General features: G+C 42.5%; 3 protein-coding genes across 5 annotated transcripts; all 3 read left to right on the top strand.

Annotated features, from left to right (window-relative positions):
- The first annotated feature begins 58771 nt into the window (after nucleotides 1-58771).
- On the top strand, nucleotides 58772-167407 carry CCDC6 (coiled-coil domain containing 6). Of its 2 annotated transcripts, none has more exons than XM_089897514.1 (9): nucleotides 58772-59344; nucleotides 113361-113510; nucleotides 127406-127534; nucleotides 142743-142846; nucleotides 144782-144942; nucleotides 149801-149957; nucleotides 153016-153116; nucleotides 162537-162661; nucleotides 162795-163184. In XM_089897514.1, the coding sequence occupies exons 1-9, from the start codon at nucleotides 59036-59038 to the stop codon at nucleotides 162810-162812; spliced, it is 1254 nt and encodes a 417-aa protein (XP_089753640.1). In that variant the 5' UTR covers nucleotides 58772-59035; the 3' UTR covers nucleotides 162813-163184. The 2 variants fall into 2 exon arrangements, with proteins under 2 accessions (XP_089753640.1, XP_022416362.1); XM_022560654.3 differs by lacking the exon at nucleotides 162795-163184 and adding an exon at nucleotides 163745-167407 and having other exon boundaries at nucleotides 58776-59344.
- Nucleotides 167408-168181: 774 nt separating this feature from the next.
- Nucleotides 168182-214795, top strand: MRLN (myoregulin). 2 transcript variants are annotated; one of them, XM_089897516.1, is made up of 2 exons: nucleotides 168182-200727; nucleotides 202552-214795. In XM_089897516.1, exons 1-2 carry the CDS (start codon nucleotides 200638-200640, stop codon nucleotides 202699-202701), a joined length of 240 nt encoding a protein of 79 aa, XP_089753642.1. In that variant the 5' UTR covers nucleotides 168182-200637; the 3' UTR covers nucleotides 202702-214795. The 2 variants fall into 2 exon arrangements, with proteins under 2 accessions (XP_089753642.1, XP_089753643.1); XM_089897517.1 differs by lacking the exon at nucleotides 168182-200727 and having other exon boundaries at nucleotides 202549-214795.
- A 34586-nt stretch (nucleotides 214796-249381) lies between these two features.
- On the top strand, nucleotides 249382-288106 carry SLC16A9 (solute carrier family 16 member 9). Its single transcript, XM_022560605.3, has 5 exons — nucleotides 249382-250184; nucleotides 264964-265107; nucleotides 277624-277719; nucleotides 283259-284176; nucleotides 284823-288106. Exons 1-5 carry the CDS (start codon nucleotides 249989-249991, stop codon nucleotides 285008-285010), a joined length of 1542 nt encoding a protein of 513 aa, XP_022416313.1. The 5' UTR covers nucleotides 249382-249988; the 3' UTR covers nucleotides 285011-288106.
- The last annotated feature ends 252 nt before the right edge of the window (nucleotides 288107-288358 follow it).

Raw genomic sequence — 288358 nt, 5'->3', positions numbered from 1 at the left:
ATATGATGTTGCAGACAATTGCCTGGTGGGGGAAAATCCACACACATCTGTTGTCAGAAGTGTTGTGAGAGTAGGGACTTCCCTGTGGCGCAGTGGTAAGACTCTGCGCTCCCAATGCAGGGGCCCGGGTTCGGTCCCCGGTCTGGGAACTGAGATCCCACATGCATGCCGCAACTAAGAGTTCACGTGTCACAACTAAGAAGCTGGCGAGCCGAAACTAAGGAGTCCACCTGCCTCAACTACGACCCAATGCAACCAAATAAGTAAATAAATATTTTTTTTAAAGTGTCATGAGAATTAAAGAGATACTACATAGGAGGAAGACTGAGGTTTTCTTTATACCATCTTTGGGGAAAAAGATAAGGGCAGGGGCCAAGTGCCCCATTATGAAGATAGACTTTCGACTGACAGTATTTCCTTAGTAGTCTTTTAAAACCAGAAGGTAACATGATTTTTCCCCCCACCACCCCCAAGAGCAGGCCTCTGCTGTTTAGCAAGGGGTTATAAGAGATTGCTTATAGGATGTAAAGAAGCTCCATTTTCTTTGCACATCTGGTAGAATGTATATATTTGCTACCTTGGTATTGTAGCTAACATTTGAGTGTTACTACATGCCTGGTACTGTGCAAAGTGTTTTATTTTATTTTTTTGAATTTTATTTTATTTTTTATACAGCAGGTTCTTATTATCTATTTTATACATATTAGTGCATACATGTCAATCAAAATCTCCCAATTCATCACACCACCACCACCCGCCCCGCCACTTCCCCCTTGGTGTCCATGTTTGTTCTCTACATCTGTGTCTCTATTTCTGCCCTGCAAAACGGTTCATCTATACCATCTTTCTAGGTTCCACATATGTGCATTAATATATGATATTTGTTTTTCTCTTTCTGACTTACTTCACTCTGCATGACAATCTCTAGATCCATCCACATCTCTACAAATGACCCAATTTCGTTCCTTTTTATGGCTAATATTCCATTGTATACATGTACCACATGTTCTTTATCCATGTGTCTGTCAATGGCAATTAGGTTGCTTCCATGACCTGGCTATTGTAAATAGTGCTGCAATGAACATTGGGACACATGTGTGTTTTTTTTTTAATTTATTTTTGGCTACATTGGGTCTTCATTGCTGCATGTGGGCTTTCTCTGGTTGCAGTGAGCGGGGCTACTCTTTGTTGCGGTGCGCAGGCTTCTCATTGTGGTGCCTTCTCTTGTTGCACAGCATGGGCTCTAGGCATGGGGGCTTCAGTAGTTCTGGCACGTGTGCTCAGTAGTTGTGGCTCGTGGGCTCTAGAGCACAGGCTCAGCAGTTGTGGCACACGGGTATAGTTGCTCTGCAGCATGGGGGATCTCCCTGGACCAGGGCTCAAACCCATGTCACCTGCATTGGCAGGTGGATTCTTAACCACTGCGCCACCAGGGAACTCCCTCTAATTTGTTTTTTGTTTTTTTTTTTACTGATTTATTTGTTTATTTTTGGCCACATTGGGTGTTCGTTGCTGCACGAGGGCTTTCGGCAAGTGGGGGCCACTCTTCGTTGCGGTGAGCAGGCTTCTCATTGCGGTGGCTTCTCTTGTTGCAGAGCATGGGCTCTAGGCATGCAGGCTTCAGTAGTTCTGGCGCACGGGTTTAGTTGCTTCTCAGCATGTAGGATCTTCCTGGACCAGGGCTCAAACCTGTGTCCCCTGCATTGGCAGGCGGATTCTTAACCACTGCGCCACAGAGGCCGCAAGTGTGTTTTTGAATTATGGTTTTCTCTGGGTATATGCCCAGTAGTGGGATTGCTGGGTCATATGGTAATTCTATTTTTAGTTTTTTAAGGAACCTCCATACTGTTCTCCATAGTGGCTGTATCAATTTACATTCCCACCAACAGTGCAAGAGGGTTCCCTTTTCTCCACACCCTCTCCAGCATTTGCTGTTTGTAGATTTTCTGATGATGCCCATTCTAACTGGTGTGGGGTGATACCTCATGTAGTTTTGATTTGCATTTCTCTAATAATTAGTGATGTTGAGCAGCTTTTCATGTGCTTCTTGGCCATCTGTATGTCTTCTTTGGAGAAATATCTATTTAGGTCTTCTGACCATTTTTTGATTGGGTTATTTGTTTTTTTAATATTGAGCTGCATGAGCTGTTTATATATTTTGGAGATTAATCCTTTGTCTGTTGATTCATTTGCAAATATTTTCTCCCATTCTGAGGGTTGTCTTTTCGTCTTGTTTGTAGTTTCCTTTGCTTTGCAAAAGCTTTTAAGTTTCATTAGGTCCCATTTATTTTTGGTTTTATTTCCATTACTCTAGGAGGTGGATCAAAAAAGATCTTGCTGTGATTTATGCCAAAGAGTGTTCTTCCTGTATTTTCCTCTAAGAGTTTTATAGTGTCTGGTATTACATTTGGGTCTCTAACCCATTTTGAGTTTATTTTTGTGCATGGTGTTAGGGAGTGCTCTAATTTCATTCCTTTACATGTAGCTGCCCAGTCTTCCCAGCACCACTTATTGAAGAAATTGTCTTTTCTGCATTGTATGTCCTTGCCTCCTTTGTCATAGATTAGTTGACCATAGATGCATGGGTTTATCTCTGGACTTTCTATCCTGTTCCATTGATCTGTATTTCTGTTTCTGTGCCAGTACCATATTGTCTTGATGACTGTAACTTTGTAGTATAGTTTGAAATCAGGGAGTCTGATTCCTCCAGCTCCGTTTTTTTTTCCCTCAAGACTGCTTTGGATATTTGGGGTCTTTTGTGTCTCTATACAGATTTTAAAATTTTTTGTTCTAGTTGTATAAAAAATGCCACTGGTAATTTGATAGGCATTGCATTGAATCTGTACATTGCTTTCTGCAGTACAGTCATTTTCACAAAATTGATTCTTCCAATCCAAGAACATGGTATATCTCTCCATCTGTTTGTGTCATCTTTAATTTCTTTCATCAGCATCTTATAGTTTTCTGAGTACAGGTCTTTTACCTCCTTAGGTAGGTTTATTAGGTATTTTATTCTTTTTGTTGCAATAGTGAATGGGATTGTTTCCTTAATTTCTCTTTCTGATCTTTTGTTGTTAGTGTACAGGAATGCAAGAGATTTCTGTGCATTAATTTTGTATTCTGCAACTTTACCAAATTCATTGATTAGCTCTAGTAGTTTTCTGGCGGCACCTTTAAGATTCTCTATGTATAGTATGATGTCAATTGCAAACAGTGACAGTTTTACTTCTGCTTTTCCAACTTGGATTCCTTTTATTTCTTTTTCTTTTCTGACTGCCATGGCTACGACTTCCAAAACTATGCTGAATAATAGTGATGAGAGTGGACATCCTTGTCTTGTTCCTGATTTTAGAGGAAATGCTTTCACTTTCTCACCATTGAGAATGATGTTTGCTGTGGGTTTGTCATATGTGGCCTTTATTATGTTGAGGTAGGTTCCCTCTATGCCCACTTTCTGGAGAGTTTTTTTCATAAATGGGTGTTGAATTTTGTCAAAAGCTTTTTCTGCATCTATGGAGATGATCATATGGTTTTTATTCTTCAATTTGTTAATATGGTGAATCACCTTGATTGATTTACGTATATTGAAGAATCCTTGCATCCCTGGGATAAATCCCACTTGATCATGGTGGATGATCCTTTTAATGTGTTGTTGGATTCTGTTTGCTAGTATTTTGTTGAGGATTTTTGCATCAATATTCATCAGTGATATTGGTCTGTAATTTTCTTTTTTTTGTAGTATCTTTGTCTGGTTTTGGTATCAGGGTGATGGTGGCCTCATAGAATGAGTTTGGGAGTGTTCCTTCCTCTGCAATTCTTCGGAAGAGTTTGAGAAGGATGGGTGTTAGCTCTTCTCTAAATGTTTGATAGAATTCACCTGTGAAGCCATCTGGTCCTGGACTTTTGTTTGTTGGAACATTTTTAATCACAGTTTCAATTTCATTACTTGTGATCAGCCTGTTCATATTTTCTATTTCTTCCTGGTTCACTCTTGGAAGGTTATACCTTTCTAACAATTTGTCCATTTCTTCCAGGTTGTCCATTTTATCGGCAAAGAGTTGCTTGTAGTAGTCTCTTAGGATGCTCTGTATTTCTGCAGTGTCTGTTGTAACTTCTCCTTTTTCATTTCTAATTTTATTGATTGGAGTCCTATCCCTCTTTTTCTTGATGAGTCTGGTTAAAGTTTTTTGGTTTTTTTTTTTGTTTTTTTTTTGCGGTACACAGGCCTCTCACTGCTGCGGCCTCTCCTGCTGTGGAGCTCAGGCTCTGGATGCGCAGGCTCAGTGGCCATGGCTCATGGGCCCAGCCACTCCACAGCATGTGGGATCTTCCCAGACTGGGGCACGAACCTGTGTCCCCTGCATCGGCAGGCGGACCCTCAACCACTGCGCCACCAGGGAAGCCCTGGTTAAAGTTTTATCAATTTTTATTGATAAGCTTTTATCAAAAGCTTATCAAGCTTTTAGCAAAAGCTCAAAGAACCAGCTGTTAGTTTTATTGACCTTTTTTATCGTTTTCTTTGTTTCTATTTCATTTATTTCTGCTCTGATCTTTATGATTTCTTTCCTTCTACTTACTTTGCTTTTTGTTTGTTCTTCTTTCTCTAGTTCCTTTAGGTGTAATGTTAGATTGTTTAAGATTCTTCTTGTTTCTTGAGATAGCCTTTTATTGCTATAAACTTCCCTCTTAGGACTGCTTTTGCTGCATCCCATAAGTTTTGGGTCATCGTGTTTTCATTGTAATTTATCTCTAGGTATTTTTTGATTTCCTCTTTGATTTCTTCAGTGATCTCTTGGTTATTTAGAAATGTATTGTTTAGCCTCCATGTGTTTGTGTTTTTTACATTTTTTTCCCTGTAATTGATTTCTAATCTCTATAGCGTTGTGGTCAGAAAAAATGCTTGATATGATTTCAATTTTCTTAAATTTACCGAGGCTTGATTTGTGACCCAAGATATGATCTATCCTGGAGAATGTTCCATGTGCACTTGAGAAGAAAGTGTAATCTGCTGTTTTTGGATGGAATGTCCTATAAATATCAATTAAATCTATCTGGTCTATGAACAGGTTTGCAGGGCAGAAATAGAGACACAGATGTAGAGAACAAACATATGGACACCAAGGGGGGAAAGTGGCAGGGGTGGTGGTGGTGTGATGAATTGGGAGACTGGGATTGACATATATACACTAATATGTATAAAATGGATAACTAATAAGAGCCTGCTGTAAAAACAATAAATAAAAGAAAATTCAAAAGAAAATTTATCTGGTCTATTATGTCATTTAAAGCTTGTGTTTTCTTATTAATTTTCTGCCTGGATAACCTGTGCATTGGTGTAAGTGAGGTGTTAAAGTCTACCACTATTATTGTGTTACCGTCAATTTCCTCTTTTATAGCTGTTACCAGTTGCCTTATGCACTGAGGTGCTCCTATGTTGGGTGCATATATATTTATAATTCTTATATCTTCTTCTTGGATTGATCCCTTGATCATTATGTAGTGTCCTTCCTTGTCTCTTGTAACATTCTTTATTTTAAAGTCTATTTTATCTGATATGAGTATTGCTACTCCAGCTTTGTTTTGATTTCCATTTGCATGGAGTATCTTTTTCCATCCCCTCCCTTTCAGTCTGTGTGTGTCCCTAGGACTGAAGTGGGTCTCCTGTAGACAGCATGTATGTGGGCCTTGTTTTGGTATCCATTCAGCGAGCCTGTGTCTTTTGGTTGGAGCATTTAATCCATTTACATTTAAGGTAATTATTGATATGTATGTTCCTTTTACCATTTTCTTAATTCTTACGGATTTGTTTTTGTATGTCCTTTTCTTCTCTTGTGTTTCACACTCAGAGAAGTGCCTTTAGCATTTGTTGTAGAGCTGGTTTGGTGGTGCTGAATTCTCTTAATTTTTGCTTCTCTGTAACGTTTTTGATTTCTCCATCGAATCTGAATGAGATCCTTGCCGGGTAGAGTAATCTTGGTTGTAGGTTCTTCCCTTTCATCACTTTAAGTATATCCTGCCACTCCCTTCTGGCTCGTAGAGTCTCTGCTGAGAAAGCAGCTGTTAACCTTATGGGAGTTCCCTTGTATGTTATTTGTCGTTTTTCCCTTGTTGCTTTCAATAATTTTTCTTTGTCGTTAATTTTTGTCAATTTGATTACTATGTGTCTCGGCATGTTTCTCCTTCAGTTTATCCTACCTGGGACTCTCTGCGCTTCCTGGACTTGGATGGCTATTTCCCTTCCCATGTTAGGGAAGTTTTCGACTATAATCTCTTCAAATATTTTCTCAGGTCGTTTCTCTCTCTCCTCCTTCTTGGACCCCTATAATGTGAATGTTGTTGCTTTTAATGTTGTCCCAGAGGTCTCTTAGGCTGTCTTCATTTCTTTTCATTCTTTTTTCTTTATTCTGTTCCGCGGCAGTGAATTCCACCATTCTGTCTTCCACGTCACTTATCCGTTCTTCTGCCTCAGTTATTCTGCTATTGATTCTTTCTATTGTATTTTTCATTTCAGTTATTGTATTGTTCATCTCTGTTTGTTTGTTCTTTAATTCTTCTAGGTCTTTGTTAAACATTTCTTGTATCTTCTCGATCTTTGCCTCCATGCTTTTTCCAAGGTCCTGGATCATCTTCACTATCATTATTCTGAATTCCTTTTCTGGAAGGTTGCCTATCTCCACTTCATGTAGTTGTTTTTCTGGGGTTTTATCTTGTTCCTTCACTTGGTACAAAGTCCTCTGACTTTTCATTTTGTCTATCTTTCTGTGAATGTGGTTTTGCTTCCACAGGCTGCAGAACTGTAGTTCTTCTTGCTTCTGCTGTCTGCCCTCCAAAGTGTTTTAAACCTTATTTTATTTAATCCTTACTGTGAAGTAAGCACTATCATTATCCCCCTTTTACAGTCGAAGAAATAGAAGCATAAAAAGATTAAGTAACTTTCTCAAAGTCAGTGATGGGGTGAGGATTTGAATTCAAGTACTCAGATGCAGAACCCATATTCTTAACACCTCTACTGTACGTTCTCAAGAACCTTCCTTTTATATATTATATATGTCAAAGCGCTTCCTACATAGGTCTCTATTTACTTGCCCTAGAATGATTTTGAAACTATATTGTTTGATGACAAAAGGATGCTACCAGCAAATCTGGAGAGTGTGAACCTATTTACACGAACTATGTGTGCATTTTTAAACACAGAGAATTACCTGGCATGATATTCACCAAAAGAGTTAGAATTGTTGACCCTGGATTGTAGGATTTGGAGTGATTTTAAAATTTTTCTTTATTCTTTCTAATTAAAGTTTAATTAAAAACTTTATAAGATTATGAATTCACTTTGTAAGTAGAAAAATACAGTGTATTAATCAGGAGAGAACTGGCTTCACTACAATAACAAATCCCCAAATCTCAGTGGTTTAACACATGCTATTATATTTCTTTTCTGCTGGAGATCTGGCAGCTCTACAGGGAAGCTTCCTTTTGAATGGTAACTCAGCATCAAGTCTACTTCTATCTTAGAGTTCCACCATTTCAACCCTCCGTTTCTAGGGTCACAGAGGTAGGGGATGAAAGAGAATGAGGAATTTACACCTGCTGTTAAACACCTCCATCGGCCCAGAACCAGTTACATGGCCCCAACTAAACTGCAAGGGGTGGGAAGTGCCTCACAAGGAGAGAACTGGACATAGCAAATGCAATTAACCTCTATCATAATGTGATTTCCACTTTGAAGACCATAAGAAAAGAGCATGGCCTCTAGAACACAGGCTGCCTGAGTTCATATCCCAGCTTAGACACTTACTGACTATATGACTTTGAGCAAGTTATTCTACTTCATTGTGCCTCAGTTTCCTCTCCTGTCCAATGAGGATAACAAGGTTTCTGTGCAGATTAGGTGAGATTATACACTGATAAGCACAAAAAGTGCTCACACAATGACCATGATAACCTATCCTTGTGCGCCTGCCCATCTGCAATGTGATTTTTCCACTCTTCCCATAAAAAGGTAAAGTTTATTTCCCTGTCCTTGGATCTGGGTTGTACCTATGACTTGCTTTGACCAATAGAATATGGTAGAAGTGATGTTGGGACTTCTAAGCCTAGAACTTAACCAGCCTTGTGGCTTCTGCTCTCACCACTTGGAATTCTTCCCTGAAAATCCCATGTGAAGAAGCCCGGGCTAGCCTACTAGAGGATGAAAGGTCAATGGAGAAGACACAAGCTGTCCCAGTTGAGGACCCCTTACACTGACCAGCCAACAGCTACCACCAAGTGCCAGACATACGAAAGGGGACAACTTAGGCCATTAGAGCGGCCAGATAATTTGCAGCCACATGCATGACCACAGGCAAGAAAAGCAGAAAAGCCATCCAGATGAGATGAGCCCAAATTGCTAACTCACAGAATGGTGAGTAAGTAAAATGGTTGTTGTTTTAAGTCACTAAGTGTAGCCCAGCATCTGTCTTAGCTTCATCATACTACGTAGCACAGTGCCTGGCACCTAATAAGTACTTAATAAATGGCAACTGGTGTTATCATTATTATCTTCATCTAGTTTAAAGCTCAAAATATTTATATAAGGCAGCCAGAGCAGGGATTTCTAATCTCATTTCACAGATGAGGAAATGAAGGCCCAGAGATGGTAAATGGTTTGTCCAATATCACAAGAGTCCCTAAGGAGTCAACTGAGCATTTAAGATTCGACCTTGTGAATCCTTCTCCAATGCACAACTATTTTCCCCAAGTAAATCCGTTCGTGAACAGGAGCAAGGGACAACAGTGGAATATTTGCTCCAAATGAAGTTTTCAAATTACCAACTTCCCACCAAAGTGCACAATCAGCCTCCCAGTGCCCAAGTCTTTCCTGTTGATAACCTTCAGTACCTGCAGATTCAAGCTGAACATGTCAACTTGAGAAAAAGTAATTTTTTTTAATGACAAAGAAAATAGTTTCCTTGGAGGAGACTTGAAAAAGATGACCTTCTCTGTGACATCAGAAATGAGACTGGCGGGGTATCCATGTGCCTGATTCAGCAGTGACCAAAATTTTCTCAGAATGATTCCCACCACCTTTTAGTGATAGACCTCCACTGACCTGTCGATCACAGGTATTTACAAGTTCCCAAATCTACCAGTTCCCCACCAACTCCTGCAGGCATTTTTTTGGTCATGAATGTATCTCAGTTATTTTTAAAGTTTCTTGCTCTTTTACAGGTAAAGGATGAGTTCTATCCCATTGAGCCAACAGAGATCTATTTCTTCTGCGTGTAAACACTTCTAATCCTTCTACCTCCCCGAAGTAGAACTGCAAACATAACTAATGCATCTCTTTCCTTCATTCCCTCATGAACAATTCATCAGCAAGTCCTGTTTGCCCTTGCCTTCAAACTCTACCCTAAGTGCAAACACTTCTCACCGTCTCTACTGCGACAGCCCCTTGTCTCTCACTTGAACTAGAACTGGTCTCTCTGCCTCCACTGTCTATAGTAATACTGTCCAACAGAACTTTCTGCAGTCCTGGAAACATTGCATATGTACACTGTCCAATATGGTTGCCATTGGCCACATGTAGCTATTTGAAATTTGTCTGGTGCAACTGAGGAATTAAATTTTAGTTAATTTTAATTAATTTAAACTTGAGGAGCTGTATGACACTAGGGGCTACCATATTGGACAGCACAGATAAATAACACTAGTCGAATCACACAATTTATCTGCTTGAAATCTTCCACTGCAATTAAATAAAATACAAATTCCCTGCCTGGCCCACAAGGTCCCTCATGGCCTGGGCCCTGCCTGCCTTCTCTCCCTAGTTCAATACACTCCAGCCACAAGTCAAATCCAGCGAGTGCCTCAAATACATCAGGTTCACTCTCTCTGGCATTTGCTGATCCTTCTCCCATGGATCCTTAAATAATCATCTCCTTCTTCTCATTCAGGTTTCTGCTCAAATTTCACCTCTGCAGAGAGGCTTCTTTAGCCAGCATCCCTAAAATCTATCCTAAATCCTGTCACATTTAACACATTGTAAGAAACATTTATAACATTTACCATAAACTGAAACTATTTGTTTCCAAGTATTTGTTTTTAAGTTTGATTGTGTCCTCCATCAGAAAAAAAAGGCCACTAAATTCAGGAACTTGGTTTATTTATCACTATCTAGTGTCCTGAATGATCCCTTGGGGTGACAGCCCAGGGGCAGTGACAGTGGTACAGTGTTTCTTTGAATAGGAGAGTATTACATGTTTTTTCTATGTCTGAACAAATCTTAAAAGGGAACGAGCGAAGCCCTGGCTGATGGGCTTAGAATTACTCTGGGAAGGTGTGAGAGCTGCAAAAATCATTTAGCCTTTCTTTCTCTTTCTCCATAAGATTCTGACTGTTTCTTCTTACCGGTGACAAAAGAAATAACCGCTGGTGAGAATGAAACGATGGAGGGTCTTTGAAATTCTCTCATCTCTCTGAACACACTGAATGTGAATGAAAGATCTCAGGAAAATTCTTCACAAAGCTTTTTGCCCACTGACCAGCCTATGGGAGGAATTGTGGATTAACCACTGCCTGCATTAAGGGTTAAAGTCCATAAAAACTAACAGAGCTTTCAAGGCAAGCCCAGGCTGCCAGTAATGAGGAGCTGCTGAGACTCGAATCTGCATTTCAGCACTAACTCACCTTGAAGCTCTCTGACTTCCTGAAAGATCTTTCACGAGGACACCCATACTTACTAAACCTTTCTTGGCCTAACCCAGACTGAAGATGAAACCAAAAAGCATAGGGATTTAGCATTTGAATCATGTTTTCATGTGTCAGTACCTTTAAGGTAGACTCACAAAGAGTGGCCATGAAGTAGTCAAACAGCAAAATCCCTGACTTCTGTAGTCAGTGAGAAATGTTTGAGCGTCATAGGGTCAGGACTTCTGCGTGGAGAGGGAGACATTTCACGGCAAAGATTCATCATTCATTCATTTCCTTCAATAAACATTTAGGAAGTTCCTGTTATGTGCCAGTAACTCAGGAGAGGTATGGGGAAACAAACAAATACAGTGTAGCCTATGGGTTTTTGTGTTTTTTTTTGTTTTTTTTTTTTTACGCGGGCCTCTCACTGTTGTGGCCCCTTCCGGACGTGCAGCCTCAGCGGCCATGGCTCACGGGCCCAGCCGCTCCGCGGCATGTGGGATTTTCCCGGACCGGGACACGAACCCGTGTCCCCTGCATCGGCAGGCGGACTCTCAACCACTGTGCCACCAGGGAAGCCCGCCTATGGTTTTTGACCTGAGACAATTCCCCACCACCTTTCTGATAACAGACAAACCCTTCCCCAGAACCTCAGGGCTAGCCAACCACAGGGCTCCATGCCCCTGGCCTCAGTCAGAGGCCATCCTCTCAGGAATTTCTATCTGGGACAAATAGGAAAGACTGCCATTTGCCTCTGGGGACACCTTTCCGGACGCCTAGTACCATCATGGCCAAATTATCCATCTTGTGGAGGAACAATGTCTGCAGTGGGAGTGAAGGAAGCCAGCACAAAGATTGAAGCAAAGGGAGGGAGGAAAGGGGAGGAGGAGGGAGAGGGAGTGGAAGAAGGGTAAGACGGAGACCACTGGGCATTGTTTGCTGCCAGTCATGCCAAACATCAGTACTGCCCCTGCTCTTTTAAAATCACATGATCTTGGGATTTCCCTGGTGGTCCAGTGGGTAAGACTCTGCACTCCCAGGGCAGAGGGTCCAGGTTTGATGTCTCATCAGGGAACTAGAGCCAGCATGCATGCTGCAACTAAAGATCCCACGTGCCGCAACTAAGACCCGGTGCGGCCAAAATAAATTATTTTAAAAAAAAATTTTTTTTAAATCACATGATCTTGAGGCAATAAATCTTGCCCTCCTCCCACGCACACTTTTCGTTTTCTCTTACACGGATTTTAGCCACCTGCAACTCAGAGAATTTAGATGAAATCAGAGGATATGAGGTCAATTTAGTAGCGGAGCAATCATATGCACAAATAACTGCAAAAACGTAATGTAGGCATAAATACACAGTCACAGCACAAAAGAGAGAATGATCGACTCCGCCTGGATGGTTCCTAGTCCATCAGCCAGAGCTTGGTTTATTCTTCTTTAGGGCATTCAGTAAATGCTAAGTCACAGAAAAAAAACAGCATGCAGTTGCCCTCCTACTCAAGCTAGGCTTTGTGACACCGGAGTTAAGTCTAGCAGAGCCTAAAGCTGCCAAGCCAAGGATCTGCAGAAGATGCAAATGGGATAGTATCAATACTAGACAAAAATTAGACCTATGGTTCAGCAGATGTGGTCTGCTTGGTGTGGTAAATTAGAGACACACACACATTCTTTCCTACTCATCCTAGTGAGAGGTGGGATCTAATTCCTCTCCCATGGACTGGCCTTCGTGACTTGTCTAATCAATAAAATGCAACAGAAATGATGTTCTGGGGTTCTTAGGTCATAAATGGTTGTTGTTTTATGCCACTAAGTTTTGAGATGATTTGTTATGTAGCAACAGATAATCAAAATACTTCCCATTGGAGGAGAGTGAGTTTCATGTTGGGACATAAAACTAGAAAAATTGGCAGATCCTGGAGGGCCACGTAAAGAGCTTGGATTTTATCTAATGAGTCTTGAGGGACCATTAAATACTTGCACTCTTGAACAATCATTCCGACAGTATTATGGAGACTGGATTAGAAGGGAACCAGTCCAGAACGAGAGTTACCAGTCATAGATAACTGCAGTAATCTAGGCAAGAGATGACGAGGACCTGCCCTGAGACAACAACAATGGGGACTGAGAGGAAAGAGAAGTGACAGGACATGATGTGTGGGCAGAAACAGGATGCCTAGTTACTGATTAGATGAGAAACATAAAGGAGTAAGGCAAACAACAAGGCTTAGATGACTGAAATGGCCATTAACCAACTTAGAAATTATGGAAGGATGAAATGATTTGGTGGGAGCGATTAAGAGTTCAGTTTTTGAAACAATGAACTTGAGGAAATCTGCATGGAGATATCTACTAGGCACTGAGCTCACAACTGCAATTAAATAATTACTTATATAATGTTTTGTTTAGCATCTGCCTTTCTCAGCTAGATTTTGAACAGAACTTATTTTTCTTACTGATCACTAAATACCCAGCCCCTGACTGCCAGTGTGCCTAGAACACAGCCAGCTTTCAAGTAATATTCATTGAATTAATGAATAAATGAAGTGAAGTCCAGCAGGAGACTCTAACCACCACGGTTCTCAACTTTAACTAAATACTGAACTCATCTGGATAGCTTTCAAAGCCACTGATGCCTGGGTTACCCCCTCTCCTTCCCCGTTGTTCTGATTAAATTGGTTTTGGCTGCACCCTTGACATTAGGGCTTGTGAGAATCCCCAGCTGATTTTGATGAACAGTAAATACTGGATGTATAAATCTGGGCATAATCTGCATATAAACAGCTATGACTTTAAAGTTGTTCCTATTCCAACAAAAAGCTAAGATGGACTATAAAACTCTTCCTAATATAAAATTACTTCCCACCGGTTCTGTCCACAAAACATAGAGCAGAGGAGCAAAAATAAGAGCCCTTACCAGGAATCCAGGAGCCAGTAGCAAGCATTTTGCCATGGGCCCATTAAAGGAACTTAACCTCCTTAAATTTCAAAATTACACAGAATCATACAGTAGATAATATAAATAGCATTAGCCAGACTCATAAAAACCACAGAAATCTGGTTTGGGGCTTCAAACAACACCGTTAAAGAAAGTGAAATAGAATTCACAGACTGGGAGAAAATATTTGCAAAACTATATCTGATAAGGGGCTTGTACCCAGAACACATAAAGAAATCTTATAACTCAATATTAAAAAGACAAACAATTGAATTTAAAAGTAGGCAAACAGTTTCAACTACCTTCTGTATGATAATGACTCCTTTCATCTGTATCTCCAGCCCAGATCACTCTTTTGAGCCTCGTATGTCCAACCTTGCAGGACACCTCCAGTAGGATATCCTGTGGGACAAAAAAACGTATAGATCCCAAATTGATTAATTATGGGGCCCCACCAAATTGTCCAACTCATAATCTCCAGAGTTATCTTCTGTCCCTTCTCCTCTCTCATCTCCTATATCCAATCAATCACTGAGTCCTACTTCAGTTACACTCAGAATGATCCACAATGCCACTCCTCTATCTGCTTCTATGCAAAAGTTCATCTTTTGTTCTCGCTTTTCACCTGGCTAACTTCTACTGGTTGACCTTTAAGGTTCAGGCATCATGTCTTCATGAAAGCCTTCCTTGATGTTCCCACTCCTACCGCACAAAGCTGACGAGGTGTTCCTTCTCTGTGTTTCTTGATTCGATATGTTACCCTTTACATCATTGGTCATACCCTTATAACAGCTTGTTGTTGTTTTTTTAAATTGGTCTCCCTCACCAGATTTAAAACTCCCTGAAGACAGAGATTTGTTTTATTCATTGTGGGCCTCTATTACACATAGCACCACAAGCCTGGCACATAGTCATTGCTGAATTCAATTTCAAGGAAGACTGGAAATAAAGCCCATATTAGTTATATGTGAGAGCTCACATATAAAAGTCTTCCCAAAGTGTGTTCCACGAAATGGTACTTCTTTGGAGGTGGGAGGAAATACAGTTCTGTGGTCAAATAAGTTTGAGAAACAGAACATACTATATCTTCCTCTTAAAGATTCTTGAAGATTCCCAGTGTTTTCTAGCATATCAAATACTGTGAGAAATCCTTCAATACAGAAGTCCTTTTACATTTTCCATCCAGCTCCCCAAGCATATTGTGTATGGGGTCATTTGTTAATATCCTGTAGAGTTGGTGGTCTGCAGATTTCTTTTACAATGCCACACCAGTTCATCTCACCCTTCTTTTGCGGGAACTGCTCCCCTCCCCCTAGATTGGGATAAGCAACCTTCTTCTGTAAAGGGTCAGAGAATAAATATTTTAGACTTTTCTGGCCATATATGTCCCTATCACATATTCTTCTTTTTTTGCTATTTTTTTTCAGTTCTTTACAAATGCAAAAAACATTCTTTGCTCAATGGTCTGTGTGCTAGAGGGCCATAGCCACCACAATGAGAAGCCCGTGCACCACAATAAAGAGCAGCCCCCTCTCGCCACAACTAGAGAAAGCCTGCATACAGCAATGAGGACCCAATGCAGCCAAAAATAAATAAATAAATTTATTAAAAAAATAAAAGACAGCAATCAAAAAAAAATACACTGGGCTTCCCTGGTGGTGCAGTGGTTGAGAGTCCGCCTGCCGATGCAGGGGACATGGGTTCGTGCCCCGGTCCAGGAAGATCCCACATGCCACAGAACGGCTGGGCCCGTGAGCCATGGCCACTGAGCCTGCGCATCCGGAGCCTATGCTCCACAACGGGAGAGACCACAACAGTGCGAGGCCCGCATACCGCAAAAAAAAAAAAAAATACACTGTTGATAAATTAGAAATTTGGGATTACTACACTGACATTACTATATATAAAATAAACAACAGGGACCAACTGTATAGCACAAGGAACCAAGGAACTATATTCAATACCTTGTAATAACTTATTTCTTGATGTGTATAGTGGTTTCATAGAAGTGTTCACTTAAACTTTTTTTATTGTGCTTAAAATATGTGCACTTTTCTGTACGTAAGTTATACTTTACAATAAAAATGCATTTTTAAAAGGAAAAAAAAGGCCTGCAAAAAAAGAAAAAAAAAAACACAAAAGGAAAACAAAGGAGCAAAGTACTGATACATGCTACAATATAAATGAACCTTAAAAACATTACACTAGGGGCTTCCCTGGTGGCTCAGTGGTTGAGAGTCCGCCTGCCGATGCAGGGGACACGGGTTTGTGCCCCGGTCCGGGAAGATCCCACATGCCACGGAGCAGCTGGGCCCATGAGCCATGGCTGCTAAGCCTGCGCGTCCGGAGCCTGTGCTCCGCAACAGGAGAGGCCACAACAGTGAGAGTCCTGCGTACCGCGAAAAAAAAAAACACATTACACTAAGTGAAAGAAGTCATACATAAAACACCACACATCATTTAATTCCATTTATATGAAATATTTTGAAAAGTCAAATCTTTGGAGGCAGAAATTAAATTAGTGGTTACCTAGGCCTGGGGATGGATATGGGAGTGCTTGCAAATAGGCATGAAATTTCTCTTTGGAGTAATGGAAATGTTCTAAAATTAGACTGTGGTAATAGCTGCACAACTTTGAGAATATACTTTAGAAAAAAACTACATGCTTTAAATGGGAGCATTTTATGGCATGTTAATTATAATCTCAATAAAGTTGTGAAAAATACAGATGAAATGGACAAATTCCTTGAAAAAGACAACTTACCAACTCTAATACATAAAATTGTTACTACATGCAGATGACGTGACACTATACATAGAAAACCCTAAGGACTCCACACAAAAACTACTAGATCTAATAAATTAATTCAGCAAAGTAGCAGGATACGAGATTAACATTCAAAAATCTGTTGCATTTCTTTACACTAACAATGAATATCAGAAAGGGAATGTAAAGAAATAATACCTTTTAAAATAGCATCCCAGGGACTTCCCTGGTGGTCCAGTGGCTAAGACTCCACACTCCCAATAGAGGTGGCCCAGGTTCGATCCCCAGTCAGGGAACTAGATCCCACATGCCACAATTAAGAGTTCACATGCTGCAACTAAAATATCCCACACGCCGCAACTAAAGATCCCGCACGTGGCAATGAAGATCCTGCACACAGCAGTGAAGATCCCACGTGCCGCAACTAAGACCCGACGCACCCAAATATTTTTAAAATAACAATATTCTTCTTAAATAAATAAATAATAAAAATAAAAGAGCATCCCCCCAAAAATAAAATACCGATGAATAAACCTGACCAAGGAGGTGAAAGACTTATATTTTGAGAACTATAACACATTATATTAATTAAAGAGGATGCTAAAGAGGATTCAAAGAAATGGAAAGATATCCCATGCTCTTGGAGTGGAAGAATTAATCCTGTTAAAATGCCCATACTAACCAAAGCAATCTACAGATTTAACGTGATCCTTATCAAAATACACATGAAATTTTTCAAAAAACTAGAAAAAATAATCCAAAAATTTATATGGAACCATAAACAATCCAGAATTGCCAAAGCAATCCAAAGGAAAAGAAACAAAGCAGGAGGCATAACTCTCCCAGACTTCAGACAATATTACAAAGCTACAGTAATCAAAACAAGGTGATGGAGGAGCTGGCACAGTCGCAGTCTCCATGGAGTAGGCCCACGGTAGCGCAGCCGCTCTGAGACACATCAGAAATACACCTACACGTGGAACAACTCCTAAAGAACACATACTGAACACTGGCAGAAGACCTCAGACCTCCCAAAAGGCAAGAAACTCCCCACGTACCTGTGTAGGGTAAAAGAAAAAAGAATAAACAGAGACAAAAAAATAGGGACGGGACCTGCACCAGTGGGAGGGAGCTGTGAAGGAGGAAAGGTTTCCACACACTAGGACCCCCTTCGCAGGCGGAGACTGCGGGTGGCGGAGGCGGGGAAGCTTCGGAGCTGGGGAGGAGAGCACAGCAACAGGGGTGCAGAGGGCAAAGTGGAGAGATTCCCGCACAGAGGATCCATGCCGACCGGCACTTACCAACCCGAGAGGCTTGTCTCCTCACCCGCCGGGGCGGGCAGGGCTGCAAGCTGAGGCTCGGGCTTCGGTCGGAGCGCAGGGAGAACACTGGGGTTGGTGGCGTGAACACAGCCTGCAGGGGGTTAGTGCACAACGGCTAGCCGGGAGGGAGTCCGGGAGAAACTCTGGACCTGCCGAAGAGGCAAGAGACTTTTTCTTCCTTCTTTGTTTCCTGGTGCGCGAGGAGAGGGGATTAAGAGCGCTGCTTAAAGGAGCTCCAGAGACGGGCGCGAGCCGCGGCTAACAGCGCGGACCCCAGAGACGGGCCTCAGACGCTAAGGCTGCTGCTGCTGCCACCAAGAAGCCTGTGTGCGAGCACAGGTCACTCTCCACACCTCCCTTCCTGGGAGCCTGTGCAGCCCGCCACTGCCAGTGTCCGGGGATCCAGGGACACCTTCTCCGGGAGAACGCACGGCACACCTCAGGCTGGTGCAACATCACGCCGGCCCCTGCCACCGCAGACTCGGCCCACATCGTGCCCCTCCCTCCCCCCGGCCTGAGTGAGCCAGAGCCCCCGAATCAGCAGCTCCTTTAACCCCGTCCCGTCTGAGCAAAGAACAGATGCCCTGAGGCGACCTACACGCAGAGGCGGGCCAAATCCAAAGCTGAACCCCTGGAGCTGTGCGAACTAAGAAGAGAAAGGGAAATCTCTCCCAGCAGCCTCAGGAGCAGCAGACTAAATCTCCACAATCAACCTGATGTACCCCGCATCTGTGGAATACTTGAATAGACAATGAATCATCCCAAATTGAAGAGGTGGACTTTGAGAGCAAGATTAATGATTTTTTCCGCTTTTCCTCTTTTTGTGAGTGTGTATGTGTATGCTTCTGTGTGAGATTTTGTCTGTATAGCTTTGCTTTCACCATTTGTCCTAGGGTTCTATCTGTCCGTTTTGTTTTTTTTTTTACTTAAAATTTTTTTCTTATTATTTTTATTTTAATAACTTTATTTTATTTTATCTTACTTTATTTTATCCTCTTTCTTTCTTTCTACTTTTTATCTCTTTTATTCTGAGCCCTGTGGATGAAAGGCTCTTGGCGCTGCAGCCAGGAGTCAGTGCTGTGCCTCTGAGGTGGGAGAGCCAACTTCAGGACACTGGTCCACAAGAGACCTCCCAGCTCCACATAATATCAAACGGCAAAAATCTCCCAGAGACCTCCATCTCAACACCAACACCCAGCTTCACTCAACGACCAGAAAGCTACAGTGCTGGACACCCTATGCCAAACAACTAGCAAGACAGGAACACAACCCCACCCATTAGCAGAGAGGCTGCCTAAAATCATAATAAGTCCACAGACACCCCAAAACACACCACCAGACATGGACCTGCCCACCAGAAAGACAAGATCCAGCCTCATCCACCAGAACACAGGCACTAGTCCCCTCCACCAGGAAGCCTACACAACCCACTGAACCAACTTTAGCCACTGGGGAGAGACACCAAAAACAACGGGAACTACGAACATGCAGCCTGCAAAAAGGAGACCCCAAACACAGTAAGATAAGCAAAATGTGAAGACAGAAAAACACACAGCAGATGAAGGAGCAAGATAAAAACCCACCAGACCTAACAAATGAAGAGGAAATAGGCAGTCTACCTGAAAAAGAATTCAGAATAATGATAGCAAAGATGATCCAAAATCTTGGAAATAGAATAGACAAAATGCAAGAAACATTTAACAAGGACCTAGAATAACTAAAGATGAAACAAGCAATGACGAACAACACAATAAATGAAATTAAAAATACTCTAGAAGGGATCAATAGCAGAATAACTGAGGCAGAAGAACGGATAAGTGACCTGGAAGATAAAATAGCGGAAATAACTACTGCAGAGCAGAAAAAAGAATGAAAAGAACTGTGGACAGAGACCTCTGGGACAACATTAAACACACCAACATTCGAATTATAGGGGTTCCAGAAGAAGAAGAGAAAAAGAAAGGGACTGAAAAAATATTTGAAGAGATTATAGTTGAAAACTTCCCTAATATGGAAAAGGAAATAGTTAACCAAGTCCAGGAAGCACAGAGAGTCCCATACAGGATAAATCCAAGGAGAAACACACCAAGACACATATTAATTAAACTGTCAAAAATTAAGTACAAAGAAAACATATTAAAAACAGCAAGGGAAAAACAACAAATAACACACAAGGGAATCCCCATAAGGTTAATAGCTGATCTTTCAGCAGAAATTCTGCAAGCCAGAAGGGGCTGGCAGGACATATTTAAAGTGATGAAGGAGAAAAACCTACAACCAGGATTACTCTACCCAGCAAGGATCTCAATCATATTTGATGGAAAAATTAAAACCTTTACAGACAAGCAAAAGCTGAGAGAGTTCAGCACCACCAAACCAGCTTTACAACAAATGCTAAAGGATCTTCTCTAGGCCAGAAACACAAGAGAAGGAAAAGACCTACAATAACAAACCAAAAACAATTAAGAAAATGGGAATGGGAACATACATATTGATAATTATCTTAAATGTAAATGGATTAAATGCTCCCACCAAAAGACACAGACTGGCTGAATGATACAAAAACAAGACCCATATATATGCTGTCTACAAGAGACCCACTTCAGACCTAGAGACACATACAGACTGAAAGTGAGAGGATGGAAAAGGATATTCCATGCAAATGGAAACCAAAAGAAAGCTGGAGTAGCAATTCTCATATCAGACAAAATAGACTTTAAAATAAAAACTATTAGAAGAGACAAAGAAGGACACTACATAATGATCAAGGGATCGATCCAAGAAGAAGATATAACAGTTGTAAATATTTATGCACCCAACATAGGAGCACCTCAATACATAAGGCAAATACTAACAGCCATAAAAGGGGAAATTGACAGTAACACATTCATAGTAGGGGACTTTAACACCCCACTTTCACCAATGGACAGATCATCCAAAATGAAAATAACGAAACACAAGCTTTAAATGATACATTAAACAAGATGGATTTAATTGATATTTATAGGACATTCCATCCAAAAACAACAGAATACACATTTTTCTCAAGTGCTCATGAAACATTCTCCAGGATAGATCATATCTTGGGTCACAAATCAAGCCTTGGTAAATTTAAGAAAATAGAAATTGTATCAAGTATCTTTTCCGACCACAATGCTATGAGACTAGATATCAATTACAGGAAAAGATCTGTAAAAAATACAAACACATGGAGGCTAAACAATACACTACTTAATAATGAAGTGATCACTGAAGAAATCAAAAAATACCTAGAAACAAATGACAATGGAGACACGACGACCCAAAACCTATGGGATGCAGCAAAAGCAGTTCTAAGAGGGAAGTTTATAGCAATACAATCCTACCTTAAGAAACAGGAAACATGTCAAATAAACAACCTAAACTTACACCTAAAGCAATTAGAGAAAGAAGAAAAAAAAACCCCAAAGTTAGCAGAAGGAAAGAAATCATAAAGATCAGGTCAGAAATAAATGAAAAAGAAATAAAGGAAATGATAGCAAAGATCAACAAAACTAAAAGCTGGTTCTTTGAGAAGATAAACAAAATTGATAAACCATTAGCCAGACTCATCAAGAAAAAAAGGGAGAAGACTCAAATCAATAGAATTAGAAATGAAAAAGAGAAGTAACAACTGACACTGCAGAAATACAAAAGATCATGAGAGATTACTACAAGCAACTCTATGACAATAAAATGGAAAACCTGGAAGAAATGGACAAATTCTTAGAAATGCACAACCTGCCAAGACTGAATCAGGAAGAAATAGAAAATATGAACAGACCAATTACAAGCACTGAAATTGAAACTGTGATTAAAAATCTTCCAACAAACAAAAGCCCAGGACCAGATGGCTTCACTGGCAAATTCTATCAAACATTTAGAGAAGAGCTAATACCTATCCTTCTCAAACTCTTCCAAAATATAGCAGAGGGAGGAACACTCCCAAACTCATTCTACGAGGCCACCATCACCCTGATACCAAAACCAGACAAGGATGTCACAAAGAAAGAAAACTACAGGCCAATATCACTGATGAACATAGATGCAAAAATCCTCAACAAAATACTAGCAAACAGAATCCAACAACACATTAAAAGGATCATACACCATGATCAAGTGGGGTTTATTCCAAAAATGCAAGGATTCTTCAATATATGCAAATCAATCAATATGATACACCATATTAACAAATTGAAGGAGAAAAACCATATGGTCAGCTCAATAGATGCAGAGAAAGCTTTCGACAAAATTCAACACCCATTTATGATAAAAACCCTCCAGAAAGTAGGCATGGGGGAACTTTCCTCAACATAATAAAGGCCATATATGACAAACCCACAGCCAACATCGTCCTCAATGGTGAAAAACTGAAAGCATTTCTACTAAGATCAGGAACAAGACAAGGTTGCCCACTCTCACCACTCTTATTCAACATAGTTTTGGAAGTTTTAGCCACAGCAATCAGAGAAGAAAAGGAAATAAAAGGAAACCAAATCGGAAAAGGAGAAGTAAAGCTGTCACTGTTTGCAGATGGCATGATACTATACATAGAGAATCCTAAAGATGCCAGCAGAAAACTACTAGAGCTAATCAATGAATCTGGTAAAGTAGCAGGATACAAAATTAATGCACAGAAATCTCTGGCATTCCTATACACTAATGATGAAAAATTGGAAAGTGAAATCAAGAAAATACTCCCATTTACCACCGCAACAAAAAGAATAAAATATCTAGGAATAAACCTACCTAAGGAGACAAAAGACCTGTATGCAGAAAATTATAAGACACTGATGAAAGAAATTAAAGATGATACAAAGAGATGGAGAGATATACCACGTTCCTGAATTGGAAGAATCAACATTGTGAAAATGACTCTACTACCCAAAGCAATCTACAGATTCAATGCAATCCCTATCAAACTACCACTGGCATTTTTCACAGAACTAGAACAAAAAATTTCACAATTCGTATGGAAACACAAAAGACCCCAAATAGCCAAAGCAATCTTGAGAACGAAAAACTGAGCTGGAGGAATCAGGCTCCCTGACTTCAGACTATACTACAAAGCTACAGTAAGCAAGACAGTATGGTACTGGCACAAAAACAGAAATATAGATCAATGGAACAGGATAGAAAGCCCAGAGATAAACCCACGCACATATGGTCACCTTATCTTTGATAAAGGAGGCAGGAATGTACAGTGGAGAAAGGACAGCCTCTTCAATAAGTGGTGCTGGGAAAACTGGACAGGTACATGTAAAAGTATGAGATTAGAACACTCCCTAACACCATACACAAAAATAAGATCAAAATGGATTAAAGACCTAAATGTAAGGCCAGACACTGTCAAACTCTTAGAGGAAAACATAGAACACTCTATGACATCAATCACAGCAAGATCCTTTTTGACCCACCTCCTAGAGATATGGAAATAAAAATGAAAATAAACAAATGGGACCTAATGAAACTTCAAAGCTTTTGCACAGCAAAGGAAACCATAAAGAAGACCAAAAGACAACCCTCAGAATGGGAGAAAATATTTGCAAATGAAGCAACTGACAAAGGATTAATCTCCAAAATTTACAAGCAGCTCTTGCAGCTCAGTAACAAGAAAACAAATAACCCAATCCAATAATGGGCAGAAAACCTAAATAGACATTTCTCCAATGAAGATATACAGAGTGTCAACAAACACATGAAAGAATGCTCAACGTCATTAATCATTAGAGAAATGCAAATCAAAACTACAATGAGATATCATCTCACACCAGTCAGAATGGCCATCATCAAAAAATCTAGAAACAATAAATGCTGGAGAGGGTGTGGAGAAAAGGGAACCCTCTTGCACTGCTGGTGGGAATGTGAATTAGTACAGCCACTATGGAGAACAGTATGGAGGTTCCTTTAAAAACTACAAAGAGAACTACCGTATGACCCAGCAATCCCACTACTGGGCATATACCCTGAGAAAACCATAATTCAAAAAGAGTCATGTACCAAAATGTTCACTGCAGCTCTGTTTACAATAGCCAGGAGATGGAAACAACCTAAGTGTCCATCATCGGATGAATGGATAAAGAAGATGTGGCACATTCATACAATGGACTATTACTCAGCCATAAAAAGAAACGAAATTGAGTCATTTGTAGTGAGGCGGATGGACCTAGAGTCTGTCATACAGAGTGAAGTAAGTCAGAAAGAGAAGGACAAATACCATATGCTAACACATATATATGGAATTTAAGAAAAAAAATGTCATGAAGAACCTAGGGTTAAGACAGGAATAAAGACACAGACCTACTAGAGAATGGACTTGAGGATATGGGGAGCGGGAAGGGTAAGCTGTGACAAAGTGAAAGAGTGGCATGGACATATATACACTACCAAACATAAAATAGATAGCTAGTGGGAAGCAGCCGCATAGCACAGGGAGATGAACTCGGTGCTTTGTGAGCACCTAGGAAGGTGGGAGAGGGTGGGTGGGAGGGAGGGAGATGCAAGAGGGAAGAGATATGGGAACATGTGTATATGTATAACTGATTCACTTTGTTATAAAGCGGAAACTAACACACCATTGTGAAGCAATTGTGCTCCAATAAATATGTAAAAAACAAAACAAAACAGTGTGGTATTGGTACAAAAACAGACATACAGATCAATGGAACAGAATAGAGAGCCCAGAAATAAACTCACACACCTACAGTCAATTACCTTCTTCTTACAGGAGGTAAGAATATAAAATGGGAAAGAGACAGTCTCTTCAGCAAGTGGTGCTGGGAAAATTGGACAGCTGCATGTAAATCAATAAAGTTAGAACACACCCTCACACCATGTAAAAAAATAAACTCAAAATGGCTTGAACACTTAATCTTAAGATAGGACACCATAAAACTCCTAGAAGAAAGCATAGGGAAAACATTTTCTGACATAAATTGTACCAATGTTTTCTCAGGTCAGTCTCCCAAGGCAATATAAAAGTAAAAACAAAAATAAACAAATGGGACCTAATCAAACTTACAAGCATTTGCACAGCAAAGGAAACCATAAAAAAATGAAAAAACCTACAGAATGGGAGAAAATATTTGCAAATGATGCTACAGACAAGGGCTTAATCTCCAAAATATACAAACACCTCATGCAATTCAACAACAAAAAACAAACAAGCCAATGGAAAAATGGGCAGAAGACCTTAATAGACATTTCTCCAAAGAAGACATACAGATGGCCAGTAGGCACATGAAAAGATGCTCAATATAAGTAATTATTAGAGAAATGCAAATGAGGTACCACCTCACACCAGTCAGAATGGCCATCATTAAAAAGTCTATAAATAAATGCTGGAGAGGGTGTGGAGAAAAGGGAACCCTGCTACACTGTTGGTGGGAATGTAAATTGGTGCAGCCACTATGGAAAACAGTATGGCGGTACCTCGGAAAACTAAAAATAGAATTGCCATATGATCCAGCAATCCAGGTGTATACCCGGACAAAACTATAATTCAAAAAGATACGTGCACCCTACGTTCATAGTAGCACTATTCACAATAGCCAAAACATGGAAACAACCTAAATGTCCATCGACAGGTGAATGGATAAAGAAGATGTGATACATATATACAACGGAATACTACTCAGTCATAAAAAAGAACGAAATAACGCCATTTGCGGCAACATAGATGCAACTAGAGATTATCATACTATGTGAAGTAAGTCAGAAAAAGAAAGACAAGAGAAAGACAAATACCATATGATATCTCTACATGTGCAATCTGAAATATGGCACAAATGAACCTATCTACAAAACAGAAACAGACTCACAAACATAGGGAACAGACTTGTGGTTGCCAAGGGGGAGTGGGGTGAGAGAGGGATGAACTGGGAGTTTGGGATTAGCAGATGTGAACTATTATATACAGCATGGATAAAAGACAAGGTCCTACTGTAGAGCACAGGGAACTATATTCAATATCCTGTGACAAACCATAATGGAAAAGCACATGAAAAAAGGAATGTCTATATGTGTATCACTGAGTCACTTTCCTGTACAGCAGAGATGGGCACAACATTGTAATTCAACTATACTTAAATCAAATAAATAAATAAACATCTTAAAAAAAGAAGAAATAGAAAATCTGAATGCAGTTAAATATCAATGACATACATCCTTAAGAAAAAACCTTCCCAGAAAGAAAACTTCAAAACAGCTTGTGGTAAATTCTTCAGAACGCTTTTAAGGAAAAAAATAAAACCAATCTTACAAAAAAACAAACAAAAATAAACTCGCCCAGAGACTAGAGAAGAGGAATATTCTCCAACTCATTTTATAAGATTAGCATAACCTTGGAGCTTCATTCTATCACTGGATTACTGAGAGTTTATGAAGAATTGTTAAATTTTATCAAAAATATTTTCCTGCCTCTGATGAGATGATTATATGGGTTTTCTCCTTTATGTAAAAAGGATAATATATTATGACCAAGTGGAATTTATGCCAGGAATGTAATCTTGGAATAAGCATAAAAAGCACAAATTATAAAAGACTTAAATTAGACCACTAAAATTAAAGAATTTCTGTAGAAAAAAGAAATAACAATTGTGGCAAGGATATAGAGAAAAGGGAACATTTGTGCACTGTTGGTGGGAATGTAAACTGGTGCAGCCACTACGGGAAACAGTATGGAGGTTCCTCAGAAAATTAAAAATGACCAGGATATGGATTCACATGATCCAGCCTCTCGGTATTTATTCAAAGAAAATGAAAACACTAACTAGAAAAGATATCTGCACTCTCATGTTCACTGCAGCATTATTTACAATAGCCAAGATACGGAAACAACCCAGGGGTACATCAATGGAAGAACGGATAAAGAAAATCTTGCCATTTGTGACAACATGGATGGACCTTGAGGGCATTATGCTAAGTGAAATAAGTCAGACAGAGAAAGGCAAATACTGTATCATCTCACTTATATGTGGAATCTAAATTTTAAAAAATAAAAAAATTTTAAAACCCACCAAGCTTATACATATAGATACAGAAAACTGACTGGTGGCTGCCAGAGGTGGTGGTTAGGGAGGGGGGCAAAATGGGTGAAGGGGGCCAAAAGGTACAAACTTCCAGTTATAAAATAAGTAAGTCACAGGGATGTATGTAAGTCCTGCTGTATGTTTTACAGCATGGTGGGTATAGTTAATAACACTGTACTGTATATTTGAAAGTTGCTAAGAGAGTAGATCTTAAAAGTTCTCATCACAAGAAAAAAAACTGTAACCATGTATGTTAATGGATATTAACTAGATTTATTGTGGTGCTCGTTTTGCAACATATAAAAATATCCTATCATTATGCTGTACACCTGAAACTAACATAATGTTATATGTCAATTATAGCTCAATTAAAAAAAAACTAAAAAAGACGAAAAACAAACAATGAAAAGATGTACTATGGGGAAATAAACTAACCCTAATAAAAACCAGTGTACCCTACATTAATAGCAAACATATAAATTTAAAATTTTTAAAGATCGCTAGAAATAGTTACTATGTAATGACAAAAGGTTCAATTAATTAGGAAGATACAATAATCTCAATACTGTATGCATGACATGAAATATGTAAAGCAAGAAATGTACAAAGCAAGAACTGACCATACTACAAAAGTATAAATACACCATTGAGTAATTTTAACCTGGCAATACTACCTCGCCCAGTGATCAAGGTTAACATCACCATTGATAAATCATGCTGATATCATATAGCCCTGGTATGATGTGATGAGAAGGGCACTTCACCTTTGTGACCTTCCTCATCAAACCAATAACTCCAATCTATGAGAAAAACATCAGACAATCTGAAATTGAAGGACAGTCTACAAAATATCTGATTAGTATTCCTCAAAACTGTCAGTCATCCAAAACACAGAAAGACTAAGAAATTGTCACAGAACAGAGGGTACCAGGAGACAGGATGACTAAATGCAATTGGGTATCCTGAATGGAATTCTGAAACAGAATAAAAGACATTAGTGGAAAAATGATTGAAATTTGAATGATTCTGGAGTTTAGTTAATTGTAACGTATCAATGTTGGTTTGCCAGTTGTGACAAACGCACCATGGCAATGTGAGATGTTAGTGTTAGGGGAACCTGGGTGAGAGATATACAGGGACTCTCTGTACTAGCTGTACAACTTTTCTGTAAATCTACAGCCATTATAAAATTGAAAAATTTTATTTTAATTTCTGTTCATCAAAAGACACCATTTTTAAAAAAAAAAAGATACCATTAAGGGAAGGAAAAGACAAAACACTGACTGGGAAAAAATATCTGCAATAAATACATCTAATAAAGAACTCAATTCTTTAAAAAAATACATATATATATACCTACCATATAGACGTATATAAAACATATATGTGTGTATATATAAAAAACATCCAGTGGTATACCATGGGCAGGGCAGTGGAAAAGTCTGCCCTGGCTACAGACAATAAAATGGCATATTGTCTGTGGAGAATGTAAAAGCAATAATTAAACTGACTAAAAGTCGGTCTACACCTTATTACCATGCACTGGAAATTCCAAACAATGTCATAATAAAATACTCATCTAGAGAAAACATCTTTTGTGGGTGTAAGTTCTGAACTTAAAGTATGATCCAAAGACCTGGAGTAACCTAAGATCTTTTCAGAGAGTCTATGGGGTAAACATATTGTCATAATAATATAAAACATTATTTGCTTTCTCACTTTGTTAAGTATGTGCACTGATGGTCCAGAAACAATAGTGAGTAAAACTGCTCACCCGGGAGCATGAGTCAGGGCAGTGGCACAGATTGTACCGGTACACACTGTATTCTTCACCACTACACACAATTAACAACAATAACAGAAACCTAGCCTTACTGAAAAATATCCCTAATAAAACAGTAAACATTTTACTAAATCTCAACCCTTGAGCACCCATATTTTTTGTGTAATGAAATGGAAAATAAAGCATTTCTGCTATCTCAAGGGAAAGCACTTTAGTGATTATTTGAATTGTGAGCTGATCTATCCACCTTTTTAATGAAAACACCATTCTGACTTGAAAAAACAACTGAAAGACTATAGTTATTCTGACCTGGTTATTCAGCAGGCATTTTCTTGAAAACGAACAAAGTGAGCCGGCATTTCAGGGAAAACAATTTAAATATTTGCTACCTAAAATTTGAGCTTTCAAACCAAAACTGAATGTTGGAAACACTGTGAGCTTGAAAGCTTCTGTGCATTTACAGACTCTTCTGATAAGATCAGTGGTGATATTAACAAATATAATGTTTTTGCTATTATAAAACTAAATGTGTCAAAAAAAAAAACCTTAATGTGTGAACATTTAGAAAAGTTGCATTAACCTTGGGAAGTAATATTTTCCAAATCACCAACGCATAATGCTACAAAGTCAAGCATGAGTAAAAAGATTTATTCAGAATGTAAGGAAGACCAACAGGTTTTAACGTAACAGAGTATGAAAAGTTCATTTATGTGGTTTCAGAACACATAACTAACCTGTAAGAAACTACTTCCTTTGTCAAGTTTTGGTACAGTATCAAAGAATACCTACACTATTTTTAAAGCGTATTAAAATGCCCTCTTTTCTAACTACATATCTGTGTAAGGCCAGATTCTTTTCATATACTTTAACTTTTTCATATTCTTTTCATATACTTTAATTCTTTTCATATACTTTTCATATACTTTAACATATTGCAATAGATTGGATTCAGGAGCATCTATGAGACTCCAGCTTCATAAATGTAAAATGATGTCACTCTCATCATTAAATTTTCCTTTGTTTTGGAAAATTAATTACTTTTATAAATGTTTATTATGTACGTTAATATTCAGTGAATTGATTATGTAATTTTAAGATGGAAATTTGCTTTTAAAATAATTATTTTTTCTGTTTTAATTTCTAATAAGGTAAATATCAATAGATATAACTCACATAAACAAAAGCAAAGAGCTCAAAAATTTCTAAGAGTGCAATGAAGTCCTGAGACTAAAAAGTCTGAGCACTGCTGTTCTAAACAACTGCTGCTATTATTGTTGAATTTGAGTAATACATTTAAGGGTCAAATTAGCACATCTTTATTACTTTCTCTGTAACAAGCATTTATTCTGTGTGGAAGTTCATTCAAAGAACTTCGCTTCTTACAGTTAGCTCATTACACACAGACTCAGCTACATGCATCCATTTCAGAGAGGAAATTCTCAGTTCAGAATCATTCAGGCTTACTTCATGCATAGTTCTTATCTCCACCCCTGTAGTACTACACATTCCTACTTTCAAACAGTGGATTCAAAATAAAATGATAGAATAGTGACCATAAAGACAAACAGAACTCAAGTTACTTCAATTCTGTAATTCTATGTGACCACGTGGAGCTTTTGTTTGTTTAAAATTTAAAACCATGAAATAGTGTGAACTGTTCAGTGTAAAGTTTTTAAGAGTGAATTTTAGTTCATTTGTGAAATACTTTGCTGAATTTTAATAATATCTATAAAACTGAAATGTATTCTTTTTTAACTGTTCATTGTTTTTAACCTAAAGAACAAATCAAGAAAATAATTATTTTTACTAATTATTTCATTATTGTTGTTGAAAATAATTTTGTCATAGAGAGGAGAGGGACATTAAAAAATGATCCTCTTGGGGTGTCACATACCCTTAGCACTGTTACCACCAAAATGAACGATGAGATATTGGATATTTTCCTCTCAAATGCATTGTCAAAGAGCTTGTTTTTTAAGGATGTCCACAGAACCTTTATTCATATGCCCTCTTTTGTTGTCTGATTTTTATTCCACTAAAAATTATGACTGTGAGATTCATCTATGTTGTTGGATACACCAGTAGTTCAATTTCTTCAATCTTCTAATCTGGTGTCATTTTTCACAACCCTGATCATGTCAACTCTTAAGTGAATCCCTCTTAACTCCTTATGCCATTAGGTGCTCCTTTTCTGGTCTCACAGCATTTTGTAGGTATGTAACTCAACTAGATCACTTATCATATTGAAGTTAGTCTATCATCTCTTTTAAGCTGGAGAGCTGGGGAACCCAACTCCTAGCCCAGGACCTGACACATAATAGGATCTTATTTATATTAGTCAGGATTCTCCATCGAAGCAGAACCAATAGGAATATAGCTATATCTATTTATATCTGTATCTATAGCTATATCTATATACATGCATACATACACCCACACTCACACACACACCTATATAGCTGGAGACAGGAAAGCTGATGGTGGAGTCCAGAAGCCTAAGAAGGACCAAGACATACATAGCTCTAAACCAAATGCCAACAGGCTTAAAACCCAGGAAGAGCCGATGTTTCAATTTAAGTCTAAAGACAGGAAAGAATGGATATACTACCTTGATAGCCCTCAGGGAGGAGGAGCTCCCTCTCACTCAGTTCTATTTGGGCCTTCAACTGATAGAATGAGGTCCACCCACATTAGAGACACTGATCTGCTTTACTCAGTCTACCATTCAACTGTTAAAGTCATGCAAAAACACCCTCACAGAAACACCCAAATAATGTTTAAACAAATACCTGGGCACCCTGTGGCCCAATCAAGTTGACACATAAAGTTAACTATCATATTAATTAATGTTTGCCTGTCTGTGTTGGTCTTTGCCATCAATATTTCAGAAGAATAAACATGTAAAGATCTTATTTATAAAGCAGAATAAAATAGGGCTAATGATGGGTATACAGGATTCAAGTTTCACTTCATCCAGGAGATAACTTTTTACCTGAGCAGTAAGGGATGAGTAAGATTGTGACAGGAGGAGACCTGTATAGTGGGGGCAGGATCTTACAGACAGAGGAAGCAGCTTCAACCCAGAAGGCTCTTTCCCAGTTTGTGTTCAGATCACATTTGTAAAGTGTTGGCTAAAGAAGGTTCCTGAGACTGGTACTCAGATAACTAAAAACACAAGGTGCTACCCAACCTGGGGGACATCTAAAAATTTTTCTAGTGCTAGGACATCCATTGTTGTTATCCTCAAGGATCAGCCTTGGCTCTGAATTAGTTACCATGGAGAGCATCTAAATCATGCTTTTCCTTAGTGATGTCCAAGAAAACCCAGACAGAATACCTTTTCAGAAAATATTCGAATATATGGCTTTACACCAATAGATGACTAGGTCCTCTGTAGAAAACAAAAGCAATGGTGTTTATGCAAGAATGTGGAGGCCAGGTTTCCCTGAAAGTGCAAATCTTGGCAAGTAACTATAATCACTATTTATGGTTTATGTCACTTTTCTGATTTCTAAGTAAAACATGTTTATTTTAGAAAATTTGAAAAAAACATAAAAACACAAAAGGGAAACTTAAAATTACCCATAGTCATTTTTCTCCTTTTACGGTGGGAAAGAGTATAAAGTAAAACACGCAAGCCTTTTCCTCCCTGCCTCCAATCTCAACAACCCCTTCCCTGAGACAACCACCTTTATGGATTTGGTCCTCGTCGGCCCTGCCAATTTCTCTCTTGCTTATTCATTTACTGATTCAGCAAATATCTACTGAGTGGGCATCTTGGGCCAAGCACTATTCTAAACATAGCTGTTTCACTGGTATTCAAATCTGATAAGATCTCTGGTTCCATGGGTTACACTGTAGTGAAAGAAGACCCACAATAAAACAGTAAACAAACCGATAAATAGAAAAACACTAGCTAGTAATAAATGTTATACGGAAAAAAAGATGGCAATATTATACCTGAGGTTAAACTGTGAAGATAAAATCAGCCCAGTGAAGACTGAAGGAAGATACTGCAAGTACAGAGAAGAGTAGGGAAAAAAAAACCAAACAAACCCTTAAACGAATACAGAAAGAAGGCCAGCGTGGCTCTTATAGCATGGTGAGAGGGAGAGAGTTCAGAGATGCCGTTGAAGCCATGAGCCTGGGACACATCATGGAGGGCTTTGGGGGAGAAGGATGTCAAAAGAACTTGGCCTTAAAGAGCAGGAAGATGCTGAAGGGTTTTAACAGGTTTGATGTGTATGTTCTCAATTTTCAATCTGGCTTCACCGTGGAGAATACTAAGAGCAAAGATTCCCAATAAGAGGTGAAGAGGTCCAGACACACTCCCAAGAAGTCCACAAATACAATTCAGGGGGTTCGTTACCTTGAATGGGAGAAAACTACCTGGCCCAGCCGCTTCAAGAAGTAAAAATCTCAAAACGGCTCTATTTTGTCTATCCTCCAATTCCTCTTTTTGAAATATCCTCTCTGGTTTCGGAGTGCCATAGTGGCAGGATTCCCAACCTCGTAGGCAGGTTCTTCCTTTGCTGGTTTTCCCCTTAAGATAGTGTTTAAATCTAAACCCTGCTGGAGGCCCACGAACTTAAAAGGCTCAGATTCAAAGACAAACCCCGCCTTAGGTAAAGTGACCAGATTGAGAGTGACTTTGGGGTCAGGGTAAGAAGAGTCCCCACAACTTGAACCCAGCACATCCACAGTCTACTGCAACACACCCCAGAGGCTGGTTCCCTGCGGCCAACTGCAAAAGGGAAGCAGATATTAAAAATACATTATATTAAGGCAGGAGAATGGGGCATGGGAAGCACATTTGTAGAGTAAGAAGAAATCAAATGCTTCTTGTAACTGTTTGCTTAGAAGTACTGTATTTCCCAAACGTGGGCACTAGTTAAATATACAAATTCCTGAGCTCCACCCCAGACATATTGACTCAGACTACCTAAGGGCTGGGCCCAAAAATCACCTCCAGTGATTATAATGATCAGCCAGTTTGGAAAACACTATAAATATTTGTGGGGAATAATCTAGAATACCCATGGAACACGATGCTTAGCAGGCCTGGACTGAGAAACCACAATCTTTTTTTTTTAAATTAATTAATTAATTATTTTTATTTTTTTACAATGTTGTGTTAGTTTCTGCTTTATAACAAAGTGAATCAGTTATACATATACATATGTTCCCATATCTCTTCCCTCTTGCGTCTCCCTCCCTCCCACCCTCCCTATCCCACCCCTCTAGGTGGTCACAAAGCACTGAGCTGATCTCCCTGTGCTATGCGGCTGCTTCCCACTAGCTATCTGTTTTACGTTTGGTAGTGTATATATGTCCATGCCACCCTCTCGCTTTGTCACAGCTTACCCTTCCCCCTCCCCATATCCTCAAGTCCATTCTCTAGTAGGTCTGTGTCTTTATTCCTGTCTTACCCCTAGGTTCTTCATGACACTTTTTTTTCTTAAATTCCATATATATGTGTTAGCATACGGTACCTGTCTTTCCCTTTCTGACTTACTTCACTCTGTATGACAGACTCTAGGTCCGTCCACCTCATTACAAATAGCTCAATTTCGTTTCATTTTATGGCTGAGTAATATTCCATTGTATATGTGTGCCACATCCTCTCCATCCATTCATCCAATGATGGACACCTAGGTTGCTTCCATCTCTGGGCTACTGTAAATAGAGCTGCAATGAACATTTTGGTACATGACTCTTTTTGAATTATGGTTTTCCCAGGGTATATGCCCAGTAGTGGGGTTGCTGGGTCATATGGTAGTTCTATTTGTAGTATTTTAAGGAACCTCCATACTGTTCTCCATAGTGGCTGTACCAATTCACATTCCCACCAGCAGTGCAAGAGTGTTCCCTGAGAAACCACAGTCTTACTCCTTTACCCCTCACACATGGTTTCTGGCTTAAATAATTATTGGCATTTTCACTGACAGATTATTAGAAGGGTGACTAGCATATTAATAAACTAAACAATTTATATTCAATAAAACCACTGAGATTACTGACATTGAAAAAGAGAATGACTTAATTTATCTTCCATTGTACCCTTCAAAATGTAAAATTATTTCTTTTCATGCTGCCAGAACAAGTGGACTCCATTTAGTGTGGCCGAGGACCATACAATTTATTAAATGACACTTGGAAGCCCTCACAAAAGTGATTAATATACGTGCACTCAGTTCTGAGTACAGTCATTTTTCAGATAGTCTATTTGTTTCTACATTCAGAGAACCAACCTGCGAGTGTGTGAGCTTTGTAGGAGAAAGGTCTGTTTTCCAGAAGAATCCCAGAATATTAGAGAATTAGATTTGGTGATCTCATCCAGCCTCATGGCTTTAAATGCTGTCTATACATTGCTAGTTCCAAAGTCATATCTCTAGCCCTGACCTCTCCCTGAACCTCAGATTCTTATATCCAACTCTTTATCTACACTTTAATAATGCATCTAAAACTTTACAAGACTAAAACTGAACTTTTGATCTTCCTCGCATCCCTCATCCTTTTCCATCTCAGTTGATAACAACTTTTTTCCACTTGTTCAGTCATCCTTGATTCCTGTTTCTCTCTCACTCCACATCCAAATCCATTAACCAATCCTTTCTAATCTCCCTTAATAACATATCCAGAACCCACCACTTCTCATTACCTTCACGGTAACCATCCAAAGCCACCATCGGTTCTCTCCTCGGCAAGTATAGGAGCCTAACTGATCCCCTTTGCTTCTACATTTGCCCCCTTCCAACTACTTATTAAACAGCAGCTGAAGGGTTCTTGTTTGTTTTATTTTTCATTATGGAAAGTTTTCAACAAATGCAAAAGAAGGGAGAACAGCATAATGTAACCCCGAACCTACTCATCACTCAGCTTCAACAGTTTTCAATGCACGGCCATTTTTTTTTTTCTTTTTTTTTTTTTTTTGCGGTACGCGGGCCTCTCACTGCTGTGGCCTCTCCCGTTGCGGAGCACAGGCTCCGGACGCGCAGGCTCAGCGGCCATGGCTCACGGGCCCAGACGCTCCGCAGCATGTGGGATTTTCCCGGACCCGGGCACGAACCCGCGACCCCTGCCTTGGCAGGCGGACTCTCAATCACTGCGCCACCAGGGAAGCCCTGCGCAGTCATTCTTGTTCCATCTTTATCACCATCCATTTTCTCTCCCCCACACTGGAACGCTCATTCAACCCCTCCAGTGCCATCCTATCTTATTCAAAATAAAATCCAAACTCCTCTCGGTGGCATTCAAGGGTTCTCAGTCTCCCTCACCTCTCTACCCTCTCCTGTCACTTTATCTCCTAGCTATCTCTCAAACACATCAGGATGTTCCTGTCTTGGAGCCTCTGCATTTGTTTCCTCTGCCTGGAAGGCACGCTCCCCCACCCCCATCCCCCAGTATATTCCCCCTGGCAAGCATGTTCCCTGTCTCCCTCAGGTCTTTATAGAGTTTCCTACAGCCTGGTTTCGCTGATTACCAACATATGGCAAGAATGAAATAATCAGCCCTTTGAGTTTTCTACAAACTGGCTGCTGAGTCATAGTTTCAAAGGTCCGCGCTGTTCGCCCCTCAGCTACTCATCCATGTATAACTATGTGGATGGGAACTTCCATCTAGTGACTTCTACCTGATGAGATGCAACTGTCCTTTGTAAAAAGGCACTCTCATCCTTCCCCTGGGCTGACTGATATGCTCCCCGTCGCACTTAGACCAACTGGTGATCAACGTATATAATTACTTAAAGAACGACTGCACCCAATCCTTCCTGAAGGTCAAAGCAACTCACCTGTCGGCCACAATAAGAACTCTGAATTTTATTCTTAGTGCTGCACCACAACATGGTAAGAGTTCAGGAAATGCTCTTTGTTATTAAAGTTGATTTTCACAAATGAAAATTGGTGGTAAATATACTTAATGACACTGAAATGTACGCTTTAAAGTGGTTAGAAAGGTAAGTTTTGTCATGTGTATTTTCCCACAATAAAAAAAATAAAAATTGAAAAAAATATATATATAGGGCTTCCCTGGTGGCGCAGTGGTTGAGAGTCCGCAAGCCGATGCAGGGGACACGGGTTCGTGCCCCGGTCCGGGAGAACCCCACATGCCGCGGAGCAGCTGGGCCCGTGAGCCACGGCTGCTGAGCCTGCGCGTCCGGAGCCTGTGCTCCGCAACGGGAGAGGCCGCAGCAGTGAGAGGCCCGCGTACCGAAAAAAAAAAAAAAATATATATATATATATATATATATATATATATATATATATATATATATATATATATATATACATACATACATACACAGATTGGGCTCTTCAAGCAGCCAGAACGAGGCATGTAAACTTCACGGGGCCCGGAGGCTTCCACTGCCCCGGCCCCTAATGCCACCTGCACCTCAGAGATCCAGGTGGGCAGAGTCAGTGGCCTGAGGCCAGCCACGTCCCTTTCTGCACGGCCTCAGGGGATGTGCCTGGACTTTGAGTATGAGCCCTGAGTGTTTATTTACTTGTACACACATTCATTCATGTATTGACTCACCATTTCTGACCCAGTAGCCAGGAGAAAGCAGCAGCAGGTCGCCTGTGGGACACTGGAGCCTGCAGGAGCAAAGCCTTCCTTCCCGGCGTCCTCTCGGTTGCGGTGCCTTCTGGGAGAGGTCGTCCCGCTTTGCACTGCGCCTGCGCGGCTCTCTGCCCTGCCTCACTGGTACCACCATGCCTCCGGCGGGATCCAGAGGACGCCTCTTGTAATCTTGCTCTGGCGTGGGCCTCTGTCTCTTTTCTTATATTGCCTAGGCCTCCTAATTTAGGCCCCAGGGCACCGAGGCCAGCCCCATCTTTCTACATCATCCAAACCCCATTCCTTGATAAGGGCCCTTCCCCTACATCACCTTAGCCTCGCCTTGGATTCCCTGGCTGCTTTCATAAAGGACTCTTAACATTTTTTAGAGCTTTGGATGCGGCGAGCATGGCGATAAGTGATTTACATGCATTGTCTCATTAAATTTGTAACAGACTTTTAACTAACAAATTAGAAAGCATCTACGCCGGGACTTCCCTGGTGGCGCAGTGGTTAAGAATCCACCTGCCGATGCAGGGGACACGGGTTCGAGCCCGGGCCCGCGAAGATCCCACGTGCCGCGGAGCAACTACGCCCGTGCACCACAACTACTGAGCCTGCGCTCTAGAACCCCAGAGCCACAACTACCGAGCCCGCGTGCCACAACTACTGAAGCCTGCGCACCTAGAGCCTGTGCACTACAACAAGAAAAACCACCGCAATGAGAAGACCGCGCGCACTGCGAGGAAGAGTGGCCCCTGATCGCCACAACTAGAGAAAAGCCCAGGCGCAGTAACGAAGACCCAACGCAACCAAATAAATAAATTTTTAACTGATTTCAAAGGGAGAATTTATGGTAATCAGAGCTCAGGTTTCTGCAATACTAACAGTGGTCTTAGAAAAAAGAGAGAGAGATGGAGAGGGAGGGAGTGAAGGAAAGAAGGAAGGACGTTCATTGGAGCTAATATCTTTATAAAATGTGTATGATGAGAGGATGTCAACAAATCGTATAAATATTATCATAATTTTATTTTGACAAAATGATGAAATGTGGTGTGGACTGGGGTACAGAGCACGGAATATATAACTCCTTGAACAAGTGCACCTGAAGGATACTCAGTTAGCAGATGGGGATTGGTTAACACTGAATACTTCCTATGGGCTCGTCACCTGATGCTTTACCTGCTTTAATCCCATTTAATCCTCCCTGAGACCCTGTGGGTTTATTATTATTCTTTCTCTGTTTTACAAATTAGGAAGCTGAGGCACACATGAGTTAAATAACTTCCACAGTCACACAGCTAGTAACCAATAGAGATGGGAATTGAACACTAACAAATTCCTATCAGTGCACTTAACTCCCATGCATGCTGCCTCAACATTAACGCAACTGGAGCACTTCATCCTTATACACTATCAATTTTTATTAATAATTTGGATACAGGAATTCCCTGGCGGTCCAATTGTTAGGACTCCAAGCTCTCACTGCTGAAAGCTGGGATTCAATCCCTGGTTGGGGAACTAAGATTCCACAAGCTGTGCAGTGCAGCCAAAAAAGAAAAAAATTTTTTTGGATAAAGGTATAGATGGTGTACTGATCAAATTTAAGCATAATCTAAAGCAGGGAGGAGGAGCTAAAGTTTTAGAAAGGTCGTCGGGGTTCAAAGTTATTTCAACAGATTTTGTTGGTGCTAGAAGAGATAACAGTTGACATTTTCAGTTTAATGCAGGGCTTTTCAACCTCAGTGCTGTTAACATTTGGAACTGGATAATTGTTTGTTGCGAGGATCTGTCCTGCGCACTATAAGATGTGTAGCAGTGATGTAGCAGCATCCCTGGCCTCTACCCACTACATGCTAGTAAGAGCCTCCAGTTGTGACAACCAAAAATGTCTCCAAACACTGCCAATGTAACTGAGCAGGACCCTATGAGACCTTCCCAGAGTACCCCAACCCATGTCCTCCGACTGCCTTTTGTCTGTAGAAAAACTTTAGTCAAAGAATAAATTTAATCAGAGAAGTGAGAAAATGCAGAAAGAAAGGAAAACAGTCAAGCAAGACAAAATAATAAAACTTGAGCCATTAAACAAAGTCAAAGACCTTTAGTTTTTCCTCAAGGGCTGTAGATAATATTCTGAGCTATGTTTTTTGAGCTGTTTTGCAGATACTAAAAACCCTACCAGCTGGAAGAAGTTAACAGTCTGCTGCCCACAAGCACGTGGACCCCAGACCAGCTGGAACCAGAAAGTTGGTGATGCTGACTCCCAATTACCTCACCACCAACCAATCAGAAGAATGTCCACGAGCTTATCACGCCCTGCTCCCTGAACAGTATGAGACTCCTCACTGCCCCCTCCAGGGTGGGACACACAGTTTGGAGGCCATTAGCCTCCTGTGGCCTCCTTTGCCTGGCAAAGCAATAAAGCTATTTCTTCCTACTTCACCCAAAACTCTGTCTCCGAGATTTAATCCGGCACAGGTGTACAGAGGCCAAATTTCGGCAACACCAAATGCCACCTGGGAGGCAAAAATCACCCCTGGTTAAGAACCACTGATTTAGTCTTTTGCCACGTATTGTTTTCTTTCTTTTTTTTCTTTTTTTTTTTTTGCGGTACGCGGGCCTCTCACTGCTGTGGCCTCTCCCGTTGCGGAGCACAGGCTCCGGACGCGCAGGCTCAGCGGCCATGGCTCACGGGCCCAGCCGCTCCACGGCATGTGGGATCTTCCCGGACCGGGGCACGAACCCGTGTCCCCTGCATCGGCAGGCGGACTCTCAACCACTGCGTCACCAGGGAAGCCCGCCACATACTATTTTGATTTAATTTTCATAATTCTGGTAAGATGTAAGTAGAGTTGAAATCGAAACCAAAGTTATCTGATTCTGAGTGCCATGCTCTCATCAAGATGAGATTAATGAGAGATGAATGTAAATTCCTGCACTTAGAGCCAAACAACAACAAAAACATAAGCCCATGATGGGAGAATTATGAGAGTTAGCACCTGTGAAAGAAAACGTATATAAAGGTGATTTAGGACTAAATAATTCTAGCCAACATTTGTCAAAGGCTAACACCTTTTCAGATTCTGCTACATGCTATGCACACAAGCTCATTTAATCCTCTCAAGTAGCCCCATGAGACAAATAATATTATCCCTATTTTGGAGTGCGAGGACATTGAAGTTTAAAGACAGCATAGCATAGTGGTAGAGGTAAAGTGACAATGCCATGATTTGAATTCAAGGAGTCCAACTCTAGAGTCAATGCTGTTAGCTTCTAAATAATACTTCTCACACACACACACACACACACACACACATATAAAGCAATCATCACTGCAATGTGTCTGGGAGAAAAATACTAGAGTATATTTGTCACCAAACCAAACTAGGTCCACACACCTGTGCACAATAAAGCCAATCTACTGACACGGGGTTGTGGTGAAGAAAAGTGCAGATAGGGCTTCCCTGGTGGTGCAGTGGTTGGGAGTCCGCCTGCCGATGCAGGGGACACGGGTTCGTGCCCCGGGCCGGGAAGATCCCACATGCCGCAGAGCGGCTGGGCCCATGAGCCATGGCCGCTGAGCCTGCGCGTCCAGAGCCTGTGCTCCGCAACGGGAGAGGCCCCAACAGTGAGAGGCACGCGTACCGCAAAAAACAAACAAACAAACAAAAAACCCCTGACTCCTCAATAGGTTTAGGGGAAGAGTTTTTATAGGTAAAATGTGGGGAGAGGTCTGCAGGGCGTGTGACCTTCCTCTGATTGCTTGGTGATGAGGTAACAAGGTGGTGCTCCAGGAATCTGTCATTAGTCTTCTGGTTCCAACCTGTCTGGGGGCCTTAGTTCCTATAGAAGAGCTCAGAGATGTATCTGATTGTTATGTGTATCCCTTGAGGAACCAGGATGCTGCCCCATTGCTGCACTATTGTTTCTTGACTGCCTTTCCTCTGTTTCTGCATTCCCTCACTCTGTTAATTAGTAACTATTTGAATCTGCCCTTAGGAACTCAGTGAAAGTCTAGGAGGCTGAAACCTTTTTCCTACAAACAAGAAATAGGGGAGGAACTTCCTTGGTGGTGCAGTGGTTAAGAATCCGCCTGCTAAATGCAGGGGACACAAGTTCGATCCCTCGTCTGGGACGATCCCACATGCGGCAGAGCAAGTAAGCCCGTGTGCCACAACTACTGAGCCTGTGCCCTAGAGCCCACGAGCCACTACTGACCCCACGTGCCACAGCTACAGAGGCACGTGTGCCTAGAGCCCGTGCTCCGCAGCAAGAGAAGTCCCCACTCGCCACAGCTAGAGAAAGCCCGGGCGCGGCAACGAAGACCCCACGCAGCCAAAAATAAATTAATTAATTAATTAACTTAAAAAAAAAAGAAATGGGGGACATGGTAAGGCTTTTGTGCCCAGGAGGGCCGCACAGGGTGCTGCTTAGTTTCAATCCCCCCCCTTTCTTTGATACTCCTCAGTCCTGAGGGGAAGAGGTGTGGGACCAGAAAGGGAACAGCGTTTTGGATAGAGAGGTTAATCATGAACTTGGCAGAGGCACTTGGTTTTGAAACCGCACAACTAAGATGGGACTTGAACCCACAGGCTGGGACCCGAACCCAGCTAAAACCCAGACTGGGATTTGAACCCACTGTCTTTTAATTATAATCACACACCTGGTCTCAAGACCTACTGAAGTTCAGGTTCTTTATGTCTCAGCACAGAAGGAATTCGGTGAGAGACAAAGCGAGAGGTAAGAACCGGATTTATTTAGAGAGAGACAGATTCCATAGACAGAATGTGGTCCGTCTCAAAAGGCGAGAGTGGCCCCAGGGCATGGGGTCATCTTGGAAAGTGAGAGTGGCATGGGAGAAACACACTCTACAGGCAGAGTGTGGGCCATCTCAGAAGGCAAGAGGCCCTGAAATACGGGGTGGTTAGCTTTTACGGGCTGGGTAATTTCATAGGCTAATGAGTGGGAGAATTATTCCAACTATTTCAGGAAAAGTGAGGGTATTTCCAGGAATTGGACCACTGCCCACGTCTACTTCTTGGCCTTTTATGGTTGGCCTCAGAAGTGTCGTGGCACCTGTGGGTGAGTCATTTAGCTATTGTATTACAATGAACGTATAATGAGGCTCAAGGTCCACTGGAAGCTGAATCTCCCACCATCTTGGACCTAGTTGATTCTAACCAGTTTATGTCGTGTCCTCAACAGCTAAGTCATTCTTTTAAAGGTGATGCCCTGCCCCCTTCCCTCCTGTTTCAGTTTCATATTAATAGGTGTCCAAAACAAGAGAGGTTACAGACCTCTTCTGCTCTGATGGTTAAGATGCACATAATACACAGATGTCAGCTGGAATTGAACAGGTTCTTAAGAACCTGATAAGATTGGAGTCCACATCTCAAGGAAGGTCAAAGGAGAGTTCTGTAGATTCCACAGTCTCCAGGCTCCTATTGCGCACAAAGTATTTGTATTTTGCACTAGGTCAACCCAGATGAGGAACTGAGTCCCTTTCTTAAGTTCACAAATCATACAATCTGACCCAAAGCTTTCCAGGATATAGTAAAATTTACGGAGATCTGTAACAGAGTAGGCATGGTAGCAGATCCTATGATCACATATGAGACATTTCTATACTGAAATGCCTTCAGGCAGGAAAACATTAAGACTTTCGGGGGTGGGGGGAGGTGAGCTTCTTCTCTCTGCTCTCCTCATCCTGTCCTTTCTAAACTACAAATAATCCTTCTTTACTCTGGAGAGCGATCTGCTCCTCCCAAAGTGCAAGGGCCTTTTGTTTTTCAAATAGAAAATGTAAAGTCTTTGCTACATTCGGAATTTCTTCTTTGTTCTTCTTCAGTGGCTAGACCAGTAGTTCTCAGGGCAATTTTGTCCCCAGGGAACATTTGTAAACAATGTTGTTTGTCACAACTAGGGGAGGGACGGGTTGTATGACTGGCGTCTAGTTCTTAAAGGCCAGGGATGCTGCTCTACTACATGTGGAGCACAGAGCAGTCTCCCACAGCAGAGAATTATCTGATTTAAAATGTTAATAGTTCCAAGACTGAGGAGCTCTGGGCCACTAAGGAACAGAAGCTTCTCCAAAAGAAATGCAAAGATGGTAGTGAAAGAACTTTAAATTGTACCAAATGAGAAATGGCTGGAGGAACCATAACTGTTTAACATGGAAAAAGGGAGAACTTGGGAGAATTTAGAAGTAAAATTTATTTTTGAGTAGGCTCCAATAAATAGTCATTCCAGGGAATGTTGTGGGGATTGGAATTATGAATATATCACAGTAAAATAAAAACAAAACCTATGTGACTCAATCTCCTATATCCATTTGATATCATTTCTTCTACTGCCCCATTCGTTCCCAAATTACAGAAATATGAAGAAAACTTTCCTTATAAATTTGTTACTGTACTGATATTGCCAACATCATATGTTTCTTTTTTTTTTTTTTTTTTGCCTCTGGGGAATAAGGAATTCAAGGAAGCCCCTTAAAATTTTTAATTAGTACTTTTCTGGACAAAAGAAATATATTCCTAAGTGGTGAACCATTCAGAGAACCTTTAAAAGAAAAATTTCTTTTAAAATTGACAAACTTTGGGGGAAAGAGAAAGAAAAGAAAAATTAACGTGTTCACGGTGAACAACCTGAAAAATCAAAGGATTAAAGGTAATTCTCCAGGTGATATATAAATGTCTCCAAATAGTTTCAAATGCATGTTTGAGTATACCTCATTCTTTCTGACAAACATGTAGAAATAAATACATGCACATCAAAGATATAAGATTGAACTCCAGCCCATAATTTTTCTGGAGTGGAAGTGAGTTGGTGACCTGACAGGCTCCCCATATTTTTCTTTTTTGTTTGTTTTTTTTGCGGTACGCGGGCCTCTCACTGTGGCCTCTCCCGTTGCAGTGCACAGGCTTCGGACGCGCAGGCTCAGCGGCCATGGCTCACGGGCCCAGCCACTCCGCGCCATGTGGGATCTTCCCGGACCGGGGCACGAACCCGCGTCCCCTGCATCGGCAGGCGGACTGTCAACCACTGCGCCACCAGGGAAGCCCTCCCCTTTTTTTTCAATGTATGTTTTCAGTGTTACTTGAAGGGGACGTGGAAATACCCTTTGCCATTCTGTCAGTTTTACTGTAACACTTGTATTGAAAATGAGAATTTTCCATGCAGTATTCCATGCAATTGATTTATTAAGAAATTATTGAGCATAATGCAAACTTTGAATTTATGTGCAATTTTGTCTGTGAAAACATTAGGTGAATGTAGGAAACTGCACCCAGCTGAACTGTACTCTGACATTACCAGTTTACAGTAAGGCCATGCTTCTCATGAACTATTCCTGGCCAATGACTGAGGGCAGCAGAGATCTAAGGCAGGCCCATTCCTAGGAGATGGGGACTCATCTGACATGTCACCTTGGCTCAAAAATTCACCTTGCTGAGAATTTCTTAAAATTGCACTGAGGTCTAAGACTTTTCCTACCCCACCTCCTTTCTCTTCTCCACAGTGCCACTGCTTGCGCTGCAGTCTGGCAGCTCTCCTAGCCTTCTCTGGCTCTCTTCCCCTTTTCCCTCAAGTATTTTCCCCAGTAAATCTTTTGGTCATTTTATCCCGTCTTCACAGTTATTTGTCAGAGTACCAAACCTAACACAAGAACAAATGGGGCTGTAGATTAAAAAAAAATCGGCCATGTAATAATTGTTGAAGGTAGGTGATGGATCTGTCTGACCCTCCACTCTACTCTCTAAATGAGTAGGAAGTCCATTATAGAGTCTATTTTGAACCTGTGGTAAAACTTCCACAGTGGAAAGTTCAAAATGGAAGGAAGGAAGGGAGGGACAGAGGAAGGGAGGAAAGAAAAGAATAACAAACCTGGATGAGACGGTCATTCAGGCTCAGCAGACCCTGCTTTGTGATCACTGGTTCATCATATGAGAACATGCATTTTAAAAACTAATGAACTGTGAAGGCTTCCTTTTTGTATATGTGGCCTTGAACAATACCCATTAGCAGTCAACCCTCATCTCTCCCTTCCCCAAGTCCTTGGGAGCCACTAATTTACTGTCTGTCTCTATAGATCTCTCTATTCTGGACATTTCATGAAAATGGAGTCATACAATGTGCCTTTTATGTCCGGCTTCTTTCACTCAGCATAAAGTTTTCAAGGTTCATGTATGTTGTAGCATGTCTTATTCCTTCTAATGGCTGAATGATATTCGTTGTATGAGTATGTCACATTAATTTATCCATTTATCAGTTCATAGACATTTGGGTTATTTCAACTTTTTGGCCATTGTGAATAACGTTGCTACGAACATTTGCATCCACATTTCTGTATGAACATATATTTTCAGTTCTTTTGGGTGTACGCCTAGGAGTGGAATTGCAAGGAGATACCACAGCTTGCACCTTTCGTGGAAATATATACTGTAATATTTTAAATTAAATACGGTTGATTCTTGTTATTCATGGCAATTATGGTCTTTACTCTCTCTGCAAATGCTGAATAATCAGCTGTTGGGGCTCAGAGCAGATCACCCCAAGATACGGCCCAATAGTATATTGATTATTTTGATTTAAAGTTACTTGAGAAACAGCTGGTGGAAAAAAATTGATATAGAAAAGCATTCTGACCCCACTCTTTCTCCCTGAAAGCAGGAAATAAATCTCCCATGTGAAAGTATCTTTCCTATAACAGGATAGAAAGTATCCTTATTACCAGAGTTATGGAATTCAAGACTAAGAAAGATGTATAAACAAACTTTGTTACTTCTTCATTAGTCTGCTACCCTAAGCACAAGGACCTTTATTAAATCTTCACAAATAATTATCTAAAAATGATGTATAGACAGCCTGCTTTGGTCAGTTCAGGACTCCCATTTCTATGAGCTCTCCAGCTTGTTTGTTTGTTTGTTTTCCTGTTTATCTGTCTTGTGTCAATTGAATTATTAAATCAGTCAGAAGAACTCGAGGGAGGTAGGAGGGAAATTTCCCTGTCCCCGACATAGCAAATTAGCAAACATTGAATTACGAGTCATTGCTTCACAAGAACAAGGTTAGGTTCCTGTGAATTTCTGGTCACAATTTTTCATCAACCTATCAATACATAAGCTTGCTCTATCTGTGTTTCTTTTCTTTTTTCTTTTTTTTTTTTGCGGTACGCGGACCTCTCACTGTTGTGGCCTCTTCCGTTGCGGAGCACAGGCTCTGGATGCGCAGGCTCAGCAGCCATGGCTCACGGGCCCAGCCGCTCCGCGGCATGTGGGATCTTCCCGGACCAGGGCACGAACCTGTGTCCCCTGCATCGGCAGGCAGACTGTCAACCACTGCGCCACCAGGGAAGCCCTATGTGTGCTTCTTTTTAAAGACACCTCGTTTAATGAACAATATATAATTGTTCATTCACTAACACTGAACTCATTGCCAACACCACTATACATAACATGCCTGCAGGCACCAAATCTAACATACTAGGCGGCACAGCTTTCTTATACACTTGAGGGCCATTTTAAGTAGTGAAACCATCAACAAAAACCACAAAAATGCAAAACACGAAGCACTAAACAGACCACAAAAAGGACTTTGTAAGGCAGTGCTGCCTTCTGCCTCAGCTGGGAATATGGGTATCAAGTGACTCAAGTTGTTTGACACTGTGCATGCCTTCCAGTGACCAAAAAAGCCCCATGTGTGTATTGATCTGGGAATTACAAATAAATTTTAGGGAGTGGGCAAATTCATAAGCATATGGTCAATTGTATTTTAAATGTACAGAAAAATATTGAGCAGCCTGGCACGCAGGATCTACCCTTGTCAAATCTTAACATTTTCTTACATTTACATCTAATCCTTTCTATACTTTTTTTTAAGGAAATAAAATATTACAGACACAGTTGAAGCCCTCTGTTATTTTCTCTGCCTTCCTAGAGGCAACCACTATCCTGAATTTGGTGTTTATCATTATATATAGCTTTTGTATATTTACTACTTATATTTACTACATATGTAAGTATTCACAAATGGTCATTGTTTTGCCTACTTTTGAATTGTATGTAAATCGTATCATAGGTACTATGTCTCTGCTACTTGTTTTGTTTCCCCTTAACATGTTTGGGAGAATTATCCTTGTTGATACATATTGTCCTAGAGAATTTAGTTTTCTTGCTGCATAGAATGCGTTCATCTTCTTTCCTGCTGATGAACACTTATTTATTCTTATGTTTTGCTCTTTCACAAAGAGCTCTTTGCTCTTTGCAAAGATTCTGTTAATGTCTCTTTGTGTTTGCATGCAATTGTTTTCTAGAATGTATATTAAGGAATGGAGTTGGTGGGTTATAAGAAATGTGCATTTTCAACTTGATTGGTTATTACCAAATTTTTCTCCTTTTTATGCTTCTGTCAGCAATGAATGAGACAGTTGTCACTGCCTCATGTTCTCACTAACGCTTGCTATTGTTAGATTTAAATTTTGTTGCCAATTTGAAGGTTATGCAAGGGTATCTTACTGTAATATTATTTCGGATTTCACTTATTACTAGTGAGATTGAGCATTTTGTCCTTTGTTTATTGGCAATTTGGTTTTGTACTTCTGCTGAATTGTCCGATCAATAGCTTTTGCCTTTTTTTTCTTAATGGATTGTTTGTCTTTTTCTTATCCACTTATAGGAGTTGTTTCTATATTCTGATACTAATCCTTTGCATATGAGATGCAAATATCTTATCTGCTATATGTAGTCTTTCAGGGATGAAGGCTGACAGGGGCTTTGCCATCTTGAATTTGGGTTCTTTATGGTAGACCTGGAGGTCATCATTACAGATAGTCATAAAGGAAAAAAACATGAAAGCTTGTGCTTGAAATTTTTAAGTCTCTATGTGTGGTGGTGGCATATATCACTTTCACTTATATTCCACTTCGGGAACATTGTCATATACCTACACCTAACTGCAAGGGAAGTTGGGAGATATGAACAATTTTGGTGAATACTTAGCAGTCTAATAGCATTTAACTTTCTTTCTTTTTTTTTTATGTACTACCCTTGTCTGGTTTTAGTATCAGGTTTATAATCCTCATAAAATAGTTGTGGGTTGTTTCCTTGTTTTTCTAGTTTCTGGAACACTTTGTATAAGACAGGGCTTATTTGTTCTTTGATTGGTAGCATTTTCTTATAAACCTTTCAGACGACAGGGGAGAGTTTTTTGGGGGGAACATTTTAAACTTCTGACTCAATTTGTTAAATGTTTACACTCAGGTTTTCTATTTGTTCTTGGCAAGCTATTTTTTTCCTACAAAAATGTACCTTTTGTCTGAATTTCTTATTTCTTGCCATAAAATTGCTTATAGGTATTTGCCCCTTATCTTTTCTCCTTGCTGAATCTTACTATCTGTTCCTCTGTTATTTTGCGGCTTTAGCAGCATCCCACATGTTTGATGGGTAGATTTTAAGTTATTAATAATTCTCATTTAATTGCATTATGATCAGAAAACTTGCTGCTGATTCTTTGGAGAAGCAAGAGATCATGGCTGTTAAGAGCATATGCCTTTGGGCTTCCCTGGTGGCACAGTGGTTAAGAATCCGCCCGCTTAATGCCAGGGGACACGGGTTCGATCCCTGGTCTGGGAAGATCTCACATGCCACAGAGCAACTAAGCCTGTGCGCCACAACTACTGAAGCCCGCGCACCTAGAGCCTGTGCGCCACAACAAGAGAAGCCACCAGCACACGCACCGCAATGAAGAGTAGCCCCTGCTCGCCGCAACTAGAGAAAGCCTGGGCAGCAACAAAGACCCAACACAGCCAAAAATGAATTAAAAAAAAAAAAAAAGAATGACAGCTAATATAGATGTAGAAGAAAGGACAGAACTAGACAATAACCATTTTGGAACCCTTAAAGAAATGACTCTTTGAACCTAGGTCATCCATGAATGTTGAAACCATTAGGTCAAGTGATGATGGGAGACAGGATGACAACGTACCCATTGCCAAAATACCACGCCACCAACTATTTGCCGGGAAAAAAAGGTAAACCATAGCATTGCAATGGTGGAACCTGAGTGTCATCTCTTTAACTCAGTTATTAATCTTACCATCCATTTTTAGTCAACAATCAGACATTATGTGCTTCCTAATGTATTGTGATGTGAAGCACATAGACTCACGTATGAAGTATTCACGCTAAAAATATTTAACCTGAATCTAAACAAGCTTTAGACCTAAATTCTGGTTTACAGGATATACAAAGGGCAGAGAAAAAAGTTAAAACAATATCTAAAGAAAAAATTGGGCAAACCTAGAAGTGGGATACTCTACAATTATCTTCAGTATTTTAATGACACGAAAAAGTGATGGGAGGCCTTTATTAAGATAAAAGAGACTGAAGAGACAGAAAAGCCCCAAGTGCAATGCAATGTGTGATCTTTGATTAAATCTTAATTTGAATAAGCCAGCAGTAAATGACATGCTGGAGACAACTGGGAAAATTTTGATATCGATACAGTATTATATGATATTAAGGTAATTGCAGTTAATTTTATTAGGGATAATAATTGTTTTGTGGTTATGTAGGAAAATTATTTGGAGTGAAGCATTATGATGTCTCTGTTTTACTTTAGGATAAACACCTCCTCCTTAGAAAGAAAAAGACAACATTTCTGATGTATTTCCTACAGGATAAGCTATTTTTTTTTTCTACTCAGGATGCCCTGCCATACCTTCTCCATGTAACTGTTAAAATTGATGTCCATGTATATGTGCACATTTGCACATACATGGTCACCAATACCAATATTAAACATTTTTAATGGTGGCACATTGGCTGTTATAAATATATAAAGTACACATAAAACTGGGAGGATTCATATATATCATGGAGAAGAGGTTGGAAATCGAACTGTTAATGGTTGTTAAAGGGGACTTAACTATAAGGGTTCTATGTCTTTTTGAAAAAAGGAAAATACTAGAAGAAATATGACCAAATGCCAAAACTTATCAATTCAGGGTGATTAGAACATGTACTTGCACCTATCTTTTAAAATTTTCTCTCTGAACAAAAAAAAAGTGCATATCTGCAGACTACATTAGCTTGAACAGCAGTCCAATTTATCAGTTGATGAGTTCTGGAAATTTTCTTTATTTCTTTTTAGCCTGAGTTTCCTCATCTTTAACATGGGGATAATAATAATACCTACTCCAGTAGGGTTATTGTGAGGGTTAAACAAGTTAATACATGTGAAGCACTGAAGCATTTAGCCAGTGCCTCGCACAGAGTAAGCGCCTAATAAATATGAGATATTATGTGTTAAGACTTGCTTTGAGACCTAGTTCATTGTCAGTTTTGGTAAATTGTGTGCCTGAATAGAATGTTTGTTCTATTAATGTCAGGTGCAGGTATACACACACACACACACACACACGTTTGATCAAGGTTGTTAATTGTGTTCAAATCTTCCACATTCTTTTTAATTTTTCATTTGCTTAATCTTGCAACAGAGATATGTACTATGATCAAATACAATGATTGTGGATTTGTCAATTTATATTTATAATTCTGTTAATTTTTAATACACGTATATGAAGCTATATTACTAGGTGCATTAACACTTTGTTAAATTTTCCTTTCTATTTGTTTCTTTAGTTATTAGGTGTCTGCTTTCTGTTATAGTTTATACTGCTTATAGCACTTTTGATTTCTTTGAGGGGCTTATTTTAATATGGCTTCTTCAGTTTTGGTAAGTTTTTGTATAATATACCTTTTTTCATTCTTTTAATTTTTTTAAGTCCTTAGTTTTAATGTCTTATTTAAAAAAGGCTGAATTTTTCTTTCTTTTTTCCCAATCTGATTATTGCTACGTTTTTATAGGTAGGGTCAATTACAGTTATCATGCTTTCTCATATGTTTGCATAAATTTCTCTAATTTTTGTGTTCATGTGTGTGATTTCTACTCATTCTGATTTTCTCTGTTCTCTTTTCTCCTTTTATTTTTATTTATTTATTTATTTATTTATTTATTTATTTTGCAGTACGTGGGCCTCTCACTGCTGTGGCCTCTCCTGTTGTGGAGCACAGGCTCTGGATGCGCAGGCTCAGCGGCCATGGCTCACGGGCCCAGCTGCTCCGCGGCATGTGGGATCTTCCTGGACTGGGGCACGAACCCGTGTCCCCTGCATCGGCAGGCGGACTCCCAACAACTGCGCCACCAGGGAAGCCCTCCTTTTATTTTTTTAAACCTCCTAGTGGATTGATCAGCATTTGCTGTTCTCTCTTATTCCCCTTGATTGATTTGGAAGTTAAAAATTCCATTTCTATTCCTTTAATGGTTTACTTTAAATTTTTAACATGCATTATTCAACTTAACAAAAACATGAGTCATTATCTCTACTCTCCTACTAAACATAAAGTTTTTAGAACGCCTTAACTCTAATTCCTCTCTACTAATTTGTTGTTGTTTTCCAGTATTTTAGTTCTCCCTAAAATAGTAATTATTATTATTGTTGGTTTTTAAACTCCCATTATTCATCATTATTATTATTATATATTTATGTAGATAGTATTTATTTAAATTTACCCACTTCCTTCCAGGTTTCTTTGCTCATGGTTCTTTCTTGTATCTTGTTCCTTCCAGTAGAACACCTAGAAATCCTTTCAGCTGGACTTTGTTAGTGGTATTGTATTTGTCTTAAAGTGTCTTTAATTGAGTCTTATTGTTAAACAGTTGTATAGCTGTGCATAGAATCATAGTACAGTTATTTTCTCTTAGCGTTTTGATGTTATTATTGTACTGTCTTCTGGCTTTTATTGTTGCTATTAAGAAATCTGTTGACAGGAATTCCCTGGTGGTCCAGTGGTTAGGATTTGGCGCTTTCACTGCGGGGGCCTGGGTTTGATCCCTGGTCAGGGAACTAAGATCCTGCAAGCTGTGCAGCATGGCCCAAAAAACAGAAAAGAAAAGAACCCAGAAATATGTTGACACTCTAATTTTAGGTAGTTGTCCTTTATAGGTAATCCCTGTTTTCTTTTTTCTCTCTGGTTTTACATAAGATCGTTTTTATTTTTTTTGCACTTGGTCTCCAGAATTTTTACTAGTATATGTGTGAATTTCTCTTGATATAGCTTTATTTTTATTTATCCTATGCCATTATCATTTTACCTCCTGAATATGACCATTTGTATTTTCTAACAATTATGGAAAGTTCTCAGCTATTATCACTTTGAATATTGCATCTTCATCCTAAATATCTATAATATGTATGCTAGACCTTGTCATTCTATCCTCTAAGTCTCCTATCTGCTCTTATAACTCTGTATGTCTCTATGCTGCATTCTAATTTCCTCCGATTTATTTTCTACTTTGCTAATTCTCTCTTCAGCTCTGTCAATCTGCTAAATAATTTAACTCCTTGAGGGTTTTAAAAGTTAATCACTTAATAAAATAAAAAACTGATCAGGTGGAAGTTCAGGTGTTTATAACTGAAAAACGACAATGCTAATAGAGTAAAAACAATGACCAGATAACACCCCTCCATCTAGGTGTTTGGAACAAGACAGAAAGAAGTACACTCTGAAGCCATAAGAATAATTAAACATAGTACCCTTGACTAATGTGAGTGACTACTGCTTCTTTGACAATTATAACTCCAGCCATGCTTTAATACTCCTGCTTTTTACATAAAAATTATCAAGATATTCAATCACCCGATTTCCTCCGCTCCTCAACAACATCTGATCTAGAGCCAACACCTGCTTTCTTAAACCCTGCTTAGTTCACCAAGTTCAAGTACAAATTCTATAATAAAGCCCTCCAACAACTGTTCTGGTGTACATTCTCCTTTGCTATAGCAAGCTAGATGAAGCTAGTTTTTTTTGACTGCAGGTGTGTTCCTAGTCTTTGGTTAATGGGTTTTACCATACTATGTTTTTAAGTTCTAAATGTTCTATTTAATAATTTTGTGATTCTGATTGTTCTGTCTTCAATTCTGATTGTGTTTTTTTCTGTCTTATGCTTTCTATTCCTTCCTTTGTGGCTCTAGTTATTTTAAACATACTTAATTTTATCCAATCCAACTCTGTCCAACACTGGTCTTAATTAAAGTTCTAGGGATAGTGATACCATCCTGTTGTTTATTGTTTGCTAATTTTTGTTCAAGGTGGATTCTTTCTCTGCGTGTTTTATAATTTTCAGTTGTAATCCCATCTTCATTTTGAGACTGCTTCCAGAGTAAATTTGTATTTGTTTCTGCCAGGTGCACTAGGGATATTACCATCCCTATGCCAACTATTTTTTGTCAGTTTATTTTTTTAGTTGGATTTTACACAGAGTACAAACACCCTTTTAAAGTATGTTTGATGAGACTTGACAAATGTATACATTTGTGGAACCGTCACCACAGTCAAGATATAGAACGCTGCATCACCCAAAGAGTTCCCATGCCAGCCCAACTTTTAAGATATTATATCATTTTGGGGATTTCTGGATGAGGTAGCTAGTATGAGGTATATATGTGAAGCCCTTAACACCATGAGGATTGGGTCTAGATTGTAACTTTTCCAAAGAGATTTTCTTTTAAACTCTGAACCCAGTTTAAGGAAAACAATCTTTCTTGTTATCTTCCTGTTTGCTGGTAGGAAGACATCCTCCTCCAATCCAGCCTTTCAGTATGGTGTAGCTCTTTGACAGGCTGGTATTTTGTAGGTATCTTAGATACATCTTCCTGCCTTATATGGCCCCAAGGCCTCAAAGTCCTGTCCCTGGTGGGCATTAAACTCAAATGTCATGGTTAGGAAGACCCACAAGTCTACTGCTCCTGTTTCAGCTACCAGGTTACTGCTCTGGTTTCTAGTGCGCTGCCCCTTCCCTTTTTGATTCATACATTTTATTGAAGTATAACATACATATAGAAAAGCACAGATTATAAATATATAACAATATCTTTTCACAAGTGAACATACCTATGTAACATGTACCCAGATAAAGAAAAAGAACATTACCAGAAATCTCCTAATATCCTTTCCAAACACTATTTCCTCCCAAGAAGAATCATTATTCTGACTTCTAGCATCATAGATTAATTTTGCCTACGTTTGAACTTTATATAAATGCAATCACACAGCATACATTCTTTTGAATCTGGCTTCCTTTGCTTATCATTGTATTTCTGAGGTTCACTCATATTGTTTCTTGGAGTTGTAGTATGTTTATTCTCATTGTTGTATATTATTTCACTGCATGAATATAACAGGATTTATATTGTAGGTGGACATTTGGTTTGTTTCCAGCTTTCCTCTTTGCTTTTGGAGCCTGGGATTTCCCTTTCTTTCTTTCAAGCTCTGCTGTGTATTTAGTAGGATTTAAAAAGCATTTCCTGCTCAGCAGTTCTGTATGATCTGTGTCAAGATATGTTTTAGGTTTTTCAGACTGCCAGATTTTCAGACATGTAAGTCATATATTTCATTTTTTGTTGAAAATCTTGATTCTCACTTGATTTACTGATGACAGTTCTTTAGACTGCTGTTGGTAGAAATGGTTTTGATTCCTGTAAACAAATAATGAGTAAACACAAGTGTGAGGGTAGAGATGAGATATGTAATTAATCTTGTAGGTTTTATCTCTTGCCTGGGTTGGATACTGCATATGTAAGGGTAGTTAAATGTTAATAAGTGTAAATATTGAAAAGGCATGTTAAAAGAAATGGGTGATTGAAGACAAACAATAGTAAGAAGTGTAAGTGTGGATGTGACTGTTTGGGTCCAGGATCTCCTGGCTAGTTGACACTGGGAATTGGTTCGTGTTTTTTTTTTTTTTTTTTTTCTGTAGTGCCATGCGGCTTGTGGGATCTTAGTTCCCCAACCAGGAACTGAACCTGGGCCCTCGGCAGTGAGAGCACAGAGTCCTAACCACTGGACCACCAGGGAATTCCCAGACACTGGGAATCTGATATGAGAGGGAGCCTCTCTTAATGGCTCACTGGTATGTTATCAATATTTTGCCTGAAGAGCCACTCCAAAGTGGGCCTGCTTTTGCCCTGCAAAAGTAATTGTTCTACTAGATCAGTGGTTCTCAACCTTGGGCAATTTTGCAACTTCTGGAGACACTTGGTTGGCACGCTATTGGTGTCTAGTGGGTAGAGGCTGGGAATGCTGGTAAACGTCTTACAATGCACGGGACAGCCCCTCTATCCATGCCCCCAGTGAAGAATTTTCCAATGGACCTAGAGATTATCATACTAAGTGAAGTAAGCCAGATGGAAAAAGACAAATATCATATGATATCACTTATATGTAGAATCTGAAAAAAAAAAAGATACAAATGAACTTATTTACAAAACAGAAATAGACCCACAGACATAGGAAACAAATTTATGGTAACTCAAGGGGAAGGTGGGGAGGGAGAAATTAGGAGGATGGGATTAACATATACACGTTAGTATATGTAAAATAGTTAACAAACAAGGACCTACTGTAGAGCAATAGCACAGGGAACTACACTCAGTATTTTGTAATAACCCATATGGGAAAAGAATCTGAAAAAGAATATATATATATATATATATATATATATATATATATATATAAAACTGAATCACTGTGCTGTATACCTGAAAGTAACATGACATTGTAAATCAACTATACTTCAATTAAAAAAAAAAAAAAAGAATTTTCTGGCTCCAAGTGTTAATAGTGCTAAGGGTGAGAAATTCTGTACCAGACTTAGGGACTAGACTTAGCCTCTAAATCAAGATATATTTAAGTAAACACTATCAATTACCTTTCAAGAAAAGATAGCACCCCAGTGGCTCATTCTACGATTCTATCCAAATTCTGATAATCTGTGATAACCATCTCATACTTGGCTTACTCCAATTCTTTTTAAAACTGCAATGGTGGGTTCTGCAACCACTAAATCCTTTCAGAGTTTGAATGAAATCACTTGTATCTCACACTAATGTAATTAGATACGTACAGCAATTTATTTAGAGCCACTAAAAATTAAACAACAAAAATCGCCTATGATTTATGCCCTTATTTTAACTTTATTATTGAAAGTTCCAAGGCCATGGAGTAAATCAGCTGCACAAATGGACTCAGACAGATTTCGATGTTGTGCTTTGTAACTAGACTCTAGGTATTCTTTATCTTTGTTGTCATATTTTTGCAGCTTGAATTTAGGACAAAAGAAAATTTTGTTATTTCTCCAATGGAAGTGACGATCTACATTTGTCTCTTCTTCCTCCAGGCAACACAGACTACCATTTAGTCTTCTGATTCATTTCCCCTGGAAAGCTGGGAAGAAGTTGTATAACGATATTATTGGTTTTGTAACTAGTGTTTTCATTGTAATGCTATTACTGAACCAATGTTGTGATAAATGGTCTGTTTATAAGGGGAACCACTTTTATAAGTAGAAAATTAGACACACTTCTGCTTTGCAGTAACAATAAAAAACCACAGTGAAAAAATATTCTCCAGTTTATTCCCATCTGTATCAGCAGGGAAGCTTTAGAAGATGGCTTTCTCCCTAAAGTCTTCTAAACACAGTTACTGCCTGTGAGTACCAGGTCAGGATGCTGTTTTCCTCCAGATCCTGTTCAAGACCAATCCATTTTAAGTTACCATAACCGTGGGCCCTTTAAGAAAGTCAGGCACTTTAAACCCCACCCCTCTGCTGACTTGTAGCAGTAGGTCCTCTTTCTGAGGCAGTTGGTGATAAAGCTGAGAGCCAGCTTGCCCCCTGCTTTGCCTGGAAGGAATGTTTCTAAGTAAGCTTGAAAAGTGGAAGCTTTAAGATACTGTGGGATAGGGAACAATGGAAACTTGTGAAGTATGGAAGCCAGACTGGCTCTTAAGATTCTATCACGGTGCTGGATAAAGTGGAAAGAATGCTGTTAAGTCTGAGTTTCGCCTTGTGGCACTGCTCCCTGCTAGCATTGCTCCTCCATTTCACCCAGCAAGTGAGTTTTCCAGAAGCCGTTTCCAATTTAACGAGCTGCTTGTCTCATGTAGCAGATCCCCAAAAGGAAAAGTCAGCGAGAGGAGTCAGTTTCAGTGAAAATTAAACTGGATCACTTCTAACAGAATTATTTACATTGGTTGTATGCTTCTGAAGAGTAAAGCCAGCTCTCTAGTTTTCTTTTTGTTCCTGCTACAGCAACAGTGACTAAGTCCAGAAGTCCTCTAGTACTAAACTAAAAAATAATTAGGAGAAATTTGGGGCTTAATTGCTGTTGGCATTTTGGAGCTGTCTGCTAGAAGCAGCCATCTTGGTAAAAGACGATGTCATTTGGAACACTTGGAGGTTTCAGTTTACTCCCGGGTACCAGTTTTCATTAGCCATTGAATAACAGTGTAATCATTAAGTCAAGTTTAGGTTTAAAGATAATGGAGGAGTTGGAATAAAAATCATTAAAGCCACTTCTTTATTCTTCCTAACACTTTATAAACTTTCCCCAGAGTTCAAAGCAATAGAAAAAATTTTACACTTTATTTTTTCCTATTTTTTGTTTCCATGTGTTTGTTCTTCCGTTGGCTAAGCTTGGATAATAAAACTAGTCTGGTCAGTTTCATTTTCTGATTTTTATACATAAGTGAAAGCTGTTTTGTGTCAACCGTGTAAACTGTTTAGAATCATCTCACCTGCTGGGCCAATTTCCTGTAAGCCTTTGTTTGGGAGGGGAGAGGGGAAATACAACTTTTGATTTTGAATTTCTTATGCTTTTCAAAACTAGAACCCTGAATTAGACCACAGTAGCATAATTACTCTGTTTTATTTTTGACCTACTAAACTTTCCTAGAAGTGGGCTAAATGATCGTAAAGAAGAATGATGGTTATGTTGTATGCCCACTTAGTCACCACTATTAGTATAGCCGAATGCTCTGTCTGCAGTTACTTTGGAAAATTGGCACTTAAAAAAGATGTTTTAATCCACAGAAAGTGTTTCTCTTTTTTTCTTTTGGGATTAGATAAATGTTACTGTCTTAATCCTATTGCGCTACAGGTCCTGGCATTGTCTGCAAGATGCAGAGAGAGAAAAAAGTTGCACCTTGTTTAAACAATTGCGCGCAGTGTGGTTTACCAGATTAGGAGGAGGAGTAGAGAGGGCGGCGTGTCTCTTCTGCAAATTTTTTCTTAACGAGGTTAACCTGTGGCTGCTGTCGCCTCGCCCTACTCGGCTCCTTGCAGGGTAACTTTCTGTTCTGTGAGCGCTATCCGAAGCTTCCCAGGCAAGCTCACGGAGATCAAACTAAAAGGGTTGCGTGTATGTCTGAAACAGACAGAGGGAGACAGGAGCACACACTGTCGGCGGAAGATGGGGCCACGGGCTCGGCCGGGGCTGGATGCCAGAGCCGGGCTGACCTTTCCACGTGTCCCCAGCACCTGCGAGGCTAGTGGGGCGTTAGGTTTCCTTCTCCCAGGAGCTGGCCTGAGCCCGGAAGAGAATGGGCGGCCTCGGGCTTAGGCCAGGGGGCTGGGAGGCCCACCCTCGGAACACTTGTGGCGGGCGAGCGGCTGGCGCGTAGGCTGGCCTGGCCTTCCCGCCCCGGCCGGGCCCGCGCTTCCCCAGCCGGCCGGCGCACGCCAGGAGGAGGGCGGCTGCGGCGGCGGCGGCGGCGGCGGCGGCGGCGGCGGCGGCGGCGGGGGGCGGGTCTCGGAGCTTTCGGCCGGCTTTGCAGGGCGGCCTAGCGAGCGCGCCAGGCCCGGCTGGAGCGAGCCCCAGTGCAATACTGCCCGAGCCCGGGCGGGGTCTCTGTTCGCTGGCAGAGGAGGTCCCTTGGCAGCGGGAAGCTCCCTCTCTTTCTCTCGCAGCCACTCCGAGTCTGCGCCCTGCTGCCAGGCTCCCAGCTCGGCGCTCCCCTGTGCTCGCCCGGCGCCCACTCATTCGCAGCCCAGCCTTCGCCGCCGCCGCCTCCCTGCTCCTCCTCCTCCTCGTCTCCCCAGCCCGCCGCGGCCATGGCGGACAGCGCCAGCGAGAGCGACACGGACGGGGCGGGGGGCAGCAGCGGCAGCTCGGCCGCCATGCAGTCGTCTTGCTCGTCGACTTCGGGCGCCGGCGGCGGCGGTGGCGGCGGGGGAGGCGGCGGAGGTGGGAAGTCGGGGGGCATTGTCATCTCGCCGTTCCGCCTGGAGGAGCTCACCAACCGCCTGGCCTCGCTGCAGCAGGAGAATAAGGTGCTCAAGATCGAGCTGGAGACCTACAAACTCAAGTGCAAGGCGCTGCAGGAGGAGAACCGCGACCTGCGCAAAGCCAGCGTGACCATCGTGAGTGTCCCCCAGGGGCGCTCCGCAGCGCCGACCTCCGCCCGCCCCCGGGAGACGCTGCGCCCAGACCCGGGCGGCCCCCGGGCTCCCCGAGGCTCCCGAGGACCCGCAGAGAGCACGCTCCCTGCCAAGACCCGCCGGCCCCAGAGGGTGGGGGAGAGGGAGGTGTCCCTTCGGGGCCGCGCGGGTCTGCCCTCCCCGGGGTCCAGGCCCCTCGCGGGGTGCGGGAGGAGGCTGCTGGAACCACCACCCGCGTTTCCTTGTCGCCTCTGGGGAGGAGGCCCCTCCCGGGCGGAGCTGGAGGCCAGCGGCGTGGCTGGGGAGGCGGGGTGGGACTTTTTTCAGTCCTAGTTTGCTTGAGGGGTGCGTGCAGAGCCCGGGAGCCCTAGGCAGAGGGAGAGGGAGGAAGCCGGGGCCTGTTCCGGGGGCCTGCGTTGGGGTTCGGGGGGTGCGCAGCTGGGCTGGGCACTTCGCTGGCATCAGGACGGCGCTATAGCTGGATCGCCCGGGGAGGGGGCGGGAGAGAGTGGCCGGGAATCCGGGAAGTGGAGTTTTTCTGGCCAGGATCGAGAGGGAAGGGCGGGTACCGGAGCTGATGCTCCCACCTCCGTTGGAAGCCCTTTCCTTGGGTGGGGGGTGGCGGCGGCGGTGTACAGCCGGGAGAATGCAGCATCTTATACCAGCCTGGACAGAGTGAAGGCTACGAAGCCTGAACCGGCCGAAACCTGGGTGAAGGGGATCGACTGACTCCCTTGCTGAGCAAGATGTACGTGTGTTTGCTTCATTGGTGGTGGAGTGTCTAGGGATATTTTGCCTCGGAGTCCAGATACTTGACGGGAGAACGGGCTGTCTTTTCTGTTTCCACCTGGCCTCCAGAGGCGCTCCCGAAGAGGGGAAGTTTAGGGGTGTAGGTCTCCCTTTTAGTGTAGCAGGCCTTTAGAAAGGCCACTATTAGCTATGGTGAGGCGAAACATAACTGGAAAAAGTACATTGTGTGCTCTCACCTACCATCCCTGCCAGCTAGCCACATCATTAACTTGCAGGATCCCCATACAGACAACCCTGTTGAGATCAAAACAGATTCACAGCCAGGAGGAGAGAGGAAAGTGTCAAGAAACCAAGGGGATAAATTGCTATTGCTGCTGCAGAGTAGCTGAACCTTCAGATGGAGAAAAAGGCATGAACTTGGGGACAGATCAAAGATCACGACCCTGGAAAGGAAATGGGGCGAGTTTAGGATGCCCCTGTGCCAGGAAAAAGTCTTCAGTGGAGGAGGGAGTGTGTGTACGCTCCCCCCCAGTGCTAGCTCACACTTGGGAACTGGATGGCATTCTGAATTTGCTTAGAAAGCAAGTTTTCACCCCAGTTTCAGTGTGATGGGCAGCCTAAATAGAAATTGATTGTTGAAAGACACTCCGCATGCTCAAATCCAGCCCTGGTGAATGGCATTGGAGCCATATTCATGTGTCTGCAGACTGTAAAGTTCTTGAAGTGCCCTTTTGGTAGGAAGGGGGAGGAATTTGCAGAGGCAGCCACTTCCAAGCCTCTTGAGTAGCTTTTTTGGCTGAGAGAGATGTCTACGGTGAGTGGGGGTTTGAGAAGAGGGGGAAGCTGGTGGAAGCAATTTAGTTAAGGTTGGAGTTAGTAAATGAGAGGGTTCGTTGGTCTCTTGGAGAATGTGAACCACCAAAAGCAGCAACACTTACACGAAACAGAATCTCTGGCTTCTTGTGTACTGTGAGCAATTCAGGCTGTTTTTGTTTGGGAGGGAGGATGGGGGGCGGTGGAGAGACTAGGAAAGGGTTATCTGTTTGACACCTGGCCATATTAAAAAGTAGGTCTGTAAATTGTACACCACACGTTGGCTTTGCATGGACAAACACATTCGTTCCTGGTGTATAAGATCAGAGGCCTCTGAATACTTGGCGAGAAGAGCGTGCGAGGTGGTGGCTTCCTTGGCACTTCCCTCAACTAAAACTGACATTTCACCAAATACGCCTTGTGAAATGTTCTGTCTGTGGCCTCACTGAGTCAAATTTTAAAATTGTTTTAGATGACAGCCTATACGTACCAGAAATTTCTCCATGCTTCTTTAATCTCTGATTAATATAATCAGGGAAACAAATAAAGTGCTTGTGGTTTCCTGAGTTCCCTAGTACTTGGCAGGTGTTACTAAGGCAAATGCAGAGGAGAGATTCCTTTCAGCTTTTGAGAGTTTTGTTAGAGTTAACTGACCTAGGACGAAGATTGTGTTTGGTGGGTTTGACCTCTAGGGTGTGTAATTTGCGAGAAGAAATGTGTGCGAACACATGAACTGGGTCTGTGGATGTAAGGATTCCATTGAACAGCACTGTCATAGTCTATGTCAAGGTTAAGCTGCACAGCCCCTGACAACTCTAACTGAAATATAGCCCTTGCTGGTAGCTGCCCAGGAAGTGTTTGACAAGGTGTAGATATTCAATTAAGTGAAGGCTTTGCTAGATTTTTCACTATCGAGTTTATTTGAAGGGAAGATGGTACCAGAATCCTATTAGTACTTGCCTTCATGGCTCTCACTAGTTCCTCTAATTGTGATATTAACTTTCATGTTTTGAACACAAAAGGCGATTATGGATGTCTTTCATTTTCCTTGAACGTATTCAGGAAGTTACCTTGCTAATCAGCTACACCCTGGGAAGAGAGCAGTGTGCTTTTATTAAAACTTTTTTAGAGTAGTTTTAGGTTTGCAGAAAATTTAAGCAGAAGGTGCAGAGATTTCCCCAATATTCCCTGCCCTTCCTCCCATCCTCCATTATCAACATCCCCCATCTGAGTGGTACATTTGTTACAATCAATGACCCAACATTGAAACATCTTAATCACCCCAAGTCTGTAGTTTACATTAGGGTTCACTCTTGGTGTTGTACATTCTATGGGTCTGGGCAAGTGTAAAATGACATGTAGCACCATAATAGTATATAGAGCAGATCCAGTGCCCTAAAAATCCCCTGTGCTCTGATTTTTCATCTGTCCCTAACTCCTGGCCACCACTGATCTTTTTACTGTCTCCATAGTTTTGTCTTTTCCAGAAAGTCATATAGTTGGAATCATACAGTCTGTAGCCTTTTCACATTGACTTCTTTCACTTAGTAATACGCATTTAAGTTTCCTCCATGTTTTTTCATGGCTTGATAGCTCATTTCTTTTTAGTGTTGAATAATATTCCATTGTTTGGCTGTACCACAGCTTACTTATCCATTTACCTACTGAAGGACTTGGTTGCTTCCAAGTTTTGGCAATTATTAATAAAGCTGCAGTAAACATCTGTGTACAAGTTTTTGGGTGGACAGAGGTTTCAGCTCATTTGGGTAAATACTAAGGAGCACAATTACTGGATGGTATGGTGAGAGTGTGTTTATTTTGTTGAGAAACTGCCAGTCTTTTTGAAGTGGCTGTAGCATTTTGCGTTCCCACCAGCAATGAATGAGAGCTCCTGTTGCTCCACGTCCTTGCTAGCATTTGATGTTGTCTGTTTTGGATTTTGCCCATTCTACTAGGTGTGTAGTAATATCTCATTATTGTGCCCTCTTTTTTTAAGCCAAGTCCAAAGGCCAGTAGAAGTTCTTAACCAGTGGTCTTTTCTGTCTCTTTTGGTATGTAGGCGTTTACTCTGGTCCAGCTACCCATTTAGTAAAGGACTGGTTTCATGGGTCTGGGTTCTCCGCCTTTGTATGATAGAGGTAAACATCATCTGTGGGGAAGAACCAACTGTACGAGGCCCTTCATCCATGTCTACAAGTGTCTGGTGTTACCACTTGCCCCCGGTGTGTTTTCTTTGGCTTAGAGGTGGAATGGAATGTTTTGAGTGATTATCTGATTTCTCCCAGTAAATCAGCAGTGGAACCAGACTGCTTATTATCGATCATAATTTCTCCTTTGGAGTGGAGAAAATAAACAACAAATGCTCAGTCACGCTGTTGAGTAGCTTTTAGATGTTAGGCTAAGTCTATCTGGCTTGTCCTGTGAGTTAAAGTGTAATCGGAGACTATCTGACTCAGTGTAGTGAGATGTGTCCAGGGGTCGCGGTCTCTGAGAAGATGAGGAAATGCAATTGTGGGCAGTAATTGAATGGCTTGTAAGTTCTGGACTAGTTTCTCAGGGTATAAGCAGGGTCTCATACTTGGCGTGGCTAGTTCTCTAGTTCTCTAAGGTGTGTTTTCTATACCACTTCAGGCCTTCGCCATGTGTTTGGTTAGAAAATAAATGCCTATGTTAAATCACTAGAATTTAGTTGTCTTTTTCTATCTATAAAATTAGTCTTTCATTATAGAAGTTTAGGGAAATACAAAGGCATTTTGAAGTTATAGTAGAAAAACATGTTAGTACGGCATGATTAGAAAACCTGGCTATTTTAAACATCAACAGTGTAATGATTTCATTAACCAGTAAAAGCCACCGTATAGTTAATATTGTGGATTTTGGATTATTTGTTCTGGAAGCCTAATACATTATTTTCCATTTTTTAAGACTGTGTTTTGGCAGACTCTATGAAGCTATCAGATCAACATTGCCCTTATAAAAAGGTGTAGTGTGTGTCATTTTTTTTTTTTCCTGCTTTAAAACTTTTTTTCTTAGATTCTTATGGTAACACCCAACTTTAGACACAACTCTGAGAAAAGTATGACCTCACAGTTAGGTCTAATCATACACAAATCCAGTCTTCTTAAAGAGGCTATTCTTAGATTTCTTCTATATGTTTCATATAATCTCTTTGTATTTGATTAAAAAAAAAAATCCCCACAAAACCGTAGAGGACAGTTGTGACAGTCTTTTCTAGTGCTTTTATTTATTTTGCTGAGGATGGGGAATAGTTCAGAGAATCACCAGTATCTAGTTTGTGGTGACTCTTGTTCAAGACCAGAGACACTGGTCTGAAGCAGAAATCCAAGTTGGCCGTTGCTGGCTCACAGATTTCCAGTGGCTTCCATTGCCCTCTGGATCCAGGTAAACTTCCTGTGGTTTACCAGGCACTGTGTGCTCCAGCCCCTGCTTGCTTCACAGACACACCCCTCACATTCTCAAAGCTCCCACTCTGCTGAACTGCTGGTTCCTGGAATTTCAGTAGATTTCTCTGGCTTCTCTAAGATGTACCTCCTGCCCTTAAATGTCCTTTCCTACCCCTTCACCTAGTAAATGCAAGTAGACTATACTTCCTCCCCGACCCCAGCGTGCGCTAGCGCTGCCTGTTTACCAGCCACACGCTGGGTTACGTGCCCATTCATGAGACCGCCCCTTCTCCAGGCCCCCATCACATAGGTCTCCCCTTTGGGAGATGGGAGATGTGTTCATTCTTTCAGGGGCAGAATTTGCCTTGTTCACTTCCGTTCCTCAGTGCTTGGCATGCAGTAGACACTCAACGGGATGTTGGGTTGACCGCAGAGGCATTGGGTGATGAGGTGTTTTTGTTTTGTTTTGTTTTTTACTGGGCAAGGGCACCAAGACTGTCTCCTGACCTTGTGCTCATAGAGCTGCTCTGCTACCTGTGTCCGGAGCAACAGCAAACGCCATCTTCACCATCGTTGGACGGATGAGTGGATATATTGTATACTTTGGTGGAACACTACAAATCAGTGTGTGTCCCAAGCCTTTGCTTTCTAACTGTGGATGATGTTGTAGGCTACTTTGTAGCATATACCTAGGTGTTCATGATACATTTCACCTCTAAAAGGGGACAAAGTGTCTTTGGGTTCACCTTTCCAAGGGCTTTGTTGGAAGTGTTCAGATTTGCCACCTCAGTTTTGGTGATGGTGGCAGGTCACTCCAGGTGTTTCTTATAACCGTATTTAATGTTGAAATGCCCCACAGCGGCTTCTGGGAAACAAGCATGGCCGTCAAGGGTGGGGAGGCATCAGGGCAATTACCAGGCACCTGAATCTCCAAACTGAGGAAGTTGCTGCAAACAGGATGGGGAGACTTGCTGAATTCTGTGGATTTCCACACGTGGCTTGCAGAGTGGAGTTTGGGGGGTTGATAGAGTGTCACACCCAGTGTGTACTTGCATTCATTTTTCTTTTTTTCTTCTTTTTTCTCAACTTATGCCTTGCAGCATTTAAACCTAGAAATGCTAATATGAGCTTTTAGACTCATACAGCCAGGTTGAGCAAGGAGTAACAGTCACCTTCCTTGTTCCCTCAGTGGATAGGTGTTGTATTTTGTTTTCAGTCACCGTGCAGTTGCTTTTAGATTGATTGATCATCAAAGCTAGCGAAGTAAATGTTCACAGGTTCAGGGTGTGCTTTCTTGGTGGTGGTTGAAATTTTCTTGACAGGGGAACGAATGTTCTGGAAGATATTTCTAACCGTCAGGATCTTGGAGTGGGGTTAACTTGCAGACTCTTACTATTTTACTTCTCCAAGGCTGTCAGATTTTCTTATCTTTGATGCTTCTCAAGCCCACAGCTGTGGATTTTATCCCTATTTACTCCTACCAGTAAATTGCAGATGTCACACTGTGTAGGCCTTCTCTTTTAGGGAGAGTATTAATATTAAACAAAGGGTTAATAGTTTGATGGTTATTTAGAATGAACTCACCTCCTTACTTATTATTAGTCCCTAGATTCGATGCATGGGGTGCAGTTTGGTGATTAAAGTTCATTTTAATACTCACTCGTTTAATGCTGGGAAATTTTCACTTCTTCAGTATGGCACGGAATGGCGTGTGATAAATACAGCCTGAAATAGGATTCAACCTACAAGTACTTGGGAACTGCCTACTGTGTGCCAAATACTCTGAAATACCCAGAAGGAATGTAAGGCCTTCTCCAGCAGGATTGCACTTGACTTGCATTCCGCTTGGCCCCAGCTGGGTGCCGTAGGGAATTCAGAGCAGAGGGAATGGTCCTTCCCTCTCCAGCACTTTGCAGCCCAGAGAGTTGTGAAATGCAGAAATAACCAACATACAAGTGGAAACAAGAAAGGTAGTTCAGGCAGACTGGTGCCAGGGTTCCAGGGAGGGCTGGCTTACCTTCCACCTTCCAAAATGAAGTTCATCTAATGCGGTGAATACATCTGAGGAAAACAATGTGTCATATTCACTCACAGTTCGATTAGCTTGGAGTTTATTTTTATTTTGTAAGGCAGAGATGGGGAGAACTGTTGCTCAATTTGTCTGTCCAGGTGGCACCGAAAGGCTTTTTGTTTGTTTTTAATTTTCTTTTTATGTGCTGATGACTGAAAAGAAATGGCATTGATGTTTTTAATTTCATAATTTACATCTGCCTGTAGATCAAAATTATGTAGGTGGTTTTTTTCATCTATTCCTGTTACACTCTGGGGCCCACCCACTTTCCTTACATGGAAATTGTTGGATGGACCAAATTTCTTAAGTCTTTAATGGGAAACTGTGTTTACCTTAAAGTTAATTAGAGATACTAGTTTATGGACAATTTCAAACTCCAGTTTTTAAAAAAGCGGTGTTGATTGATGGGATAATCTTCCACGCATCTGTTCCAAATCAAACCAGCCTCTGTGGGTGCCAGGTTTGTGTCACCAGTGAGCTAGTTAATACCCTTCAGGGCGTCTCAGGGCACTTGGGATCAAATGAGGCCATTCGCTGCTAAGGAGCAGAGTTGGCATATTCAGCTAGACAGACGTAGCTCATAATTCAAAAAAGTTTTCCATAGGAGGAAAGAGGAAAGTAAAAGAATGAAAACATGGAGTATGGGTGAGCTAAGGAGAGTTCTTAGAAATCTAGTACCTGCATTAAACCCTTCACGTGTTTCTTTCCTTAGTGAACAGTCTTGTGCCGTCAAGGTTTTTGAGACTGAATTAGAAGGGCTAAAATAGTCTTGAGAGAAAAATTATTTGGTGTTTAATTATAGGAAGAGCTTCTCAACTCATGAAATTATTTGCATGTAAGCAGTGGGTTTTTTTTTCAATTATCCCAATATACCAACTCAAATAATGTTTTATTCTATTGAGATTTTTGTTTTTGTTTGGGGTTTTTTGTTTGTTTTTTGTTTTTGTTGTTGTTCTTCACTAGGCAGGCCTTAATTTATCTAAACAGACATTTGCTAAGAGTCACAACATTGTGTCTCTGCTTCGTTTAGTAGCTCCTGATTATAGAAACACAAAAATTTGAGGAAAAAAATGGGCTAGATGATTTTAACGTCTTTGTTAATCAGAGAATACAATTTTGAGTATATGTGCCATAAAGCAGAGGTTTGGACTTCTTTAGGTCCAAATCACTACCTGGTAAGGTGCCATGTCCTTTGAAAAATATACTAAGTATTTCACATCATTTTAAACCTTCAGTGCGTGTAGCTTATTATTGAGAAATACCCTAAGTACCCAGAGAAGAGGGCCAGTGACTTTTTTTTTTTTTTTGGTGGTAATATATACACGACATAAAAGTTACCCTTTTAACCTTTTTTTTTTTTTTTTTTTTTTTTGCGGTACGCGGGCCTCTCACTGTTGTGGCCTCTCCCGTTGCGGAGCACAGGCTCCGGACGCGCAGGCTCAGCGGCCATGGCTCACGGGCCCAGCCGCTCCGCGGCACGTGGGTTCTTCCCAGACGGGAGCACGAACCCGTGTCCCCTGCATCGGCAGGCGGACTCTCAACCAGTGCGCCACCAGGGAAGCCCTAAAATTTGTGTATTTTTTATGGGAAAAATTTAGTCTGATCTACAGAAGCAGCTAGCTGCTTTTTCTTGTCTTGGTGTTGAAGTTGTGAATTAGGACCCAAAGCATTTTAATTAAAGTGCTGTTGATATCTTGCTCCGACTTCGATTTTTATTGCCTGTTGGCCATCCCACATCTGGTTCTTTTCTGTCATTCAGCAAACATGTGGCACCCCAGCTCTGGGCTCTGCACCATCGCTCTGAATTTGCCTTTAGAGTGAGCACCCAGATGTGGAGAACCTGGGGAGGGACTAACCCACAGTGAAAACTTGTCCTCTGGGAAAGAGAAAGGACTGGGAAAGGAAAGAAACCTTGTAGATGATGGTTGCCCTTTTTTTTTTTTTTTTAAATGAAATGTCTCATGTTTAATTTCCTTGATGGCATTTCGAATAAACCATAATTTAAGGAAGTCTGAAAAAGAAAAAAAAGCTTGAGATTCTTCCTTCCAAGCATTGCTCTACTTGCAAGTCATTTTGTGCTGCTGTGACGACAGCTAATGTTTACCCAGTGCTTTTACTATGGCAAAGGTGCTGTCTGGAGGGCTGGCATATATCCTCTCATTTAATCTGCACCACTGATGGGTAGCCTGCAGATTTGCAAATGTAGGCCCAGAGAGGTCATGTAACTTGCCTGAAGACCCAAGGCTATCAGCGGGGGCTGGAATTTGAACTCCCAGTCTGGCCTCAGAGTTTAAGCACAAGGCTACCCATAAATTAATTTATGAACAGTTTTATTTTTGTCCTGTTGGGGGCGTTTTCCTCTTAGTTGTTCCCACACTGTTGTATCCCTTCGTTTAGAGTAGTGAGGGCTGCCCCATTAGCACAGCAAATTCCCAGGATGCCAACCCAGGCCTCAGGGAGTGTATCCAGGGTAGCAAACTCTCTGCTTTGGAAAAGAAACAATGATAAAGAGGGTGCCTTCAGTGGGTAGGTCAGCACCTTTCTGGCTGTCTTACCCTCCAGTATTGGGCCTTGGTCTGTTCCATCCCTGACCCTGTCTGATGTACCCCAGTAGGTGCCACCTCTGCTGATAGCTCAGCCATCTGGGCGCCTCTCCCCACCTCCTCTCCCCCCACCCAATCCCAGGTTGGAACAAGTCCCGTTGTACTTCTGTTATAACCTCTACTTAAACATAGTCTGACTAGCACAGTAATACTGAGTGGATTGTTTTTCAGGCACTGTATTGATCACCTGCTGTATGCCAGGCGCTGTGCCACGGATCGCAGCTGGGAGGAGACTGCACTCGGGGAGCTGGGGGAGGGCCCCTGACTGAGGCCGGGAGTGGGAACCACAGTCAAGGAGGGCTGTCTCTCTCTCAGGAGGTGATGCTGAAGCTAAAACCTGAAGGAGAAATTGAAGTTCATGTAGGTGTGGGCAGGGGCGGTGGCAGGAGGAAGCATTCCATGAATGTGGGGAAAGAAAGGAAACTGGGGAGCAGAGCAGGGCCGGCGTGGGCTCTTTTCCTGGGTCCCATCCAGGGGCTAATGGCAGAAGCGGGCAGGGAGGGGGGACAGTGGGAGCGTTTCTGCCTTTTTATAATCTGCTCTGGCTGCTTACTGCAGACATTGGTGTTTCCCTTCTAAACTGCTGGGAGACAGGTACTTTGTCATTTGTCATCTATAAGATGATCTGTCTTATTCCATGATAGTAATAGCTACGGATTATGGCCTCACTCTGTACCCGGTGCATATCTGAACACCTTACTTTCAGGGACTCCCTTCATTCTCATAGCAAAGTTTTGCTGTCTCTGTGTCCCAGGATTTGAACTGGGCAGTCTGATGGTACCCTGGTGGGCGCATAAAACCCTGCCATTTGAAGCATCATTTGCATTTTTCCATAGCCTTAGCACGGCAGCTGCTCAGTAACGTTGGTGGAATTTATTTTGGGGGGTGCCCGGGTTTACTTCTTATTAAACGCTAATGGAGTTAAACATACAGTAAAGTACCCAAGCTTTGAATGTACCAATTTATGGAAAAGTGCTCAGTGAATTTACAAATGAATTCACCAGTGTAAATCATTACCCCGATCAAAATGCATGCTGGTATCAGCACCCCCCCGAAGTTCCCTTGTGCTCTGTTCCACTCATCACCCCTCCAAAAGTAACCTTGTTCTGACTTCTATCACTGTAGGTTAATTTTGCTTCTTTCTGAACTTCATATGACAAGTGACTTTATACAGAATGTATTTTGTATGTGTGTAGATTCTTTGATTTCTTATCCTGGTTCCTACACTACCTGTAGCGGTGGTTCTTTGCCACTGCTATGCAGTGTCCCACTGTGTGAGAGTATCTGTGGAATTGTTTTCAATTTAGCTCTGCCCCCTGGGTAGCCCCACCCCCTTCCCTAGTGTTGATCACTGGACACTGGGAGGGGACACAGGCCCTGCAGAATGTGTCTCCCAGTTAGTTGAGGTTCTAGCTACCTTGCTAGTTATGTTATGCAGCCCTCAGAGCCTTTGAGCCTTGGTGGACTTAACCTGGTTAAACCAGAGTCTTTAGGGTTAGTACCTGTCTTGCTTCCACCCACTGTCGTTAGGAGGATCAGATGAAACAGTGCACATCAGAGTGTTTTGGTAATTTGTGAATTATTATTCTTGTAGAAAATGATATTAAAGATGATTAGTAACACCCCCCCCCCCCATACACACTTTCTCTTGTTCTCCAGAATGTGTTTCAAGATCAAAACTGTTCTTGTTAATCCTGTATATAACATGATGGTGCAAAGCAGCGTCTGGCAAGCTGAGAGGCGACGGTTTGAGGCAGCAAGAACCAAGCTCTGCGGAGACCTCAGGCTGGGGAGCTCTGCAGCCTGGCTTCTCAGGGCCTGTGTTTTTCTGGCACTTGGGGATGCCTGGGAACTCGGCCGATTTCCTAGGGTTTGGTGAGTCAGGAGGAAACCAGCCTGTGTGGCCGTGTAAAAGTAACAGGACAGCAGGAGGCAAACGCGTTTCCTAAAAGATCCATGTTTTCTTATAGGCCAGTTGTCGGGCTCCTTCCGTTATTTCATGAAAAGAGACCCAGCGTGTGCCTTTGCCCGGTTTTCTGCCTCTAGCGCTGTGCGCAGCAGGCAGTCGTCCTGCTTCTGTGTCGTGTGACCTTTGACCCTGTTTCATGGGGGTGTGGGTTCTAGAGGGCGGACTTTGACGGCTGAGACACGAATGCCTCTCCTGCTTAGCGGCTGGTCTGAAGAACGGAAAGCAAAAACAGGACTCTCTGAAACTGCCCAGCTTCGCAGGCTTGCAGTGCCCACGTGCCCACGCCCGGCCTGTGAGCCCAGAGTGGGTCTGTGGAGGCCGGCAGTTTGCTCGCTGGGGACTCCTCAAGGGACTGGTTTTCTTTCTGTTGCCTCTGGCTCTCTCTCTAGCAGTAGAAATGGTAGCCTGGGGACTTCGTGAAGGTTGAAGGAGCGTGCTTTTCACCAGGGCACCGTTGGGGTTTTACTGTCCTGCTATGAAGGCTTTTGGTGTGATGAGAGGGGGCAAGGAGGACAGACAGACAGACAGACGGGCAGTCGGTGTAATTCAGGGACTCAGATGGCATTGTCAGTAAACGAGTTGCAGTAGGCCGTCTGGGACCCAGGGATGCCCTTCCCGCCTTCGCTGTCATCTGTCTGCTCTAGCCAAGGCTGGCAGGGTCTTCTGGTTTCTCCCTGCCTCGCTCCCGGGCTACTTGGAGTGCCTGCCCATCGAAGCCTTTGAGATGAGGGAGAGAACAGCACTGATCACTTGAACCCCTGATTTGTTTGGTTCTTCCTTGACCCCGTACCTTGCAGCTCTGGGTCCTTGGTACCTGATAGATGATGTGAAAAGGCACCTGGAATCCACCTGCCAGCCCACACGCGGAAGCCAGTAGGCTGTGCTGATTTTCATGAGTACATTCTTTCTCTTGTTCTCGAATTCCCGTGGGTTCCACCACTCACATTTTTTGTTCTTAGGCTTTGACATGTTTTAGATTAGCATGCTCCGTGAGGCCGTCTGTGTGAATCATCCCTTCTTTCCTTTTATGCATTAACTCCTTTCTGTTTTTCCACCCCTGGGTTCTTGGAGAGAACTTGGTGGAATGGAGAGAGACTCAGAAACCAGATAGGGGTGCCAGATTCAGCAAAAACAAACACAGGTTGAGGAGCTGTACTTAAATTTCAGGTAAACAGTGAATAGTTTTTTAGTGTCTGTATGTCCCCACTGTGGCATGGAACACACGTGCGCTAAAAAATTATTTGCTGTTTATTTGAAATGCGAATTTAACTGGGCATCATGTATTTTATCTGGCAATCCTAAAACCCATTAAGACTTAAAAAAGAAACAAACAAACAACTCAGTTCTGCTCCTGCCTCCCTCTGTGATCATATGGCATCTTACCTGACCCCTAAGCCACTGTGCCTTCTCTAAAAAGGGCTCATGCCATCTTAGCTCTCAGGTTTGGGGGATAACTGATGCCCTCAGGACACATTCCGTGTCTTCCTTTTCTGTCTTTATGGGGTGATGGTGGATTTCCTTGCCCTTCCTTTGCCTCCTCTCCTCCTCTGTGAAGCTAGCCCACACTGTCCTCTCCTTTAGTGTGGCTCCTTTTTTTTTTTTTTTTTGGCTACACCGAGTGGCTTGCAGGATCTCAGCTCCCCAACCAGGGATGGAACCCATGCCCCCTGCAGTGGAAGCACGGAGTCTTAACCACTGGACCGCCAGGGAAGTCCCTAGTGTGGCTCTCTGGGGTCTTCTCGGGGCATCACCTCCTCTTTTTCCTCAGGCTGCTCTCAGTTCGCTTTCACTTTTTCTGTCCTTCCTTCACCAGCTTCCTTATTTCTTCCTCCCTGCAAGCTGTCTTTGACTGTCTGTCTCAGGTGTCTCCCTTTATTTGGCCACATGTTACCAGCCCTCTTCTTTCATTTCTCCTTTCCTTCTGAGCCTGCAGTGGCACAGGGAGAACAGGGCCTTTCGGCCTCTCACTGTAGGGCCAGGCACAGATAACAAATACTTTTGGGGCCTCGGTTTTCTCCTCGGTTCACTGAGAAGGCTTGTTGAGAGTTCAGGGATTGCAAACTGGCAGGCTGCTTTTGGCCCACAGGTGAGTGGTTTGGCTTCAGAGTTTGGAAAGCCCCTTGGAAAGAGAGGTCTTAGGGCAGGAAAGGCACGGATGCTCTCGTTTGCCTTGGGCATCATCTCTGCCTGTCAGCTTCACAGGCTGGTTCATTTTGCATCTTCCTGGCAGTCAGGTTTGAAACCCCGGAGCTATGTTTCAGGTAATGGCTGATGAAGCCAGCATGCATTGTTTCATTGAGCCCTTGAAACAAAACCACAGGGCACAGTTGGTGCAGATTTACAGATCGAGAGAGCTGAAGTACAGAGAGGTTACCTTGCCAGAGTCATTGGATTGGCAGGCCGGCTCTGCAGCCTCCATTCTTCGCCACTGTGTTGTATTTCTGTGACCACTTGCAGCTGTGAGGTTCCGTGAAATTCCTTGTAGGAGTGCAGAGTAGAGCAAAGTTTGTTTGTCTTTTACATTCATAATCTTAAGTCCTTGTCCTGTCATCTGGGCAGTTGCTCTATATTCTTGGGTAGTGAATCCTTAGACTCAGTTTCCTCTCAAGGATCCTTCTTCTTTACCTTTGTTACCTGAAAACTGGGTTTGCCTCTTGGTGGGTTTCAGGTCAAAAGATACAACCAAGCCAAAGAGGGGGAGAAGGAAAGATTTATTACTTGTGGCAGGTAAGGAGGACACCGGAGATCTTTCCCCAAAGCAGTGTCTCCCCAGCAGCAAAATTGGGGTTCAGGATAGGGTTAGCTAAGGTCACATGCATATTCGTGAAGTGGCTTGAGCAGACTTCAGCATAGAATTGGGGCAGAGTTTGACAGAGTCCAAGCTTTAGTTTATTGAAGTCACGAGGGTCAGAAAAGGTCAGTATCATTCCGTCCCCCACCTGGGTGGGGACCTTTGTCCCTGCGGAACTCAAAGATAGGTATCAGATTATATGTCCCTCGAGGAGGAACTAGGACTCTGTTTTATTGCTCAGCTTTTGTTTCCGGGCTGCTTTTTCTTTGTTTCTGCATTCCCTCACTTCCTTTAAGATCGTTAATTACTGAGACCTGTTCAAGGGCAAGCACTGTGGCTAGGCTTTGATCACAGGATGGCTTAGGCCCAAAATGGCTTCCCTTATGTCAAGAAAGCCATGCCTGGTTCTCTTTCTCCAGGGACCCCCTACCCTATCTGCTTCCACCGTAAAGATGTTTCCAAAAGTTTTCTCTTCCTGCGGCCTGCCTCTAGCGCTTAGAGATGATCAAGTGTCCTTGGCGTTCATTTAACTCAGTTTAGTTTTTGGACATCTACTAAGTGCCGGCTGTATGCTTGAGATGTCCTTTTAGGAGTAAGGCAGGGCACCCAAAGCTCAAGGAGACTTTGTGAAGGAGCTCAGAGGCTGCTAGGAGACAGGTGAGAAAGCAGTGACCACAGCATGGTTGAAGGAAGATGGAACCCATTTAGGGTTCACACAGGAAAACAGACCCTGCAGAGTAGGAGGGAGAGAATTAATCTGGGGAGTTGGTTACCCCAATGATAGAGTCGCTGAGAATACAACTCACCGGGAGGTGCGGTGAGGCAGGCCAGGGGTTTGGAGCGGCAGGACAGCACTCCCATACCTCCTCCTCCACAGGGCAAAGGGTAGAGGTGGTGTTTTCAGAGCCCAGGGCAGGGGTCACTCAGGGAGAGAGGGCTGGAACCATGGGGGCCTTGAGACAGGAATGCTGCCCAAGGTGGAGAGGAGAGGGGAGAAACACCCCAACCCTCCCTCCTTCCACCCTTCCAGCCTCCGGCCTGTGCTTTTCATTGGCTGAATCGGCTTGAAGATCTCCGATTCCAGGGAACAGGGAGATGCAGCCTGCAGAGGTTGCCCCTCCCCCGCTGAGCAGGAGAAGGGCAGTCAGTGCAGGCCTCTTGCGCCAGACACGCCCAGGACTGGCTCGGGCAGAAATGAAAATGGAATGAGTGGCGTCGGCCTGGGTGGTCGCTGAACGCTTCACAGATGGCAGAATGTTGGAGGACTTGTAGGTTTTCATGGCGAAGGGCATTCCAGGGAGGAGGACCTGCAGGGACCAAAGCACAGCAGCCGGAAACAGCAGGCTCCGCTTGCAGCATCGCAGGTGGCTCCAAATGGCTGAACTGGTACCTGCAGTCTTGTTCTGTCCCTCTTTCTTCTGCATCAGAAGCCCCTTTCCCAGAGTGCTTTCTCGTGTCCGTGTTCTCATTTATGGCTGAAGTGAGTTTTCCCACGGGGAAGGCCGAGTGGGGAGCTCTGCACCTTGCTGCCTCCTTCACAGAGCACATGTCCTCTCACAACAGCTGGGGTGCCTCGCCAGCCCAGAAAGCAGTTTGTGGCCAATGCCAGTTACACATGGTGCCTGGGACCCTTCCCGCCCCAGGGCTCTGATGCCTTGGGACGAGACAGAGCTGCTCACATTAGTGACTCTTCGTGGCTTGTCTCCTAGCCCCGAACGTCTGGCACTCGATCATGCTGTTAGAATCCATTTCTCACTTTCCCCTGCTGTGAAATCTGTTTTTATGATGATGGAGGATTTTGTTTAAACTTTTTTTATGATGGAAATTTTCAGGCGTGCACAAAAGTAGAGTGAATGTACAAACCGCTTAGCTTCACCAGTGATCAACAGATGGTCAGTCTTGAAGTGGTTTCACCCAGAAATGGTTCAGTTTGCATCTCTGATAAGGATTTTATAACCACCATACCATTATCACGTTTGAAAAAAATAGTAGTATTTACTGTAGTAAATTTGTGTTTGAAAGGTAAACAGCAAAGGCTTTTCTGGAATTAAATGTGTTATCCTTGCGCCCCCTCTGCTTTAATGCTTTACCCCTGTGCCCTGAGGCACAGATGGAAATCTCTTCCTCACCAGTGTGCTGACCGAAGGCTCTGGGACCTTTTACCTGCTGCCCTGTTTCTTGGTACGAGCCCCGGAAGAATCCCAGTCATGCTAGATCTGTCTGTCCTCAGGAAAGTACGCGGGCTGGCTTCCCAGCCCCCGTGGCACACAGCGGTCTGAGTCTCAGGTCACCACCTTGTGCATGTAGGGCAAGAATCGTGGCGTCTGCAGCTCTGCTGCGAGGAAATCTCCTTTGCAGTCTTCCCTGGAAGCCGGGAAGTGTCTGCTGAGCACCCTGGAGGAATCATGCCAGAGCAAGGTGGGCAGGCATCTAGAAAGTCTGGTGCAATGTTGTGTGTGAAGCCACGCAGGGCTCGACAGCAGCAGACAGGAAGCTATGGGCAGTGTGTGCAGACGGATGGCTTCTGGACAGGTAGAAAATGAGCATCTTTGCGCAGAATCTCCAACTGTGAAATCTGCAGCTTGTGCAGCATCCACAGAATGGTTTCAACTCACCTATTTCACTGGAAATCTCACAGCAAGTCTGTGGGGGAGGTAGTGGGAACCTCACCTGGGCAACAAAGGATCTGGGGCTCAGGTGAAACGCTCAGGGAGGAGTGCCGGTAGATGGGACAGTGGGCTTGCAAGGTAATGACCCGACTCCCAGGCCAGGATGCTTTCCACTTGGCTAGCTCTTCAGCAGAAAAGGAAAAAAAGGGATCTGGTCCTTCCACACTTAGAAACAAGGGGGACTGACTGTAGCTTTGACGGTAACGCATGAAGGAGAGTGAGGTGACAGGTAGCAAGTGTCCTTTTACCGGAATTTATCCAGATACTTGCCAGACCTCTGCCAGGTGGGGCCAGTCCACGTGGGTAATGAAGCCTCACGGGGGTTGGGGCAGGACGGCCAGGCCTTTGACTTCTGTGAGTCTAGGAAAAGAAATGGTGGGCGGTTCACCTGTTGAAATGACCTCTGAGGGACGGTCCGGATTATTTGACTTTGCTCTCGTTTGCCTGTGTCAGCTAGTGTTTAAAATGGGCCGCTGGCTTGGGGGCTTGGGGGCTTGGGGGCTTGGTTACTTTTGGAGCCGTTGCTCTTTGTGGGAATAATTTGACCTCTGTAGGCAATAGCCTTTCACTTTTCACTGTGTGGTTCCCAGACTTTGCTCTCCATCTGAATCCCCTGGAGAACTTCAGAAGTCATGATACCTGGTGTCACGTCCTTCAAATTCTGGGGACAGGAGCCAGGCATTATTTTTTATTTTTTTTAAAGGTTCCTAGGTAATACATTTTTGAGTACCTATTAATCTCACCTGAGGCTAGAGAAAAACTACTGCCCCTTTAAACTGTTCTTTTGTGTTTTTTTCCCATTAGTTATTTTTCCCCAGCTTTACTGAGATACAGGTGACATAAAACATTGTGTAGGTTGGAGGTGTTGATTTGATAGACTCTTACACTGCAAAATGATTAACTACTGCAGCATCAGCTAACCACCTGCATTGCGTCAGTCATGTAATTACCTAAAATGTTCTTTTATTTTTTAATTGCATTTTCTGAATAGCAGAGGCAGCTCATGACGTGCTTTCTCCTTCCCTTTTACACAGAAGGTGGTGTAAATGATTCTCCGTTCTGTGCCTCTCCCACTTAATTATATTTTGGAGATTTTTTGGTAGCGGTCCGCTGATTGCTTCCTCATTCTGGTCTCACCAACAATGTCACCGTAACCTTGAACATGGATAATTTTGTCTGTGGGTGAGTATATAGAAGGGGATACATTGCATTTGTTAATGCTTACCTAGCGCATATTACATACTGGCTATCCTTTTAAACCATTTCCTTCTATTGGCTCAATCCTCACATTAGTCTGTGAGGTAGCCAGTATTATTACCTCTGTTTTACAGATGAGGAAACTGAGGCTTAGAGAGGCTTGGGTGATTTGCCCAAAGTCAACACCCCAGAGAGTGGCAGAGCCAGAATTTACACCTAGGCAGGCTGATGCCAGAGGAGTCCCTTCACCCTGAGATATACTACCTTTCTGGGTAAATTCCCAGACATGTCATTGTGGGGTCAGATGCCCTATGCATGTGTAATCTGAATAGATGTTACCAAATTGCCCTCGACAGGGCTTGTACTGATTTATTGACGCTTCCATCTGCAGGATGTGAGAGAGAGAGTGTGTGGCCTCCTACCACGTTTTTATCAAACTTGGATTTTGCCAGCCTGGTAAGATAAAAACTGTCAAGTTGATGTAGTCTCTTTGCATTTCTCTCAAGGGTATGGGTAAGCGTCTTTTCATATGTGTGTGAGAGCATTTGCATTTCCTTTTCTGTCAATGCCTAGTTCATAGTCTTTCGCATTTGTCTTTCGGGACATTGGTCTTTCTCTTACCCATTTTTCTCAGTACTCTCCATATTACAGAGAATTGCCCTTTTTTCTAATTTTGAGTTGCAAAAACATTTCCCACTTGTCATTTATCTTTTGACTTGGCTTTAGTGTTTTTTTGTTTTTAAAGCCACAGTGAAATTTCTTTATGCTTTTTTTTTTTCTTTTTTTTTTTTTTTTTTGCGGTACGCGGGCCTCTCACTGCTGTGGCCTCTCCCGTTGCGGAGCACAGGCTCCGGACGCGCAGACTCAGCAGCCGTGGCTCACGGGCCCAGCCGCTCCGCGGCATGTGGGATCTTCCCGGACCGGGGCATGAACCCGTGTCCCCTGCATCGGCAGGCGGACTCTCAACCACTGCGCCACCAGGGAAGCCCTCTTTATGCTTTCTTAATGCCGTTTATGATCTGCAGGAATTACTGTTATGATAAAACTGGGTATTTACACTTTTGAAAAAAAATGTAGGACAGACTTCTGTTGCAGTTTTGTTTCAATGGTAAACAAAGCATTTAAAGAGGGATTCAGAAGAAATCATAGAAGTAAAGATGCTAGATACTCTTTGAAGTTGCATTAAACTTCTTGAATTCATAGCTGAATAATAGAGGCACATCTCCTGGTGTCTTTCCCCCTCATATTTCTCTGCAGTATCACTTTATAATTTCATATAAGATCTTGAATTAGGATAAATCCCCTCCTGTGAGGAACTGATCAATTCCTGAATTATGTGCATTTTGGATATTATTACTGTAGCCTTTTCCGCTCTGCAGAACCTTCTTAAATGACCTTCCATTTAATTGGCATTATTTCTCTCTCCTGGTCAGTTTCAGACCGTTTATCTGGTGGTTTTATTTTACTCTGCAGTATTTTCCATTTCCCCTGCTTAAAGAAAGGTTTGAAGCTCTGGACATTAAATTTAATTATCTTCCATATTGACCAATTAGCCAGTCATCTTTGTTCATCTCACAAATATTTCTGAGGATATCGTGTGGCCAGCTGCTGTGCTAGGGTTTGGGGGACAGTCCCTGCGTCTTGGAGCTTATATTCTAAGGGGGGGACGGGAGGGGTAGGAGGGAATAGACATCAGACAACTGATTTCAAGTTACATTGTGATAGATGCTTTGAAAGATACGCATGTGGTTCTCAGAGGATATGATGCGGGAACTGAACTAGTCTGGGGCAGCCCGGGAGATGCTCGCCAGAGACGCCATGTAGGCTGCCATCATCTGAAAGATGAGTAAAAGTTAGCTACGTAGAGGATTGGTAAAACACGTTCTGGGCCAAGATAACAGGCCATGCAAAAATCCTGAAAGCAACAGAAGCATGGCAAGTTTGAGGAACTGAAAGATGTGGTCAGAGTACGATCTGGATGTGGCCTGAGGAAGGATCTGGAAGTAGGTGGGGCCAGTTTTGACAGGGGTGGTAGTCTCTCTTCTGACGCTACCGAGTATTCCTTTGCATAAACCTTGAACCCTTAGTGAAATCTGTAAGATGTCCATTTGAAGGGAAGAGGCCTACTCGTTAGCCGTGTCTCTGGCTGTCTTCAAATTTCTGAGCTGAGAATATCTTAAATGTTGCTTATTGCTAGTCTGATGTTCACTTTTACAGAGTACAGACTAGGGAAATCAAATGACACGAGTCCACGCTTTTAGCCAGTGTCAGAACTTGAACCTTGGTCTCCCGGTTTGTAGACGGTGTTCTTTGTACTCTGCACTTCCTCTTCCCTCAGAGAATATGTGTTCTAAAAACGGAAGTGTCTTTTGATGTGTAGTTTTTCCCTGATTTGTGTGAGAACTCGTACGAAGGTATAAAAATTAAGTCATTTAAGAATTTTGTTGAGTAACATTTATTAAAAACACCTCACAGGGAATTCTCTGGCGGTCCAGTGGTTAGGACGCAGCACTTTGACTGCTGAGGGCCTGGGTTTTGCTTCCTGGTCGGGGAAGTAAGATCCCACAAGCCGCATGGCGTGGCCAAAAAAAACAAAAACAAAACAAAACAACCCCCCCCCCCACACCATACAGAAGGGAAGAGAAAGCCTTCTAGAAGGTGGGATCTGCTGGGACCACTTCCGTGCCTCTAATCCTCCAGCTTCTGTACACCCTTTAGTACCTAGAGCACTAATTCAAGGAGCAGTGCTGGCATATATGTCTTTTAAATGAGGAATAGGTGTTTATTCCAGTGTCTGTGCCAATCTAGAACATTCTTCAGATGAATAAATTTGGCCGGCAAAAGTGGCATTTAAATCCATCCCTTTTTAGTTTTTCTTCAGGATGTGTTTTTGCCAATAGTCTTCCTGTTTCAAAACCCATGTGTGGCAAAAAGATTTACTGCTTGTTAAGCAAACCTCCACTTGGCTGGAGGATTGAAGAAGGAATAAAGATGGGAGGACTGTTGATATATAGTAAATGTGTCCAAAAATGGGTTTCTCCCTTCCTCGCCCTTGGTTCACACTTTACTGTGTGCCCATTTGAAGTTGAAAGATGAGTAGCCAGCTCTGGGCTTTCTTTGTACAAGGGAAGAAAAAAAGGCAAGTGGTAGAGGGTATGTCCTCGCTACATCTGTTAGAGTCTTAGATCCTTAGGTGGGGGAGGACTCTTCCCTGTGCTCAGTGGGATTTCTTGGCATCTTACTAATGTGTTGAGGAGTCCTGCAACCTGTATCTGAGTGAGTCAGAGCCTCGAGACCTTCCCTTATTGGAGCCTGTACATTTCTGTGCTGTGGTTGTCTCTCTAATGTCTCAGGTACACATTTCAGATCTCGGCTGCTTATGTGAGCGATGGAAAGGAAACCTGGTGAAAAGGTGGATTCAGTGGTATTACCAATGAGGTGGGCCAGAGGGGAGGTTGAAGTGAGTGGGGAGGAACAGTTAATCTTAGGGTCTTAGATAGGCAGGGGACAGATGTAGGAAGGTTCCCTCCTGCCTGGATCAGCTGTCTGGGGAGGTGAGTGGAGAAGAATCAGGTTATTTAGGGGGTGGTCTGGTCGGCAGAGGGCACCAGGAACCTGAACAGGGCTCGCTCAGCAAGGTGGTAAGGTAGAGAGCTCCTCTTCTGTGTTTTCTGCCCAAGGTTGTCACATCTCTGCTTACCGGTGGGTTTCAGTCTATAGATGAAGACAGTCAGGAAAGTTCTACTGGCATTTTCCCATTCTGTATTCCGTGTTCTTTCTTAACCCCCTTTCCATCATTAAATATTATTAACTGTTCCTGTTTTGTCCCCAGCGCTGAACCCTCTACTGATATTTACTTTGCGGACATCATCTGAGACTCTTCTTTCACAGATAAAAAATGCATAGGCTCCATGTTAAAACTGAAAAAGCAAATAGTTTTATATTTTTAGGAAAGGTAGTTTTAAAAAATCACGTAATTGGTGCCTTTGGAATTCAAGGCACACAAATATGAAAGTTACATCTCTCTTGTCCTGGACCCTGGTTTGTCCTCATAGCCATAACCGCTGTCACTAGTTTCTTAGGCAGTTTCTTAAGGGTTTTTTCTGGATATGTTTTACACAGATGCACGTGTGGGCCTCTGTTGTCCCCCTTAAAACATACATGGGAGCTCATTGTACATGCTGTTCTGGCTCTTGCTTTTTTCACTTAGCAGCGTATGTCATGAGTTCATTCCTGTCGAGCCTAGAGCTGTCTCATTGTATAAAGGGCCCCCTATAAAGTATTCCATGAAATGGGATTCCGTGAAATGGGAGCTCTCTATTTTTGTAACTCTTTCTCTATTAATTGTTTCCAGTCTTTTGCTTTTTACAGACAAAGCCAAAGTAAACATTCGTTTTTTCTTTTTGACACCTGCAGCAACTTTTTATTTATTTATTTGGCCACACTGCAGAGCTTGTGGGATCTTAGTTCCCCAACCAGGGATTAAACCCGGGTCCACAGCAGTGAAAGCCCTAGTCTTAACCACTGGACCGCCAGGAAATTCCCTACAGTAAACATTCTTTAAAAAATTTTTTTAGCATAAATCTTAGTGATGGTGAGTATTATCTATGGGATAAATATCTAAGAGTGGAATTACAGGTTTCAGAGTATATGTGTTCTTAATGTTCTTGTTTATATTCATTTGGGCAGTATTGAGTCATGTTTTTTTTTTGTTTTTTTTTTTGCGGTACGCAGGCCTGTCACTGTTGTGGCCTCTCCCGCTGCGGAGCACAGGCTCCGGACGCGCAGGCTCAGAGGCCATGGCTCACGGGCCCAGCCGCTCCGCGGCACGTGGGATCTTCCCGGACCGGGGCACGAACCCGTGTTCCCTGCATCGGCAGGCGGACTCTCAACCACCGCGCCACCAGGGAAGCCCTTGAGTCATGTTTTGCTTTTTGTCATCTCTCGCTGAACCTTGTAATCCTTTCTTCTTTTTACTCTCTTGTCTGTTTCGGCCTTTTCTTTATCCCTTAGGTGGAAATATCTTTTATTCTTTATTGAGTTTTGGAGGGATTGGTTTTCCTTAGAAATAAGTGCCATGTTGTTTACCCTCCTCCCTGCCCCTGAACTTAGTCAACTTTCTTAGCTTTGAAAACTCCTTTTGTCTGCATATTGATAACTTAGAAGTCAATGAGAGAGCAAAGATACATGGCTTTTATGACCAAACTCTCCTTTTACTAAGAATCTGAATTGGTAGATGTTGGGAGTTCAAAACTCTTTTTGGAGTACCACTAAGACCTGTCACTAGCATGGCCCACTCCCTCAGGTGACAGAAGGAGGTGATGGTCTTTGTAAGACGCTAGGAAGTGTTAAGAAATTTGTTCGGAGTTCGGGGCTCTCCGTTGAGGGTTTTGAACTCTGACAACAACACATCAAACTTTACCTGGCGTGCACTGTGTACAGAGTTCAGTTTCGTAAAACAGGTTCTATCCTGATCTCCATCAGTTCACTAACATGATAGGAATCTTAGCCCCATGTTCTCGAAGATATTTTAGGGAGTTTTAGAGTAAAGTGGATTTCCTCATTAAGTACATAATCAATTGAATTCACTCCAATTTATGTAAGTTGAACTGATAAAAGGAACACAAGCTTTTAATATTATGGTTCAGTTGGACAGGATATATAATTTGAGCAACGTTACAATAAAACTTACTAATTAGTTAGTGATAGTTTTCCTGTCATTGACTCGTGCTTATTACATGGGTTCAGTTGATAGAATAGGAAAGTGCAAAGAGAAGGAAAAGGACAGCCTGGATTTCTAAATACAGAGCTGCGCCAGGTGGTGGCTCCCATGAAAGGTACTAGCACAGCTTCTGGTGTCACTTGTGACAGCTGGGTCATTGGCTACCTCTGAGTGTGTCTTAGTTTTTGAACCTTTCATCCTTTGCAAGGTGTTGATGCCATCCTCTCACTTGGAAGTCACAAAAGGGCGCGTTCATTTCCCTTCCCAGTTTCCGGTCCTCCAACTTCACTGTCGTGTTTCCTTCATCGGTAAACTTTAGTCTTTCGCAGAACTGATGTGTTTTGCAGAACTGGAGAGACACATGGTGTTTGAACTCAAAGGATCCTGAAGGCATCGCTAGTACAGAGAAATGGAGAGAGAAAGAGCGCCGTGGGCAGCGAACCCAGCTGATACTAACTTGAGATGACCCTTCAGAATCCCTGTTACTCACTGTACTTTGGGGGTAACAGTATATCCCTTTTTTTTTTCCTACTGAGTTAAATATTTTTTTCACTTAAAATGTAGACAGATCAGGGAATTGATTCCCTGGTGGTCCAGTGGTTAAGACTTGTTGCTTTCACTGCTGTGGGCCCAGGTTCAGTCTCTGGTCGGGGAGCTAAGATCCCGCAAGCTGTGTGGCAGAGTGCGGCCAAAAAAAAAAAAAAAAGAATGTAGACAGATCAGTACAGCGAAGACCCTTGTACTCCTCACCTGAACTCACCAACTTGAACATCATTCGATTCCATCACATACATCTCTCCCTCCCTCTCTCTGTCTCTGTCTCCTTTTGCCCAAGCCTCTGAAAGTCAGTTTCAAATATCAGGCCACTTCATTCCTAAGTACTCAGTGTGCATCTCCCAGGAGCGGGAAAAGAGAGTGAGAATATTTTTGAGGCTGCCATCCACCCTATCACACGGTGTCCCCATTATGGGGACTCACAGAAGAAATTGTTTTCTTAGGTCTTAATACCAAGGAAAGCTCCTCAGCTTTTGGGCAACACAAACTGCTAGGCTGCTAGGACACTCAGAGCTAGATTTTCAAAATGCATAGGACCTGTTGATTAGCATCTCTGTAACTTTTAGCTTTATTTGGCTATTAGCCTTTTTTTCCCCCTGTGACCATTCATACGTCTTTCCCTTTTAAAATCTTATATATTTATGCAGAGAACCCCCATGAACTTGAGAATGAATAGATGTATAAAAATTAACTCGGGAATTCCCTGGCGGTCCAGTGGTTATGACTCAGCGCTTTCACTGCCGAGGACGCGGGTTCAATCCCTGGTTGGGGAACTAAGATCCTGCAAGCCACGCAGTGAGGCGCCCCCAAAATCAACTCAAAGTGAATCTGAAATTGCAGTGTGCCCTCAGCTGACCCTTCAGAGAGGAACAGGTCATCATTATTCAGCCCCCTCATGTTCCTTCTGGGTCATCAGGACAAAGCAGGTGGAATTTCCCCCACCTAAAGCCCCACTACTTCCTTTTTTCTTTTGAATATACTGCCTCGATGCTCATCTTAAGGGCCTTCTCATGTTAAGTCTTACAGGACGTGTCACACTCCGCGCACGCACGCCTCTCAGAGAAATCCCCAGGTCTCACGGTCTCTCTGGGAGAGCTCTGCCCACTCAGACCTTGGGTGACATCGGTACCATCGGCCCCTGTCACTGGTGGGAAGTGAGCACCCTTATGATGGTTACATCTGTGAGAACAAAGCGAAGACAGTGGGAAGGGTCTGGATTGAATGGTACAGACAGTGCTGTGGGGTTTTGAGAAAGGATGGGTATTACCTGAATTAGTAGAGGACGTGGAGGTGGTCAGAGGGCACCAGTGGCTGGAGGAGCCTGGTGAGACCTGCTGAACAGGTCGGGGGAGGAGGAGATAAAGGGAGTGCGGGTGGGGTCAGACGTCAGTCTGCTCTGTGCCGTCTCCTCGGATCATGCCGGAGATGACCACTCCTCCCCGAGGTGTAGGGAGGGGACCCTGGGTGGAGACTGGATGTCCGGATATCCAGTTGGTGGAATCACCATGTTCTGAGCATGTACGAGTGTTATCTCATGTAGCCCACAGAGGAACCCTGTGAAGTTTAAGCAGTTCTCATTTACCAATGGAAAAGGTTAGGCTCAGAGAGTTTTAAGAAACTGGCCTTAAATGTGGACCTGTGTTACCTCCAGATTCTCAGTTAACTGGAGGCTGCTCTGCGCCATGCTGCTACTTCATCCCCTCCCCCTCCCCTTTTAAAAAATATATTCATTTATCTGGCTGTGCCGGGTCTTAGTTGCAGCAAGTGGGATCTTCGTTGCAGCATGAGGGATCTTTTTCAGTTGTGACATGCGGACTTCTTAGTTGCGGCATGTGGACTGTTAGTTGTGGCATGCAGGATCTAGTTCCCCGACCAGGGAACGAACGCGGGCCCCCTGCATTGGGAGTCTTAACCACTGGACCACCAGGGAAGTCCCCCCCGCCTATTTTTTAAACTTATTTTGAAGTATAACTTAAATAATTTACACATATGCTAAACATACGGCTGGATGAATTTTCGCAGATTAAAGGCACTTATATAACTTGCACCTGATGAAGATACGGGAGAAACACCCTGGACTCTGCTTTCCTCCCTTCAGTCATTATCACTCTGAGAGTTACCACTGGCCTGAGTTTGAACTCTATCTAACTGGAATCTTATAGTATATATTCTTTAGTATTTGACTTTCTCCCAACATTATGTCTGTGAAGATTCATTCACGTTGTTGCTCTCTTCCTTTTTGACATTGGGTCTTGGGACTTAGAGTATCTAGAAAAACCATTTATACTCCAGGGCTACAAAATTCCCTTAGTATACAGTTAGAATTTTCAAAACTTGTTAGTTTGGAAAATGTAGTCAATTAGGTGTCATCAGAGTTTGCTGTCCTTTGAACTTTAGAAGAGAAAGCTTTCTGGATCTTCAGGGTCCTTGGTGTAAAGGATTCCCTGTATATTCAGGGAAATGCCTTTTGGTATTTTTAAAAGAACGAAGTAAAACTCTTGATGCATTCAGGGTCTCCGTCAGAGACATTTTCTCTTACAGAGGGCATGTACTTTCATGCAATAGCTAGGATCCTGAAAAGTTTGTTTGTAAATGAAATAACATTTGTTTTTATCAAACAGTAAGCATATGTGGGATCTTCATGGGAGAAGATATTAGAAATCTGCAAAGTGATGGTTGTGCCCTTTTACAAAAGACCACCAGGGACACACCTGTCACTGAACAAACTGAGCATATTCCTCACTGCAGTGAAAAACACTGGCTGGAGTAAGAGTGCGTAGAAGGCATATCTACTCTAGGGTTTGGGCTTGGGTTGGCTCATCTTGGGAGGGTCTGCAAAAGCACAGGTTCCTTCTAGATGGGGTGTTTCCAAAAAGCGGGAACAGTGCTCTGATTGGGTATCTCAATAAATCTTATCTAGAGCGAGGACAGAGTAGAGTCAGATGAAAGCTGTAACTGGTTAATTGGTAAAGAAACAGCAGTCACTGATTTTAGCCTAGAGAGGGGATGTTAGGTATTTTGTGGGTTTCACAGGGATCTTGTTTTGTCTCATTTTGTCGTGGTCTCAGAGTGACCTTGTTTGACGTGGATGTTCTGTGAGATCGTTTATGTCCTACGGGAGAACGTCACGGCTTAGCTGTGTCACATTGGCTGGTAATGTTGAGCTTTAGCTGTGAGCCTCGGATCAGCTCCTGGGTATCAGGGGCTGCTGCTGTTTGTTTCGTTTTGTTTTTCCTTTCTTTCTCAAGGAAAACTTCCAGGCTTTTGTTTCCCATAAATCTACACTTTATAATATGAGTGTTCTTAAAATAGGATTGACCTTTAGTAGATACCTATGCCTTAAGATACTAAATGAGAATTCCAAACAGAAAGTATATTTAGAACATGACCCTTTAGATCCTTGTTTCCAGGCTTAAGTGACTGGGTTGCCCTGTGTGTACTGGTTTTTAGTGGTTTTAGGTGATCCTTGTGAAGTCACATGGGCCTTTGGCTATTGCTCACTCACACCAGACCATTCTCTCCTTACCTGTTGAGTGAGGGTAATTATAACAGCGACCCCAATTTTTAAAATATTTATTTATTTATTTATTTTAGTCCGTGTTGGGTCTTCATTGCTGTGCATGGGCTTTCTCTAGTTGCAGTGAGCGGGGGCTACTCTTCGTTGCAGTGTGTGAGCTTCTCATTGCGGTGGCTTCTCTTGTTGCGGAGCACGGGCTCTAGGCGCGCAGGCTTCAGTAGTTGTGGCCTGCGGGCTCCAGAGCGCGGGCTCAGTAGCTGTGGCGCATGGGCTCAGCTGCTCCGCGGCGTGTGGGAATCTTCCCGGACCAGGGCTTGAACCCATGTCCCCTGCATTGGCAGGCGGATTCTTAACCACTGCGCCCCCAGGGAAGACCAGTGACCCAGATTTTTTTTTTTTTTTTTTGCGGTACGCGGGCCTCTCACTGTTGTGGCCTCTCCCGTTGCGGAGCACAGGCTCCAGACGCGCAGGCTCAGCGGCCATGGCTCATGGGCCCAGCCACCCCGCAGCATGTGGGATCTTCCCGGACCAGGGCACGAACCCGCGTCCCCTGCATCGGCAGGCGGACTCTCAACCACTGTGCCACCAGGGAAGCCCGACCCAGATTTTTTAATGGCCTCTTGTGATCTAATGGTTCGATCTCAGGATGAGATGATACCTGCTAATTCATATCGTACTTGCTTCCGAAAGGGATTCGAGGTGGACAAGGCGATATGCATTCCCCTTTGAGCAGTCCAACCTCATCTTTTACCTTTTTTTTTCTTTCCTTTCCCTCATGGCCTGGCCTAAATGAGCAGTCACAGTTGTGAGACAACTCTTTGCCCACAAAGAAAAAAATGTTTCTGAAAGCAGCGGGGGGTGGGGAGTGGTTCTTCACCTAAGGAAGCTACATCTAAGGATGCCCCATGGAGGTGCTGAAATACCTCTTGACTGAGTTAAAATCTTTTTCATAATTTTTCTTTTACTTTTTGTGTCTTTTTTTTTTTTGCAGTACGCGGGCCTCTCACTGCTGTGGCCTCTCCCGTTGCGGAGCACAGGCTCCGGACACGCAGGCTCAGCGGCCATGGCTCACGGGCCCAGCCGCTCCGCGGCATGTGGGATCTTCCCGGACCGGGGCACGAACCCGTGTCCCCTGCATTGGCAGGCGGACTCTCAACCACTGCGCCATCCGGGAAGCCCTTTCTTTTATTTTTTAAAAATTGAGGTGTATTTGTTGTACAGTATTATGTATTTCAGGTGTACAGCATAGTGGGTCACAATTTTTAAAGGTTATACTCCGTTTTAAAAAATTTTTTTTTATACTCCGTTTTTAGCTATTATAAAATATTGGCTGTATTCCCTGTGCTGTGTCCTATATCCTTGTAGCTTATTTATTTTATACATTGTAGTTTGTGTCTCTTATTCCCCTGCCCCTAACTTGGCCCTCCCTCTGCCCTCCCCCCACTAGTAACCACTAGTCTGTTCTTTGTATGTGTTCTCATTGCTTTCTAAAGTAGGGTGCGATAAGAAGGCTCGCATTGGGCTGGCCCAGAAGTTCGTTCGGGTTTTTCTGTAGGATGTTATGGAAAATCCCGAACGAACTTTTGGGCCAACCCAGTACTTTGGTGAGCCCTGCATTCTGGTCGCTTATGAAGAGTTAGGGGCTTGTGTGTCACATGCGGGTCACCTTAGACTCCTTCCCTTTTCGCAGGGGCCAGGGATGGGGTTTGATCACATGCTTTTCTAATTTTCTTGTCTGACAGAGCATTTAACCTTCTGATTCCTGGCCCCTCCTTTTTGCGGCTTGAATGCTTGTAAACGGAGCCTTATTTGTGAGCTGCAGCTGTGTATGAATTCTCATCCAGTTTCGTGGACCAGAATAGGAAACTGGCCAGCGAGAGTGGTGTTTTACCTTGCATCATCCAGCCTGACAATATTTAAGAAAGGAAGGGAAACGGATGAAGAGAGGACGGTTTGGAGCAATTGAATAAGAGCTTCAAGCCAATGCAAGGAGGTGAAAGAAACGAGAGGAGCTAGAAAGTAGATATTTTGGGGGTTGTGTAGCATATTTTGTGCATGTTTCGATGTACCCTCTAATTTTATTTTTGTCTAAATCTATGGCTACTTATCCCATTGGAATACCTTGAAATGGCATCTAAATTCATAAATACCCAGCTTTAGTTATGTACACTCTTTTCTGATTTTTTAATCACTGTATTCCTGTGTGAATAACTCTATTTTGATGATTATAACTGTATAGTAGTTTTTACTCTGCCCTGCGGCCAGTTCTGACACATTGTTTTCAGTATTGTCCCGGCTGTGATGACTTCCCCCTCCGTGTCTCAGCCCTTAAGTCCTGTGGAGGTTTTAGTTTGGGGAGAATTAACATCTTAAAGAAATCTCCTGTTTATCCATTGATTGAGGTTTGTATTTCTTTATTTTAACCCTCTAGTGAGGCTTTTAAAGCTACTCTCCTTCATGTAGGTTTTGTGGGCTCTCTATCTTTTTTTCTTGTTCTTGCCATTATGAATAGGAGTTTTTCTGGTTTACTTTCTCATATTTAGGCATGATGATTGTGTTTGTGTGTTTTTAATATGTTGCTTGGCTTCTGGTTATGTTGCTCAACAATTACTGGTTGGTTCCCTTAGACTTTCTAGGTGGATGACATCTGGAATGACAGACTGGTGTTCCCTCCTTTCTAGCATCTTCTAATCCCTTAGCGTAGAATCAGGTCATACGTTTAATTTAACATGTTCAGCTGTTTATATGTAGTAAACAGAAGAGAGTACTGATTTAAACAGTGTTGGCCCCTCTTTCTCATTCCGTGAGCATTTGTAGGCGCTGGGTCCGTCTCTCCTTGCCTTGGTTGGCTGTTGATGTTTCCTTGTACCTTTCCACTGGTGCGTGTGTTTTTTTGTCTTTGGTTTTTTGTTTTAAAGCAGAACAGGATGCCCTACCCCATCCCAGCCATATCATAATCAAAGGAAAACTGACTTTATGCCATTTCCCACTTACAAGCTAACCTTGAAAGCTAACCCAAACATAAGAAGCCCCCCCACCGTATTTCCCGTTGATTGCGTTAAGATGTTCTCTATGGCGTTGAATAATATTGATGATAGCAGGTGTCCTTCTCTTGTTCCCAACTTTAATGGGAATGCTTCTAGAGCTTTATGCATAAATATGTTGTCTGACGAAAGCATTTGGTAGAAGCCTGGACGTAGGGTTTTGCTTTGTTTTGTTTGCTATCACGAGTGAGTAGAGTTTTTGGCAAATGTTTTGCATCTGTTAATATCTTAAAAATCTTAATGTAATGAAATACAATAATACATCATCTCATGTTGAACTATCCACTTGTTCTTGAGATCAACCTTACTAGGTAATATTTTTACTTTTAATACATTGCTGCATTCATATTCATTCCGCTAATACTTTAGTCAAGATTTCTGTACATATATTATGCAAAAGTGGCCTTTGGCTTTTTTGTTGTACAGGTTTGGAAGCATGGTCACTTTTGGGTAGCTTTCCTTGATTTATTTATTTTTTTAAATATTTATATAACATGGCAGTTATCTTAAAAATTTGGTGGAACTTACTGTAAAAAAAAAAAAAAACCTCTGGCATGGTATCTTTTCTGAATAGGGAAGGCTTTCAAAAATGTCAGAAGCTTTCGTGGTAGGAGAATAGTGGGGGCGGGTAACCTATTCAGTGAGGCAGCTGGGCATGTCACACATCAGTGATGATGCTTTTTAAAAAATGACAGGTGTGTCCACACATTCTTGCCTGTGTGCATGCACGTTGCTCACACACATGGCTTGGCATTGTGAAATTGCTCCTCAAGGCTTTTTAGAAACCACTATTTTTTCAGGATTGCAGAACTTACTTTAGTGTTTTGGTATGAGTAAATAGTACCAAATTATATCCACGTACCAGTGTTCTTTGCATAATTATCAGACACATTCACAATGCCATTTGGCAGGTCTGGAGTGGTCAGCGCTTTTGGTTTGGTCAGTTTCAGCCAGTTCAGTGCCTCTGTAGGTCTTAAAATATCAAATTGAGTGTAGGGGTTTCTGCCCTCACATGATCTATGTGTTCCTGAAAAATGTTGCATTCTGCAAAATCACACGCTACCAATATCAGGGCTTGGGGGAACACCAGTGTTGAGGCAGACCACTCACTACGTGGTGTTGTAACTGGAGAACTAGGCAAATGGTTTTTGGTAACTTGGGAGATACAGCTTGGACTTGTGGAGTAGTTTTCAGTAGATCAGCAGCTTTCAAATGAGCTGCCAGTGCTTGATGTTGCCACTGTGTGCTCAGAGAGAAAGATAAAACAGTTCTTTGTCCTTGAAGTTCACCTGGACAGGAATCTTTGAACTTCTGTGGTTTACTAACCTCTTGCGTGTTCTTCATCACCCCTTATAGTTTGTCCTGTATACACTGCCAAACGTAAAATAGATAGCTAGTGGGAAGCAGCCGCATAGCGCAAGGAGATCAGCTCGGTGCTTTGTGACCACCTAGAGGGGTGGGATATAGGGAGGGTGGGAGGGAGACGCAAGAGGGAGGAGATATGGGGATATATGTATACGTATAGCTGATGCACTTTGTTATAAAGCAGACACTAACACACCATTGTAAAGCAATTATACTCCAATAAAGTCCGTCCCAGGCCTTCCCTGGCTCAGTCATGAAGGAAGCTGTCACAGTCATCCTAGATGAGCAGATCTCCGCCAGATTTTAAGTATGTTTTTCTGGAAGGTAAATACTTATTTATTGCAGAAACTTTGAAAAACAGGCTCACTGTACAAAGACTGTGTCATCAGTGCCATCCCTCAGAAGCCCCTCTGTTGCTGTGGTTTGTGTGCTTCCATCATTTCTCATGCATCCGAGGGCTGGTGTGGATCTTTCCAGCAAGCACAATTGGGATCGTGTGGTTCATCCCACCCTGTTCTTTTCCTGTTGAATGCATGTGACAGTCGTTGCTTGTTCTTAATTATGGCAGCAGCATAATTATTCCATCGTTAGAATAAACTATCGTTTATCGGTGGCTGCTTCTGCAGCAACAAATTACACACGTGTAGTGGCTTGGGGCCACATAAGTTTATTATCTTACAGTTCTGTAGAAGTCCAGCACAGGTCTCCCTGAGCTAAAGTCAAGGCGTGGCAGGGCCGCCTTACATTCTGGATGCTCGAGAGGAAAATCCATTTCTTTGCCTCATCCATCTTGTAGAGGCTGCCTCTGTTCTTTGGCTGGTGGTCCCTCCTCCATCTTCCAAGCCAACGATGGCAGAACGAGTCCCTCTCACTTGGCCTCACTCTGACCTCCTCTCTGCCTCTAGTTACCGTTTTAAAGGACCCCTGTGATTACATGAACTCATCCAGATATTCCAGGATAATCTTATTTTAAGGTCAATTGATTAGCAACCTGAATTCCATCTCCTCCCTTAATTCCCCTTTGCCATGTAAGCTATATACTCACAGACTCTCGGATTTAGGATGTCAGGATCTTTGGGGCGGGATAGGGAGGGGCATTATTCTGCCCATGCGCATCTCCTGGTTGATGAATTAATTGGTTGCTTGTGTTAGTGTGGTTGACAATTCAGTGAACACCTTCATACGTTGATCTCTGTGGATCTCTGGTTAGTCCATGGACCACCTTTCTGTAAATGGAATATTTCAAAGTGATCATTTTCATATGCTTGACAGAAAAAAATGATCAAAGCACTGAAACTCCAGTCTTGGTTGGGTAGGAGAACAGGAGGCAAGTTTAGTGCCAAAGAGAAAATTTCAGAACCCAGAGGTGATCATTTTGTCCCTCTGTTGCATCCCAGTTAGAGTGTATGGTTGTTACTCATTAGAGCGTTATTTATTCCCTGTGCCTTCTGATGTATGTAACATGCGTTTCTTTGGTATCTGTTTGCTGGATGAACGAGTAAGGAAGTTACACACACATGCACGCATACACGCTTCACCATTAAACTCCTTCTTTCACTCTGTTTCTTTTCCAGTATTAAATCTTAGTAGATAATCAATCTGAATTACTAGCCATGGTTAATTTTGCAGCATTTTGGATGTTGACAACTGTTTTGTGATTAAATGTAATACTGCCTAGACATCACTGAAATGGGGGACATTGATTCTCACATTGAGCATTTAAGATGTACTTGGATAGTTTTAACTGTTCTGTCTTGCTAATTTTTTTTGTTTATAAATTTATTTTATTTTTTAATTTTTGGCTGCATTGGGTCTTTGTTGCTGTGTGCGGGCTTTCTCTAGTTGCAGCGAGCGGGGGCTACTTTTTGTTGCGATGCGTGGGCTTCTCATCGGGTGGCCTCTCTTGTTGCAGAGCACGGGCTCTAGGCGCACGTGCTCCAGTAGTTGCGGCACTCAGGCTCAGTAGTTGTGGTTCCCGGGCTCTAGAGCGCAGGCTCAGTAGTTGTGGCACATGGGCTCAGTTGCTCCGCGGCATGTGGGATATTCCCGGACCAGGGCTCGAACCCATGTCCCCTGCATTGGCAGGCAGATTCCTAACCACCGCGCCACCAGGGAAGACCGCCGTCTTGCTAATTTTAAAGGCTAAGTATGTGTCCTGTGTTCTCTGTCTCCTTCCTTCCTTTTTCTTTTTTAATATGAAAAGTTTATTATAAAATCTTCACAGATTTATATAAATACCAGTTGCCAGAAAGAGTGAATGAAACTGAGAGTTACTTTGGAATAAGCAGAATCAGATGACGCTTGAAGTGACTGTTCTGCAGTCCCTTATCCATGGGGCCAGATATGTTTGAGAATTAAGGGTTTTGGGTCGGGGGATGGGGGTGTATGCGCCTCCCAGGGCTTCCGTAACAAAGCACCGCAAGCTTGGTGGCTTAAAACAGCAGAAGTTTATTCTCTCACAGTTCTGGAGGCTAAAGGTCTGAAATCAAGGCGTTGGCAGGGCCGTGCTCACCGGGAAGCCTTGAGGGGAGGATCCTTCCTTGCCTCTGCCAGCTTCCGGCAGTTCCAGGCGTTCCTGGGCTTGCAGCTGCAGCGTTTCAGTCTCTGCCTCTGCCTCTGCAGTCACATGGCATTGTCCCTGTGTGTCTGTTTCCCCTTCTTATAAGGACACCAGTCATATTGGATTAGGGCCCATCCTAATGACCTCATCTTCATTTGATTCCATCTGCAGAGGCCCTACTTCCAAATAAGGCCACATCCACGGGTACTGTTGGGGTTAGGACTTCAACATATCTTTTGATGGGGGAGACACACACATTTGAACCCATAACCGGGTGGGGTGTGGGAAGGTCGTACTGAGCACAGGCATGTGTAACACAGCACCTCCGCTGGGTTGGAGCAGCAGCCACCCTAAGGCTGGTACTAAAGCTGCAGACAGCCTCAGGTCCTTTCAGATCAGGCTTTGCCACCACCTGAACGCAGGCCAGGCTGGTTGGCTTCCCGCCAGATGGCTGCAGCTTTCGGTTTTCAGAATCTCTTGGATTTGGAGTTGTGTTTAAAGGATTGAGGACCTGTGCGAGCTAGGTTTTCACCTTGATTCCTAACAGCCAGGTAGTGAGCTTTCTTGGCAGTTCTGTCGGGAGAATTGCTGCACGTCTACTGTCTAATGTTGCTGTCTTCTTCTTTTTCCCTATCTAAGGCAGTTCCTCAGCCCTGGGTATCAAGGAGCTGAAGTACTTTGACCCCCACATCCTCGCGTCCAACCAGAATAGAAACTTTGTTCTGAAAGTTAAACCCTTGCTCCAGGTTAAAACTTCTCTCCCTCCTCCCTGAGCATCTCCAGACACCAACAACCCCCAAGTCACAAAGCCAGCCTTCTGCTTAACCAAAGCATTGTGCCTTTCCCCTCTTCGAAGGGGTTGGCGTCCACAGAAAGTCAGCATAGAAGCCAAACCCCTAGACACCTTGGAGCAAGCAGAGGGTTAGTGGAAAGTCGATTGGCTACCATCTCCTCGCCTGCAACTGTACAGGAAACAGACTCAGCTTTGTAGCTGCCAAAGTAGGAAGCGGTTTGCTTACATCCCCACATCTAGACTGCATACGGAAACCTGCTGGAAGGAATATCCAGCCAGAACAGTATTAGACATTGTTGAAGCATGCTCATTGTTAACAGTCCTTATGGCAGAAGTATTGGGAGCATCTGGGATGTCAGGGAGATGCCCATCAGTGAGATAGGACATTCGTGACATTAAAAATTATTAGAGGAACATTTAGTCACAGAGAATTCTTACAATATAGTAAGTGAGGTGAAAGGATACAGTTTACCTGTAATGGGAACCAGTTTTGTCAAATATGTAAACATAGGGTCTAGAAAGCATGGATAACAATGTTGGCAGTGTTTTTGCTAATAGACTACTTATTTGCTTTGTACTTGGGAGTTTTCTACTTTTCTGTAATCTCTTGTCCTTTTTTTTCCCCCTTCCTCCCTTCCTCCCCTCTAAGTCCTTTGGTCTAGGGGCCTGTTACTTTGTAACAGATAACTGTATTCTCTTATATTTAATCCCAGCACTATCCTCATTGCTGCCAGTTATCAGCTGAGTTTGGGGGATGCCATAGGGGTTACTGTTCCAAGCCGGGTAGGATGCCCAGCACCCCCAGGGCAGGATGGTGATGAGGGAAGAGGGATATTTGGCTCTGCTTCTCGCTTCCCTACTGACCAGCCCAATTGCTTGGCCTCAGCTCCTCCAATGACAACAGGTTTTCCCTAGAGTCCCTCTTGAGTAGGTGACTGGTTTTTCTCAGCTGCTGTGTCATAAGGGATTGTCTCACATTTTACAGAGCGGGGAGTGTAGGCTTAGGGGAGAAGGAAGTTTGCTGAGGTTCATTAGACATTAACAGCAAATGGGCCCCCAGGGCCAGAGCTGAGGTCTCCCCAGGGCTGCTGCAGTGTCCGTCCCTCTGCTGCCGGTTGGAACCCCTGGCGCCCACCCCTCGGAGCTGGCCCAGTGTGCCGGGAGAGGGGCTGAGCATCAGTAGTTTGACTCCCACTCCCACCCCGTTTTTGTTTTTTTTCCCTGTGAATAGAGGACGTTCAATATTTCTGTGCTGGTCAAACAGAACGCAGGTGGGGAATACATAGGGGAGGGGTGCCTTTTGAAGGGGTGTATGTGGGGCTTTGCTGGGAAATAGTCCAAGGAGTCTTCTCAGCAAAGGGGCCTGGCCTGGGGTGTCATAAGCATCACACACACCCAGTCCTTGGCCTTAAGTTGGGGTCCCGCATAGGGGGTCTGTGGAGAGTCTCACTTTTTTTCCAGCTCCTTTGCTGGAATCCACAGTCCCAGTGCGATGGGGGACTTGGTCCTGGAGAAGGGGGTCTGGAGAGTCCCCAGTATGCAGCCCAGGGTTGGAAAGAGGGCTCTCGTGCCCACCGCCCAAGGGGCCGAGGACCCCGCGGGGTGCTGGGGGCTGCCCATCTCCTCCCCTCTGCCTGCTTTCCTTCCCCCAGGCCAGGCAAGAGCAGAGGGGAGGTGGGCAGGGCCGCCAACCTCTACTGTCCCAGGGTCCTCAGGGTGTGGTGGAGGGAGGGTGGAGAGAGAGGGTCTAGGCCACCAGCAGACACTGTAAACTTTGGTTTAAAACAATAACTGAAGTTGGGGAGGGCTTCCAGCCTGGGGCCGGGATGGGAAGCGGGTTGAGCAGGGGGTACGGGAGGCGACAAAGGAAAAAGCCAGCAAAAAGTTTTGGTTTTTGCTTCCGGCATAAGAAAGGTCTTTGGTCGTCTGTGTGAGTGGCGGGGTCGGGGAAGGGGTGCTGAGGGCGGGTGAGGGAAGACGGCGGTGGGGCACCTGAAGGCTGGGGTGGGAGTCCTGTCGGGTCCCAGCAGCCGCCGTGTTCATCCCACCCGCCCCTCAAGCCTGCTTTCAGCCTGGCCTTTCCCTGGACACAGGCAGGTGCTTCCCGCAGTCCTGGCACCCCGTGGGGCCCCAACTCCAGCCTCAAGGGCAGCTCGGCCGCCTTCAGCGGCTGCACCTCCTCGAGCGCACCGGCCACAGGTCTCTTCCTATGCTCCCGGGCGGGGGAGGGGGCGGGGGGGAGCAGCACCCAGCAAATGGGGGTGGAGGCCCAGCTCAGCCTGCGGGGAGACCTGGAAGGAGGCAGCCCTGCTCCCACGGACACCGCCCCCCCACCCAGGGCACTCCGCTTGTCCCCCTCACCAGCTGTGGCTTTTGAATGGGCACGGCTGAGGGGGCAGGTTTTTCCTGGGGCTGCTCTAGACTTTAGCTCCCCCCCAACCCAGGCCAGGGCCGGGGTAGGAGAGGGGGTGGAGTTATTTCTTCACAGTACGGACAAAAAGGTGGAAGGGAGCACAGATTGCCCACCCCGCTTTTTAAAATGAGTATTAGGTGATGCAGATGCAGTCTTGGTACTGGATTTCGGAAATCCTTTGCCTACAAGGCAGTCCCTCCTGGGTGGGTGTGTGTGTGTACACGTGTGTGTGTGTACACACATAGAAATGCAAGGTGAGTATTCATTTTTATAGTACTTGAGTGCCTAGTATGTACAAGGCAATGCTGTCTGCCTTGTGGATGTCGTGTGACAAATTAGTCACTTAACAACTCCGGAGGCACTGTTAACACTTCTGGGGTGCAGTTCTATTAATTTTTAAAATATTTATGATGGTTTGGGTACTTGATACTTATATACATTTATATAATATAGTAAACTTTTATATTTATTATTAAATAAATGCGTTTTATATACCCTTGTTAAATAAGACTTCATTTGTGGTGGGATCATAATGCACATGCTCTAGCTTTTGCCTTTTTAATTTCCTACATCTTGGGGGAGCTTTTCTTTTCTAAACTTAGATCTGCCTCTGCTCTTGTACTGATGAGTTTTCATTTCAGGAATTGTATTAGTTAAAGTAGATGCTGAACTGCTGAAAGGGAGACACCAAAATCCAGTGGCTTAGAGTTTCTTTTGCACCCACTTAACAGCCCGGGGTTCGGTGAGGTTGTTCACTGGCCAGGGGGTAGCCCTGGCCCCTGGTGTGGGAGCTGGTTCCTGACCACTAGGTCTGCTTCCAGCCTGTGGGATGCAGGAATGAGCCTGGATGACACCCGCTTCCTTTTTTTGTTTTTTTTTGTGGTATGCGGGCCTCTCACTGCTGTGTCCTCTCCCATTGCGGAGCACAGGCTCCGGACGCGCAGGCTCAGCGGCCATGGCTCACGGGCCCATCTGCTCCGCGGCATGTGGGATCTTCCCGGACCGGGGCACGAACCCGTGTCCCCTGCATCGGCAGGCGGACTCTCAACCACTGCGCCACCAGGGAAGCCCCCTGCTTCCATTTTAAAGAAAGATGTGACTCCTGAGCTGTTGCCTGTCACTTCCATTCGCCTCCTGCTGACCAGAAGTTAGTCTCGTGGCCGCACCTAGCTGGCGAAGAGGCTGGGAGGTGTAATCCATGTGTCCATCTAGGACGTGGGAGGGTCCTGTTAGCACAAGGAGGAAGGAGCAAGTTAATGCTGGGGGTCCATCACGCACCGTCTGCTGCAGCTCGAGCATTGGCCAGCAGTGGTGACAGGCTGGCAGGAGGCAAGTTAGAGCTGCCGAGTACCGGGCTGTGATTTGTCAGTGACAGTGTCTGTGAAAGCAGACGTTGGGGTGTGAAAGGCTCTGAAGGCTCTGGAATGACCGGACTCTGAGTTCCTCCAAGAGCAGTGATAGTGCCTCCGTCATGTTTTCTGTCATGCGAACCCTACTTAATGCTTTGACCATCCGCTAGCCAGCAGAGGAGGGGAGGGAGAAAAGGTCCAGAGCTTAAGAGAAGGTTTTTTCCCTCATCTTAGCCTGCGCCTCTTGGCGCAGCGTTTGCGCGCTTGCCCTATGCCAGGTGCGGTTCTGGGCTCTGAGGCCGCATCAGTCCCCAGCAGACCCAGCTCTGCCCCCTAAGCCCACATTCTGGTGAGGAGTGGCAGGTGGCAAACAAGAAAGGGGGTGAAAAAATTCCAGTAGCAGCGGATGCTCTGATGAAAAGAAAGCAAGGTCATGCGATGGCAAGCAACTGGGGGCTGACTTTAGGTTGGGTGCAGGGACGGCCCCTTTGGGGAGGTGGGAGATGACAGGTAGCCAGCCTGTGTGGCAGAGGGTCTAGCTAGTGCCCAAGTCCCACCACAGGAATTGTGAGCATGGCGTGTGTGGGAACAGATTTGCTGGTGTGGCCCGAGCATCGTGAGCTTGGCTGGGAGAGGCAGGCGGGGGCTGCATCACGGGAGGGCTGGCGGATTATGGGAGGGAATCGCTATTCCTGAGGATGGCGAGAAGCCTTTGGAGGGCTTGAAGCAGGGCAGTGAAGTGATCAGTTTTCTGCCTCTAAAAACACTATGGATGTAGGATGGAGCGTAGATTGTGTGAGAGGAGGAGTGGAAGAATCAGCAGGGCCAGCTAGGCGGCTGTTGGAAACCTGAAGAGAGGTGGTGGCGGCTAGACCAAAGAAGAAGAGAACGGAATATTCTGGATCTGTTTCAGTTAGAAACGGGACTTTCTGGTGGATTGAATGGGCACAAGGCAGCGAAGGAGAGAAAAACCAAGGTTCACTCGAGATGTGTTGGGGATTGGTTGTTTGAGGTGCCTTTATGATCTCCAGTGGGAGCTGGTGAGTAGGGAGTCGATTAAGAGTCTAGAGATCTGGGGAGATTTGTCTGGCTAAGTGGTCTCAGGTCCATCTTAGGTTGCACTTAAATTCCGGACTTTGGGTTATAGCTTGTACCACTCCACTCTGGAAGAAACCAGGCACAGGCTTCCAAGAGTGCTCTCCCAGTAGAGTCATCCAGGATGTACTTAATTCCCCCAGCAACAAGTTTTGACAGCACATGTGAAATGCTGTCTACCAGGGAAGCTCATTAGAGACACAGCACCCAGACTCTTTAACTGGGGACTGGTCCTGTAGGCACCCTCTGCTTAACATGTACCAAAATTTTAGACTCCTAAAGGAAAGCAGGTGTTCATCACAAACCATTTTGTTTGTAAAGTTTTGACACAGTGAGCCACTTTTATCAGGGTGGTGGGAACCCTTCCCAAATCCAAGTGCTGAGTCACCAGCCAAGGGCCGCCTTGTAAACAGGCTTTCAAAGGATAGAAGTTCGGCCTGCTACATTAACTCTTTTCTACACATGCAGAGTGTGACTTTCCTTATTCTGCAGTAGACTTAAATCCATATCCTCACTGACCTGCCTAAGGCAGACCTGTTTTCCTGGGCTCTTTTTTTTTTTGCGGTACGCGGGCCTCTCCCGCTGCGGAGCACAGGCTCCGGACGCGCAGGCTCAGCGGCCATGGCTCACGGGCCCAGCCGCTCCGCGGCATGTGGGATCTTCCCGGACCGGGGCATGAACCCGTGTCCCCTGCATCGGCAGGTGGACTCCCAACCACTGCGCCATCAGGGAAACCCTCCCTGGGCTCTTTGACATGTCTCTCCTTACCCCCCCGACAGCTACACCTTTATTCACTGTCTGAAGGAGAGGGGGAAAAGAACTTGCTGTCAACACACAGGAATGATACGTACACGTACACATATGATGTGTGTGCCACCAGGAAATATGTGGTCTCCTTCTTGTAGCAGCAATGGTAGCAGTAGCAAAAAGTGGCTCTTTTGCAGTTCTTAAAGATTATCTGTCATTCACCTAACGTTTACTTACTTTGTTCAGGCAGGGAAATTACAGGGTATCTCCTTGCAAAGATGAACTGCTTTGTGATGCTCAGTCGCTGTGTGACAGCACAGATGATGTTGGCTTTACTAGCAAGTTAGTGGGTTTGGCTTCTGGAGCTTGGTTCTACAGCCCTTGTCCCAGGGGAAGACGTTGTTCCTGGATGTGGGGTAGGACGTAGAAGAGCTAGGCACTCTGGAACCAGTCCAGGGTGGAAGATTGTAGCCCTGGTATTTAGTAGCTTGGATGCTTGGGCAAGTTGCTTTACCATGCTCAGCCCCTGTTTCCCCGTATATGAGATGGGGCTAAAATGTGTGGAGCCAATGTGTGGATGAAATGAGGGCCCATATGGAAGAGGCTGCTACAGTGCCAGAAGTATAAGCAATTCTTTAACGTTGACTGCCTTTATCATTTATTATAAGAAGAGAGTCCAAAGAGTTAAATATGCATTTATAAATAAATATATATATATATATATACACATAATATAAAGTTTGTATATTTGTATACGATTACGCTCCTCATTATTCAACAGGTGTATGAGTGCTTATGTGCCAGACCATTTCTTCTGTTACCGTAGTGGATACAATACTTAGCTTTTTCTTCTGTGCATCTTAATCTCATTTTTTTTTTTTTTTTTTTTTTTGCGGTACGCGGGCCTCTCACTGTTGTGGCCTCTCCCATTGCGGAGCACAGGCTCCGGACGCGCAGGCTCAGCGGCCATGGCTCATGGGCCCAGCCGCTCCGCGGCATGTGGGATCCTCCCGGACCGGGGCACGAACCCACGTCCCCTGCATCGGCAGGCGGACTCTCAACCACTGCGCCACCAGGGAAGCCCTTTTAATCTCATTTTAAATCCCTTGGTTCTTCAGGCTATTTTATAGAGCCAAGACCATTCCAAGGCCAGTTGCTAAATGTATGGATTAAGATGTTACTTTTCTTTAATTGCTAGAAGGATTATATACCCCTTCAGGGCGGGGACAATGTCTGTTATTCACTGCCATGTCCACACAGCGGTTACCGTGTACGAGATACTCTGTCATGCGTGTTGAATTAAATTTTAAAAATCTAACGACTGTAGTTTGCTCTTACTTGTCAGCGGTTCTGGTTGGGAACTTATTATTGGGGGAGGGGGGAGCATATGGGAGCGATGTCTCTGGGAGTAGCAATGAGGCTGACCCCTACCGTGTCAGAAGCAGTGGGGATGTGGTTAGAAGGACACGTTTCCTGATATAGGGAAGCTTCAAGTTAGGCATATGACGAATGGTGCGTGACCAGTGTTCAATCTGGAATCATTCATTCGCAGTCAGCTTTACCTTCAGGGTGAAATTGACTGCCGGTGAGTTCATTCTTTGCTCAAATTTCGTTTTGTTTTGTCGTTTTTCATTTCCTTCACCATTTCTCATTTTGGGGGACTGTACCTTGTATGAGGGGAAGAGTGGAGGAGGGGCAGATCCCTCAGTCTTTCTGTCCGGAATTGGCCTGCCTTCCTGTTCCATAGAGGTCACTTGCCCACAGCTCCCCCTATTGATTCTTTGGCGTAGAGCTTGCCTGACTGCACAGGTGGCAACAGAGAAGCAACACGCATTTCCCAAGAGCTGTAGACACTTCATATCCCTTTTCTCCGGGTCTCCGTCACTGCCCCGGCGCCAGGTTGAGAAACCTCAGGGTGTTTGGGTGGAGGTAGATGTATGGAGAGTGTGGCGTTGGTGGTTTACTTGTGAAAGAAAATGATAGAGACCTCAGTTTGTTTGTTTTTTAAAATTAATTAATTAGGCTGCGTCAGGTCTTAGTTGCAGCACGAGGGCTCTCTCTTGCGGTGCACTGGTCTCTCTCTAGTTGTGGCCTGCGGGATTAGCTGCTCTGCGGCATGTGGGATGTTAGTTCCCCGACCACGGATCGAACCCGTGTCCCATGCACTGGAAGGTGGATTCTTAACCACTGGACCACCAGGGAAGCCCGAAGACCTGTTTTAAAGACACATATTCCAAGAGCAATGCATAACTTCCCCCATGGCTTTTGAGCCAAAGTAACCCCTGGAGATTATTTACCTGTTGAATGTTACCTGTTTCCGTGGAGCTCTTTATTTTTTTATTATTATTATTTTTAATGTATTTATTTTTGGCTGCGTTGGGTCTTCGTTGCTGCGCATGGGCTTGGCTTTCTCTAGTTGCGGTGAGCGGGGGCTACTCTTCGTTACAGTGCGCGGGCTTCTCATTGCAGTGGCTTCACTTGTTGCGGAGCACAGGCTCTAGGCACATGGGCTTTAGTAGTTGCAGCACGCAGGCTCAGTAGTTGTGGCTCATGGGCTCTAGAGCGCAGGCTCAGTAGTTGTGACGCACAGGCTTAGTTGCTCTGCGGCATGTGGGATCTTCCTGGACCAGGGCTCGAACCCATGTCCCCTGTACTGGCAGGCGGATTCTTAACCACTTTGCCACCAGGGAAGCCCCGTGGAGCTCTTTAAATGTATTAAAAGAAAAGCCTTCAACGCAGACGTAGACAATGGACTTGAGGACACGAGGAGGGGGAAGGGTAAGCAGAGACGAAGTGAGAGAGTGGCATTGACATATATACACTACCTAATGTAAAGTAGATAGCTAGTGGGAAGCAGCTGCGTAGCACAGGGAGATCAGCTCAGTGCTTTGTGACCACCTAGAGGGGTGGGATAGGGAGGGTGGGAGGGAGACGCAAGAGGGAAGGATATGGGGACATATGTTTATGTATAGCTGATTCACTTTGTTATACAGCAGAAACTAACACACCATTGTAAAGCAATTACTCTCCAATAAAGATGTTTAAAAAAAAAAGTCCTTGTGTATGTGGGTGTGACAAGTAGAAAAGATTTTAGGAGTGGAAGCATAGGTTTCACTATTATTTTTATGCCTTTTGAAGACCATGTTTTAAGGATGGTAGGAGAAAAGAAACTGCATGGAAAATAAAATAGATTTCGATATTTCTTTTAAAAAAAGTTGGTCCACACAATGTTCATTGCAGCTTTATTTACAATAGCCAGGACATGGAAGCACCCTAAGTGTCCATCGACAGATGAATGGATAAAGAAGGTGTGGCACATATATACAATGGAATATTACTCAGCCATAAAAAGAAACGAAATTGAGTTATTAGTAGTGAGATAGGTGGACCTAGAGTCTGTCATACAGAGTGAAGTAAGTCAGAAAGAGAAAAACAAATACCATATGCTAATACATATATGGAATCTAAAAAAAAAGCGGTCATGAAGAACCTAGGGGCAGGATGGGAATAAAGATTCAGACATAGTAGAGAATGGACTTGAGGACACGAGGAGGGGGAAGGGTAAGCAGAGACGAAGTGAGAGAGTGGCATGGACATATATACACTACCAAATGTAAAGTAGATAGCTAGTGGGAAGCAGCCGCATAGCACAGGGAGATCAGCTCGGTGCTGTGTGACCACCTAGAGGGGTGGGATAGGGAGGGTGGGAGGGAGATGCAAGAGGGAGGAGATATGGGGAGTTATATATACGTATAGCTGATTCACTTTGTTATACAGCAGCAACCAACACAATACTGTAAAGCAACTATACTCCAATAAAGACGTTAAAAAAAAAAAGGAAAGCCTTCAGTTAATTTTTTTTTTTTTAATCAATGTGAAGATCATGGATTTAAGTTAATCAGTGATGTGAATCATAAACACAGAACACTGATGTGGTCCTTTCTCCCTTTGCATTTCTATCCATATATCTCTGCATCTGTCTAGTTTGTGAGCCCTGTTCTTACAAATCTGTGTGGCTTGAGACAGGCACCGATATTTTTTGTCTGATCTCTTTTTACTTATTGCTGATAGATCTGAGATTACCCATGATAGTACTGCAAGACCCATTCCTGTGTTTTTAATTGGGAAAATGGGTTGTTACTGCGCCAGGAGACTACATTCTCTAGTGCTGTCAGCAAGAGAGGAGTGGAGTTTAGAGAACAAGTATATCGTGTAAGCTTAACAAGAAAAAAGCTTCTGACTGTACTGAATTTGGTGGTCATTACCAGTGCAGGTAGTCCTCCCACTTAGATCTGACTGCACACACGAACCAAATTCTAGAGTTGCTCCTTTCCCGTTCTGATCTGTTACCGAAAAACTTTGAGAGATTTTAGGAAATCTGTGCCTTCGAAAGAAGGGAAGAAGCTTTGAAAAAGGGAAGTATTCTGGTTGAGGGTGGTCACTTGAAAATCACCAGCACAGTATTTGACTGTTCCTCCCATTAAGACATGGAGTCTGTTTGAATCTATTTCCTACCCCTTGATCGTGGATCATCTAGCTCAGCTGAACCTCCAGCTGAACGTAGCCTTGGGAGTGAGCGCCATGAAACCAACCAAGGAGTCACCCACCCATCAACCTATAGAATAATGACAAATAATACGTATGGCCTGTTACATAGCAGTAGGTAACTGATAGAACGAACTTGTTCTGAATGAAGATACTCAGGCAGGGATCCTATTATGTCCTCCTGTCTTCTCAGGAAAAAAAAAAAAAAATCAGGGTTAGGAAAAAAGTCTTTCACGTTTTAGTATAATTTAGCAATCAATCTGATTGCTTTCTTCAGCAAAGAAAGGGCTGCTAGGTGCTCACAGCTTTGTTTTGTAATGGAAAGAAGGTCGCTGATTTGGGGGCATGATTCATTTTGGGGAAAGGGTTGTTTGGGAGTTATACTGGAGTGGGGACCTAACAGCAGTTTGAGTATACTATGGATCTGGTGACTGTTGCAGTAGGAGATAAAGAATTTTGAGAGGAAGAATGAGAAAATACCAAAGAACCTGTTTGAAAACTGTCTTGAACAAGCAGTCTGTTGCTAAAGAAGGGGCAAGGGTGTGAGCATTGTGCTATACCCCCAAAGCTGAAGTTGGTGTAACGGCGAGAGACTCGGAAGCCAGATAGGGTTTGCAGATTCGGCAAAAACAGACACAGGATGAGGAGTTGCGTTTATTTATTTATTTTTGGCTGTGCCCTGAGGCTTTTGGGATCTTAGTTCCCCGACCAGTGACTGAACTCAGGCCCTGGCAGTGAAAGCACCGAGTCCTAACCAGTGGACCGCCAGGGAATTCCCTCAGGTCTTTCATTAGATTAGTTACGGGATATTCTCAGATTTGCATATGTTTGTGGAGTTGAAGCCACCATCTCTTCAAATATGCTCCCTCCCTCTTTCTCTACTGGTACTCATCCTAGTCTTTAGTTAGTTGTGTGTTAACATCTTTTCATTTCCCTTGCTGTGTCGATTGATGTCTTTCACATTTGTGATCCTCTTGTTTCCTTGTGCGTGTTTTAGATAAAATTATTTTACAGCTTATGAGAATTTGAATGTCTGAAGCCTTTGCTTATCGTGAGGATAGGGTAGTTAGTGTCTGTGCGTGGAATCGTCGTCAGATAGTTTCTGTTAACTGATGCGTAGCGGTTTGTGTCCCTGATGTGTGGTTTTTGTTTGGGAACTCAACCTGGGGCCCTTCCACCTTTACCTTCGCTATTTCACTTGGCCATTTGTTGCTAGACATCTTTTTATGACGGTACATACAAACCATATTTTTAAAAAAATGGTTCCACTATGTTCCCCCCCCGCCCCGTGGATGTGCCATAATTCTGTCCATTTCTCCTTTTAGCTAAGTGGAGATTCTGTAAGATTTCACTGTTTTCTCATGAATCATCCTGTACATGCCCCCTCCTCAAGCTTTTTTGTAAATATCTCTTGAGTGCTTACTCATGCGAGGTACTACATAAGCTCTTGATGTGAATTATGTGACTTTATCTTCATAACCAACCCAGAAGGAGGTGCCATTATTTTCACTTTACAGAGGAGAAGGCAATGGCTCAGAGAGGTCCCATGGCTTCCCTGAGGGTCACACAGCTGGAGGTGGCCATAGGCACCCTGCAAACCAGGCAGCCTGACCCCAGAGTCTGATGGTGTACATGCACATCAGACACATGCCCCCGCCAGTGACATTATTCAGAGTTTGGCCTGTGGACCTGTACTCTTTGTCACCGAGAGATAAGTTCTTAATCCATAATCCATGCAAACATTTAGCAGCTTCCCTAGCAATTTCTCCTTGCTCTGTATCCAGGCAAGTGACCAGTGGACTTATCTTCCTGAGCCAGGCGTGGACCAGTTTGGGTGTTGTTGAATTCATGGGACGAGGCATGTGTGTGGAGCTGTGTTCTGGTCATGTCTAATAGGACACGCACAGAGGGATGCGTTGTCCCCTGCAGGTTGGTGGTGAGGACACGGTCTTTCACTGAAGCTGGTTTGAGAGGCACTGTAGCTTGATGAAGCTCGGTAACCTTTAGGGTCCTTTTTAACATCAAGATTCTCTTGTCCTGAAAGTCACCCTTTGTTGCCGTTTGAGCTCTTGCCCTCCAGTCCTGGAACAGTGGCCTGGGCGTAGTGTCTGGGGCAGAACAGCCCAGTTGTGAGGGCCAATCGTGATTCTTTTCTGGCTCCTGGGTACTTAGTGATTTGCTGGCAATACTGGAAGGAAATAAATAATATAAGTGCCTTCGTCCATCAGCTGTTAATTGCTTTTACTGCGGGCTGGTATGCAGTGTGAAGGAAGCACAAAATTACCTGGTGCTTTCATAGACTAAATAGAGAGTTGTAATACTTAGGCGTGTAATTGACATCACCTCCCTAGTCCTTTTTTTTTTTAAGTCACATTTTTGCTGTTTTATTTCCCTAGTTCTTCTAATAGAAGAAACGTAGGTGTGCACTTTGGGCTTGTCACATGTATCACTTGTCACCCACCCCTGCAGTACTGGTACTTAAAGTGTTAGCCAGTGCAGGACCACTGCACCATAATGGTTTGTGCTGATAAACCCATGGGTATGACCGATGTTCAAGCGAGTCCTATAAGAGGTGCCAGCCATCAGTCATGAGCTTTACTGAACGCCGAGCATCTCCCAGAACAATTGATATGGGCAATGATGCACCTAATAAATATGACAGCAGAGAAAAGAACCGAGTGTTACTCGGTTGCCCTGGTGGTTTCTGCTATCCTGACAGTTTGGTTTCAGATGCTCTTTCGAACTGATGTGTTAAGATGATTAAAATTTGTACTGTAAGTGACTAAGCAACAGGATAATAAATTTAAATAATTAGAAGAATACATTTAAATAGGTTCCTAAATTTAAGGAATTTAAATAATTAAAATAATAAATAGAGCCTGCCTGGATTCTTCAGCATTAGAGCTTCAAGGTATCTTATTATTTATTATGATTTTTTGTTATTAAAGCAAGTCAGCGTTCAACTTAAAAGTAATTTTTTAAAACAAATGCAAATGTGTTATCTTGGTAGGCACTTGAACTTTCTCTTGCTTATATCCTTTACCCGTGCCTGCTCTGAAATAGATAGTGCCTATATTTTTTTGCTTTGGAAACTGTCCTTTTTTTTTTTATTCTTGACAGATGTTGAGTTGCATCATTTTACATAATTTTGGTCTTGGTACTTGAATTTTCAGCAGTGCTATTGTTGAGAGAGTTTGAATTCTCCTTTCTGTACTAACCCCTGATCTCCAAAATACCACTGATAAAGAACAGAAGCACTAAACAATCACATGGGAATCTCCTGTCAAATTTGTGCCCCAGTCGTGAGAGCAGTGGGTGAGAATGATTTCCTTATCAGAAAATTGTGCCCACCTAGAGTATGGTTGCCTCAATATGTGGTGACTCAAGTGAAAAGAATTTTTTCTGAGAGAGAGAGAGTGTGTGTGTGTGTGTGTGTGTGTGTGTGTGTGTGTGTGTGTTTCCCAGAGGACTTGGTAAATTGCTCCTGTCTCTCCCGTGCTCTCCCTTTCCTTTTTTTTTTTTTTTTTAATTGGACTCTTGGAGGATGGGGGAAGAGTGATGGAGACTTGCTTTGTACTCTAGTCCTCACATCACACATCGAGTGATCCCTGCTGGGTGAGGGTCAAAGTAGCAGACACCGATAAGTGAATAAGGTTATACCAACATTCACTCTGCTTCTGAACATAGCAGTTAGAACCTTATTGAACATGAAAATATAATCATATTTTTAATTGAACTGTAGTTACTGTGTAATATTATATAAGTTGCAGGTGTACAGTATAGTAACTCACAATTTTAAAAAGTTATACTCCATTTATAGTTATTATAAAATATTGGCTATATTCCCCATGTTGTACAATATATCCTTGTAGCTTATTTTATATCTAATTGTTTGTACCTGTTACTTCCCTACTCCTCTAACGCCCCTTCCCCCTTTCCCTCACCCCACTGGTAACCACTAGTTTGTTCTCTGTATCTCTAATCACAGGTTTTTAAAAATTTCCCCCCAGATTTTCCCAATCTTCAACTCTACAAACGTATGTAAAACAAAGAGTTCCTAAGTTTTTGCTTCACATTTTCTTTTGAGAGTTTATGGAATTATAGGCAAACCTTGATTTTAAATTTTAAAATAAATTTTAGCTTTGGAAATATAGTTTTATTTTTGAATTTGTTTAGGTATGCTGATTTCAAAGCATTGCAGATAAAAGGGAAATAGATTGATAAAACTGATGAGATTCCACGTTAGCCTGTTTTATCTTTGCTCTGTCTACCTGCCTGACCCCTAGTTCCTTGCAAATGGCACGTGGCCTGTTTTGCCGTTGTCTACCTAGCTCTTGACTTGGGGGAAATAAATTGGAAAGGTAATTTGTTTTATGGCCTGAATAAAAAGGCCTGTTTTGGAGTTTAGGGGAAGAAAAAGCCAGGATTTAAGATTAAGATTGAGAAGATAATGCACAAAGAATGGGAAGAAAGCTGCAGGGAGAATTCCAGATGGATGCTCCCTGCTTGTCTGTGATGCATGGTGCCTACTCTGGTTGTTAGTACACTAGAGCTGGTCTTTTAAAGATTTAATTTTTAAATTTATTTTTGGCTGCATTGGGTCTTCGTTGCTGTGCTTGGGCTTTCTCTAGTTGCAGCAGGCAGGAGCTACTCTTCGTTGTGGTGCGCGGGCTTCTCATTGCAGTGGCTTCTCTTGTTGCAGAGCACAGGCTCTAGGCGCGGGGGCTTCAGTAGTTGTGACTCGCGGGCTCTAGAGCGCAGGCTCAGTAGTTGTGGTGCATGAGCTTCGTTGCTCCAAGGCATGTGGGCTCTTCCCAGACCAGGGCGCAAACCCGTGTCCCCTGCATTGGCAGGCGGATGCTTAACCACTGCGCCACCAGGGAAGCCCCTGGAGCTGGTCTTTTAACCAATTTTCTCTGGGGCTGTATTGGATATGGCACTTTGTCTTTTGTCCTCATTTACGTGTTAATTTCTAACAGTGCCCCGTGACCAGTTGGAAAAAGGGTGAACTGGGGTTTTATGTTTCAGGGGCCTCGAGTCTTGCCCTTCAGATGTGTGGTTTTTCTCTGGGATGACAGTGGGAGGCAGAGTGACAGTCCCCGTGCTTAAACCTTAGCAAAATGAAGCCTTGAACAAAATCTGTGCCCGGCCTGCTTAACCCCTCGTTAAGCTAGAGAGGCTTTAACTAGCTTCCACAGAACAGTTCCTCACACTGGTGGTGGGTCCTGAGAGTGGAGTTGTCTATGAATGGGCTTTGCCTAGAAATAAGTGGCTACTCTAAAGTGGTGAAGAATTTTGTTGGCTAAAGCTTGAGTCTCTCACAACCGTCACTCATTTTGGAAGGCACTTTCAGAGCAGATCTAGCTCGAACATCGCCCTCTCCGAATCCTTTTTATTTTATTTATTTTATTTTTTGGCCGGGCTGCAAGGCATGTATGTGGGACCTTAGTTCCCTGACCAGGGATCGAACCCACGCTTCCTGCAGTGGAAGCGCGGAGTCTCAACCACTGGATCACCAGGGAAGTCCTCCCGATCCTTTTTATAATAAATTTGCTACTTTCCCTGGGAAGAATTGCAAAGCAAACCCAATGCTCTGTGAAATACAGGACCCTGTTAATTATTAGAGTTGTTTCCCTTAATCTAGTTATAATTCACATACCATAAAATTCACCATTTTCAAGTGTACAGTTCGCTGACTTTTAGTATATTCACCAGGTTACATAACCCTGTTAGCACTGTCTAATTCCACACCATTTTCGACACCCCAGAAGAATCCCTGTACTCAGAAGCGGTCATTCCCCGTTCTCCCACCTCCACCCCTCCCAGCCCCTGGCAACTACTAATCTATTTTCTATCACAGAGTTTTGTTTTATATTACACTGAGACCTGTTACCCCTGTAACTTAATGATGGATGAAATATGGGAAGGGTGAGGGGCTGAGGTGGAAGTTTCATGAATAAACCCTTAGGGCCTGGCCTCTTATTCTCAGCTTCTCACTTCTGGGTCCTTGTGCACAGGGGGGAGGGAGGTGGTCTGCTGGGCCTCTGAGTCTGGTTCTCTGTTACTGTCTGTGGGTAAATTTCCCAGTCATTGAACATAGGGAATGCCTGGTAATAGGCAAGAAGTTGAGTCTGACTTGATAACGAAATGAATTTATGGCAAACCTTTTGAAATCTAAGTGCACAGTCACCTGCAAAGGCATTACAGTTCCCCTCTCTACCATTTTTGTCCTGTAGCTTTTAGAATAATCAGAATTCAAATCATATAGAACTTTGTCAGTCAAAACCAGAAAAACAGGTAGCTCAGACAGATTGCGGGCTTGGATATGTGTGTCAGATATGCCTGAAAGAAATGCTTTGGGTTCCTTCCCATTGCACTAGGATGAGATCTTGAGGTCTGAGAGTTTTGAAGCCGAGTTGGAGGTTAATTTAAAGGGAAGGGGGGAAGTGCCAGTCCTGGGCAGTGTTCCCTTGACCATGGAGTAAGGAGTATGACCTTGAGAAGTGCTAATGAATTACGGAGTCTGTAAGGGCCTGGGAACCTAGGGCCTGCTCCCCGGATGTGCTTGGCTGGTCATAAAACCTTATTAGATGAGTGATGTGTTCTTTGCTGTTCACATCTCCCGGCCTATCCCAAAATGCTGTCTGAAAGAACTGGACTGCAACACCTCCTCCTGAAGTTTCCATTTTCTACGTAGCTGTTTTTCAGTCTAAGTACTACATACACGTGGCTTTCTTTGGTAGCTTTGCTTGGCAGGCAGTTCCAGGCCCTGGCATCCTTCTCTCTGCTGCTATCATGGGGAGCAGGGAGGATGGGCTCCCCAGAAATCAGGGCTCTAGGGGGCCCTGGGTGTCGGGGAAGTCAGTGCGTATGTACAGAAATCCAAACCAGCTGAGTTGGGAGTGGTTGGCAGACCTTTTACAGTAAAAGGTGGTAACTGTTTAATGTAGGTGCCCTTTTGTCTCCTGCCCTCTAGCTCTCTTGTATTATTATAAGTGACAGGTACTGGAGGCTTGGAATTGATGCAGTTCTCCCTTCCTGGACTTGGCAGATGAAACAGGAATGCATTATTGGGGATTAACACATCAAAATGTTGCAGTTTAAAAAGTACTTTGAATAGAGTTGAGTCCATTTGAAAGAAGTACCCTTTTTCTGAAAAGATTAATTTCCTTCAAGGATGGCTGGTTTTTCTGTTTATTCTGTTAGAACATAGGTGGTGGAAGGGATCTGCAGAAAAATATTTTCATCTCCATGGAATTATGCCTGACCCCCTTTTCTTCTGTTTTTAATGCTCAGTAATGCCTGTCCGTGCCCTCACCTCCAGAAAATTCCCAGTAGGGAAATAAATAAGTGAAAAATGACACTCTCATCCGTCCTTACCCTTCACTCCCTGGATTCTTGCTGCTTTGCAGTTAACTACTTTTTAGCCGTTTGCTGTGTTTCCTTCCAGCAACTATTCAACGAACATGTAAATTAATCTATGTCTATCTGTATTGCTTTTTAAATTGCATACCGAAACCCTTTCAGTAACATCTTAAAGAGATGACATGATTTTACGATTTCACTTTTAAGCGAGAGGTACTTCTCTGCTTCAGTAAAAATGTTGCCTAGGTATTTTACCTCTGAACCTTTGAGATGTGGAGAGTTGTAGAGAGTTGTCATGAATCGATGCATATACCCCAATACTGGACCCGTCTGCCCTATGCGAGAAGAAGCTTTCTGTAGTCTGGTGATTGACTTGGGACGGCTTCTAAAAATTGCAAAACAATCTTTGTTAATTTCTTTGGACTATCTCTTTAAGAAGAGGGGCCATGCATAATACAGGGAGGCCCTTTGGGGTAACAGATTTACTTTTATGGCTGCTACTGAGTTCCTCTGTTTTGTGCTTCTTGGGGTATATTGGTTCACAGTTAAAAATAGAGCTCTAATTAAAATGGGTGCCCTCTCTGGAAATAAGAACTATATTTCAATTAGTAAATTCCTGTTTCCTTAACATATTTTTTTGTTCTCTTTTTTATTTTAACAGCAAGCCCGGGCTGAGCAGGAAGAAGAATTCATCAGTAACACTTTATTCAAGAAAATTCAGGCTTTGCAGAAGGAGAAAGAAACCCTTGCTGTAAATTATGAGAAGGAAGAAGAGTTCCTCACTAATGAGCTCTCGAGAAAATTGATGCAGGTAAATTACCTTTTCTCCCCTCTCATCTTCCCTGCCTGTTTTCTTCCCTAGGAAAAAAATGACTGTGATACAGCACTTTGCTTGAAACGTTTGCTGATGAGGTTGTAGCTAAAATTCTTTAGAGATTAAAAATACCTAGTAAAGATGGCAGCAGTGTAATACTCAAGACTGTGCTTCTGTGGTTCCTAGCTCGTCTGCTGAGGTAAGGTAAGATATTTTATACCCTGAGCATTTCAAGAAACTGCTGATAAGCCTGAGGCCTTAGCACAGGAGTAAATGCTGTATGCAGTATTTTGGAATTATGAGGATTAACACCAAATATGAGATTTCTTTTCCTGTAGTGTTGAATCTGTAATGACTACATAAACATTTTTGGCAAGCAGAAGCGGGTCTTTTGCACGAATATGTGAGGACACAAAGGGAAATGTCAATTTGGGGGGAGAAAAAGATACGTATCTGTGATAGTTAAAATTTTACACAATCGTGTTCACATGGGTGAGTAATATGTTACTGAACAAATAACAAATGTTGAAACTTAACATTTATCGCTAATGGTGTATAGAAGACAACACACAAAACATATAGAAGTTTTGATGTTTCTAGTTCAGAGATTCTCCTCCTCCCCTTCCTGTTTGGTTTGGTTTTCCTCGAAGCTTACTAGTAAAGTACAAAAGTAGAATTTGTTTAGGGCAAATATTTTGCGGTGTATTTAATATGAACTTGAGAATGAGTAGGACACTGAGTTTTCCTTATTTAACAAAGCGTGTCCAAAACAGTGGGGAGGTATAAAATTTTCCGAGGAGGACCACAGTTACCATTTTGTTAGATGGCTGTAAAAGGTAGGAACACTCCCTTGTATTTTCTATTCAGTGGTATTACTAACAATTTCACTCATTAATTTGATTGAAATACATATTTTAGTGAGATTACAACACAAGGCTATTTGGGGCTTTTAAAAAACTTCCTAAATTCTTCTCTTACCTTCTAACATATAAAATATTAGAAGAGAAGACCAGAAACCTTAGTGTTAAGACCATGCAATGGTCCAGGCAACTTTTACCCCATCTTTCTTTTCTTCTCATTTTCCTACCTAATTACTGAATAAAGATACCATTGCAGTCTTGTACAAAATTTGGTTTATATGGTAGCTGATGGAATGTGAAGGATAGAGGTACCCAGGCATTATTGTCTAGCAGAGATTTATGGTGAAATTTCTGCATTGAAACTTTTTCTTTATTCCTGTGTATTCTGATTTAGACAAAAAACGAGGAAGAAGGTTAGTTTGACCTTTGACTCTACCTCACCTTGGCAGCATTAGACGAATTATTCTGCATGTTGCTTCTAGAAATATAAGGATGCGATCGATTATCGTTTGCTCTTCTGAGTTTAGTGTGTAACCAGGTGTCCTGATTTTTAACACTTCAAGAAACATTTTTTGGTTTTCAACTTGCATAGTCATTGGTATTTGGAGTCTGATTAAAGTACATTATAAAGCAGTCAAAACCTAGCCAGATTATACTCCTTTTCTCTGGAAAGACTTATTTTCATTGTGAGTGGTCTGTAGCGTGTCGTTTATAACTAATCTCTCATTCACTTATTATCATGACCCACCTACTTTCCAAGGACGTGGATGTCCCTTAAAATAAGCTGCTGAACAGAATGAAAGCACAAGAGACACGTGCAACGAAAAGGAGGTTAGTTATAGAAATGTACTTGGCATAAGGAGGTTTGAACTTAAAATTTAAGCTCTGAGCATCCTATAAATAAAGCTATAACTTGGAAAAACATAGTGATTCTTTTCACAATTCTTACATTAAAAGAACTAGTTTTACTTGGTCAAGAGAAAAAAATTTTCATATATTAAAAACTTAAATTTTTTTGAGGGGCATGGATCTTTCTAAAGCTACTGAATAATAAGCAAACTGAACAGCACAAGAAACTGTTTTTGCCCAGAGGAGTCTGTCATGTGGAGCGCTTGTCTTCACATGGCCGGGTCTTATGTTTGCCCTCAGTCAAAACAAAGCGTCCGGTGCGAGGGTGTGAGTCTATTGTTTCGGGAGCTCTAGGTGGGTCTGTAGCCCGTCAGTGGTCTCACCTGTCGAATCTGGACAAATGGATGGTCAGCATGTCTCTGAGACGATCTCTCATGAATCTCAGCTTGGTTCTTACGCCATATATATTTTTTGTTTTTGTAGTAAAATATAAATAACATAAACAAAACAAAATTTGCCTTCTCAGCCATTTTTGAGTGTATAATTCAGTGGCATTAAGGATTGTACATTCACATTGTTGTGCAACGATCACCACCATCCATCCCCAGAACGTTTTCGAACTGAAGCTCTGAACCCATTAAAAAATAACTCCTCATTCCCCACCCCTGGTTCTTCGTTTTGAAAGGACACAGTTGGCAGGTAGTTTGAGGTTGAGGTCTCTGGCAAGTTCTGGAGCTATGTCTGTGCTGTGGCATGGTAGGTGATCTCTCACTTTAGACACCAGATATCACAGCATGCCATTTTGTGGTAAATACCTGAGAATCCCTCTTACCGTTGGCCAGTTGGAAGGATCTTGTATAGATGCAGGGAAGAAGAGCTGTAGGCCTACTGTACGCATCCCCCAGGCTTTCCTGAAGGATTTCAGCCAGTCCTTTGTTGAGGCTCACATCTTCTGCCACCCAGTATTGTAGAACTAATCTCCATCTGGAAGATTTTTAGAGTAATTGGTATCAGTAGGCTTTTCCAACTGTGTAATTACTTCATTAAGACTCTCTAGGACGGTTGCTTCTGGATAAGACCTTGTTATGATAGCCTACTAAGAGAACCTGTGTTGCAGGTGACACTGATGGACAAAGAAGTAAATTGACCTGTTCACCAGGGAAGTGTCTAGCATTTTTCACCCAAAGGCTGCTTAGAGGCTATTTATGAAACAATTTTGGTTTTGTCATTTGTTCTATGGCTATTGTCTCCGACAGTGATTGAGCAGTGCTTTTATGTGCATTTCAAAGGAATTCTTTGGTCCTGAGAACAAAACGAGATTATTACTATAGAGGAGATACCTCCCTTCCCATCTGCTATGATAGAGGTGGTATCTAATACCTTTAAAAACTGAATCAAGTTTATTTAAGTGTAGATGAGTGGAAATCCCTTTGCCCTTTTAGAAGGTCAAGTTTGGAAGATAGGTTCAATGTCTCCAAATATGTTAAGCCCATCTGAAACAAACAAAAACACACACACAGAGAGAAGCATGCAGCTTTCCTCCCTTGTTTTTGTATATATCTGCCAGATAGTTACCTTGATTTTGTGAACACTGTCGTCTGAAAGATCCGCATCCTTCTGAGCCCAGACCATGGGATTGATTGACCTGATTGGTGAAAATGGTCTGAAAAAGAGCCTTCTAGTCTAATGCCAAGCCTACATTAGAACTAAATTCAGCCCTGGAATGCCTTGAAGAGAGGTTTTAGTTTAATCATAATTTGTAATTAAAATTTATAAGAAATGTTTTATGAGCAAACTCTTCAGAAGAATTTGATATATAATATTTATGTTAGAAAAAAAGTCTAAAAGACTCTTCTCTGAAACGTTAGCTGTAATTATACTTGGGTGCTGAGCTTATAGGTTATGTTAATTTTCTTTTTGATCTATAAAACTTTTTTTATACAGCAGGTTTTTATTAGTTATCTATTTTATACATATTAGTGTATAGGTGTCAAGCCCAGTCTCCCAGTTCATCCCACCATCACCACCCCACCATGTTAATTTTCTTATGCTCTGTCTCATTTTGTAGAAAGCAATGTGCGTTACTTTTGTAATCGGAAAATATCTTACTTCCTAAAAAGGAAATTTAAAAATTCTGATGCCTGTTTTGTCCTTACCTTTTGAAACCTCCTTCTGTGTCACTGACTTTTACAGCTCACAGTCCTGCAGTTGCTACTGAAGCAAACTTTAGTCTGCTTACCTGATGCGCAGAAAAGCTAGTCCACTGATACCGGGTTGTGGTGAAGGAAAGTACAGTGTTTATTGCAGGGCACCAAGCAAGGAGAACAGGCAGCTTGTGCTCAAAAGACCTGAACTCCCCAATGGCTTTTAGGGAAGAGTTTTTAAAGACAATGTGAGGGGAGAGGGTTACAAGGTGCATGATCAGCTCGTGCACGATTCCCTCATTGGTTGATGGCGCGGTAATGGTGATATTTCAGGAATCTCAGTCATTAACTTTCTGGTTCCAGTCGGTCTGGGGTCTATGTGTGCTGGTGGTCAGCATGCAGCTAACTTCTACCTGGTGGGGGTTTTAGTATCTGCAAAACAACTCAAGGATATGGCTTAGGATATTATTTATAGCCCTTGAAGAGGAACTAAAGGTCCTTGACTTTGTTTTATGGCTAAACTATTATTATTCTGTCTTGCTTGACTGTTTTCTCACTTCTCTGGTTAAATTTGCTCTTTGGAACTCAGAGAAGGCCGAGGAGGCTAAAGCTTTGCTACAGACCAAGAGGCAGGGGTTGCAGCAGGGACGGGGGTAGGATGGAGATCTCTCCCCTGGTAAGGCCCTGAAGGGCCCTACTTGGTTTCACTATCATAGTTGCATCTGTTTGTCATGGACAGCAGTGCACGGGAGCTCCTTGCAAAGTCAGGCTCATTTTGCAGTGATGGAAGATTCTGGACTGCCCACATCGTTAAGAGCTAGCATAAACAGAATGCTCTAATGATTGGCTTAACTGTCTTGTCACTCTTGATATGATTCATTCCATTGGCCCCTCAGTCTTAAAACTTAAAAAAAAAAAATCCTTAATTCCGCCGCCTAACTGTTAACCACCAACCACCCGTCACCAGTGCCAACTGCAAGATCTGTTGTTGCTGAGTTTGATGGTGGTTTTAGCACTCGTGGATTTTCTCCTCAGTTTTTTGTAAGCCCAAGGCATCAGGTTCACTTCCTGCTCTTGGGAAGCCCTGTTCACTTGTGGCCTACACTCTTCTCAACCAAGACCACTGCCAAAAGGTAATGAATATTTGTTTTAATCTTTTTTTTTTAAAAGGCTGGAACAGGAGTGAGATAAGAGTACTAGGTATTATATGTATCTCTGAATCTTTTCCCTCTAATCCAGTATTCAAATTTTAGACCTTAAAATAACAGATAGGTTTGTAGTTTTGTTCTTTAGATTCACGCTTGAAATTGGATCTGGTCCTCAGAAAGTAATGCCACTATAGCTATAATAGAAATTATTGTACTCATTTTCTTATGGGGGAGGCACATTCTTATTGATGGTTGAAAGCACTTACGAATAAAGTTTTCCTGGATCTCTTGTTAAGTGGCATGGCTTATTTTTACCATTATTGACTTGCTCCCTGAGGTGAAAATGCCTCCTGGAATTAAAGCAGTTGCAGTTTCCTAGCATCTATGGAAAGATGATATATGGAGGGAAGGAAGGAAGTTGTGGGCAAAAACCACTGCTGAAGCTGCCAATACCAAATGATGTATTGCCGAGCAGTTCGGAGTGAAACTGAGAGGAAGGATTTCAGTAAGTCTCCAAATCTGCCTGTTCATCTAGGCAAAGGCTTACCTTCATTTTCCTTCTCCCTCTCCTCCCCTCAGTCTGGAGAAGTAGTTTCTTCTTCCAATACCAAGTGATTGGATGCAGGATTTTCCTGCAGCGTGCACTTCCCTAGCCCCTGCAAGGCTGTGTCTCTGGGCAGCTGGAGTGTCCTCAGGCATTAGAAGTGAGTGTAGACCCCCAGTTCCCTTCTCGAGCCTGTACACCAGAATCTGAAGCTGCCTTTTTTTTTTTTTTTTAACATCTTTATTGGGGTATAATTGCTTTACAATGGTGTGTTAGTTTCTGCTTTATAACAAAGTGAATCAGCTATATGTATACATATATCCCCATATCTCCTCCCTCTTGCGTCTCCCTCCCACCCTCCCTGTCCCCCCACTCTATGTTGTCACAAAGCACCGAGCTGATCTCCCTGTGCTATGCGGCTGCTTCCCACTAGCCATCTATTTTACATTTGGTAGTGTATATATTATCAATGCTACTCTCTCACTTCGTCGCAGCTTCCCCTGTGTCCTCAAGTCCATTCTCTACGTCTGTGTCTTTATTCCTGTCCGGCCACTAGGGTCATCAGTACTGTTTTTTAAGGTTCCATATATATGTGTTAGCATACGGTATTTGTTTTTCTCTTTCTGACTTACTTCACTCTATATGACAGACTCTAGGTCCATCCGTGAGGCTCCCTTTTTTTACTTCAAGTTCTCCAAGTCACTAAGACGGCAGTGCGGTGATTTTGTTTGTTCAGGCAGCAAAATCACATGTCAGGGTGATAAATATGTATGAAACTCTGTTTAGTTCATTTTAAAGGCACCGAGGCTAACACTGCCGTTGCATCCATTCAGGTGAAAACTTGTTCCCTGATGGCAGGGGGGAAGAGACCTTGAAATATGTTCTTCATTAAGCTGGCTCGACCAGTGGCCCTCTTGGCTTTTAGTTTTTCAGGGCTATTAATGCTGAGCAGGAAAATTGGCCATCACCTGATAGCTAACAGAACATTTGGGGCAAAGTTGGGTTTTCTTCTTGTTGTTTTTCGTTCCAGATTATCTGAACCTCAGCTTTGTGTGTTCTTTGTTTCTTTTCACGGAGCAAGGGGCTTATACATTGTGTTCACAATGCATCTGCAAAAGGCTTCTGGGATGTTTTCATTGCATTTTAAATGCTGCAACCACCAGAGGGCAAATTATAAGCCAAAACTTTCCTGTTAGCAGCATGCCAGAAATCTCTCAGTCTCACATAATTTGCACTGTGATTAGAAAATGCACTAAATTTGATGCAGTTCTTTAGTCTTCAGAAATCACTGAGTTTTTTTTCAAAGTGTGTGCATGTGTGATGTCGTTACGGCCGGAGTTAATGTGCCAGCCTCCCCAAAGTGTAAGGGCAAGGGCAAGGGCCAGGGCCAGGGCAAGGGCAAGGGCTTAGAAGCCTCCCAGGCTGACTTCTTTGATGAAATACGGGAAAGCGCGGGTAGGAAATAAAGGTAGAAGGAAAAGGAAATTAAAAATAATGAGGTGGGCTTCCCTGGTGGCACAGTGGTTAAGAATCCACCTGCCAACGCAGGGGACATGGGTTCAATCCCTGGTCCGGGAAGATCCCACATGCCGTGGAGCAACTAAGTCCGTGCGCCACGGACTACTGGGCCTGCGCTCTAGAGCCTGCGAGCCACAACTACTGAAGCCTGTGCGCCTAGAGCCCGTGCTCCGCAATGAGAGAAGCCACCGCAATGAGAAGCCCGCGCACCACAACAAAGAGTAGGCCCCGCTCGCCGCAACTAGAGAAAGCCCCCGCGCATCAATAAAGACCCAAAGCAGCCAAAAGTAAATAAATTAAAAATAAATAAATAAATAGTAAGGTGAAGCTGGAGTGAGAGGTTGCTTTCTTCACCAGCATAGGGGTAAGCATTGTTATTTCTAATTGAAAAGGTGAATCTTGGTGTTTGAAGGATACTTTGGCTCCACTGTAGATGGACTTGAGCTATCACTGGAAACACTTTTCAAATGATTTCAAAACTACAGTTATAAATGTTGCAACGTTTTGCATTTATTGGGTAAATTTTTTTTTCATTTTCAAAACAGTTTACACTCAGCCCAGTTAGTAATTACCTTAAAATACAGAGTTATATCCTGCTGCTAATTATCTTTACTTTCCTTTTTCCTCTTTATTCATTAACTGGATAAGAAAGATGGGGCTTTTTATTTTAATTTACAGTAAGGTCTCAGCTTAGAATGAATTCTTTCTTTGGGCTAAATACTCTCTATTCCTCAAAGAAGAAAAGGCTAGTTTTTACGAAATGGATTTTTTTTTGCAGGTTAACTCTAGAGCCTAAAGGACTTCTTTATCTTATTTGTGGAGCATCTTTTTTAAACCTCCCTCCTAACCAGATTTCTTTAAAGGTGTAGATGCCTTTTTTTTTTTTTTTTTGCGGTACGCGGGCCTCTCACTGTTGTGGCCTCTCCAGTTGTGGAACACAGGCTCTGGATGCGCAGGCTCAGTGGCCATGGCTCACGGGCCCAGCCGCTCTGCGGCATGTGGGATCTTCCCAGACCGGGGCACAAACCCATGTCCCCTGCATCGGCAGGCGGACTCTCAACCACTGCGCCACCAGGGAAGCCCATAGGCTTCATTTTTTAAAATGTGTTTTTTCAGGGAAAGAGTCTTTAGAAGAAGACACGAGCTGTGCCTCTAACCGCAGTTACTACCACTCTCTGTGCTGAGACCCATCATTCTTTGTTTGCCAGATGCCTGGACCCTGAAGGCATTAATGTTTATAAACCTTAGACTGTCACTTGGGTTGAGTGTGAAAGTAGCATGAGGAAACCATGGGAAACTTGCATGAGGAGTGGATCATGGGAGGAGTTGAACGTCATACCAGTGAGTTTGGACTTACTCTGCAGGTGGTAGGGAGCCATTGCAAGGTTTTGAGCAGGGTGTTGAATGAATAGAAAACTCTATTAGTTTAGTCTAGCATGATCTACACTGGACCTGGGGGCATCCATTAGGAGGCTTTGGCGGTGGCCCGGTGAAAAGGAATAAAAGACTTGAACTAGAGCACAGAAAGCACAGGGTATATTTGACAGCTGTTCTGGGGGCTGACTTAATGCCATTTGGTAACTGATGAGGTGTGTGTTGAATGAGAATAATAGTACCAGTGACAGAAGGAGGAAGGAGGTGGGCATAAGTGTGGGCCCAGGAGGCGTTTAGTGGTGAGGCACTGAGTGTGAGGTGGGAGGCAGGCTTTCTGCTCAGCAGAACGGTTTAGAGTTGGTTAAGAGACTCAGTGTTGTGAGAGAGTTCTGAACTTTTTTCTCAAAGGCCATGTTAACTGCATGATACAGTAGGTCCTCTACATGCAAATGAGTTCTGTTCCGAGAGCATGTCTGTAAGTCCAATTTGTTCGTTAGTCCAACAGAGTTAGCCTAGGTACCCCACTAACACAATCATCTATATAGTACTGTCACACAAATAATGTTAATACATAAAAAACAAACAAACACAAAAAAGAAAACATTTTTAATCTTACACTTCAGTACCTTGAAAAGTACAGTAGTACTAGCTATATCACTGCTGCTTTTTTTTTTTTTGCGATACGTGGGCCTCTCACTGTTGTGGCCTCTCCCGTTGCGGAGCACAGGCTCTGGACGCGCAGGCTCAGCGGCCATGGCTCACGGGCCCAGCCGCTCCGTGGCATGTGGGATCTTCCCGGACCGGGGCATGAACCCTTGTCCCCTGCAGCGGCAGGCGGACTCTCAACCACCGCGCCACCAGGGAAGCCCTATCACTGCTGCTTTTACACTTGCTTCCGGACATCCTGGGCTTGAAATAAAGATACTGTACCACTGTACTCTATACAGTACTTACAATAAAGTACACAAAAGCACAACCACTCGCAGAGGACGCGCGTACATGACAATGTACGCCAGACACGTGAACTAACTTACGTGATTGGATGTGTCGAACGCACGTTCGCATCTTTGAAAGCTTGCAACTTGAAGGTTCGTGTGTAAGGGATTTACTGTAATTGTTTTTGACAGTCCAATGACTTAATGTGGTCACTGTCCTATGGTGGGTTTTACTTGGTCCAGTGCAAGTGGCTCTAGTCCTTGGTGGTTGTCAATAAACCAGGCACGTTGGTTGCAGAACTGTGGGTCATACACAGAGAGTGATAAGTGTTGACTAGTGAAAACAGAGGTGGGGGCATCTTGGATTTATCCTCAAGTTGCACCGAGAAGGGTGGGTCCCGGGGCTGGCGGCCGGAAGGCGTGCCTCATTTGGCACTGGCTGGATTGACAAGAAGCCCAGACACACTTGAAAACACACTTCGCCCAGCCTGGGATTTGGCACACCTGCTGTGTGCTGAGTGGGTGGCCTGACTCATCCATGTGCACCTGCAGTGGTGCCTTTACCTGCTGGAGAGAATTTTTGCCCAGAAGAAAAGCCATTCAGTGAAGAGTTCTTGAATCTCCGATATAAGAAGCCTGGTTTACTGAAGTGGCTCCAGAAAGCTTTTGTAAATTATGAGAAAGACAACAATTATTGGTAATTCACTGATGCTTAAGTCTTGCCTGTTTTTAGATCAACTTAATGCTATACTTGTGCTTTTTAATGGGCTGGAAATTGGCTTTGGGACTCCATGTGTGAGCGGATACAGTCAAAAAATGCTCATGTTTGAGTACTTAGAATTTTACAGGTTTGTAGTTGTATTTTTGCTTATAGCTTTTTCACTTACGTTAATATATTTTTCATGCTGAATCCTAAGGAACAGATCTTTATTTATATAACCCTAATTCCATTGAAAATGTGCTGCCAGTGGATCATCGGTTATATAACATAATTTCCATTCTGTAAGGTTTTTTGTTGTTAATGTTAAAAATATATTGCACAGGTAAGAGTTCCAAAAGTCTTCCATAATCTTTGAGATTGACTTTATAGGAAGTATATTTACAGAAAATCCTCATTTTGGAAACAAATTTTAATCTACTTAAGCATTTTGCTTTAGATATTTTGAAGGCAAACACATGCATTTTTTTCAAACACATTAACAGAATTTGCTTGACTATTTACTTCTTAGGCTGAATGACTTTTGTTCTAGCTCAGGATCTCTGACCTAATTGAAAGATTAAAAGTCGTTCATAAAGTGTTAAGACCTTTGGTAAGAAATTTAAAATCATGGCTTGAATTTTATGCCCACGTTGAAGATGTTACTCAGAGATGAAACCGGAGTTTAGTTCTTTTGATAGGTCCTGGGTCAGCCTAAACCAGGCTTCCTTTTAGGGTTTTTGTTTATGGTGTCATGGGCTACAGCTTTAAAATAGGCAGGTGGAGGGAATTCCCTGGCGGTCCAGTGGTTAGGACGCCGTGCTTCCACTGACGGGGGCACGGTTGGATCCCTGGTCAGGGAACTAAGATCCCGCATGCTGTAAGGCACGGCAAAATGCAGAAAATAATAAAATAAAATAGGCAGGTGGATTCAGGGTGTTGGTTCCAGTCCTCTTGGGGCCACATGGCTTGAATATACATGGTATCTATTTAAAACAGAAACGGTTTCTGAATTTTTCTCAGGCAACCTGTTATAAGGCAAACTCTATGGCTGTTAGTTCCTCAAGTTCTCTTTCCCTGCTCTGGCCCCTTCTCCTTGCCCATCTTAATTCTCATCTCATAATTGCTTTGGCGGGGGTTGTTTCTGTATTTTTCTCTGTGTTTTTCTTTTTATTGGCGGTGTCTTTGTTCCAAGGAAGAACCAGATTTTCTATTTCTAGCATTCTGTTCAGAAACTCCATGCCCTGCCCCTAGATTGCCTGTCGCCCGAGAGATGGCAGAGCAAAGCAGGCAGCAGAACCATTTGTTCCAGGTCTGTCTTTGGGGGATGATGAAAACTGTGAGTCTTTGGCAGAGTTAGAGCTCAGGATGGCTTGACATTTTCCCAGTGGGTTAGCATAACCCAGGGACCTCGCTTGAGTTCTGGTAACGACAGCTTAACCATCAAATTTTCCTTAGGGTATGGCTCTTGAGAGGAAAAATCCTTTTCAAATTGAGAGCTTTTTATAGATTTCATTACTAGTTGAATCTGTATTCTTATAGGAAATACCTAATCAGATATTGACGGTGTTAGGCCATCTGTCTGTATATGAGTATTTTCCTCTAAGCCAATGAGAACCTTACCTTTGCTCAGATTGATATTCTGCGACAACTGCTGCTTGGGGGGCAAGAGATTTTTCAACATTAGATTGCATCCTTTATTGTTTTAATTTACTTCAAGGCAGAAGCATAACGCTAAAAAAAGGCGGAAGGGGGCTCTTTCAAATAAAAAAGACAGCAATTGAAAACATATTAGAGGAAAACACAGCTAATATTTTTTAAAAGCTATGCAAATGGTTTAAAGGTTTTAAGACTACAGTTCATTTTTCTAAAACCAGTAGGTATCACTTAAGCTTAGTGTTCATAAACTATTTTAGGGCAAGGATAATGTCTTAACCATAGATTGTACTGCCTCTAACATAATACATTCAGGTAGAAGACATGCCACACAGGTAAAGTTTATAGAATACAGGTGTTAGTTGAAGATGTACATGTTTTGCTATTTTTTCCTCGTAAGTGATGCTTTTCCCACTCAGGTCTTTGTGTCCAAAATGCTGGAAACTCTTCTCATTCTCTGTGCGTTCCTCTTAGTTCTTTTAATTACTGCTTGGTCTTGCAGAAACTGAGTTTTAAAGGGTTAGCTAAAAATAGACTCACCGCTGTAAGCACCTCTTCACATCTGCTTTCTTTCTCGGTCCCTGCAAGGTTGACCAGTTTTTTTTGGAGTTGTGCATCAAAAACAGTTGGAGGGAAAACAGCATCTGTTTAGTCAACATTTCCAGTGCTGGAAGAAGATGTCAGATTTTTAACTTTTTTTGTTTTCTTTTTAAACACCAAGTATGGTGCTTTCAGAGCAATGGAAATTGTTTCAAATGTGGAGATGGTTGGGTGTAGCCTTTTGAGGTCCGTCAGGCCCACTGAGCTCTCTGTTGTCCATCTCACCCTGTGCAGGGTTTACAAAGAAACATAGCATCCACTGGGTGAGCGTATATGGCTCACTGTTTTCTACATTTAGTCATTTGACCTTCCGAATGCCAAGGGCGCACTAGGCACTTGTGGATGGAGGAGTGTGAAGCCAGCCCCTCTGAGGTTTGCTCAGGATCTGGTGGGAGAACTCTGGTTTAGCGTTCAGAGCAGGGTTTGGGCGCCAAGCTCTGCCGCCTTCCAGATGAATTACCTTGATCCAGTAACCTGTTTCGTCACATACGAAATGGGGGTGATCATGCCTGCCTAACGCATGTGATGAGCCTGGTACGCACTGCCTGCCTGAGGAAATGGCTTTGAAGGTAGAATTAGGGAGTGGTGTCATCTTAGACCCCGCAATCCAACTAGGTGTGCTTCATTGTTTTTAGTAGTTTTTGCTTAATCTGTCCATGGTTCTGAAAATACCAGGCCCTGTGGCTCGCATTCCCTTCACCCCCTACCATGAATCAACAGCCTCTCCCAGCTGAGAACATTAGAAATAATGCACAGTGCTTCATGAGAACCCCAGTCGTGGTGTGTCCACTGAATTTCTTTTATTCTCTTTTGGTTTTGAAGGTTGGAGTACATTTTTTTTAAATTTCTTTTGCAGCAACACCATAACCTTATCTTTTAATTTCATAAATAAGAGGCCTTGCCTTTTGGTTTTTTAGGAAAGATGTAGGAGGTGTGATGTTTGGTCTCATTACAGAAAGTTAATTATTTGTACTTATTTTTGCCAAGCATGCTTACTTAGTACATTGGGAAACAGCATTCAGAATAATTTACTAAGTATTTTTTGTGATTGTAGCATCTCTTCCCTCTCTCCACACATTGTATAAATGCAAGTAAACTGTAATTCATTCAATAAAAACCGACAGTTGCAAAATTTCTATTTTTTAATAATTTTTATGCTCATGGTATAAAAATTTAAGAGTACCAAAGGGTTATATATATGCTGGAAAGTAAGTTTTCTTCCTTTCCTCATCCCCAGTTGTTCCCTACAGAGATAACCACTTACATGTTCTTAAAAATGGAAATCGGTGTTTAATCATGGTTTGATGCTCTGAGGTATTTGCCCTATCACTTCTTGGCCTTTTCACTAAGATCTTCACTAAGATCAAGTGCCTCTGACTGTGCACTATAATTTTTGGTTATAAGTTAGAGGAATCAGGAGCAAGTTACTAGGTGTACGCTTGGACATATGAGCAGAAATGACTAATGTAACTTTTATGATATACTCGGTTTAACTAGCTTTCGGAGCCGTTGTTCCCATGGCTTTTGAGTGTCTTGCTTTCCACATCTGTGTTTTTTCATTTTCCAGTTGCAGCATGAGAAAGCTGAGCTAGAACAGCACCTCGAGCAGGAACAGGAATTCCAGGTCAACAAGCTGATGAAGAAAATTAAGAAACTGGAGAACGATACCATTTCTAAGCAGCTTACGTTAGAACAGGTAAAAATGTATAGTTCTCTCTGTACCCTTTTTAGGATCGTTATAGTTATATATATATATGTATTTCTCATATCATCAACTGTTCTTTCAAGCTTTAAGAGGTCCTGAGGAATGCCAGTGAAAAATGTTTTTCAACTTTTTCTTCCCACAGTGGCGGCTTCCTCTCTGAAGTACACATTGGCAGATCTGCATAGCACCTGCTCACTCTTTCACACACTTGTGCTTTTCTTAACCACAATTAATAAAGTTTCAGGAGATACGTTGTGATGTACTGATTTATAGGCAGGAAATGTTAGGTTCCTTTTGCAAAAGGGGGAAGAATATGTTTTTAACCACAGGATCGTTTCTGTGAAATTTCCTGAGACAGTGTGGCTATGGAACTAAAACTTTTCTTTCAAGCGTTCTTCAGAACAATTAGCATTTTCTGTCTTTGAAGTATTAGCAACCTTATATGAACCCTGTCTTTTCCCACCTAGATTTGTTGATACGGGCACGGAGCCCTAGACTTAGTTGCACGTCCTGGTTCAGCCACTGATGAGTTTTGTGACCTTCCATTAACTTCAGTAACTTCTCTGGGCCTAGGTTTTCCATTTGCAAACAGAGAAGCACAAACTAAAGTCAGGTGTGGCAAGCTTAAAAAGGTACAGAAGGCAGAAGGTGATAGCACACAGTTTCTTTGGCCATTGCCCTTGGTAGACGTTGGTATTTGAGCACAGGTCTTGCCTTAGGAGGCCAGGCTGGTCCTTATTTGCCAACTCACAGAATCATGGGCCACCATTATCAGTCCTTCCAAGTTAGGGTGTCAGACAGAAGCTCCTAGCGCTTTTCCCCACGCTCTTTTCCCAAAGTTAGAAGAGGCTGACCGTAGTCTACTGCCACCTGGTTTCCATGTCAAATTCAGTGTATTCACATTTTCTTGTTCTTTGCGATGTGGATCCCACTTACCACTTTGATGATTTGGCCAAGCTCTTCATGCAGAGTTGTCTGATTTATCCCACTTTTAGGATCTTTCTGTGCGTCTTACTCCATGCTGACTGGTTCTTGAATCACCCTCGGGACCATTCTCATTTCATCATTGTACTTGAGACTGAAACCGTGACGGGAATGTCAGGCTTGAGAGGAAGCCAGGGTTTGTTTTAAACTAATTGGACTGACTTTTGGTTTTTGTGTTTTTCTTGTATCTACCTATATCAAAGGGTGGAACGTCACTGGGTTTTCTAAGACTATGAATAATGGCCTTGGAAATTTTTCCATTCCTTCTAGGTTAAAGAACAAAAAAGCTTCATTTCCAAGGGTTGGCTGTTTTGCACATATCCAGAGTAATCGATTCTTACCCATCCTCTTTGGAATTCAGATGCAATTTCTAGAATTAGAAAACTCCCCCCCTCCCCGCCCCCCCCGACCCTGCCTCCAGCTTAAAGCATTTTGTTCCAAAGTTCACCTGTTTAATTTTCAGGGTAGGCAATAGCCAGTTCTTTCCAATTAAAGTTTTGAAGATTCTTGTTTAAGTCCCTGATATACCAAGAACTCGTTACTGGTACCTGTTAATCAAGAGTTAACCAAGTGGCCAGGTGAAATTTTCACAGTGGTTGGTATTGTGAGAACTTCACTTGGTCAACACCTTCCCTGTGATGGCTGTCAATAACGGAAGTAGCTTCTATCTTGTATTTGTTTACAGGCTCCTTGAGGAGACTTTGGAGCTCTGACCCCCACAGTTTAGTTGTGGCCACAAGGTGGAGGTAGTGGCCTAGAGTCAGAAAGAGAAGGGTTGACTGATCCTACCGTCCCTGGGAGAGAGGATGGATGCCTGCACGGTCTTAAGGCTCTTTAGAAACTTTAGTGACTAAATGCTTTTAAAATGAGGCCCAAAGGCATACATTCTCCCAAAGTTAATGATTTAGTCCACTGTAAGGCTTCTTTCAGACCTCAGCACCAAAGAAATGGATTTCCACAATGGAATGTGTGCATTGCAAAGCCCTAAACTAGAAATTATCCTCAGATCTGGGATATCAAGTCCTTATTTTATTTTATTTTTTTAATTTTAATTTTAAAAAGTTTTTATTGGAGTATAGTTGATTTACAATGTTGTGTTAGTTGCAGGTGTACAGAGAAGTGAATCAGTTACACATGTACATATATCCACTCTTTTTTTGGATTCTTTTCCCATATAGACCATTACAAGTCCTCATTTTAATTAAGATGGAGAAAAGTAACACCATACTAAAACTTTCCCCCCTTTCTTTTGGGTATATCTAGGATGATTATATGTTGGGGAATTTATTTAACTACAAGTAATTTTAGTCGGTGTTTAGGGGGGAATGTTTGTTTTTTTCTACTGTAGAAATAAATGTCTTCCATGTTTCCATGGATGTGATCTGATCCTCTCTTGTGGCCATCACTTGGGATTATCATCTGTACTATAATATTTACGATATGTCGTAGTCTGTATAATATAATATATCCTATACTGCAATTACTATCAGAAGAGCCAAGGCATGTGCTGTACGATGCATTACAACGATATATGTGTGTGGTACATGCCTTTGCTTTTCTATCTGACAATAAACATATTTTTAAAACTAAAAGCTATTTGAAGGCAATTATCCTATGTGTCCCGTGCCTTGCTGCTGCTTTGTTGGAAGAGTTTAAATAAAGTGTGGATTTAGACAGGTGCCTGAAGAGCTGTCATTTGTACTTTGAAAGGCGGTGTAAGGTAGGTTCAGGGTCTGGGTATTGGACTTGAATGGAACCAGATGTGAACCTCTTTCCTCTGCTAAATATCTTAATTTATTTATTTTTTTGGTAGCAGCTTTATTGAGTTATAATTCACGTACCATTACAAATCATCCATTTAAAGCGTACAATGCAATGGTTTTTAGTATATTTCGTGTTGTGTGACCATAACCAAAATCAATTTTAGAACATTTTCATCACCTCAAAAGAAACCTTGTCACTCAATCCCCTAATCCCGTTAAGCAACCACTACTCTACTTTCTGTCTCTGTGTATTTGCTTATTCTGGACACATCCTATAAACGGAATCATATAGTGTGTGGTCTTGTGTGACTGCCTTCTTTCACTTAGCATGATATTTTTATCCACGGTGTAGCATATATCAGTACTTCATTCCTTTTCCTGGCTAAGTAATAATCCATTATATGGATGTACCACATTTTGTTTATCCATTCATCCTTTGCTGGACATTTAGGTTGTTTCAGCCTTTTGGTTATTATGAGTAATGCTGCTGTGAACATGCATGTACGATTTTTTGCGTGGACATGTGTTTGAATTTTTCTTGGAAATTAGAATGGAATTGCAGGGTCACATGCCGACTCTCTGTTTATCTTTTGGAGGAAATGCCAGACAGTTTATTGCAGCCATCCCGGTGGATGTGAAGCAGCATCACATTGTGGTTTTGTATTTCCCTGAGGCGAATGATGTCGAGTATATTTTCAGGTGCTTCTTGGCCATTTGTATATCTTCTTTGGAGAAGTGTCTATTCAAGGTCTTTTTATTATGGAATTCTAAGAGTTCCTTATATATTCTTATACATATAGTACATGTATTTTATAAGATACAAGTCCCTTATGAGATACATCATTGCAAATATTTTCTCATTTTCTGTGGGTGTTCTGTGCACTTTCTTGAGCGTGTCCTTTGAAGCATAGAGCTTTTTAAATTCTGGTGAAGTCCAATTATTAATTTTTTTCTTTGGTTGCTGTGTTTTGGTATCATATCTTAGAATGCAAAGTCACGAAGATTTACCCCTGTTGTCTTTTTTGGGTGCTTACATTTAGGTCTTTGATTCCTTTTGAGTTAATTTTTATATGTGGTGTAAAATAGGGTCCAAATTCATTCTTTTGCATCTAGTTGTCTCAACCAGTCCATTTCTGAGCCTCAGTTTCCTTATCTGTAAAATGGCAATAATAGCAAACCTGTGTCAGGTACAGTGAATGAGAGTGTAAGGTGATTTGCATAATGCCTGCTACATAAGCACTCAACATAAGGTAGCTGCTGCTGTTAATTTTTAAATAAGCATATATATATATGTGTGTGTAACTGAATCACTTTGCTGTACACTTGAAACAAACACATCTTTAATTAACTATACTTCAATTCAAAATAAAAAGAAACTAAAAAAAAAATCATCCATATTTTGAACCTAATGGGTTGAACCTGCAGAAGGGGTATTGGAAGGTCTCTGCCAGGGATTCGTGTTGGCCATACATGTTTGTTTTGAAGGTGTAGCTTAGGTTGTAACGGTTTTTAAGAGGGCACCTGGGGACTTCCCTGGTGGCGCAGTGGTTAAGAACCCACCTGCCAAGGCAGGGGACACGGGTTCGAGCCCTGATCTGGGAAGATCCCACGTGCCGCGGAGCAACTAAGCCCCTGAGCCACAACTACTGAGCCCGTGTGCCACAACTACTGAAGCCTGCGTGCCTAGAGCCCGCGCTCCGTGACAAGAGAAGCCACCACAATGAGAAGCCCGCACACTGCTATGAAGAGTAGCCCCTGCTCGCTGCAACTAGAGAAAGCCCGCACACAGCAACGAAGACCCAACGCAGCCAAAAATAAATGAATTAATTAATTAATTAAAAAAGAAAAGAAAGAAAGAAAAAGAAGGCACCTGCCTATTCTCTGTAAAGCAGAACTTATCTGGGTTTGGGACTAAGTCTTAGACTCCTTGCAAGGTGGGCGCCAATTAACTCACGTGCTGGAGGCCTAATTTTAAGTTAATCTCACCAAAAGTCAGGCCTTCGGCATGGACCCTCGAATTAGTCAGATAGCATTTGTTCTTCTCTTAGAATCTGAGATCTTTTCATTCTTTAAGAAGAGAATGTTACCAGCTCGATCATCAAGGGCTCTGGGCTGTCAATGGTTCTGTCGGTGTTTTGCAGGATGAGAATTCATAGAATTGTAGAGCTGGAAGGCCACATTGCGGGGGAAGGCTACTCTGTCATTACTTTGTCCCCAGCCCCTCGTGGGGATGTGAGAAAGTGGGGAAATCACAAGGAAATCCAGGGGCAGGGGCATCAGATCTGCCCAGGCTTTGGAACCACAGCTACCTGCACCTGCTTCCTCTTCCTCCAGAACTTGCTGCCTAGGAAGCAGGCTTGCGAGGAAAATGGACCAGCTTGGCCTGTAGGTGGCCCAGCCTGCTCATACCTGCTCGCACTTTTTCAGAGAAGGAAACCCAGAGGGAGATCAAGAGGCTTTCTTCAAGTCACACAACTTAGCATTCTGAATGTTTAACTCCAAAAGATACTTTATAAGCAGATGTAAAAAAGCATGTTCAGAAAAATGTAACATTAGGAGGTCTTTGCAGCACTAATAATTAGTATTAGTCTAATAAACTGGATTACTTTAGTCAATATGACTTCAGTACTCTTAAGGGCTCTTTTTTTTTTTTTTTTTTTTTTGCGGTATGTGGGCCTCCCACTGCCGTGGCCTCTCCCATTGCGGGAGCACAGGCTCCGGACGCACAGGCCCGGCGGCCATGGCTCACGGGCCCAGCTGCTCCGCGGCATGTGGGATTTTCCCAGACCAGGGCACGAACCCGTGTCCCCTGCATCGGCAGGTGGACTCTCAACCATTGCGCCACCAGGGAAGCCCAGGGCTCTTTTTAACACACATTGGTGGGCACTGCCTATTCCGACATGTGGTCACTGTTACATTTAGGTGATAAGAACATTTCGAACTTAAAATATTCTCTAAGCGTCAAGAACTCTTCATCAGAATGTGTTCTGTCAGCTAGGAAGGATTTTCCTTCTCCGGAGGATAACTAGCATGAAAGGGCACAAATTAGCTTATTTATTAAATGAAGTTCAGCTCAGCAGATGTGAGGACCTTCTGTGCACTTTGCACAGAAAATTATAGGAAAAAAGAAAACAGCCATAAACGGGAGGATTTGACACTTAACTATTATCAGCTAGTACTGTAGAAAAATCTGGAATAAATTAGTTGGAGAATTAGTCATGTAATTCAGCTAACACTTAATGACGAACAGGGATGCCTGTCATGTACTAGATCTCTTACTCTTTTCTCCTGTGGTTGGCCCAGTAAAGTTTTCTCAGTTATTTCTAGAATTTGGGGTGTATTTTCATATCGCAGATGCCCTTTCTTCCCAAAGCACAGACACCCATTTCTAAAGTTTGGCTTTAGGATTGGAATGGTCATTTTCTTTATTGGCATCTACGTGTAATGACCGTATCTTAGCTGCTGTAGTTTCGGGACGCTCTTGGGTTCATATCTCCCTTTCACCTGAATGAGCTGTGTGACGTCAGGCCAGCGATTTGATCTCTTCTGTGAACAGACGTACTCTCAAACTTGTATGTTTGTTGGGGGAATAAATCTTCCATTCTGCCTCTCCTCATGCTCCATCCCTATTGAAGTTCTTTCATTTGTCTTGTCGGGGAAGGAGAAATTATCCTCTTCCCTTCTAGGTTTTTCTGGCAGAGAAAATCAACAGAAGTTTAATGACATGTATACGTGGGAGAGAAAATTCGTCAAAATTGTCGAAGCCCTCACTTTAACACTGTCTTCAGCACTAAAGACAAAAGAGGATGTTGTGGGCAGAGGTTTGGAACTTCAGAGGAGGAGAGGAAGGCAGTTGACAGGCAGAGGGAAAAGCAAACACTGGGCAAACAAATGTTTGCTAGGCAGAGACAGTGGGACACAGAGAGGAATTTCAACAAACAGGCTTTGCTGGATTCCTCCCACTCTACATACCTAGGTCATGCTACCGTTATCATGGTGATAGCTCCCTTTCTGGAACAGGTCCTCTACCTGCATTCTTTTAGGCAGTTAGGGGGAAGGTCAAAGATTCCTCCTGATTCTTTGGGGCCTTAAAAAGAACCAGCCTAAATCATTTATCTGTTTATTTATTTAGAAAGTGAAGCATAGTTGATTTACAATGTTGTATTAATTACTTCTGTGCAGCAGAGTGACTCAGTTACACGTACACACACTCTTTTTCAGGTGCTTTTCCATCATGGTTTGTCACAGTTCCCTGTGCTATGCAGTAGGACCGGGTTGTTTATCCGTTCTGTATATACGTTTGCACCTGCTCATCCCAGACTCCCAGCCCATCCCTCTCCACCCCTCCCCCACCTTGGCAACCCCCCCCAGTCTGTTCTCTATGTCACAATCAGCCTAAATTAATCCTTGTGCCAAATAGACCTGTTTTGGGTGGCAGGTTTTGTTCCCCTGCACATAATTGTTCCCATGTGGATTGCACAGCAGTAAATAAGTTTACATGGTGACCCAGTACACTGATGTTTTTGTAACTGTATTTATGACTGGGACGAGTTCTGTGAAACACTTGCTTATGTGCTTTGCACTGATTTTCTGTTCAATCCTATTTTGTTTTTAGCAAAACGTAGGTGACAACTGACTTGAACTAATTTCCTAATCCAATAGTGGGTCACAACCTGCAGTTTAAAAATCATGCTCTGATGTGCCCAGTGCTTTCCTGCCCCCAGGTTTCCATGGATCTGTGTCCTCTGCCTGGCCCATTTTCTCCCTCCCTTGCCCCATCCCTACTTAACTGTTACCCAGTTTGCTCCTCTAGTCACTTTGGGGTCTGTGCTCCAAAGTGTTTCCATGACGTGCAGTCCTTTTCCTGTACCACTTGGTACACAAACAGCAATTAACAATTAAATCATTTCGTTTCTGTGAGCTCCTCATAAGGTAAAGGAGGGAAGGTACGATGTTAACCTCACCCCTGTATCCCTGGTGACTCACATATAGTAAGCGCTCCAAAAATTGTATGTGCTGCCATTAATAATCAAAATGTTCATCTAATTTCTATGGTACTTTGCCCTCCCCATTTTCCAGGAAAATGAGCATACATATTATTTGAGCCTCAAACGTCTCACCACCTTCCTTGATCTGGTTATCCATCTCTTTAATCCATGGATCTGTGTGACTGTCTTTTTTGTCCATGCTGCACTTGTGTGGCACACATTCTGCGTTAATTCAACACACCTTTATTAACGTGCCTGTTGTCTGCCACAAACGCTGCTAAGAAAGATGACGTCGGGTCCCTGGCCTCGTGGAGCCTGGTCCAGGGAGGCCAGTGGACCTGTGGACAGTGACGAGGGATGCCCTGTGCCGAGCTGTGCTTAGGGGGAACAGCATTACTGCTGCAGCAGGATTCCCCCCTCCCGCGTAACCAACTGAGAAGGACCTGAAGCTCCTTGGCATTTGGTTTAATTGTTTCTTAATTAACACACATGGGCTGGATAAATCTAAATCGAGCCTTGTTGCAGGGAAGCAGGGATGTGAGAGGAAACAGAAATGGGAGAGAAGATAATGCAGTAAAATGTAGATACAGGTTGCATGGAGTAGAGATGCCGAGAACACAGAAGAGAGTTCCTGCAGAAGACGTGCAGTGGAATCCCTCTTCTTTGTTACTGGGAAGGAAAACAGTAGGGATTTTGGCAGTCTGCATGTGCGGTGTCTTTGAGGACATAAGCTAGTCTTTTTTTTTTTCTTTTTGCGGTACACGGGCCTCTCACTGTTGTGGCCTCTCCTGTTGCGGTGCACAGGCTCCGGACGCGCAGGCTCAGCGGCCATGGCTCACGGGCCCAGCCGCTCCGCGGCATGTGTCATCTTCCCGGATCGGGGCACGAACCCGTGTCCCCTGCATCGGCAGGCGGACTCTCAACCACTGCGCCACCAGGGAAGCCCTTGAAAACTTTTTTAATCAAGCATTTGCATTGTAAAAGTAATCCATTGCTCTTTCAAGAAAATGTGGTAAATGTAAACACAGAAGTACAAACATGAAAAAAATTACCTAGACTACAATCCTCCCCAAACAACTGCTATTGATATTTTTTCTTGATGTGATAGTGTATTTGCAGCATGCACTATGGTATGTGTTCTTTCCCCAGGATTTCTCCACTGTGCTCTTGATGTAGCAAAAGAGTTTACACCCCAGACTTTGAAACCTGCTTTCCACCAATGGTAATTATTTGGTAAAAGAGTCCCCTGGAATTATGAACCCATTATGCACATTTGTATAATACTGTGCTGATGTCAAAGTGATAAAAACTTGAGCTCGGAAACCATATAAATCTGACTAATTATATATGTATCTATTGCATAAAAGACCTTCATTTTCAGTGTCATTGAACAAAAGCAAAATTTACTGAGCTGGTAAACTATGAAAGTGTTGTTTTCACATATTAAATATTAACGGGGTTTTAATATTATCCTGAGGTTCTGTCCATTTCAAAGAACAAATCTAATTTTTATGGGAACACAGTGTTTGAGAAGAAAAAAGTTATAAGCTATGGTAAAGAAAGTTAACTCTTGGCTATCTGGAAAATTCTGTCTTCCAGATAGCTAAGCCTTCACTATCATTTCTCCTCTGAGAGTTTATTGGTTCACTCTGTATTTTAGATATGTGAATTAATATCCTAAATTAATGGATGTACTATTAGGAAATCGTTAATTTTTAAGATTAGATGTCTTTAATTTTTTTTGTTATAAAAATAGTAAATGTTCATTAAAAAATTGGGTGGGAGGGCTTCCCTGGTGGCGCAGTGGTTGAGAGTCCGCCTGCCGATGCAGGGGACACGGGTTCGTGCCCCGGTCCGGGAGGATCCCACATGCCGCGGAGCGGCTGGGCCCGTGAGCCATGGCCGCTGAGCCTGCGCGTCCGGAGCCTGTGCACCGCAATGGGAGAGGCCACAACAGTGAGAGGCCCGCGTACCGCAAAAAAAAAAAAAATTGGGTGGGAGGTGGAAAAGGTAGGAAGATAAATTACCACCAACATTACTTTCACCCAAGGGCCGACCCTGTTTATCTTGCTATATAGTTCTTCATGATTTTTTTTTTTGCATCTTTTTCTGTTCTCTATCAGTATTTTTTTTTTTTTCATTTTTTGGCCATGCCACGTGGCTTGTGGGATCTTAGTTCCCAGAGCAGGGATGGAACCTGGGCCCTCAGCAGTGAAAGTGCGGAGTCCTAACCACTGGGCCACCAGGGAATTCCTTCTATCAGTATACATTTCTTTTTCTTTTTAAAAAATATTTATGGGCTTCCCTGGTGGCGCAGTGGTTGAGAGTCCACCTGCCGATGCAGGGGACACGGGTTCGTGCCCCGGTCCGGGAAGATCCCACATGGCTGCGGAGTGGCTGGGCCCGTGAGCCATGGCCGCTGAGCCTGTGCGTCCAGAGCCTGTGCTCCACGACGGGAGAGGCCACAACAGTGAGAGGCCCACGTACCGCAAAAAAAAAAAAAATTATTTATTTGGTTGCGCTGGGTCTTAGTTGCGGCAGGTAGGCTCCTTAGTTGTGGCCCACAGGCTTCTTAGTTGCAGCAGGCTGGCTCCTTAGTTGTGGCATGTGAACTCTTAGTTGCGGCATGCATGTGGGATCTAGTTCCCTGACCAGGGCTTGAACCCGGGCTCCTGCACTGGGAGCTCAGAATCTTATCTGCTGTGCCACCAGGGAAGTCCCCCTGTCAGTATATTTCTGATGCACATAGATAAATTTCTTGTGAACTGTAATTTTTGACCACCTAGACTTGAAAGTGATCATCCTGTCTCTCCTTTTCTCTTGCTCCTTACTGATGAACTTCCATTGGCTCTTTCTGGGCTCAACATTACACAAGCCAGTGGCGATGAACTAGAACTTGTTTTTAATTCTGAAACCATATGCACTTGATTGATCAAATAGGTACCTTGGGAGCTCTGTAGTCTGTGAACACCTGTCTCATCTATAACACAAATTGGCTGCTTGATTTCTTAAAGATATATATATGTTTTCCAGAAGGCAAAGGTCAGATGTCTTCCAGCCTAGGAAAACTGCCAGGGCTAAGTAAAATTCCGCTGATTGCTACGCCAGCAGAGTCAGTGTCTAAGTTTTACTTTACTTGTCTCTGTTGCTTTAATTTGTGAGGGACCTTTACCACAGAGCAAGGACCATTGTGCATGATTTCAGTGCTTTTCACATCATTTGCATGTGGTATGTTTTAATAGCCCCTTCATGCATCCTATTAGTCACTTCTTTCCTATATATAAATAAAACTATGATTAACTCCGATGTATTGGCAAAGTAGGATGGAATGAGGTAATATCTTTTACTGTCTCTACTCTTGCAGTATAAACAAAACTGTCTTAGCCCATTTGGGCTGTTTTAACAACACAGACTGGCTTATAAACAACAGAAATTTATTTCTTACAGTTCTGGAGGCTGGAGGTCGAGGATCAGGGTGCTAGCTTGATGGAGTTCTGCCGACTGCTGACTGTGTGTGTCCTCAATTGGTAGAGAGCAGAGATCAGCAAGCTGCAGGGTCGCTCATGACTAGAAAGGACACTAATCCCGTCATGGGAGTCCCACCCTCCTGACCTCAGCTAAACCCAATCACCTCCCAAAGGCCTCACCTCCAAATACCATCACACTGGGGATTTAGGCTTCACCATGTGAATTTTGGACACAAACATTCAGTCCATTACAGAAACTGCATTCATTTTTCTGACTTTGATTTAGTCATGTTTTGAATATTGTATGTTTTATTTTCCCAGGTGATTCTGATATACCTCCAAGGTCCCCACTTTGAACATCTATGGTATTATGTAATAAATTGATGGGAAATCGGGCTGAACTGTTAATGGCTCTCAGATGCTACCTAACTTGGAAAGTTTGGGGGGATTGTGTTAATCCCCACACCCATTTGTTTTCTTAGGATTTACCCAAATCTCTTTAAAAAAACAAAAAACAATTAGCCAACTAATAAGAGTTTGGTCAACGTAGGTCTTAGAGTACTCTGCTATTTCTTACATCTGGTATACACCTCTTGTATCACCATCATTCTAAGTACTTTTTGCCGTACGTTGTAACAAACTTTGTGTCTCTGTTCCGTGTATATGGTAGCCCTTACGTGGATTAGTTGTCATGGGCTGCCTTCCAGAATTCGTTTTTTCAGTCAGATGTTTGGGGTTCAACATATATTTTCCCATAGAAATGATGATAATATGGCAGTTAGGCTAAAACCAAGTAGCTTGAAAAGGTGCACTAAAACCTTTCAAAATTCTGTCGTTGAGCGCAGTGGTCATGGTAAAGTTCTCATCAGGCTTTTTTTTGGCCAAGTACTCCCTTCGGCTACCTCTCCCCCGAGCCCAGCATCATGGCTCTCTTTAAATGGGAAAATGCTGTGCTGAGAGAGAAGTGCTATGGTGTTGGGAGCCGTCTCTTGGCTGCCCCCTTTTTCTGCCTTTTTAGTGGTGAGTGTCTGCCCACTGCAAAGACACAGCTAGGGTGGGCTGTGAATTCAGACAGCCAGCTCTCTTTTTACACTCTAAGTTTATCCATTAAAGAAGTTGTGTATTTATTTGGGGAATATAATAACAACTCTTGGTGCCACGTTAATTAACTTTCAGTGGGAGGAAGGGCTACTGAAGAGGAGTAAAGAGTTTGGCTGGGAGGCCACTGACCTGACTTAATTACAAAGCAGCCTTTCAAATAAATATTCTACGAATCGGCTATATCCGTTGCTGCCGCGTGCTCACAGACTATGCAGTCAGAAGGGGCTTGGGTTAGCCTGAGAATTTGATGTCTGGCAATGGAAGAGAGTAGGTGCCTGTCGCGCGAACACTGAGTTAAAAAGGCCATTAGCTATTATGAGGAAGGAGATGGGGGAGAGTATTACAGATGGAGACCAGCATGGAAAAGATCATCTGCCCAGGCAAGGAATGCAGCGCTGGGCTGCTGTTTCCATTCCAGCAAGAATTTCTGACTTTGCACGCTGTAAATTTAACGTATACTGTCAGATTTGAGGGTTGTTTGATCTCAGGGCAGTGCAAGCACTGAAAATCTACTTCTGTCCGAATTGACAGTACTGGTGTGGACTCTTTTTAGGCTGTGGGATTAGATGGACAGGAGATGGAAGGGCAGCGCTGATAAAGAACTTCAGGGGGAATTAATCATGATCATAATTAGTACCGTTTCCTCTAACTTCTCTGGTCTTTAGTGTAAGAGCTCCTCAGCGATGCTGAAAAGTTAAGATTTTTTTAGCTGAAAAGACAAGACTGGAAGCCCTGTTCTTTCTAAGGCCAGAGAGAATATGGACTCCCATAGCACTGCCAGCCTGTGTAATGAAACACCCAAATCCAAGCTGCTGCGCTGGGCTTCCTGTGTTGCCTGCTTCATGGAAACAAATTAGTAGAGCAAACTGGTACAGCAAACCCAAGTTGCACCCCCAGGAGGCCTTGGTTCACTGAAGTGGGCAGCGAATGGATAGCTGGTAGCTCTACCAATAGATACCAAAAAGAAGCTGAGATTCATGTTTGTTTTCAACTCCTGTTTTTCCTGCTCTCTTTTTTGCTTCTGCATACTCTCAGACTCACTAAGCTACCCCTACTCAGCTACTCCCAAGTATTATTGGAGAATTTACCCCAAATCCTACTTGCCCCTCAAGATACTCTGAACGCGCTGGTTGGGTGGGACCCAGCTCTTTGGGTCACCATGGTGACTGATACCCATTCCTCTCCTGGCAGCATCCATCACTTTTCCTGAGTCACACCATCTCCCAGGCCAGTGGTTTCCTCAGCTCTTAAATGAGAGGGTGGATTTAGATGATTCCTCTTGCTGCTTCTGGCTCTAAAAATTTGAATTTTTTTCTCACCTACCAAGTACCTCCTATCATGTTTTAGTTAAACCTGGGAATAGAGTCCTTAAAGGGTAAATGCCATGGCATTTTGTTTCTTTAAATGAATGGCTGTGAATTGTACTTCAAAGCTTGGCCCAGAATGTGGTCAGAGGATCACCAAGGTTCTTAGGAGTTCTGCGAGGTGTTCCTGGGTGTCTCCTCCTCGCTGCGGGTAGGAACTGTTTAATATCTTGAAGAGCATTCGTGCATTAGGCGGCTCCAGGCTTCAGCGCAGAATGCTTCCGACTCAGTGTGACTCCTCTGCCTTTTCCCATGCAAAGAAAGTGTACCGAGGCTATGTTTCCAGTTGACTCTGTGTGATCTTGGCTCATTCGCTTGTGCAGTAAGGTCTGTCTGCTTTGGTTGCTTTAAAAGACTACCTTTGGTCCATGGAATTGGTCTCACTTTACTGTATATGTAGGGATCTTTGATCAAAGAGAACTAACCTGCTAAAAAGATACGAACTCTGCTACTCCGACGTCTTTACAGCTGTGCAGTCAAAAATAATTTGTTGAGCCTGTGATTGAAAAGGTAAATTGCTATTGGTTGAAGAGACAGCATGGGGCAGTAACACAACCTTTTCCCCCTTTTAAAAAAGATTCCTGTTAAAATTACTTAACATCTCAAGCATATAGACAAATACAAAGAATGGTATCACACCTTCCCTCTACCCGGCTCTGTGAAGTCTGTTCATCGTGGCACTTTCTACCCCCCTCACTAGCCCTCTTTTTCTTCCTCTCTCTCTCACCCTCTACCAAAGTCTGTAATTTGTTTCGTTTACTGTCTTGGCCCCCACTACAATGTAAGGCCCCTGAGGGCAGACATTTCTGACTCCTTAGTTCCCTGTTATATCATCCCTATTAACCAGTGTCTGACATTGTTCTCTGTATTTGCATATTGCTTTACATTAGTGGATTAAATTAATTGCTTCCGCATATTGCTTCTTTTTATGAAGTAGAATGCAGTTCGGGGTTCCCTCTGCAACTGCCCACCCCACCCCCCCAAATCAAATTTTCCTTCTTCCCTACCTCACCATAGGTAACCTGTATTGTGAATTCGGTGTTTATCCTTTTTGCATATGCTTTTTATATCTTAGGACATATTTATGTGTACCAATTAACCACTACGTAGAATTGTCTTCAGGTATTTGAGTTATTTATATAAATAGTAATATAACCTTTCTGGTTTAATGTTGAACTACATGCAGGACTGGGGAGACAAACCCAGTTAAGTCCTGGGACAACTAGTAAGCAGAACTCCTCAAACCCTCTTTAAGGAAGACTTTCCATGTGCCTTGAATAAATGCTGAAGCAACCACTGTGATTCACGTACCAGATAGCAATTAAGCTTTAACATCAAAGAATGAACCTGTCTCGATGTTCTCAATTAAAGTTTAAGAACTAGATGCGCTTAATGTATCTGTGCCAGAAAATTGGCCATTCCTTTGCAGTTTTCTCCATGAAAAGGGGTCCTAATGGTCCAATCAAAAAGAATCTAATTAACCAAGTTTAAGTGGTCTACAATTCTCAGCAAAACTGTTTTCCTTCTTTCAGCTGAGACGAGAGAAGATTGACCTTGAAAATACTTTGGAACAAGAACAGGAAGCACTAGTGAATCGTCTCTGGAAAAGGATGGATAAACTTGAAGCTGAAAAGCGGTTCGTTTAGTCTTGCTGTTCGGTGTTCTGTACGTATGTGTGTGTTGGAGGAGTGGGGTAGCTTGCTGGGTGTGACCGAGGAATGACAATGGGACATTTTAATTCCTTGATTGATGCACATCATTTTAATTTGACAAGTGGAAAAAAATGTTGATAGCCTATCCTCCTGTTGGTCACTTCTTTATACCTCTCCCTCACTGACCCGGTAGAATTTCTTTTCATTTGGTATTAAAGCCTGTGAAGAAATTCATTAAGGAGCCGTTGTTCACCTCTGTTGTTCTAGAGGATGGTTGCAGTTCCAGCTTTTTACCTAATTGAACTGGCTTCCCCATTCATTTTCTGAAGTGCTTCGGATATGTGCTGGGTACTGTGAATTATCACACATTTCTAGAAGGTACTTCATGAGGAAGGCTGGGATTTTGATAGAAAAATGATCATCTGTGTGTTTTAAGACTTGCTGTAAAGAAATACTGGTACATATTTAAGGTTAGGGTTCTTGGTGTTAAATGTATATACATGGATATGGAATACCCAGCAGCACATATTTCTTGAACCCCTGTGTGCAAGATCCGGTTGGGCCCTTAGATTTAAGTACCGTGTGCTTTGGGGTGGGTGGAGCGGAGCTTGAATAATGGCAGGAGGTTCTGTGGGTGGGACGTGTGTCTGGGTGTAGAAAGGGAGCTCCTTGAAAATATTCATTCATCTACTTCACCACGATCTTCTGTTTGCTAACCAGAGACATTTGCCATAAGTACTTGGTTTGGATAAACATCCATAAATTGAGTTCATCTCAAGATTTGCAACATAGAGCCATACCACAGGCTTAAGAAAACTGACAATCTGAGGTATATCTGTACGGAATTGTGCAAGCAGTAGTCGAATCAGCTGTGTTTTGCCTTATTACAGTAGTGTTAATAAATTGAAGCTTGAAAAATTATTTCATATAATAGATTGAGGGACCATTACAATATTTAACCTACTAGTTTTCTCAACAAGGCCTGAAGGTAGTTCACAGTTTGCACTTGGGTAAACTCAAAGGTAAAAAGGTGAAAGCCAAACTAAACCAGAAACTTCCCAGCAGCTTATAAAAAGGGGCAGAGAGGTCTGTTGCCAGTCTGTCTTCCTTTTTAAAAAGCAGTGGGAGGTTTTATGTATATAAGTACCAAATTATTGCATCGAACATTATGAAATTGTCACTTTGTAAAATATTCATGTTTTATGTGCTTCAAAATAATGATAATTGGTAGAGAAGGTGGCACCACCAGTTATTAACCCAGTACATTTTGTTTTTGTTTTTGTTTTTGTTTTTACCTTTTTACCTTGGCTGTGGCCTGAAGCAAAGGGCCTTCAGTCCAGTTTGCCATACCTTCAGGATTGGTTTTTCAGGAGGGGAGTTGAGAAGTCAATCTCTTTACATGATGTCACTCTCCAAGGAGAGTCATAGTCTGTAAGTTTCAACTGAAAGCCTTGAGAGGAAATTCCTCCAGTGTCGCCGTTCCCTCCAACCCAAGCATGTGGACCATTTAGTCAGCGGATCATTCTGATTGCCCAGTGTATTCTGGCATGATAATGAGAAGCCAGGGTTACAGACTTGTTTTTCATTAAGGCTTAATTACCAGTGGCCGTTTGAAAGGAGAAAAAGGAAGGTGGCTCCTTCAGCTCTGCCCTCTGACTTGACTGTCAGGTAAGGGCGACCAGAAGTTGATGGAAAATGGGCACAGGAGTCAAACAATTCAGTGAATTTTGGCGATTAACATGGGCATGCTGTTAATGAACCTCCCGGCTAGAATTTGTTGTTTTTGTTTTTATTTATTTTTCTGATTGCTGAGAACTTATTCATGTATTTTTTAAATAGACGATGGTGAGCATCAAATCAACGTTTTGTGTTCTAAAGGCAAACTGTTTTTCATTGTTGGAATTTTCTTTTCAATGAAGAATCCTGCAGGAGAAATTAGACCAGCCGGTGTCTGCTCCCCCATCGCCTAGAGACATCTCCATGGAGATCGACTCTCCAGAAAACATGATGCGACACATCAGGTTTTTAAAGAATGAAGTGGAGAGGCTGAAGAAGCAACTGAGAGCTGCCCAGTTACAGCGTATGTAGCCTTGGTGTCACTGGTCATCTGTCCACAGAATTAATCCACTTACCAAGTATAGAGTTTTACCTATATTTACTATTGAATTTGTATAAATCAGATTCATATTGTGTTTCATTGCTAGTACATATTTATATGTCTGTCATCCTGGAATAGATTATTTTAAAAAAAATTACAGTAGGGCAGGGCAAATAGTTTAGAATACTTCTAGAAAATCACATAATTTCAGGATGGTCCAGAATCAGAGGTACTCTTTCTTTTTTTTTTTTTAATAAATTTTTATTGGAGTATAGTTGATGTACAGTGTTGTGTTAGTTTCTGTGGTACAGCAAAGTGAATCAGTTATTCATATACATATATCCACTCTTTTTTTTTTTTGGATTCTTTTCCTGTATAAGGTTGTTACATAATATTGAGTAGAGTTCCCTGTGCTATATACAGTAGGTCCCCATTAGTTATCTATTTTATATCAGAGGTACTATTTCTAACCTTCTCCCTGGTGTTCACCTCTCGGATGGTGCTAACAGAAGCAATGCAGGAGACCTCAGTGTACTTTGGGGGCATTAGGCAGAGAATAGTATTTATCTTCTTTACTACCGAAATTTGGCCTCAGCTAACGATTGTTCATGGTGGTTGAGGAATAAATGCTTTTGAAATTTCTCCTTTTTATTTTTGGAAATCAAAGGAACTAATTTCTGGACACTTGATTACGTCACTCTGCATTCACTTGGGTTTCTTCTGTTTTGGTTTTTAGGCCGTTTAACTTATTTGAATAGATAATACAGTGAAAGGTATGCAGGGGGAAAATGTCTCCCTTTCACCCCTGATCCCCAGCCGCCCAGTTCTCACAATTAACACATTTTTAATATATTCTTCAGGTGTGTGTGTGTGTGTGTGTGTGTGTGTGTATGTATGTATAGAGACTTCTTTTTTTTTTTTTTTTTTTTTTTGCAGTACGCGGGCCTCTCATTCTTGTGGCCTCTCCCATTGCGGAGCACAAGCTCCAGACGCACAGGCTCAGCGGCCGTGGCTCACGGGCCCAGCCGCTCCGCGGCATGTGGGATCTTCCCAGACCGGAGCACGAGCCCGTGTCCCCTGCATCGGCAGGCAGACTCTCAACCACTGCGCCACCAGGGAAGCCCTGTATAGACTTTTATACAAGTAGTAGCACAATGAACATACCCTTTTGCATTTTTCTTTTCACTTACTATGTCTTACAGTTTTTTCCCTGCCAATATATACAGAGCTGCCTTACTCCCCCTGCCCCTTTTTTTTTGAATCTTTTGGCCGCACCGTGCGGCACGTGGGATCCTAGTTCCTCGACCAGGAATTGAACCCACGCCCTGTGCTTTGGAAGTACGGAGTCTTAACCACTGGACCGCCAGGGGAGTCCGCTCCCCCTGTTAAAGGCTCTGTAGTATTTGAGTGTATGGATACACTGTAACTTATTTAACTCATCCCTTACCAACAGACCCCTTTGGGTGGTGATGCTACAACCATAGCGAACATCTCTGTACAAACATTTGATACCTGTGCACGAACACCTTCAGGGTAAATTCCACGGCATGGATTTGCTGAGTCAGATGAAATGTGCATTTAAAATTTCAGTGCTTCTTATCTTTATGTTTTCTTCTCCGAAGTTGATTTCAAGTTCTAGTGCAGTAGTGCATCTGGGATGGGTGCATCAAGGTTCTCCTGGGAGCCTTTAAGAAGTACAGTGTGGTCGGTTTCCTGTTGCTGCTGTTAACAGATGAGCACAAACTTAGTGATTTAAAACAACACAAATTTATTATATCACATTTTTTGGAGGCCTGGGTTCAAAACAGGTCTCACTGGGCTAAAATCAAGGTGTCAGCAGGGCTGGTTCCTTGTAAAAGGCTCTAAGGGAGAATCCGTGTCCTTGCTTGTTCCAGCTTCTGGAGGTTGTCTGCATTCTCTGGTTCATGACTCCTTTGCATTGGTACCACTCCCACCTCTGCTTCTTGTCACATCTTTTCCCTCTGACCCTCCTGCCTTCCCTGTGTAAGGACTCTTGATTGCATCGGGCCCAGACAGATAATCCAGGATGAGTTCCCATCTCAAGGTCCTTAATTTAATCACACCTGCAAGTCTCTTTTGCCATGGAAGGCAACCTGGACACGGGCTCCAGGGATTAGGATGCAGACATCTTTGGAAGTCCACTGTCCTGTCTAACCCCATCCAGGGTTCTGGGCTTTTTTACTCTAGGGGTGGAGCCTGGTCCTCTGTATTTTTTTAAGTAGAGGTGATTCTGAATGTACCCTGGCTTGAGAACCATAATGGATGTGTATTCCGTGAAAACAAATCACAGGGTTCTCAAATAGTTGCTTTAGGTTAGGATATTTTTTGAGTTTTTGCCGTGTTGGACAGACACGGGTCTTGTGAGCCCCTTTCTGAGCTCTTTCCACTGCTGTCAGTTTGTATTTTTCTTTCTTGTATAGACTTGCCTTGTTGTTCCCCAGACAACATTTTTAGAAGAAATTTGGGAAGAATATCTTGCTTCCTCTGCTTCCTTCCTACTGTACTGTCCGGTCTCTGGAGAGACTGCGGATGTCAGCAGAGGCTTCTGCGAGGTGCTGTTTGGATTCTGTGAGGACGGGGAAGGCCGTGGCACTTAGCTGCACACAGTAGCTTTGGGTTGGGTGTAGAGTATGAGTTAATGGCTTTCCTCATCCACCTGCCTCTGCCTCCTTAGGTTGGAGAACCTTGTCCACTTTGAAAGCTCCTGGGGCACTTGGTCCCTCTCCCCCAAGTCCAGCTGTGTCTGAACTTGAACCGCTCTCCCAGTAGCTCTCAACTGACATTAGAGTCCCCTGGGGAGTTTTTGGTAGACCAGTGGAGAGGCTTCATCCTCGGGGATTCTGATTTAAGTGGTTTGGATGGGGTCTGGGCACCCCATCCAATACGGCTAGTATTTTCTAGCCATAAACCTGAAAGGGAATTTAAAAGGTACAGACCACCTTGGGATGAGGTAGGACTCGTCTCTTGGGAGACTGTCCGTAAGTCACCCTCAGTTGACACTATCTTTGACTAACTGCTGTGAGATGGCTGAAGATGGGGGCAACATAACCTCTGGACCCTGAGTCCTAGGGAGCTCTTTGTGGGAGAAAGAGGAAGACTCCTGAGAGTAAATCTATGGTCCTTTGAAGTCAGGTGTGCGGTAGCCAGCAGAGGGCACCCAAGGAATGCCACGGCGTCAACCATCTGTGCCTGGGTCTCTCACTCCCAGAGGCTGTGGGCCTGGTGCCTTCTCGGTGCCTCCAGCTTCTGGGTTAATTGCCAGACTGCCAGGAGGTCTTTTCAGCCATCACCCCTGGTGACTGATGTTCTTGTCGGTAGCTTATTGTTGAAGGATCCCCCTGCTGGTTTCCCCAAATGCTAGAGGATTGCCATTTTCTTTGAAAGACAGTGTTTCCTCTTAAGTAATTATTCTCAAAGCCTCATGAATCCTCAGTTCTGCGAAGCGGAAAAGAAAGGCAACGTCCTCTGACAACTGTCCCTCTCGTCTAGAAACAGTAGATACTCCAAGAGGTCAATGTAGCGATGCCTGTAGAGCAAGTGAAAAATTCCGTCTGCTGACATATTTGGGATGAAATAACTTAAATCATTTATATTAAAAGTGTACTTTGTAAATATTTTCCCAGCATGCCTTCCATTAAAGTGATTTTTGCATCTGGATTAGACAGCAGGGTTTCTGGTTAGATTGAAAACGGCCCAGGAATATAGTGTTTAATAATGTTGGTATTTCCATTTGAATTTCTGAAATAAGGATATTCAAGATACCAAGATAAGTATTCAAGATACTTAGTGACAACACAGGACAGCGGGGAGGGTCATGTTTTCCCTTTGCCTGGAAGGACGCTAGAGGGCGCCACAGAGTCCTGCACAGGGTCACCCAGAAGGGCAGGGGTTATAGTGGGTCCAGGCAACTCAGCAGAACGAGATTCCAGAGCCCCAGGAAGGTATCAGTTCCACATTTCAGATTCGCAGGAAGGATGATCTGGCCGGCTTAGCCTGGGTCCAGTGTCTCGCCCTGGGGCTGGTTAGCTCTGGCCGGCGCTGTAACAGAGACCTCTCCGCATACGGGGCAGCTCCCAAGGAAGGGGTATTTGTCATAAGCGTGGTGCCATCCCAAGATCCTGGCTGCATGTATGTCTTTACCTGCTGTTTGACTCCGAAAGACTGTGCGTAAGTCAGGAAACAGTAACACAAACAACAAAAACTAGACTGATTTGAAGTATTGATCTAAAGTTGCTTGTTATGTCAGCTTCTAGTTTTATAAGAAGATTTATAACTGTTACCTAGCACGCTGAGTACACTGGTTCTCCGTGTGCAAACCGCTCCCCCCCCCACCTCCCGGTGCGCTGGGGCGTGTGCTAACAAGTGTGACCCATGGGTGTGCTCCCATAGGTGACCTACCCCGCTGTGTCTGGAGTTGACAGACAGCAGAACTGGTGCCTGGAGGGGAGCCCCGTGGGCTGAGTCTGTTTCCCCAGCTGGATCCCGTTCCCTCTCCGCTCCAGCAGTGTAGAGGGAGCTCTGGGAGCTGCTCGGGCCACACGTAGCTCCAGCATTCCTTCCTCTACATAAAGCACTTTAGAAGGCAGGGAAGCAGGATGGAAGATGCCTAACCTGACAGCACTGCTTTTCGTATGTTTTTCTAAATGCACATCGTGGGTCAACCTTGGTACCTGGGATAAACTTGAAATCCAGATCTCATCTGTGTGCGGGAGAGTGAGAATGGCTGTCTTTCAGCACTTCTTGGTCTGTGGCACAGGAGCTGGACCACCGTCTTTTTGAAGAGTGTACTGTGGTTTAATTGAGAACTCTGGCCTTTCAGATTCCGAGAAAATGGCGCAGTATCTGGAGGAGGAACGCCACATGAGGGAAGAGAATCTGAGGCTGCAGAGGAAGCTGCAGAGGGAGATGGAGAGAAGAGAGGCCCTCTGTCGGCAGCTCTCCGAGAGCGAGTCCAGCTTAGAGATGGATGACGAAAGGTGCGTGCGTGTCTCACGAGCCTCGGGAAAACAGCAGCCCAGGCCCCGGCCCCTCTTCACGTCCTGTAAGATGAGGCAGGAGATGGCAGGGACGCTTATTTATTGTGATAATGAATACCGTGGCCTCGGTGCGGATGCTGAGAATGGGGTAAATGAAGAAGTTTGACTGTCCTCCTTAAACACAAAAAGACACACAAAAAATGGCCTTTCCCGAATTACTCAGTGGGACAGACATGGAGGCGGGTTTTGTGTCGGGAGGCAGCGTTTGCAGGTGTCGTTGAATCGTCCCATCCTGGAGCATGGGCGCATATCTTAATCCCTAGGTACAGGTGAGCAGGTGGTGCGCGGTACAGCCTGAGGAAGCAAATACATCCAGGGGGCGAAAGAGCCCACGACGGGGTGGGTGGAAGTTGTTGAAAGCCAGAGGCTTTGGTTTACCACACTTGGTAACTTCAACCTTTTTGCAGCTGGTTTTCAAAAACAGAACTCACGCAGTGCATTTATCTGCTCAGGTAGCAATGTCAAGTCCCCTCACTGGCCCTCTGGGAAATGGGCCGGCATAAGAGAGGCATCCTTTGGTTAACTAGAGGACACGGCTCAGTTCTCCTTGCTCACCCAGATTTTCCTTTCCTTCCCCACCTGCCCTCCTCCTCTGTGCTTGGGAGTGAGGTGATCGTTAAGATAAGCAACATCCACCTGTGCTGGGCAGCCAGCGCCTCAGACCAGGGTCTGCCAACGGCTGTGAGGACTAGTACAGGCTGTCGATGCCAGAGCATGTTGTTTGAACGCATGTGGGCAGTGTTAGCAGATCAGCACTCTGTTTCTCTTATTGAATAGATCCAGAGGGCTAACAAGGCTTTTTTTTTTTTTTTCGGTACGCGGGCCTCTCACTGTTGTGGCCTCTCCCGTTGCGGAGCACAGTCTCCGGACGCACAGGCTCAGCAGACGCGGCTCACAGGTCCAGACGCTCCGCGGCATGTGGGATCTTCCTGGACCGGGACATGAACCTGTGTCCCCTGCATCGGCAGGCGGACTCTCAACCACTGCGCCACCAGGGAGGGGCTTTTGATTAATTTGCTATGGACAGTATTTGCTGTGGTATTATCGTTTCATGAAAAATGTAAATTTTTCTATAATGAAGATGTAGTCTTTTTTTTGGGCTGCACTGCACAGCTTGCAAGGTCTTAGTTCCCCGACCAGGGATGGAACCCAGGCCCTCAGCAGTGAGAGCACAGAGTCCTAACCATTGGACCACCAGGGAATTCCCGATCTACTTTTATAATTTAAAAAACTTTATAAAAAACAGACTTAGATCTGTTTTTTTAAAAAAATATCTTCCTCATTTGAAAAGAATAAAGAGGATTCTTTCTCAGAAGTTTCTATCATAAAACTATCAACCTTAACTCTGAATTTCACTGATCTGCTTCTGACAGTGTCTCATTCTTTCTGAAACTCTTATCCTCTGAAAACCATTTCATTGAAAACATACGCTACAATAGTAGATAACTTATTAACTACTTTTTTAACTACCTTAAGACATGGAGCAGAGCATGTATTAACACACACAGTACCCTGTGCTTGATTTTGATTACGACATACTCTGAGGGACAGTTTCTCTGACTGTGGTGACAACACTGAAGCTACTTCAGGCTTTCCAGATAAATTTTTTTTTTTTTCCAAGGATTGGTATTCACTCCAGAAGGTTTGCCTTACCTTTTTAGGTCAGATTATCGCAGGTAGAGTACAGCTGTTGAATAAAGACATCTGCTCTCTCTACTGGGAATGATGATGTCAGATTTGGGAGGAAGAAAATAGTCAGACACTTGAGACATCTGCAAGTGTGTTTAATTCCTTAAAGACCAAGAGGCGGTCTTAGCCACCCCACTGGCTGTAGAATACAAGAGGTCCAGCCTGGTGGCACTGTGGTGGGCCGTGCTAAAGAGAGTAGGGAGAATTGGTGGTAGGTAGCTCGTTGAGAGGTGCATGCCAAACTTGGGAGTCTAGGGCTTCCCTGGTGGCGCAGTGGTTGAGAGTCCGCCTGCTGATGCAGGGGACACGGGTTCGTGCCCCGGTCCGGGAAGATCCCACATGCCGCGGAGCAGCTGGGCCCGTGAGCCATGGCCGCTGAGCCTGCGCGTCCAGAGCCTGTGCTCCGCAATGGGAGAGGCCGCAGCAGTGAGAGGCCCGCGTACAGCAAAGAAAAAAAAAAAAAAACCTTGGGAGTCTGGTTTTCTTCGAGTTGAATAAACTAGCATAGGAATACCTGTGTTAAAAGTTCCTCACGTGAACTGGTTGCATATCAGGGCTGAGATGTTTCCTGGGATAGAAACGCCTGCACATGTGGCCGTTCCTTCCTTTGGCCAGAAGGCCTGGGAAGGATCGCTTATTAGGGAGTCTCTCAAGCAGAAATTCCTCCTCCTCAGCTCTCTGTGCTTGTTCACAAAGTGCGGCCTGATGTGACTTCCGAATCCAGTAATAAGTCAGACCCGGCACGGCGTGACCTGCAGAGGTGCTCAGCCCATGTGTCATTTATTATATTCCACGTTCTGCATTTGAACACGTGACTGTTAGTTAAGCAAGCCCTGCCTTGTGGACAATTGACATCCATTTCACGGGATCACATTATCTCCAATTCGATGATATGCGTCTCAGAGGGCTTGTTTGGTTTTGCCTTTCAAGTAACAGTTTACAGGTAGCCACTAGAACGTGGATTTGTCTAATTCTTGGGACAGTGGTGGTGAATGTCTACATAGCTATAGTGTGATGGAGAAAAGCCTGGTCCTCTCTGTTGCATGACACAGCTCTGTCACCAGGCCTCCATCCTGAGCGAAAACACCCCGGATTCCCTCACCTGTGCCCCTGGGGAGAGAGCTTTGCCAAGCAGTGGAACAGCATGGCTCTGGGGTCCATATTATACATGTCTCCTCACTGCAGCATTGATTTCTAAACATTCAGGAGTTTGACCTCAAGATGTGAACCCCAAACATTTTCTCATAGGAGCTTTCTTAGGAACTACTGCAACGCAGGTGGCTCTAACCGTCTCCTTCACTCCTCTTAGGTATTTTAATGAGATGTCTGCACAAGGATTAAGACCTCGCACTGTGTCCAGCCCTATTCCTTACACACCTTCTCCCAGTTCTAGCCGGCCGATATCACCTGGTGAGTACGTGTTCTCAGCTACCTCTCTTTCTGCTGTATTTAACGTATCCCTGAATACATTCCCTTCTAGCATATGAAAAGCTTGTAAACAGAGGGTGGTCACGTGTTGTCCAGAAACACCAGAAATGATCAGTGCTATCACAAGTGAGTCTTAGCTTGCAATTTTAAAACAGTGTCAGCTGGTGGTTTTCTGGAACCAAAAAAGTAACTTAACTCTGAAAAACCTTTTCAAAAAGACTATCTTTGACTATGATTTTAAGTGCCGGTGGTTTGACAAAAACCTCGGGCAGATTTCTGAGATGCACCATAGCATATCTTTTATGGGTTCTCTCATTATGGTCTACATACCTCATCTCCTTTTTATCCTCAGAATAATTAACGCAGGCGTCGTGTTAAAATTGAGGAAGCAGTCATTTGGTGGGTCTGTAGCTACTGGTCACGTGGCCAGGAAGTGGCCGTGGCCAGGCAGGGCGTGTCTTGCTTCGCACAAAGCCTGTGTTCTTTCGAGCACGAGCTGCGTCCTGCTATTTCCACTGATGGGTGAGTGGGCCTCGGCCCTAGTAGGCAGGCCGTGCAAGAAGGAACTGGCTGCGCTTCTGCCTCTGGCTTTGCCCCTCAGAAGCCTTTCCCTCAAAGGCGTGCTTGTGTTCATCTGACCCTGAAAAACTCTCTCCCCGGGGTCTCTGGCTCGGTACCCGCACAGCATGGGGCTTTCGGGCCAGGAGGGCAAGTAAATGATCCAGCAGGGAAGAAAGAGGAAGCAGGGGGCCGGAGGGGGGGTGTGTGGGCAAGTGGGGTGGAGGGAGGAAAGCAAAGGTAGTCGGCCAAGGGATCGTGTCTTGTGACTGAAGTGTCCAGGCTGACGTTCTTGTGCGCGCTGGTAAACAGATTTTCAACAGAGTTGGGGAAAAACGTGTGTGGGGAGGGGGGAAGGACGGTGGCGGAGCACTTTCACACAGAATACAGTGAGGTGACGGCTTAGAAGGGTGGCAGCAATAACGGTTTTGTGGCTTCAGACAGTAAAACAGCTTCAGGTTAGGGTGACATCTCATTTTGTCTGTTTGTAATCATTAGACACCAGGGACGCCCTTCGGGTTGACCAAGGGGAAATGCTGCAGCCTCGCAGGTGGCTGTGGATAGCGGCAGGCAGGAGGGGCTTGGTTTTGTGAGTTTAGGATCCAGCCCAAGCACTGTGCTGCTGTGACTTGTTGTTTTTGTAAGAGGGGTGATTTTTAAAAAGTCCAACACGAAGTGTGGCAGCTTTTGTCCGCTTGGGGCCGGCATGCTCTCTGGCATGTGACGGCGGGGGGAAGAGGGGCTGTGTGTGAACCAAAAGGACTTTATGTTGTGGATCCACAGCACAGTCCTCAGCTGTTCTTGCCCAGAGGATGTTCCTGAATCTGTTTCTCCTGCTCTGCAGTGGCCTTGAGGTCTCTCCAGAAGCTTCTCTCCCTAGCCGCCTCTCAGTTTTCCCCAAATAGCACTTGGATTTCGTTACCATGATAAAGGTTGTCTTTGCTTTCTGATTTATTGATGTAAAAGGAAGTCATGTGTTAGGAAGAAGCAAGAAGGAGGGAGGCTTTTATAGTTGATCGTGATGCTGATTCATGCTAATATAAATTCATGTTCTCTTTGATTTATTTAAACCTACAGGCGTGTAACTTCCAGTTCATTAAATATAGTGTTGTGGTCATTGAAGAAAGAAAAAAACAAAAGTGAGGCCTTGGTTGGGAATATTAACTTCTATGGTAACAAATACTCTGCAGGAAGATTTTATTCCATGCACAGAATTTTGGCTTTCGCTGGCCCTGTTCCTGTAATGTGGGGCTTGCTTGTATAGACAAGCTAGTTGGTTTTCCCTTAAACTACATCATAATAAGTAACACCTAGATTTTTTTTTTTTCTCTCAGCCAGCCTTAGTGAGGACATTTGTATCGTATTTTAAGTTTTATAATATCATCAAAGTAGATTATAATCTCCTATTTGGCGGTAGAATTACTCCTATTCTGATCTAGTCCATTGGATACATAATACATTAGCAAAATCTGAATTTTCAAGTTTTCTTTTCACTTTATTTTTTATTGGAAGAATTTGTGCTTCTCAGTATTAAGAATATCTAATCACTTCTCTAGTGGAATTATGCTGTTTGTATAGTTTTCGTTTCCATTTGAAGCATTTTGGCTTTTCTTCTTCCCTTACCATTTCTGGTTAACATTGGCATTGGCAGTCTTGCATTTTCACTGACTCGGAATATTTTGAGGGCTATCTCACAATTTGATTGAAAGGTACATTTCCCAGTACTTCTGAAAAATCTTCTTCTTGCTTATATGTGGATTTATATATGTAGATTATATAGAGGGACAGTATTATTTTTTCAACAATTTTTTTCAGGTTGATCACTATTTTATATAGCCTGAGAAAAAGACATTCCCAGTTAACATATTTTCATATGCCTACATCAGCCATGGGGAATACTGAAGTTTTAAAAAGGATCTCCATCCCACTAGCAACAGGCACACCCACCACCCAGATCTTGGTTTCTAATTCCATTCTCCAATGAAGAGAACTAGGGCTCCTGGAAGAAATGGATGTTTCTAGGGCCTTGGGCAGGGAACATACAAGATGAACGTGGACAGTCTGGTAATGCCAGAAAGTTAGGAGAAGGTCAGAAAACTGAAAGATGAGGATAGGTCCAAGAGACGCAGGAGGAAACTGAAAGTGCTCCCAAAGGCCCAAACTGGAACAATTTGAGCAATGAAATAAATAATGTAATATTAGGTTATAACCCAAACATAAAACAAACATGCATTGGTTCACACTGATATAAAGAAATGACTGACTGAGTAAATAAACACGGGAGAAGAGATAAATCACCTATACAAAAGAATTCCAAATAATTGACATAGAGACTCCATCTTCACGGAAGTGGAAATAGCTCCCTGCTCTTCAAATGTGGGCTAAAGATAGGGACTTCCTTGCAAAGAATACAGTGTAAAAGGGAGGGGGAAAAAAAAGAGTACCTTGGGACTTCCCTGGTGGTCCAGTGGTAAAAAAAAATCCACCTTACAATGAAGGGGGCGTGAGTTCAATACCTGGTCAGGGAGCTAAGATCCCACACGCCGGGGGCCAGCCAAGCCTGCGCGCCACAACTACTGAGCTCGCGCACCTCAACTAGAGCCCACGTGCTGCAAACTACAGAGTCCACGCCCTCTGGAACCCGTGCACCACAGCTACAGAGCCCGGGCTCCCTGGGGCCTGTGTGCCACAACTAGAGAGAAGCCCGCGCACCACAAGGAAGATCTCGCGTGCCGCAACTAAGACCCGACACAGCCAAAAATAAATAAAATAACTAAATAAATAATAATAAAAAAAAAACTTCTTAGCTATTTAAAAAAAGAAAGTACCTTTACAGAGGAAAAACTTGACAGGCACTGCCTCTTCTGGGAGATCAAGGTCAGCATCGACAGTGGTCAGTCATGTCAGTAGTACGTACCCTTGATACGATGTGATGAGAAGGGCCCTTTACCTCTGTAGTCTTCCTCCTCAAAACGAATCACCCCAGTCTAACCACGTGGAAAACATCAGACAGTAGAGGGACAGTCTGTCTATAAAATACCTGATCAACACACCTTAAGACTGACAAGGTCATCAAAAACAAGGAAGTTTGAGGAACTATCTCAGCCAAGAGGTGCCTAAGGAGACATGAAAACCAAATAGCATGTGGTATCCTAAATGGGTTCCTGAAACAGGAAGAGGACTTTAGGCAAAACCTCAGGAAATCCAGATAACGTGTGGACCTGAGTTAATAATAATGTGTCAACATTGGTTTATTAGTTGTGATGAAAGTACCACACTGGCTTAAGAAGTTAATAATAGGGCATCTTTCAGAATTCCCCAGTGGTCCAGTAGTTAAGACTCTGCACTTTCACTCCCGAGGGCCTGGGTTCGATCCTGGTTGGGGAACTAAAATTCCACAAGCCTCGGGGCACGGCCAAAAAACAATAATAATAATAATAATAATAACGGGGAATCTGAGTGTGTGAGATGCAGGAACTCTCTGTACTATTTTTGCCACTTTTCTGTAAACCTAAAACTATTCTAAAATAAAAAAATTTATTTTAAAGAAAGCTACTAACATAGATGAAATCACCTAGTCGTGGAAGATGGAGGGAGAAGAGGAAAACCCTCCCATCTGATCCTGAAGGATGTAATATTTAGAGGTCAGGTACAGGAGGAAACCTGGTGAAGGAGATTGGGAAGTTGCTGCCAGGGAAGGGGAAGGGAAACTGGTATCCGATGTCACTGAGGTTAAGATAAAGCATTTCAGCAGGAAGGGAGGGGTCAGCTTTGCCTGTTGTTGCCCCAAGGTCAAGTGCAATGAGAGGTGGAGAGTAGCAGTGCACCTGGCAGCACGGAAACACTGCTGGCCTTGGCGAGAGCAGCCTTGATGGAGTGATGGGGACAGAGCCAGATCAGAGAGCGTTAAAGAGGAAGTTGTATCTCTAGCGTATGAACGTTAACAGAGACATGTCTGACTTATGGAACTAAGATAAATTTCAAAGGAACAGAAGATGTCTGCCTTTAGTTTGGTTCGACGATGCTTATTTTTTTTTCTTCCTTTAGCAAAGATTTATTAGAGGGAATTTGGGGGCAGTCGGAAGGGTATAAAGAAGCAGAAATAAAATCATCCAGAATCCTTTTATCCGAAGGCGGTGTTAATATTTTAGTGTTTTCAAGTGTCTCCTCTCCCTATCCCCCCGACCTCTTACAGTTTTCCTTTAGGTAGTTGGTTTTCTATGGATTATACACTTTGGTATCTTGATTCATTTTGCTCAGTGGTTTTTGGTCATGAATTGCTTTTCATGAGTCATTTTTAAAATTTGTTGTCTTGAGCTTGTGGACAATGAAATAAATCTTAAAATTTTTACTGTAGTTAATGCATTTGTATAGCACAGCAAGAGCAATTTATTCCAGGAGTAGCTTTATAAAGCCACAGTATTCTGTTTAGGAGATATTTTCTACCTAGGTTTTTTGGGATTCTTATTGTTTATTGTATTCCTGGGCAAGAGGGTCAGATGCATGATGATTAAGGGAAAACAAAAACTAGTAAGACATGGTCTCTGGCCTCTAAGAGCTTATATATAGGGCCTAGGGAAGTAGGGGGCAAAACACAAGAAATAAGATAATCTTAATACAAGGCCAAGTATAATGAGTTTTATATTTTTTTTTGTTTGCTTGTTTTTTAATAAGCAATGCCTTTTTTATAGGTTTTTTAAAAAATTTAATTTATTTTTGGCTGTGTTGGGTCTTCATTGCTGCACGTGGGCTTTCTCTAGTTGCGGCAGGTGGGTGTTACTCTTCATTGCGGTGCGCGGGCTTCTCACTGCGGTGGCTTCTCTTGTTGGCGGAGCACGGGCTGTAGAGCGCAGGCTCAGTAGTTGTGGCACACGGGCTCAGTAGTTGTGGCTCATGAGTTCTGGAATGCAGGCTCGGTAGTTGTGGCACATGGGCTTAGTTGCTCCGTGGCATGCGGGATCTTCCTGGACCAGGGCTTGAACCCACGTTCCCTGCATTGGCAGGTGGATTCTTAACCACTGCGCCACCAGGGAAGCCCGCATTTTATGTATTTTATATCCCCTAAAAAGTTAAGTTGTGGTACACCCACTCAATGACATACTACCCAGAACTAAAAAGGAATTAACTTGATACACACAATAACTTGTATGGATCACAGGGGCATTGTGATGAATGAAAAACTAATCTCAAAGGGTTATATACTATATGATTTCATATCTATAACATTCTCAAAGTGACAAAATTACAGTGGTGGAGCACAGATCAGTCGTTGCCAGGGGTTAGGATTAGAGGGAAGGGGTGACTATAAAGGGACAACACAAGGAAGCTTGTTTGTGGTTTTGTAACAGTTCTGTATCCAGATTGTGGTGATAATTACTTGGATCTACACAGGTGATAAAAATTACACCTGTACCCACACACACACGAAGAATGCATTAAAAACTGATGAAATCCAAATAAAGTCTGTACCTTAGTCACTTGTATAGGACCAGTGTCAATTTTCTGGTTTTGACAGTGTTCTCTGGTTATGTAAGGTATCACTGGGGGGAGCTGGGTGAAGGGTAGACAGGGACCCTGTAGTATTTTTGCAACTTCTTACGAATCACAAACTATTTCAAAATAAAAAGTTAGGATAAAATTAAAAGGTATAATAATAATAAAAAAGCACTAAATAGAGTTTCAAAGAAGAGAGAGCTACCAGCTTAGAGAGCTTTTGAGAAGAGCCCTGCAGGAGAGGTTAATGAGCTGAAACATGCTGAGCCCTTCCTTTGTGCCGGGCACTCATTTCATCCTCACAACAGCCTTATGCAGTCACTGTGACAATCTCATTTCACAGTCGAGGGATCTCAAGTCCAGTGTCGCTCAGCACCAAGTGGCAGAACTAGAGCCCCAGATAATATGGCAGTCGGCTCTGGAGTCTGGGCTCTTTGCCCCTCCAAAGGCTGAGTGAGGTCCTGATTGACAAGGGGAGAAGGAGAAACCAAGTCCTGCAGTAAAGAGAAGACATCCCAGGCAAAGGCCATGGTGGGAACTGAGACGTGGAGGTCAGAATCAAGAGTGATCAGGTCACTGTGGTTCTTATCACCGGCTGCCCTGGGGCCCTGCTCCCCATAGATTCGGATTCACTTGATTTGGGGTCGGACGAGGGCTTTGATTCTCGGTATTGAGAACCACTGACCTAGAACATCAGGAGATAGTTTGGAGCCAAATGCAGGCCTTTTTAATAGCCAGAGAAGGGACTTTTTTTTTTTTTTTAAACTTGGGCAGGCAATAGGCGGTCTTTGAAGATTCGTGATTAGCAGTTTAACATACTCATCATTATTAACCTTGTCATACTGGGCAATGGGCTTGATCTTATTCATTTATTTTGTATTATGAATCGAACCCCCTGAGCTTCTGTATCTGGGGATAAGGACCTACATTCAAAGCTTTTCTCTTAAATTTCATCACTTTCATAAGAAGTGGAATTAGGGTTGTATTTCCCAAAGTTGTTTAAAGAAAACCCCTTCTTCCCTCCCCAAGCTGAACGAAGTTCTTGCAATACAAATACAAGTCACAGTAAATGACCACTGAGCTCCCAACGACTTGTGCTTTACCCCAGACCTCCATTTTGTACATGTGAACCAAATCCACAATTGGAAATGGAAATATGTCAAATAGAAAGCAGCACACTAGTTCATAGTCACAGCAAGAAATAAAATCCTTAACAATAGGTGTTGAGGGCACAGACAAATTCTGGGACAGGACAACTAAAGATAGGCGTGGTGGCTGCATGTCTCAACCGTGGAAGTCAAAAGACACTATAGAAGAGCGTCTTTAAGGACTTCCCTGATGGTCCAGTCGTTAAGACTGCTTGAGCACTGCAGGGGTACGGGTTCGATCCCTGGTCAGGGAACTAAGATCTGGGCATTAAACTTTGGAGCTGATTCTGGGGTCCTAGATGAAGACTATGCAGAAGGTTATAGTGGGCTGGGGGTGTTTCTTCCTTAAATATCAGTTTCTTTGGGGGGAACATTGGCATATGTAGGGCTTTTTGTTTTCTTCATTGAATATCCTGAAGTTGCCAAGTTCTCAGTGGTGAATTTTTTGTTTGCTTTGTGGCTGCTATACACACCCATTGGTTTTGTCTCGTTATTATTGGTATATCTTTTGACACTTACCCTTTCCTTGCATCTGATTTTTACCCCTTTGCTCTATTTTTTCCACTTTACTCTTGTTTCTTCTCATGTCTTCTACTTTTGTGCATCTCAGTTGGACTCCTGTCAAGGCTGGACTTTGGTTTTTTTTAGTTGTCATAAGAACACTTTCCATGAGATCTACCCTCTTAACACATTATTAACTGTACAGCACAGTATTGTTTAAAAAGCACAGTGGGGCTTCCCTGGTGGCGCAGCGGTTAAGAATCCACCTGCCAATGCAGGGGACATGGGTTCGAGCCCTGTTCTGGGAAGATCCCACATGCCGCGGAGCAACTAAGCCTGTGCACCTCAGTTACTGAGCCTGCGCTCTAGAGCCCACATGCCACAGCTAGTGAAGCCTGCACACCTAAAGCCCGTGTTCAGTGACAAGAGAAGCCACCGCAATGAGAAGGTCATGCACCACAATGAAGAGCCCGCTTGCCGCAACTAGAAAAAGCCCACAAGCCCAACGCAATCAAAAATAAAATAAAAGAAAATAAAATAAAAAACCACAGTGTTGTGCAGTAGATCTCTAGAACGTATTCTTTTTATAAAATTGAAACTTTGTGCCCATCGAACAACAGTTCCCCGTTTCCTCTACCCCCCCAGCCCCTGGCAACCACTGTTGAGCTCTCTGCTTCTGTGAGTCTGACCTAGATCCCTCATGTATGTGGTATCATGCAGTATCTGTCCTTCTGTTGTGGGCTTATATTAGCATAATGTCCTGCAGGTTCATCCATGTTCTTTTATAAAGTAATTTGCTTCTTTTTAAGGGCTAAATAATATTCCATTGTATGTATATACCATGTTTTCTTTATCCACTCATCTGTTGATGAACTTTTAGGTTGTTTCTACATCTTGGCTACTGTGAATAGTGTTGTAATGAACACATGAGTACATATTTCTTTCCAAGATCCTGTTTTCAATCCTTTTGGATAATAGCCAGAAGTGGGATTGCTGGATCATATGGTAGTTCTATTGTTAATTTTTTGAGGTAGCTCCATACTGCTTTCCATAGTGGCTCTACCAATTTACATTCCCATTAGCAGTTCCCTTTTCTCCACATCCTTGCCAACACTTTAAAAATGTTTTTTATTTTTATTTTTTATAATAGCCATCCCAACAGGTGTAACATGATATCCTATTATGGTTTTGGTTTGCTTTTCCCTGATGGATTTTGGTGTCCTATCTAAGAAATCATTCCTAAGACCAATGTCATAAAGCTTTCCCCCTGTGTTTCCTTCTAGGAGTTTTATGGTTTCAGGTCTTATGTTTAGGTCTTTAATTCCTTTTGAGTTGATTTTTGTGTATGGTGTAAGATAGGGCTCCACTTTCATTCTTTTTGCCCATGAATCTCCAGTTTTCCCAGCACCGTTTGTTGAAGAGACTACCCTTTCCGCGTTGCATATTCCTGGCACGTTCACTGAAGATTATCTGACCATTTACGTGTGCACTTACTTCTGGGCTGTCTAGTCTGTACCAGGGCTTGACTTTTATATCCCTTGTTATCCATCCAGCAGGCCACTTGGTGAGCCCACCACTCCTCTCATCTGTTTGCATTTTTGTGGGTGACTAAGAGCTTCTGCATTTTAAAGCCTCCTAGATGCTTAAAGACACCAGATAGTTGAGTTTGTAATAATACTTACAAGTTGTTGTTATATTTCAGGTCTCTCGTATGCGAGTCACACAGTTGGTTTCACGCCACCGACTTCACTGACTAGAGCCGGAATGTCTTATTACAATTCCCCGGGTCTTCATGTGCAGCATATGGGAGCCTCCCACGGTATCACAGTAAGTATCCATGGGGCGGGCAGGAAGCAGCGCTTTCCTCCTGGTGGTGGTAGCGACTGGTCCTCCGTGGGAGCCAACGTTGATGTCCTTGGACATTTACCTTTCTTCTTCCTTCCTTCCTTCCTTCCTTCAGTTCACCTTAAACTTCTAGAGACCTCCCAACAGTTTGATGCTACATTCTGGTGTTGAAACTAAAATCCTTCCCAGGAGGCAAAACTTCACCTTCATTTTCTATGAAATATTGCCCTTTGTGAAACGTAATTTGACCTCCGGCCTATGCCTCCTTTGAACTGTAGCCAGCTCCTTGCCATAGCGAATTATTGTTGGTTGCTAACAATGTCTAAAATATTTATTGTCCGCACCTTCACAGTTCACTGACCCTCAGTATTCTTCCTGGAATTAGACTTGTTTCTAGTTTCATCCAGAATTTTCTTTCCTGGAATTAGAAGGAACCTTAAGTGTATCCGGTTCAGACGCTACTCAGGGGAGTGTTTTCATTAGAGCTGACTGTTTAGTTGACTAATAGACCGGTTAGAAATGTCGCTAATAGGGGTTTGAGAATAGGGTAGAACTGAGGGTATTCCCAATGAGGGAATCTTGAAAAGAAGAACCCCGTTCTCTAAAAAAAGCATGTAAGATATTTCTGAATCTATTTTGCTGGTTTGATGAGCTTTACATTAAAGCAGGAACGTTTTTGGTTGAGCTGTAGCTTTCATGACATTGACAACTTGTTTGAGGGATGGAAGGAGCTGGAGACATACAACGAACAGAAAAGATTTAAGGGGAGGACGTGACAGCTGTTTTATTAATTTTAGGACCGTCTCATCGAAGGGCGAAAGTCCAGTCGTTCGGTCGATGCACGTTTCATAGTGATTTTGCATAGCTTTTTCATAGATGTCGGTGTAAACTCTACCTTGTTGACGTTTTCCTGACGGGTTCAGAAACCAGTAGGGATGGACAAGGACCTCGCTGGTGTTTGGTCTCTGTGGGTCCGCTTTGGGGCATCCTGGGCTCCGAGTCACGCTGGGTTAGGGATGAGCCGTCTGTGCCTGCTCTGACCTGCTGTTCCTGTCCTGTCTACAGAGGCCTTCACCGCGGAGGAGCAACAGCCCTGACAAATTCAAACGGCCCACGCCGCCTCCGTCTCCCAACACACAGACCCCCGTCCAGCCTCCGCCACCTCCACCTCCGCCACCCATGCAGCCCGCGGTCCCCTCGGCAGCCACCTTGCAGCCCGCCCCCTCGCAACATTCGGTGCACCCCTCCTCCCAGCCTTAATGCATGTGCGCAGTCCGAACCTCACGTTGGGACTCGTTCGTGCAGTGGAGCCGTCGACTCAAGACGCCACAGGCTTCCTTCCCTGGCATATTCGGATCTGACTTATTTTGCACTGAGGTTATCTAGGCTTCACTATTCATTGTGTTGTAAATGTGTGTCGGAAACGCAGCCAGTGTTGTGGGTCTACAACACTAAACAGACGACTTTCTCCATCGGTGTTTTACTTGAATCTTCATGTGCGTCCATTCCCTGGTTGGGACGTCAGCTATTCGACTATTTGGTAGTTCAGCAGCGGTGTGCAGTTTTTTTGCTTGGCCCCAGAGCTTCATTTTCCTGGCTTTTAGGTTTGTAAAATAAAAAGGGATATCTTTTTTATATTTTTTTTCCCATGAATTTGCAGAAAATTACTGAGCTGTTATTACCCACCTCTCCCCCAACCCCCATTAGAATAGTGTTTACCAAGCATACCAGTAATTCAGCACTACGATTCAGACCTTTGAAAATCTAGCTCTCACTATAGAATGGGAAGTTGGATGCATCAGTGCCCCAGACAATGTTTAATAGAGCTTTCTACGGATACACTTTGTATGGGTTATTTTCAGTATATCTCAACATCCATGTCTCTTGTAAAACAGGTCTCCTGAAGTATTGGATCACATGGCTGTACCTTTTCCACATACATGGGATAGATAATTATCGTATATCCGGGTGTGAGTCTTTCTTTATCCTTGATGTTACCCTACCCAAACTGGCCCTCTCACGTGAGTCGATAACCGTTGTCCTACCCGCCAGTGGTTGCGATGGCTGATTAGAATGTGCTGTGTGATTTCTGCTGCAGAAGGCAATGTGATGGTGACAGAAACAGCTCATTTCCCTTTACATTCTTTACTCGCGTTCCCCTAAAATAGAGTTCGAACAGATATTTTAAAGGTGCAGAGTACTATGAGAAAATACTATGTGAAATGAACATTATAGGAATATCTTGGCACAATGGCCAAAATACTTTATTGCTGGCAGGAAAGAGGCGTAGAGGAAAGTAGCACATTAGCATTGAGGACTGCTTAGTTCGCCCAGTAAAAGCAAGCGCAGTGTACAAAGAAGTATATCCTGAATGCGTCATTTCCATTCATTTAGCACAAATAAATCGTCTGGTTTCACTCTAAAGTGGAACGCCGTGAGTCAGTCTTTTCTTAACACTTGCAACACCTTTATTTTGGCTTTTCAGCAGTTACTGATTTGTACTTGGGTAGTAAAGTGATTTTTACCACCTGTGTTTGCATATTTATATATGCTGTGGACAAAAATAACTTACTAGAGAATGTATATTTTATGATGAGAATGTGTATCTGTTGGATATAATCAGAGAACTGAAAATTAATTTATCCGTAATTTTTAAGAGTCCATGTTTTGTGACAGCCATCTCTAATAGCTAGCTCTTTATTGAACACACTCCTAACCATAAGGAACCATGACATTGTAGATATTTAATATTGTACAGTAGAGAAACCTCGATTTTTGCCTTTGAATGCATATTTACAAGTTACAGAATGAGAAAAGGTCTCATCTCACTGGCTAATAGTGTTTGACGAGCATCTTAAGAACTTGAGAGTAAAAGCAACAGTAGGATCTTTTTTTTGACTCTTTCAGTTTCCACCTCCAAACTGCGAGTGTCACTCCTCAGTCATTTGAAAGAAATCGTAGGTCTCTGTAAATTTTATTTATAATGTGTAATATACATAATCATAGCACAGTCTTCAAATATGGGGAAGAAGTTCGGCATTTCATTATTGAGGCTTGAGGTTTTTAATTCAGCCAGATGGGGTCCTGTCCAGCCCGGGGATTTCACCAACGGCTCACCGTCCCTCCTGGCACCTGGCCATTCTGAGGAATTCTGAGAGCAGGCTGCATCGTACAGTTATCGGTTTTTCTTATGGGAGAAATGGTATATGTTTGCAAGACTCTTCTACGAGACTGTAGATTTCAGCGCTGTTGAGTAGTGTCTTGCACTCAAACAAGGAAGTCTAAAATCATCTTCCCTCCACTTGCTAGCAATTTAGTGACCTCCTGAAAGCACAGAAGTCAGTACATTGCCCTGTGGTGACTGAAAAAAGCACTCGGAGCGAGCAGACAGTTCTGATAAATGCCTTTCGGAGACAGGTTCTTGACATCCAGACTTCTACAGAAATGTAGCGCCGGTTTCCTTAGACTAGTCGTTTCACTGCAAAATAAAACACAGCTCCTTCAAACAGCACTTTCTCACCATAAATCTAGTTGCCTCTCCCGGTGGACATTCTGGATTGATAGAACAAACACTACTCTTTTGAAATGATGCTGTTTCATGTCCTGTTCGAGTGTTTTATGACCCCATGTGGAGCCTGTCACGCTTGGGCAGTACCTGCTAGGGCAGCTCCTTGGCCATGGTTTAGCCCCCAGGGACCCCGAAGATTCCAACCCCAAGGCCACGAGAAGCTGACTTATCTGGGGCACTTCTCGGGGGGGCTGAACTTGGTTCCTGCTATTCCTGTTGCCCACCCGCCCAGGGCAACCCCGGACTGACTCCCAGAGGCCCCAGAGGCCTTGGAAGGCAGGTGGGAGCCACAGCAGGTTCAGTAGCTTCATTTTCCTGTCTTGCTGACAGAGACCCTTGGCTACCACTGTGCTGCTAGTAGGATAAGTACTCTTCGCCAGATGACCATGCCTTTTATACAAAACCAAATTACTTTCCCTAACACCTGAGGCCTCTCTGGGCTCTGAACTGCTCTCTCTTTCATCCAGCATGCTGGCATTCTAGACAGACTTCTAGAGATTTGGCAGATGGTGGAAGTATTTCAGATTTGATTTAACTTGCTCCTTTGTTAATTGAAAGGAGTTTTAAATTCTGAGCTCCTGAGAGACTGACCACAACCATGGAATGAATGTGTGACCAGAATGTGGCTTTGACACCAAGTGCTTGCTGCCCCTTTGTAATCGGCTTCTAACTGATTTGACCAGAAATAACGGATAATGTGAATTTTCGTTAACTGTTCAATTGTAGGAAGATAGAATATGTATCGCCCTTTGTTAGGTAGACATGAACTTTTCCTGCACGAAGCCTTGCTTGTAGAGGAAGCCCAATAAGGCAAGAAAAAGCATAGTAACTTGTGCTTGGAGAGCTCACTATTTTTATCTTATCAGTATAGAAGAAATATTTCTGCGTAACTTTATCTTCTATCTAGTACTTGTCTTATAGGTAACCAACACTGAAAACTTTGTAGTGAGGACTACCAAAGAAATACATAGTAAAACAACCTTTTATTTCCAAATTACTAAAGATCCAGCCATCGACGCTGCTACGTGAGTTCCATGCTCAAGAGCCATTGTAAGAGATTAAGGGGTTTTTAGGTTTTGGGTTTTTTTTTTTTTCCCTCTTGTTGTTGTTTTTTTAGATTTCTTTTTTCCTTTTTCTCTTTTTTTTTTTTTGTGATAAAACATACACACACAGCTGTTAGCATAAAATTATGGGGGGCATGCTTCAGTATGCTCAGCAGTTGTGGTTAACTGCCGAGCCCTGGTTGCCTCTCGCTAGGCAATGGAAGGAATCCTATGTTCATGATAGCGTGGGTGCTGTGTGTGTGCACATGTGTGTGCATTCATGCCTTAACTCGGGTTACTGCTCAACTTTAGTTCTTCACTTAGTCTGCACCGTCATCTAGATTGTATTGTACATCTCGATCTGAACTTCATCCTGGCAAAAACAAAGTTGCAGGTACAACAGTTTGAGAGTGCATTCCTCCAGCAGAGTGTTGGATCAGGTTGACCCTGAGCCTTCTTTGGACTTTATTTGGAACTAGGCATGGACAGCAAAAGTGGACTGTCCCATGGAAAGACATCAACAAGGAAGAGAGGACAGCCAAGTGCTAGCATGTCTCTGGCCTCTGTGTATGTGCGCACACTGTACGTCGTTCATGATAGCTTGTCTACAACTTGACTAGGTTGGAGTTCTGGTAATAGTGGCAATCTTGACATTCTTGGTCAGAGTTTAGAGAGATGTAAGACTTCCAATTAATGTCTTATTTACTTCTTTATGTTGATTAGTCTTTGATACATGTGCTGAATCAGAAACCTAAATAAAGATAATTTTTTAAAATGAATCTCTCGAGCTTTATACCCTATCTCTTTCTCTCTGGTCTTTGAGTCGGAAAATGAACCTTGTGTCCCTGTGATTTCTGATGGATATCCAGCTTAGATTCTGAATACTAAAGGCTGCCTTAGAAAGTGATCTTAAGGTGAGGACACAAAAGGGATTGGTACTGCTCTGTTTCTTAATCAGGATCCCGGTTACCTGGATGTATCGAGTTTTTGAAAATTCATTGAGCTGTGCGTTTATGATCTGCGCACTGTCCCGTATCTGTGTCGTATTTCACTTGAAAACCATACACCTAGGGGATTATGAAAAGGAAAGGAAAAGCACACTCATTCCCAAAATGTTATGTATAAACAATTAGATATAGGTATATACACGCACATATATTGTCAGGCTTTGGAAATTGCACTCAGTATATTAGCTTATTCTTAAATTTTTAAGTCTGTTTGTATGGTTTTCTCTTCCTACGTATAAGAATCATGGCTTTAGAATGAGTTCTAGGTTTGAGTACCAGTTCCTTCACTGGCTCAGTTACTTAACCTCTCTGGAACTCAAGTTTCTTACCTGTAAAATAACAATACTATGTGCCTGGCTAAGATGAGAAAATCAAGATGAAACCCTCTAGTACAGGCCTTCACATATACAATAAGACACAAGTCCTTTCCGTGTCCATTCCTTTAGGTAGAAAGGTAGAGTGAATATTTGGGGTGATGTTTTATACACCTTGCATTTTAGGAAGCCCCTAGCAGTTAGTCCACGTTCTGTAGGGGAAACGCACAGACTTAGGACCCTGCCCTAGGAGCATGGTCTTCAAGAACACAGTTGTGATATCGTCTTAGGAGTGCGAGCTGTTTAAACCTAGGTCCTTTTCCATATTAAAGAGCTAAATAAACCTTGAGTGAGTCTTGACTCACTCTGGCTTAAGCAAGATATCATATTAACTATTCGTTAATGAAAAGAGTTTTTAATTTGATTTGTCATTTGGTGAGTTGACCAAAATCTCAAAATGCCTCTGTTCTCATGGCAGCGAGGTTTCAGTTGTAACTTGACGAAAATGTTGACCAAGAAATTACGCAGGACCTCTGAATTTAGGACTTGGCTGCATCTGCCAGCTTCAGTTTTCTAATCTATATAGTGGACATAGCCATTCTTATTTCATGTAGAATTTGAAGAAAATGGGATTCAAAACGAAGTGCTTTAACAACATGTAAGTTATAAAGTTTAAGCTATATGTACACTTTTTCTCTTTTAACACCTTTTAGAGGCTGCGTGTGCACGTGGCGCTTCTAAGGTTGAAACGGTTGGTTTAGAAACTTTTTTTGTATTTACGTAAAACTCTGTAGGTAAATCTGGGTCCTTGTTTTAACGTATGGACTATTTAAGTTAAAAAATACTTGGGGAAATTCAGTTCTATTCACTAATGTCTAATTCAGGCCCAAACTTTTAAACATTCTCTTTAGAAACAGGAAGACGCCAGCGCATGGTAAATATGGTTTGTGCCAAATGTTTCTGTCAACATGAGACGTTGAATTTCTGTCCTTTAAAGTTTTTTTTTTCTATCTTTCACATCACCCCCATTTCCATATTACATTGAATCCTTTTGAACTAAATGTATTTAGATCTTTTTCTAAAGATCGTATTTTCTGATACCCTACTCATGATTGAGTGCAACTTTCAAGATTACTAATTATCCCAGAGAGCTTAGTAATTAACCTGAAAATTTTTCATCTTAAAAATCAAGAAGGGGAAAAGCCAGACTCAGAAGTGAAACAAGATGATAGGATTAGTAGACAAGGATGTGAAAACAGCCATTATAAACATTCTTCGTGCATTCTAGAAGGCAGAAGAATACATGAGCATAAGGAAAATGAAACGTAAAAAAGCCTCCAGTTGAACTTCTAGAGACAAAAAATACAGTATATGAAATACGTAAAGCAACAAAAGTCTTTTGTGGATTCGTATCTGTGTTCTTTAAATGTTCCTTTGAAAGGCAACTGCTGAAATTCAACTTAAGCCCCCTTAACCTACTTTTCTCCCACCACATCTCCCCAGGGATAGCTTTGTCTGGGTCCTGGTGAAATGCTATTGGGAAATCATTAACCTGACTGACTACTGCTATTTGTTACTTTAATGTTGGGCACGAAGCCTCAGATTTAAGGTACCCAGGTACAGTAGAAGTGTCCTGTGGGTTCAGGTCTGGCCTAAGTCCAGTTTTCTGGGCTTTGGTTTCCTCCCCTACAAGATAAGAATGAGAATGTGTTACCGAGTCCAAGCTCGTACTGCTCACCAGGTGACAGGCCGGTACATCGAGAGATGAGTTGGAGCACGGAACAGCAACTTTATTTGGAAAGCCAGCCAACTGAGAAGATGGTGGACTAGTGTCCCAAAGTACCATCTTATCAGGGATAGAATTCAGGCTTCTTTTATACTAAAAAGGGACGGGGGGTGGGGCGGAATGGAGGTTGGTTGGTGCAGGCTTTGTGGCGCTGGGATGCTTTGTTCTTACAGCGGTCCACATAGATCTGGCCACTGTGTTCCCTGTGCACCTCCAACCAGACAGATGTTATTCTCTGTTCTGCAACTTTGCATCTCTGAAGGTCAGAGCCTTGAGAGTCCTCCTGTGTATTTCGGGCTGTGGGCAACATTCTTTTCCAGAGGTGCAGAGCCAGCACAACTGAGTACAGGCCACAGAGCACAGGGGTTAGAGCTAAAGGAATAGATCTAATATGCCGTCACGTTTGTTCTTCTCTGTTACAAATGGGGTGGTTGGGATCCAGTGAACATTGTTAAAACATGGGAGCGTAAGAGTCTTCATAGTGTCGCTTCTTAACTACTTCTAGTATCATTTCATTCACTCTACAGCTGTTTTAAAAATACTGCTCACGCCAGCCGTCGTGTGCGGTGCTGGGAATTCGGGGGATGGGGCGGGGGGAGAGGGGACATGGATACCAACTTCCTTCCCTTTTGGTGTTTCCCAGTGTGGTGGGTGCTGTGAGCGGGGCAGCAGCGCAGTGGGACCCGTGGCATTAGAAGAGAGGGAGGGTCAGAGAGGATTTCCAGAGGAGTCGATCTCTAAGCACATTCTTGAAGAACAGGTGGAAATTGGGCGGAGTGTTTGGGACAGAGGGAATAGCATGTGTGGAAACCTGCAGGTCTGAGCATGACACAAGTGGTGACTGTTTGGATTCCCTGAAAGCAAACTGAGACAGGGACTTGGTGCAGGGAGCTTCCTTGGAAGGGGAGTCCAGAAAGCGGAATGAGAACGTGGAGAAGGTGAGGCCAACAAAGGGTGCGCGGATGAGCCCGTTAGCATTGGGAGGCAACTGGAATTCAGTCCCACTGGGTGTCCCCGAGGAAGAACTGAGAACGTGCCTCAGTACTATCCCACCAGAGGACAGGAATGCTGTCCAATGCACCTATTCCTTCCTCCAGAGGTTGAAGGTGACCCCGGGGAGAATGACTCCCACATTTGAATTTTCTCCGTTGTGTGTGAGGCTTCCTGGAAACCCTGAGACAACAAAGCCAGGGTGGCTGCCCCATAGTTTTGTTTGTTTGTTTGTTTAGCACTTAATCTGCAGTTTTGAAAATCCTGTGTCTGGGAATGGAGGTATCGATACCATAGTTCTGAAATGGTCATGTTTTGAAACTCAGAAGTAATGTTATATCTGAGTGGAATGCATATTTACAAACTCCCATTGCTTAATAATCAGGACGCAGGGACATGCATATGTGCAACACATATTCATGGGAGAAAATATACATCAACAATGACAAGTTTTTAAAAAACATACACCAGCCCCAAAATAACCACGGGATTCTGTTGACACCAATTATTTGGACCAAGCTTCTTCATCAGATCACCTTGTAGACACTAATTCAGGTACCACTGTCCCGGATCTTGTGGTCAGAGTTGTCCCAGAATAGGCAGCTGCTTGTGTGATGTGGCTTAAGGTATTGGACAGGTCCCTTCAACCGAAGGTATCTGTTCCTCACTCTGCCCATGCCCATCGCCCTCCTTCTAGGTGCAGGGATTCCCGCAATTTTATTATAATCATTTACAGGCATGTTTGCTTGGGACCGTGGTAAATAGTCAAGGATGTACTTCAATAAGAAGGATCCTTTATTGAGGCAAAATCTGTCAGTTACAAACAAGTCATGGAAGACCACAGTACCCCCTCCTCCCTCCAAAAAGAACACTGAAAATGAACATACAGAACCCTCTGTAAAACACGGCAATGCTTTCTTCTTAAGGAGAACCATATTTTAATCTATTTAAGGCCTTTCACAGGTATGTAAGAACCAGAGTTCAGCTTACAGGGTGTTCTCAGTCTTCTGCAGAATCTTGTGTTTACCAGCTCCTCATGGGTGGTCTAAAGAACACAGAAATGAATTAGTGCCGTTTGCCGAAGCCAAAGCCTGAGCAGATGACCCTGTTTCTCAAGACAACAGAACCATACTCTATGCTTTTTTAAAAAAAATAAATTTATTTATTTTTGGCTGTGTTGGGTCTTCATTGCTGCATGCAGGCTTTCTCTAGTTGTGGTGAAGAGGGACTACTCTTTGTTGCGGTGCACGGGCTTCTCACTGTGGTGGCTTCTCTTGTTGCAGAGCACGGGCTCTAGGCACGTGGGCTTCAGTAGTTGTGGCACACAGGCTCCGTAGTTGTGGCTCATGGGCTCTAGAGCGCAGGCTCAGTAGTTGTGGCGCACAGGCTTAGTTGCTCCGCGGTATGTGGGATCTTCCCAGACCAGGGCTCGAACCCGTGTCCCCTGCATTGGCAGGCGGATCCTTAACCACTGCACCACCAGGGAAGTCCCAGAACCGTACTCTATGCTTAAAATGACCTTCCTGGGCTTCCCTGGTGGCGCAGTGGTTGAGAGTCCGCCTGCCGATGCAGGGGACACGGGTTCGTGCCCTGGTTCGGGAGGATCCCACATGCCGCGGAGCGGTTGGGCCCGTGAGCCGTGGCCGCTGAGCCTGCGCGTCCGGAGGCTGTGCTCCACAACGGGAGAGGCCACAACAGTGAGAGGCCCGCGTACCGCAAAAAAAAAAAAAAAAATGACCTTCCTGCAATGTCCTTTTGTCCCTTTCCACGCCATCACCCAAGACCCAATAGTAGTTTTCTCTTTAATCTGTAGATCATTTTCATCACCCCCAGAAGTTTCCGCATTCCCTTTTGTATCCAGTCACCTCCTTCTGCCACCACGGGGCAGCCACTGATGTGTTTTGTGTCCCTATGATGGTCACTCCGTGTTTGATGAGGGATGCTGGCAAGGTGTATGTGTTCGCAGTGAAATCAGGTGGGCCGGGGGGCGGGGGTGGGATGGATTGCATCAGCTCTGCTACAGGTGGCCTGGGGGCTAAACACCTCCCACCATCATTTGGTTTGGCCTAAGTATGCATGAAAAACGTTTTTTTCCCCAAAGGTGGAAAAATGTAATGTGTTTTATTTTCCTTTTTCCCCTGCATCTTATTGAGAAATAACTGACCTATAACATGGTGTAAGTTTAAGGTGTAATGTAATATTTGATACATAGATATTGCATAATGATGAGCGCGATAAGGTTAGTGAACATATCTGTCGCTTCCCATAGTTACAATTTATGAAAAGTTGAAATACCTTTTGATTTGAAATGAGGGAGACTTTTATTTTTTTAAAAATCCAGATTCCTTATTACTCTTAAAAAATAAGAGCTCAGCAGGGCCTCGCCATCCACTGCTCAGTCAGCAGGGGCTGAGCAGTAGCTATGCCAGGGGAGCAGAGCCACGGTGGTCCCCCTGCCCACCACACAAGTTATTACAGTGTGGTCCCTGCGGGCCTTGAGTTCGTGGACCCCTGGTATAGGCTTCTTGAGAAGTGAAGGCTAGAGCTTGTGTGTGTGCATGAGAAAGAGAGAAGGGGGCAAAAGTAGGAGAGTGAGGGGTGAAAACTGAAGCCCTGTTTGGAAAGAGGCCTATACCAGAAGCTCCCGGCACAAATCCAGCTAATAAGAAAGTGGTTTGGGGACTTCCCTGGTGGTCCAGGGGCTAAGACTCCGAACACCCAATGCAGGGGGCCCAGGTTCCATCCCTGGTCAGGAAGCTAGGTCCCGCGTACATGCCGCAACCGAGACCCGGCGCAGCCAAATAAATAAATATTGAAAAAAAAAAAAAAGTGGAGTGTTGATGCGCAATGGACTTCGGGAAATCAGTCTTTCTTGTGAGCCTCACAGGGATGGTTGGCCAAGATTTGAGATGGGATTAAAGTGCTCCTGGATTCTCAGCCGTGATGCCATCTACTTTGCCCCTTGTTCTCCCCCAATTCGACAGACAGCGTGGTTTCAGCAGGCTGAGAGGAGGATGTACCCATGGGTGGAGAGCTATAGAGGAGACGAGTCAGACAGGGTTGTTGATAAGTGTCTGCCCTCTGGGAAAACAAACCTTGGTTTGTATTGCTTATGGATGTTCATGGTGTAAATACTCCCCACCGTGGCTGATTTCAAGCCACCAATGTGAAGTCACTAAACTTGGAGAGAGAGGTGCAATAGTAACACCGTATATGGTATTTCTACCATACAGATATATTAGGTATAAATAACCTTAAATGCATAGTAATAGTAAAATGTAGTCAAATAATTAGGAAGCGGGGTGGTTTGAGTATTTGTTACCTACGTGTTTTTTTTAAACCTGTGGGGGTTTTTTGGCCCCACTGCGAGGCATGCGGGATCTTAGTTCTCCTTCCAGGGATCAAACCCGTGACCCCTGCAGTGGAAGCGCGGATTCCTAACCACTGGACCACCAGGGAATTCCCTTCACTTGTATTTTCAATACAACCTTGTAAATTATCTTAAATAATTTAATTTTTAATAGTATCTGTGTTTAACAACCAGCTCACAGAATTCCTGGCAAGTTAACAGTCAGCTCTCTTGAGACTTTTGAGCTTGTTCTAGGATACCTGTGGGCGAGGTCAGGGGAGGCATGCAGGATCTTAGTTCTCCTTCCGGGGATCAAACCCGTGACCCCTGCAGTGGAAGCGCGGAGTCCTAACCACTGGACCACCAGGGAATTCCCTTCACTTGTATTTTCAATACAATCTTGTAAATTATCTTAAATAATTTAATTTTTAATAGTATCTGTGTTTAACAACCAGCTCACAGAATTCCTGGCAAGTTAACAGTCAGCTCTCTTGAGACTTTTGAGCTTGTTCTAGGATACCTGTGGGCGAGGTCAGGGGAGGCTCCTCTGTCAGGTGTTTATATGTCCCACTGCAAGGGCAGTGGTGATGGTAGGGAAAGTGATTTACTTGAGGGTGCTTAAACCCCAAGCACAGGTGCAGGCTCTGAGCAAGCCTGGGTCTGGACTTGGCAGAGGACAAAAGGTTGAGGGTGAGACTCCCTCAGGAATCAGCTGCCCTTGCGGGAAGGATCCCAGGACTGTTGCCTAGACCCAGGCACGCTCAGGCGGCACAGTTTCTGCAGTCACAGTTTTCCCCCTACTCTCCCTTTACCTCCCCTCCCCACCATCCTAGCTTTCAGCGGGACAGGAGGTTAGAGCTTCATTCTGCAGAAGCAAGGGCGTTACCAGCTCTGCGGGGTGATGGGTTCTCCCTCGGCTGTCCTCGAGACGGGCTGCCTCTCGTCCCGTTCCTCTTTGTCTCGGTTGGACTATCAACTGAGCAAGACACGTAAAGTTTAAATAACTTGCCCAGAATCACGCGGTAAGTGGCAAGGCCAGACTGTCTGGCTCCAGATCATGCAATCTTAACCACTTGATGGAAAAGAAATGTGGTAACGGGGTGGGTGTATCACCATGAGGCAGGCAGGCCTCACAGACTTAAGGAATTCTGGTGCGGTGGTCATTGGCAGCTGCCACAGAATCCTTAGGAAGATGTGTTGGGATATGGGAGCAGAGGAGTGGGGTTGGAGGCGTTGGTTCAGAGTGGAGGGAAGGGAAGCCTGTGAACGTTGTTTGGAGAGGTGCCCCATTCATATGTGTGTTTAGGTGTGTGTTGGGGGACTGACTGGGCCCTCAGAAGCAAAGAGGCTTCCTCTCTCCGTGCCCAGTCGAGTACCCGAGAGACCAGGGCCACCTGGATCAAAGCAGAAATGGATCCAACACCCCCTGGATAGTTGGTATTAAAGAACTCTTGTTCATTTCTTTTCCAGCTGTGATAATGGTATTGTAACTGTTTCCTTTTTTTTTTTTTTTTTTAAGGTTTTTATTTTAGCCAATGACTATTTCCCCTAGAACCTGGGCCCCAGATCCATGAGAAATACCAGGACCATGGAATGAAGGTGCTGGGGAAGGCTACAGAGATGGAAATCCATCTGGGGAAGATTCCAGGTTTACCGTGAGACCTTTCTCATGGCTTTAGGCAGATTAGTTACTTGGGGGAGCTTTGTCCTTAAACATGAGTTCAAACACTTACTCAGCAGAGCCATCAGAGATAGGGTTGCCTGAGAGGTCACAGAGTATAACTGCAGAAGGACAGAATTCCAAGCAACAGAAGATGCAGGTTATAGATAGACTCACTTTTGCCTGGCTCATGACTTTATGGAAGTTACTAAATCTCTCTAATTTTCCTTTTTTTTTTTCTGTTTTTTATTGATGTGTAAGATGCATTCATCCTATTGTTTATCTGTAAACAAAAATAATATTTCTAAAAGATCTGTATCTTTTAGAAGTTCCTAAATAAAATACTTACTGATGCAATGATATGGTATTGTGGGTTCTCTTTGAAAAGGTTCACTGAGGGGGCAGGTGGTAGGCAGGTGGATGTAGGTATAGAGGAAACAGGAGAACAGGATGGGGAGCATGTCGATGCCCTAAATTCGGCGATAGACGCCTGAGAGTTTGTTATACTATTCTCTACACTTGTATGTTTAAGATTTTCTTAGTAAATTTTTCAGAAATGGAAGGGAGGAGATCAAGAGATTTTTAAGGATGGAAAGGGAGAAGGGAGTCTTGGGAACGTGAGAGAGATGCCGCCATAGAAGATTCTAATTTTTGCAGGAAAGCAGGAGCGTTCTGTACACCACCCTCCAACCTGAGAAACCTGGGGATAAGTTGCTCTGAAATGAGCACGTGTATCTGGGTTTGGGAGTTGTGGACTCTGGGCAAATGGCTTGGAGTGACTGATAACCTGGTGAAGTTCATCACAAGAGAATGTCCTCTCCTTTTTTCCATTTTGTTCTCATATCTACATTTCTGCAGATAGCAGGGCTGGCTGGCATGGTGGGGCTTCCCTTTCGCTTGGGAAAGGCCGCTGCTTGCAGGTGTCCCATGGGGTTCTCATTTTTGAGTCGGGACGTGATGTCACTGTCACTAAGTTTTGGGTTGGCCTTATGGAACTTTGGGACCACAAGAGGCTTGGGGTGAATTCATACAGCTTGGGGTGAATTCATACAGCTTGGGAGTTCTGAAGAACGTAATCAGTAACGAGGTTTCTGAAAAAATAGTCTATACTTAACTGAGTATTGAGTGAGGCTCCCATTAGTATACCTGAGCTAACAATGAGATTAGGGAAAGAAAATCACTTTGGCTTTTCAGTCTCTTTGTGGGACTCTGAGGTTCAACATGGGGATGCTTTTTATTTTATTTTTTAAGAAATCCAAGAAGAGTTCATTTTATTTCTTTTTCTTTTAATTCACACTTTCTTTTTTTGAATTTATTTATTTATTTATTTTTGGCTGTGTTGGGTCTTCGTTGCTTCGCACGGGCTTTCTCTAGCTGCGGCAGGCGGGGCCTATTCTTCGTTGCGGTGCACAGGCTTCTCACTGTGGTGGCTTCTCTTGTTGCAGAGCACGGGCTCTAGGTGCATGGGCTTCAGTAGTTGTGGCACGTGGGCTCAGTAGTTGTGGCTCACGGGCTCTAGAGCGCAGGCTCAGTAGTTGTGGTGCACGGGCTCAGTTGCTCCACGGCATGTGGGATCTTCCCGGACCAGGGCTTGAACCCGTGTCCCCTGCATTGGCAAGCGGATTCTTAACCACTGCACCACCAGGGAAGTCCCTGGGGGTGCTTTTTAAATTGCTGGACTTTCCCTGTGGGGAGTGTTCATCACTCATTGTATTAGCCTTTTAGGTTATATAACATATATATAACCACAGGTCGGGTAGCACAATTGGGCATAAATCAAGGTGAGATGCAGAATAAGGGGTCAGTCCTTCAAGGGTCCAGCTCTGAAGTGTGCTTAATGTCCGGTTTGACCAATTTCAGACCTTGGGTGCAGCTTCTACCTGGCTTGTCTCACTAACCCTAGGTCAGTACTTAAGAATAGTAATTTTTAAAAAATTCAATGGCTACATGGGTGTGGACAGCGCATTTCTGATACTCTCAGCTTCTTCTCTTAAAGGGATAATCACATATTTCGTGTTGGCTGTGAAAGCGAATGGTTTAATAAAACTAAATGTAAAGAAATGTTGGCTGGGGCTTCCCTGGTGGCGCAGTGGTTGAGAGTCTGCCTGCCAATGCAGGGGACACAGGTTCGTGCCCCGGTCCGGGAAGATCCCACATGCCGCGGAGTGGCTGCGCCCGTGAGCCATGGCCGCTGAGCCTGCGCGTCCGGAGCCTGTGCTCCACAACGGGAGAGGTCACAACAGTGAGAGGCCCGCGTAAATTTGTTCATTTGACTGGGTGAGAGTTTGGGACAGTGACATTGTGAGCCATGGAACCAGGAAAAGTTTGATTAGATTCTTCCGGTCCCCAGATTCCCAGCCACCTTCCTCATGTGAAGAACCCTGTCTTCAAATTCCGTTCCCTCATCTGGAAAAGTTTGGTTTCAGATCCTTGGTTTCCTTGGTCCTAAAGAAAATACTTCAGAGACTAGTTCGGCTCAGCTCTCCAGAGCTGATTTACCAGATGGCAATTGTAGCAGCTTAAAGGGGAAAAGGAATGATTTTATTTGTAAAGCAGTTAAAAACCAAGTGCTCTTTAATGTTACTTACTATCTGTGTTTTAGGAAAGCAAATGCCTTAAATTGGCATTAAGATCCTCAAATTGTTAAGTAAGTTTTATTACCATTTAGATAAAGTGCAGCTTATTCATGTTATTGGCTTTTTTTTATGCATTCAGAGTCCCTCCAAAGGTTAGGTGGGAAATACCCACATTTCAGACTCTGAGCCAGGTTTGAAATGAAATATCCATGAACCCACACCCTGAGTTGCATTTTTGTTTGTTTGTTTTTGCGTGATAAATGGAATTCTCTATAAGCTGGATCGGCCTGTTTATGTCTGTGAAGGAAAGTTCAGTCTGTATCTAAAGAGGGTGCTATGGACTTCCCTGGTGGCGCAGTGGTTAAGAATCCGCCTGCCAATGCAGGGGAGACGGGTTCGAGCCCTCGTCCGGGAAGATCCCACATGCTGCGGAGCAACTGAGCCCGTGCACCACAACTACTGAGACTGTACTCTAGAGCCCGTGAGCCACAACTACTGAGCCTGCACACCTAGAACCTGTGCTGTGCGGCAAGAGAAGCCACTGCAGTGAGAAGTGCACCACAGTGAAGAGTAGCCCCTGCTCGCCACAACTAGAGAAAGCCCGCATGCAGCAACAAAGACCCAAGGCAGCCAATAAATAAATTAATTTTTTTAAATTAAGAAAACAAAATAAAGAGGGTGCTAGCGCTCATCTGATTGACCTCTCTGATCAGCTGATATGAGGTGTGGCTCCCCCAACTTTTTTTCATTGCATCAAAACATATGCTTTTAGGGAATTCCCTGGCAGTCCAGTGGTTAGGATTCCAAGTTTTCACTATGGAGGGTGTAGTTTCAGTCCCTTGTCAGGGAACTAAGATCCCACAAGCTGCATGGCGTGGCCAAATTAAAAAACTATAAAAATATATGCTTTTGTTGTAGCTACCCATGTATATTTTGAAAGCGTAGGAGAGAGACTGGGCCTTGGGACCTGAGTGCCTGATTTTAGATATTGGCTCTGAAACTTAGATCCTTGGACAAATTGCATAACCACTCAGAGTCTGTTTTCTCATCTTCCTCATAGAGTTATGTGGAATAAGTATGTTCCTACAGTACAGATAAAGCTCTTAGGACAGGAACCTAGAACTTAGGACAAGTTAAACCCTCAATATACAAGAACTATTATTATACATTTCTGTATTCCCTGGGTTTACCATTCCAGAATTGTCATAATATTAAGTTCTAATGATAGATGCCACCTTAGTTTCTCATACCTCTAAGTTTTTCTTTTTTAATGTTTACTTTCTGAAAATGCAATTTAAAAAAAAGACAGTTGCAGTCTTCAAAATTGACTTACTTTTCTTGCTGGTAGTGGTGTGTGAAAGATGCATCCAAATATGTAAGATTACCTTACTGATTTTTTCTGATTTTTGTTTAGTCTCCTTTGTAGTGTCTTAAGAATTACTTATGTGCTTAATCCTTATCAACTTCCCACCTGGAAAATGTGATAATGTTACCGAACCAAACTTGGGTCCACTCACCCGTGTACAGCAAAGCCAGTCTACTGACACCGCCTTGTGGTAAAGGAAAGTGCAGGGTTTATTTCAGGCACCAAGCAAGGAGCCCAGGGCAGCTAGTACTTAAAAGACCCAAACTCCCCAAAGGTTTCAGGGAAAGGTTGTTAAAGACAGGGCGAGGAAGGGGGTTATGGGATGTGTGATCAGCTCGTGGACATTCTTCTGATTGGTTGGTGGTGAGGTAATTGGGAGTCAGCATTATCAACCTGCTTCCAACTGGTCTGGGGTCTAAGTGCTCGTGGGCAGCATCAGTTAACTTCTTCCACCCGGTGGGGCTTTCAGTATCTGCAAAACAGCTTAAAGGATGTGGCTCAGAATATTATCTATAGCCCTTGAGGAGGAACTAAATAAAGGTCCTTGGCTTTGCTTAATGGCTAAACTATTTTTATTTTGTCTTGCTTGACTGTTTTCCTTTATTTCTGCATTTTTTCACTTCTCTGATTAAATTTATTCTTTGACTAAAGTTTTTCTATAGACAAAAGGCAGGTGGAGGACATCATGGTGGGGAGGTCCTGCTGGGTTACAATGACTTGCCTGTCCGTCCCGAAAACTGAACAGAACTCTCTACCTCCGAGGTCCATGCCTGTATCAGCCACACAAGTTTCCCCAGACTTGCCCAGAAATTGAAACTGGGCCAAAGTTGAGCCGGTCGGGGCAGAGACACTAGGCAACAGCTTTTGATGACTGTTCTCTATCACTTCCTCTCCACTGCCCCCTACCATGCCCAAGCCATTCTCATCTCTTTAACAAACAGTGGGCTGATTAAGGACAGGAAGTTAATTTCCTGATAACTATCAAGGACTGAAGGGCAGTCCTTTAGTTCCTGGTTGCCAATTACCTTCACTTGAATGAACCTTCCTGCCAGAAGCCAGTCCCTCTCCCGCAAACATCCTGTGCCTTCCACTAAGCGAAAACACCAACAGGCTCTATCTGGTGTTAACAGTATTGTCGAGGGATGTTCAGAGCCCGGACTTGGATGTATGCTTCCTTCTGCTGCTCTGAGAGTGCTGGAAGGGGCCGTGGGCTTGTGAGAAGAGAGTGTTGCTTCTTGAATCTTATCGATTGAGGAGTCGCTGAGTTTTCTTACTTGCTTCACGGACACCTTCATTCAACATACATTTATCAAGCCAGGTTCTGCTTCATAACAAAAACCCAGGGAACTCCCTGGCGTTACAGTGGTTCGGACTTTGCGCTTCCACGGCCGGGGGCCTGGGTTCTATCCCTGGTCGGGGGAAAAAACCAAACCAGCTTCTTGAGTTGAAGTTGGGGAAAAATACTTGAGAGACAGCTTGCATACATAATCCCATAGGGTGTTTTTTTCATTTCTTATAATCACTGGCAGTTTTTAAACTACAGCCCTTTTCGAAATTTAAGAAATAAATGTGAGAGGTCTGCCTCCTGCAATAAGAATGGATGTTAGAGGCAAAGTATTTAAGTTTGTATAACATGGATTGCATCAAAATGAATGGAATAAAAGGAATTTGCCAAGGGGAGGTGGCTTGAGGTACACTTTTATTATATATATATATATATATATATATTTGGTATGGAAAGACCTAGCAGTTCAAAAGTAGCCCCTCTCATCTCCCCCAGTGCCTGAATTTTCCTTGCTGGTTCTTCAGGGTTAAGAGCTGTGATGTGAGGCAGAAATCTTATCCCTGGAAAGGACCTAGTTCTCGGATTGGAGTGGGGTGTGTTGAAAAGTGCATAAACCGGGCGTCAGGTGACAGAGTTTCAAGTCTTATTTGGTTTTTTTTTTTTTAAGTTTATTTATTTATTTATTTATGGCTGCATTGGGTCTTCGGCTGCACGCGGGGCTTTCTGTAGTTGTGGCAAGTGGGGGCTACTCTTCGTTGCGGTGCACGGGCTTCTCATTGTGGTGGCTTCTCTTGTTGCAGAGCACGGGCTCTAGGTGCGTGGGCTCAGTAGTTGTAGCTCGTGGGCTCTAGAGCACAGGCTCAGCAGTTGTGGCACGTGGGCTCAGTAGTTGTGGCTCGCAGGCTCAGTAGTTGTGGTGCATGGGTTCTGCTGCTCCGCGGCATGTGGGATCTTCCCAGACCAGGGCTCGAACCCATGTCCCCTGCATCGGCAGGTGGATTCTTAACCACTGTGCCACCAAGGAAGTCCCTCAAGTCTTCTTTGGCCACTTGCTTGCTCTGGCACTAGACCAGTTCCTCAGCATCTCTTGGCATCAAGCATCTAGCTGCGTGCCTGGCACATAGGAAGTGCTCACAAACTCCTTGTCCTTCTGTATCTTACCCATTCAAATTGCCTAAACCACAGATCTGGCGCTGTCCTGGGCTTCTTGCAGTCTCTCCCCCCCAGCTCTCAGCAGGCGGTAAGTCTGGCCAGTTTTACCCTCTAAATGCTGCCGAATCCTGCCCATCCTCTGCACTCCTGCCCCAGGTCAGTTCGTCCTTATTGTTCATTGGACCCTTGTAGGAAATACTTTCTCTGTTCTGGCCTCAGGTCCTGTTCCACCAACCACATCTCGCTCCTGATTAGAATAGAAGCATTAGCCCCATCTTGCCTGTAGAATGAAGTCTTCAACACAGTAAGAACAGCAAGCACTTCCATCGTTCCTACTGTGTGCTCTTCTGGATGTTCCATGCGTGTTAACTCACTTAATCCTTGCCACAGCTTTATGTGAGGATGGCTGTTCTGACCCTCAGTTGACAGATGAGGAAGCTACCGCGTAGAGAGGTGAAATAACTTGATTGGAGTTAAACTGCTAGTAAGTGAGGAAGCAGAACATTAAAATTTTGTGGGGCTTCCCTGGTGGCGCAGTGGTTGAGAATCCGCCTGCCGATGCAGGGGACGCGGGTTTGTGCCCCGGTCTGGGAAGATCCCACATGCCGCAGAGCAGCTGGGCCTGTGAGCCATGGCCGCTGAGCCTGTGCGTCCAGAGCCTGTGCTCTGCAGCGGGAGAGGCCACGACAGTGAGAGGCCCGCGTACAGCTAAAAAGAAAAAAATTTATGTATCCCTGTTCAGTCTCAGTCTTGTCTCTGGCCACTTCTGCCTTGTTTTTTTGGTGTTTTTTAAAAAAATATTTAATTATTTGGCTGCGCCGGATCTTCGTTGTAGCATGCAGGATCCTTCAGTTGCAGCATGCAAACTCCTAGTTGCAATCCCTGACTAGGGATCGAACCCGGGCCCCCTGCGTTGGGAGCTTGGAGCCATAGCCACTGGGCCGCCAGGGAAGTCCCTGCCTTGTTCTTTATTCTCCAGCAATGCAGGCTCCATGCTGTTCTCATCCCACCCATATCCATTCCTCGTCCTCCCATACTTTTGCTCCTGTTAATAGCTCTGCTTGGAACGAACGCCTTTCCTGTTGACTCCTTGGCAAATTCCTACTTCTCCTTTCAGACTTGACCCTGGCATCACCTCCTCCATCATTCAGTCTTCCCACCTGGTTGCCCTTGTGCTCCATGCACACCTCTGAGTATCTGAGGTGCTGCTTTGTGTTAGGGATGAGACAGACGATGGAAACCCGGATCGAGAGGTGTGGTCTTCAGGATCTTAGGGCCCTTTGGGGAAAAGAGGCAAAAACCTTGGAGCAGAACGGCATGAGCATCCCAGACAGATGAACACCCGGCGCTCTGAGAGGACTCCAGCCTGGAGTGTGGGGAAACTAGAAACACAGATGGGAAGAAACTCACAGATGGGAAGGAATTCACAGTGAGGAACTAGGGCGAGGAAAGGCTGTCTAGACAGAAGGGATGGCATTTGCAAGCTCAGAGCCAAGACAACCCCTGGTAGGTTTGGGGAAATAACTGAGCGTGTTCATCTATTTACTTGTCTCTCCCACTTGGCTGAGCCCCTCAAGGATGTCAGATCCCTTCTGCCTTCCTCACAGAGGGCTCAGTGGACATTAGACTAGAACCCAGACACCGGAATCTCTGGGATCCTGTCTCCATCAGTTAAAGATAAGGGCCGTGTGAGGAGATAGCGAAAGTACTTTAGATTTTCTGAGATTCTATGAACCCCCTAAGGAAAAGAAGGCAAGCAAGAAGGCCTCAGTTTGGATAGCCTGAGAGTCCCGGGAAGCTGGAGGTGATGCTCAGGCCCTGATTTTCACCTGTTGGTGAAAAAAGAGGGTTATGGGGGGATTGTAGTTGAGGCAAACTTAGCTGCTACATACTTTCTCTCCTACAGACGGGAAGCAGAAAGCGTTTTGCCAGCATCCCTGGCCTGAGTGTGGAATCATCTGTGGGGCTAGTCAGATGTCTGAGAGCCTCTTCTAAATGCAGGGTCCCTGTAGAGACTTGGAAGACCGAATACACAGTGTCCAGGATATAAATTAAAATGTAACCCTGGCCCACAGCTTGCTGCAATCCGCCCAGGAAGCCAGGCTGCTGTATCCAGTGGTAGCAACAGTAACCAGTTGCTACAGTAACCAGCAACAGTAACCAGTCCAGGAAGCCAGATCATAACCCCTGTGGCAACTGGTCCCAAACATCCAGGACTTGATTAATAATTGACAGCTTTGCTAATATTTGCACCCGCTTCTAATTTAGGACAGACAGGAGAAAGCCAATATGTCCCCCCAACTAGTCACACAGGAGCCCCCGCGTCTAGCCGGCCTGTCTATTGCTTCCTGGTGCTAACAGCCTCCAGTCAGGGCATACCCGAAGCCTTTCCTTTTTCTTTCCAATAGAAAACTTTCACACCCTTCTGCCTGCTTTTGAGTTGTTGCCCAATGCAGGTGATGGTGGTCGACTCCTTTGCTAGAGCAAAAAGCTTTGAATCGATAGCCTTTGCTTGTTCTCATCTGGATGGTCTTCATTCATTTCCACAAATTAGAAGAAGTTCCCTGAAGCTCTGGGTATTCTATTTATTTTTTTCACTCTTGGATCCAATTTCCCTTTCTTTGAACACTGGAGAACGGTTTTTGCCAAAGTTTTTCAATAATTTGCCCAGACCCACCCTAAACATTGACCAGGATTGGGCGTGTTTGTGCTGGAAAGAGCACTGTTTTCTCTGAGATGAGAGATAGCACCTGGATTCCCAACTCTGCCCTTGGTGCTGTGAGTCAGCAAGTCTCTTAGCCTTTTTATACCTCCATCTCCTTACCTGTAAAATGGGACTAAGAAATGATTGCTTGCTTAAGTGTTGGACCATACCCCATGGTCCTTAATGTTTACAACTAGAGGTACACCCCTCAGCACTTTCTTACAGTCAAATAAAAACAAATGTAGATGAAGGTATGGAGAGCCATTATTTGGAAAGACTATTGCAGTGGGGCGGGGGGCACTGCTGCAATAGAGAGAGCACACGGAGCCCAAGATCTGTAAGAGTCTCAAACGTTGTGTCAGACAGGTTTGGTCAGGAAGGGCTATTCGGTAATCTGAGGCTGGCTTAGGTTGAAAGTGGGTCAAAGTTCAGGCGCCCATGGGGAAGGAAGAAGCCACAGTAAAGTTAGGTCAAGTCACATTAGCAGGTATTTTGTCCCTGTTGGTCAGTGGGGGTCAAACAATTCAGCTAATCATTGATGAGACAAAGAAGGGGAACTTGGAGCTTGTGTCTGGCTTGGTCCTAGGTAAATAAAGGGGTATCCATGAATCTTATCTAAGTTACACGAAGGATGTTTTTTTTCTTCTGATTTTATTGAGATATAATTGACATACAGCACTGTATTAAGTTTTAGATGTACAGCATAATGATTTTTAAAAAGTTTTTATGGGAGTATAGTTGCTTTACAATGTTGTGTTAGTTACTGCCATACAGCAAAGTGAATCAGCTATTATATACATACATCTCCTCTTTTTTGGATTTCCTTCCCATTTAGGTCACCACAGAGCATTGAGTAGAGTTCCATGTGCTGTACAGTAGGTTCTCATTAGTTATGTATTTTACACATAGTAGTGTATATATATGTCAATCCCAATCTCCCAGTTCATCCCACCCCCACCCCGTTTCCCCCCTTGGTATCCATACGTTTGTTCTCTACATTGGTGTCTCTGTTTCTGTTTTGCAAATAAGTTCATCTGTACCATTTTATAGATTCCACAGATAAGAGATATTATACGATATTTGTTTTTCTCTTTCTGACTTCCTTCACTCTGTATGACAGTCTCTAGGTCCATCCGCGTCTCTGCAAATGGCACGATTTCATTCCTTTTTGTGGCTGACAGCATAATGATTTGACTTACATACATCATGAGATGATTACCACAGTAAATTTTGTGACCACACATCATCTTATGTAGACATAAAATGAAAGAAATAGAAAAAAATGTTTTTTCTTATGATGACAACTCTTTGGATTTATTCTCTTAACAACTTTCATATATAACATACAGCATGTTAATTATATTTACCAACGACATGTGGTATAGGTACTCAACAGAATATTATTCAGCCTTAAAAAAGGAAGGAAATTCTGACACACGCTGCAACGTGGATGAATCCTTTTTTTTTTTAACATCTTTATTGGAGTATAATTGCTTTACAATGTTGTGTTAGTTTCTGCTGTACAACAAAGTGAATCAGCTATGTGTGTACATATATCCCCATATCCCCTCCCTCTTAAGCCTCCCTCCCACCCTCCCTATCCCAACCCCTAGGTGGTCACAAAACATCGAGCTGATCTCCCTGTGCTGTGTGGCTGCTTCCCACTAGCCACCATGTATGAATCTTGAGGGCATTATGAGAAGTGAAATAAGCCAATCACAAAAAGACAACTACAGCATGATTCCATTTATATGAGGTATCTAGAGAAGCCAAATTCATAGAAACAGAAGGTAGAGAGGTGGTGCCAGGGGCTGAGGGAGGTGAGAGTGGGGAATTAGTGTTTAATGGGTATAGAGTTTCAGTTTTGCAAGATGAAAACCATTCTGGAGATCGGTTGCACCACAAGGTGAATGCACTTAACCCTACTGAACTGCACTTACACTTAAAAAGAATTAAGATGGTAAATTTAATGTTGTGCGTATTTTACCACAATTAAAATTTTTTTTTAATTCAACATTGTCAGTCCCTCCTTTTGTTCAAGATGAATGAACATCATTCATCACTGAACAGCTCAGAGGTGATCCTAAAGCTCCTGAGTGGGCAGAAGCATCTAAGAATTAGTCTCCCGAGGACTCTTGTTGGTGCTGTTCTTGCAAAATCAGTTGAACCATCTACGGAGAGATGGCGGCTAAGATCATTTTTTTAGTCTTACTGATCAGACTCCTTATGAGAGGGATAACTAGAATGAAAAAGAGAAATATTAACATAAATAGTTAAAGTAAAGAGCCAGGAGGTGGACCCTGGGGATATCTAGTCCAGTGGATACCAGGAGATAGGTGGATGAAAATCTCTTGGTAATGCAACGCTGCTCATTGAGTTTGTTGTAGCCAAGCTGTCAGTGCGCTTGGCAATGCTGTTCATGGTCTTGGTTACCTCTCTTATAAGGGCGTGCATGACCTGAGCATTTTACTAGACTTTTTTTGGTAGCCAAGAGAGTGCCTTTTCCAGGGAGAAATCTGTCCCTTGCATGGGCTGCTGTAGGGATAAGTTCTTCAAGGTATACATCAAGTCAACAGGGCTTTAAACTGTAGTATTTCCTCAGATGCTGGTGGAGTTGGCGGGGGCTGGGGGTGGGGGTGGAAACGCCAGCTGCAAGGCAACCTAGAGTTCCAGTAAGAATCTGGGCAGTTGTATTTCAGTTTTTGGTGATGCCAAGGCAACAGGGAGGGAGGAACATTGAAAATGTTAGTTTGTATGGTTGTAGGCAGCTTCAGAAGGAAAATAAAGGAACTGAAAATTTAATAAGGTTTGACAATGCATGCAAGATGATAGGATCTAGTCTAGTTTACAGGTGCTCATATCTATCAGTTACCTGCAATTTACAAAGGCTTAAACTAGTTCAAAAACAATGACCAGGGCCAGAATTTGGTAATCCACAGGGTGTGCTATAGTTTTCCAATGAAACACAAAAATTCCCTCCGTAGTTACCTCTGTTTTGATCAAAGATAATCTCAAAGGAAGATTATTCTTTTTTTTTTAGAAAGATTATTCTTGATCATAAAATAAAGCTCATCTCATTAGATATGGCCTGATTATTTACCCAGGCATAGCAAGAGTGGTGCTTAATGTATAGACCTTTTAAAGTTTGCTTTGCTGGAAGTCTTCATAACGAGTCTTAGAATGGACCTTTAAAATCTTCTTGAGGCTGGGAAGCCAAGCCGAGAACTAACCATCAGGTTTCACCTGCATTACCCATAAATTTGGGTGTATTCCTCTTTTCTCAAGGTCCCTCAGATAGCCCAGCTTTCCTGGGCCCACCAGCAAGAGTTCATCCCACTCACTTGTAAGCTGGGAACCCTATAAGCCACGTACCACACTGCTTTTCCCAAGAGAGCTTTGTAAGCACCACCCCCATAAAGTCAACCCTAGTTCCTTAAAACTGACTGGTCTTATCTAATTCATTCTCAAATATAACATTCTGGACAAAGCCTTTGTTGTATAATCAATGCTTTCTATCATATCCTGTTAATAAGCAGGTTTTTAACCACTGCACCACCAGGGAAGTCCCTCCACGTCCATTCTTAAGGGAACTTTCATCTAGCTTAAACTGTAATTTCTACTGCTAAAAGCATTGAGTGCTGAAAAGGGTGGCAAGCTTTGTTCCAAGCACTCCTGATACATCAGAAACTCTTCCGAAACGTCACTGGCTTTTTGAGAAGCACTTAGTATACAGTGGAGGGGAGGTTGCCCTTGGGTGAGTACAGTGTGTTATCTCTCTTTAACCCCAACTTCTTTTTTCCCAAAGTCACACCATGTGATTCTGAATCATCCAGGTTTGTAGAAGGTTAAGTCATTCTTTTTTTTTTTGTTTTTTCCCGGTTCGCGGGCCTCTCACTGTTGTGGCCTCTCCCGTTGCGGAGCACAGGCTCCGGACGCGCAGCCTCAGCGGCCATGGCTCACGGGCCCAGCCGCTCCGCGGCATGTGGGATCTTCCCGGACCGGGGCACGAACCCGTGTCCCCTGCATCGGCGGGCGGACTCTCAACCACTGCGCCACCAGGGAAGCCCCTGATGCTAATTTCTTAACTTTGACAACTAGAAAGACAATGAACGTTAAAATTGTGAATATTTTTAATAAAAATACTTAAGATATAATAAAATAAAAAAAATAAGGCCCGGTACCTGCTCCACTGCCTCTCACCCATCTATTCAGCTGGTGTATTACTTTCTCTTTATAACAATGGCCTCCACGGAAAAACACTCACTGTGCGAGGTTTGCAGTGAGATGTTGTGGCCTCCCTACCGCCAGCAGTTAGTTGAAAAACAGTTTAATTTGGAAAAAGAATAGTTACCAGGCCTGAGCCAGGGTGAAAGGCAGCTGGATCCTTAAGAATGGGGCAATTCGACAAGCATTGTTCCCTTCAAGTTTGTATCTTTTTATATTCCAATAGCTTATGTGTGATCCTCAGTTTTCTTTTAACACTTCAGTCAGACACAGAGTCAGTGTTTAATATAATTTACGTCTGAAGACAGGCCGTTCCTGGTCTGAACAATATGATGTCAGTGCTTGGGGGAGGGGAGGCATAGACTTGAATTTTTTGGAAATAAGGCTTTTCAAAAGGGAAGACCCACTGTAAACCAGTAGCCAGGTCACAGCTGCACTTCCACTCTTCGGACTTAAATTGTACAGTTTCCCTCGTATGTATGATGCTGTCCCAAGACCCACTCCGCCTCCGCATGCCCGAGCACACACATACATACACTTTGCCAGGAACGGTTTTGGAATCATTAAGGGAAGGAGGTAAACACACGCTCACAGGTAAACAAACCTCAACAAATTGCTCACGTGCATTTGAAAATCCATTTGTTTATGTTTGAAAAACGGAGGAAGTCAAAGTGAACAAGGCAAAAATGCATAGCTTGAGAAGATATTCAAATAGCCATGGAAAAGAATTACTCAGCAAAACAAAGGAAAGTATGACATTACAGGACTCGTGACATTTTTCAAGAGAGTAAAGAGGCTTTGGTTAGTTGATTGTTGAACCCTGAGGGCCTTTGACATAAGAGTCTGTTGATTGTGGAGGGGCCCAGCCCCTCCTCATGGGTTATTTGGGCCTGAGGGTATTTTTGTCATAATTTATCCCACCTGTGTCTGTCACTTCCTCCCCACTCTCCTCCCGTGACAGCCTGGCTCAGGTTTCTCAGGAAAGTGCTAAGCCAGTTATTAATAACAGCCCAGCGAGCCTCGCAAGCCACCCAGGAGCAGATGGTGTTTGTCACAAAAGAGAGAGATCATCTCCTTGACTTTGGACTTCGCTTATCAAACCCCTGAACAGTAAGTTTTGGTTTTTGAAAAAACGTGGCTTTTAAAATGTTGATGGAGGAGAGTTTAACGGTAATCTTGCTTCCTTCTGGTAGAGGGAATATAGTAAGCGCAAAGACGCCGAAAGCCTGTTTCCCCTCCCTGCATTTCAACGTCTTTCCAGTTTTTATAAGGCTGCTTATAGGATTGATCAAAGAATTAGAATTCGATTTCTTTCTGGCTCAGTAAAGGCAGGAGGAGAAGCAAGGGGTTAATAAGATCTCAGTGACTTGAGCCAGCCTTGTGGCCATGCTAGATATTTCTGCCTTTCTGTGTTTCCTCTCTAAAGAGAGGATTTCAGTGATTCCAAAGAGAAATTTCACATATGGAAAGTGTCTGCAGGGGAATGTTGGGTGGGAGACTTGGGCCCTGTCATTTTCCATGTTTGAGATTTGGTTCAGAGAGGGCACCTGTCACATTCCACAGATTCACTGCCTTCCTGAGATTTTAGCCAAAGGCTTTGTGTTTGCAGCCTTTTTGATAATGGTTGCTTCTGAGAGTCCTGCAAAGTAGGTCACTGTGTTTTCTGTCTGGAAAAGGAGGACCCTGAAGCTGGTGCCCTGCCTGGTCCTCTGAGGAAAGGTGAAAGCTGACACTCCGGTCCCTCCTCAGGACTACGGACTAAGACAGTTTTCTGCTTTGGTTACATACATTCAATTCTCCTGAACATGTGCATCAGGCTTCTAAATAAGGGAGGCATCACAGGGAAGTGGAAGGAGGCAGATGCCGGCTTGGTATTGAGCCCTGGCTCAACAAGCTGTGTGACTTAAGCAAGTACTCAACCTCTTTGAGTCTCAGTTTCCTTGTTTGTGAGATGAGAGTTATAACCTGTTTGACACGGTGGTGGGTTTTACTCATAACGTGTCTAAGTGGCCAAGTATGGTAATATTATTAATGAAATCCCTCATTTGAATTTTTCCTGAATCTTCTTAACCTGGAGCCTCCAATGTGGTCTTTGATGGGAAACTGTAAATTGCAGAGACGATAATTGGCTTTTACTGCTTTTAATAGCTTCACCCTTAGGATGGTATCAGCAGTGGGAATGCTGAGGATGGGGGCATCGGAGGATGGCATATGGTTAGCTCAGGACATTAGGCTACGGCTAAGATCAATGATGACGGGGAACTTCATCAAAACAATTTCAAAGCATAAACTATTATTTTAATAAACTTATCTGCTCTGCTATAATCAGCATTCTAAAATTTTTCTGGGACTTGCCTGATGGTCCAGTGGTTAAGACTCCGTACTTCCAGTGCAGGGGGTACAGGTTTGATCCCTGGTCGGGGTCCTAAGAGCCTGCATGCCGCAAGGTGCAGCCAAAAATCAGTAAATAAAAATAAACTTTTTCTTTTGCTTATGTGCTTCTGTGGTTCCAAAGGACTGCTTTCCCCCCTTGCTAGCTTCGATTCTGTGTCTGGATGGGACAGAAAGGAGGGTTGTCTCAGAGAATAGCTGCTTCCCAAAGTGTTTCCTTGTACACTCAGGAGACAGGATGAGATTTTTGTTTTCCACTGCAAGCTGTCATTCTGCAAATGTTTATTTAATTCCCACTGTGTGAACACACAGTGCTAGATTAGCAAAGGGTCAGTAAACTCTAAATATGGTAGGAGAAAGAAGTCATTTCATGAGTAACTCTGTTACAAGTCAGAATGGGCTTGTTCCGTGGTACATGACAAGTACAGACAGGATCTGGCTGGCATTCCACAGGGCCATCGCGTCCAATACTTATCCACCGAAAGTGGGCATTATTGGTCAGACTTCCCCTTGGAGAGCTGTACGTTCTTAGAAAATGATCCAGTGCTTTTCAGGGCTCCTCGTTGGGTTCACCTTCTAAGTAACAAGCTTCTGAGACACAGAAAAACGCACCATAAAGTCGCATCTCATCCTCCCCGCCTCCAGTTTTTTTTTTAATTGAGCGCCTGTTTTGTTCCAAGCCCTGTGCTAAATGATAGAAATATAATTTGGGGATTTCCCTGGTGGCGCACTGGTTAAGAGTCTGCCTGCCAATGCAGGGGACGCGCGCGAGTTCGAGCTCTGGTCCAGGAGGATCCCACGTGCTGTGGAGCAACTAAGCCCGCGGGCCACAACTACTGAGCCTGCGCTCTAGAGCCCGTGAGCCACAACTGAGGAGCCCACGTGCCACAACTACTGAAGCCTGCACGCCTAGAGCCCGTGCTCCGCAACAAGAGAAGCCATTGCAGTGAGAAGCCCACGCACCGCAACAAAGAGTAGCCCCCCTCGCTGCAACTAGAGAAAGCCCGCGCACAGCAACGAAGACCCAACGCAGCCAAAAATAAATAAACAAACTTATTCATTAATTTTAAAAAAGAAATATAATTTGGTCTTAGAAGAGGTCGCAGTTTTTCATTGAACTTGAAATTCTGTCCTCCAACCTGGCCATCTACCTTCTCAGCTAAACTTGACTCCAGATAACACTTAGCTGGTTTCCGAAATCAAACCTGCACCTTAATAATTCACCAGTGAATTTAGGCAGAGGAGTGTATGTTGCAGGCTGAGAAGGTAGTTTAAAAGGTTTGGCCAAATGCTTTTACTAAAGTCAAACAGGTCCAGAGACCTCTCCTCCACCCCAAACCTGGAATGACACACGTTTGGATATGTGAGTTCTGCAGATAAAAACCCCAAACGCAACGAATAAGCACCTGGCCTCAGCCCCACTCCTGCTTTGTCACAACGTGGAAGAACTGGTGGCAAGTGGCACTGCCCTGTGAGGTTCCCGGGCCACAGCTCTGGGCAGTTCATCTGGCCTCGTAAGAGTGCGCTACAGCTGTGATTCTTGGCAAGGGCTGGGGAACTTGGCAGGGAGAAGGTTGAAAACATTTTGATTATTTTGGTTCCAGAATCTTTCTTAATGTAAAGTACCTATAACTGAGTAATTTATGTCTTCTTAGGGGCAATGCCATCTCCTATTTGGGGGCAGGAATGGGGTAGCGGGAAATCTCAGCCTTTGGGAGTCTTGGTAGTGGATGATTAAGAGGAGGTGCTTGTTCATATGTAGAAAAACAGTTCATTTAAGGGCCGGAATATTTACTCAAAACATTTGAGGCACAGTCATAGATGGCAGAAGGCCCAAACTGGACAGATATTGACATGCAGAGAAAGCATGAGAGATACAGTTGAAGAGGAGAAAAGAAGAGGGATTCCACACAGGTCTGGGACCCCCCTGTACCCCTGGGGGATCGGGTGGACCCTCATGGGTGCTGCCAGGGCAGACAGTACCCTGTGGCCTACATGTCTGTGCATCTGCCTCAGCTTCCTGGGCTTCCCATCGCTTAAGTCCATTTGTTTGCTCTCGTCCATTGAGTCCATGCTCACCCCTCTCCCTCCTTGTTGGGCTGCAGGAAGTGGCCCCCTTTCTGACTCCAGTGCTTTGTCATACCCTAACCATTATTTTATCAAGTGCCCGGCAGCATGCTGGGCTCTAGGCTCACCTCTTTTACCAATCCTGAGATGCTGCAGTGGCTAAAGCTTTGGAGCCAAACACACTTCCATTCAAATCCCCGGTCATCCCCGGTGTGTGATCGCGAATAGCTCACTAAAGTCTCGGGTCATCAATCTCTCCAACTAAGGAAATAGGAGAATTAGTAACTCACCTCATAAGGCTTTATGAGATTAAAATCACAGTGTGTGTAGGCCCTTCTTAACTGTAGTTACGAATAAAAGCCTTTCAATCCCCTGCAAAACAGATTGTCTCTGTCTCCACATGGGGTGGCAGGTGAGGTGAAATGTCCGATCCACAGCTCCAGCACTAATACCAGCCAGAACCAGGATCGCAAACCAGTTCCATCCGGCTCCCAAACCTTGCTGACCCACCATCTGTGACAAGGCACGTGGTTCTGTTTCCAGGCGAAGTCCACTTTGTCGAGTTTTGTGAGTCTGACCTGCCAAGTTTTCCAGTTTTCACTTGTGACTTATTCTCTTCTGGACGCCCTGGTCTTGCCTTGGCCTGAATCAAAGCAGTTGGGAGGTGATGAAGATCGAATATCTTCAAATAGCCAAGTCTGGTGAAACACAGAATCCAATTTATCATAAATGTCAAAAAGTCGCTGAGGCAATTATTATAGTAGCTCAGAAGAAAAGTAGCTGTGTGACCTCAGGCAAGGTGCCTTCTCTCGTTTGTCAAATGAGAAGTTTTAAGAAATTTCAAATTTCTTTTCCAGTGCCAACATTTCTGTAATATTTCCGATTTTCCACTACAGTTGTTTTTTTTAGCTGGAGAGAGAAAGATCTCCTTTCTTAATCAGGAAACAAGGTATAACAATCATGCCTGTAATCATTTCAGTGTCAAGCCATATGCCATTTATTATTATTCTCATTCAAGCTTCCTCACATACAATGCTCATATCACTGATGAGTTGATTTCTCAGATGTCTGTTAAATTCCCTTCCTCATGTAATTCCTCACATAATTAGTTCAGAAAATGCACCTTGAACTCCATTGTAGAAGCTTACAGAACACACAAAACCCACTTACTGTTGAATATGCCTGAATTTCAGTTGACTTCTGAATAACTCATATTTGAGCGGTTTATGTCTCCTGTCCTACCACACCATCATCTATTTCTGGAAACTTAAGGAGACAAATCTCAATTATGCCAGAGAAACAGTAGCCATCCCAGCAGGACACTTCGAATCCTAAAACCCTGTAGGCCAGTGCCAAACTCTTGTTGCCTTCCAACAACTTGACTAGCTTCCCTAATTACAAGCAAACAAAAACAAAAGCAAAAACATCAACAAGATATAATTCCCATATGATTTCTCAAGTTTCTAAAAGATAACTTTATTAAACATAAATTTTATGGGAAAGAGACATTTTCCTTATGGAGACAATACTGAAAATACCCAACTTCGTGATTTTATTTTTGAAGAATAAAAATTTGTGGGAAAAGTAGACTTAATATATGGTTTTTCTTGTCATAATCGTCTTTTGAACAAAATGAACTTTTGGTCTTCCAAGAAAGCTTCTCCTTGAGGTGCAGTTATTAAATCAATATTTGTTGAAAACTGCTTAGCATCCAGTACCGTGAGGCAGTGGGATCCAGGATGGGTAAGGCCATCCCCACTTTCTAGGAAGACAGCCCTTCCAATGGGGGATGGCATGCAAATAACCACAATACATGGTTGTCAGTTGCAATATGTTACAGCAAGTGGGCAATAGATTCTGCCTGAGGGTGTCAGGAAAGATCACAGAGGAGGTACGTTGAGTTTCAAAGGATGAGTAGATGTGTGACAGTTTTGCATGTTTGGGTGTCCAAAGAGAAACTGAGAAGACTGATTTATTCAAGGGATACCATCTAGGAGGTAATACGGTAGAATATAATTAACAATGATAGTCACTCTTGCTTATTAAGAGTGACTTGTGCCTAGTAGGCACTCCACTCACTAGGCACTAGGCACTCACTTGGCACAAGTATTGATATTATCTCATTTTATTCTCACACTACCCTACTCTTACTATCATCTCCATTGTATAGAAGTGCTAACTGAGGCACAGAGAGTTAATGTAACTTGTCCAAGGTCTCACGGTAAGTGGCAGATCCAAGTCAAACCCTATCAGTCTTATGTCAGACCCGCCTCTCAACCACCAAGTCCTGGAAGCATTCGTGTTATTTCTCTGTCCAGCTAATGTCGATAAGATCAAGGGGAGGAATTCATTGGCGGTCTAGTGGTTAAGACTCGGTACTTCTACTGCTGGGGGCATGGGTTCTATCCCTGGTCGGGGAATTAAGATCCCACAAGCCACGTGCACAACCAAAAAAAAAAAAAAAAGTTCAAGGGGAGGAACTTGTCAGTCATAGGTTGATCAGTGGGTGGATAACAAACTAATAATAAAAGAAAAGAAAATTGCAGAGAGTAAAAGCTAATAAAACACAGATTTTAAAAACTGAACTTTCACCTAATCGGGTTGCTAGACAGTAAGCTCGTAGTAGTGGCCTGTGAATGATCCATTTAAAAAGAGCAGGTTGTTTTGATATGAATAAAACTGACTCCTGTAAAACTATTCAGGCAAATTTAGGGTTCTCAGGCCCAGAGGGATAACTGCAAGACTATCCATCCCATTGTTCAGCCAGCACTTCACATATACAGAAAGGAGCCAGGACTGAGGAAGAAGAGTGGCCATCGATAATTACATGTGGATATTTCCATTTCAGTCTAGTCCATTTCCTTTTCATTTGAAAACATTAATAAATCCATGTAGTTGAAACAGAGTGGCATCTGGGGATGGGAGTCCTGGGTTAGTAGCATCAAGGCTCCAGCATAGAACCTTAGGCAGTTGCTCCATCGCCCCAGTAGTGCATAATCACAGCCCTGGCACACACTAGACCCTTAATAAATGGTAATTATTATACTTTACTTAAGTGACCTATTCAGCAAGAGTGTCTCATGTTTCAACATTTGTCTCTAGGGAACTTCTGTCAATATTATCTTGACCATTAAATATTGATGGAAACAAGGAGTAGAATTAGCAAATTCTTATCAAAAAAGGAAATATTTTTGAAGTGTGACTCATGTGTTTAAGACTATAATCTTGAATCCAGTGAAAAGTGTTTTCTTTGGATTTAAAAAGAGACTTTGCAAAGTATGTTCTGTTCTTTATCTTGACCAGGAATCCACGCCTAATCAGGGGAAATAGTAGAGGCTGAGAGAGATTGAGAAACAGGTGAAGTCTTAGTACCAGTAATAATTTTATATAATAGAGGGGGTTTTACTTGTTTGTTTTGCATTGTTTTATTTTTGCCAGGGGACCAAGCCGTTTAGCAAATGCACTATGGTCCCAGGAGTCAGAGTTGACTTGAGAAACTTTGTTTTATATAAAATCAAGATTATAAAGGTTTGAAAGGCCAGAGGCTACAAACTGATGGCAGGGTGAAGAACAGAGAATGCAGTGAAGTTCAACCCCCAGAGACCAAAAGTTACTGCTACTCGCCATTAGTCTAACTTACCTTGTAGGATTCCACTATTCAACCATTCAATGAACAGGTCAGTTTGGATATAGATTATTTGGACTCTTGATGGAATCAAAAGAAAATATAATAAAGACAAGTTTTTAAAACTAGATAAGAGAGTGTTCATTCTATTTTAAGTATAACATTCTATAAATTAATTTCTACAAAATAAATTGATTCTCAGTGCCTTTTGGAAATAGGGAAAAGAAAGGAACGTAGAGGCATTTAAATGGGAGGGAAAATTATTTGCAGTCATCTGAAATTTCAACATGAAATATATTAGGCCCCAAATAACCTAGGATGTCTTAAATTTTATTTTATTTATTTTTTATACAGCAGGTTCTTATTAGTTATCTATTTTATACATATTAGTGTATATATGTCAATCCCAATCTCCCAATTCATCCCACCACCACCACCCCTGCCACTTTTCCCCCTTGGTGTCCATACGTTTGTTCTCTACATCTGTGTCTCAATTTCTGCCCTGCAACCGGTTCATCTGTACCATTTTTCTATAACCTAGGATGTCTTATATCAGAAATTGGAGGTGATGTTATTTTAACTACGATTTTTAAATACTGCATTCAAGATAAGACCACGGTCTTGAGATGGTCACACTCAATACATTCTAGCATACTTTTAGAAGTGTCCTAGCTTGTTTCAAATTTATTAATTTATTTTTTACATTTATTTAGTGCATGTTTTATCCGATAAGAAAAACACTACAAATCATTTTTTTTCCTGAAAATGCTGCTGTTAACTAGCCTTTCCTCTAAAAGAATGTCCCTGCAAAGAAAAAACATGTGATTACCAAGCTTCTAGAAAAGTAAGTAAGAACTAATTAGGCAAAATGTAAATCAAACACTGCGACAATCATAATTTTAATCCACAGTAAAATCTCAGTGTGCTAGTAAACTTACGATGGTGCAGAGTCTTGTCCTTCCAATGATTTAAATCTAGAAACAGATCTAACACTGAGAAGAACCAGATAGAAACCACCAACATTCCTGTTTCTCCTGAACATTTTGAATGAGACTAGAACATGTTCTTTAGCCAAAGAGACAGTGTAAACTCAAGGAAAATGAAATGTCTCAGTGAAACATTTTAATGAAAATATGTAATTTATTGGATAAAGTGTAAGTTAAATATTTTCATTAAAATCTTTGACTGACATTTAATTTTCCCGAATTCATATTTGTTAAAATGTTTGGTTTGACAAAAATAAAATCAGTATACATTACTTTTAAGTATATGGGAAAGAAAGAGGACTAGCTGTTATGGGACTACTTTCTTTCGTTTTCTGAAGTTATATAAGCAACATCCTTTTAAATGAAAATGTGAGAAGTGGAAAAAGCAAGGAAAAAAAATCACATACAGTCCTTCACCCAAACTCGACCACTATGACCATTATTGACATTTGTAGATAGTCCTGTTTCCTTTTTTTAAATATTTCGATTGTGAAGTCTAACATACCTACAGAAAAGCCTATAAAATTTCTATGTGAGGTTTAGCAAGTAGTTAAAAAATGATTGCCAATGTAACCACCAACCAGGACAAGAAATGAAATACTGCTGGAGGCTCCCCACACCCGTGCAGCCCTTCCCTTCCCCTCACTAACACCACCACTACCCTGATTTTATGGTAGCCAATCCTTTGCTTTTCTTGATCAATTCACCACCTACACCATTGCCACCCACATATACACCCCTAAACCATGCACCTTTAACTCGGTTTTCCTACTTTACATAAATATATTTACACTGTGCATTTTCTTTTGTGCCTTGCTTTTTAAAAATTCAATATTATGTTTATAAAATTCACCACTGTTTTTGTATGTAGCTGGAGCTTAATTTTCATTATTGTAAAAATTCAATATTGTGTTTGTAAAATTCACCGCTGTTTTTGTGTGTAGCTGGAGCTTAATTTTCATTATTGTATAATATTCCATTATATGCATTTATCTATTTACTAATGGGTATTTGGTTTGTTTTTAAGTTGAGGATATTACAAATAATGTTTGGATATGTATCCTGGTGTGATTATCCATGCTTGTCCAGGAGTATAATAGGTGTTCATAAGGTATGGCTTTTAATCATAATTAAATATTTTAACATAATTTTCTAAGTAGTATTTTCTATTATTTCATAGTTGTAATAACCATCATTTTGTTGGATAATTTTCCATTTATGGCTAAATGTTACAGCCTGGTCTTTTGTAATAAATTCACTCCACTTTCTAATGCTTCTAGAGCTGGAAACAACTAAAATCTAGTCTCTTAGCAAGTTTAATGTTTATAACACACTTTTATGTCTATGCTCACTGTACTGTGTATTACAGTGGTCTCCGGGACTTATTTATCTACTCGTTGCACATGTGTAACCCTTACACATCTCTTCCATTCCCTCACCCCCTGAGACCTGTTGTTTTAAAAGCGTGGTTTAGACTTCCTGCTTCCACTGCAGGTGGTGTGGATTCAATCCCTGGTGGGGGAACTAAGATCCCATATGCCCCATGGCACGCCAAAAAATAAAATAAAATAATAAAAGCGTGGTAAGTGTTTGGCCTGCCAGGAAAATTATAGAGTTCAGTTTAAACTTTTTGTGAAAAGTTTAGTTTTCAGCTATACAATTCTGTGCTATGTTGAAATCAACGTGTCACGTTTGCCGAACTCCACTCTTCGACATCTCCTTCCTGACTTCTTTGAGAGTCATTTTAGAGTTTCTCCAGGCAGGCTCCCTGCCCGGCCACTTCACAGACCTCCTCAGCATCCAATAAAAGCTTTCGCTGTGCTTTGACACAGGAACCAAGGTTGCTAAGAGACCACCTGTGCTGAATGCACTTTGTTCTAGCAAGAGCAGCTGGAGAGAAAACCCAGGAGCAGCATTATCAACCACTACCCGGGATTAAGTCAGGTGAGAAATGGGTTTCTGCGCACTCTTCGACCCCCACTAGTTGTCTGGTCTTTCCCTCACTTCCTATTCAGTCTCTCTCTTTACCGCTGTTGGAGAAAATTGAAGGTACCCCTCAGAGCACAGACTGAAGAAACACAAGATGGAGGTGGAGGCCATAGGAGGGAAGGAAAATCGCTTTGCGAACCCATGTGTTATTCTTACCCCTTCTTTCCCAAACATAGGCACAAGGAGTTGTTGAACTTAAGGGAAATTCTAGGCGTTTACTTTGCCAGTGATTGCTGTGTAATTTGGGGCAAGTCATTCCCTCCTTTAGGAAGGGGGTTAGTTATTATAGAAATTAAGCAAGATTGCTAAAAGTGGATGAAGATACTCGTATAAATCTCATCTATCTCCACCTCTCTCTTTCACCTTCTCTCTTAAAACTCAACCTGCCTTTTTGGGTTTGAGTGAAAAATAGCAGAAAATATTTTCCCACCCCGATCTTGCCACTTTCTAAAAATATTGATGCTCATTTTTTTAAATAAATTTTTTAAAGTTTATTTATTTTTGGCTGCATTGGGTCTTTGTTTGCTGTGCGTGCGCTTTCTCTAGTTGTGGAGAGCAGGGGTTACTCTTCGTTGCGGTGCGCGGGCTTCTCATTGTGGTGGCTTCTCTTGTTGCATGCAGGCTTCGGTAGTTGTGGCGCGTGGGCTCAGTAGTTGTGGCTTTCGGGCTCTAGAGTGCAGGCTCAGTAGTTGTGGTGCACGGGCTTAGTTGCTCTGTGGCATGGGGGATTTTCCCAGACCAGGGCTCGAACCCGTGTCCCCTGCATTGGCAGGCGGATTCTTAACCACTGCGCCACCAGGGAGGCCCTTGATGCTGATTTTAAGTTGAGTGTGTATAAGGGACTTGGATGTAAGGCCAAGTTTACATTCCTGGAAAAAGGAGTTAAGAATGGTTCTAAACTCCCTACCTGACAGGCATGTGAAATGTTCCGACAGTGCACTAAAAAGACCACAAATTAATAATCTTTAAAAATTCCGTAATACTTAAAAAAATTAAGATATTACAAAAACTGATTAACACAGAAGTGTGGAAGAAATTAAAATATTTAATGTCTGGTTAAGTGACCAAAATATGAGAAAGGATTTTGAGGAAAGATCAGGGAAATGAAAAAAACCTTGTGTTGTTTAATGTTTAAGAATTTTATCACATGCCTCTTTCCATGTCTTCAAATTCTCATTTCCTGGTAATACCCACTGTACAGGTTAGAAGAATGGCAATTTCACTGATGCCATAAGAATGATTGTAAATGACTTTGCAGATAAGACTTCCAAAATAAACTAATTATGGATATCATTGAAAAGAGAGGGGTAATTCTGGTAGTTCCTTGAGCTGTTTTTGTTTGTTTGTTTTACAAATTTATTTATTTTTGGCTGCATTGGGTCTTCGTCGCGCACGTGGGCTTTCTCTAGTTGTGGAGAGCAGGGGTTACTCTTCATTGTGGTGCAAGAGCTTCTCATTGCGGTGGCTTCTCGTGTTGTGGAGCACAGGCTCTAGGCGCGCGGGCTCAGTTGTTGTGGCTCGCGGGGTCTAGAGCACAGGCTCAGTAGTTGTGGCGCTTGGGCGTAGTTGCTCCACGGCATGTGGGATCTTCGCGGACCAGGGCTCAAACCGGTGTCCCCTGCATTGGCAGGCGGATTCTCAACCACTGCGCCACTAGGGAAGCCTTGAAAGACATTTCTTGATCACTGTTTCTTTCCAGTGCAAATATGAGATTGATTTTAAAGAATCAGGGTTATAAATGTGTTCATTTAAGGACATTTTCTCTTTCTTTTCCCCCTAGGGAGCAGGAGCGTTTGGATATGACGTGTAAACACTGGATGTTAATTTCTACTACTAACCCCACAAGTCTGGAAGATGAAATTGTGGGAAGACTTCTAAAAATTCTGTTTTTTATCCTTGTTGACTTCCTGTCTATTATATATGTTGTTATAACTTCTTAGAAAGCTGACTTCCCTTACTTTACATGTGAATTTCATATTGAATTACAGTGAATAAAATTTTGTAATTTAGTATGTTGAGTGATTTTAATTTGATGACATCTCCAATTATTCTAGAGGCCAAAAGGACATTGCAATAAAAACAACATTGTATATTATTTAGTACTTTCTGTTTTATAAAACATTCACATAAATTGAAATGGAATTTTTTCCAAAAATCTACACTGCTCTCATAAAACTTCTTGATTTTTAACATGATCATTAGTTGATAGATGGACTAAAATTTGTAGGTGTAATTATGAGTGAAGTTGTTTCTTAAGGATGCGTACCTATGTGAAATTTTATGTGGTTCTATTTCTTTAAATTTATTTTTAAAATTTATTTTATTGAACTATAGTTGATTTACAATGTTGTGTTAATTTCTGCTGTACAGCAAAGTGATTCATTTATACATATATACATTCTTCTTCATATTCATTTCTATTATGGGTTATCACAGGATATTGAATATAGTTCCCTGTGCTGTACAGTAGGACCTTGTTGTTTATTATATGGTTCTATTTTTAACACATCAAGCTTAATATGAGATCTTTCCATACTGTATACTAATAGTTTATTCTCATTTTCTTACATACACATTTCATCTGTGTGTAGGTAGATTGTTTTTCTTAACCCTCCACAATTTTATGTTTCTACTAACAAAAACTTAAAGTTAGGAATAGAAATGCTTAAACAACATTCTTTTAGGAAGATAGAACTTGTAAGAAAGGAGAGAAAACAAGGTGCAACCTGTGTTGATTTTCTGTTTGGGACTAAATGCTCACAGTATGTCATTTAATGTAAGGCTCCCAGTAATCCTAGGAGGCAGGAGTGAGTTGTCCCATTTCACAGATGAACACACTGAATCCTGGAAGAATTATGCTAGCTGGAGACCATACCTAGGAAGTGGCAGAACCAGATCTTGGGCCTTCACAATCCATCATATCATATTGCCTCCAAAGGTAAATAATAATTAAACAAGTGTGGTTAAAAAACAATCTGTAGAGTTCAACGTTTTTTCACAGTAATGTTTTATTCAAGACCCTATGGCTATACTTTAGTATTGCCCTGATTTATTTTCTTATTCCACATTTAAAAATCTTCTATCGAAAAGAGAGATTAAGTTTACCCTTTTCTCATATCCAAATGGACAATGCATTCTCTTCCACAGTTTTCTTGACTCCCTCATTTTCTGACAGTGCTAAAATATAACTGTTGAACTTCTGCCCTTTAAGCCTTTGAAAAACAAAGTTCTCTTGTCCTTTAGACTTTTTGACATTTTATATTGGACACACATGTTTCATAAAATCCTGAACTCTTCCATGTGATGACCATCTTCTCAGATTTGGCCCAGACATTAAATGCAAGGTTTCATAAGAGACCTAATGAAGTGTGAAAGGAATCTGGGACCTTTGAGACTTATTACTTCGGTGACTCTTACTTAACCTTTCAGCGGTGTTGTATGTTTAACCATAAGCCAAACAGAGTCAAAACTATGTGAGCATTTGCTGTAACAGAATCTCTTTTTTCCCTACATAATATTGTCGAACACTTCCTTTTGGATATAATGTGGATGTGATGTGTTTCTCCCCAAGCCCCTCTATGTGGGATTTCTTGGAGCCTATTATTAATCAGGCTGTTGACAGGGAAGTCAAGTCACTCCCAGGCTCAAGCAATTGCTTCTTTTCTGTGTGCTTCCAGGCAGTCAACAATGTGGTTAGAAGCACGGATGCTGAAGCCAGGCTGCCTGGGTCCAGATCTTGGCTTCACCGCTTATGGTTTAATAACCTTACGTCTCTGCTTCCTTACATATAAAATAAGTGCCTGTGTCGTAGGTTTGTCGAGAAGATGACATGAGATGACGGGTGCAACGTGCGCAGCCGAGTGCTTGGCATATGGAAAACGCGCAATCCGTGGAGGGCTGCTGTCGTCAGCATCCTCAGGTGATGCTGAGTGTTAGCGAGCCTCCATCACCCTGCCTGTTCTACACCTCCCCCTTGCCCTTAGAATGACCTCATGTTATCCCATCCCGTTGGCCCGAGGATGTGATTCTGTGCCCCTGACCCCTGGCAGAGTTCTGCGGCAAGTGTAGGTATAAACTGGTTGAAACTGCGGGGCTTTTATTTGGTTATGTTATTTGGGGACCCGGCGATGACAACTGGATGTCATAGTGTGACCCCAGACAGCAGAGGGTACTTGATGAATAGCCTATTAAAAGAATGTTCATTGATTGATTGATCGATTGATTCTTTTTTTTTTAAATTTTCTTTCAAATGGGGCTATAGTTGATTTACAGTGTCGTGTTTCAGGTGTACAGCAAAGTGATTCAGTTATACATATATCTATTCTTTTTCAAATTCTTTTCCCACTTAGGTTATTACAGAGTACTGAGCAGAGTTCCCTGTGCTATACAGTAGGTCCTTGTTGGTTATCTATTTTAAATATAGTGGTGTGTATATGGCAATCCCAAACTCCCAGTTGATCCCTCCCTTCCCACCTTTCCCCTTTGGTAACCATAAGTTTGTTTTCTAAGTCTGTGAGTCTGTTTCTGTTTTGTATAAGAAATCGGAGTCTTAATATGCAGTCGACGTGGCTTTGTCATTGGAAATAGGTCACTTTTCCTCCACTCTTCAAAAATATTTGTTCAGTTCCTTTTTGGCACGTGTGGTGCTGGGCGCCCAGGTCAAACCAGTGAATACAACATAGTTCATGCTCTCCTGGAGCTCATAGGTTAGTGGGGGAAATGAATGAATACCCAAATAGTGCAACGGCCACTGGGGGAAGTATTAGGATGGACATGCCTGGGGTGTTATGAAGGGTGTGATGAAAGGTGTTCTGAGGGCCACCACGAGCAGCAACTCCTGGGAGCTTGGGAAACATGCAGAATCCTGGTCCCCCCCCTCCCCCCGCAATCCCCCAGAGCTGCTGAATTCGCCGTAACCAGATTCCCCAGTGGTTCAGATGCATTGAGAAGTGCTGATGTGGAGGGAAGCTCACGGACTCAGTGTTCCTACTGTTTGGCACTGAACAGGTATGTGACCTCGGGGCAAGTTGCTTAACCTCTCTGGGTCTGCTACTCCTCCTGTTAAAACAAAACAGAACCAAGAAAAAAACAGAAGTGGCATTAATACCATCAGCTTCATGTATCACATAGAAACACTGTGACTCTTAAATGAACTGGACTGATACTTACAGGGAGATAGATAACAGAAAGGAGTCCTAGAACTCTAAGACGTTGTTATAAACATCAAGAAGACAGGAGTAGCTCTGTGAAGTAAGGGACCTGTGACTACCTTCCGCAGGATTGGAAAAGGATTGTTTTCCTAAATGGCAACAATGTCCACAGCGTATACGTATGTATGCAGCCTGGGTTAGGTAAACACGAGTTTTCTGGAATTGAGTGACAAGTACTCTACAGTTGATGAAGCATTAGTGATTCTTTAAGTGTTCACTCGAATGAAATAACTTACAAGAAAACTAAGCCAGATAGCCATTCTGAGTTAGAATGGACAGTTCCTAACTTTGGGGCGTGATTGGGACAAACTGCTTCTGTAGAAACCAGGGTCAACGTTTTTGGGGATTTTTAAAAAATTTTTTATTTATATTGGAGTAGAGTTGATTAACAATGTTGTGTTAGTTTCAGGTGTACAGCAAAGGGATTGAGTTATACATATACATGTATCTATTCTTTTTCAGATTCTTTTCCCATGTAGGTTATTGCAGAATATTGAGCAGAGTTCCCTGTGCTCTACAGTAGGTCCTTTGAGAGAAGATCTGAAGCGTGTGGTGTGCACGTGACCACACAGATGCAGGCTGCTGTTCTGCACTGCTTCTGCGTGGCTATTGTTTGCTGCCCTTCCTGCAAGCGGTCCTGCTGAGCAAGCTGAAGGCAAGTTGCCACGTAGGCCACTCTGGGATCAGCAATGAGCCTAGACTTATTTATAAACCAACAGGAAAGGCCCCAGAGCTGCTCCGCCACCTGACCTGGGACCACGGTGAGGGAAGATTAGTGAAGGAGCACAGGAAGTCCTTGGTGGCCAACTGGGTTTTCAGTCTCAGCCCTTTGCCCTTTCAGCCTGGGGGTGGCTACAGACTGTTCTCTGAAGGGTCAGTGTCCCTGGACTCCTGTCTGAGGTGTGGCAGGTACAGAGGCTGACCTTTCAGATGTTGTTTACAAAGTTGATTATGACTTATCCCGTGGAGATCATTTACTCAATAAATCTTTATCAAGCGCTCACTGCCTAGCTTTGTAGGCACAGGGAAATATTTTGGTCCCTGTCCGTGAAGCCAAATCCGGCCTCTGTACCCCGACACTGAATTAATTTTCAGAGGCAGAGTTTTGGGTGAAGTAAAAAGAATAGCTTTATTGCTTTGCCAGTCCAAGGGGGCCACAGCAGGCTCATGCCCTCAAAATTGTGTGTCCTGACCTGGAGGGGCTAGTGAGGAGTTTTATAGTAATGGTTCACAGAGGAGGGCGTGATCAGCTCCTGGACGTTCTTCTCATTGGTTGGTGGTGAGGTAATTGGGAGTCAGCATCATCAAACTTCTGGTTCCAACCAGTCTGGGGTCTACGTGCTTGTGGGCAGCAGACCGTTAACTTCTCCCACCTGGTGAGGGCTTCAGTATCTGTAAAGAGCTCCAAGACATCGTTATGTGTATCCCTTGAGAGGGAAGCAGGACCCTGCCCCAAGGCGGCGCTATTGTTTCTTGACTGCGCCTCCCTTGTCCGAATCCCCTCCCTTCCCTGATTAGCAACTCTTTGAAGCTGCTGGTTGGAACTCAGGGAAGTCATGGAGGCTGAATGAACCCTATTTCCTGTAATCAAGAAATGGGGGACACGGAAAGGCTTTTGTGCCCTTCTGCCGGGGGAGGCGGACAACAAACTGATAAGCACGTGAGAGTTTCAGATAGTTCCAAATGCTGTGCAGAAAATGAACTGGACCCATGGCAGAGAGGGTTTCTGTGGGGGAAGAATATTTTAATTAGGAGGAGCTAAGGAGCTTTTCCTGAGAAGGCGACAATGGAGCAGAGGCTTGACTGATGAGGAGCTAGCCAGGTGGAGATCTGGGGACAAGTGAGGACTTCCTGCAGGAAGAACAGCAGGTACAAAGGCACTGCGGTAGGTGGAGCTCAGCAAACCCTTAGGAAGGCCAGTGTGACTACAGCTTAGTGAAGAAGTGGGGAGTTAATTTTGTAGGATTGATAAAAATTTAGCTTCTACATAACTTCTCTGGTTTAAGGAAACTTTCTCATGGCAGAATAAGGAGAGAATGTGAGACTCTCTGATGTTCTGTGTCCTTTGTATGGTACACATCACAACTTACTTTAAACAAGGAATCCTCTCTCCAGGGGTTGCAATTTTTCCATGATTATTCCAGGCTGATCATGTCTGGCCCCTTACATGTCATGATGCCAGGGAGCTTCATGGCTCTACTAGATGAATGAAAAAGCTGTGTTTTTAGGACCACTTTTTAAAAACTGTAAGCAGAGCTAAAACTGCATCTGCTGTAGCTTATTTTAACAGCAGCCTTACTGACATATAGTTCATATACCATACAATTAATCTATTTGAAATGTACAATTCAATGATTTTTTAGTATATTTACGGAGTTGTGCAACTATTACCACAATGAATTTGGAACAATTTTATCACCCTAAAAAGAAACCCCGTACCCATTAATCCCCATGAGCAGTTACTCCCGATTTTCCCTCAACCTAACCTGCCCCCAACCACCCCTCCCGCCAGCCCTAGGCAATACTAATCTACTTTTTATGTGGGAATTTCATATAAAAAGAATCATACAATGTATAGCCTTTTGTGCCTGGCTTCTTAATGGCCAAATAATATTCCATTGCATGGATATACCACATATTATTTATCCATTGATCAGTAGATGGTTATTTGCATTGCTTTTATTTTTTTAATTTATTATTTATTTATTTAATTCCGGTACACGGGCCTCTCACTGTTGTGGCCTCTCCCGTTGCGGAGCACAGGCTCCGGACGCGCAGACCCAGCAGCCATGGCTCAGGGGCCCAGCCTGTCCGCGGCACGTGGGATCCTCCCGGACCGGGGCACGGACCCCTGTTCCCGGCATCAGCAGGCGGACTCTCAACCACTGCGCCACCAGGGAAGCCCCGCATTGTTGTTATTTCTGTCAATTATGAATAATGCTGCTACGAACACTCATGTACCAATTCTTGCAAGGGCATATGTTTTCATTTCTCTCGTGTATACACCAACTTGTGGGATTATTGGGTCATATGGTGACTCTTCCTTTCAACTTCTGAGGAACTGCTAGACTATTTTACAAAGCAGATGACCCACATCTATAATCCTTGAAAAGGTTTCTCTTGATCTCTAAAGGAAAAAGAACATTTTTGTCACCCTGATAATCCTCAGGATTTCAAATATTACACGGTAGGTCATGAAATAAAGGCTAAAGATGAAAATATTTGCTCCTTTCCTCTTGAGTTTTAAAACTTCATCTGTTTTCTTTAAATCTCTATTTTACGCTATCTAGCAATCAGAGCTCATTCTTTGGGCTCCTTTTTACCCATTTCATATCAGAGTTAATTACATAAGAAATTCCTCACATTTCTTTCAAGTACCTTAGGTCCCATTAATAAAGATCCAAGTTAATATGAGATATTTTTTCATTGATGGCAATTAGATTTATTCAATTAATTTTCACCGGATACCTACTCTAAGCCAGGCATGTTCAAGGGGCTGGATATTTTCTGTGCTGTTTCCGATTCTAGGAAGTTCACTCTATTAGTCATGTGGTTGGAGGAGTACTTTGTAGTGCAAATGATTCTCATAGCTCATAAGCAGTCTCTTTGCAGATTGAGTTTTTGGCCTTTGGTATTCATCAACTGCAAACTTCTTATAAAATATACTTTTGCCGCACTTAGTGAATCAAACACCTTGTAGATTATAATTATCAGTGTGGCAGGAGTTCCATTTGGTATTTCTTTTCCCACCCACAGCAGTATTCATTTCTTGATTTCTTTGGTGGTATACTGTAACACTGTGGGCTAAAGAACTTGTTGAAAAATAATCTTGACCAGCCAAAGAAAAGTTGAATTAACAGCCTTGCCAAGAATGACATCTAAGTCAAAATCCAGCCTTTCAGTTCATTAAGACCATAGTTGACAGAAGAGGGACCCAAGTTGTAGAAATACTGGTGTGGTGTGGGGTGCGGGCGACCCTTGAGGAGAGATTCAGGTCTACTTGGTAAAAAGGTTAATTTTCAGACTTGGTGTGTCACTGAGCTTTGTTGATTTCCTGGGCTGGTTATCATACCTGCTTGTCACTATAGGAGCTCTTCTTGAGTGAATTTCAAGAACTCGGATGCAGGTTTTAATGAGACATCCTTAAAGGATATTGTATATGACAGCTATTTGTAATCACTGTAAATTTGTCAATGGGTAGAATTTTCTTCTTCTAATTGTGTAGAGGAAAGGTAGGATCAGATTCCCAGTTGTAGTGGGGTTCTTTGGTATATTCATGAATACAGGCACTCGTATGATGCTTATTATGTTAGGCTATTTGGAGCACTTTATGTGGTTTAATTCACTGATTCTTCTCAACTGCCATATGAGATAGGTATCATTCTCCCACTTTTACAGATGAGGAAACGGGCACAGGAAGGAGAAGGAACCTCTTCAAGGTTACAGAGCTAATCAGTAGTCAGGCTTCAAGTTGTGTGTTTTTATCCTCTATTCTCTCCACCTCTTATTATTCAACCTCTTGGAGCCTCTGTTTCTTCATCTGAAAAATTAGTAGATTAAGTGCTACAGCAAGTGTGAGGTTCTACCTGCTGATCTTCAAGGCCTCTTGACTAGTTCTAAGACTCTGATTCAAATTGAGTAGTCTCAAAAGAACATGCACGACCGCGTGTAACTTAAGAGAAATAATCAGGACACAAAGTATCTTGAGTGCTGAAATACTCAAAAAGCAGCCTCTTTGAGCCTCCAAGGATGTCTGGAGGACCAGGTTCATGGAAGGAAATGCCCACAATTATTGTTGTCCATGATGTTGAGAGTAAACTCAGCTTTCACTTGGTGGGTGCCAGCATCTGTGTGATCAATCCAAGTATTTATCCTGTGGGTCATACCACTCTAGATTTAGAAATGTAGTGGTTTCTCTTTACATACAGACTGATGGATTTGGTTGTGGATATTAGAGCTGTTGGCATGCCTCCGTCTGAGCCAGCTGTACATCTGGGGTTTGACTGATGTTTGCTTTTTGTTGCCAAACGATGTGGCCCCTTCCTTCTAAGGTCACTTTTTTTTTTTTTGCGGTACGTGGGCCCCTCACCGTCGCGGCCTCTCCCGTTGCGGAGCACAGGCTCCGGACGCGCAGGCTCAGTGGCCATGGCTCACGGGCCCAGCCGCTCCACGGCATGTGGGATCTTCCTGGACCGGGGCACAAACCCACGTCCCACGCGTCGGCAGGCGGACTCTCAACCACTGCGCCACCAGGGAAGCCCCTAAGGTCACTTTAACCTAATAATCAACACTGACTCTTCTCGGTGAGGACAAGCCTTTTTCCAGTAAAACTTTGGCGTGTACTTTGCACGTACCACTACTCACTGTACTGGTATTGACTAGGTTTCTTGCTCTTTGTTTCTGTTGCATATGTTCACCTACCTATGATCATATTATCCAAACCATAGATCAGGAAATTTGAGTCAGACAAAAGAACTTTCCACCATATCCAATTGCAAAAGAAATCTTGGAAATATATTTTAAATTGGAGTTTCTTGGAATTGTTTTTATGTTTTATTAGAACAATGAGATTCAATATTTGAAATTTGGACTATTCTAGAGGATCCTGCAGTGGGAGGCACACTTCCGTTAATTTTACAGCAATTCTTTATAAGCTCTTATGGGAAACCCAGAATCCATCCCCAACCTTTCTTTCCACTAATCCCCACACCCATCAGTTACATGGCACTTCTTAATCTCTCAGATTGGTCCCCTTATTTCAAAATTCTCTAGGTGTTAAATTTTCAAATATATATTTTTGCCTCGGCTGTTAAATCAGCCTCTAACCACTTTCTCTCCCAGTCCATCTTCCAACGTGGTTTCCAAGAGTGATGGTTATGAAACACAAAGCCAACCATGTCATCCACTGTTTAGAATCCTTCAGTGGTTCCTCTTTGCTTCCTGGAGAATGCCTTCATATAAAGACACAGGGTCCAACCCACTGTAAAGGACATTTATTGTGTTTAGGCTAGTCAACATCCCAATTTGCTTTTGGAGAGTCCTCTCAAAGTGTCTTGTCTTCCTCTGAGTGAGATGGTTACATTGCCCAAACCGGGCCAGTCACACTTTCTCTTCTGGGAATTTGAATCCTGAACAAAACCCTGCAAGGATGGAGAAAATAAGACAGAGCCCATTCATTTCCTGATGAAGCAATGTAGCCCCTGCCAGTTAGATCTCCAAGTGGACCGGAGTCCTGGGTTCTCCGTTTATGTTGTCCTGCCAAGAGATGGGAGCTGTTGCTAACAATCAAAAGCCCTATTCCTGTTTACTTCCCACTTCCTACAAGTACTCTGACCTTGAATCATTTGTAATTATCCACTGTAGTTCCCTAGCCTGGGAGTCTTTTACTCCATTAAGACTCTGCAAACGCTCTTCCCCCAGTCTTGGAATGCCCCCTTCTCAACCCAAGCAGTGTTTCTGCCTCTCTGTTCTCTTAAGGTAGCACAAGTACCCTGACGGAGGTACTTAGCACATTCTAGTGATTATTCACCTGACAGTCTCCTAGATTGCAAAACCCTTTGTTTTCATATAATGCCTGACACAGCATAAATGATTAAGAATTCTTTGAAGAGTGAATAAGTAAGAACTGACAGTATAGCTTTTAGTCCATGTGTGGAGATTTATGTTATAGACAAGTGAGGCACATTTCCAGAATTCAAGAAATGGGTTGCAAGTTGCAGATCATAGAATCAACATAAAATGCATGAGACTCACCATAAGGTAAATTGCTGATGAGATTAAGGCAAAGTGATCAAAGTAGCAATGGTAAAGTCAGTCATGTGGCAAACACTGAGCATTTATTTTACAAGCTAAGTTTTTTTTTTTTAACTAGGTAAGTAATTTTAAGACATTATTTTTAATACTGCTTGGTTAAATAGTGTAGTGATTAAGAGCACAGAAGCTAGAGTAAAGACAGTCTTGGTTGAAATTGCGTACCTGTTTTTTCGTCTGTAAAATGAGGGAAACGGTACCTCCCTCATAGGGATATATACAAGTATGCAAAGTACTCAGCACGGTGCCTGGTCATTCTCTCTTTGCCACTGTCCCCAGCCCAATCCAATGTCTTCCTTCATTGCCCTGCTTTGTGCCCAGGAGGCTGACCCCTTGTGGGCAGCATTTCCTGGGCTCCCCCGGTGCCTGGTTTCTGCCTGGCTTTGACCAATGGTAGATGCCACCAAGCGATTTGAGAGCAAAGAGAGAGGTAGGGGTATTCTCTCCACAGTCACTCTGACTCTTTGTCTCTGGCAATAAAATGATCTCTCTTCCCAATTCCTACTCCCTTTGGGTGGTCCCTCCTTTGCAGGTTCTGCTCTCCAGGCACTGGTAACACTAGGTCTTCCCTTTGTTACTCAAAGTCCAGGAGCAGTAATCACTTCCCACCGTCTAGTATGGGTGTCTCTTGTTTATTCCTTTAATGTTGTCCACATTGCATTAAATATCTAATTATAGATAATCTTTCCCTTAAGATTCCTTCTCTTGGCTATCTGGGATAAATTCTGTTTCCTGCCTGTGCCTTGACAATTGCTTAAAAGTGTGAGCTATTATTATATTAAGTTGTTAATCTGAACAAATATATAAATTAATAGGTAATTATTAACATCAAACATTATGATGATATTAAAATACACATGGCTATTGAGTAGAAAGCAGGATTCACATCCCTCTTTAAAATCAAGTAGAAGATCTCACACACATTTTACTTCTATAGCTGGTGGTTTTGCCTATGGTTTGAAATAACTCCCAAGCACTTTGATGGGGAAGTATAAGAAGCTTTACACTGTGGTGGGTGGTAGGGATATAGGGGTGAGCATACCTTTCTGTGTGAGCACAGCCCTGGTGGGGAGGTGGATGGAGGAAATTCATTCATCAATTCATCAATTTCCATCTCTATTCAAATGTTCTTATGGAACATGTTTGACTTTACATTTTTTCTTTATAACTTTTGTTTCATGGGTTAGTTACCATCTTCTGAATTTTACCCAACAAACCAAAGTTGTAGCATATTAAATAGGTGACCCAAAAAATGTTTCCATGCCGAAACCATGGAGCAAAGTATTTGGACTGTCCACAGATTTTGGAGTGAAGAGACCCTGAACATGGAGTAGAGGTCACGCTTTTTCTCCCGTGTCATGTAATGAAGAAGACAAGAAGGCCAAAGCTTGCCATGTTGACCTGAAATATTGTTTGGAGCTGTCTGAAACTTTGTTATGTAGTGCACGTAAGTCAGACACTGAGGCAGAGGTATATTTAGAAAATTGGCACTGCTTCATAAAAGATTCAATTCAATGGTCTTATGATCAGTTTAAAATAACATTTATCAATTGCACCTGTATTTTCACAAGAAGAAACTGGAACCACTGGTACATTTGAACTGGGCAGCCTACCTTTGGAAGGAAACCCTTCCGCGGTCATCTATTATCTAGTATGATTACATCGTAGATCGTACAAGTTGAATTTGTAAGATACACGATGCCATGAGTGAATTCAGATGTGGGAAATGGCCTTAAACTGTCCTGGACACATGAGGGAATTTCCTTCTTCTCTTCTTCAATACGTTTATGGAGGGTCTACTATGTGTCAAGCACTGCGGTTGATCCTGGGCTAGAGCTATGAACGAGCACAGTGAGGGGCCACACAGCCTAGCCTTACCAGTGGGCATGCTAGGCTCACACTGCCTGTATTTACCTCCTGTCTCTGCCGCTTTGGTGTCCCAACTTCGGGCAGCTCACTTAACCTCAGGGGGTCTTAATTCCCCATCTATAGGATGAGTAAAAAGTAGTAGTTGCTCTATGGGATTCAATGAGATGATTATAACTACTTAGAATAGAATAGAGCTTGGCTGAGTAAGGCAACTGAAGAATTTCAGTGATCTACTGTAGCAAAAATATTACTCAGAGGGACTTCCGGGTGGTCCAGTGGTTAAGACTCTGCCTTCCAATGCATGGGGCATGGGTTCGATCCCTGGTCCGGGAACTAAGATCCCACATGCTATGCGGTGCAGCCAAAAAAAAAATATATATATATATATATATATATATATATATATATATATTACTGACAGTTCGAGCATGCATTCATTCCTTTGATTGTTTGATCATTCATTACTTCATTCCTTCATTCAATGAAAGCTCACTAAACAAAGTTCTATTCTTGCTGCCACTGTGCTCTAGAGAATAGTGATGAACAGGACACATCTGGTACCTGCTGTTGGGAGTTTATAGTTTCGCTGTGCAGACAGACAACGAGCACTTTACAGATGCTGTCGGTCCAACACCTGGAGATAAACTGGGTGTTTCGGAAACAGTATTCGTGAAGACGTAGGGTGTTTTTGGCTATGGCCTTGAAACCAAGCAATGCAGGTCAGAAGGATGTAAAGTGGAAAGTGTGTATATGTGTCCACACACACACACACACACACACACACACACAGAAGGAGATGCATATTCCATGTAATTTTACATCTCTCATTTCCATTTTCATGAGACAGGGTGGTGGTTCAGAGCATGGCCCTCTGTAGCCTGGATGCCTGCATTTGAACCTAGCCTGCCCCTCATTAACTGTGTGACTGGGGTCAAATTATTTAACTTCCTTCTAGTCATTTTCATCACTGGCAAAACGTGGATGATAATAAGAGCACCTACTTTTTAGGTTTACTGTGAGCCTTAGATGAGTTAATACAAGTGAGAAGACAGTGCTCCATTAGCTTGTACCCACCTTGACTCATTTTTCTAAGGTAGACTGGGAACAGCACAGGCTTAGCAATTAGCCAGACCAGGGCCTGAATCTCACTCCATCACTTACCAACTGAGTGACTCAGCAAGTAACTTAACCTCTGTAAATTCCAGTTTCCTCATCTATAAAATGAAGATAATGATACTTAACCACATGAGATTGCTTTGTGGTTATGAGACTGCATAGTTCTTGGCAATTACCAGGCACTCAAAGAATAGCATGTATTCCTCTTCCCCGCCTCCCTCTAAGATTAAAACTCGTTTAAGCCAGATAGCATGATGAAAGAAAAGGCAAGAAAAAGATGAAACAATATTCTGGAGAGTTGCAAGAAAAAATTGATATAGTGTGTCTTTAAGGTCATTTTTGACATTTGAAAATTTGTCTTTTTCAACAAAAGCTCTGTAAGCACGAGGGGGAAGGATTAATCCACTTCTGTTTTCTGATCTTTTATCTGTTAGAGGATGAGTGAATGAAAGGGAATTAATAGCATGATCTTCAGATCTCTGAGCTAACTGCTGTAAAAACTCTAAAGTCTATTTTTTAAAGTTATTTTTATGTCAAAGTGTAGTGTCTGTGTAGCTGTGCTGCCATTCATTAACAGGGGAAGAACAAGACATACAAAAGAGAAGGAACCTGCCCTGATGTCTTAAGTCAGGAAGGGAAGTCTGGTCAGCCGGGCAGGCACTGGACTGGCGTCTCAGGGGCTGTGCAAATGTCCTCACCCTCCCCTACCAACCAGTGCCTGCCTCTGTCCTCCATGTTTCTGGCTCCCTTGCTGGGCTGAGGACCGCAGAGCGATTTTAGGTTAATTTCTGTCTTATTCTCTAAAAGCTTCAGGTAGCATATAGTCTAAGAAGGGGGGGACCTTAGAATATTTAACAAATCACAGACTTCTTAACAAATGCCCCAAATGATAACTAACAAGGCAAAAAAACAAGTGCCTTCCTTCAGGGTACCACCTCTGTATGCATTTTTCTTGAAATGCTTTCCCTTAGGTCTCTTGCCTCCCAAGGGAGGCTCATTTAAATCCGGTTTATTTCATGACCCACCTTTTCCTCTCACTCCACCTTGTTGAAAGTGCATCAACTTCTGGGTCCAAGAGAGACCCAGAAGGGCAGGGGCTGCACAGAGCTGTAGAGCCAGCAGTATTGAACTTCTCTGACCCTCGCCTCACAAACAGATCTTGCATCTTCACGTCACCGGGGATAAAACCTCTGCGTGGTTGAGAGGTCATTCTGGTCTTTACCGATTGAGAGATTTAGCGAGTAACAACCCTCTCAACTCCAGTTTCCTTCTCTGTGAAATGGAGCTAACAACACTCAGCCACTTGAGATTGCTTTGAGAGGTACTGGAGTAGCACAGTCTCCCTCTGCCAAAACCCGCTCCCCAGCCCCGCTCTGTCCTGGGGCAGGGGTTGATCAGGAACTCATCCGTGGCTTCTCTGGGTCAAATTCCATTCATAGGTAAAGTGTCAAGGTTGGACTAGATTTCTGAGTTCTCTCGTGTGTCTAAATGCTCTGCTGAGGTGTGACTGAACAAAAAACCTTCACAGGAAGGTGGAGGCAATTTTCACATTCCAGGCAGGCAATAATTTCTTAAGCCAACGGGCGCCTCCCCCCCTGACCACCCTCCAGCAGCCAGCCAGCTTCCACGCTCCCTGCCTTCTCCAGGCTGCATCCTGCCCACATCATTCATGACATTATGAGTCTGGACCCCCAGCCATTTTGAGTTTTTGACCCCGGAATTCAGTCTTACACTAAAGTTGGAACCATGCTGTGTGTAAGAATGAGCTAATTTTCAGTTCTCAGTTGATAGGCGTGGACTGTCTGAGCAAACATGGGAATGCTGGTCATACATTCTCTTTATAAGAAATCTGGGAAAACTCGGTGGAGATGAGAACAGGGACATGGCAACTTCAGAAACCCACTGGTGAACACAGAAATATTTTTCAAGCAGGGTTTCCCTGTCCCCCAAATGTAATTTCATATACATTGATTGGTTCGACCAACTATCAAGATATTTGCTCAGGTGGTTAGGGGGTATCTGAATCAAAGAAAAAGCTTTCTAAAAATATCTTTTATCAAAACAAGTAGAGAAAAGTACACAAATGATCAGTGTACAGGTCAATGCATTATTACAAAGTGAACACACTTGAGTAACCGCAAACCAGGTCAGAAATAGAAGAGGATGAGAAGTCCCCATTGTATCCCCTCTCCATTTTTCCTTCCAGAAACTATTTCTGGGACCACCTTCCTCTGATTCTTACTGTTACTTTTTTCCCTCTAATCTTCCTCCCTCTGAGGACAAAACAAAATAGTATCAACTAGCACTGGCCATTCTTTTCCCCATAACCTGAATGGAAGGCGGTAAATTGAGTGGAAAGGAATGATGTGAGACGAATAGATGAACTGCTATTTTCCTACCTGTAAGAACACTCGCCGGCGTGGCCAGGGTCCACAGGTGTTTTGGGAACTTTCATCTCACACAGACTTCTGGACACGTGCAAGATGAAAAACCGCGGCTCAGGAAGCTTATGCAGCTTCATTTGGACTTCAGAAACCAACCCTTTGCAAGGTGTAGGGTCTTTGTCTAGGTGAGAATTAGAGGAGGTTCAGTGTCTAAAGGAAATGTTCATTTCGGTGATGGGTGGTCCCAGCCCCCTCTGAGAAGCTGGTAGAAGATATGGTGTCCCTTCTCAGAAAGACCTATATACGCAGGAACACAAAAAGTGCACATCACTTTACGGGGTTGCCACACCTGGTAAGCCCTAGGTACCCACCTATGGACTGTCCCCAGTCTGCCGCAGTGACTGTGGGAATCTCAGCACTCACGCTCATTACCTTTCAGCTAAAGATAGGAGTGTCCTGTTAGTACAGCTCACCTGCCATACAGACTAAACGTCCTCAGATGCCGCCTCTCTCCCTCAGCACACTATGTGCACTTCAGGGGCGCCCCCCTTTCCCATAGAGCTGTCACAAAGGGCAGCACTTGACATCCTCACTCCTCACTGCCCAGGAGCACCGACTCCACAAAGTTCTGGTGCCCGTCTCTCTGGGATCACTGCCAGCTGGGGATACAGCTCCGGCCAGGAGGGCGCCCTGCCGTCCAGGAACCTGGGAGACCCGGGGAGACTCGCACTCATCCTCAGACCCGGGCTCCCTCCAACTGCACACTGTCCTGGGCGGGCCGGCGCGGGCACGCGGTGGGCGGCGGGGCGCAGCGGCGCCGGGGGACGCGCTCGTGCGCGCACCGAGAGGGCCCGTGGCCGGCGGTGCCTCGCTCTCCCGCGGCCTTGGTGGCTCCGGGCCGGAGCTGGGCCCGGGCAGCGGCCCCCGCAGTGCCCTCCCTCCTCCTGGCCGGCCCGGCCCGGCCGGGAGCCGCGAGAGCGGGAGCAGCGCCCCTACCGCCGCCTTTCCACCTCCATCTCCTCCGCCTCCTTCTCCTTCCCCGCTCACTCAGTCACAACCGGTTCAGACTGGCCGGGGTGCCCCGCAAAGAAGAGAGACGGGGCGGGGGGGAAACACAGGGAATAATTTCCCGAGGAGGAGGACCACGACGAGAAGGTGGAGCCCACAGGAGGGGCCGGCTCCCTCCCTCCACGTGGCCCCCGCCGCCGCCGCCGCGGGGCTCGGCGGGGGCAGAGGGCGGCGGCTCGCGGGGCAGCGCGTAGCGGGACCGATTGCCCAATACTCCGGCAGGGGCCGGGGCCGGGCCCCCGGATAAATAGCCGCCCGGCAGGCCTGGAGCTCCAGGGGAGAAAGGCGGCCGCGGTCCTCTCCGCACCACCCGCCCGGGGCACTGCGCCCTGTGCTGCGCCCCGGAGACCCGCCGAGGCCGGTACCCAGGTAAAGGGCTGAAGCTCGCGGGGAGGGTGCCAGTGGTCGGCGGCCGCCCGTCTGCCTAGCCTCCCGGAGGCGAGAAGTACCTTCTCCGTCTCGGAGCCGTAGAAGGAGGCGACCCTGCCATCCACGGCCGAGCAGCTCGGAACCGGTTCCTTGTTGGGAGTGTGTGTCTCGGGGGCTGAGAGTGACCTCGGTGCGTTTGCGCCCACCCCATGACCCCCGCCACCCTTTCTCCGCGGTGGGCCAGTTTTCCCGGGGCTCCGAGGGCGGCATTTGGCACGGAGTTGGAAGAGGGGAGAAAGGGAGTCCTGGAGGGAGGCCGGTGCCCTCGGATTGGGCTCAGGGAAGACATCTGCTCCGGGACTCCCGAGACAGCTTCTGGGACTGCTGGTGGCAGAGCAGGGGGTGGGGGGAAGCGACCCAGGTGAGCCCCAGTTTCCCAGAGGGCAGCGAGGCCTCGCTGGTGCGCGCAGGTGTCCCCGGGAGGGTCGCGTTGGGGGCGCCCGCGGGGGGCTCCTGAGCTGGGAGGAACGCAGCGCGCAGCTCAGGCGAGCGCAGGAGGCACGGGCGCCTCGGCCACCTGGACACAGAGCGGGAACTTGGGAGGACTTGGTGCTTCACGCTCCATCTGTGGCTCTCCCTAGGCAACCTGCTCTAGCTTCAGCAGCTGCCAGAGGCTTTGGAGGGAACTAACAACCACTTAAAACCTTGGTCATCAAAAACAGATCAGTGTTTCTTAGGATGCCTTGTCTAATCTAGCCCAAGGCCATCCATCCCGGAGGTTTAGGTAGGATTTACACTAAATATGCATATTACTTACATAGTAAGTTATTTAATATATTTTTTGGATCAGTCTCCTGGGTCACAGTTTGGGTGTAATCCTGAATTACCTGGATTCTAGTTCAGATTGCAGGTGGGTTCCTCCCCCTCCCCTCAGTAGGATTTTCAGTTGTTCCATCAAATCCTGTTCATTTGGTTATGTCCTAAGTATCTTAGATTTGAATTGGCTTCAGCTGTGAGAAATTGTTCTGGCTCGTTCAGAACAGCTGAGGAAGATAGAGAAGATTCTGAAGTGAAAGCACCAATTATTCATGATAGGATCACACCTTCTTTTAAATACCTCGTGGATCCAGATAACAGGGTTACCCATATCATTGCTAGGAAAAAAAAAAATTTTTTTAAGGCCCTGGGAAGTGGAAACGACATGATAAAATAGCTTAACCTGCAATTTTGCAACAACTCTGCACTGACTGCCTAAGAACGTCCTTCTCTGTTTCTTCTCTTCTGTGAGTAGGCAAGAGGGGTAACAAGGACCCTTCCTGTCAGTGGGATGAATATAGAAAAGGACAAAAGATATGCAAGGGTAGATCAGGACACTAGGAAATCTTTTCTGATTTTTGACTGCGACTCAAAAGATGGTGGTGATGGGTGTCTGAATCTGTATCAGGGCAGATGGTGGTGCTTTGGGGGAGGACCTGGTCATGAAACTAGTGCTAGAGGATGACAATTAGATGTAGTCAGATTTTCAAGCTTTATTTTCTCACCTCAATCTTTTGAACCCCTAGGTTTTGTAGTCTTTTTTCGAAGGGAGCTATCTCTTGAACTTAATTCATACAATGCAGTTGGGTATAGAAAGCCAGTGGGAAAGTACAAAAGAAACAATGTCTTGCGGGTTTAACTATAGCTTTACAAGAAAGTATCACCTAGTGACTTTAATTTTCATGAAAGATTGCAAGAATGCATATACTTTGAGCTAGTTGGCCTTTGGGAGGTTCTTTGCAGACATCAGCGTATTCCCTGCAGGTAATGAGATTGAACTGTGACTTAAAACTGAGTTGAAGGAAAGAACACATGACCCGTGCTTTCAAAGAGTTTAGTCTGGTGGGAAAGATAGGCATGTTTACAAATATCTATAATACAAGATAGTAAAAATGGAATCATATGGCAGTGACATCAATAGTGTGCTATTGAATGGCAGAGAAAAGGAGAGGTTTATTCAAGGTTAAGAACTGAGAGAAGTTGCGTGGTGAGTGTAGCATTTGAGCCGGCACTTGAAGAAGGAAGAGGATTTTCTTGATGGAAATGAGGGCTGCTGGAAGTCTGGTGTGTTCCAAGGTAGCAGAGCAGTTTGGAGCGGCTGGAGCCTGGAATTTAAGATAGATAAGGCTGGGAGGTCGGATGGGGCTAGATTATGGAGGACATGACAAGCCATGCTAAGAAATTAAAATATGATTGAACATTATTATTGTATTTATACCAACATCGTTAACGTCCTTAACTGTAGTTTATTCCCTGAAGTTCAACTTTGTGAGCTTTCCCTAAAGAAGTAAATGAATAAAATCTTAATAGTATTTGCTTCCTATAAATGTAAAAGAGTAGTAATGTGTTTCAAATAGCCTTCAATGCTTTATTCAAATCCAACAGTTATTTTCCCTCTGAATCTGTAATCTTATGGTATAACAACTTTTAGTTTGATTAAAACTTTGGCTAGGAAAACACCTCCACTTTCCTGAGCCACTATGCAGGGTAAAGCCACTTTCTGTTCACTGTTTCAATTACAGATAGTAATAATGATTATTATTATTCATCTTGATTAAACACGGTATGTCAACTGAACCACATACCTTATTTTATCTAGGGAGGCATAATTTTTATCTTAATCTGAGAATTTTAATAAGGTCACTCGGCTAAGTAAGTGGCATGACCAGGATTTGAACCCAAAAAGTATGTCTCGAGAGCCTATCCTTTGGGCAGGGGCATACTATATGATACCTGTTATTAATAGTAGTTAGCAGGTGGGCCTGCTACCTGTAGGAGAAGTGGTTCTCTGTTTTTTCTTTGCATCCACATTCCCAGCATTCTGATTTTATTTTAGTTTATTTTTTTAATTGAGATACAATTGCCATATAACATATTACTTTTAGGTGTACAACACAATGATTCTAAATATGTGTATATTGCAAAATGATCACCACAGTAAGTTTAATTAACATGTATCACCACACATAGTTACAGTTTTTTCGTGTGTGTGATGAGAACTTTTAAGATCTACTCTCTTGGCAACTTCCAAATATTTAATACAGTGTGTTAACTGTAGCCACCATTATCCATTACATTAGCCATCATTCCGATTAATTTTATTTTACAGATTCAATGATGGCACATATTTCAATATTTTAACACATCTTCAAACTGTTACATGATCTTGTACTTTTATGACCCACTCAAAGGAAACTCTTAAGCTCTTTGAGAAGAGATGGCATATGAGATGAGAAAAACATTAGTGAATGTAGCAGCCTTAAATACAAAGACCAGACCTGGCAGATTCCCTGGAAGAGTGTCAATCTCATATATTCTTTTCACTATTCCCAGCAGATCCCCCCAAATACACCAGATCTTTTTGTGTTTCAGCACCCCATATATAATACCATGTGTCTTGATTTTTTTTTTTTACTCTGAAAGTGGTATAGCAAATCTACTCGTTTGTACACGACATGCTAAAGTGTATATTCAGACAACAGATTGGATTCTATATAATCGTGTGCAAGTTATGCAAAACACATACTAAGCAAAAGGACACACCAGTGTAGATAGCATCATCAGAGATTTCTTCACCAGAACTTCGCCACTACTACTTGGACCGAGCTTTGTGGGCTGTGGGTTGTGTGGAATCAAGATGAGCTGAAACAAGAGCCTGGTAGCATGGCATGATATGAGGGTGGGATAAAGGGAAATGATGGTACCAACTTGCGTCTTAAGTGTCTGGCCCTCATTTTGCCTGTAATGACTCTGTTAAATCTCTAGATCTTTTCATCTTTTCTCAGACTCTGAATGATTTACGAATTCCACTATTTTCTGAGCCTGAGAGCAGGATTGGAAATAGGTGGCCATTCGCTGGGTGGGTCAGTAAGGGCTCTTGAGACTGATCTCTCCCCTAATAAGACATCTCTAAACCTCAGGCTCCTTGTACAGAGGAGGAAATTGAGGAGTTCTTAAGATCGAGGATAGCTTATTCACAAGGTTCACTCAGGGCAGACGGGCATCACAGAGGAGCAAAGCAGACCGGCGTGGGAGGTAGGGAGAGCACAGGTGAGACTCTCAACACAAGTCGACCTACGTCCTGTGTCAGGGAGATGAGAGGGAGGGGAAGGCACTGGAGAGAACATGCGCATTCAACGAGGGCCAGAGCTACTCAGTTCCAGCCAATTGTTACATAAGAACAAGGGCCCAGTGTTGCCAGATCTTCTGAGTTTTCAAAAAAATCCGGGAATTCAGATTTTTGATGTGCAAACATTGGCAATTCATTCAAAATGGCTAAACATAAAAAATAAAACAAAATAGATTAAAATAAATAGAATAGAATAGAATAAAATAAAATATTGGGCAGGCCAAACAAAACACCTCTAGAGATCTAGAGATCAGATTTGGCCCGTATGTTGTCAATGTGCTAGATGATTTCCAGGCTTCCTTCTGGCTTCAGGGTTCCATGATCCTACGCTCAGTCCATCAGATCTCTTACTCATTTCTCCTTTGCTGAAACACGTTCCAGTACGCACCATACCTAAAGTGTGATAGCTTTGGAAGAGCTCTTTGGCAAATGCTGGACTATGATAGATTTACAAGGCCTTTAAGGTCAAAGAATGCCCTTTTCCGATGGCCATGCTGTTGACATAATTCAGAGGCCCCAGCAGTTAACTGCTTGTGTTAATTATCCCTTTCAGGGACAATTAGTGCGGTTTAATTCGAGGACTCAGAGCTGATCTCTAAATATTTTCCTTCCTGCTCCTTCCTTCTCACCCCAATGTGAGATAATAATCAGCTGGAAAATCGATCCGGGTTTCCACTTGGACAAGGTGTATTTATAGGCTTGTCTTATGGTGCTTAGACAAAGAAATCTTCATTATCTTTACCCTGGAAAGATTTCACCATGTAGTCTGTCTCTCTTCTTAAAAGAGAGCTACCTGGGGATGTCCTTGAATTGCAACAAGGTGAGTAAGTTAAGGGTTTGACTTTTGTGAGATGTGTTAATACGGAAGTTTAGTTTAGGTTTTTTTTTTTTTCATTCCCTCTTTTTTTTGGCCAAGTCACGCAGCCTGCAGGATCCTAGCTCTCCTACCAGGGATCAAACCTGGGCCCTGAAGAGTGAAAGCTCAGCGTCCTAATCACTGGACTGCCAGGGAATTCCCTTTTTAAAAAAATTTTATTGGAGTATAGTTATTTACAATGTTGTGTTAGTTTCAGGTATACAGCAAAGTGAATCACTTATTACATATACAATATATCCCCTAGGGTCTTTTTTTTTAAAGCATATTTATATGGATCCAAAAAAATAAAATGAGAACAAAACTAGTGGACTTGCATGTGATTGCAATCCCAAATTCTTTTTAATAACTGGTTCTTAGGAGAACTATGCAGTTAAATTCTTTAATATACTATTTTTAAAGCTGAGTTTCTTGGATGTGATGTGTTCGTCGCTTTAGGCCAGGGAGCTGTTTTACAAACAAGTGGGCCTGACTCTACCTGAAAAGTTCAGAGCAGACATTGACAATGGGAAGGAAGCATCTGAGTAAATAAAAGAAGCATGGCATGTTCAGAGAAACCACATACCTTATTGTGACTGAGCTGACTAAGGACCGGCAGAAGGCTCTCAATGACAGTTCTGAGCCACAGTTTGTCCTTGTCGTGGCTCCAGTGATGAGTCAACCCTCCCTTGCACTTCCAAGAGTGTGTCAACCAACTCTGGATGTCTAACATTTAATCTGAACCTAGAGACTGTCATACAGAGTGAAGTAAGTCAGAAAGAGAAAAACAAATATCGTGTAATATTGCTTATGTGTGGAATCTAGAAAAATGGTACAGAGGAACTTATTTACAAAGCAGAAACAGAGACACATGTAGAGAACAAACTTACGGACACCAAGGAGGGAAGGGGGTGGGATGAACTGGGAGATTGGGATTGACGTATGTACACTACTGTGTGTGAATTAGATAACTAGTGAGAACCCTGTAGAGCACCGGGAACTCTATGCAACGCTCTGTGGTGACCTAAATGGGAAGGAAATCTAAAAAAGAGGGGATATGTGTATACAGCTGACTCACTTTGCTGTACAGCAGAAACTTACACAAATTGTGAAGCAACTGTAGTCCAATAAAAATTAATTAAAAAATCCCAAACCTGAAAGAATCGGGTAATTATCTGATCATTGAAGGCATACCACCTGATATTATATTGGTAAAAACTTTGAATTAAAAAAATCAACTTTATGTTTACCCGTGTATTTAGCTAGCCTTTCAGATTCAACGATGGGAGCGGGCTCTAAGTGCCAAGGAAGCAGAGGCCACACCACCTTCACTCCACAGTACCTTCTAAATGCATTCAATTCATTTTCTTCGAAATACACAAATGCCTTCCAAATGTACTCAATTCTTTTTGTTGAATGAAAGCTGTTTGATGAATCATTTTGATATACAGGAGATTTAGGTCAGTAGCTTTTCTACACATTCATTCATTTATTCATTCTACAAAGATTTGTTGAGCTTTCACTGTATGCCAAGTTCAGTTCTCAGTGCTAGGGACGTAGTGCTAGGGCTTGTGGGCTACATACCGTAACAAATAATAACATGTTGTGATAAAAGTAGTAAGAGCAAAGATTGCCCAAAGTATCGTGAGACCTTCGAGGAGGAATGAGTAACTGTTGGAGGGTCTGGATGGCATCGAGTAGGAGGAGACATTTAGGCTAAGTCTTGAAGGAAGAGGCGGAGTTTGCCAGTAGGCGAGCTGGAGAAAGGATTACAGCCCTGCAGCAGCTGGTCGGGGACCGAAGAGTCAAAGGCACTCAGGAGGGAAGGAGCCCAGCTTAAGGGCTGAATTGTGACAGTGGCTTGGGAAGCACAGGTTTGGGGACATCCTGGAGGGGTGGTTAGGGCTGAATCGTTGCAGATCTTTAGAGGAAAACGGAAAGAATTAGGTAGCTAGCTGGGTATTGAAAGATCTAAATTCCTAATATATGAACAAAACATGGATTTGTAAAATCATGTTTTCATTTTTGTTTATAATTTTTGAATCACATTATTCATTTGTGGCAGGCCAGAAGCTCCAAGAGGGCAGGAATAATCATCTTTGGTTGTCTTTTGCACTTAGAAATTAAACAAAAGCCACAGTAAGGACATTTTTCTTGTCTGGGTGCGTGCAAGCCAGAAAATATTGAGTTGAGGAACGATTGGGAAGTGAGAAATTGGAGCGGGGGAAAAACTCTTTCAAGTTTTTCTAAACAAGCCTTTAAAAGATGCCACAACAGTAACAATACCTGTAAACATTTACTCTGTGTCAAGTACCACACCTAGTGCTTCACAGTTTATTTCCTATATTCCTCATAAAAATCCTAAGAGGAAGAAGTTCTTCCTATTCTATTCTCATTTTATAGATGAAGAAACTGAGAAGGTTTTTAACTTGCTGAAAGTCACATGACTAATAGTCTGCTATTAATTGTGGTCTAACCTCAACTAGGAACTCAGGAAAAATGACTCCAGGGTCCATGTTCTAGACGAGGGGCTTTCAGTGTTTTTGACTGTGATGTGTTTTACAACCCAACCCTGCCTGCATACACAGGCACGCGTATAAACACTGAAGCCAAGTCTCAAAGTAGTGCTTAACCCTTACCATGATGCAGGAGGTGCGCTTGTATTTTCTGCTTCCATCGATTTCATTTGAGTCTGAATTTCAGTTTTCTTTCTTTCTTTTTTTTTTTTTTTGCTGTACGTGGGCCTCTCACTGCTGTGGACTTTCCCGTTGCGGCGTGCAGGCTCAGCGGCCATGGGTCACGGGCCCAGCCGCTCCGCGGCATGTGGGATTTTCCCGGACCGGGGCACGAACTCATGTCCCCTGCATCGGCAGGCAGTCTCTCAACCACTGCACCACCAGGGAAGCCCCTGAATTTCAGTTTTAAACAGTGCTGCTCACAATTCACAATTGATCTGACGACCCACGATACATTACAGAGTTTGGACAACACTCCTCTAGCCCTCTACTTTGCACTGCTTCCCAAACTATAGCTTAATACCCTTTTCTGTTAAATTCAGCAAACATTTATTCAGTGCCTACTACATGCAGGAATGTGGAAAGAACATAAAGAATATAAGGTATGGCCTGACCCTGAGGAATTTTCAGCATAGTGAAGAGAAAGACAAGTAATGGCTAATAATAATGCAGGCCAGGAAAAAAAGAAAAAGAGAAAAGAGAGGCACAAGCCACATGTAGTAGGAACATAGAAGGAGTGATGAATACTGGCTCTCAGTGTATTCACTGATTTAACTAGTAGTGTTTAGTGGTGTGTGTGTGTGTGTGTGTGTGTGTGTGTCTGCTACAAGAACATTAAAAGACTTTTATGGGGCTTCCCTGGTGGTGCAGTGGTTGAGAGTCCGCCTGCCGATGCAGGGGACATGGGTTCGTGCCCCGGTCTGGGAAGATCCCACATGCCGCAGAGCGGCTGGGCCCGTGAGCCATGGCCGCTGAGCCTGCGTGTTCGGAGCCTGTGCTCCGCAACGGGAGAGGCCACAACTGTGAGAGGCCCACGTATCGCAAAAAAAAAAAGACTTTTATGAATAAATAGAAATGTCTTTGGTAAAGACTTTTGGGACTTAGGGCCAAAGAAGATCTGAAGACCACAGTACTCTGTGTATTATTCTCAAAGGTTCTTGAAGTGGTCAAGTTATCATTGTTATTATTTAGACATTAGTTTGTCCAGTGTAAGCTCTTAAAAGATGTTAGCATGTTCAGTTATGTTAAAGAGCATCCATTAAAAAAAAGGTTTCCAATCAAATTCCCAAAGTAAAAGAATGCAAACCTGCGGACCGGTTATGAACCTGCATTCGGTAATAAATGCTAGGGTTAAATGCAGAGAGCCTTAAGTAGAGTCTAGCAAAAATCCTGTGGTTATACTGGAGGTAGAAGGAGGGTTATTAATATCTTCCTAATATATCTTATGTAGATTAAAAAGATAACGTTTGAAAATCCTGGCACTGTGTCTGATACATAGAAAGTGTTAATAGAAAATGGTAATTAAAAGTTATTCCTTGATATGGCTAAGTAAGAGTACATTTAATTCTTGGAAATTTTCTTAGTTCCACTGTTTAGAGAATTCCTAAGAAAGAATAGTATTATGATACCATTGGGATTTCAGGATATTTGAAATCTTTTTCCATAGCCATGTTTGATGTGGGTAAAAAAAAAAACTATCAATTTAAATAACTAAAAGCAGTCAGGTCTTTCATTTTAGGCTTGTCCACCGAGAAGAACAATCACGTAAGTTAGGGCGGTGGTGCACTCCTTTCGGTCAGGAACTTGACATGGAGATAACCTGGGCCTCAACCCCAGAGATCCTGTCTTCATGGGTCAAGAGAAGGCTCAGACATTGGTCATTTTTAAGCCCTCAAGGTGATTCCACGGTGCAGCCAGGTTTGAAATCCCCTGCAAAGTGTATGTTTTGATGATTAGAAACATGCTTCTGTGGAGATGCAACCTTAAAATGGGGTCCCGTGTTTGCTTTTGTGATGCCCATAGAGTCACCATTTTTTCTTGAGAACTAGTTTAGAAAACAAGATCTTAGGTATCTTTTTTTTTGGCCGTGCCGTGCCGCTTGTGGAATCTCAGCTCCCCTACCAGGGATCGCACCCCCGCCCATGGCAATGAAAGCACAGAGTCTTAACCACTGGACCGCCAGGGAATTCCCAGAAACTGTAACTACTGATATAACAGAAAAGTGGAATTCTAACCATCCTTTGGGACCACATAATACCATGACTAAAAGGTCCCAGCTTCTCTCCCACTCTGTTCCCCTAACTTGAGATGTTTTGCTGATTTGACCACATTGATAGGTGACATCATAGTCACGTTGACAGCTTTATTGTAACTGTCATCATCACCATGAACAATATCATCATCGTTAGAATCTTCTCCAAGTGTCCCCTCCCGCCCTCATGGCTGCTCGGCTGGAGACTACAGAGGCTGGCCGGGGCATGTGGCTTGGACCCAGAGCAGTGGGGCGACTGTCCCGGCACAGGCTGCCTGCAGATTCTTGAAACTGCTCCTCCTGGGGCTTTTCTTGGGCTGCTGTGCAGCAGCCGGATGGCATGATGGGAGGTTGCGTGATGCTCTAGAAGCAGTGCACCCAGGCGTGGCCATTTGGGACAATGGGAAGAGACTGGAAAAGACTTCTTTCTCTCCTGGCTGGCAATGGTGTTCATGTTTGCACTCTTTGGAGCTGCAAAGGTGAAAGTGCTCATTCCCTTGCCAGAAACCAGCCAGCAGATTTTGAGGACTTGCCACATCAAAGGATGGGGTTAATAGCATTGCCGCCACCATTGGGGACAGAACCAAATGTCACAAGTGAAGAGGGAGCAGGCAACTGTCCATTCCTTTGTTTTTGCCTCTGCACTCCAGGGTGCTTAGAAAAATAAAAGTCATGCTCTCCTGAGACAGTCCAATTATTCTGCTCTTTTGTTTTGTAAACTTCTGATTCTTTGGAGAGAGATGCTTACCTTCCTGTACCCTTTCAGTTCACTTAGGTGTGTTAGCATGGTGGAGGTATTTTATTTTTTTTTACTTGTTTGATATACTGTCTTATACCACTTTCTTCTGTTTTCATTAAAAAAAACAGATAAATGGATGTAATCTTCTAATTTTTGTATCATGATCTCCTTCTGCATTGATCCCCTCCTGCATTTTCCCCTTTTATAGAAAAGCAGGAAATTAACTTTTACCATGGTCATCACTCCTATAAGAATTTTTGCTTTTGCTTCCATTTGAAACCTAGAAGTGATGATCAGTAGAGAGGGTGGCAGGTAAGTAAGCTTTGTCCTTGACAGTATAGATGACAGGGTAGAGCTAAAAGGACAGCCAAGTGCTGGGTGCTGCGTTGGAGTGGATGGGCCCCAGGCAGAGAGTTCCCACTTGGTCCATTCACTCCCTGCCGCCAGCTGCTTTTTATCTTCTTCCCTCCCTCACCTGTGTCCTTCCCCCACTGGGATGAATATGGGACAGTTGGTCAGAAGGTGCCCTATCCTATAGGGCAGTGATTCTCACCCCGGCTGCACATTAGACTGGCAGGAAGGGTTAGGCTCCACCCCGGAGCAGGTAGGTGGTAGGACCTGGCATCAGGGATGTTTAAAAGCTTCCTAGATGATTCTGGTGCCCACTGTGGTTGGGCGACAGTTTTCGGAGTGTATCTATAGATGACCTGGGTCAGAATCATAGGGTGATTTTGGTTTTTGTTTGGCCGCCCCGCTCGGCATATGGGATCTTAGTTCCCTGAGCAGGGATCGAACTTGGGGCCATAGCAGTGAAAGCGTCGAGTCCTGACCACTGGATCGCCAGGGAATTCCCCATAGGGTGACTTTTTAAAAATGCACATTCTGGGATTCCTAAACTTGAAACCAAAATCCTAGTAGTAAACCCCAGTTTTGAATCACTCCAAATTACAGTCTGCCAATATCCAGATCTTGGTTTAAATGTTCTAAGTATTAAGAAATAACTAAAGATCAAAAAGTCTTAGAAGCCCTAGATTGATAAATGATTCAGTAACCAGTTGCTGTCGAGCTCTGGTTTAAGTAACCGGGAGCTACTTCTTAGAAAATGGCTATCAGGTCCCGAGAAATCCCTTATAGTTACAAAATCAGAGGTAATGTTTAATAAAGTGCTATGTGCTAGGCACTGAACTTTGCACTTTATTTTTTGAATTAAAAAAAATTTTATTGGAGTATAGTTGATTTACAATGTTGTGTTAGTTTCTGCTGTACAGCAAAGGGAATCAGTTATACATATACATATACTCATTCTTTTTTAGATTCTTTTCCCATATAGGCCATTGTAGAGTATTGAGTAGAGTTCCCTGTGCTCTACAGTAGGTCCTTATTAGTTATCTATTTTATATATAGTAGTGTGTATATGTCAATCCCAATCTCCCAATTTATCCCTCCCCCCTCCCTTACCCCTTGGGAGCTATAAGTTTGTTTTCTACATCTGTGACTCTTTCTGTTTTGAAGATAAGTTCATTTGTACCCTTTTTAAGATTCCACATATAAGCGAGCTTTGCACTTTAAACTATTATCCCATTTTACAGATGGGAAGCCTGAGGCACAGAAACATTAAGTAATTGGCTCAAAAACACATGGTAAGTAGTGTCGACTGGATCAGAACCCAGATATACATGTAATAACAAAGCTCATGATCTTAACCATTACTCAGTTCCTACCTCTGTGGAACCAGGTACTAGAAAAACTTCTCTTCCTCTTTACCCTGTCTTTATGGTGAGACTAAGAGGAATAAAGGGAAACCATCAAGCAATTGAAACTGTTGTTAACTTGCTCCATATCATTTTCTTTCCTTCTTTCTTTCTTTCTTTCTGCGTTGCTGTGCGCGGGCTTTTCTCTAGTTGCGGCGAGCGGGGGCTACTCTTTGTTGCAGTGCACGGGCTTCTCATTGCAGTGGCTTCTCTTGTTGCGGAGCACGGGCTCTAGGTGCACGGGCTTCAGTAGTTGTGGCACGTGGGCTCTAGAGCGCACGCTCAGTAGTTGCGATGCATGGGCTCAGTTGTTCCGCCGCATGTGGGATATTCCCGGACAAGGGCTCGAACCCGTGTCTCCTGCATTGGCCGGCAGATTATTAACCACTGCGCCACCAGGGAATACCTCCATATCATTTTCTATACGTCCTTGTATATGTACACAAAGCAGCCAAAGATCCCTGACGTTTTCTTCAGAAACCTGGAATTTATGTTTTATTTTCATTGCTTAGATTCTTTTACGATGTGTAGTTGTTCCTGCACTTAAACAGAAGCTCTGTTACTGCTTTCTTTGAGGAGATACAATACAACAGAATAATCAAAACATAATCTGATTTTATTGCCCTTGTTTAAACCTGTTTCTGGGTTAAAAATCTGGGTGTGATCATGAGCTAACTTGATGTTCTAACTTGGGAGGTGACCGTGTCTGCATTAGTTAAGTTACATGAAAGAATCATGAACTGGAGGGGTCATTAAGGAAACTGTCAGGCCAAAAAGAAACAAAAATCTGGGTGTGTGTGTTGGGAGGTGTGTGGACATCGGTGGGGGGGACCACCATTGGCCTCGGGGAGGGGTCTTACATTTATGAAAGGCCTCAAACACATATTGTTGATTTTATCTCCAAATCAGGCCATATATACGGTCACTGGAACTATGTGTGTGTTCATAACATTAATTATTTTTCTTTATAAAATCAGCTTCATTGAGGTGTAATTTACATACAATAAAATCCAGTAGTTATGTGTACAATATGATGAATTTTGACAAACGTATTCAGTTGGGGTTTGCATTAATTTTTAAATGACAGCTTTATTAAAATATAATTCACAAACCTTATAATTCATCATTTAAAGTGTACAATTTGACGATTTTTAGTATATTTACAGACCTGTGCAGCCATCAGCATCATCAACTCTAAAACATTTTCATCATCCCCAAAAGAAACCTCCTACCCCTCAGCATTCACTTCTCATTTTCTCCCAACCCTCCTAGCCCTAGGCAACTGCTATTCTACTTTCTGTTTCTGTAGACTTGCCTATTCTGGAAGTTTCATATAAATGGGAACCATACAATATGTAGTCTTCTGTGATTGGCTGCTTTCACTTAGCATAGTGTTTTTAAGGCTCATCCATGTTGTAGCATGTGTCAGTACTTCATTCCTTTTTATTGCTGAACAGTATTCCATTGTGTACAGAAGCAGACTCACAGACATAGAGAACAGACTTGTGGTTGCCAAGGGGGAGATGGGGTGGGGGAGGGATGGAGTGGGAGTTTGGGATGAACAGATGCTATCTATTACATATAGACTGGATAAACGACAAGGTCCTATTTTATAGCACAGGGAAGTATATTCAATATCCTATAATAAACCATAATGGAAAAGAGTATAAAAAAGAATATCTATATATATATAACTGAATCACTTTGCTGTATACCAGAAACTAACGCAACATTGTAAATCAACTTCAATAAAATAAATTTTAAAAAATTAAAAAATACAAAAAATAAAACTACCTACCACCTCAGTTAATTTGGAGACCAAAAGGTAAATATAGTTTATAATAAAGGAAAAAATATTCCATTGTGTAGATATACCACATTTTATTTATCCATTTATCAGTTGTTGGATACTTGGGTTGTTTCTACTTTTTTGGCTGATAGCATTAATTTTTTTTTGGCCACGCCTCATAGCATGCGGAATCTTAATTCTCTGACCGGGAATCAAACCTGTGTCCCTGCAGTGGAAGCATGGAGTCTTAACCACTGGACCATCACGGAAGTCCCTGATAGCATTAATTTTTAAATTAAATTAAACAGATATCTTGATTTTTATATCCTCATTTAGGCTTTTTTTTCCCTACACTATTTAATATGCCAGGAGTCTGAAGTGGCTTAGTCCTTTCTTGACTTCTGAGACAATCTGATTAGGTCACCACAGTGGGATTTACAGTTGTACTAAAATTATTATTTGGAGTTCATTCTCTTTTATAGCTATTTAATATTGTAGAAAATGCTTATAGAATTGTAGGTATAGAAATATATATGTGCATGTGTATATATAAAATAAGGATGACAATATGATTTTACAAAGAGTTTTAATAGGTAATTTAGAAGGACAATAGGGTGGGTTCTCTTTCTTTTCCTTTAAAAAATAATACTGGGGACTTTCCTGGTGGTCCAGTGGTAAAGAATCCACCTTCCAATGAAGGGGACACAGGTTCGATCCCTGGTCGGGGAACTAAGGTCCCACATGCTGCCGGGCAACTTAGCCTGCGTGCCGCAACGACTGCGCCCATGCACTCTGGAGCCTGCACACCACAACTAGAGAGAAGCCCGTGTGCCGCAACAAAGAGCCCACGTGCCACAATGAAAGATCCCGCATGCCGCAAGAAAGATCCCTAGTGTCGCAACTAAGACCTGACACAGCCAAAAATAAATAAATAAAATTTTAAAAAAAATTGATATATAACTAAAATTGTTTTCCTTTAGAGGAGAAATCATAAACTGCACTGATTATGAAATGTCATTGGAAAGTGACAAAATTGATCCAGTGACTATAACTTTCGAAGGACTAATGTGCTAATGTGACTTTGTTCACTAATATATGAATCAACAAATAGATTCACTTGAAAGTTTACGTTTTTGACCCAGAGGGAATTTATATATTATCTTAAAGCTTTATATTACTCATAAATTATCAAAAATCAGTCATAACAGTGCTGACACTTTTGCTACTGATAACTGCAGATGCTGCACTTTTCATCCCTCAGACACATGGTAGAATGGAAGTGCTTAAGAAATAGGAAAGTGAAAGTAGAAGTGGAATAATAGCTGTGATAAAAAGAGGACTCAAGAACTAGGAACAGGCATCATTACTTATACATGTTTCTTTTTGGTAATAAGTCTGTTTTGTATATAAGTTCATTTGTATCACTTCTTTTTTTAGATTCCACATATAGGTGATATATGATATACCTCTTAACTACCTTGCTTATACTGTCTCCCAGTAAATGAAATTTAATTAATTTATGTTCAACTATGAGCTTTAGTATGTATTAGTGTATGTTTGTTTATATTTTAATAGAATTCACAAAGAATTATTTGCTTACCTTCATTTTTATTACAACAACCAAAGAATGATTTGTTTACCTCCATTTTTGTTAGAATTCCCAAATAATTGTTCCTCTCAATTCCCAGAATACCTTTTTCCCGAACTGTGGTGATGGAGAATAAATGATGCATGGCTGGATGGGCAAAAAGCACAATAGGGGAAGAGCAATACTAACACTAGAACAGTTCTGGCCGAGCAGGTCTGCTCTTTAGTTTGAGCAGAAACTTGTTACCTGTACTGGAGTCAGAACTGAAACATAATTTCTAGGCACTTTTGTGGTTTTCTAAAAAAAAAATTTTTAATATTTAAAAAATATTTTTAATATTTATTTATTTATTTGATTGCACTGGGTCTTCATTGCGGCATGCGGGATCTTTAGTTGCGGCATGCAGGATCTAGTTCCCTAACCAGGGATGGAACCCGGGCCCCCTGCATCGGGAGTGCAGGGTCTTAACCACTGGACCGCCAGGGGAGCCACTCTAGGAGCTTTTGAATGTGTTTTCTTTTGACAGCTTTATCGAGATAAAACTCACATATGATAAAATGCCCCCACTTACTGTGTGCTGTTGAGTGGATTTTATTCAAGAGTTGTGCAAACTGTACCACAATCTACTTTTTTTTTGCGGTACGCAGGCCTCTCACTGTTGTGGCCTCTCCCGTTGCAGAGCACAGGCTCCCGACGCACAGGCTCAGCAGCCATGGCTCACAGGCTTAGCTGCTCCGTGGCATGTGGGATCTTCCCGGACCGGGGCATGAACCCGTGTCCCCTGCATCGGCAGGCGGACTCTCAACCACTGTGCCACCAGGGAAGCCCCACAATCTACTTTTAAAACATTTAAAAATCATTGTAAAATATTTTTATCACCCCAAAGAAGCCTTGTCCCTCTAGCAGTCATTCCCCATGCCCACTCCTCAAACTGTTTTCCAAAGTGGAGGCAACCTTTTCATCCCCACCAGCAGCATGGAAACGTTTCTGTTCTCCACCTCCTGGCCTATGGTTTAGAGCTTCCCACATAATAAAAGTGGCATTAATGTAACTGAAGGAAGGTCATGAAACTCAGGATGATTCAGACTTTTGACACTCCTCACAGATGCCTAGATCAAGACAAAATCAACTCGGAATCAACCATTTTTTCCCAGGATGTAGTCCATGATCCTAGGCTCTCAATTAAAGTGACAATTCAGCCCCAGGTAATTTGGTAGTGTCTAAGATTCAAATAAAAATTTGCTGTTTTTACCTACTTCTGTAATTCAAGTAGAAAATATATCTGGGACTCTTTAATGAGATATTGAAAGGTAACATTCAGAAAGAAGTTATTAGAGAAAAATAATTATGGGGGAACAAAGGCAAGACGCAGCTATTAACTGAAAATAAGATCAGACAGTTGTAAATCACTCTGTATTTGGCAAAAAATAGTACAGAACATTTGCATACATTTCAGGGACTGGAAGCTTCTGTGTCAACATTAAATGTTCATAAATGTCAAATACGCAATTCTGACATCCTATATCTGGGAGAATAGAAATTTTCAGCCAGTGTAGAGTTAGGGAAATAACAAAGACTTGGCATCATTTGAACCGAACTGAATGCCGTACTAGACATTGGAGCTTAAAATTTTACCATGAGTGAAAAGTAGACTTTCAACAGTCCTTTTCATTTTCCGAAGGAAATGTCTTGGAATTTACCTAACTCTTCTTTCCCTTTAACAAAACAAATTCTAGCTTTAAGAGACATGCTATCCTTTATACTAATGATAATAGAACTTTGTTGAATAATGATATTTTATTATGGTTTGTTTTACTTCATGTTCTCCTTTCTTGTCCACGGGAGGTTTATAATATGTGGAATATATTTAATTTTTTTAAAAAGATCAATATTTTTTTTACTTCGTTAGGGATTTTATTTTTAAAAAAACTTTAAAATTTTTATACAATTTTTAAAGGTTACTTTCCATTTACAGTTATTACAAAATATTGGCTGTATTACCCCTGTTCTGCAATACATTCTTGAGCCTACCTTACACCCAGTAGTGTGTACCTCCCACTCCCCTACCCCTGTATTGCTCCCCCCTCGCCACTGGTTACCACTAGTTCGTTCTCTGTATCTGTGAGTGTGCTGCTTTTTTGTTGTATTCACTAGTTATATTTTTTAGAGTCCACAAATAAGTGATATCATACAGTATTTGTCTTTTTCTGTCTGACTTATTTCACTTAGCCTAATGCCCTCCAAGTCTATTCATGTTGCTGCAAATGGCAAAATTTCATTCTTTCTTATGGCTGAATAGTATTCCATTGTATACACATACCACACCTTCTTTATTCATTCATCTGTTGATGGACCCTTAATTAGGTAGCTTTCCTACCTTGGCAATTATAAATAATGCTGCTATGAACATTGGGGTGCATGTATCTTTTCCATTAGTGTTTTTGTTTTGGGGGGGGATATATACCCAAGATTGGAACTGCTGGGTCATATGGGAGTTTTATTTTTATTTCTTTGAGAAACATCCATACTATTTTCCACACTGGCTGCACCAACTTACATTTCCACCAACAGTGTATGACGGTTCCCTTTTCTCCACATCCTCACCAACATTGTTATTTATGTTCTTTTTGATTATAGCCATTCTGAAAGGTGTGAGGTGATATCTCATTGTGGTTTTGATCTGCATTTCCTTGATATTAGCGATGTTGGGCTTCCCTGGTGGCACAGTGGTTGAGAGTCCGCCTGCCGATGCAGGGGACACGGGTTCGTGCCCCAGTCCGGGAAGATCCCACATGCCGCGGAGCGGCTGGGCCCGTGAGCCATGGCCGGTGAAAGATATTAGCGATGTTGAGCACCTTTTCATATGCCTGTTGGCCATCTGTATTTCCTCTTTGGAAAAATGTCTATTCAGTTCTTCTGCCCGTTTTAATTAATTAATTTATTTATTCATTTATTTTGGCTGTGTTGGGTCTTCGTTTCTGTGCATGGGCTTCCTCTAGTTGCGGCGAGTGGGGGCCACTCTTCATCACGGTGCACGGGCCTCTCACTGTCATGGCCTCTCTTGTTGCGAAGCACAAGCTCCAGACACGCAGGCTCAGTAGTTGTGGCTCACGGGCCTAGTTGCTCCGTGGCATGTGGGATCTTCTCAGGCCGGGGCTCGAACCCGTGTCCCCTGCATTGGCAGGCAGATTCTCAACCACTGTGCCACCAGGGAAGCCCTTCTGCCCATTTTTTCTTTTTTTTTTTGTGGTACGTGGGCCTCTCACTGTTGTGGCCTCTCCCCTTGCGGAGCACAGGCTCCGGACGCGCAGGCTCAGCGGCCATGGCTCACGGGCCCAGCCGCTCCGCGGCATGTGGGATCTTCCCGGACCGGGGCATGAACCCGTGTCCCCTGCATCGGCAGGCGGAGTCTCAACCACTGCGCCACCAGGGAAGCCCCTGCCCATATTTATATCAGGTTGTTTTGTATTTTTGGTGTTGAGTTGTATGAGCTGTTTATATATGTTGGATAGTAATCCCTTGTCAGTCATATCATTTGCAAATATCTTCTCCCATTCAGTAGGTCGTCTTTTCATTTTGTTTATTGTTTCCTTTGCTGTGCAAAAGCTTTTATTTATTTTTTTTAAATAAATTTATTTATTTTATTTATTTATTTTTGGCTGTGTCGGGTCTCTGTTGCTGCACGCGAGCTTTCTCTGGTTGCAGTGAGTGGGGGCTGCTCTTTGTTGTGGTGCGCAGGCTTCTCGTGGTGGCTTCTCTTGTTGTGGAGCACAGGCTGTGGGCGCATGGGCTTCAGTAGTTGTGGCTCACGGGCTCTAGAGCACAGGCTCAGTAGTTGTGGCACATGGGCTTCATTGCTCTGCGGCATGTGGGATCTTCCCGGTCCAGGGCTTGGGCCTGTGTTCCCTGCATTGGCAGGCGGATTCTTAACCACTGTGCCACCAGGAGAGTCCTTGCTATGCAAAAGCTTTTAAATGTAATTAGGTTCCATTTGTTTAGTTTTGCTTTTATTTCCTTGACTTTAGGAAACGGATCCGAAAAATATTGCTGCAATGTATGTCAAAGAGTGTTCTGCATTTGTTTTCCTATAGGAGTTTTATAGTATCCAGTCTTAGCTTTAGGCCTTTAATCCATTTTGAGTTTATTTTTGTATATGGTGTTAGAGAATGTCCTAATTTTATCCTTTTCCATGTAGCTGTCCAGTTTTCCCAGCACTGCTTATTGAAGAAACCATCTTTTCTCCATTGTATATTTTTGCCTCCTTCGTTGTAGGTTAATTGACAATAAGTATATGGGTTTATTTTGGGGCTTTCTATCGTGTTCCTTTGAAATATGTGTCTATTTTTGTGCCAGTACCATACTGTTTTGATTACTGTAGCTTTGTAGTATAGTCTGAAGTCAAGGAATTTGATTCCTCCAGCTCTGTTCTTCTTTCTCAAGATTGTTTTTAGCTCTTTGGGGTCTTTTGTATTTTCATACAAATTTTAAAATTATTTGTTCTAGTTCTGTGGAAAATGCCATGGGTATTTTGATAGGGATTGTACTGAATCTGTAGATTGCTTTGGGTAGTATGGTCATTTTAACAATACTGATTCTTCCAATCCAAGAGCATGGTATTTATTTGTGTTGTCTTCAATTTCTTTCATCAGCATCTTATAGTTTTCAGAGCACAGGTCTTTTACCTCCTGAGGTAGATTTATTCCTAGGTATTTTATTCTTTTTGATGCAATGGTAAATGGGATTATTTCCTTAATTTCTCTTTCTGATATTTCTGTGTTAGTGTATGGAAATGCAGCAGATTTCTGTATATTAGTTTTGTATCTTGCAAGTTTACTGAATTCATTGATGAGCTCTAGTAGTTTTCTAGTGGCTTCTTTAGGATCTTCTGTATATAGTATCATGCCATCTGCAAGTAGTGACAGTTTTACTTATTCCTTTCCAATTTGGATTCTTTTTATTTATTTTTCTTCTCTGATTGCTGTGGCTAGGACTTCCAAAACTATGCTGAATAAAAGTGGTAAGAGTGGGCATCCTTGTCTTGTTCCTGATCTTAGAGGAAATGCTTTCAGCTTTTCACCATTGAGTATGGTTTTAGCTGTGGGCTTGTCATGTATGGCCTTTATTATGTTGAGGTATGTTCCCTCTGTACTGGCTTTATGGAGAGTTTTTATCATAAAATGGATGTTGAATTTTATCAAAAGCTTTTTCTGCATATACTGAGATGATCATATTGTTTTTATTCTTGTATTTTTTAATGTGGTGTACCACTTTAACTGATTTGCAGATATTGAAAAATCTTTGCATCCCTGGGATAAATCCCACTTAATCATGGTGTATGATCCTTTTAATGTATTGTTGGATTGGGTTTGCAAGTATTTTGTTGAGGATTTTTGCATCTGTGTTCATCAGTGATAGTGGCCTGTAATTTTCTGTTTTTGTGATATTTTTGTCTGGCTTTGGTATCAGGGTGATGCTGGCCTCATAGAATGAGTTCTGAAGTGTTCCTTCCTCTGCAGTTTTTTGGAATAGTTTCAGAAGGATAGGTGTTAACTCTTCTTTAAATGTTTGGTAGAATTCACCTGTGAGGCCATTTGGTCCTGGACTTTGGTTTGCTGGGAGTTTTTTTTTTTTTTTTTTCTTTTTGCGGTACGCGGGCCTCCCACCGCTGTGGCCTCTCCCGCCGCGGAGCACAGGCTCCAGACGTGCAGGCCCAGCGGCCATGGCCCACGGGCCCAGCCGCTCCACAGCACGCGGGATCCCCCCAGACAGGGGCACGAACCCGTATCCCCTGCATCGGCAGGCGGACTCTCAACCACTGCACCACCACGGAAGCCCTGCTGGGAGTTTTTAAATTACTGCTTCAATTTTAGTATATGTGCTGCTGAAGTGAGCACTAAATTACTGCTTCAGTTTCATTACTGCTAATTGGTCTGTTCATATTTTCTGCTTCTTCCTGGTTCAGTCTTGGGAGATTGTACCTTTCTAAGAATTTGTCATTTCTTCTAGGCTGTCCATTTTATTGGTATAGAGTTGTTCATAGTAGTCTCTTATGATCCTTTGTATTTCTGTGGTGTTGGTTGTAACTTCTCCTTTTTGTTTCTAATTTCATTGATTTGAGCACTCGCCCTCTTTTTCTTGATGAGTCTGCTAAAGGTTTATCAATTTTGTTTACTTAATTTTTTATTTTATTTTATTTTTTCTTGGCCATGCCACGTGGCATGCGGGATCTTAGTTCCCCATCCAGGGATCGATCCCATGCCCCCTTCAGTGGAAGGGTGGAATGCTAACCACTGGATCACCAGGGAATTACCATCATAATATATATATTTGTTTTTGTTGTTTATTTTTTCAAAGAACCAGATTTTAGTATCATTTTATGATATTTTCTATTGCTTTTTAAATGTCTATTTCATTTGTCTCTGCTCTGATCTTTATGATTTCTTTCCTTCCACTAACTTTGGGTTTTGTTTGTTCTTCTTTCTTCAGTTCCTTTAGGTATAAGTTTAGGTTGTTTATTTGTAATTTTTCTTGTTTCCTGCGGTAAGCTTGTATTGCTGTAAACTTCCCTCTTAAAACTGTTTTTGCTGTGTCATAGGTTTTGGATCATCGCGTTTTTGTTTTCATTTGTCTCTAGGTATTTTAAAATTTCCTCTTTGATTTCTTCAGTGATCCATTAGCTGTTTAGTACCATGTTGTTTAGCCAACATGTGTTTATGTTTTTTGCAGTTTTTTTCTTGTAGTTGATTTCTAGCCTCAAAGTGTTGTGGTTGGAAAAGATGCTTTATATGATTTCAGTTTTCATAAATTTACCGAGAATTGTTTTGTGGCCTAACATGTGATTTATCTTGGAGAATGTTCCATGTGCACTTGAAAAGAATATATATTCTAATGCTTTCAGATGGAATGCTCTCTCTATATATGAATTAAGTCCATTTGGTCTAAAGTGTTATTTAAGGCCTGTGTTTTCTTACTGATTTTCTGTCTGGATGATCTGTCCATTGGTGTAAGTGGGGTGTTAAAATCCCCTAGTATTGTGTCATGGTTGATTTCTCCTTTTATGTCTGTTAACATTTGCCTTATATATTGAGGTGCTCGTATGTTGGGTGCATACCTATTTACCCTTCAAGACTAGCTGGTTAGGCCTGGCCCAGGCTCTTATCAAATTACCGCTTTTTCCCAGGATCCCAGTGCCTGTGAGATTCTGTGTTCACCCTTTAAGGGTGAAGTCTTTATTTCTGCTAGTCCTGTGGGGCTGCCAAAATTAAACCCTGGTGGCCTTCAAAGCCAAATGCTCTGGGGGCTCATCTTCCCAGTGCAGAACCCTCGGGTAGGGAGCCCGATGTGGGGCTCAGAACCTCACTCCTGTGGGAGAGCCTCTGCAGTATAGTTATTCTCCAGTTTGTGGGTCACCCACCTGGAGGTATGGGATTTGATTACATCACAAGTCTGCCCCTCCTACCCGTGTCACTGTGGTTCTTTCTTTGTCTTTAGTTGTAGTGATGCTGAAAGCTCAACCTCTGTGCACCAGTGTCAGATCGAATCTCAGAGACAGGGTTTTGGGTGAAGTAGGAAAGAATAGTTTTATTGCTTTGCCAGGCAAAGGGGACACAGTGGCGTCTCACCCTCGAAAACTGTGTGTCCCAACCCAGGGAGATTTGGTGAGGAGTTTTATAGCAAGGGTTCAAGGGTGGGGTTGCTGATAAGACTAGGATGTGTACAGGGCCTGCACTCCTTTAATCTGGTCTCAGGTAATCTTTTAATGAGCTTCTCTGGTTCCTTTAATCTGGTCCCAGGTGGTCTTCTCTGGAAGGAAGAATGCTGACATCTTCCATTTGTTGGGGGCTTTATAGTTCTATAAATTGCTGGAAGATATTGCTATGTGTATCCCTTCAGGCTGAACCAGGACCCTGCCCCAAGGCTGCACTGTTGTTTCTTAGCTGCTCCTCCTTTGTCTCTGCATCCCCTCCCTTCCTCCTGATTAGCAACTGTTTGAACCTGCCCTCTGGGGCTCAGGGAAGGTCATGGAGGTCATTCCCTACAAGGAGTGGGGGAGAGAAAGGGTCCGTGCCCAGGAGCCCCACAGGGTCCTGCTCGGTTTCAGTAGAAGATCTTTTCTGATAGGTTCCAGTCATTTTCATCGATAGCTGTTCTGCAGAACTTGTGATATTGGTGTGCTCATGAGAGGAGGTGAGCTCAGGGTCTTTCTACTCTGTCATCTTGGCTGCTCTCCAGAATACATTTAATTTTTAAGTTAAAGTTAAGAAATACACTTAAATTATAAGCTAAAGTTAATTTTGTGATATCCCATCAGACTCTGTCGTGTGACAAAACTACCCCTAAATTACAGTGCTGTTCAAATTGTCTTTCAAAATGGCTTCTAATTTTGAATTTTATAAGATGTCTTGTCATGCAGAGTCTGAATTTGTCAACACAGGTTAAAAGATTCCAAATTCTCAAAGGATGTACTAGAATATACTACAATGCATGTGTTTCCTAGAAGCATATTTTTATACAGTCATATGAATACATTCCCAAACCTTTGAATATACTCATGGAATAAAACAACATGTTCTGGTACTTATTGATCTTGCTATTTTTTAGGGAAAAAACACACCACTTAGATAATATAAATGGGTTATTATTAGTGCCAGGATTTATTACAAAAAGTGTAAAAAGAATCCTATCTTGGGGCTATAAACACAGGCTTCTTGAGACACTTTCCTGTTAAGTTTCAGGAATTTCTAATTTTCCTCTGGGAGCCTTGTAAGGTCTGCCCTCTTCACTTTACACGAAACCTATTAAGCCTTTTCCTGATTCCACACCCATATTAATCTTGATCCCCTTGTCTGAGCCCCCCTTTCATGAGTCTCTACATTATTCTTTAGAACGAACCTGCTTTGTGAGGGCTTCCACTCCTGCTCCTGCCTTGATTGCTTCCATTCCCTCTGACTCCTGAAGGTTTACTATCTACCCACCTCTGTGTCACTTAACTATATACTCTCTTGTGAGCGTATCTTACCTTCCTAATGGGGTTATAAGCTGCTAGATGGCAAGGGCGATGCCTTATCTTCCTTCTGATTTCCTTTGGTATTGAGTGCAATATAATTTAAATTGAAAGTGATCAAAAAGCTTTTTCAATGAAGATTCCATTTTTATAACACTGCATTTCTGTAAATATTAGGATAAGTGGGCTTAGTGGAAATTTCAGTTAATTTAGACTTTTTATGTACAAGGATGCCAGGGAAGGCATTTTATCATATTGGATCATAAGTTGTCAAGAAGGAGGATTAATAAGATGAAATTTTCAGAAAAAAAGGTATGGCATATCTATATTTCCTCTATTTGTGGTCATAGACTATACTCTTAAGCTTAACCTTTTGCCCAAATAGGATCAAGCAGGGTATGGATGGTTAAAGTAATCAACTTGAAATTACTGCATACTCACAACATGTTTATTCTGTTGCACTTAAAAGAAACAAATACCAGCTAACTTAACAAAATAATTTACTGTGTTAGCTCATAGAATGAAATGGAAGGCTGGAGAAACCAGGCTTGGGTATCCCTAGGAAGCAAAGGTAGTAGGATCTGACAGAGGGTTTCTTTAATGCACCACCACTGGGATCAATAAACTCCAAATATTTTTCTTTTATTAGAGGATTTCACTTGAGATTCAGGATCCTGGGAGAGAGGTCCTACTGGCCTTGTTTGGATCAGGTTCTACTCCATAGGTCAAGATCAAGGAACCTTGATTAATAGTCCCACCAACCATCTACCCATGAGGAAGATCCACGTGCTCCAAAGGAAATTGAGTACCATTACAGCAGGGAGGAAAGGCTAGTCTATTTGTGAAATTCCCTTACAGAACATAGAATATCAGAGAACTAGCAGGTGGGTGACATCTAAGGAATAGCGGAAAGTACAGGAGAAATGTGTTGCCCTGACAGAAAATAAGAAATCACTAAATGGTATTTTTCACCATGTTCTCTTCAGGCTACAAGTATCTCAAACTATGTGACAATTAAAGGTCAGAAGCTCTTAGCCAACTCTTTATAAAAACTCGTCTTTCTAGTCTAAGTTGATATATATGGAAGCTTTGTATTTCAAAGGTTTGCTCTCCCAAATATTTACTGTGAGAAGAATTTCTCTGGCTTCTGTCCTATGTGTTGAAATGTCACCCGAGGCAAGGCAAAGCAAAACAAAGCAAGGCAAAGGTACTTGGTGTATAAAGGCATTTCTGTCTACTTCAGTTTGCAAACTGGCAAGGGAGATGTTCCTCACCCTTTCACTGCCTTCCCCCTGCCCTCCAGAAAATACTGGCTTTATTTATGATTGTGGTGCTTTGCTTTGTAAATGTGTACTTTCCCTGGAGTGCTGTAATTTGAAGATTTAAATGAAGGACAGTGTCTTATGCATTTGTTTTTATACAGTCTTTTAGTCTCATTAGGTGTTTGGCTATTGCTATCATATATTATCTAGTTTAGGAAATTAAGGCTATCTTTTCTTTAAAAGGTATTCTAAACAGGAATTTCAGAGTACTACATTGTCATTAGGAGGAACAGAATTTTATTATTTACTTTTACAATAGAGTAGGTACTGGAGAGAGTAAACTTCTGATGAAGGGGCATATCTGAACACTTCAGAGGGTTTCGATATTTGGAAGTTTAGAGTATTCTGTCTGCTAACACAATCATGTGTTCTGGGAGACTGGATTTTAGACTCCACACTTTTGTGCACAAATTGTAATATCTTTCAGTTTTCAGTTATGAAATATTGAAAGTTAATTCGTACAAAATCCTATGGCAAGTGGTGACGTGATTTTTGCCCAGGGCTTTGAATGTCAAAATAGAGAAATTCACTGAGGCTCAGGTAAATTGATGGGTGTAACTATGACTCTCTTAAGGTAGCCACATGCCTCACCATCTAATTAGGGATATGCATGAATGGATGAATGATATTCCTACTCTCTTTACCTATTATCTGATGAAACTACAGCCAAGGGGATGGTTTGGCAAAAATCTGTGCACAAGGAAGGCTGTTGAACCTGACTGTAAACCTGGCATGGTGAAGAGAGACAGGAGGTGAGGATTAAGTGGGAGGCCCTGTTGGGGGCAGGAAGTTCAGGCCTGGGCCTCCAAATCCATTGCCATGTAAACTGTTTCAGAACTTATAAAGAATGAATGTTTCAAATTCCTTTAAAATATCATTTTGATACCAAAACCTAGTCAAAATTAAAAACAAAAAGAGACAAATCTCACTTATGAATTTAACCCTCCCTCAAATAGACTGACATAATCAAAGTAGGGCATGAACCAGGGAGGATTTAGTCTACTGATTCAAGTATCGTTCACCAGTAGAAAATACAGATTTTGTTATATTGAAAATTAAAAGGAGCAAATCATAATTACCTCCCTATGCACTGGAAATGCATTTCAGAAAAGTTTAATAAACATTCTTTATAATAGGGCTTCCCTGGTGGCACAGTGGTTGAGAGTCCGCCTGCCGATGCAGGGGACACGGGTTCGTGCCCCGGTCCGGGAAGATCCCACATGCCGCGGAGCGGCTGCGCCCTTAAGCCATGGCCGCTGAGCCTGCGCGTCCGGAGCCTGTTGCTCCGCAACGGGAGAGGCCACAACAGTGAGAGGCCCGCGTACCGCAAAAGAAAAAAAAAAAAAAAACCCAAAACTTTATTATAATACTCAGAAGTAGAGACTTTTTTTCTTAACTTTGTGAAATATATCTATCTCAGCCTCGGAAGCAGCACCATGACACTTGAAGGCTTTCCCATTGAATTTAGGAACTAGACAACGATGTGTACTCTTATTATTTAACGTTATTCTAGATGCTTGTCCCACGCGAAGGCAAAAGAAGGACCTTGTTAGATAGACGCGTACAAATCCAAAGTTGGGGGTAAAACTACCACTGTTTGTAGATGGTTATATAACTGTATTGTATTAAAGATTGTATGTATCCAAGAGAATCATGCAAAAATCTACTTCAAACAAGAGATTTTATAGTAAGGTAGTGGAGTCCAAAATTAACATACAGATATTAATAGCTTTTACACATACAAACAGAAGACAAATCAAAGAAATAAGCCCAATTATAATATTAGCAAAAAGGATAAGATATATAAAAATAAAAAGAAATGTTGGGGAAAATTTTAAACACTAAGAACACAAAAATAGACTTGAACAAATGGAAAGATATGAAATGGAAGATAGAAAGATTCAACATCATAAAAGGAGTATTTTTCCTTAAATCAATTTATAATTTAACTCAGTCCTAATGAAAACACCATCAGATTTCTTTTAGAAGCAGACAAACTGATTCTGAAGTTCATATAAAAAAGTAAACAAACAAGAGGAACCAAGAAAATATTGAAAAGGTGTGCAATGATGGAGAGAGAGGGAAGGAACTATTTCCACTGGGACTTAAAATATATTAAAAAGACTTAGGGCATTCCCTGGTGGTCCAGTGGTTAGGACTCTGCGCTCTCACTGCCGAGGGCGCGGCTTCAATCTCTGCTCGGGGAGCTAGGACCCTACAAGCCTCGTGGCGCGGCCGGAAAGAAAAAAGACTTAGTAGTTAAACAAATGTGGTATGGTGAGTGAATAGACAGATCAGTGGAACAGAAAGAAAAATCCAGAAACACCCATATATTCCCAAGAATTAGATACGAATTACAAATGGCTTTTCACCTATGGAACGACACACATCATTCAGAGAATGTTGAGAAATGCAAATTAAAACTATAATGAAATACTGTTTTAAAGCGAACAAATTGGCAAAAATCGAGAAGTTTCACAACACACCCAAAGTTGCTGGGGATCTTGTAAATCCGTTTAATCCCTTGAACTCAATTTGCTAATGCTAATTACAGCTACAAATGTATATTTGTAATTGACTCAGCAATTCCTGACAGGTATGTAGAAAGATAAATGTGTATGTAAGGTTATTCACTGCAGCATTGTTTTTCACTGGAAGCCATGGGGACTGGTTAAACAATTAAGAATTACTGGAACACAATGTAGCAGAAAGAAAGGATGAGGAAGGTTACTATGTATGCATTGCAAGGTATTTGTCAAGTGAAAAAAAGCAAGACACACACCAATGTATATAATATGCTATTTTTTTGTGTAAAAAATTAGAGGAAGGCTTCCCTGGTGGCGCAGTGGTTGAGGGTCTGCCTGCCGATGCAGGGGACACGGGTTCGTGCCCCGGTCCGGGAGGATCCCGCGTGCCGCGGAGCGGCTGGGCCCATGGGCCATGGCCGCTGGGCCTGCGCGTCCGGAGCCTGTGCTTCGCGGCGGGAGAGGCCACAACGGTGAGAGGCCCGCGTGCCGCAAAAAAAAAAAAAAAAATTAGGGCAAATCTGTATATGAGTTAACTTATGTACTCATAAATTAATTCTGGAAGGATATAAAAGAAACAAGAAGCGTTGGTTACTGGTGGAGAGAATGGAAGTTAGGTGGGAACTAGGTAGATGGAGACTGTATATTCGTTGTCATTTTTTTTAATTTTTGAACCATGTGAATGTTTTGCCTATTCAATAAGGAAAACAAACAAACATATACAGCCATATGTGTGTATTTAAGAAAGAAGACTAAGGATGCTCTCTATGTGTTGATAGGGAAGCGTTCCCGAGGATGTTAAGCGAATAAAACAAGGCATGGAATAGAATGTACAATATCCACTTTTTGTTGAAAAAAGGAAATCTAAGGCTATTTGCTTGGTTTTGCTTGCATATTTATAAAGAAACTCTGGAAGGATAATCGAGTGTGAACATTGTGATGTGCTGCCTCCAGACCCCCCTAGGAATGAAAGATTTCTTGCTGAAGCAGCTGAAGGGCTGCTGACAGATGTCCTTCAGGGAACAAACCCCATGGGTAATGATTGCCTCTTTTGAAGAGAGTCACCTCACCTGAGGTCATGCCCCCTTCTGGGGTGGCCTGCAATCAGTGAATCAGCAACATGGGCGTGTGAAGGGCCAGCTTCCCACCCCCAACTCAGGGCAACTCTGAAGGGTCAGCCAGCTTTAGAAATCCCCTTCCTTAAGCTGCATGGTAATTTACCTTCTCCTGCTGCTGTCTGGTCTCTTCCATAGAAAGAGAACACCTTTAGTAAACCTCCTCTTGCTAATAAGTAAGAGTGTGTCCTGGGGAACTCAACGTGCCACAGGAAACCAAAAACAGTGATTTCCTGTGCTTGGGTTGGGGTGGGAACCTGGTGAACGGGGGCAAGTTTGGGAAGAAGACTTTACACTCTACACTCTTTGCCTTTTTAAAAAATTGAAGTATAGTTGATTTACAGTGTCGTGTGAGTTTCAGGTGTACGGCAGTGATTCTGAGTCTTTTCCCTTCTAGGTTATTACAAACATATTGAATAGAGTTCCCTGTGCTATACAGTAGGTCCCCGTTGGTTATCTATTTTATGTATGGTAGTGTGTATATGTTAATCCCAAACTCCGAATTTATCCCTTTTATGATATAAAAAACATCTTTTTGGAAACATGTGGATGTATTACTTATTCAAATCAGAAATCAAAATTTTAAAGTTAACTTGGTATATCGATGATATTTTATCCTTTTCCTCTTATATTTTTAGAGAACTTTTTTTATGTTTCAATTTGGGAGGAGATATTTTTAATCTAAAATACCATGCCTCGCTACACTCTAAATATGCTTTTCTTTTTTTCTTTTTGTTTTTGCTTAGGACCTACAGAGAAACACCGCCTTGATCTCACATTACAATGGAATTTAAGAAGCCACCTGACGGTGGCTGGGGCTGGGTGATTGTACTGGCCTCCCTCTTTACTCAGTTTTTGTGTTACGGATCTCCGCTAGCTGTTGGCGTCTTGTACATAGAATGGCTGGACGCCTTTGGTGAAGGGAAGGGAAAAACAGCCTGGGTCGGATCCCTTGCAAGTGGAGTTGGCTTGCTTGCAAGTAAGTGGAGAAACTTATGCTTCTCCTCACTCATTAATCATTTAATTACATTTGCTGCATCATTCACATTGTGCAAGACATAGGAGGCTATTTTCTTTTTTTAAAGTATAGCACCTACTTTGCTGCCTTCACTGAGATTATAAACCACTCTTTCACTGTCATAAATCTATGTGACAATACAGGAATTCCATCAGAGATTCAGTTGTCCGTTCATTCATTCCTTTATATATTTATTTGCTACTGTGTGCCAGGCAGTGTGCTGGATGCTGGATATGAAAGGATGAATGGCAAACACATCATTTCTGCCTTTAAGAGGCTCAGTCTAGTGAGACACACATTTCCACAAATAAGAAAGATACAGGGGTATGAGGGCAGTGATCCAGGTATGTGCGATGAATGCTGGTGACCAAAGGACCAAATATTTTTCAGCAGTCCTGGGAACAGTTCCTCTATGATTCATAATTACTCCTCTCTGATTCGGACACACCGTGATCAGATCGCATGTCCTACATTTGTGTCACCTTCTTAAGAAAAATTTGATATGACAAAGAGTAGTCCCTTCTCAACAATGATAATGACATTAAGGATTTAAATATAGTGTTATGTGTAAGATGTATATGATGTATTTTGTGTGACCTTCATAAAATGTCTCCAAAAGTAATATTCTTTTTTTTTTAATTTATTTAATTTATTTATTTATATTTGGCTGCGTTGGGTCTTCGTTGCCGTGCGTGGGCTTTCTCTAGTTGCAGCGAGCGGGGTCTACTCTTAGTTGTGGTGCGAGGGCTTCTCATGGCGGTGGCTTCTCTTGTTGTGGCTCACGGGCCCTAGGCGCACGGGCTTCAGTAGTTCTGGCTCGCGGGCTTAGTAGTTGTGGCTTGCAGACTCTAGAGCGCAGGCTTAGTAGCTGTGGCGCACGGGCTTAGCTGCTCCGTGGCATGTAGGATCTTCCCGGACCAGGGATCGAACCCGTGTCCCCTGCATTGGCAGGCTGATTCTTAACCACTGTGCCACCAGGGAAGCCCCAAAAGTAATATTCTTGATAAACATTTATCAAGTATGATATAATAGTGATTCTTAACATCTTTAGACAGCACAGTAGGGCGGCTTTTTTTTTAAGGACAAAATCATATGCACTTCAATTTCTGGAGTCACAGTTTGAGCTCTGCAGTAGTATTTAGCGATCATCAGTCTAACGTACTTGGAACTAGTGAAGAACAGACATGCTGTATACACACTACTATATATAAAATAGATAACTAATAAGTACCTACTGTACAGCACATGGAACTCTGTTCAGTACTCTGTAATGGCCTATATGGGAATAGGATCTAAAAAAGAATGGATATATGAATATGTATAACTGATTCAATTTGTTGTACAGCAGAAAGTAACACAACATTGTAAATGAACTACACCCCAATAAAAATTTTTAAAAAAGAACAGATATGCTAAGACGTAGCCCTGGAGTCTTATCCTGAGCTATGACCTTTACATGATTCATTGAGCAAATCACAATCTCTATTCTTATGGGGAAAATGAGGACAGTGAATGTGGTGATTTATAAGGTATTTTTCAACTCTAAAATGATTTACAAAGAAAATGCATTGGCCATTCCTTCTTTTAAATCTGTTATCTTTCCTGATCACTAAAGGGGACTTCTTAAAACAAAACAAAACAAAAATAGTTGCTTCCAATTGATGAATTACTTTGTTAAATTAAACACAAGACTTGAAAAACAATGCTGGATCATGTGGCCATGTCAGATAAGAGAACTAAACGTAACTAAACAAATGAAAATAACACTGTCATTATAAGCGTCAGAAAAGCAGGAAACATTTGCCAAGATTTGTTTGAAAGAGTTTTTCAAAATGTGGATTGTTTGTAAAGCTGTCAAAGCACAAGTGGATGATGACTGATACGTTTGAGAATATAATTTTTAGAAAATGATCTGGTGAGAAGAGAATTTTTAAATGTTCTCCAATTAGTCATTTCTTTTTTGGCTGTGTCAGGTCTTAGTTGCGGCATGCGGGATCTTTGTTGAGGCATGCAGGATCTTTCACTGTGGTGCAGGCTCTTCTTTGTGGTACGGGCTTCTCTCTAGTTGTAGCAGCAGGTTTTCTCTCTCTAGTTGTAGTGGGCAGGCTCCAGGGCGCGTGGGCTCTCTAGTTGTGGTGTGCGGGTTCCAGAGCACATGGGCTCGGTAGTTTGCGGCACGCAGGCTCTCTCATTGAGGCGCAAGAGGTCAGTAGTTGCAGTGCGCGGACTTAGTTGCCCCGTGGCATGTGGGATCTTAGTTCCCCGACCAGGGATCGAACCCTGAGTCCCCTGCATTGGAAGGCAGATTCTTTACCACTGCACCACCAGGGAAGTCCCAATTAGTCATCGCTTCTATTAGCAAATACAAACTTAAACAGAAGTTCAATTACCTTGCCTTCCAGCACAGGTCAAAGGGTAATTGAAATGCTATCTCTGTCAGCACATACTTGGAGAACAAAGCTGTTTTTCAGGAAGTCTGTCCAGGTAAGACTTGAGGGTTTGAGGTGTTCAGGGAAGCTGAGATCTTCTTAGGGATGGATGGGGTATTGGTGGTCAGAGCCGATGCTGAGACTCTGAAAACTGAACTGCAGCGCTCCACTTTCTGCAAGTTCCTAAGTGGATGGACCAGTCTGTCTCAGGGGCCACAAGCAGCTCCCTTCACTCGTAGGCGGGACCAGCTACATAATTTGCAATACCACGTGCAAAATGAAAATGCAAGGCCTCCAGTTACAGAAGTTAAGAATTTCAAGACAGCAGCAGCAGGACAGCAGACCAAGTGCATGGCCCTTCTCAGAGCTGAGTCCAGTGCAGCTGCATTGGTTGCGTGCCTACGAGGCCAGCCCCGCTTGATGGGCTGGAGAGAGAGAGCATCCCACCAAACGTCCAGGGAATGAACAAGTACTGGAGGAGTGTTGGGCTGAAGTGAGAGCTAATCTGAGTCCTGGCTGTACCACCCTGTAGCTGAGGGACCTCGTGCAAGTAACTTATCTTCAGTGTCTTCAGCTAGATGAGAAGACCCTCGAAGCAGCTAATCAGAGCTTTTGCAGATAAACATAGAATACGGAGACCAAAGGGTTCCAGAATGAGGAAGCAGTGAGAAAAAAATGATGACTGGAGAGCTGAGACTTATGGGTGTGTGTTTGTGTGTGTTTGTGCACATGCCTGTGTGCACTTTAGTTAGTGGCTACTGAGTATCTGTGTTGTTGGCTTCCCTTGGCTCTTCATAGCATAAATTAAGGGACAAATCCTGAAAGCTATGTAATACAGTATTAGCAAGAGGGGTCTAGCGGTGTTTGAGCCACATTCATCATGTACTTTGTGGACAACTTTCTTCTACACGAAAACAAACGGATCGGTCCTACCTTGGAAATAGGAAAAGTACATCTCATCATGATTGTCAGTGATTCTTAACCAGGGAGATAATCAGAATCATCTGTAGAAAGATTTCAGCATGTAAATGCTTGGATTTGACCCTCAGACATTCTAATTCAGTCAGTCTTTAGTGGGGCCCACATACGTGAATCTTTTTCAAGCCCCCAAAGTGATTTTCAGTTGGGAGCTACCACTGGCTTAAGCCCTCTCTACTTAGATTGCAGTCTTGCACTCCTTGATGATTCTCAAATGTATATTGGTGCTGACATATTTATAAAGGGAACTCTTGTAGGTTTCTGCTTGAATGTGTCACTGTGTATGCCTTGTAAACCATGACAAATTGTGTCCAGTGGCCCCAGTTCTGGGGAATAAACACATAAACGGACATCTTTGCATCCTTTTTGATAAAAATTAATTTAATTTATATATATGTATTATATATTTACATAAATACATCTTTGATAGTTGCTCTTAAAATCAGGAGTATATATGAATTACTTGAGCTTGTCTAAAAAGCCAGTTTCTTACTCATCAGTGCTGTGAGGTGGGGACGGAGGGTGGTCCCAGGAATCTTCTTTTTAACTAGTTCCCCAGATGATTCTGATGCAGCAAGCCATATTGTAGCTGAGGAACATGAGTTGTTTTCTTTACCCAGTTTTGTCCAGAGAAGGCCTGGTAGGTGTCGTCCTTGACTAGTTCTGTGATCCGACCTCTGGAGATTTATAATTGAGTAAGCACAGCAGAGGTACATTTGCTAAGCAACATACAAAGTCTGCTTTTCGTGTACTTGTCCCTTTAGTTCAAAAAGGGCCCCTTGGGCTTCCCTGGTGGTGCAGTGGTTGAGAGTCCGCCTGCCGAAGCCGGGGATGCGGGTTCGTGCCCCGGTCTGGGAAGATCCCACATGCCGCGGAGCGGCTGGGCCCGTGAGCCATGGCCGCTGAGCCTGCGCGTCCGGAGCCTGTGCTCTGCAACGGGAGAGGCCACAACAGTGAGAGGCCCGCGTACCGCAAAAAAAACAAAAAACAAAAAAACCCAAAAAGTGCCCCTTGTGTGCCTGGCTCAATACCAGCCACCTTCACTTACTTGATCTTGGTCGATCCTCATGATAACACACTGAAATAGGCATTATTGTCCTTAAGGTTTAGTGACCTGCCCAAGATGAACACATTGTCTAAGAGGAAGATTGGAAAAAAAAAGGAGAGAAAGATTGACACCCAAGCAATGGTTTTTCTAACCTGTTAAGTCTGTTTCTTCATCTTTAAATTGGAGATAATAAAAGTACCTACCTGGGACTTCCCTGGTGGTCCAGTGGTTAAGACTCCACACTTCCACTGCAAGGGGCGTGGGTACCATCCTTGGTTGGGGAACTAAGATTCTGCATGCTGCGCGGCACAGCCAAAAATATAAACAAATAAAAAATAAAAGTACCTACCTTATATGATTGCCATGTAGAATACTTGAGATGGTGCTTGTCATATGGTAGGTACTCAACAAATATTAGTTATTAAAGAACAACAATCCCCCACAAATAAAATTACTCTCCCAGGCAGTCCCAGCCAAACTGGAATCTGCAAAAGAAAGAAACCCTTCAGCCTGAAAGACAAAGACATTTCTAGGGGGATGGGCCGGAGGGAGAGCTGTCAAGATTGTATCTAAGCATCTGGAATTTAAAGGCCCACCCATTGTCTTTAACAAACCCAGATTTGGACAGTAGCTAAGAATAGCGGAAAGACAAGCAATTCTTAACTTTATACTCTTTATAACCTTAATTCTTTCTCTTTGAAACTTGAGTAATTGAGAAAATACTAAGAAGTAGACTTCTCATCTGAATTGTTTTTCCAGATGATCCTTAGGATGAATAAAGCTGAATATCAAGGATTCGGCCTCCCTCAGTTATACACCGTCATTACGCACACTCAGAGAATCTCTTCTCCTGTGTGTTAGGGAGGCCCAGACATCATCTCTGCTATAAGGGATTTAGAGTCTCAGGGCAGAGACAGGAAAAAAGGGTAGTAATGCCTTGAGACTTCACCACAAATACCAAGAACAGCAAGAACAAGGCAGTCTCTGGAGTTTTATAGAGATAGGCTGTGAAGTGGGCCAGAGGGGAGGGTGGGCTGGGCCAGATGCATGGGCATGGAGAGGGCAGTCCACGCAGAGTCCCCGTGTGCAAAGCCCTGGCATCGCGCTGCAGGTGATGCAGTCTGGTAGAGTACATTTGGTTGCAGAAGGAGTGATGTGTTAGGAGCTGTGATAGTCTGTGTCTACTTGGCTAGGGCTGCATTCCACGGTTAGTCAAACACTCATGGAGGTATCACTGTGAAGGTATCTTATAGATGCGCTCCAAGTCCATAATCAATTGACTTGAAGTAAGCGAGATTATATTAAATAATCTAGATGGATCTGATTCAATTCACTGAAAGTCTTTATGAGTAGAAATGAGCTTTTCCAGAAGAAGAAATTCAGCCTACGGCTATAGCTTCATCCTGTGGGAGAGAGTTCCAATCGGCCCTTCCTGAGGCCTAGTCCTGTGGATGCTGTCCTTGCCTAGCCAGGTCCCAAAACCACGTAAACCAGTTCCTTGCAATAAATCTCTTAACGGAAGTCTTCTTCTGGTTCAGCTTCTCTGGTCGAAACCTGAAGGATTCAGAAGGAATGGAAGGTAACTGAACTAAAGGGTGATCATGGCCTTATATTGTTTTAAGTTGGGAGAAAGCACGCTTTGGTTGGGTGTTATGCTTCACATTCAAGGAGAAGGGTGGGACCATTTTTCTGACCACAGAGGTGCTGATACAGCAGGCAGATCTTTTGTTCTGTAGTTCTGTACTCCAGATAGATTTAACAGTCCCCTCCCTCTCTCTTTTTTTTGTCTTTAATTCCTCCAAAGATCTTCAAATCCCTAATGAGTCAGTGCATCTATCTCCAGGTTAATATAATGAGTCAGTATAGCCAACAGGCTTGCTGCGTGAATTGTGAGTGTTGGCAGAGCTGGCTTGCAGCATTATCTGTACAGTTTTACCCCCTGTTAACTCCTTGCGTAGGACTGAACTCCTGCCTCCTACAAGGATGCTGTTACATTGGCCCATTCCCAGTGTGCTAGGCAGGTCTAGGGTTTGGTGAGAATCTTGGCAGGTTTTGCTGACTTGAAGAAGGCAAATGTACATGATACACCAAAGCAACCGATAAGCAAGGTGATCGGTATACTTGAGAGCAAGGATTTGAGTGGATGTGGTTCTGTAGTGCCTTTTTCTTCCTCAGGAAGATGAACTTAAAATTCCTGATCTCAGGGACTTCCCTGGCGGTCCAGTGGTTAAGACTCCGCCTTCCAGTGTGGGGTGCGGGTTCCCTCCCTAGTCGGGGAACTAAGGTCCCACATGCTGCGGGGTGTGGCCAAAAATTTAAAAAAAAAAAAGGGGGGGGGGAGTAAGAAGTGAGGAACCTGCCAGTTTGTTGGGCTCCCCGCCTTGTAAGTAGAGGGATAGGACTCGTGGGCCTAATCAATCTGCTGTCTTAGGAAATCCTTGCAGTGCTTCAAGCACACAGCCTGGTTACTGCTATAATTTATTTCTCATTGTACCGTCAGCATACTTACGACAGTAGGCCATCCTACCACTCTGGGAACTCTCTGAAACTTTTTGGGAGAGAGAAGTGCATGGAAGTTGATTTCTTTCCCAAAGGGAATAATTTCTTTTCCAAAGCTGTCTTATAAAAATTACAACTTGGAGAACCACATTATAGTTCTCTTCTCTCCATTTAGAATGTATTTTCATCTCTTTTGACAATACTTCACAGCGCAGTTCAAGGCTCAGTTCTTTGGCCCATGGTGATCTCCCTTTTCTGAAATCCCCAAACACATGAGCTGAACCTTTCTTTTGTGCTTATTGCCCATGGCCTTAGGTTTTGATATGTGTTTGTTTTGCCTTTTGGTCTAGGTCAGAAATTTTGCATCTTCTTCTCTGTGTCCTTATCTACCATGATATGGGACTCCAGTGCTGTGTGGTCCAGTACAGTAAGCACTGGCCACATGTGGCTGTTGGGCACTTGAAATGTGGCTAGTCCAAGATGAGATGTGCTATAAGTGTAACAAATACACAGTGAATTTCAAAGACTTAGTACAAAACAAAGGAGTGTAAAATATCTCTTTAATCATGTTGAAATGATGATGTTTTCGATGTATTTGGTTAGATAAAATATATTACTGAAATCAATTTTACCTCTTCTTATTTATGTAATGTAGCTAGTAGAAAGTTTAAAATTCCATGTGTGCCTCCTTATCTTTCTGTTTTGCAGCAGTGCCGCTCTAATGGATGCTTGGTAAATAGTGAAGGAATGGTAATGGTCAAATATTTACTCTTTTGTTTGATTAATGCAGACCTAAATTTATGTTACTAGCAAACTTTTAAAGATGTGTATTCTTCCTATTAATTTTAATAGCCAGCAAAAATTTAACTCCATTTCTTCCCACATTACCCTGAAGGGCTAAAGGAAACAATTTCATCCCTTAACGTGTACATCCTTCTGACTTCCTTAGAACAACTCATCCTTCTCATTTTCTTTCTTTTTTTAAAAAATAATTTTTATTGGGGTATAGTTGATTTTCAGTGTTGTGTTAGTTTCTGCTGTACAGCAAAGTGAATCAGTTATACATGTGCATATGCATATATCCGCTCTTCTTTTAGATTCTTTTCCCATATAGGTCATTACAGAACACCGAGTAGAGTTCCCTGTGCTATACAGTAGGTTCTTATTAGTTATCTATTTTATATATAGTAGTGTATATATGTCAATCCCAGTCTCCCAATTTATCCCTCCCCTCCTTTCCCCCTTGGTAACCATAAGTTTGTTTTCTACATCTGTGGCTCTGTTTCTGTTTTGTAAATAAGTTCATTTGTACCACTTTTTAGATTCCACATATAAGTGATATCATATGATATTTGTCTTTGTCTGACTTACTTCACTTAGTATGATCAGCTCTAGGTCCATCCATGTCACTGCAAATGGCATTATTTTGTTCTCTTTTATGGCTGAGTAATATTCCGTTGTATATATGTACCACATCTTCTCATCCTTCTCATTTTCTAATTCACCCTTGATCGTAACAAAACACTTTTTCCGCAAGAGTTTTCATTTTCATTTCCTTCATTTAATTCCCCTCATTGGCTGAGAATGATATCAATCAGTCTTATTTGCAGATGACCATTAACAAATGATTTTATGTTTTTGTTTTGTTTTGTATTTAAGAGGTTGTAGGGCTTGAAAGTACGACCGCATCCTCCTTTCGTTCCTCATTCATCACTTGGGTTTATAGCAACAGTCCCTGACCTTTTTGGCACCAGGGACTGGTTTCGTGGAAGACAATTTTTCCATGGGGTGGGAGATGGTTCAGGCGGTAATGTGAGCGGTGGGGAGCGGCAGATGAAGCTCCGCTCGCTCGCCCACCACTCACCTCCTGCTGTGCGGCCTGGTTCCTAACACGCCTCAGGACCAGTACTGGTCTGTGGCCCAGAGGTTGGAGACCCTTGGTTTATAGAGTTACTCCCTAATATATAGGTTCTTACCTTTTGTGAGGGAACGTGTCAGCATTGTGCCAAAGATGTTGCCAGGCTACTATGCAGGAGAATGGAATATCTTTTAAGAGCCCTGCGTACGTCTTAGCGCCCCACCTGCCACCTGCCATCCTCAGACTCGTCTTCTGTTCTGATTGCTAGCTCTGCTACTTAGCATTTTCAGTTCATCCAACCAATCAAGATTAATCACCCAGACAGAAGGTAGTAATAATGGCCCCTAAACCCCAATACACATACAACCGTGAGTTCAAGAAGACTTTTTATGAAAGGCAAAATGAATATAAAGGCAGTGATATGTAGTGTTTGTAACCATCTTCTTTTTTTTTTTTTTTTTAGGAAATTTCTTCACCTATTTATAAAAATCCTCAAATAGAAAAAAACACAAGGAAAATTAGGCAATCTTTTGAACTGATTGATAATGAAAATAATATATTATTTTTTTCATTAAGCCAAAGTTGTGCTTAGTGGGCAATGTAAGCTTTAAATTTGTATACTAAGGAAAAATTATAATTTCTATAACTATTTTCCAGGACAGAAGTCTGGCAGACTTGGCTGGGTACGCTGCTTAGGGTCTCAGAAGGCCAAAATCAAGGTGTCAGCTGTTCTCGGCCCTTATCCGGAGACTGAGGGAAAGTCCATTTTAAGGCTCACTAGGTTGTTAGCTAAATTCAATTCTGTGTGGCTGTAGGACTGAAGTCCTCATTTCTTCACTAGCCTTTGCCTAGAGGTCATTCTCGGTTTCTAGAAAGGAACACTGTTCAAACTCGTTTATAAGGTTAAAATTATCCTGACTCTAAAACCAGACTGATACATTACAAAACAAACAAACAAACAAAATGAATATAAAGGCAGTGATATGTAGTGTGTGTGTGTGTGTGCGCGCGCACGCGCGCGTGTGTGTGTAACTTCTTACTGGCTTCCATTTTACGCTGAAATTGTATCCTTCTCACTATTTCCTTATTAAAATATTCCTTCTTCCTCTTTAATGAAATGACAGTGATAATAGATAGTTATTACATTTAAAAATGTCTTTACTTGTCAAAATAGGAAAATTGGCAACCCAGTGATGACGTTCCTCCCTCCCTTTTTTTCTAAAATTTTATAGATTCCAAGGAGTGGAGTTACTGGTTCATATTACAAGTTAAGTACCTTTTGTTCCAAAGGTCCCTTCTGCAAAGTAAAAGACCTGAAGCCTCATAAGAAATCTCCCCTGAGAGTAGTCCTTTGATTTAATGAATCTGAGTAATTCAGATGAGGAGTGCTGAGGTGTAATCTATGGTTTATCATCTTGGAGAACTTGCCTGTTACTAGGAAGAGCTAAACACATAAATGTGTCAGTTTTGTCGATGTGACTCACTGGTCACTTCCAGTTATACTTTGCCCTAATTGTTATTGATGAAACCTGGGGCTATTGTGGTTTAAATCTGTGTAAATCAAGTCTAGAAATACCCTGGTTCTGAGGGTGAGAATAAAATAGTTTGCTCTAAATTTTAAACACCAAAATGAACATAAATCTCATGTTTTCATCTTCTGTAAATTCATAAAATTACTTAGGCTGTAAGATATTAACAAAAGAACATAGGTGTTTTTTAAATTGATATTTCTAGAAAAACATTAAGGTGCCAATGGAAATACATCTCAATTGGGAAGAATGCTGGGCTGACTTTGGCCTTAGCCCTGTCATTGATTAGCTATGGATTCTTGGTCAAATCACATGATCCTTCTAAACTACAGTTTCATCATTTTTTAAATGAGGTCTTTGGACCCTTTCCAAGGCCCCATTCAGCTCTAAAATTCTTTGTCTTTAACCTCTGACATCAAGATTTTTTCCTCTAAGTAAGCAGCAGGTGGTGGTGTGAAAGTAGAGAATTTTTTTCTTCTAGTTTTGTTGAGATGTAATTGACATACAGCACTGTATAAGGTTAAGGTGTACAGCATAATGATTTGACTTACATCGATCATGAATTGATTACCACAATAAGTTTAGTGAACCTCCATCATTTCATATAGGTACAAGATTAAAGCGATAGAAAAAAATATTTTTTCCCTTGTGATGAGAGCTCTCAGGATTTACCCTCTTAACAACTTCCATATATAACACACAACAGTGTTAATTATATTTATCATGTTGTCCATTTCATCACTAGTACTTACTTATCTTTTTTTTTTTTGCGGTACGCGGGCCTCTCACTGTTGTGGTCTCTCCCGTTGCGGAGCACAGGCTCCGGACGCGCAGGCTCAGCGGCCATGGCTCACGGGCCCAGCCGCTCCGCGGCATGTGGGATCTTCCCGGACCGGGGCACAAACCCGTGTCGGCAGGCGGACTCTCAACCACTGGGCCACCAGGGAAGCCCATACTTATTTATCTTAAAACTGGAAATTTATACCTTTTGACCACTATCATCCAAGTCCCCGTCCGCTATCCCCTACCTTTGGTAACCAGAAATTTGATCTCTTTTTCTATGAGCCTTTTTGTTGGCTTGTTTGTTTTTGAAGTATAACTGACTTACAACACTATATTAGTTCCAGTACACAACATAGTGATTTGATATTTCTACACATCTTAAAATGATCACCACAATGAGTGTAATTACAGTATGTTACCATACGAAGATATTACATAACTCTTGACTATATTCCCCACACAGTACATTTCATACCTGTGACTCATTTATTTTGTAACTGGAAGTTCTAACCTCTTAATTTCCCTCATCTATTTCTCTCTCCCCCTACGCCCCTCCCCTCTGGCAACCACGTGTTTGTTCTCTGACTCTGTGTATCTATGACTCTGTTTCTGTGTAAATATGTTTTTTCATTTGTTTTGTTTTTTAGATTACACATATGAGTGAAATCATACAGTATTTGTCTTTCTCTGTCTGACTTATTTCACTTAGTATAATATTCTTTAGGTCCATCCATGCTGTCACAAATGACAAGATTTCATTCTTTTTTTTATAGCTGAGTAATATTCCATTGTATATATATACCACATCCATTCATCTATTGATGGGCACTTAAGTTGGTTTCATATCCTGGCTATTGTATATAATGCTGCAGTGAACATAGGGATGCATATATCTTTTCAAATTAGTGTTTTTGTTTTCTTTGGATAAATACCCAGGAGTGGAATTGCTGGATCGTATGGTAGTTCTATTTTTAAGTTTTTGAGGAATCTCCATATTGTTTTCCGTTGTGACTGTACCAGTTTACCTTCCCACCAACAGTGCATGAGGGTTCCCCTTTATCCACATCCTTATCAACACTTGTTATTTGTTATCTTTTTGATAAAGGCCAGACAGGTGTGAGGTGAGAAGTTTTTTAAAAACAGTTTTCAATTTGCTGTTTTCATCTGTCAAAGAATTTCTGCTCATTTCTTCCTTAGGCTTAATTTTATTCAACGAATCATGTATTAGGCAAACATGATTTAAGAATTTATCACAAAATTTATGATAATATTATACATTTTATAAAATAGTTGTTTTGGTTGTACATGCTGTGAAAATTATTACCCTTCACCCCACCCCCATCTTCCCAAACTTTGAGTTTCCTTGTAGGGTTAACATGCCCTAAGGAGCATAAATTTAAAGTCCTGCTTTGAGGATGAAACTTGAAACTTTTCAAGTATGCCAGTAACAATCTCTATTTCAATTCCATGTGCCTGTTAAATTTGTAAACACTGACTGTCAATGTCAATACAATTTGGTAAACAACATAGAAGGCTCATGACTTTATGATGTCAACATCCTTTTATGAAATTTAAAATCATTTCTATTTTTGAAGTATCTAAGTGTTTCTCGTTGGGTATACACATAGCTCAACTGTCAGATAAGTTTGGTCTTTCAAATGGATTTTCCTCCTAAAACACTGGAGTAGAATATTCCCCTCTGTCATGTAAATATATCAGTCTGCTCTTCCATACTGGCTCACACAAGAGGGCTTGAAATGACAGGGGCCAGTTCATGACCAGGGAGGAATGTGGGATGGCTCTAGGCATTGAAAGCTGGTGGTATCTCAGTGGTCATAACCTGGTCTTAAATACGTGCTTAAGAGACTCTCTGTTATTGGTAAAAACGGGCTTGGGATCATCAGATCCTGGCTCCCCCACTTGCTAACAGTGAGACTGTGGATGGATGACACTATCTCTCCATTTGAGGTTTCCTAAAATGTTTTAAGATATGTACAGAAAAGTGTGCATATCCTGAGAGTATAGCTCAGTGAATTGTTTTTACAAACCAGACACACCCATGTAATGAGCACATTCACATCCAGGAACAGGACGTTAGCAGTACCTAGAAGTTGGGCTGTGTTTCCTTCTGGTTATAGCTTCCTACCCCCTACCAAAGACCCCCTATCCTGACTTCTGACTGTAGATTAATTTTGTCTGTTTTTGTACTTCTTATGATTGGTATTACACAATGTGTACTTTTTCTTGTTGTATCTTTCACTCCACATACATTTGTGAGATACACCTGCATTAATGTGTGTAGCTGTAGGTCATTCATTCTCATGGCCATATGGTAGTCCATTGTATGAATACACCAGAATCTACTTATACCTTCCACTACTGAGGAACATCTGGATCTGTGGGTGCTGGCTACTGTGACTAGTTCTGCTATGACCATTTATGTCCATGACTTTTGGTGTAGGTGTACATAGAAGTAGCACTTCAGAGTCATACAGCGCTGTGTTCCGCTTTGGGAGGTCACGCTAGCAGTTTATGGGAGTTGTGATTGCTGCACATCCTTGCTCACACTTATTGTTGTCTGCCTTTTGCCATTCTGGTGAGCATGCTTTTTAAAAATTGGGAATAATGATTTGTACCTTGAAAGGTTGTTGTGAACTCAATTAAGATGTTTCTCTTTGCTTTTAAACGTTGGGCCCTTTCTTCTAACCATGGCATGGACAACCCTTCTGAGCTTCGGTTTCCTTCCATGTAAATAAGACTACTGGGCTGAGTAACCCTTCATGTCCTTTTATTTCTGATATGCTAAGCTCCGTAGTTGTAGATACTGTCAAGGTAACAGTGCTAGTGAGAGAGAATTTCACTATCACTTAAATCCCAGTACGTGAGCAGTTGCCCACTTCCACATAGAACTGGTCCAGGTAATGGTCCCTTTTACCCGTCAGTCAACAGTGCACTTCCTTCCCCAAATTCCAGGTTACATGTAGTATGTAGGACAGTGATACTGACAAAGTCGTGCCCGGGTGGGTAGGGTAGAGGCATTTGCCTCACCTGCCAAAATCTTCTCTAGGAAGGGAGTAACTACCCTCACTTCATCCCTTTATAAGGATGCTATGGATAGCATTGAGTCAATCATTAAGTTTATTTTTACCATCAATTATATGACTGGCCTTGTGCTGGATAGGAGCTCTGGGTAGAAAAGATGCATGGCAAGTACAGGAGACCGAAATCCTGATGCACTCAACAGCCAGATGGCCTGGGTTTTTACTTCTTGTTACTCTGAGGGTGGCTGCCGCTGTTATTCTCATTGAAAATTTAATAAAGTCTGACTCCAGAACCCCGATTTCTTAGCTATGTGACCTTCCTCTTCTGACACTTTAATTTCCTTATCAGAAAAGTGAGGATAACGAAAGCACCTACCTCCCAGGAAAGCAGGGAGATTATAATGAAGGGAGATTGTTTATGTGAAGTAGCAGGGTGTCCAACCCATAGTGAACACACAGTAGCTTATTATTGCCGTTGTTGTTTTACGATGGAATCATTTTAAATTTCGGATGGATGATAGGATGTGGAGAGGAGGTTACTGTTAAATAAGTGAAGGTTTCATTTATGATTTTAGGTCCTGTGTGCAGCCTGTGTGTCTCATCTTTTGGAGCAAGAGCCGTGACAATCTTCAGTGGCTTCATGGTGGCAGGAGGCCTCATGTTGAGCAGTTTTGCCCCCAATATCTACTTTCTGTTTTTTTCCTATGGCATTGTTGTAGGTAAGAAACTTGGTCCCCGTGATGCTTTTCTGAGCTTTGAGAGTTAAATGTTTTACCCGTGTGACGTTTCTTATTCAGTTAATGTAAGGAGTGAAAATGCTCAGGAATAATTCACTTTCGGCAACCACTTTACCAAAAATTGTTGCTTTAGTAAAACGTCCACCCAGTGAATCAAAATACTTCAAAGGATAAATGTGTTTTTTTGTTTGTTTGTTTGTTTGTTTGCGGTACGCCGGCCTCTCACTGCTGTGGCCTCTCCCATTGCGGAGCACAGGCTGCGGACGCGCAGGCTCAGCGGCCATGGCTCACGGGCCCAGCCGCTCCGCGGCATGTGGGATCTTCCCAGACCGGGGCACGAACCCGCGTCCCCTGCATCGGCAGGCGGACTCTCAACCACTGCGCCACCAGGGAAGCCCGATAAATGTGTTTTAACAATGCCCATTTTGTTTTCTTGCAAGGCATGGGGAGGTTTTTTTTTTTTATTTCAGCCCTTGTCTCTCTAGCACAAAAAAGGAAAGGAGGGAGAGAAGCATGCAACTTAGATGTCGCTGACACCTGCCACTTCTCACTGATGTAGGAAATGGTCCCTTTCCTATTGGGCGGTTAAGCAGGGCTCTGTTGAACTGTTGGTGTTCTAAACATCCTTGCTGTTCCACAGCACCTGTCACCAGGGCCCCAACCACAAGGTGATAGCAGAAGTAAAAAGCAGAGTTTAAAGCACGTAATAATAATGATTATTTTTGTTAAAGGTGAGGCATGAGTGAAGAAAACTGAGTGGTGGGGATGATTAATGATGATCTTGGTTACAGAAGAGGAAAGGGTCCAGGGCTCAGGGCCTGAGAGCACTGGCAATTTGGGGGGGAATGCTTTTGTGATGTATTGCACTCATTGTATTCAATGTCAAACATCACCAGACTCAGGATCCCTAGGAGCTGTTGGTGGGGAATTTTTAAAAGACTCTGACTTTCAAAGTTTCTTCTTAATGTCTGAAAGAACTGAATTCTTTTTTCTTTTAAATAATAAAAATTTATTTTGTAAATCAAATAATCACTTTCAAATGTTTCCTCTATGTAAGTCCTCTATGTGTAGGAATTAGAATTTTTTAATAATACACCAATGTTATCATATACAATTGGAGGGAATAACAGTTGAAATACAGTGTAGGCAGAAGTTGTCCTAGTTTTTCATATTCAATTTGAACAAAGAGAAAAGTATATTAGTTGCATAGAGAGAATGAAATATTTTATTTTAGATCATAAAAATATTATGCCCACTTTATTATATAGTAAAATGTAATTGAATATTTGCTTAAGTAATGAAAGGGTTAAGAAATGATTTGGGTTATAATCAGAGGAACATAAGCTATAAATCTGTAGAAAGATTGCTATTTTCCAAATGAAATCCCGATAAAAGGCTAAACAGTTTCAAACATTTTATATAAAGAATGAATTAGGGCTTCCCTGGTGGTGCAGAGGTTGAGAGTCCGCCTGCTGATGCAGGGGACGCAGGTTCGTGCCCCAGTCTGGGAAGACCCCACGTGCCGCGGAGCGGCTGGGCCCGTGAGCCATGGCCGCTGAGCGTGCGCGTCCGGAGCCTGTGTTCCGCAACGGGAGAGGCCACAACAGTGAGAGGCCCGCGTACCACAAAAATAAATAAATAAATAAAAGAATGAATTATTCCTGATCAACATGTTTTTTTTGCTTTAGTGTCAGAAAAGTCACAACACATTTGATAAACGTATGTTAAGAGCCAGTTTTCTAGACATGAGCTCCGTAGTACCATCTATATGACGTTTGTTCAGAAATGATGGCAAAATTCTTAGAACACAGCATATTAGGGTGGAGGAAGAGCTGCCTGCCAGCGCTGACACAGCTAATTAACAGGAGGAGAAGCTGCAAAGGAAAAGACTGGAACAGAGCAGATCTCATTGCTACATGTGGCAGCAAAGGGAAAAGCACAGCTGAGCCGGACACAACCCAGGCAGGGACACAGACGCTGTGGCTCAGGATTTTGGTGTTTAAATACTTCAGAGACAAATTCCAGCAAGATGGTTGGTTTGAGTCAAGTCTGAAAGAATTTAATTTTTTTGACTACCAATATTCGTTTTTTTCACATGGGGATATTTCCCCAATAATAAATAATAGAAATTATAGCCGCTAATATTCCAGTAGGTAGTGTGTGCTAGGCTCTGCTTTATATGATCTCATCCTGTCTTCATGTGAGCCCATTTTACAGAGAGGGAAAGTGAAGCTCAAGCAAAGTGAAATTACTAACTAAAGCCACATAGGTAGGAGATTTGGGGTTGAATCCATTCAGTCTGACACCAGATCCTGACCTCTTTTACATATTTGTCATTATTTGTAGTGCTTTTAGAACTCTTGAAGTTTATTTTAAATTTAACTACATACCCAAATTCTACTCAGATCATAATCTAAATACGCAGGTCACTTGTTAGTTCTTTGAGAACAGGTTATATGTTTGATATTTTATATTACTTATTTCCTGTAGTGCTTAATACAGCTTAAACGTATACATGCAAATATGTTAATCTCTGGTGTAGAATTTGAAGGTATTCATTGAATAGTCATCTTGCATTCTTGTCTAAAATCATGAAAATAAAAATGTAGATATCTGTGCTTGTGCATGAGCATCGGATTATTCCTTTTAGGTCAAACCCCTTTTTACATAGAAAGTTGAATCATTATGCCATTGACGTGATTTGGGCATTTCCCCAAAAATTTGGACTAAGCATTTAAAATTTCATGGGGTTTTACTCCCTCACATGGTTTCAAGGTTAAGGTATAGCCTTTGTGAGTACATATCCGGAGTTGTCACTGACTTAAAAATTGACCCAAAGTGAGTGATACCATAGTATTTGTATTCCCCATAGGTAAAAATGAATTTTTTTTTTTTTTGCGGTACATGGGCCTCTCACTGTTGTGGCCTCTCCCGTTGCGGAGCACAGGCTCCGGACACGCAGGCCCAGCGGCCATGGCTCACGGGCCCAGCCGTTCCGCAACATGTGGGATCTTCCCAGACCGGGGCATGAACCCATGTCCCCTGCATCGGCAGGCGGACTCTCAACCACTGCGCCACCAGGGAAGCCCAAAAATGAATTTTTAAAAAGAAAAAAAATTAATGTACATTGTTTAAGATTTTATGTACATTTGATTGTGTTGGAAGCATATCTAAGGGTATATAGAAAGAAAAAGACAAAATTAGGTAACTCCCATAACTAAATTTCAAAATTTCTATAGCAATGGAGAGAGCTTTACCAGCCTGTGAAACTGATTTTGATTTGGCTTATGGTGTTGGAACCTTTCAATAGCTAACCCTGTCCCTTCTCCCCATGAACCCATGATCTTCTGTTAATGAGATAGGATTTGATATTGGTCTTGACTTACTTTACTGGCTGCTGCTGGAGGTGGGGGGAGTACAGGGCTTCCACTTGGCTTTCCCCACTATGGTAACTTTTACTTCACTGGCCAGAAACAATGTAGATAGAAGGTTATACCAACTACTATGTACATGTGTTCCAATTAATTATCAGGAACTGGGGAAATGACTAGGATGGGCCCATGGACTCAGTGGACCTACTGTGAGCCAGACCTGGGCCATGATCCCGTATATTACCTGGCCCTCCTGTGACCCCCCTCTAAGGGTAGGCCATGTAAGTGCCTCAGGCCCCTAGTTAACAGTGCCAGTTCATTTTCTGTGTCCTACAGTGCTCAAAAGGCATCCCACTGTCCCTTGCGTATGATACCTAAATAAGTGACCGTAGTTCTCTTTGGGGCAAGATTCAGGATATTACTGTCTATATATTTGCCATAGTGTTTTTTGCAACGTCCTTCCTTCTGGAATCCTGGCCTTTCCTTCACTTAATGGAATCTGGGTCAGAAAACAGGCTCACGTCTGAAGGTTGTATATGACTCTGATTTGGCAACAGGTTCTGAATCCCTGTGGCTAGGAGGAGGCTGTCAGCTCATGGAGAGAGCCCTGGGCTTCGGGTCAGGAGACATAGGTCCTGTGAGCTCTAGCAAGCCCCTCGGTCTCCAAGAATGACTGTCGCCTCATCTGTGAAGGCGGACTCAGAAACCTACCTCACGTAGCTCTTGTAAGGACTAAGTGAAGTCGAGCAAAATAAAAATAAGGTAAATGAAAGAGTTGAGTTGGATTTCCATAGTAAAAAATCAATTTAATTTTAATTTCAATAATAATTTTACAGGTTCCAGTAATTTTAAAGAATTTTTTAAAAGTTTAATGTTTTAATTTCAATACTTAAAAAGGCACGCACTGTAGTAATTATTGGGCCCCTGTGAGCTACTTCTTGCTAGGAGATTATTAACACTTATTATCATGGTTGACTTCTTTGTGGTTTTATTTTGTCAGTAGGCTCAGAATATAGGGCTCGTGGAATATTTGTAGGGTAAATAAATGGGAATTTAATGAACAATGACACTTCCATTCTGTCGCCATTGGAAGTAGAATATCCAGTTGAAAAGGAATTGACAGGAAATTATTACACCGTCTAAACTCCTCCCCTCTGTATTATGAATTCCTTAGAAAAAACAAGAAAGATTCAGTCTAATGATAGCATATATTGAGCACGCGTTCTGTGCAGTATTCTAAACATTCTCCTCTGTCTGGAATGAACTAGATGGTCTCTTAAGATAATATGGCACAGGCAGGAGCAAGCACTGACAGTCCAACTCTGGGGTTGGGCCGTGTGGGTTAATTTTATCTTACTCACTTGCCAGCCGTGGACTGTAGACATGTTACTTACCTACTGTTTTCTCATTTTTTAAACTGAACATAATAATAGTAACTACCTTCTAGGGTTTTGTGGATGGATGAGTTAAAGCAATAAATATTCACCAGCATCACCATCATTATCAGTTTTGTGACCTTGGGAAATTATCCAACCTCTCTGAGCTTCCGTTTGTATTTCTTATGAAATGAGACTAACGCGACTTCACAGAGATATTGTGACTATTCATGAGATAATGTATATAGAGAGGCACACGGGTGTTTAATGAATGTTTGTTCCCTTCCCCTTAAATTCTTTTCTGATCTCTTAGTTCAAGAGCACAGCAGCAGCTTTTTGTAACTGAAGAAGCACTATTGAACTATTTGTATAACAGATTAAATAATATAGAGAAAGAAAATTAAAGTTATATGGTATGTTTATAATAGAAAACATCAAAAAGAATAGTGAAGTGTATTAGTTGGCATAATTCTGTTTTACCATTTTTTTAAAAATACTGTCTTGAAAATATGATGTTATCTTGTTTGGGTTTTGTAGCTAGAATGAAATGGCAGCTTGCTGATTTTCAAGTGACTGTATGTCCTACTGCCAAACCTGGTAATTCAGGCCCCTGTGTCCCCAATAACTTTACTAAAATCGGGAAAAAGAAAATGTGGTGGGAGACTGGGAGGAATGGGAAGAGGGGCCGCAGGAAATATGCCCTTAATGATTTGCTCAAGCTTCTTCCCAATCATTTCCCATTGCTTTTCTGAAAAGCACAACTCAAAATCAATTTCTTGCTTTCTCTTTTCTTCAGATTATATTGTTCCTTAGCTACCTGATTACTGTTTTCTTAATAATCTCTTCTTGATTTTGGAAAAATTCAATTTTCTCTTCCTTCATTTTCTTGTTAGTATCTGCATATCCATTGAGCTTGAGGAGGGCATAACCCACTTTCATAGACAATCTGATTCTCCTTCTCTAGTGATGGCAAATTAGATAAAGGTTGTTTTCTGATACTCGCTTTAGCAGTTAGTTTTATAAGCCCTTGTTTTTTTGTTGTGCCATTAAAGATCGCCTTTTGTCTCTAATGGGTGTTCAGTTATAAAAAGGAACTATGATTTTCTAATTAGCCTGAGGCTAGAGCTATATAATACCATAATACTCAGGTGGAAAAGTGGAAAAATATTTCAGCATAAGGACTATTTTTGGTACTTCATTATATTCCAAGCACAGATACTGAAATCTTTTACATTTTTTCTGTCTCTTAATCTTTACAACTATCTTATGAGATGGTTTTAAAGATAAGGAAACTGAAAGTCACACAGCCAATAAGTGATAGAGTTGGGACTTGAATCCACGCCTGCCTGATCCCAAGCCTGTGCTCTTGACCAGCCAGTGTCAGGTTCAAGGTACTCATGCTAAGCATATAAAGTTTGTGCTTTAATCAAGCCAGTGTCAAAGCTATATGCTTTTGTAAAGTCATGTCAATCAAAAAGCTAGCCAGTTGCTTAAACTTTTTCTTTTTTAATTAATTTTATTTATTTTTGGCTGCGTTGGGTCTTCGTTGCTGCACATGGGCTTTCTCTAGTTGTGGCGAGCTGGGGCTACTCTTCATTGTAGTGCATGGGCTACTCTTCGTTGTAGTGTGTGGGCTTCTCATTGTGGTGGCTTCTCTTGCTGCGGAGCATGGGCTTAGTTGCTCCACGGCGTGTGGGATCTTCCCGGACCAGGGATTGAACCCGTGTTCCCTGCACTGGCAGGCGGATTCTTAATCACTGCGCCACCAGCGAAGTCCCTGCTTAAACTTTTAAACTTTTTCCATGCAGATGTTTTAGGCTAGAAACATAAACAGTAATTGCATTTGGATGCCCTAAACTTATCTTTTTCAGCATCCAAATTTCCATTCTCACAATTTTATTTCTAGAAGTAGGTACTTCTGGAACATTATAGGCTATTGCCTACCTTAACCTTTGGTCAAGATGATAAATCCTACTGGCTCAGCTATTCTAAGAGGTGATCAAATACTTGTTTCAGACCATAGAAAAGGGAAATTCTCCCAGATGACCAAGAGGCAGGCCCAAGAGGCACACCCAGTGACCAGCTGTTCTGGTTTGCCCAGGGCGAAGGGGTTTTCCAGGATATGAGACTTCCAGTGGCCAAAGCAAGAAAGTCCTAGGTGCTACACCTAACCCCTGTTTTACACATAGAGTCTGGATTCTGTAAGTTTACTCTCATCACTTTTTAAGATTGCCATATTAGAATGCACTATTACTAAACTATTCCCTTTTCATAGAGATAATACTGCAGGGGGAAATGTTCATATATAAAAGTAGGGGCTTGATAGATGTCTGTTTAGTTAAATACACAAAAATATGTATATAATGAAAGAATATTTAAAGACAATTCATAGACAATTTTCAAAATATGTACACAATTTCCAATGTTTACTGCTTGTCCGTTTTGTGTGATTTTATTCATATGCTGTTTCCTTAGAGATGCTTGCTTTATATTTCTGAATTAGATGCATTTTATCATATTAGAGTGTTTTACTTCAGTTATATTTCCTTCTTGTATCTCTCTTATCAGTTTAATTGATCTGGGTGTTCTTTAGTTACAGATAGAGATTAAGAAAAATGAGGAAATGAGGCTGTTAAGTGTGATTTGCCCAAACCATCATCCTGTAATACATACAAGTTGTAAGTTAGTTGTATCTTTTTTTTTCAAACCATAAAATTCTAATTCTGTATTCTAATGATGCCATCCTGTTACATGAATTATTGTGAAAGTAAAAAAATCTTATTTTTACAGCTAAGATTTATTTTCTGGCCTAAGTGAAAAAAATCAGCATCATTTAATTGTAAAGCAGATGTAAAGATATATTTTTTAAAATATATATTCACAAGCATACATACATACCGTGTGTGTGTGTTTGTTATATGAATAGAGGAAATGAGACACAGAGAGGAAGAGAGAAATGCAAGAGAGAGCGACAGCCAGAGTAAGAATAGATAGAAATGGTTGAAATTAGCCAATGTGACTTAACATTGGGGAATTCAAATGAGGTTTATGGGAAAAAGTAGTAGAATAACTTTAACACTCTGTGCCAGGCTCAGACCTGGAACCAGGATACTCAGATGAATAAGACACAGCCTGCCCTCAGGTAGCTCATTGTCTACTTGGGGGAGGAGACTTGTACATATGTAACTTGTAACACAGTAAAATAAGTGCAATTATAAAATGAAAGCAGCATTCAGTGTGGGTATAGTATGTATCTGTGGGAGAGGGGCTGCAGAAGAAGACTTCATGCAGGAATTGGTGCTTGAGCTGAGTCTTGAAGGGCGGGTGGGATGTGATCAGGTGGGCATGAGTTGGAAAAGGAGTGAGGGTGGTAGGAGAAGTACATTCCAGGAGCTCAAATGCTCAGAGGCATGAGATACAGTGGATAATAGGGGTCTTTTCAGAGATATTTGTTTAAGGAATGCACACGTCACGAGGGGACTTGCAAATATGTCAAAGCTTGGTTTGCAACAGAGACCGGATGATGGAGGGTTTATTTGGACGTTATTGCAGGAGAGTAATGTGATGAGAACTGTATAACAGTGGGTTAGACAGTAGATTGGTGGAAAAAGTACTGGAGGCTGAGATGGTGATTAAGAGGCCGTTGTTCAGAACAGAAAAGATCTGGAGGAGGTAAAGTGAGGCAGTGGTAGTTCACATGGTGGAAGGTTGATGATTGAGGCAGTGGGAGTGATAAAGAGCGTGATGTATGGTTTGATGGGAAGAGATCAGGGAAAAGAGGCCTCTGAGGTTGTGGTCTCACCCAGAGTATGTGGAATGAAACATAGGGTATGGAAAGGAAATGCTAGAACAGGTAAATATGTTTAGTTTCACCTATGTAAGTAAAGGAAAACAATTATATTTTGCTAATGATTATGCTTTGAATCGTTAGTAGTTTAGGTATTTCATTTTAAAAATGATTATGCTTATACTGGAGGTCGATTCTCAAAATTTTTTCACTGATAGGAGTCTGATCAAAAATGACTGGAGGGGCTTCCCTGGTGGCGCAGTGGTTAAGAATCCGCCTGCCTATGCAGGGGACACAGGTTTGAGCCCTGGTCAGGAAGATCCCACATGCCATGGAGCAACTAAGCCCCTGCACCACAGCTACTGAGCCCGCGAGCCACAACTACTGAAGACTGCACGCCTAGAGCCCGTGCTCCACAACAAGAGAAGCCACCCCAATGAGAAGCCTGTGCACCGCAACGAAGAGTAGCCCCCGCTCGCCGCAGCTAGAGAAAAGCTCGCGCGCAGCAACGAAGACCCAATGCAGCCAAAAATAAATAAATAAAATAAATTTAAAAAAAAACAAGATTGGAGACCAGGGAAGTCCCTGGTGGTCCAGGGGTTAGGACTCAGTGCTTTCATGACCGTGGCCCAGGTTCAATCCCTGGTCAGGGCACTAAGATCCCACAAGCCGCGTGGTGTGGCCAAATTAATTAATTAATTATTTTAAATGATTGGAGACCAAAGAAGGCTTTAAGGCCGTGGTTTCCAAACTTTATATTCCTGGAACCCTTTACACTCTTTTATTTAGGACCCCAAGGAACTTTTAATTATGTGGAAATACTTATTTATTCTGTTAAAATTTACTGTATTAAAAGGTGAGAAATTTAAAAATATTTGTTTAGTGATTCATTTAAAGATAATAATAACAAACTCAGTACATGTTAGCATAAATAACATACTTATTATGAAAAACAGTTCTATTTTCCAAAAGAAAAAGTTTAGTGAGAAGGACGGCCTTGTTTTACATTTTTGCAAATCTCCTTAATGCCTGGCTTCATGGAAGACATCTGGATTCTCATGTCTTCTCTGTACTCAGTCTATTGCAATGTGCTTTTTTGGTTGAAGTTTATGAAGGAAATCTGGTCTCACACAAAGGAAAAGGGAGGGGTTTTCAATAGTCTTTTCAGTTAACTGTAGAAACTCTTCTTTGATACTATCCCAAAACTTGATGTATGATAGTTTTCCAAGGGTTAATTGCAATATGGAACCTGAAACCACATGAATATACTTTTCGTGCTCTGTAATATTAAATCAATTTGTTTATTCTGTACTTTGAATAGGTCAGCATTCAAGTCTGATTTTGTAACATCATGAATTGGTTATGTGAAAAATATTGGTTCTCTGAGTTATGCAAGAACTTTAAAATGTTGACACATTTTATTAAACAACAGCTAAAAAATCACTTTTGTTAGTATCACCAATAGGCTTATCAGAAAATCTTTATGTGTTGGGAATCTGTCAAATCATGGTGTTGGATAAAAGTTTCCAAAAATTCTAATTTTTGCTGGAAAGCTCAAATTTTATCATTGGCAACAGTTATTGTCAGTTATTTTCCTTGTTTGTTTTCAAGAAAATGTCTGCCAAATACTCAAGTCTGACTAACCATAGTTTGTGTCTGTCAGACATTCTTTCAAATACATACAGGGTTACATGGAAAAAGTGGCTACTTTAGCTGGCTACTAAAACAATTGCATACGTGCTTTTTCTCGGCAACAATTGTAATTCAGATGAAGTATTTTTTTAAAATTTGTTTGCTTTTACTGTGAGTGGTGATGAAACATATAAGGTATGAAGTTGGATACCAATATCTTGATTTGTACTAAGGCTCTTGAAGTTTTTCGCACCATGTCTTTTGCACCAATAGCATAAATGGGAACACAGTGAAAAAAGCAGGAAACATGTCAGTATCGTGAAAATAGTTTTGACTCCATTGAAAGACCTTGAGGACCATCTTTTTAATAACTGGTGGTTTAAGGTCATCCTAATACAGATGTGGGAAAGCATCATGTCACCTTCTGCTTTTTGAAAAGTTTAGAGAAAAAGCATTTCAAATTTCTGCTACTTAAAAAAAAATGAGATGATCTTATCTGAAGCCCATGGCCTTGAAATAGTTTTTTAAAATTTCTTTCTTTTTAGTCTAAGGTAAAATGTTTAAAAGTTACTGTTTTAACTTTTCTAGCATTGGCATTTATTAATCAGAAATGCCTTTTTTTTTTTTTTCTTGTCCCTAATGCCTACCATTTGACAGAGCCCTGACAACCAAATCACGCAAAAGTAAATTCATTCCCTCTCCAAAGGCTTTCCGAAATATAGTTTTAGTTAAGGGTGACATTTTTTGGCTTCACAAAATTGATTGTTCAGGAGCAGGTCTTATTTCATCGAAGTATATGTAATAATGATAAATGTATAAATCAATCCAACTCATGTTTTAATGAGATAGTATCTCTTCCCTTAAATCATACAAAAGTGTGCTATATTTTAAAAGGTTTATTTAAAGTATAATTATTTTCATCTATCTCATTTCTTTAAGAATACTTTTTTTTTTTTTTTTTGCGGTACGCGGGCCTCTCCCGTTGCGGAGCACAGGCTCCGGATGCGCAGGCTCAGCGGCCATGGCTCACGGGCCTAGCCGCTCCGCGGCATGTGGGATCCTCCCGGACCGGGGCACGAACCTGCGTTCCCTGCATCGGCAGGCGGACTCTCAACCACTGCGCCACCAGGGAAGCCAAGAATACTTTTTTTTTTTTGGACCAAGAATACTTTTTAATGCAATCACAGATGATCATCTGGGTCCTGAGTTAAATGCTAATTTCCTAAAATGTTTATGCGTTGTATTTGTTAAACCCATGTATTCTTTCTAATCATAGTCCAGGTCGCAATTTGAAAGTAATGAAAATGACCTTAATAACTCACCTAATGATTCATAGTTAAAATTAGTTTTTAGACGACGGCTTTTGTGTTGTTTATAGGGTGATCCCCAAGAACAGACGATGTTGCAGAAGAAAGGCAAATGTTATGAGTTAGAAGCCAGAGGAAATTTTTATGAAAAACAAAACTGGGGTTATTAGATACTTAATAGGGAGAAAAAGATTAAGCCAACAAACAGCCTTAAATATTGCCCTGTGGTCTCAGGAAAGGGATAGTGAGTAGTAAGGGTTTTTCTTTCTAACTGTAAAAGAATTTCAAATTTACAGAAAAGTGGAGAATAGTATAGCAAGCAACCATATGGTCATCACTTAAATGTAACCGTTGTTAATATTTATTGCATTTTCTTCCTCTTTTTTTTTTCAAAGATATTGTAAACTAAAGACATGACATTTTACTCCTAAATGAGGTAGTTTGCATCTCTAAAAGATAAAAACTTACAAATATACATTTTGCGATGATGGGATGATCTGAGAGCGCCAGAAGGCCTTTGTTTTGCAGACTGGGGTGTACCAGGCTATGAAGTCTAGCAAAATACCTTGGCATGATTTTATAAGGGGATTTTATAAAATTGTTTAGAGGACCCAGAGGAGGAAGAACACTGAACCAAGGGTAAAGGTGTGGAAGAGAGACAGAGATATTTTAATGGGCAAGTTTGATTAAATTTTGCTATTTGGTGTGTGGTTTAACCATTTTCTCTATCTCTCCATAATGTCTTAATTTAAATTTACATTATTCATTCATGCTCTAGAAATTGGATTATTTTTTTGACTTGGCCCTGACCTTAGGGTGGGTGTGGAGTGAAAACCAAGGCTGCCCAATGTGTTCATTGGAACTGTACAACTAACATCAGAGGGATCTAGGAACCCATACTTTGAAGAGTTTTAGCCAGTTAGTAACAGAATGTCCTATTAGAGTTATTTAATTACACCTCTTTTTTTTTTTGCATTGAAGTAATACTGTCTGGCTTAATTTGTGCAATGTCTTCTTGTGTTTAGGTCTTGGATGTGGTTTATTATACACTGCAACAGTGACCATTACGTGCCAGTATTTCGACAGCCGCCGAGGCCTTGCACTTGGCCTGATTTCAACAGGTACATTTTCAATATAAGTACAGCATTGCTACTCTTCAGCCTTCTAATCAAAGTTAGAAGTTACAAAGCACGGACATGTTTAACCAACCATGCCCCCGCTGCCATTCACGTAGCACAATTTATTTTACTCTAGTCCTAGAAGGAAATTTTATTTTCCCCTGTAAATATGGGTGTAGCTTTCAAAAAACCCTAAAGATACATGTATGAAAAAGCTGGGGCATTAGGTGTCCAGTATAATATAGGAAAAGAAAACTTATGGGTCCAGTAAATTGAGAGTCACATGCTGGTGAGAGCCTTGCTAAAAGAAGCAGAGAGCACTTAAGTAAAGCACCTGATCCCTGGGAAAGAGGAGAAATGGAAGGAAAGTGGGTCCCTTCAGGCCACTGTCAGGAAGAACAATGCTGACACCTCTCCAGCTCCATTTATTGTGGAACTTAGGGTTTTTCCAAAGTACTGGTTTGTGAATACATCTCGTTGGTCTATTTGCATATCCAAACAACAGACTGTTTACACTTGTTATTCTTTTAATAAGAGATGAATCACTGTTGATGGGGGGGGAGCGGCTGTGTGTGTGTGTAAGTGTAAAAGCCTTCTGGACTTGCTCTGATATTGTAAAGTGGTGTTTTACTTTTCAGATGGATTTTTTTTCTAAGCTATTTAGAGAACTTATCAAAATTTCTGTGGCCAATGCTTTAGGAGTTTGCTTAGGAGATAAAGCTGCCAAGCTTACTAAAACTTGTATTTAAGTTTACATTGCTACTTGTTCGTGGGTAGATATTCCTGGGAGGTCAGACTTTCAGATAAGCTGAAGTACTTCAGTAGTGTATCTGGCAGCGGGATCCAAACTAATGTTTTGTTCCTGAGGCCAATGCAGTGGCAACAGAGTGCTTCCACATCAAATTAAATCGAGCTGGATATTTCCCCAAGGTGGTTTAAGGAAGCATTGCCAGGAAAGAAATGTGAATCATGGCCTAGGAGGAAACAGGACCGGAGTCTGAGGGCATGGCTAAGGCAGAACTGGGAAAAGAAAGAGAAAAAACAAAAGATGGAGAATCCAGAGCAGTTGGAAGGCAGTTTAAAGAACCTGACAGCCGCATAGCACAGGGAGATCAGCTCGGTGCCTTGTGACCGCCTGGAGGGGTGGGATAGGGAGGGTGGGAGGGTGGAGACGCAAGAGGGAAGAGATATGGGAACATATGCATACGTATAACTCATTCACTTTGTTATAAAGCAGAAACTAACACACTATTGTAAAACAATTATACTCCAATAAAGATGTAAAAAAAATAATAATTAAAAAAAAAAGTAAAGAACCTGACAGCATCTCCCACAAGTGTGGGAGGGAGTGTGAGAGCAGGGCTGGCAGCTTAACGGATAATAGGTCTTACCTATACTGTATTTTTTGTAGAGGCACTATAACGTAGTGATAAGCCCAGATCCTGGAGCCAGTCTGCTTGGTTTTGAATCCTGTGTCACTCAGTAGCTGTCTGGTGATGGACAAGTTACCTGTTCTGTGAAATTAACTGTTAAGCCTCAGTTTTCTGAACTGTAAAATGGGGATAATAATAGCACCCATCTGTTGGGCTGCACCCTGTAAGGCCTGTGCTTGCCCAGCTTCAAGACAGAAGAAAGAGCCTGGAGTCAGCGACAGAGACATCAGTGGCTTAATGGAAGGGGGGAGCTTACAAATCCAAAGCAAGATCCTGGAGTGATGCCCCACCATGTGTGGTAGAGGGTGGGCAAGACATGGATGCGGGTTTTCGCTCCCGGGGTGGGGAGGGGAGATTGCCAGTTATAGGGGAATTGACATCAGGTTGGCTTATTGGTTACCAGGAAACTAGCAGAGAGGCACACACCTCCCCACCCCTTGGATAAGAGCAATCACTAGGTGGGGCCTTGGGCCAGTATATAGGAAGGTCAGTCATGCGAGTAGGTGTAGGTAAAGCAGGCACTGGTCAGGCAGGGGATGTACAGAGAGCAAGAGAACAGCCATCTTGGGTGGTCTGACCATACACCATCACATTGGGTCATTGGGAATATTAAAGGAACATATGTGTAAGGCACATGGCAGGGGCTCTAAAAGTGTTAGTCACTATAATTATGACCTGGGTTTCCTTTAACGTCTGAATTTATTTGTGTTGAAGATGTTGGAAATTGTATGCTGAGAGAGCTGCTCTTGCTTTCACTCAGTCTAAAGAGGAGAGCATAAGAGACTGGGCTGTGGCACACTGAACCAAAATGGATAGACTGTGGACAATCTAGATTTGGTAGAATTGGGGAGTTTTTAGTTGTAGCCATAGGAAGTTAGATGAGGCAAAATTAAGGAGCAGCATGAATCCACTGTCTTTGTCTATTCAGACTGCTGTAAAGTAGCATAGATTGAGTGGCTTATTCACAATAGAAATTTATTTCTCACAGTTCTGGAGGCTGGAAGTCTGAGATCAGGGTGTCAAGGTCAGCGTGGTTAGATTCTGCTGAGAGCCCTCTGCTGGGTTACAGACTGCCACCTTCTCCCTTTGTCCTCATGTGGCAGAAGGGAAGAGGAAGCTCTCTGAGGTTCTCTTTTATAAGGACACTAATCCCATTCAGGAGGGTTCTACCCTATGACCTAATCACCTCTCAAAGGAGAAGCCTCCTAATTCCATCACACTGGGGGTTAAGATTTCAATTTACAAATTTTGAAGAGACACAAACCTTCACACTGTAGTATCCACCTTCAGTGAAAGTGGTGACAAGAAAAACAAAACTCACAGTAGAGTTTTTCTTTAATTGAAAAAGAACCCAAAAGCAAAATATAGTTGAAATAATGTGACCTGGGACTTCCCTGGGGGTCCAGGGGTTAAGACTTCGCCTTCCAGTGCAGGGGGTGCGGGTTCGATCCCTGGTTGGGGAGCTAAGATCCCACAGGCCTCGGGGCAAAAAAAACAAAGCATAAAGCAGAAGCAGTATTGTAACAAATTCAATAAAGACTCTAAAAATGGTCCATGTCAAGAAAAAAATCTAAAAAAAAAAAAAAAAAAGAAATAATGAGACCTAGTTGAAATATTGTGATCCAGTTGAAAGAAAGAAACATGGGCATGAAATGGAGGTTTTGGGGAAACGATCTTAATCCCTGGTGAACAGGGATTGATAAACTAATGCTCGTGGACCAAAACTGGTCTATTACCTGTTTTTGGACAGCTCGTGAGCTAAAAATGGTTTTTACATTTTTGTTTCGTTGAAAAAAAATCGAAAGAAGAATATTTCATGGCACATGAAATTAGGTAAAATTAAAGTTTCAGTGTCCATAAATAAAGCTTTATTGAAACACAACCATATTCGTTCCTTCATGATTCTTCTCTGGCTGCTTTCACGCTTCAAGGGCTGAGTTGAGCATTTGTGACAGAGATTGTATGGCCCACTATGCCTTAATTATTTACTCTCTAGCCCCTTATAGAAAAAGTCTGTTGACCCCTGGTCTTAATCAAAGCATGAGTGTATCTCTTATTGTTTCAGGTTCCCTGAACATCAATTCATATTCTCCCTCTTTGTGATAATGCATACTTTAGGCATGCATGGAAGCATAATTAGTGTTTTATTTCACTTTTTCCTTTATCGTGTTGATTTTTAAATTGGGATTTTATTTTTGAAGATTAAAAATTATGGTTTTACAGTTTACACAGTTCCACAAGAGAGCTCTAATTACTCTTCACTGCCCTGAAAGAATCCTGCATCTTTTTTTTTTCTCTTCTTTTTGGCCAAGCATTGTGGCTTGTGGGATCTTAGTTCCCCCACCAGGGATCGAACCTGGGCCCTCTTCAGTGAGAGTGCGGAGTCCTAACCCCTGACCCACCTGGGAATTCCCTCCTGCATCGTTCTAAGCTATAACTACATTCTCATGGGCTGTGGGCTGAAGAAACTAGTGTCCAAAGTGGAATTTTATTTTGCTGCCCTGTCGTACACTTAGCATATCATAGATGTTTGATAAAACCTGTTGAATTGATTTTATATGTTTCCCTTATATTTCATGATGTTGACAGATAAAGTTAGTTGGTGAGCAAAGGGGAATTATTTATTTTCTCAACTTAAGGTCAAAATACAGAACTTTCAAAATATCAAGAATATTTTTAAGTGTCTAATTATAGGGCACTTTGTTAGAACTTCTACAAAGAAATGGTGTTAGAGAAAAATATGAATTAATAATGAATGGATGCTAATGCAGTATGGAATTATATGAAAGGTCCTCTTTTCAATTCTTTCAGTTTGTTTTCTGAAATGCTTTCAACTTTTGAAGTATGTGCCACTTTTAAAAAGATAAGGCAGAATTCAATTCATCTACTTTTATAACTTCTCAGTAGTCAGCAAAGAGACACTTTCTTGGTAGCCACAAAAAGATACTATTTTAGCTGTCATTACATTAATGTGAGCTATTAATTAACGTTTGCAAGCGAAGTTTTTTTTCTTTGGGGATGAAGGAGTTAACTTTAAATATATTAGGAAGGGACAACTGTGGTACCAAAAAAAAAAAAAAAGTTTTCTTATAACTCTAAGACAAAGCCATTTGGTTATTTGTAAGAATTTTTGATGGGTTTTTACCATAAGCTTGGCATCCTATTGGGGTTTTGATATAATTTGGTATAGACCGTTTAAAAAGTATGATCAACCTATTTAGACTATTTTTTTTATTACAGATCTACTTATTTCTTTCCTGTGTTTTCACGTGACATTTCTCAATGGTATTTAAATTTTAAAACAATCAAAAACTTGAAATCAGAGCCATATAAGAACACTGCAAATTAATTGCGCTAATGTAACTTTCCATTCCAGTGAGGTTAGTGTGATCTATGCTTAAAAAATGGAGTATTTACAGTGTTGCCCAAATGTGCAAACCAGGCATATTTTGTAATTTTAATACCCTATCAGAGTTCACTTTACTCTTCTCATAGTTTATTCATATCAAGCATCCGTTCTGGTGATTAGCAATGGATTTGAGCTATCAAACCACTATAAATATCCTAAAACTTAAATATATCCTTCATCTCAAAAAATAAAACGTGAGAACTTTTCTTTTCCGAAAGGAATGCATACATAACATGGAGCCAGAAAAGTACTTTTTTGGTTCTTTTTTAAGTACCCAAAAAGGAGTTGCATAGGTATTTGTTAAGGACGTTGGGCTCCTGGTGTCAGACTGGGTGTGAATCCTTCTTATGGCATTTACAGCTCTCTGATGTGTGGCAAATTTCTCAAACTTTCTAGCCCTAGGTCACTTCAAGTGTAGACTGGGAATAATAATAGGACCTACCCAATAGGGTTATTGTAAGGATGAAACAAGATGGTGCGAAGTAATGTGTTTAACGCAGTGTCTGACATACAAATGCGAATTCTTAAAATAAATTGTCACTATTGTTGTTACTATCTTCAGCATTCTTGCTGTGATTTTAATATGAAGGCACACACATGAATGCCAGTGTAAAAAAAGAAATCAAATTGTAATACTAATAATGCTTGTCCCGAGAGGCCCAAATGATAAGAGATTAAACGGTTACCATTTCCTTTTTAGGTTCAAGCATTGGACTTTTTATATACGCCGCTCTGCAGAGACTGCTGATTGAGTTCTATGGACTGGATGGATGCCTGCTGATTGTAGGTGCTTTAGCTTTAAATACATTAGCCTGTGGCAGTCTGATGAGACCCCTTCAGTCCTCTGATTGCACTTTGCCTGAAAAAATAGCTCTGGAAAATGTACCAGGTAGGTACTCGATTTACAATGAAAAAGAAAAGAACCTGGAAGAAAACATAAACATTCTTGAAAAGACCTACCGTGGTGAGGAAATATGTAAGAGCACTTTAGCCAGTGGTGACTGGAAACCAGAGAGTCTACTTCCTAAAAACCCAACAACAATGGCACACACAAAAGAGACTGAAACGTACAAAAAGAAAGTTGCAGAACGGACATATTTTTGCAAACAGCTTGCCAAGAGGAAATGGCAGTTATATAAAAACTACTGTGAAGAAACTGTGGCTCTTTTTAAAAACAAAGTATTTTCAGCCCTTTTCATCGCCATCTTTCTTTTCGACATCGGAGGGTTTCCACCTTCATTACTTATGGAAGATGTAGCAAGAAGTTCAAATGTGAAAGAAGAAGAGTTTCCTATGCCACTTATTTCCATTATTGGCATTATGACAGCAGTTGGTAAACTCATTTTAGGGATACTGGCTGACTTCAAGTGGATTAATACCTTATATCTTTACGTAGCTACCTTAATAATTATGAGCCTGGCCTTGTGTGCAATTCCATTTGCCAAAAGTTATGTCACGTTGGCACTACTTTCTGGGATCCTAGGGTTTCTTACTGGTAATTGGTCCATCTTTCCTTATGTGACCACGAAGACTGTGGGAATTGAAAAATTAGCCCATGCCTACGGGATATTAATGTTCTTTGCTGGACTTGGAAATAGCCTTGGACCACCAATTGTTGGTAAGAGATTTATCTTAAAGTCAATCCACTTTACTGTTCTTCTTTGTAACATCTCTGGATACAGAAATTCATGGTGTAATAATAGCACAGATTTATACAACATAAATCTGCGTGGAATGTCTCCTGATCGTGATTTATTCAAAATCACTTTGATGTAGTTGGAAAAGCCAGTACATTTGCTCAGGAATCTGTGTTTGTTCTTCATCTGGGAGAAACCCAAAATGCCTGCTTATTCTTGTCCAACTATTTGAGAAATTCTCCTCCTCTAACTCCCATTAGGCCACTTTGGGAGTAGATTGGGTAATATATATCCTAATCTGCACTGTATATAAACTTTTTAAATTAATTTTTGTATTGGAGTAGAGTTGGTTTACAGTGTTGTGTTAGTTTCTGCTGTACAGCAAAGTGAGTCAGTTATACATACACATATATCCACTTTTTTTTAGATTCTATTCCCATATATAGATCATTACAGAGCACTGAGTAGAGTTCCCTGTGCTATTCAGTAGGTCTTTATTAGTTATCTATTCTATATATAGTAGTGTGTATATGTCATTCCCGCGAACTGTATATAAATTGATGAAATTAGAGTATTCCTATTCATACTATGTCTATCAAACTCACTTTTTTCTTCCTCCCTTTTCAGGTTGGTTTTATGACTGGACCCACACCTATGACATTGCATTTTATTTTAGTGGCTTCTGCGTCCTGCTGGGAGGTTTTATTCTGCTGCTGGCAGCCTTGCCTTCCTGGGATACGTGCAACAAGCAACTCCCCAAGCCAGCTCCAGCAACCTTTTTGTACAAAGTTGCCTCTAATTCCTCTAATGTTTAGAGGAATCTTGGAAGGCACTGAGGACTGTTTTCTCATGGCAAAATTGCACTGTGCCTGATCTGAATGAATTTTTTTTTTAACATATCCTATTCTCTATGTATTGTATATGTAGCCTCTATCTCCTGTATTTTTTTTTCTCTTTTTTCCTTTTTCCAAGAAGTGGGACTATTCTGTTTTACTATTATTGATGAGTTCTGGACATTGTGATCATTTTGGCCAGCCTCAGAAGGCTTTCTCTGTGTAAAGAAATATGATTTCTCTGCAGACTCCATTAGTTCCATTGCAAGGCAGCCAGAGGAGACTCTAGCTATTTCAAAACTGGTGCAAGCAGCGTGAGGAGATATGTGTGTAGCCTGCCAGGGACTAAATCACTCTCTCCTCTCTGCTAGCCTCGCTAGTAAATAGAAGACTTCGAGCCAGTCAGGAAATGAAAGGGGTTCCTAAAACAGCGTTAAGAATTGCGGTGGCACAAAATTGATCGTTTTTTAAAAATGATATTTTAAACTACCGTCACCAGTTTTCATTACAGTAAGTCCCCTACCTATGAACCTTCAAGTTGCGAACTTTCAAAGATATGGAGTGCGTTCGCATGTCTAATCACGTAAGTTAGTTCACGTGTCTGGCGTAGATTGTCATGTGCGTGCATCCTCTACAAGTGGTTGTGCTTTTGTGTACTTTACTGTACAGTGCTGTATAGAGTACAGTGGTACAGTATCTTTATTTCAAGCCCAGGATGTCCAGAAGCAAGCGTAAAAGCAGTGATGATGTAGCTGGTACTACTGTACTTTTCAAGGTAATGTACTGTAAGATTAAAAGTGTTTTCTTTATTTTTTGTGTTTGTTTTTTATGTATTATTTGTGTGAAAAAGTATTTTAAACCTATTACAGTACAGTACTATAGAGCCGATTGTGTTAGTTGGGTATGTAGGCTAACTTTGTTGAATTTACAAACAAATTGGACTGCGAATGCACTCTCAGAATGGAACTCATTTGTATGTAGGGGACTTACTGTACTCTGTTTACCTTGATGAATCACCCACATGTTTGGTGCCCACTGAGGATACATCCTTTCAATTCCTAAGGTGTTTGCTGAGTTGCAGGCAATCTCCAAACAGAGGAGTAGAGTCACTGTAGCCTTTCTTCATGGTTGGCCGCTGGAACCTCGCTCACTTTTGTTTGTCAGCATCCACTCAGCTGTTGTTTCCCAAGAAGTGCTGATTTTACCTGTTTCCAAATTGGAAATGCATATTTAAACCATTCCGTTCTGGCAAATGGGAAACATCCATTTGCTTTGGGCACAGTGGGGATGAGTTGCAAATCCTTGCATGTCTTGTCAGTGAAGCATTTATTTGCTACTATCAGATTTTATCACGATCCAATTTTAATTCAAGGGCAGAACTAAAAATTTGTGTGTGTGTGGATGTGTGTGTGGATGTGCACACGTTGTGCTCCGAGCCTGTGTGCTATGCAGTACGTGGGAAGGGAAAAAGGCAATAAGAAATTGATACCCTCCTCCAACTTTATTCAGTCTTAAGCAAAATGTTCTAGGAAGAAAATCAACATTTAATATGTTGACATTTTTCTAAAGAAATGTTTTAAAAGCTTTGCTATGCATCAGAATCTTCTCTAGATCCTTTTTAAAATGTAGTTGCCTGAGTACCACTAGTAGAGACTTTGATTATGTAGTTCTAGGCTGTGGGCTAAGCATCTATTTTTAATGAGCTTTTTAAGTGATTCTGAGAGCACAGCCTGAGTTGAGAATGACTGTTTTAAGATTGACAGCAGAGAAACATTTTTTTTCTCTTAAAGAAACAAACCAAAAACCCATGGAGGTGAGGGGTTTTTAATAAATAGACAAGTTTGGTTCTTTAAATAGGAGTCACTCTTCCCACTGTGCCAAAATCGTCTTTTCATTTCTTTTGAAATATGTAAGGTTATTTTATACTTCTATGTTGCCTTTCTTCAAAGGCACGTGAAGCACTTTATAAGCATGAATCCCCACAGCACCTCAGTGAGGTCGGTAAATAGTGTTTTTCCAGGCAGTAAACCTGGAGTGTGGGGAATTTCATAACTGAGTGAATCCTATTCAATAACCCAATAATGGGGCTCCAAAGCACTTGGACTACTGCTCCATATTCAGACTTCTGGAAACTTTTCTATGCCTCACTCTTTAGTCACTGTCAAGGTTAGTAAGTAAAATAAATAGCATTCAAAAAAAATTAAAGGAAATGTTTTTGTGATAAAAGTTTCTTTTTGCCAATATCATGTTCGAGAAATCCAATAACCTTTTCTTAACTTTTTTTTTTTTTTTTTTTTTGCGGTACGCGGGCCTCTCACTGGTATAGCCTCTCCCGTTGCGGAGCACAGGCTCTGGACGCGCAGGCTCAGCGGCCATGGCTCACGGGCGCAGCCGCTCCTCGGCATGTGGGATCCTCCCGGACCGGGGCAAGAACCCGTGTCCCCTGCATCGGCAGGCGGACTGTCAACCACTGCGCCACCAGGGAAGCGCTTTTCTTAACTTTTATGCCATCCCCACATTCATCAATGTTGATACTTGTCCAAGTGCGTCTTTACCATGTCTACTAATGTCTTCCAGTGTGTGCATTATCCATTGTCTAGGGAATGAATTTTAAGTTACAATAAAATACTTTTTGTTTGTTTTGCCTCAGTGTGGTTGCCTTTTTTCTTCTTAGCCCCCCGAATTACAGTCATACTTTACTTGAATGTAAAAATATGAATTCTCTGATTTCACTTCAGATCCAGAATCTGGTGATATAGATATTAGCATATTCAAAAGTCAATTTGCTAAACCATTTTGACCTTTGCCTTCCAAAAAGCTAAAATATCAGTCCTACAGAATCCTTTTGAGGAAAGGGAGACAGACGCCCCTTTGGAATTATTAGTATTGATCTTGCTACTCATTAATGGAATTCTTGGTCTGTTCCAATCACATTATATTATTCATCCCTCATAATAGCCCTGTGAGATGGGGTTTATGACCCTCTTTGTACGGTATGAAACATAATTGCCACGACATAAACAACATACACGAGTAATTTCCAAAAGCAAAATGAGAAAGGTTTCTAGCAAACCCTTTGATTTCTAACATGGCTAGAAAATGGGGCCTAGCTGGGAGGGTTGCTATAAAGCCAGTCCTTTAGGGAATAGAAGAGTCATGTTTATGTAAATAATTATTCTTAACTTGCCTATTTCCTAAGCATTTAAAAATCCCATTTAATAATGAAATTTTATTGATTAGAATACTATCTTTCTTTTGTGACTCAAGATATTTCTTGACATTCCAAGTGCCTGGGGCTGATTTGGGGAAATATATGAAATAAAGTCTTCA

This window comes from Delphinapterus leucas, chromosome 16, assembly GCF_059928025.1.
Source record: "Delphinapterus leucas isolate spDelLeu-1000000601 "Yukka" chromosome 16, BTC_Dleu_Yukka2, whole genome shotgun sequence".
NCBI classification, from domain to species: Eukaryota; Metazoa; Chordata; class Mammalia; order Artiodactyla; family Monodontidae; genus Delphinapterus; species Delphinapterus leucas.
Note: the sequence above shows the minus strand (reverse complement) of the source record. Positions and strands in the feature narration are given on the sequence as shown.

What these genes read in the sequence shown, in the direction of transcription:
- CCDC6 (XM_022560654.3), top strand. Translation starts at nt 59,036, where the DNA reads ATGGCGGACAGCGCCAGCGAGAGCGACACGGACGGGGCGGGGGGCAGC. An exon ending in TCTCGAGAAAATTGATGCAG is followed by an intron (nt 113,511 to 127,405) that starts GTAAATTACCTT and finishes TTCATTTTCCAG; the next exon opens with TTGCAGCATGAGAAAGCTGA. An exon ending in AAACTTGAAGCTGAAAAGCG is followed by an intron (nt 142,847 to 144,781) that starts GTTCGTTTAGTC and finishes TTTTCAATGAAG; the next exon opens with AATCCTGCAGGAGAAATTAG.
- MRLN (XM_089897516.1), top strand. Translation starts at nt 200,638, where the DNA reads ATGCACTTTGTTCTAGCAAGAGCAGCTGGAGAGAAAACCCAGGAGCAG. An exon ending in TTAAGTCAGGTGAGAAATGG is followed by an intron (nt 200,728 to 202,551) that starts GTTTCTGCGCAC and finishes AGGGAGCAGGAG; the next exon opens with CGTTTGGATATGACGTGTAA.
- SLC16A9 (XM_022560605.3), top strand. Translation starts at nt 249,989, where the DNA reads ATGGAATTTAAGAAGCCACCTGACGGTGGCTGGGGCTGGGTGATTGTA. An exon ending in TGGAGTTGGCTTGCTTGCAA is followed by an intron (nt 250,185 to 264,963) that starts GTAAGTGGAGAA and finishes TTATGATTTTAG; the next exon opens with GTCCTGTGTGCAGCCTGTGT. An exon ending in ACTTGGCCTGATTTCAACAG is followed by an intron (nt 277,720 to 283,258) that starts GTACATTTTCAA and finishes TTTCCTTTTTAG; the next exon opens with GTTCAAGCATTGGACTTTTT.